General features: G+C 37.0%; 12 protein-coding genes, 1 long non-coding RNA gene and 1 other non-coding gene across 24 annotated transcripts; 8 read left to right on the top strand and 6 right to left on the bottom strand.

The window, feature by feature from the left end:
- Positions 1–4932: 4932 nt before the first annotated feature.
- Positions 4933–8391, top strand: sox7 (SRY-box transcription factor 7). Its single transcript, XM_059513022.1, has 2 exons — positions 4933–5387; positions 6549–8391. Exons 1-2 carry the CDS (start codon positions 5156–5158, stop codon positions 7508–7510), a joined length of 1194 nt encoding a protein of 397 aa, XP_059369005.1. The 5' UTR covers positions 4933–5155; the 3' UTR covers positions 7511–8391.
- An 18484-nt stretch (positions 8392–26875) lies between these two features.
- On the top strand, positions 26876–45954 carry rp1l1b (rp1 like 1b). Its single transcript, XM_059513633.1, has 3 exons — positions 26876–27380; positions 34176–34353; positions 34457–45954. The coding sequence occupies exons 1-3, from the start codon at positions 26955–26957 to the stop codon at positions 45301–45303; spliced, it is 11451 nt and encodes a 3816-aa protein (XP_059369616.1). The 5' UTR covers positions 26876–26954; the 3' UTR covers positions 45304–45954.
- Positions 45955–55281: 9327 nt separating this feature from the next.
- LOC132106924 (tyrosine-protein kinase Blk-like) lies at positions 55282–65559 on the top strand. 2 transcript variants are annotated; one of them, XR_009424209.1, is made up of 14 exons: positions 55282–55399; positions 55476–55563; positions 55785–55821; positions 56038–56131; positions 56514–56612; positions 56853–56956; positions 59374–59523; positions 59930–60082; positions 61381–61560; positions 61659–61735; positions 62368–62518; positions 62994–63125; positions 63227–63672; positions 65151–65559. XR_009424209.1 is itself a non-coding variant. In XM_059513021.1 (13 exons), exons 2-13 carry the CDS (start codon positions 55477–55479, stop codon positions 63427–63429), a joined length of 1467 nt encoding a protein of 488 aa, XP_059369004.1. In that variant the 5' UTR covers positions 55282–55399; position 55476; the 3' UTR covers positions 63430–63762. The 2 variants fall into 2 exon arrangements, 1 of the variants encoding a protein (XP_059369004.1); XM_059513021.1 differs by lacking the exon at positions 65151–65559 and having other exon boundaries at positions 63227–63762.
- Positions 65560–74263: 8704 nt separating this feature from the next.
- On the top strand, positions 74264–103665 carry fndc4a (fibronectin type III domain containing 4a). 2 transcript variants are annotated; one of them, XM_059513541.1, is made up of 6 exons: positions 74264–74769; positions 85663–85778; positions 89611–89815; positions 93704–93793; positions 97509–97642; positions 102926–103665. In XM_059513541.1, the coding sequence occupies exons 1-6, from the start codon at positions 74694–74696 to the stop codon at positions 102965–102967; spliced, it is 663 nt and encodes a 220-aa protein (XP_059369524.1). In that variant the 5' UTR covers positions 74264–74693; the 3' UTR covers positions 102968–103665. The 2 variants fall into 2 exon arrangements, with proteins under 2 accessions (XP_059369524.1, XP_059369525.1); XM_059513542.1 differs by lacking the exon at positions 102926–103665 and adding an exon at positions 97719–98095.
- A 2439-nt stretch (positions 103666–106104) lies between these two features.
- si:dkey-71h2.2 (low density lipoprotein receptor adapter protein 1-B) lies at positions 106105–139109 on the bottom strand. Of its 3 annotated transcripts, none has more exons than XM_059513019.1 (10): positions 138795–139109; positions 119739–119881; positions 118437–118549; positions 111323–111437; positions 110914–110986; positions 110750–110830; positions 110541–110659; positions 109182–109216; positions 107073–107101; positions 106105–106339 (listed from the first exon to the last, which is right to left on the bottom strand). In XM_059513019.1, the coding sequence occupies exons 1-10, from the start codon at positions 138877–138879 to the stop codon at positions 106293–106295; spliced, it is 840 nt and encodes a 279-aa protein (XP_059369002.1). In that variant the 5' UTR covers positions 138880–139109; the 3' UTR covers positions 106105–106292. The 3 variants fall into 3 exon arrangements, with proteins under 3 accessions (XP_059369002.1, XP_059369003.1, XP_059369001.1); XM_059513020.1 differs by having other exon boundaries at positions 107064–107101; positions 138795–139108; XM_059513018.1 differs by lacking the exon at positions 107073–107101.
- A 1555-nt stretch (positions 139110–140664) lies between these two features.
- si:ch211-278j3.3 (E3 ubiquitin-protein ligase RNF19B) lies at positions 140665–155868 on the bottom strand. Of its 5 annotated transcripts, none has more exons than XM_059513016.1 (10): positions 155541–155868; positions 152093–152485; positions 150580–151040; positions 148202–148404; positions 147970–148117; positions 145967–146129; positions 145344–145458; positions 143724–143855; positions 142783–143047; positions 140665–141995 (listed from the first exon to the last, which is right to left on the bottom strand). In XM_059513016.1, the coding sequence occupies exons 2-10, from the start codon at positions 152249–152251 to the stop codon at positions 141800–141802; spliced, it is 1842 nt and encodes a 613-aa protein (XP_059368999.1). In that variant the 5' UTR covers positions 152252–152485; positions 155541–155868; the 3' UTR covers positions 140665–141799. The 5 variants fall into 5 exon arrangements, with proteins under 5 accessions (XP_059368999.1, XP_059369000.1, XP_059368995.1 ...); XM_059513017.1 differs by having other exon boundaries at positions 140665–141998; positions 142783–143026; positions 155541–155857; XM_059513012.1 differs by having other exon boundaries at positions 140665–141998; positions 155541–155855.
- A 455-nt stretch (positions 155869–156323) lies between these two features.
- Positions 156324–162664, top strand: znf513a (zinc finger protein 513a). Of its 2 annotated transcripts, XM_059513008.1 has the most exons (5): positions 156324–156532; positions 156829–156947; positions 158629–158763; positions 159835–160530; positions 160785–162664. In XM_059513008.1, the coding sequence occupies exons 2-5, from the start codon at positions 156908–156910 to the stop codon at positions 161567–161569; spliced, it is 1656 nt and encodes a 551-aa protein (XP_059368991.1). In that variant the 5' UTR covers positions 156324–156532; positions 156829–156907; the 3' UTR covers positions 161570–162664. The 2 variants fall into 2 exon arrangements, with proteins under 2 accessions (XP_059368991.1, XP_059368992.1); XM_059513009.1 differs by lacking the exons at positions 156324–156532; positions 156829–156947; positions 158629–158763 and adding an exon at positions 159196–159601.
- A 2270-nt stretch (positions 162665–164934) lies between these two features.
- snx17 (sorting nexin 17) lies at positions 164935–191383 on the bottom strand. 2 transcript variants are annotated; one of them, XM_059513010.1, is made up of 15 exons: positions 190692–191383; positions 187070–187144; positions 184787–184904; positions 183186–183250; positions 181567–181677; positions 180549–180639; positions 177382–177469; positions 173664–173733; positions 169126–169218; positions 168743–168946; positions 167281–167409; positions 166929–167006; positions 165631–165708; positions 165492–165533; positions 164935–165152 (listed from the first exon to the last, which is right to left on the bottom strand). In XM_059513010.1, exons 1-15 carry the CDS (start codon positions 190749–190751, stop codon positions 165033–165035), a joined length of 1422 nt encoding a protein of 473 aa, XP_059368993.1. In that variant the 5' UTR covers positions 190752–191383; the 3' UTR covers positions 164935–165032. The 2 variants fall into 2 exon arrangements, with proteins under 2 accessions (XP_059368993.1, XP_059368994.1); XM_059513011.1 differs by having other exon boundaries at positions 165631–165705.
- Positions 191384–192622: 1239 nt separating this feature from the next.
- On the top strand, positions 192623–194260 carry atraid (all-trans retinoic acid-induced differentiation factor). Its single transcript, XM_059513631.1, is given in 7 exon segments — positions 192623–192726; positions 192874–193028; positions 193116–193157; positions 193563–193622; positions 193624–193679; positions 193763–193863; positions 193946–194260. Coding segments are annotated over 6 exon segments (483 nt in total). The 5' UTR covers positions 192623–192726; positions 192874–192909; the 3' UTR covers positions 194051–194260.
- A 9-nt stretch (positions 194261–194269) lies between these two features.
- LOC132106919 (uncharacterized) lies at positions 194270–194882 on the top strand. Its single transcript, XR_009424208.1, has 2 exons — positions 194270–194562; positions 194597–194882. It is a non-coding gene; the product is annotated as an uncharacterized LOC132106919 (long non-coding RNA).
- Positions 194883–194893: 11 nt separating this feature from the next.
- Positions 194894–204294, bottom strand: eif2b4 (eukaryotic translation initiation factor 2B, subunit 4 delta). The gene is made up of 13 exons (XM_059513007.1): positions 204179–204294; positions 203648–203685; positions 203164–203335; positions 202670–202861; positions 199399–199481; positions 198762–198853; positions 197888–198002; positions 197721–197797; positions 197513–197615; positions 197311–197438; positions 197055–197232; positions 195749–195929; positions 194894–195663 (listed from the first exon to the last, which is right to left on the bottom strand). The coding sequence occupies exons 1-13, from the start codon at positions 204225–204227 to the stop codon at positions 195464–195466; spliced, it is 1608 nt and encodes a 535-aa protein (XP_059368990.1). The 5' UTR covers positions 204228–204294; the 3' UTR covers positions 194894–195463.
- Positions 204295–206860: 2566 nt separating this feature from the next.
- trnal-cag (transfer RNA leucine (anticodon CAG)) lies at positions 206861–206943 on the bottom strand. The gene has a single exon. It is a non-coding gene; the product is annotated as a tRNA-Leu (tRNA).
- Positions 206944–220827: 13884 nt separating this feature from the next.
- nme6 (NME/NM23 nucleoside diphosphate kinase 6) lies at positions 220828–227648 on the top strand. Its single transcript, XM_059513005.1, has 5 exons — positions 220828–221253; positions 223059–223158; positions 223597–223636; positions 226030–226190; positions 227439–227648. The coding sequence occupies exons 1-5, from the start codon at positions 221176–221178 to the stop codon at positions 227585–227587; spliced, it is 528 nt and encodes a 175-aa protein (XP_059368988.1). The 5' UTR covers positions 220828–221175; the 3' UTR covers positions 227588–227648.
- Positions 227649–229322: 1674 nt separating this feature from the next.
- baalcb (BAALC binder of MAP3K1 and KLF4 b) lies at positions 229323–232512 on the bottom strand. Its single transcript, XM_059513540.1, has 4 exons — positions 232426–232512; positions 231407–231818; positions 230384–230574; positions 229323–229754 (listed from the first exon to the last, which is right to left on the bottom strand). Exons 2-4 carry the CDS (start codon positions 231588–231590, stop codon positions 229581–229583), a joined length of 549 nt encoding a protein of 182 aa, XP_059369523.1. The 5' UTR covers positions 231591–231818; positions 232426–232512; the 3' UTR covers positions 229323–229580.
- Positions 232513–271001: the final 38489 nt, after the last annotated feature.

The following is a 271001-nucleotide window of genomic DNA, read 5'->3' as shown; positions in this document are numbered from 1 at the left end:
ATATTTGTTTAGAACAGTTTTGGACTGTTTTTACTTAATTTGTACATATTTTTTCCTCCCGATTCAGACGAGACTACTACTGGATAAGTTAATATAATAGACAGGGGATTATGTATTTTGGGCAGAAATAATGGTTTGAAGTTAAAACATCTTGATGGATTGTTTACAAGCACAAAGCTTTTCACTTCACAAAATAGTAATTTATGTGCTGTGGAATATCTTGATGTTTTTACCAGCTGTCTGGACTCTCATTCTGATGGCACCCATTCACTGCAGATGATCCACTGGTGAGCAAGTGATGCAATACTACATTTCTCCAAATCTATTCTGAAGAAGAAACAACTTATCTACAGCAACTAGCAGGTTTCTCTTTTTGCGTTAACTTTTTTTCATACAGTATGACATTGATTATTAAACTGTGCCCACATGCACTTTTTCAAACCCCTATGAAAGGATGGGAAATTACTAATAATATCCAAAACAAAGGTCTGAGTTCATTATTTTGCCACATCCGTGTAAAACTTTTCCAGTCATGGTCATGTGCATAATTCAAGTGTACTGTTTAAAATAGCATAACCCTTTTATTGTGTCTGGCGGTATTGCAAAATCTGTGACAGTCACATCAGGCTCCATTACACTAAAAAGTCATTTTTCAAAAACGTAACTTATGCAATGTTGACAAACTAGCTCTATGAATATTGCTTGTACAAATTGTGTAAAGGTGTCTGTCCGTTCACTCATATTGTTCCCTTTAGAATATACACAGAATGATGACTGAAGAGTGACTTAAGTGATTAAATGGTCATTTGCAGTCCAGTTCACAATCAGTTTACAGAATAAAAAACTACTTTGTGTTTAATATTTCAGTCTTGATTCGCGTCTGCCGTTTGGCCAGATTTAGTCTTCTCAGAAATAGTCAGCCAGCCCAACATGTCAGCCGTGTTTACTGTCAGTATTTATTCAAATAGACGGTTTTTGGACATGGATCTTGGGACTTATATTTAATCTCACCTATTATGCACGTATCCTTAATGATGACGCTAAACAAATACATTTTGCTTTTTTTTTAAGCGCGTGATTAATAGCAGGCTACACCGCTCGGCGTGACCCTGCTTTTCTTTGTCACACTGCTGTGTACAGCTTTGAGCTCTTTTCATAATGATAATGTCAACCATTGGGTCGAGCTTAGCCAATGTATGTTAAGTACATATGACTGAAGTCTTGAGCTGGTGCAGAGTAACTGGCAGCAAATACGATGCTTTTGTTTAAAATCCTAATGACCTTGTCACACGGTAAATATTGATCCTCTTGAACTCAGCAATACCAAAGGATGTCCTGTTTTGCTAGATTAATGATAATCAAATCCAGTGGAACTGACGTTTTCGTGCACTTTGTTCAACTTTGTCGTGACTCGTGAGTTTATTAAGGAGACAATACGGCATTTTGAGAGGATAGAAACCCCAAAAAGATCGTCTTGTTTGGAGTCTGAGTGGGTGTATGGAGCAAAAAGAGGGAAAAGGAAACGGACAGCTTATGTTACTCAGAACAATAATTGTAGAATCTGCCACACAGCAACGGCTTAATTTGTTTATGTGTCATGACTGCCGCTATAAATGGCCTCTGAGGTAAATCTGAAAGCGTCGTCGAACCCGTTTGTGATGATGAAAAAATGAAGCTACATCCCACCTATTCCCAAGGTCCATGTCCAGAATCCCTTTTGAGGTGCTTGTCAAAAGGGGAAGGATGAGAAGATGGAGATTGTTTCAATCGTTTCTTAGAGAAGAAAAAAATAGAGGGCAGATTATTTCGTCAAAGTCTTAAAAAGGGGGAGTGTGGGAAGATGTGAGATGTGTCACATTTTGCTTAGGTTGTCTTCTATGGATGGAGGAATGAGATTTCAAATATATTAAAATAGCCTATATTAAAACAAAGTGGTCCAGTGACACAACTTGCCCCACATAATAGGAACGGTCAGAAACACCCCTGATATTTCACACCTGACGATTTATGAATTTATCTAGCATTAATAATATTATTATTAACTAATTAACTCGTGTAGGAGTTTTGTATGAATTAAGAGTGTTTTCCAATGTATCTTGTATTTTAGATGGGACAAACAAGTTCTGGAAACACTGAATGTGAAAAAGAAACACTCCAACTCCAAATCTCATAACATACAGCTCAGTTATTTTCAAATGTGTTCTGCATTTCTGTTATGATATGTGTGATCCTGTCCATTATTTACAGATAATATTGTATTTGATTTAAATTTAAATGTAACAGCCTTAGGTTAAGAAAATTTCAGTTAATTGAAGTTACCATAACTGATAGCAGAAAATGTCAAAATGCATTTACATTTCAAATAATGTCTACAAAAATGTATGTATATATATATATATATATATATATACATATATTACTTTATAAATTTATCAGGAACTGACTGACCTACCCTGAAGTATCTGACACACTTTTACCCCATGACTACTATTTTAAGAGAATGCTTCTTTAATAATTCATTGCTAAAAAGTAATAATTAATGGTCTATGAACATAATTAAAAAAGAAGGATACTTAAAATTCAGCTTTGTCATCACAGGAATACATTTAAATTTAAAACATATTCAAATAGAAAACAGTTATTTAAAATTGTAATAATATATCACAATATTACTCTTTCAAAAACGTAAAAAAATAAATACATATATATTTACACACGTTTGCTTTGATATAAAATAAACTATTTATGACAACCAGGCAGGTGTGCATCATGGGCCCTTTATAAATGTTTGATCATGTGACAAAAATAAACCATTTCCCCTTATAGCTAAAACTTCTTATAGCTAGGTTTGCTTCAACACAGATAAACTCAACACAACGCAGCAGGTATGTCTGCAATTCAGGACAATTTCCAAAACAGGAAATCATGCCTCAAAATGCAGAACCAGAAAGATGTTTATCTAGTGAACTGCACAAATGAGTAAACACAGTTTACACGTCCAGTTTGTCACACCCAAACTTGCTCAGGTAGGATGAGGAGAGCAGGAAGTGTCATTTTCTATCGTAATGTTTTTGCAATCTGGGGCATCAAGCTCCTCTTCCTGTTCAGTGAATGAACCCCTCATTTTAATGGTTTTCGTCCTCTGCTCGTTCACTGCACTGGAACCAACCATTCCTTTGAACTGTTTCAATCTTACAGGAAGAAAATTAAAGGTCAGTCATAAAATGATACTTTTTGTTTTAAACACCAGTTTCTCGGCTCAGATTCTCTTGAGTAGATCATTGGTTTATTCTGAACTCTTCCGCTCTTTGCCGCAGCTTTCATAAACCACTGATACAGCTGTCAACAGGAACTCCATCATCTGATCATGGCAATAGGAGTTACATACAGCAGCCCTCATGTCAGTGTGAAGCAGCTTAAGAAGGGAGGGTCTGAACTGTCTGACATGTGAATCATTGTGCAGAATGACCGGTTTTGATGAGTAAGTTATGTAGAACCTGTATGGGGAAAGTTCTGTGCCATGTCTGATAGAAGTTAAATAAGAGTTTCCTCAAGCGAAAATGAATAATGAGAATGTAAAATGCGTCATGAATTCTGCTGAAACTTGGACGCATACTGGCGGCCCAATCAAAACGGGTTTAAATATCTAAATATATCATTCTATTTAAAGCAACGTTTCAACATCTTTGCTATTTTTAAAATGTTATGCACAACCGATTACAGAAAGAATCTTAATTGCTTTTCCAGTAGCAAAGTGGAAACTGGTGTTGGTTGCCGTGATTTTCATTATTTTAAGAGTACTAGTGGAACAAAAGCTTTAATTTGCTCTAGTTGTGTCAAGTGCTCAGGTAAAAATCATTCTTGACAGAATGTCTTGTTTGTTTGTTTTTTAACATGACTAAATTTGTTGCACATCTTTGCCAACCAACCCCAACATTAATTTATTGTTAATTATTCTAATTTTATATTCATATGCCAACTAACCCCACTCACACTCTTTCCATGCCTGGCATCATCATTCATTACAGGCTTCCAAATTTTAAACCAAAATTCATAAATGGATAATCCCGGTCCTGGCTTCTGATTGCTATTTTTTGATGCATTGTGTGCCTATAATAACACCCTTTAACCAATGACACACAATGTAACATCTTGTGAATTAGTGGTTAAATAACTTTTTTTTTCTTATATTTTTAATAGCTTCCTTTATTTTCATGACAACATCGGCTGAAGGGATTCGTTTTCATTTTGACATTCAAAAATTGAGAAGTGACCTCCTAATGAAAGGTTTTAATTATTTAATGATAATATCATTGTGGATCAAGACAACAAACAATCAGATGTCACAGAATGCACTTGACATAAGTTACTAATAGTATTTTTTTTTCCTCTTAAGTTGGATACAACTGAAGAACCTTTTCTCATTCTCTAGTTCTTTAGAAAACCTACATGTAGATGTACTAATGGTGAAGAATACAGAAACTAACACTCTGATCTTATAATCTTGTAATGTGACCTTTTTCAATTTCCAGAGAATCCTATAACCAACTCAAGAACTAAACTTGAGGCGCTGAAAAGAACAGTTGAAGAACCTGTAGCTATTAATTTCTATTTCCAACCAAACTCTTGTGAAATGTATAAACTTTGTTTTTCATGTTTCAACTTCTAATAAATATTTCCTTCCATTAATTGTTTATTGAATAATTGTCATAGGGAATTTCGTCTACTAGGTTGACAGAAAACAGTCAACCATATCCATGTCATGAAAACGAACCCAACAAGCAGCTAATGACGTGATTTAGTAGTAAAGCTGTTGAATTATTTTTGTCACCTCTGTTTTTTCTGTCGTTGGTCTCAGGTTGCAGTCAAGGAGGAGCTGAGATCCTCCCGTGGGCCTGTGCTGGAAGCTGCTCCTCTCATATAAAGCGTTTCCCAATGCCGGAGGAAACAGTGAATCACAGCTTCAGAGGGAGTCGAGCACCATCCACTCATCTCTCTCACAGTGCTCTTCAGCCACCAGCTGCTCAGTCAAAGTCATCTCTGATTGCGCTTTTACTTTGCTTTAAATTCAAAAACAAAAGAGAAACTCTTGGGCACATTGGCGCTCGGGCAACAAAGTTTGAGAAGAAGGGAAGCCGAAGTTTAGAGAGCGCACATGGCTGCTCTGATAAGCGCGTATTCGTCCTGGCCGGAGAGCTTTGAGTGCTCTGCGGGAAATGCGGACGTACCTGACGGTCACATCTCCCACAGAGCTCCCGCGGACAAGGTGTCGGAGCCGCGCATCAGGAGACCCATGAACGCCTTTATGGTGTGGGCCAAAGATGAGCGCAAGAGACTCGCAGTGCAGAACCCCGATCTCCACAACGCGGAGCTGAGCAAGATGCTGGGTGAGACATTCTCAGCAGGCTACTATTTGTGTAATAATCATTATTATTAACGGCTCATATTTATTATTACTATTATTAAAGTAGGAGATTGTTATTAATCTAATTGGCAAGTTTTGTGCGACTTTTGTCAGACAGTTGTTTTGTTTTATGCATTGAATACAGAAAGTGGCATGTTTAATCCCTTCTAAACTGACTGTAGACACAAATTAAAATAATAGTTGTTTTGTTTTAAACTTGAGAAGCGTAAAGACCACAGAACGTGTTCGAGACGAATCTGAACTGAAAATAAACTAAAACAAAACTGAAATAAATCTGAGTCAGTGAGACGAGACATATTTTTAAAATATATTAATTTGAATTTAGATCAAAAGCGCACATTTATAATTCCACACGTGTGGGAGACTATAAAAATAAATACTAGAAAGAATTAAGTAAACTTTGAGTTTTTATCGGAAATAACTGAAAGAAAGGTGCAACTTCATGGGATAATTTATTAATTGGAAGTTCTAAAATAATAATTTGTATGTGTGTATAATTTTTTATCAGTTTTATTTACTGCTATACATTATTTTAGTTGTGAAAATTGCAGGCCTGTTTTAACAGTAATTGGCATTCATAGGAAATTATGTTTTTTTTCTCTCTGCTGTTCTATTTTTTTACATTCTTTCAAGTTGTTTTAAAAGCTTAAAAATACAAACTCAGTATAATTACTGCCATTATAATAATTCAAACATCATAAAATGTGTGCCAAATTACAAATAATGTCCCTTTAAAAAGCTTTTAAAACTATCTTCAAAAAGACATATTTTTATAACTCCCATTATAAACAAATTGTACTAGTTGTTGATTATTAATCTGTATATATATATATATATATATATATATATATATATATATATATATATATATATATATATATATATATATATATATATATATAAAATGCTTATGCAGACATTATTTAATCTAGCTTCATTTGCCGCACAACAGAGAAGCTGATAAACTAACTGTTTGTAAACTAATAAACTATTTAATTATTTTGTGTTGGTGCTAATATGATTGAAAAGGGAACAGTTACTAACTGGACAATCTTTTAAAACTCCAAATGGATCTTTAAAAATAAAGTATTAAGTCCCATGTTCCTGTTTTTCTCTCCAATAGGAAAGTCATGGAAAGCTTTAACTCCGCCGCAGAAGAGACCTTACGTGGAGGAAGCGGAGCGGCTGAGGGTGCAGCACATGCAGGACCACCCCAATTATAAATACCGTCCTCGTAGGAAGAAGCAGTTGAAGCGCATCTGTAAACGTGTGGACCCCGGCTTCCTCCTGACCACCCTCGGCCCCGACCAAAACTCCCTCCCGGATCCCCGAGGCTGCTGTCACCCCCTCAATAAAGACGACGAGAGCGGTGTGAGTGGCAGTGGTGGCTTCGGTTCTCCCAGCGCAGCTCTACCTGGCGTAAGGGTCTTCAGGGATCCCGCCAGTTCCAACAGCAGCTTCGATACGTACCCATACGGCTTGCCCACGCCACCTGAGATGTCACCTCTGGACGCCATGGATCACGAACACCAGACCTACTACTCGTCCTCCAGCTCAGTCTCCACCAGCTCCTGCTCATCCTCCACCTCTTGCCCAGACGACAGGCATCCCACCCCAGTGCACATGAGCAGTCCACCCCACTACCACCCCGATTACTCCCAGCAGGTATCTTTGCACTGTGGCAGCTCACATTTGGGCCACATCCCGATGTCCCATCACGGAACTGGGGCGACCCTTATCACACCTCCTCCGTTGTCCTATTACAGCCCTTCATTGCCGCAGGTTCAGATCCATCATGGGCACCAGGGGCACCTGGGCCAGCTTTCGCCCCCTCCAGAACAGGGGCACCTGGAGGGTCTGGACCAGCTGAGCCAGGCTGAATTGCTGGGGGAGGTAGACCGAGATGAGTTCGACCAGTACCTAAATTCCACTAGTTATCATCCCGAACAGGGCGGCATGACAGTCACGGGACACATACAGGTAACGCCGGCTTCCGTTTGCTCCAGCAGCGCTACGGAAACCAGTCTCATCTCTGTATTGGCCGATGCCACGGCAGCCTATTACAACAACTACAGCATTTCATAAACACCAAAACAGAGACAGTTGACACAGACAGAGACTGTGGGCTCGTCAAGGGTCAGCAATGTGACTGGCAGGTGAAAGGAAGGCCATGGAGGGAGCGGAAAAGAGAAGCTACAGGAAGTCAAAGGACACCTCAGGGATGCACAGATAAAAAAAAAACTGAAGTTCATTCCCATCTTTGTTTCCAAAAGAAGAACGGAAGTAAAAGACAAAAATGGACAAACATAGAAAATGCGGTCATATCTTGCCACAAAAGCATGTACATATGCTATAAAGCTTATTTATATATCAAATTGCTTTGCATTAAAGCTTATTGTATTGCTTTTTTCAGTCCAGATATATTCATTTGATTTTTTTTTCAGACCTCAATTGTTTTACCTCAAGAATTATTTAAGTGAGGTTGGTCTCTTCCTTTATAGGACATAATTTTGAAGGAAAGTCTGCCCTTTCTTTTCCCTTTACATTCATTTCAGAAATGTATATGTATGCTCAGTTAAAATAATAATAATAATGAATTATATTGTATGCCAGTTAATACGTTTTCCATATTAATTTAATTCAAATACAATTTTGAGTTTATAAATTTAGTATTCTCATTTTTATATATCAACGCAGATGTCAAGCGGAAGAACGTAGCTCAGTAATGATGTTTGTTGAACACCGTTCAGATTGGCCGATTTCAGTGATTTCATAAGATTTCATAAGATTTCATGATAAATTGCATTGTTTATCCCCATATAAGTACAGCACGGTGATTCTGTCTGTAGGTCTTTTTCTGAAAAACAATGTTGCAGATGCTGTTCATTTTGTGATATATTAAAAGTGAATGTTCTGAGGTCCCATCTGATTTAGACGCCGCTAAATAAAAACACAAAATAAATACAGCTGAAAAGACTCTTGATTTTGTAATGACTGAAAGATTTTTTTGCTCACTGTTAGTAGTGGTAATAGTACATATAAACTGCTTTATTGGAAGTAATGGGTTTATTTTCAGTTTCATTATTATTATTTAGCTCTTTTCTAAGTCTAATTTTTATTATTCATAAAAAGATTTCTTTATGGAAGAAAATTATTTTTTTGCTCTTTTTTATAATTTATAATTTTTTATCATGAATGAGCATATAAACAATAAATGTTCATATTTTTCAGAGTAATTTTTTTAGAAATATTTACAACTAAATATTTCTTTATTTTTTCCAATATTTGTGGAGGCTTATTCCACACTTCAAGAAGCTAACCTCTACATTTTTTGTTGTTGTGCGTGGCGGGCCGTCGTCATAACCATAGCCCTGGAAACTGGCAGTATCCACCCTGTGTTCCCAGTTTGCTATCAGCAACACCCATTATGCACTCAGTTTCACTCCTCCGCGGATCAGAGGATTAGTGTAAAACAGGCTCTGCTGTTTTTCTCCCCGCCTCCATCTCCACAGGCCTTTTGTTTCCCCTCGTCTTATTCTGGGTTTGTGTCTTAAGCAGAGCGCTGGAACTCCCCTCCTACCCTACCTTCGCCCCCCTCTGCTGCCTGTGCTATCTTGCTGATGCAGACTTTCATAATCTCTGTGAAATAAATAAATACACCTCGTCCCGTCAACTGTTTTACACGTTCATCGTTTTTTATTTTTCTCCCTCTGTTTCTCTCTCCCTCTCTTTTCAAATTCCTCCTCTTTTTTGATAAAAGGAATCTGAAGTGGGGGAAAGAGGGAGGCGGTGGCGGGCGTTTGACAAATCCTGGAGTCTGGCTTGGTCTTCCTGCGTTTTTTGGGAACGGTTGAGTCGTGTTTCTTGTAAAGAGGATGTGGCGGAGAAGCAGTGTTTCCTGCCTGATAAGAGTAAAGCCTCTCTCCGTCAGGATGTTTGGGCCCCGGCCGGTCCCCGCATTATAAGAGCTCATGGCGAGGGAAAGGGAACCTGCTGTTCATTTTAGCAGGGAGGAAACATGGCTCTCATTGATTAATATCTCACACCGTGGTTTTTTTAGGGCTTCGATTTGACCCTCCTCTGGTTTGGCCACACACCGGGCTCAGCACAGATTTTCTTAATCGGTCTCTGTCACTGGCTCCAAAGACAAGTGCTAGTAGCTTGTGGTTATGATGTGAGTTGAGGCGTCGTATTCGTTTTTAAGAAACGTTTCAGTCAAGGTACATTTATCATCTGACTACAATTTCTTTCCACAAGTGAGGTTGTTATTAACAGCCTGTGAGTGAATGCTCAAGGTTTGGGAGAGAGGGGGTGATTGGGGCCACCAGCCCCAGGCCGAGGCTTGAATGGTGGCTTATGACCCAGCCACCTTTAGGTTCAGAGTAAGTGGGCCCAATACAATCTATTCCACTGGCCTTGGGGAAGGGCATTGTGTCATGTTAAAACACAAAACTCAACATCAGTATGTTTACATAAATTTTAAAATTTTGATTTCAGTCAGACTTAAACAATACATTTATTTGGCATTGTCTACAATTAGCCTTGTTGTGTGCTTGCTCTAAGAGGTGGTGTTAAATGTGTATTTTAATCATCAATCAAATATTCAGTTACACATTGTATGTATAGCCTACTTAATGGAAACAGACTAAAATACATATTTATAAAAAAATTTGGCTTTATTAGTAATTATATTACAAAATATTAAGTAATATATATCCCATTTGGTCACAGTATCAATCTTGAACAGGCAAATGCAAGAAAAAAAACATTATTTACATAAAAGAGTGCATAATAATACGGGGACATGAAATGGAGAATCATTTTTTAATCTGTTCATCATAATTCGCCCAAAAAGTAGCCTAGACTCGACTTTTCACCACTACAGAGAGAGAACCGTTTAGAGTGAATCGATTCACTAGAATGAATCGGACTTTCCAATGAAACGATTCATTGGAATTCCAAACGAGAGAAAGGACCGTTTAATCACCATCCTGTCAGGTAAACATCCTTACTGGATGGACAATATTTCACAATATTATACATTGTTTTAATCATATTTCACTAGGCACATTAACCTAATTAAAAATAAGACGCAGAATTTAAATGAGTGTGTTTGAAAACAGCGATGTAACGTTAGTAACGTTACTATCAGCTAACTTACTCGTTGGATAAAGTAGCTTGATCATTACTGGATATATTTCACAATATTATCAGGTATTTTAATTATATTTCACTGGACACATTAACCTCATTAAATTAAGACATAAAAAGAGACTTTAGATGAAGGTCGGTTATATGGGTGTGCTTATTCTGTTTATTAACAGTTTTGTAGCGGTTATGTAAATTGTTCTTTACTGGGCATATTTCAAAATATTATCCAGTATTTAAATTATATTTCACTTGATACATTAACTTAATTAAACATAATATATAAGTTTATACTGTGACCTAGTGTGTTCACCAAGATTTTCACAAACATCGAGGCCCATTGTAGTCATTGTGGAGACTGCTGACTTTCAGGAAATCAGGGCAAACAATCAACTCATCTGCCACAGTCTTTTCCTTTGTGAAACTTGAATAAGTCTCAATGCAACATACTAAGAATACACTGCACTCAGTGTCACCCACAGAATGGCCTCTTTTTCCCATGTTCCTTAAATAGGCCAGAGTGTTGGCTAGCTCAGTACAGTGCCTGAGAATTACATTAATGTGCAGAATGTTATGCAAATTGTTATTTGTAAAATGAGGTCATGCATGCATTCTTGATTCAATAAAAAATATGCAAACTTAACTATATTAATAACTTATGTCATATTTGTGGTAGGCTATACACTGTTTATTAAACTGTTCTTTTCACAATTTCTTACAGCATTAACACTTCAAATTCATGTTTGAATATGCATCTGTCTCACGACAACCCTTTAAGACATTTATGCTTTAAAGGTATATAATTTAAGTGAACAGATTTCCCCTTTTTAATGGGCTCTTCTTGTTTTTTTCTCTCTGATTGCTCCCGGGATCAGCTCCATTCTCAGGTCAGCTCTGTGGAATGTGGATGCCAGGTAGTCTCAACTGTTTCCTGTTTCCCCAGCAGTGACGTCACATCACCGGGCAAATATGCAAGAGATTATTCCAGCACGCGCCATCTTCCTCACAGCGGGTAATCTGATGGTGTGACACTGCGTGTGTACGACCTTGCTGAGCACATCTGGGTAATGTATTAAGTGTCCTAAGGGAGAGGAGGTCATGCATATTGACGCCCCTGTCTGAGACATACTGGCTCGAGCTCTGATTATAAGCCCGACTGGGTGTGGAAAAAGCCACCTGATAACGTCAGCCCACATGCTAAAATCAGTAAGACAGCACATACTTTACACTGTAAAATTGCAAGGCTTTTCAATATTAAACAATAAAATACTTTGATTTTTAATTTGTAAATTAATGCATGCAGATGCAAAGTCATTAAGACAAAAATAAATTACACATTGCATTATTCAAGTCAACATTATGGTTATTTGTATTTTCTTTGGCTGAGAATGTAAAAAAAAAAAATGCAACTGCATAATTTATTTATGCCAGCATAGTATTCATACAGTTACAGTTATGACTGTAATGCAGACAGATAATTATTGAGAATCTAGCACATGCTGCTATTACCAGAGTTATTTCCTGCTACTGTTCACTGTGAAGTCACACTGTACAGTCACACTAAGTTGTGTTAAATTAAATATATCTAAATTATATAAATAACAATTATTTATGAAAAAATAAAAAGTTTTTACATTAAAATAATAATCCCTGGAAGCCTGCCTTAAAGGAAAAAAGAAAAAAAAGTAAATCTGAGAAAAGTTTTTAAATAAGAGTATATCTTACAACTGTAAGATATAGTTGCAATTATGAGATTTCAAGTGTGAGATAGAAAGTTAATTACAAGAAATCAATTGATATTTTAAAACATGAAATCACAATACTGAGATCTGAAATTGAAATTTGAAAATGAAATTGCAACTCCGAGATATAAAATTAAAATGATCACAACTATTGCATTCACATCATGAAATATTAAAGTCACAATTATGAGAAATAAATGCAAATTTATACAAATGGGATATAAATTCACATGTATGTACTGTATAAGAAATAAAGTTTCAAATGTGAGATATAGTCACAATTGTGAAATTTTAAGTCAGTTACGAGAATAAAATTCACATTTTGAAATATTATGTCACAGTTATGAGATTCAAATTCACCTTGTGAAATATTATATCACAGTCATGAGAAATAAACTCACATTGTAAAATATTAGGTCACAGTCCTGAGAAATAAAGTTGCAATCATGAATTACAGTTCCGATTATAAAATATGAAGTTAAAATTGTGAGATATAAAGACACAATTATGAAGTATTTAGTCACAGTTATGAGAAGTGAAATTGTAATTAGATACTGTTGCAATTGTGAGATATTAAAAGTTGCAATAACTAAATAACATAATGACAATAACCTTTGCAGAAACAGGCAACAATAACCTAACTAATTTAAATTAACATATATATGATGTCCCATACAAGTCAGCTTTAAAGTTCAAGGGGGAACAATGACAGTGACCTTGTTAATTTAGAGAATTGATGTCTCATATTAGTCTATCTAATCACTATGGTATGTCACAGCTTCATGGCCATAAAGGAGTCTGTGTCTGTCAATATGGTCACTGCACATACCAGCATGTGGATGGAGAAGAATAATAACCTGCTTACTATTTATATTTGGCATCTATTACTGGTGGCTGGAGATTATAGGTCTAGCTGTTCTCCTGCATTCCTGCTCATTGTGGTAGAACAACAGACTCGGCAAGCAGATGTGGTGCAGGCGTAGTGCAAGGCCACCTAAAGAATGGACCAGACCCGGCCCAGGGCCCTGTGCCATGTGGTGGAGCCAGCACATGGGTACAGATGGGAACCCCTGGAAAACTTGAGGGATGCTGCAAGCAGCCAACGGCCACCCACCTGTACCTGCATGTGAATACGCCAGCCGTGTTGAGTCCAGCACCTGTTTACTGCAGATACTGAAAGGTGCCATTAACTGAGAAAATGAGGCTGGAATTCCACTGCCAACCATGGGAGAAGGAATACAGCTTCCTCACTTTCCTTCGCAGAGGTAAACGATTCCAATATCAACATTTTACGCCTTGTCTCCTCCCGCTCAGCATCATCAGGATACTTTCACCATGCATACTAATTCTGTAATGTAAAATATAATGTTTTAAATGCGTAAAAACAGCTTAAAAAAGTCATGAAACTGAAAAATGTAGGTAATATATATAGGTATTTTTTATGTTTTTGATGGAAACCCCCTATGCTAATAAAGCCTATATTAATCAAAATACAGTAAAAGCAGTCATATTGTTAAATATTATTACAATTTAAAATAACTGTTTCTATTTTAATACAGTGTTGTCAGCATCATTACTCCAGTCAATGAACATGTGTCACATGATCCTTCAGAAATTCTTATAATATGCTGATTTGCTGAAAGAAATGTTACTTATTATTATAAATGTTGAAAACGGCTCTGATGCTTAATATGACATTGTTGTTTTCTCCAGGATTTTCTAATGAATAGAAAGTAAACAAAAAAGCATGTATTTGAAATAGAAGTTTTGTTACATTCTAAATGTTTTTACTGTTAACTTTTGATAAATTTAATGTATCCTTGCTGATTATTTTACTGACCCCAAAACAAATACCCTTGTAACTCTGAACCTTAAAGGATAATTTCACAACAAAGGATATCCTGTAAAGACATCAGGGTGTGACGTGTAATGTACGAGTCGAAAACGCTAGGCACGTTAACTTTCACTGAAGCTGGCGAACGATCTCAGCTTCAGCGCGGAAAGTGAGGAACTAACTGATCTCTGCTTCATTACAGTTTGCACATATTTTTTTTGTCGCGAACGTTGATCTGCCTTCAAAACACCCGCTAAAAGAGTCACGCGATAACGCGCGTCATCACTACAACACATCCTTTAGGGCTTTTGTTCAAACAGAGCTCGTTCTGGGACTGAACTCGGCAATGTTACTAGGTCCCCGACCCGGGATCAATCCCTGGATGTGTTTGCTTTCACACAGAAGGCGACCCAGAAATGTTCCAGCAAATTTTCCGGGTCCAACGTGCAGTGTGAAAGGGGCTTATGTGAAACCACACATCTGATTGAATTTACCGCTGATTAGATAACCGTCTTTACTGATGAGGTGCGCATTAATCATCGGCCGATATATATCGTGCACCCCTAAAGATGTTCATTTCTTTCTGTAATAACAAAAACTCCATAATCGCACAAAATAAAACCAAAACATAAAAAACATAAAAAAACGGTTTTGGGCAGCCGGCAGGAGTCCCCCCTTCCCTGCTTAATTTGTAAATTAAGAGAGCCTTCCCTCCCCGAACGGCTCTCAAGGACGGCAGCCGCCCCTCCACATCGCAGGCGGCCGGCAGCGAGCTCGCCCGTCCCCGGCAACTCACTCCAGCCCACCGCCTCGAGCGTCCATGGCGGCACCCTCCTCGCCTGCTCGATGGCACCGCAGATTCACCACAGCGGCGAGGGATCTTCAGCAGCGCCTCCCTCCTTCTCCCGGGTTTCGGCACCACTGTAATAACAAAAACTCCATAATCATCGGGAAGAAGGAGGCGGGAACCAGCGGACAATCAAAATGAAACTTTAATAATTCAAAATAAACACAAAACAGCACATCAGCCCCTCACGGACGACTGATGCGCACAAAATAAAACCAAAACATAAAATAAAGCCCAGGCCTTGTCCCCTCTCGTCCTTCACTGTCATCGCTCCAGTTTTATATCCTTCCATCTCCTACGTGGGACTCGAGACCGGTGGTGGGTCGCAGGTGTAGCTCATCTCCAATCACTCCACCGGCCTCACTCCTCGTTCCCACGTCCCTCGGCCCCACCCCACTCGTCACACTTTCTTTCTTCAGTCACAAAGAAATTAAGGTTTTAGAGGAAAACATTCCAGGTTTTTTTTTCTCCATGTAGTGGACGATGGCCAACAGGTTGATGGTAAAAATTGCAGTTTCAATGCAGCTTCAAAGGGCTCTAGCCAAGAATAAGGGTCTTATCTTATCGTGGATGACATGGGGGTGAGTAAATTCTAAGGAAATTTGTATTCTGGAAGTGATCTAATCCTTTAACATTTGAAGCGCTTTTCCACAGCTTTTTTAATTTAACTAAAAAGTCAAGGCACAGGTTTGTCAGTGCATTTTCAACACATAAAGCATTCTGACAAAACACAGAGCTATAAGAATAGTTTCAGCAATTTATGGGACATCTGTGTCAGGTTCTTTCTTACTTCTGACCCACAACTCCCATACAGAGCTGACTTGTATTGTAGGTGTAATCAGTGTCCCGGAGTCAGACTCACTGAATCCTTTGCTGATACAGATCTTCATACTCTGGACATCCTACCAGGGTCAGTCTGAGTAGGTTGCAAACTCTACAGGCTTGTTTTTGTAAAGCACAGGAGCTCCCAGGAGTGTCATAACTCTTAACCCCAATGTGGAGGAGGATGTTCCTATTGTGCTTCCTAATTGCAATGTGGATCTTTCATTTAGTCTGTGTAAAAAGGCACGTAATTTCCTGTCCTGCTGCTGGAAAGAGTTTTTGGTGACAGCCCGATACTCAGGAATTTTTTGTTCCAGTAATCTATGACCTATATGAACTGCGAAAACACATTAAGCCAATGATTTAATCATCTTATGAATCATAAAATGCAAAAGAGGACTACTTTTAGAGATGCTAGACAATCAAGGTTCTCTGAGAATTAAAATTTGACAGCTCAAGAACCATTTTTTTGTTCAGGAGTTTTTATGCTTGTGCCCCATCATAGGCCCCAAAGACCACTAACATCTTGTTTGAAGTCACTAACTAATGTTTACTCAACTAATTTCCTGAAACCACAGTAATGATTACGATGAGAGAAGTTTTTATCTGTTTCATTCTGTTATGTCTGGGGTGGACTTTATACCTGCTTTGTAGACAAATCACGAGTAAGAAAGCAGAAGTGATCGACGTCATTATTCAAGCATTTTGCCTGTGAAAACAACAAAAGCTCATATCACCTCTGAACTCATGCTCTCCACCAGAGTTACAACTGCAATACCAAAAATCATTGCGTTTATCCTCAAATATGTTATTCTGACAAAAGAGAATTTCCGATGCCTTGATCCCAGGTGTTTACAATGTGACAGCAGGGGGAGGATCAGTAGCGGCTGACCTTGGCCACTGCACAAAGTAATATCATTTCCCCCCATGTGCGCAAACATTTTAGAGCAATGTTGTTTATGGGTTTGCAAAGCATCTTTTCCTGGTGGATAGTCAGATCTGTTTCCTTAAGACTTCACTTCAAATGAAAATCATGGAAATGAGTCATAGTGCCAGTGATAGTTTGCCATAACACATATTGACAGGTGCATAACAGGATGTACACTATAGTGTTCATGGATCATCATACAGTAGCCTGTAAGCAAGGGCGATATTGAGGTATATAGGTATCACAATTAAACCTTGAGCAATATTTTAAGGTTAATTTTATTTAATTAATATAATATTGCTCATTGTTAGCTGATAGTTGCCAGAAACAAATGAGTATATCGACTTTAAATATAAAAAATGTGTTAAGATATTTTTTTATTTAATCCAAAAGCTTTCTGACCCTGCATAGACAGCAGCACAACTGAAAAGTTCAAGGCCCAGAAAGTTAGTAAGGACATTGTTAAAACAGTCCATGGGACATCAGTGGTTCAACCATAATTTTATGAAGCTATGAGAATACTTTTTGTGTGCAAAGAAAACAAAAATATAAACTTCAACAATCAACAATTTATTTTCTTCCATGTCAGTCTTAGACACATTCGCAAGAGTATAACAATGCATGCATGGTGCTGCTGACGTTGTGCGCAAAGAAAACAAAAATAACAACTTTAAAATTTCTTCTCATCTGTGTCTGACTTCAACGCTTATTCACAATTGAACCAAGACTTGTGCATGTGCCTTCCTCTGCTTGTAAACAAGGCGCAGCCGCAGCGCATCCAGGTTCTACAACAGCAGCACCACATGCATGCATCGTGATACTGTCATGAACGTGTTGAAGACTGACATGGAAGACAATAAATTGTTGAAAAAAGTTTCTGCTTTGCACACAAATAGTATTCTTGTAGCTTCATAAGATTAAGGTTGAACCACTGATGTCACATGGACTATTTTTCAATGTCCTTACTACCTTTCTGGGCTTTGAATGTGTCAGTTGCGTTGCTAACTATGGAGGGTCAGAAAGTTCTCAGATTTCATAAAAAATATCTTGTTTCAAAGATGAACAAAGGTCTTTTAGGTTTGGAATAATTTGAGGGTTATTAAAGACTGCGTTTTCATTTTGGATGAACTATCCATTTAATGTACATTAAGAAATGATTTCAATTTGAACAAATTTTACCTTGCCAATATTGCAGATCTGACTGGTTTTTCAGAGCCTTTGATTTTGCGACCAATATGTAAGTACGCTACTGCATGTTTATTGCAATAAAGTTGTGACGAGTGGGGCGGGGCCGAGGGATGTGGGAACACGAGCGAGGCCGGTGGAGTGATTGGGAAATCAGCGACACCTGCGACCCACCACCGGTCTCGAGTCCCACAGAGGAGATGGAAGGATATAAAACAGGAGCGATGACAGTGAAGGACGAGAGAGGACCAGGTCTGGGCTTTATTTTATGTTTTGCTTTTTATTTGTGCGCATCAGTCGTCCGTGAGGGGCTGATGCGCTGTTTTGGGTTTATTTTGAATTATTAAAGTTTCATTTGATTGTCCGCCGGTTCCCGCCTCCTTCTTCCCGATGATTATGGAGTTTTTAATTATTACAGTGGTACCGAAACCCGGGAGAAGGAGGGAGGCGCTGCTGAAGATCCCTCGCCGCTGTGGTGAATCTGCGGTGCCATCGAGCTGGCGAGGAGGTGTGCCGCCATGGACGCTCGAGGCGGTGGGCTGGAGTGAGTTGCCGGGGACGGGCGACCTCACTACCGGCCGCCCGCGATCTGGAGGGGCGGCTGCCGTCTGTGAGGGAGCGGAGGAGTCGGCGCCGTTCGCCAGGGGGCCGGAGCCTGCTGCCATCCGCCGGAATGGGGAGGAGCAGGGAACGGGGGACTCCTGCCGGCTGCCCAAAACCGGAGGAGCCGTCGCCGTCCACCGGGCGGCGGAGGAGTGTCGTGCCGTCCGCCGAGGGCTGTCCAGTGCCACCGCCAGGCACCGCGGAGAAGATCACCCAGCTGGTGGAGGGCCGAGCAGCAGTGCGTCTGGGAACCGGAATTATTATTTTTTTTCCTCTCTCCCCTCTCTTGTCTCTGTCGCTCCTCCTTCCATCTCCTTTTCTCTCGCCTCGTCTGTCCTACCCCCAGGTTCCCGCAGGTCCCCGTGAGCGGTCCTCCCCGGAGGGAAGGGGGGGAGGAGTAGAGCGCAGTCTCGAGGGTACCCCCCGGCCTGCGAGGGGCAATGGGGGTATGTGACGAGTGGGGCGGGGCCGAGGGACGTGGGAACACGAGCGGGGCCGGTGGAGTGATTGGGAAATCAGCGACACCTGCGACCCACCACCGGTCTCGAGTCCCACGGAGGAGATGGAAGGATATAAAACAGGAGCGACGACAGTGCGCATCAGTCGTCCGTGAGGGGCTGATGCGCTGTTTTGGGTTTATTTTGAATTATTAAAGTTTCATTTGATTGTCCGCCGGTTCCCGCCTCCTTCTTCCCGATGATTATGGAGTTTTTAATTATTACAGTGGTACCGAAACCCGGGAGAAGGACGGAGGCGCTGCTGAAGATCCCTCGCCGCTGTGGTGAATCCGCGGTGCCATCGAGCTGGCGAGGAGGTGTGCCGCCATGGACGCTCGAGGCGGTGGGCTGGAGTGAGTTGCCGGGGACGGGCGACCTCACTACCGGCCGCCCGCGATCTGGAGGGGCGGCTGCCGTCTGTGAGGGAGCGGAGGAGTCGGTGCCGTTCGCCAGGGGGCCGGAGCCTGCTGCCATCCGCCAGAATGGGGAGGAGCAGGGAACGGGGGACTCCTGCCGGCTGCCCAAAACCGGAGGAGCCGTCGCCGTCCACCGGGCGGCAGAGGAGTGTCGTGCCGTCCGCCGAGGGCTGTCCAGTGCCACCGCCAGGCACCGCGGAGAAGATCACCCAGCTGGTGGAGGGCCGAGCAGCAGTGCGTCTGGAAACCGGAATTATTATTTTTTTTCCTCTCTCCCCTATCTCGTCTTTGTCGCTCCTCCTTCCATCTCCTTTTCTCTCGCCTCGTCTGTCCTACCCCCAGGTTCCCGCAGGTCCCCCCCGGAGGGAGGGGGGGGGGGGGGGAGTAGAGCGCAGTCTCGAGGGTACCCCCCGGCCTGCGAGGGGCAATGGGGGTATGTGACGAGTGGGGCGGGGCCGAGGGATGTGGGAACACGAGCGAGGCCGGTGGAGTGATTGGGAAATCAGCGACACCTGCGACCCACCACCGGTCTCGAGTCCCATGGAGGAGATGGAAGGATATAAAACAGGAGCGACGACAGTGAAGGACGAGAGAGGACCAGGCCTGGGCTTTATTTTATGTTTTGCTTTTTATTTGTGCGCATCAGTCGTCCGTGAGGGGCTGATGCGCTGTTTTGCGTTTATTTTGAATTATTAAAGTTTCATTTGATTGTCCGCCGGTTCCCGCCTCCTTCTTCCCGATGATTATGGAGTTTTTAATTATTACAAAAGTATTTTAAAATAAATAGATGTACTTGAATTTTATTCTAAATGACAAACGTGAAGAGCATAGTTCTGGTGAACTGAGTCTGTATGAATGCCACGAGATAAATTGCGGTCAGAATTGCAAATTTGAGAGCGAAAAAAAAGCTGGAATTGTGAGAAAAAGTCTAAAAAAAACAACTGCAAAGCGTTCACTATGAATTTTGACCAAGAAAAGTCATAATTGCGATATGTATACTCGGATTCAGAGAAAAAAAATGAGGATTATAAGATGTAAACTCAGAATGTCAAAAAAAAAGGCAATTCTGAAGAATTCTGAATTTATACTGTATCTCATGATTCTGACTTTTTCTCAGAGTTTTTCAGAATTGTGAGATGCGTTTCTTTTTGCTTTTTTCCTGTAAGATTTTTTTTTTTAAATAATTTTTGATGATTTTTGATGCTGTCAAATCTCAAATGAAGTAGTTACTGTACAACATTAACTGGCAGGTGCTAACTATAGTCTGTGCTAACCAGTAAAAATTTGACCCCTTGTTGGTGTAAAGGAGCCCAAAGAGTCATGTGGCATATTATGTGCTGGGAAAGATGCTCTTAAGCAGGTAGGTGTGAATGCAACCTTGCATATATGTCAGAATTAATTCAGCTGCTTATTATGCAAGAGAGGTTGATTATGGAAAAATAGTGAAATTAGCATTTGATAAAGTGTCTCATGTTCACACAGCCCTTATTTATGATGCTCACATTCCTCTTTTCCATACACCTAATTTTTTTCTCTCATTTTCTCTCTCGTTTTCTTGTATAAACAAGCCTAAAGTAAAACCCCATCTATTATTGCATCAGATCTTTTCTTCCATATAGTGATGTACTTTCGAGTGTAATGGATTGTTGAAGAAGGCAGGGACCTGGTTCTGTGCATTGGTTGTTGATTGGATTTGAGATGTTGGCTTGCAGCATGGTTTAAGTGGATTAAATGATTGGAGAAGCTGTGCATACATCACCAGAGAGAAGTCTGTCGTTTCATCGGAAAATCTAGTTAATGACGTTTTGTTTAAAAATTATGAGGTCAAAAACAACAACAAAAAAGAAACGAAACATATACATGAATTGTTCAAACAAGATCAATAACATGCATTTAAAAACAGATTCTTTTTCACTTCATGTCAACTATAATGGCGTTTTCTGTATAGGCCAAAAAGGTTATTTTGCTTAAAAATGAAAATTCTCTTTGCTTACTTTCATGTCTGTATGTTTCTGTAAGTTTCTTTCATCTTTGCTGCTGAACAAAACAGAACATTTTGAAGCCTGTGCTGGATGGATGCTCCTTGCCTTGAAATATCAATGAAGGTACTAGAGATTCAAAAATATGCAAAAATAAGTAAAGCATAATAAACATAGTCTGACTTGTATGCTCTACATTTTCTGAAGCCATATGATAACCTGTGTTTGCTTCAAGAGTTTTATTTTGTCTTTCAAGAACAACGTTTAACTTGATGTTGTATAGATGTATCCTTAAAGACTAAATAGTCAAACATAGCTACAGCTTGTATCAAAGCAGGTTCTGCAGTAATTAGGTCTGACATGCAGGAAGCAGCAGCTAAGCCGAGATGTCAGAGCTCACGTGTGGCCCAGAAAAACGAGTACTAATAAGAGTAATGATCATTTATTATAACCTCTAGGTTCAGTTACGGCATCCTACCTTTATATATACATGCTCAGAAGATCGTCTTTTTATCAACCTTTATATTTTGTAGAAAAAACAATGATTTATCTTAGTTTCCATCTTTTATGTCCAGAAAACATGGATACCGTAGCATGTCTGTTATGTTCTCTTGGAAATCTTTTTGCATTCTGGTTCCACATCTTTAGGGAGGTTCTTTAACTCAGGAAAGACCCAGAGGGAGGAGGCCGGGGTGTGAACTCTTTAGGGGTCTTACGGCACATGACTCAGGAGAAAAACAATCTTATGTCCCCACTCACCCATCCGCTCAGCCAAGCCTCTTATGACACACAGACAGATGGCAAGAGTTCACCCTTAGTGCATTCGTAGAAAGACGCTCTCTCAGATGAATAAGCATCTCTACCCTTGCAATTTCCAGAAATTAAGTTGTAACTGGGGTTGGGATATCTTTACAAGCTGCAGTTTCTGATAAGAATGACATTAGCAGGTGACTAGCCTTGAGTAGTTGGCTTTTTGTTTGTGGCCATTATTCAGCAACAAGCTGTTTCCTACCGCTGATTCCCAGAAGTCTTAACAGCCGGTGTTCAGGATATATGTCAATATACAAGCAAACATTAAAGTATTTTTACTCTAAGAAAAAAGTCGAGTCACAAAATTTCTAAAAATTGACTTGATTGAGCAATCAAAAGAGCAGATTTGTGCTCTTCGCATGCCAGTGGGCTTGACTCTGCACTGTGCAAAAGACTTGTGATTTTATGTATTAAATACTTGGCTTTATGTAGATGATCAATTGAATTTGTCATTGCTGGCAGAGCCTTGATGAAAATAATGCTGGTTCACATCAGAACCGTGGCCTTAGGGCAGCAATGTGATATGCATTGTTCTAATTACTGCTGAATAAGAGCCATTAATCCATTTCCATCTGGGCCACCCATCAAGTTAACTGGATCATCCCAGATACCCTCATGAGCTCTGTTCTAAGCGATAAGGAATAGATGTCTGACTGACAGAGACAGAAATTTTGGTTTTAGTAACTAAAATAATTAATTTTCACTCCATCTATGGTACTGTAGCTAGCTAGCTTATTATCAGTACTAGTAGCAAGCCTCTACACTACCATTCAAAAGTCTGGGGTAACTAAGATATTTTTGTTTTTAAAAGAAGTTATTAGTTTTATTAAGCAATGATGCTTTAAATTGGTGAAAGTGACAGTAAAGACATTTATAATGTTACAAAAATATCTATTTCAGATAAATACTGTTCTTTTGAACTTTCTATTCATCAAAGAAGCCTATTAAGAACTTAAAACTATTAAGCAGCACAACTTTTCAACAATGATAAAAAATAAATGTTTCTCAAACATCAAATCAGCATATTAGAATGACTTCTGAAGGATCAAGTGACACTGAAAACTGGAGCAATGATGCTGAAAATTCAGCTTTGCCATCAAAAATACATTACATTTTAAAATATATTGAATTAGAAAAAGAAAACCAGTTATTTTAAATTGTAATAGTATTGTATTTCAAAATATTAATATTTTAACTATTTTTGATCAAATAAAATATATAATTTGTGTACATTACAATATAATGATGCTTATTAAGTACAATCACTTGTAGCATTAAAAGCTGAAAGGGTTTTTATTTGTCTACTAAATTATCAGCTTATATTGGTTAGAATTTTGATATATATGTTTGATTAAAAATCAAATACATTAACTACGTTGTGTCTTCTGAACAGTTTGATTAGGTAAGACTCCAGCATTCAGCTGAATGTTTATCCATGACATGCTGAGGCTGCTTAAGCTTTATTTATTTGTCCTATGGATCCTGCAAAAATGGAACCATATGCCATCAACTATCAGTGTCCTCAAGGGTCTTTCACTGAAAATGTGCGAAGTCTGCTCTTTTATGCAATGGCCAAGTTCTAGTCATGTGTCCAAAGCCTCAGCAGATTCTGATGCAGTCTCAGAGTGATTAAGAAGGCTTTATGTTCTATCCTTAGCTTCCCGAGGACCGATTAGCAGGTAGGCCCCCAGTGGGACAAGTGCTTTTCAGCTGGCAGTTCATAGCAGCTTCTGCTCCTTCTCAACTCTCATTGTGTGGAAACTCTGAAGATGCTTTTCTGAGCTTTTGGTTTTCTCAACATTGAGATCATGGTGAGTATTTTGCAGTCCTTTGTAAAGGACAGTTTAGGTTTACATTGGACAATGTCCTGGTGCTTTTAGATTTAGACCTTGGCCCTCATTGGTTTAGAATATTTCTGTGGTAAAAGTAACAATTCTCTCCAGTTTTTGTGCTTCAGCTGATGTTTTTGATGGTCTAGGTATTAAGTAGATCTAAATTATGTGATTACAAAGATATCAACACAGGTGCATGCAATAATACTAGAGTATAATGAGAAACATCATTGCAGATATCTGTGATGCATTTAATGTATTGTGCCAGTCAGAGTTCAAAAATTCTGCCTGCATTTACAAAGTTCTGTGGATATTCATGATGTTTAAAACGTCCTTAGCTTAGGTTTGTTTAACATCTTTTTCATATGCTGTTTTGAGCTCTGTATCACAAGAATTTACTTGTTTTGGGTAACATAATTGATATCATATGATTTATATTATTTGTTTACATTCTGTTTTCTTCAAATGTTCTCATCAAAAGCCGATACTGGAACAGGCCTCTGGGTAATTTATTAGAACATCTTTTTTTTCCAGAAAAAAAGGATGCAAAATGCCAGATTCAGCTTTCCTAATTCCACATTTTGTAATCAGAATTACGTCAGTGATACTTCAAATGAATTCTTTGCTATCCTGCAATTATGACATTATGATCATAGAGCATTTTGTTCACTGTCTAATTTTTGCACATATGTACTTTTTCCCATTGTGTCCTAGTTTCTGATAACCTATATTGATTCAACTACCCTTGAATGTTGATTTTCTTGTATATATATTTGAATATTTGTATATTTATCTGAATTATGCCCACCGAGACTGCATTTATTCTAATTCCCAAATATAATTTATCCCTATGATGGCAAAGCTGAATTTTCATCTTTCATTATTCCAGTTTTCAGTGTCACACGATCTTTCATGATTCTAAAATATTGATTTTTTTTTTCAGTTTGTTTAAAAAAATGTATATTTGGATCAGAATATAAGAATATCAGAATATATATGAATGGTTTTGTGTTAGATTTCACTGATTTAGAGTTCTACCCTTTCTTTGAACAAATCAAGTCTTTCTGTTTCTGACTTTCATAACTTTGCTTTCTTAAATCACATGACTTGGTAATATTTAATTTTCACATTTGTACTTGAATCAAAAATAGCAATAGGCTTCCACTGCAGCTTCATCCTGTCACATGTTGCTTCCACTTTCTCCCTGCACTTGTAGATAAGCTCTTTAGTCTAATTTAGGCGAAGTCTGCTCTTTTTATCCCTGCTTAGTCTCTGATATCTGTCCATCATTCCTGTGTCTTGAACTCAGTAATGCTCCCTCAGCTGTAGCGTGTGCCAGGCACAAATGTGCTGTCATGATGTGCCAGTGGGATTCCCGCAGATGTACCTGTTGAAGGTCACATGTTAAATCTGGATTTTTTTAAAGCTTTGTTTTGACATCAACGCTGCAGATACTTTAAGTTTTAATAGTTGCAAAATGGGAATGAAGCACTTTGACTCTGTGCCCATTTCAGTTCTAAAGGTGCTGTGTCTTATGTAAAGAAGCTTGATTGTGCATGGAAGTGATTGAGAAAAGACTTTAATGAGATTCTGGTAGGAAAAGTGGGCTCAGGTACAAATTTAAAAATAAAGTATCAATTAGTAATCCAAAAACTCTTCTTTTCATGACAGTGCAAATGTTCCAATATTGTGTTTGGATCACTTAGCAGAGAATTTTAAAACCTGTTAAGAACAGGATGGAGTTAAAAGCATTCAGTCTTTTTTAAGTTTGTGAGTTTATCCTCTTGTTTAAGCTTAATAGTTTATGCCCAAGTTTATCAGGATTGTCTTTACACAAGAAATATTCTCTTAAAAGAGGTAAAAATGACTTCTTATGATCAACGCTCTTGTGTTTGTTTCTTATGAGAAAGTATGCAACATGCACAGTTTGCAAGTGTGCATAAAATCTCGGCATAAAATGTGGTCCACGTCTCAGATTTGTAGTAAAAATATTGGAATTTAGCAATTTTCTAAAGCATTTTTATTTATGTAAATATTTTTCTTTTCTATGTTGTTTTAGATACTTTTATTCTTAAAACGAGTAATAAAGCTGAATGAAATCAACATAAATTCCAGAATTTCTTAATTATTTACTTTAAAGACATAAGCACTAGCACTTGTGTTAAAATCATGTTATCCAAAGAGCACCAGTGGAAGTGAGAACATCTGAAATATGAATAGTTATTAATCAAATCACCTAGAAATAGTGCAGAATCTAAAATTTCTTATTCAGTTTAGATCCTAGCATTTTTGTATACTTTTACTTTATTCTTGAATCTGAAAAACTGTTTTGGTTTCAGGTTTTAATTATATTTTAAATTCCAGATACAGCCCACATTCTTACATAGTTCATACTTGCACATTTGTTTCATAGGCCAAACCATTTCAGTTGCATTTCTATCCAATTTGTATCATTGTTCTAATGTTCACTGGGCTTGACAACCTAATGGGCTTGACAGTGAATTACTTAATGCACTGTTAGTGATATTAACGTGGGCATATTTTTTATGCTTTTGTCTTTTACAGAATGGAAGGAGAGGATGAATGATTGTGATCTGCTAGGCCAGAGAGTATAGCCCTGCTATGTTCTCATGTGGTCCCTTTATCATCTGATTAAACCTATAGTCAACTGACATCTACCACAGGCCACTGGATGAAATTAAAATGGCCTCTCACAAGCAAAGCTTTCAATGCTTTGACACCGTCACAGACGACCCATCTCTCAAGCCCCCTTTCCCCCATGGACACTGCTCCTCAGCGTCCTTCAGAGGCTCATCCGGTTCGACTAAACTGGAGCCGCTGGAGGCTCATGGATGCTATCTCTGTGCTGATCACCAGCAGGCCAAGATGATGGCCTCAGAGGCCACAGGAGCTTACTCGAACCCATGGTATCATTTCCAGACACATCCACACTCTCAGCAGTATACAGTCAAGAGGCCCACTCAACTTGAGGAAGCTCCTGGGCACGTTGAAGATCACCACCATCACCATCCTCACAGACACTCCAGGAAAATTGTGCTTGTGAAAAACAGTGACCCCTCAGTCCGGAGGAGCATCGTGCTGCGCCGCAGGAGCCTGCGCAGTCTGGCACTCTTCATGGACGAGGTCTCTGAACTCATGCAGTGTCTCATCAGGAAGCTCTACACACTGGAAGGCCACAAGGTGAGTCTCTTCTTAAAATATACTCTAATGTCCAAATGTTTCGGCTCTGTAAGAAATTATTACAAAATTAACTCTATTATTCAGCAAGAGTTCGTTAAATTGAGCAAAAGAGTCAGTAAAGATATTTATAGTGTTACAAAAGATTTATGTTCACGAAAAAATCCTGAATATATATATATATATATATATATATATATATAAAGCAGTTCAGCTATTTATTGTTTGACAATAATGTTTCTTGAGCAGCATTAGCATATTAGATAGAAATATCATGAAACACTGAAGACTGGAGTAATGATGTTGAAAATACAGCTTTGCCATCAAAGCAATACATTTCATTTAAAATATATTAAAATATACAACTTTTAATCTTATATTTCACTGTGTTGTTGTTGTTGTTGTTGTTGTTGTGTGTGTGTGTGTGTGTTTAATTGTTATTTTATTAATGTTTAAGTTCACAGTTACTATAGAGGAAATTAAATATTTGCTTCTGCAGAAATTTACTCAGCTTCAGAATTTATGAATGGAATCCATTTCATTTCTGTCTGAAGTTGAATTGTACACAAGTACAGTACAGATTGCTGAATCACAGGAAGTGAAATTTTACTGAATTAATCATGTAATGTGGGGTGGAGGTGGGGATATAATCACCATATCAACGTTTTTATTGCTACTACTATAGATCCAGTAAACAATTTGCACATACTGTACCTTTAAACTTCAAGACTTTGATTTGATTTTTATCTCGATTCAAATTTATGTTATTGTCAATTTAGTTCTAAGTGACGCACAACCCTAGAAATCACGGTCTAGCTCTGATCAGTTCAGTGGTGTTGCACGTTCTGCAGATCATTTGATCATCATGCAAGACGTTTGATTTGAACAAGGGTTGCACACTAAAATAAAATTAATAATACAACAAGACTGACACATGTACTCTTAAGAGAGGATCTACTAAGTTGTATCTTTAGTTTGTATCTCAGACAGAACACAAACTTAAGAAAAGTCAGAACTTAAGAAAAATAAAAGAAAGAAAGGCCATGAAGCCCCTGTCCACACTAAATATTGTCAGTCAGTCTTTAGGTTTGCTTATTTGTGTCTATCTGGTTGGGTCTAAACATTAAGACAGTGTTATAAAATGTAGCTATTTACATGTATATTAACTGACCCAAATTATGTAAGAACGCTGTTGTGCAGGAGCAGCAAATGTTTTAAGGACACAGAGGCCTCTAGTGGCTGAAACCGGAGGCTCTGATACAAATAATCAACAGGCTTTGGAGAAGTTAGGCTAGCAAATCTGTTGATCCTTCACAGCTCTCTCTTTAGTTAAAAACACGTTTACAGGAAGCTAGGTATTTGTTAGTGACTCCACGTCTGACAGCTGGAAAGTCCCAAAGCTGTGGAACCACTAAACTTGAACTCTTTAATTAGATTTTTGTACATTAGTTATTTCAGTCAAGCAAACAAAGTGACGGTCGCCACAAATTGAGTTGTTTGATTTATGAAGCACTCATAATGCTGAGAACAAGATTAGTTGAGCAGATCAGTCAGCGTAAAGTTCATTTTAGTTACTATCACTCCCACTAGCGCTTAAGGGCAAATGCCACAGACCACGGAAGAGGAAAAAATAAAGAATTACAGTCTGCAGGTGGTTTGGGTAGATAAGCAATGGACAGAGTGGCTCGGGCAGTGTAAGAAATAGCCCCTCTGGGACAGAGCTATGGCAGCCCTGATAAAAGGTGAGAGGCTAGGAGTTTATACATCCCCAAGGGGCAACCAGAGGCTGTTCCACAAAATCAAGACACGTCTCGAAGTGTTTGCACGCAATGGGCACGGTCCAGTGTGCTACGGGGCTAATGGTGGCATCACACTGTACGCAGAGAAAGTGCTAGCTGTCCCTTTAAAAGGGGAACACTTCTTGGCTTGGAGTCCACAGAATGTCTGGAGTCAATCCAGGCATTTCCTGTCCATCAGAGCTGGACTCACTAGTCATTGCTGACTCTGGTCAGCGGTGTTGGTCCTCTGTGGGTCTAGAGCAGGCACATCCTATTAGCACTGCCACAGGCCTGTACTTCCCATAGAAAACATGCTGTAAAGTTGCACACACCCCTCCACAGGGGCCTGACTGAAACATGGATAACATTATGAATGGCAAAGAGACAATGCCAGAAATCGACCAGCACTAATGTTAAGGTTTATTTGTCAATGGCTGAAAGTTGTACATGTAAGAGAACAAGAACAAAATCCTGCGTGACCCTCGTGTGTCTTAGAAGATATAAAGTTTTGTGATTCGGTTGCTGGGAAAGACAGATTTGAGTACTGTTAGTTTTCAGGGCTCTAGACTGTATATAAAATGGTCACAAAAAGTTTAAAAAGTTTAATATAAATTTGATTTAAAACATAGTCTCTAGTAATGACAGTTTGGAAAAAGCAATTGTGAAGCAATTCTTTTTAATGTGTCAGTCAAAATAAATGAATTAACAAATCACAAAACGGTGACTGATTTCCCACTTAATACTAAGTCATTTGGAAATTATGTTCCATTATTAATGAACCGACAACCATTACTTGTTGTAAAGAATTTTTTTTTTTTTAAATAGCATTCTGAAAAATTTTTTTTCGTAAAAAATAGTATTTGTCATTGATTAGCATAGTGAGGTCCAATGATGGATTGACGATATACTAAAACCATATAAACAAAATACACACACACACACACACACACACATACACTTAAATATATTATATTTAAAATAAATATCTTAATATATATTTAGATAGGCAGTAATATTCTTACAAAAAAGAGTGACATTTATTTATGCCACAAATACAGTACAAATCTAAACAACCATCTTAGTCAAGTGATAAACACATGTTAATTCTGTGTACAAGCTGTTTGTAACATTATTTTTTACAACTAAGTTCCTTATTTAGTTTTATACTATTTTGTGTGTGTACCATTTAAGATTTCATGCCTTTGACCATAGCATTCTCATCTTTGATACACTCTTTTTAAATATCTTTGAATAAATGTTTCTTGCTGTTCTTGTTAGATATGATCAGGATATTCCTTTACTGATATTGTTGCACAGCAGTGATGCACCAGCATCCAGAGAATAACTATTAATCTTGCTCAAATCAGAGCTATTTTGAACCAGCAGAAGCAGGTCAATGCCATGAAAACATACAGTTTGAGATACTCGCATCCTCTACAGTTCCAGTTAATTATCTTCAATCAAACCCACTGCAAACCTGAAAAGTTTTGAAAATATAAAACTGCAGAGCATGCAGATTTAACATAAGGTTAGTACTGTGTTAAAGAGTGCTATGTCATGTTGATATGTGTTTTGAACTCCCTATATATACAGTATATTATGCTTTCATGAGTTTGGAACCTGATTCTGCATTAGATGTTGTTTGATTACTACAACCTGAATTCCGGAAAAGTTGGGATGTTTTTTAAATTTTAATAAAATGAAAACTTCAAATCACATGAGCCAATATTTTATTCACAATAGAACATAGATAACGTAGCAAATGTTTAAACTGAGAAATTTAACACTTTTATCCACTTAATTAGCTCATTTAAAATTTAATGCCTGCTACAGGTCTCAAAAAAGTTGGCACGGGGGCAACAAATGGCTAAAAAAGCAAGCAGTTTTGAAAAGATTCAGCTGGGAGAACATCTAGTGATTAATTAAGTTAATTGATATCAGGTCTGTAACATGATTAGCTATAAAAGCTTTGTCTTAGAGAAGCAGAGTCTCTCAGAAGTAAAGATGGGCAGAGGCTCTCCAATCTGTGAAAGACTGCGTAAAAAAATTGTGGAAAACTTTAAAAACAATGTTCCTCAACGTCAAATTGCAAAGGCTTTGCAAATCTCATCATCTACAGTGCATAACATCATCAAAAGATTCAGAGAAACTGGAGAAATCTCTGTGCGTAAGGGACAAGGCCGGAGACCTTTATTGGATGCCCGTGGTCTTCGGGCTCTCAGACGACACTGCATCACTCATCGGCATGATTGTGTCAATGACATTACTAAATGGGCCCAGGAATACTTTCAGAAACCACTGTCGGTAAAAACAATCCGCCGTGCCATCAGCAGATGCCAACTAAAGCTCTATCATGCAAAAAGGAAGCCATATGTGAACATGGTCCAGAAGCGCCGTCGTGTCCTGTGGGCCAAGGCTCATTTAAAATGGACTATTTCAAAGTGGAATAGTGTTTTATGGTCAGACGAGTCCAAATTTGACATTCTTGTTGGAAATCACGGACGCCGTGTCCCCCGGGCTAAAGAGGAGGGAGACCTTCCAGCATGTTATCAGCGTTCAGTTCAAAAGTCAGCATCTCTGATGGTATGGGGGTGCATAAGTGCATACGGTATGGGCAGCTTGCATGTTTTGGAAGGCTCTGTGAATGCTGAAAGGTATATAAAGGTTTTAGAGCAACATATGCTTCCCTCCAAACAACGTCTATTTCAGGGAAGGCCTTGTTTATTTCAGCAGGACAATGCAAAACCACATACTGCAGCTATAACAACAGCATGGCTTCGTCGTAGAAGAGTCCGGGTGCTAACCTGGCCTGCCTGCAGTCCAGATCTTTCACCTATAGAGAACATTTGGCGCATCATTAAACGAAAAATACATCAAAGATGACCACGAACTCTTCAGCAGCTGGAAATCTATTTAAGGCAAGAATGGGACCAAATTCCAACAGCAAAACTCCAGCAACTCATAGCCTCAATGCCCAGACGTCTTCAAACTGTTTTGAAAAGAAAAGGAGATGCTACACCATGGTAAACATGCCCCGTCCCAACTATTTTGAGACCTGTAGCAGAAATCAAAATTGAAATGAGCTCATTTTGTGCATAAAATTGTAAACTTTCTCAGTTTAAACATTTGCTATGTTATCTATGTTCTATTGTGAATAAAATATTGGCTCATGTGATTTGAAAGTCTTTTAGTTTTCATTTTATTAAAATTTAAAAAACGTCCCAACTTTTCCGGAATTCGGGTTGTACAATTAAAAATGTTTTTTGGACACTACTCATGTTTCTTAGCTTTTTTCTTTCCCAAAAAGCCTTAAAGAAGACAGTTATTTCTTCATTAACCTTGTGAAAACTGCATTTGAAATGCATTGATTTCATACTAAGTATACTCAGTGTTGGGGGTAATGCATTACAAGTAACGCGAGTTACGTAATCAGATTACTTTTTTTCAAGTAACTAGTAAAGTAACGCATTACTTTTTAATTTACAAGAAAATATCTGAGTTACTTTTTCAAAAAAGTAACGCCAGTTACTTTGTATTCCCATTTTTTGACTGACAAGCCTCCTGTTCCCATATTGGGAGAAATCGGAAGTATTGAGGCGTTGTGTGCGCTGTGTGAACATGTTACTGTAGTTCTAGACTAAATGTGAATGTGCATTAATTCATCCCACTCACAAAAAAACAAAAAACAAAACAGATTTAGTATTCATCAAAATTAATCAAAACAGTGAAATGCAAACTCAGAATATGACGCAAACCTGCAATAACTAAATATATTAAATAACACAAATGTATCTATTCCCATTTTATTAACAGTGTCTTTGCTGCTGACCTTTAATGATCCAGTTCAACCATACTAATAATTAAAAAATGACTTTAGATAAACTAACAATTGTGCTTCATTGTTTTTTTTTTTTATTGCTGAAGAGTGTTGAACCTTCTTCTCCTGTGTTCTACTGTAGAGACGTGAATTTACTTTTCCTTCAGCCTGAGGTTTATTCATTACACTTTTTGGTGTGAAAGGGCTTTTACATTTGCTATAAATAGAACTTCTTATATTAAAAACAATCAAGCCCTGCTCATATTTAAAAAGTAACATGAAAGTAACGCAAAAGTAATGTAACACATTACTTTCCATAAAAAGTAACTAAGTAACGTATTTAGTTACTTTTTTAGGGAGTAACGCAATATTGTAAGGCATTACTTTTAAAAGTAACTTTCCCCAACACTTAGTATACTACAATACATTCAAATATTTATTTACTTCAAATGCCCTGCAATTGTACATTTAGTATACTAAACTATTAAAGTCTGCTTTAAATGTGCGTAAGTAGTCCAACTAAAGTATGCTGTATCTAATTAAGCTAAACTGGAACTACTGCAAGTATACTTAATGTACACTTTAAATATCTTGTATATAAAGATCAAGATCAATGTTAATCAAAAATCATACAGTCCTCATCAACAGTGACATTAATACACATTTTAGGCTTAACATGGCTAGTGTATTTGTGCACAAGAAGTACTCCAAATTATTGTTATATCAGTATATAAACCGATATTATAATAATTTTATATCAGTAAGTCCTGAGAGGTATGTCAGTAAACATGTTAAATAGATTTGAACTATGTGTATTTTAAATATATTACTACTTTTTTAGCACAAGAACTTATCTCTGATGAACTCTGATACTATTTGATTTGCTAGTTGATGTTGATTTATAAAGAAATATAGATATAGTCACAGTTTTTTAATTAGGGACAAAAGCTTTTTGATTGACCTGTGACCTATTTGTTTGTACATTCTTGTTTATGCTGACCCATGGGTACTGACACATGTACCTAAAACAGCCTGCATAATGGATCACACACATTTTCAGATCACTGTTTTCATGATTAAAAATTAGTGTGGGAAACACCAGATGGCTTGACTTCCCATGGCCATTAAACTTTAATTGGTATGGCTTTAATCCATTATAGCACATTTCCTCATCAGAACTTGGCAGTTGTAATAATCCCTGCTGATTTAATTTCAGCCAGATATTGCTGATCTTAATCAATTCGATTCTGTCATATTGTAATCAACCAGCAGCACAGTCTATGTAAAGTAGCAAATAATTTGCATGTTTTTCAGATTGACAGTGTGCAAAGTCTGCTGCATTGCCCGAGCATTTTAGTTTGTGTGGGACGTGAGCCTTTCCACCCACTCCTGTTGAACAACTTTAGGAAGAACTCTTACGACAAACTTCCAAGGCTGAACACAAAGCAACGCTCTAGTGTCTGCAGTGATGAAAAGGGGACCAGGAAAAATGGTAGGTCACACTGCAAAAAAGTACTTACTTTACAGTAAAAAATTAACTAAAAATCCTCAAAACAACATAAATTAGATTGATTTGTTTACTTTCTTACTTCTAGTCAACTTTGGACTTGAAACTAAGAGAAGCGTCATCCATCCAAGGTGTGATTCAAGCAACAGATCAGCAAGACTATCCATCTCTTCTGAAAAGTTGTTTCCCAATGGACTTAACTCTTTACCACCAGGGCACAGAGGTGCTTGTCCTCATCCATGTGAAAATACGATGGATGATGACATTGAAAAGCGAGTTCTGGTCAACAAAGACGGAAGCCTGTCAATGGAGATGAAAGTGCGCTTTCGACTATTACACAACGAGACATTGCACTGGTCCACGGAAGTGAAGAAGGCAAAGAGCACTTTTAATGAATCCCATATTGTACATGATGATGCTCGTTCCCTCTCGCATGGCAGTGCTGAGAGCTGCTCAGAAGCCGATTCTTGTGCTGCTGGCGAAGCAGATGAGGCATACAGCACCAAACGTTACCAGAGACACTTTGAGGAGCCACATTGCCAGCACTGCTGTGCTCACTGTCAGGGATATGATATCTGGAAGAATCCTGTACCTCCTGATCAAGGATCAGTAAGACGCATCAGATCTTCAAGCTCAAGTGCGTCCTCGCGGAGAATAGTATGCAAAATGGCATCTACTGACAGCATACGCACAATGTCCAGTGAGGAGTACACAGAGCATGTAGTGGAAAAGGCAACTTGCATTCAACGGACCTTTGGGCAGCAGGGTGACTCCACAGTTGAACAATGTACCATCAACCATTGCCACAGTCGAAGTGAAGTACGCTCAATGTCCCCTAAAACAAAGAGCACAAGTGTTGTAGAAGACAAGCCTGAGAATACTCATGTATCTGAAAATGATGAGAACAGACCTGATGTCATATCTTCTAACCTCCCTAAAGATCAATTAAGTGTTCAGATTACTCAGCCAGTTGAGGAAGAGGAGAGGCCTGTATCTGTTGTGAGTTCTTCTTCTCAAATTTTAGCATCACTGAAGGAGGATCAAGATGATGAAGATGTTGACCTTCCTCTGAACACCTCGGGAACATCTCATGGCCAACAGGAAGACGAGGAGAGCAAAGATGCAGAACCAAACCCATGTTCTACTACATTCTGTAAATCTCCTGCATCTCCGTCACATTTGTCACCAAGACCACCAAGCAAAGCTTCATCTTTAGGACAGTCTAAAAGATCCAGAAAGTTGGTCAGTCCAGAAGTAGAGGATGAAGAGGGCAGGTCTGAAGCATCAGCGGCACACAAAGCATCATCCAGACTCAAAAATTTGGTCACGAAGGACTTAGAATCTCCAGGGGATTCTGAATCAACTGATCAACTAGAAGACATTCAACACAGAACTGATGTGCAAGATGAACAAAAAGACGAAAGGGCACTAAGTGCGCTGTCAGCCAAATCAAAAACTTCTGTGAAGTCACTGTCTGAGTTTTCAGCCTCTTGTGAGAATGAAAATGATGCTGAGTTTATTGGAGCAAACAGTGAAATAACAGAGGAGCGATGCTCGAGTGCTATCTCCATAAAATCCAATATCTCTGGAAAATCGAATAAAACAAATGTTTCAGAGGTACTTGAAAAGGATGGAAGAGCACCCAGTACCATGTCAGTAAAATCTCAGAAATCCGACAAATCAAGAATAACCGACATCTCAGACAGTGGGTCTGAGGAACAAATCTTTGAAGTAAGAACATCAAGTGCAATGTCTGTTAAATCAAATATATCCATAAGGTCAAAAGTATCAGATGTTGGCTTTGTTGAGGCGCTACAAGAAAATGTTGAGGAGAGGGCTGTAAGCGCTGTGTCATCTAAATCTAATATTTCTGATACATCTAGTCAGAAGCAAAAAGCTTCAAATATTAAATCTGGAACATCAAACAAGTCTGGAATCAAAGTGGTGACAAATGATGATCAAACAGTGGAGAGGGCTCCCAGCTCCATTTCGGTAAAATCAAATATTTCTGCAAGATCTAAAATGTCAATTGAGCTGAGCGAACTTGAAGATGAAGACAGATCCCCCAGAAGCATTTCTGTTCAATCAAATGTCTCGCATAAATCAAAGTCTGACATGTCAGAAGCAGCATCTTTCCAAGGAGATGAATCTTTAAATTCAGTGACATTAAACACACCTGAAGCTGAAGCAGCTCTTCAAACAGAGCTACCAGGGGAGAGATCGCCAAGCTCTGTGTCTTCAAAATCAAATATCTCTACAAGATCCAGAGCATCCAAAAATGTTGAGGTAGACCAAGACAAAGCACAGGAAAAAGATGATGTTCAGGAAAGAGCATCAAGTGCTATTTCTGTAAAGTCTACTATATCTGCAAGATCAAGGAAATCTGAAACAACACCAAAATCAGGAGAAGAAATGAAGGAACAAGCTCCTAGTGTTATGTCAGTCAAATCAAATGCTTCCTTAAAATCACATAAGTCTAAGATGGAGGAGGAGGAAATAGAAAACAGGGCCTCCAGTGCTTTGTCTGTTAATTCTGAAGTGTCCACATTGTCAAAAAAATCTAATCAGTCCGATGTAGAGCAAATGGAGAAAAGACCATCAAGTGCAATATCAGCTAAATCAAATATTTCTGTAAGATCTAAAGGGTCCAAAATGTCAGAGGTTGCAGGAGATGATGCTCGATTATCTGCAGCAGCATTACATATCTCTGAAACATCAAATGAATGCAGCACAGCACCTGAAGAAACCTGCATAGGCACAGAGAAGTCACCAGACAAAGAGAAAAGAGCACCAAGTGCATTGTCAACAAAATCCAAGAAATCCAAAATATCTGATATGGCTGATGATATTGTAGCTAGAGATAGAGATGATTTGAGATCTGCAAGTGCAATGTCCTCTAAATCAAATGTATCTGTGAAATCAGCGGTCTCAGAATTGGTCACAGAAGAGCCTTTAGAAGCACGGGACCAAACAGAAGAATGGGCTCAGAGTGCATTGTCAGCACAATCCAGTCGGTCAGGAGTGACTGTAAGTGAGGGAGTTGATGTTGCAGAGGAACGGCCACTAAGTGCCATGTCATCTAAATCCAATGCTTCTGAAAGATCAAAAAAATCCAATAATTTAAAAGTGCTAACTGCTTTGCCTCAAACAGCAGAACACCAAACAGAGGAACGAGCTCAGAGTGCATTGTCAGCTAGATCAAGTGTTTCAGCAATATCCAATAAGTCCACAATTTTAGATGTTTTAACTGATGAGATTGTTGATGTGAAAGACCAAGAAGAGAGAGCTTCAAGTGCTTTGTCTGCAAAATCCAGCATTTCTGCAAAGTCAAAGAAGTCAAATGCTTCTGCAACAGACTTCAAAGATGATGAGAAAGAAAAAGGAGACAGAGTACCAAGTGCTATGTCAGCAAGATCTGACATTTCTACCAAAACTAGTATCTCTGCAAAATCCAAAGCATCAAATGTTTCAGAAATACCACCAGAAAAGCCTGATGATGAAGAAAGTGAAGTAAAAGCACCAAGCATTACTAAATCCAGTATTTCAGTAAGATCCAATAATTCAAAGCATGCAGAAATGGGTGCTGAAGAAGAGGTTCTGAACATAGAGAGACCTCCAAGTGCAATTTCAGTAATATCTGATGTCACACATGATCTAAATGAAATTACAAATGACGGTGAAATCCAAGAAAGGGCTCCCAGTGCTGCATCTACAAAATCACGTTCCTCTATAAGATCCAGAACATCAAATGTTTCTGGAATAATCATATATGAGCCAGATAAAGAAAAGGTAGAGAGGGCACCAAGTTCTAGGTCATTGAAATCTGATGCCTCTGGAAGATCTGATCCAAATTACTCTGTCAATAAAGAAAAGGAAGCAAGAACAGAAAGCGCTTTGTCCTCAATTTCTGTAAGATCAAAGAAGTCAGAAGATTCTGAAATAATTAGCAGTGTAGAGCATAGAGCATCAAGTACATCATCAGTTACATCTGCAAGATCTGCAAGATCTAAAAGGTCAAATATTTCAGAATTAGCTCCTAAAGAAATTGGAAACACAGATACTGGAGATGTCCGAACATCAAGTGCAATGTCTGCAAAATCTTGTGCATCTGAGAAATCAAAATGTTCAGAAAGAACAACTGAGGAGGATGAAGCAGCAAGTAAAATGGTAGACAGAACAACCAGCTCTTTGTCTGTGAAGTCAAATCCATCCATAACATCTGATGCCACTGTTAAATCAAGTGCTGTGCCTACTAAATCAAATGCTTCTGCAAAATCCCTCCTCTCAGAAGCTGAAGAGCCTGACAGAAGATCAACAAGCGTGGCCTCTAATGCATCTGCACAAACTAAAATGTCTAAAGCAGGTGTGAACACAAAGGCAAGCCATTCACCAAGCAAATTATCAGTTAAATCAAATGTATCTACTAGGTCCAAGAAGTCTAAAGTTTCTGAGGGTGAGGACCATACACACACAAACACTGAAGATACAGAATTAAACAGAGATGAGAGTCTGTTGTCTGATCACTCAAAAGTATCTCAAACAGAGAACTCAAATGAATGTATTTGTGGTGCAATAAACAAACCATCAAGTCCAGTGGCATCTTCTGAAAAAAACTTCGTCCATGAAGAGATACCGACAAGTCCTCTGTCTAAAAAGTCAGCCAAGTCCGAAGTCAGTTCAGTTGGTTCTGCCTATGAAAGAGTTTTTACACCAACAAGCACCTCAGTTTCTATTGGGATTGTTGAAGATCATGAGGCTGATGATGTTGAGGAAATAGATGGAGGTGTTGTTTCAATTAACTCTGCTTCTTCAATTACTGAAATATGTGGTAAATCTGACCAGTGTTTATCAGAATCTCCAGTAGAAATCACAAATGAAGCAACACTGACACCAGAGGAAAGACCTAAAAGTTCGGCATCAGCCAAGTCAAATGTATCAGGTAAATCGAAGTCCAAAAGCTCTCACTGTGGCTCTACATGTCCTACAGATACAATTCAGGACAGAGATGATGTAGCAAGTAATAAATCCTCCAAAATAAAATATGTAATGACTTTATCTGTAAGCCAACCATCAGCCAACAGTTCAATGTGGCAGAGCTCTCAAACCCAGGGTATTCGTCCATCTAGCAAAACTTCCAATGTGTCTGTACACACTGAAATCACGGGTCAAGAGAAAGCTGAAAGTCCAGATGTTACCCATAAATCTCAAAGTGTCTGTTCAAAATGCAGTTCTACACAAAAGATAGGAACAGTTTCACATGCTTCAAGTGCCTCAGCAATCACAGAGTCTCAGAAATCCAAAACTAAAGAAAGAAATCCTGCAGAAATTACTGACAGACCAAAGAGTAATAAATCCAGTTCATCTTCTCGTTTGAAAGTAAAGGGTCAAAAGAATGATGCTGAAGCTACAGTTGTTAATGAAAAAAGCAATAAATTAAAAACCAAGTCAACACAGAAAATTGAGGACAATGCACTCAAGTGTCATTCAGCGACTTCTGTTGCCTCAGGAAACCAGCTAAGTCCCAACCCACCAAAGTCTCCTAAAAAATCCAAAAAACCTGTTATTCTACTTGGCAGCTCTAATGATAGCATGTTATCGCAGACCGTTCCTGCTCCAAAACCAAATGAAGAATATATTGACAATTTGAATGCAGCAGCAGAAAAACCTCAGTCTTGTAGATCAGATACAAATGTCAGTGAAATTAAAAGTGAAAAAAGTAGCAAATGTAGAAAAAGAATTGGAAGTGGCTCTTCTTGCCACAAGATGGATGGTGATATATCTGAGCTGAGTCCTTCTTCCTTGCCAAATGCTTCTCCAACTGAGGTGGTGAATGAATGGCTGAAGAAAATCCCATTAGACACCACCTTGTGTGATTTGGGCGATGAATTCCATGACAATTATGATTCGATAGAGCCACTTTGCACATTGCATGTACCATCAGGAGATGATAATGAGCATGGAAGTTTGCAGCCAAGTGATGTTACCAAGATTGAAACACAAAATGAAATGGAAGATGCTCAGGTGGTGAATACAGAAGGGGCTACTGACAAAAAATCTCCTGAATTGTCTGAGGATGATCACTCTCAGAGAAGGGATGAACCAAAGATGTTTGATTCTTCCGTTCTAGTGATGAAAGTCTTGTTGAGCCCCAAACTCGACCGATGCAATAGCCTACCAGAGGTATCTTCTGTATATGGACGTAAGCTCAGTGCATCAGCGCAAGGTCTTCTGGATTGTTTGGCAAATCTTCAGTTGTTAGACTTTGGTCCTAGTGCTGAAGACGGTAAAAAGGATAAATGCCAGGAGCTCATGAGCATGCTCAAATCTCTTTGGCTTTGTGATCCAAAAGACAGTGAGAAGACATCTGGGGAAAGAAAAAAGTGTCTGGATGAGGAATTCAAAGCCAGGTCATCCTCAGGGGTAGATGTTAACAGTGGCTCAACAGGTTCAGGGAAAAGTAGTGTCAATGATGGCACCCAAGCACAAATCAACACAGAATGTGAAGTCCTGGAAACCCTGACAAAGGAACAGGAAGTTGATGAAACAGTAGAAGGGGAAGCTTCAGAAACGCCAGGATCAAAACATGATTCAGCCACTCCAGATATAGCAAATCAAGCTCAGTTAACCCCAGAGACAAAGGACACAGATGAAGGAAAGCTAAAAGATGATGTCCCAAGCTCTGAAGAGACAATCAGGAGTAATGATAGTCCAAGGGAACTCATTGAAACACCTCTTTCCTCAAACAAGAGTTCTGGGAATAATCCCCAAAAAGAGGAAACTGAATCAGACCATCAAGAGGACACAAGTTCAGGCACTGCTCCAAAACAACAAAGAGGTCAGCTATCAAAAAGGCTTTCTCAAGATCCAGATCCTATATGGGTTCTGAATTTATTGAACAAATTAGAAAAGCAATTTATGACACATTATGTTAACGCAATGGCTGAGTTCAAAGTCCGTTGGAATCTGGATGACAACGAGCAACTTGATGTCATGATATGCGAATTGCAAGATGAAGTCCGCAGACGGATACAATCGAGTATAGACAGGGAGCTGAGGAAAATCCAAGGCAGAGCTGGAAGACCAAGACCACCAAAAGACACAATGTCACGTGAATCTACCATTCAAACAGAGCAAAGGCGAAGACGTCTGAAAGTGATGCGTGACCAATCAATTGATCCTCAACCTGCTATAAGTGACGATGATTATACAATGACAGGGACCGATTTCAGCGATCAGCGTAGTGATGATGAATATTGTCCTTGTGACACATGCTTGAAAAAGAAAATGGCATCCAAGCATGTGTTACCTGTGGAAATGCTTAATTCTGCCCCTATGATGATCGACTTTGATTTAAGGAGAATTCTTCAGATGAAGAAATCGGCCCCAAACAATGAAAAGATTGAGGAGACTGCCAATGAACAAGCAAGTGAGATGGAAGGAGAAAATGCAGGGCTTGAGGCTGTCAAAGAGGAGGATGAGAAAGATGGGGCAGATAAAGAAATTCTTGCTTCCAGTGCTCAAGAAATTGAAGATGAAAAACAAGAATGTGAGGAGGATGAAGAAGAAGATACAGCCAGACATTTAAAGAAAGATGTGGATGAATTTGCAGAGATGTCTGTTAACACAATGACTCCGCAACAAGATGAAGAGCAAGAAGAGCCTGAGACTGATTCTGGTTTAATGACTGTCAAAGAAAGTACAAGCAGTTTTAAGATTAATGAATTAGATGAACTTGTGGCAAATTATGACATTGGTGAATCTGATGATATAATGCAAACTGAAGCAGCAAAGGAGGAAGCATCTGAAGAACACACTGAGGAAGAATCAGAAGAGCAGGACAAGACAGCCAATGACGAAACTGCTGAAGATGGGAAAAACCTAGGAACAGAATCTGTTGAAGAGGGTGAGACCACTGCTGAAGCAGTAGCTGCTGGAGAGAATGAAATACCTGGTTGTGACACTGCAGAAGAAGGTGATACAGCTGAGGGTCAGACAGCAGATGGACAAATGGCTGAATATAAAACTTCAAGAAATGGTGAGGCAGCAGAAGATGAAACTGCAGAAGATGGACAAACTGCAGAAGCAGAAAGCACGGCAGAAAATGGACAAACTTCTGAAGATGTAACTGGAGAAGAATGTGAGACTGTTAATGATGACAATGCAAAAGAACATGAGATTGCTGAAAATGAAGTTCTAGAAGATGGACGATCTCCCGAATATGAAACTGGAGAAAAAGGTGAGTCCATTAAAGACGAGATTGGAGAAGGACATGAAACAGCTGAAAGTGAAACTGCAGAAGATGGGCAAGCTGCTGAAGATGAAACTGGAGAAGAAGGTGAGACCGTTATTGAAGACACTGCAGAAGTGGAGGAGACAGCTCAAAGTGAAACTGCAGAAGAGGGACAAACTGCTGAAGATGAAACTGGAGAAGAATGTGAGACCGTTAATGAAGACACTGCAGAAGAGCATGAGACAGCTGAAAGTGAAACTGCAGAAGATAGACAAACTGCTGGAGATGAAACTGGAGAAGAATCTGAGACAGTTAATGATGACACTGCAGAAGTGGAGGAGAGAGCTCAAAGTGAAACTTCAGAAGAGGGACAAACTGCTGAAGATGAAACTGGAGAAGAAGGTGAGACCATTAATGATGACAATGTGGAAGTGGAGGAGACAGCTCAAAGTGAAACTTCAGAAGATGGACAAACTGCTGCAGATGAAACTGGAGAAGAAGGTGAGACAGTTAATGAAGAAACTGCAAAAGAGCATGAGACAGCTGAAAGTGAAACTCCAGAAGATGTACAAATAGCTGGAGATGAAACTGGAGAAGAAGGTGAGACCGTTAATGAAGAAACTGCAGAAGAGCATGAGACAGCTGAAAGTGAAACTGCAGAAGATGGACAAACTGCTGGAGATGAAACTGGAGAAGAAGGTGAGACAGTTGATGAAGAAACTGCAGAAGAGCATGAGATAGCTGAAAGTGAAAATGCAGAAGATGGACAAACTGCTGGAGATGAAACTGGAGAAGAAAGTGAGACCGTTAATGAAGAAACTGCAGAAGAGCATGAGACAGCTGAAAGTGAAACTGCAGAAGATGGACAAACTACTGGAGATGAAACTGGAGAAGAAGGTGAGACCATTAATGATGACACTGCAGGAGTGCATGAAAGAGTTGAAAATGAAACTGTAGAAGAATGCCAAACTGAAGATGAAACTGGAGAAGAAGTTGAGACAATAAGCAACAACACTACAGAAGAGCACGAGACAGCTGAAAATGGAGAAACTGATGAAGATAAAACTGCAGAAGAATGTGAGACGACTGAAGATAAAACTTTAGAAGATGGACAAACTGCTGGAACAGAAACTGTTGGAGAGGATGAAATAACTGAAGGTGAAACTGCAGGGGAGGCTGAGGCATCAGCTAAAAATGCAACTATAGAAGGAGAAACTGAGAGCAGTATAGGTGATTATGAAATTGCAGAAAATAGTGATACAGCTGATAACAACACTGTAGAAGAGCATGAGATGGCAGAGAATAAATCTGTAGAAGACGGGCAAGCTGACACTGCAAGAGAGAGTGATTCAGGGGAGGAGGATGCCACAAAAGAGAGTGAAACAGCTGCGGATGAAATGGCAGAAAATGGCCAAACTGCTGAAGCAAGAGAGGATGAGACAGATGATGATGAACCAGCAGAAGATGAGCAGAATGCTAAAGAGAGTGAGACAGTTGAAGATAAAAGAAAATCAGAGAGAGATACTGCAGTGGGGACATCGGTTGAAGAAAGAGGAACTGATGAAGATGAAGACAACACAGATGATGCAGGAACTGCAGGAGGTATGACAGCTGAGGAAAATGAGACATCTGAAGTAGAAACAACAAATGAGAAGACCACTGAAGCTGAAATTGAGATGTCTGAAAAGGAAGCTACTGTTGAAGATAGCAACACGGCTGAAGACAAGAATGCTGTGGTAGAGTTGGCAGAGCAAACTCCTGATCATGAGACGACTGGAGAAGAGACGGACAAGGGTCAGTCAAACGATGAGGAAGACATAGAAACTGTCAGTTGTGAGGCATCAGAGGATAATGTTCTTTCTAACATTGAGGACACTGAGATTCATGTCTTGACTAACCTCGAGGGAATTGAAGATGAAACACCTCTTAAGAACAATGGTGACATTGTTCTAGATAGTGTTGACGATAAAGGTGAAGAAAGTGGAAAAGAAGATAATAATGTGGAGGTAATGGCAAGCAAATCTTGTTATGTGGGCAACACTAGTGAATCAGCTGAAGCTGGTGATGAAGCTGAGGATGACACAGAGCCAGATGAAGGGGAGTATAATAGAAACACTCTACCTTTACAGCCTCTGTTACAGCCAAAACCAAAAGATGACAAACCAAATGGGGCAGCTTCATTTAATATTTTGGTAGCGCACAATTCAGAGTTTGAAGATGGTGCCGATGCTGATGTAGAAGACTCAGAAACAGAAGAACACAACCAAGTCAGAGATTGGAGTTCTGAGTCAGAGACCAAGCCACAGAGGAAAACTGCACATAAAACCTTCAAGATGCTCATTCACTCTCTGAATTTCCTCAAACTCTCAGCAGCTGGACTACCAAAGAGCAAGGAAGAGTATAATGAACATGAGGTTGAAGATGAAGAGACCCCAGAGGACGGCAGTGATGATGCAGAAGACAGATCCTGTGTGGAGAAAGAAGAGGTGGAAGAGAATGGAAAGGAGAAAGGCAAACTCTCAGATATTACAGAGGACACAGCAGAAGGTGATGATGACCAGACAAATGAGACTAGTGATGATTCAGAGGACCGTGAATGGGAATCGTCCGGAAATTCCTTGCAAAAGCAGATAACAAAGTCATCCCTGGAATCTCAGCCAGGTTCCTTTGAGGAAGTTCAGGAGGAACAGGCTAAAAAGGTTTAAATCATCTGAAAGCCAACTGGTAGAATCCTACTTCAGCATAAAAGAAAAGAACAAAAGATGCTTTTTAGCTTGTAAAAATGTTTCCAGAGGGGTTATTTCTCTAGTATCCTTAGACCTTATAATTATTATAAGTTTTTAATAGCCCTTTTAATTCTTTATTTTATTTACCAAAGAGTAACATATAATGCACTTTACTTATTATTCACTTATGATTCCATTATATATGCAGATTATATATGCAAAAGCACAGCATTACTGCTCAGGTACTGTAAAAAGGGAACTGCTGAAACTTGAACAGCACATAAAGCTCTTCTGACTTGATGGAAGGAAAACTGTTTAGAATTTTAGTATATTTATGTCAGAACAACATATTTAATTGCAGTTATTTATATAATTCACTCAGTTGTAAGCCTTAGCCATTGGATGGACTGTTGACACTGGTTAATTATGTATTACTGAATCATACTGTATATGTGTGTACTGCTATACAAATGTTCCACAGTGTAAATGAAAAATCACACATCATAGTGACATGTAATGGAAATCACGGGGCATAAACTGTGGTTATGAGAATGAATGTATAAGAATCTAATTTACTTGTAGGTTGCTTGTGGGAAAGCATACCTTTAAAAACGTTTTTTTTCATCCCTGCTAAAACATAAGATATGTCCATTCCATCTGACTTAGTCAGAATATGTACACTAATGCTTACTTTTAAAGTAAATGCATGGAATGCAGATGTATATGATTGATATCACCAGAAATCACCAATATACAGCATATTGTGTATTATAAGGATTGAGGTGCACATATTAAGCCATGCCTTAGATGTTTTGCCACATGAAGGACTGTACATCTAATGGACTGTATTGTCTATGTTTTGTTCACACAAAACTCTAATGTGAAGTGATGCAGATTATACAAATGTGGTTCCTTCATTGCAGTTTCTTTTCTGCTGGTCAAGCGCTTAATGGTTAACTTAAATACAATATATTCCTTGTTACTTGAATGTACTTATTTCCTGCCTGAAATAAATACTGTATATTCAAGGTTAAAAGGTTTATTTATTGTTAGTTGCCAAGCGAAAAGGTTGAGTTCTAAAAAAAGAAAATGTTCCAGTTTTAAAAGAAGGCCCAAATCTCTAGGATGTACTGTACATGTCTACATATAGAATCCTTCCAGAGGGATGTTGCATAATTGAATTATGGGGTCATTGTTATTTAAGTTTGTCATTAGCAAGCATTAGCACTATAATAATGACTCCCTGTAGATACTTTTGGCCTGAGCTGATGGTGAAATAGATTTTCATTACTCTCTTGATGGTACTCTAATCTCTCTATAACTATTTTCAATTGTCTTCCAGTGAAATGCATATTCTATGACGGACACCTGCCACTCAATTACTCTTCATTAAATCAACTGTCTTCTTCCATAACAAAAACCCTGTTGCTTTGGTAATGGTGCCTTTCAGAAGTTTTCAATAACAGGGAAATTATTTCAAAGGACCTGACTTTGTCCCTGAACCTTCAATAGATCATACTATGACATTCATGACACAATAAAAAATACCCCCTGAAAATATTGAAGGTAAAAAAAATCAGCAAACTATTAATAACCTGACCCACCTCATCCATCAACCACCTAGTTAAGAGTCAATTCCCAGCCAGTGAGACATCTGAAACAACCTGCATTTTGTTTTTGCTCTCCGACTTTGCTGTTTTTAACAGGCCGGCTGGTTTGCTGAACAGGGGCAGAGCCCTAGGATCCCACGACAATTCCAATTACTCAAGTTAACACCACCCAAAATGACATCACCTGTCCAATCCATTAGTCTAATATGGATATTTGTAGACTAACTTGTGTGTATATTCAGGGACTTTTAATTACTCTCTTTCTGACAGGTAAGTGTGTGGCTGGTTATTTGAAACTGTCCTAAGAGACTTCATTCCCTGCCTTTGCTTGCTGGAGTCATAGGTATATACAGCCCCATTGAACAAGTCTGATGGATGGTCCTCTCTTGTTGAGTTTCCATCCTCTGCTTCCGGAGGGAACGTGACATAAATAATTGGTGTCACTCCCATCGACCGAGTGCCACACTCGAAGGCGGGGCTGAAGCCACTGACAAAACACAGCTTTCTAATCTCACAAGTTCACAACATATCGTGGAGTGCCTTCCATCTCTTTACAGACAGAGAGAGAGAGATGATGAGACCATTTGCATTTAAGCATCATTTGAAACAGGAAGGAAGAACATAAATAATTGCCAGTATACAGACAATACAGAAGTTAGGTTATTGCTTTAACTTTTAACTTTATTTGTAAAAGTACTTAAAGATTTGATAGCTTTATACTCATATGTTGCAACATAAATTGCTTAAGTGCTTTAAGTCTTATAAGAGTCAAGAATAAACAGAATTTTGTATTTATTTATTTATTTTTTCCATAAAGGGTGCAATAACTGTCTTGTATGGAAGCCTGTTTCTACCATGGAATAATAATAATAATAAAAACTGTAACAAGTCCAAGTTTAGGTTTCAGAATTATGACTTTTTCCTCACAATTGCGACTTCACATGTTACAATTCTGACTTTTTCCCCATCATAATTCTGAGTATTATATAGTTCTTGGTATATCTCACAGTTCTTGGTTTATATCTCACAATTCTGCCTTTTTTTCTATAAGAACTGCAAGAAATAAAAAAGCAAAGAAATTGCAATTACATTTATTTTATTTTTATTTATTTTATTTTAGAAACATGCTTCCATAGTCCTAATATCATAATGACGAATAAAAAGGGCTATAAGATGTTGTTTCCTAATTAAACTAATGTACTTATAATATTCTAAAAAGTTTTGTCTGCCAAATCATGTAGAGCAACCAACATGCTGGAGGAAAAACATTAAACAGGAAATGATATCATAAAACTCTCACGATGACCATATTTGAAGGTCAATAATACTCTAGAAATATTGGATAATTTGATCTTTGACAAGATAGGTAAAGGTTGTAAATTCATGGTGTAATTGAAATATATATATATATATATATATATATATATATATATATATATATATATATATATATATATATATATATATATTTTTTTTTTTTTTTTTTTTTTTTTTTTTTACTTTTATTGAAAATGGAAAACATTTTTCAAGACCATATGAAACCAACACATAGAAGCACATTTGTGAACTAAATACTATTTGATCTTACACTTCAATCATAGTTTTAAATACATAGTAGTTTTGCCTATATGTGAAGAATATGATAACTATTAAATGCATCATAATCAAAGTGAAGAAAGTGATTACAAATGAAGAACATGGAGTTACTTTGAGATTATGAATCCTAATTTATTAAGATTCAGAACACATTCAGCCACCCATTGCCTGTGACAGATCAGATCATTAAACACTTTTTGGCTATTGCTGGCATTAAGAGGCTTTGGGGCTTGAACTTGAGCTGATGTCCATGGCTGCCCAAACATGGCTGTAAATGTGGATAAATAAGACTTGCTGGAGGAAGCACCTGCTCCCTGACAGAGTTATTTCCACCCTCAACGCTGGGATATACAGACATCTATTCCGGAGGATAATGCTAGGGGTTTTTCCCTGTTTTTCCCTGTTTACCTCTGAGTGTTATGCCTGCAGCCAGCTGCAAAGACCCGCTTAGAGCGACTCCACACTCTCAGGCTTCCAGATGTTCCAAGAAAAACAAGTGTGCCAGCCTGTCGGTCAGGAGAAGAGTCATTTTAAGCGGTGTGCCAGGACTTCCTGCCTCACACACTACACAGGTGGATGACAGAGCACACTTGTCCTTTTCAGTATTTTACTGAATTCCAAGCATGCAGAGCATTCAAACTGATTATTCACAAGAAATAAAATCAAAATCAGTTTATGTTATTACAGAGATTTTAAATGTATATATAATTTAGAATGTATATATATATATATATATATATATATATAACATTTTAGATGATTTATTGTATACACACACACACACACACACACACACACACACACACACACACACATATATATATATATATATATATATATATATATATATATATACATGCATACACGCAAATGCACAATATGCTGTCAATATTTTCCTTCAAAAAAAGGGACTACTGTGTTTTTTCTGAACACTGAACTTCACAGGACAAAATACAGTGATAAATAAAATCAATAATAATCAAAAAAGCAAGTGACTCACCATAGAAAATCATAAAATAAAGCATAATATAATAATTTTAAAAGCATACATATTGTCTAATGCAAAACAAACATAAATATAAATATATTTATATTATTATTATAATAGGAAACACTAATAATATGTGAAGTATCTTTCCCGTTAATTGCAGGTATATCAGCAGTAATTCTTGGGAACACAAACAGGACACAAGTAGCATGAGAATAAGCCAATCATTGATCATTGTATCAATCCTGGCATGTCTTTTTACTGTAGGATATGGCTCCAGTGCCAAGGACATGTCTTTTCAGACCACCAACTCCTGACAAAAACTGATTCCACAGAGGAAGTACCATGTATAAAGCAGTCCTGGAAGCCAGGGCTAAACAACAGGCCCTTGAGAGCATTGTTTCGTTTTACTGCTATTGTAGCCGATGTGTCCATGGTCTCATTTAATAAAGGACGAATAAATGAGTGAGTCCCTGTCCGGCTTGATGTGTGAGAGGGGCAGAGGAGTTTTCCCACACGGTGAGAGGAAGAGAGAAAATGTTCTCACAGCAGGCTGCTTTCCCCCTTCCACTGAGGAAGCACCCTACAAGGCTGTGAATAGGGGCTCTCTCTCTCTCTTTTGTCCTCAGGTGCTGCTTGATTGGCACAGTTAGGACTGGGTGCACGCAAACAGTATGAGAGAGCAGACTCTCGTCTACTATAGGCCTGCAGAACCTGTTGTTCAATGCACAAGAGTTCACAGTCTAGATGCACAGTTACTAGCCATTTTGACTTGGCTATGTACTGTGGAAAAAAATTGTGTTTCACAGCAATGTCATAGAAGAACAATTTTGGCTCCCCAAATAATTTTTCAGTGAAAAGTTCTTAAAAGAAGTGTGGTTTTCTTAGAGCAATGAATATTCAAATAATTTGAAGTCTCTAGAACCTTCATTTTTAAGAGCATAAGTTTATTTTTGAAAGTCAAAGTCTTGCAGTTTTTAAATATATATATTTATTTTAGAGCTGTCAAAATGATTCCTCGCGATTAATTGCATCCAAAATAAAGGTCTGTGTTTACATAATATATGTGTGTGTGTGCTGTGTATACTTATATGTGTATGTAAATACACACTGTATACTCAATTTGGATAAAAGCATCTGCAAAAATTAATAAATGTAAAAGCTAATTTATTTAGACAAAATGCCTATTAAGCTTAAAAAAAAAATTTACCCAGAAAAATATCAATGCATTGATTTTGCCAACAAATTTTGTAATTGAAAAAAATTATGTAATTCTATTTAAAATATATTCATTATTATTATTATTAAAATAAAATATAGTCATTTTGTATAAAAGTATTGCCAATCATATAGTTGGCTATTGTCAGATTGTATGTCAGTGTGTTTTATTTTAATTTAGTTTACTTAAATCACTTTTATAAACAATAAATAACCCTAAGAAATATTCAGCAGAGTGTAAGTATGACAGCTGGTCCCTGTTTGGCATATACGGTATACTGTATGTTCACACACACCAAACACAATAAGACGGCGGAGGAGGAATTTTGCAGGGTTAGCACATTGTCATGAATATGGGCAGGGCACGGAGGTTCTCTCGAGCCACAATCTCTCTCTCTGCTCCTTGGTTTCCACTGTTATTCAGGTTATACTGCTGGACAGGATGCAGCGTCTGGGGACCTGGGTTGTGGGGACGCAGTATCCGCAATTTCTGGGAAAACCAGAGTGGGAGAAAGATGAATGTGTTACCAGGACACCCTCAACAAACTCCCATCACACACCTGCACTGCATGTCAGAGGGGCCACATCACATACACAGGTGGTCCACAAAAAGCTGGCCTGACGGTGACGCTGATACTCTCCATTTATGTGCAATCAAAAAGTGATTCAGAAAGGAAAACAGGAACTGACAGGAAACAACTTTGAAGTGATTTAAAGTGAATGGTCCTTCATTGATATAATTGTTTATGTAGTTCTCGTATTAATATGATAAATGTCTTCCTGATTATACAGTATGGGAAAAACAGCATTTACTTAGGATAAAATGGTTAATCAACAATCTATTGTTTGATGTTTATAGTTTGTTTCCTTTGTTTCTCAGAATTCTTCAAATGATCAAGTGGAATGATGTCATCTTCAGTCTCATATAGGCATTGTCATATATTACAAAAATCAGTTTTCTAGTAGAATCATAATTAAGATGATAGCATATGTAAAGTCAGATAAAAAAAAAAGATCTTAGATGGAATAACATTTTTCATTATGAAAATGAAACAGAAAACAATGAATGTTAAACCATAAACTTTCTGCTTAATAATAATAATAATAAAAATAAATAAATGTAGCACGTAGATATTCGAGCAGATAATATTTATAACATGGTGCTTGTATTCAGCTACCATGAATAGATGAAAATAATAAAAAAAGAAAAATATATATAAAACAAATTGCCAAATTAAAATTAGAATAATTAAAACATATCTTTACTGACTCAGGTCTCTGGGAACACTCATTTTCCAGCGTAAAATCGGTTACAATATGCTTGTCATTAAATTGCTTCAATAATAGGCTTTGCTGCTCTCTAGTGGACGTTCAGAAATCGGCACAATTTTGCACGCGTCAGTAAACAAGTCCATGTTTCCGCTTTTCAGTAGAGGTGCAATGTGACAGAGTGAGCTGCTGAAGGACAGTAAAAAATGCTCTTACACTGCAGAAGCAACCATGAAATTTATTTAACCTACAGAAAAATGACTTGTTGTAGAAAATATATACTGTATGTAATAGGCCTACTCAATATAACATATTTTAAAGTTTAAATATATGCTATATTTAAACCGACTTGGCCACTTTATAAACGGGCTTGGCTCTGGAAGTAGTTTCCATTCACCAAACTAAAATCCTCGAGTTCTAAACCAGTTCTCGGAACGTGAGGCGGAGCAGTTTTAAGGGGGCGCTGGAAACACGTTACTTCTCAAATCACGCTTGTTTTCACACATACAAATCTATCGCGGTGACTGACTGTAAACAAACACCCTCGATTTGAATGCGCGCAATTAAATCTTGTCTGTTGTTTTTTTTTCTTCGCGCAAATCAGTGGTCTACTTTATTTTTCATTTCATAATTTTATTGTAGTTTGACGACTTCAAGGAAATCAATAAGAATTTTTCTAATGGCCGTGGTTCATGTTTATAACCGTGCCAACATTTTTCACTGGCCCAGTATTACATTTTTATTTATTTATATATTTAATTATTATTTAAAGTAGCAATAAGACATGTATATTGAACAGCTAATGTAATTTTATTATATTTTATATTAATGTACTTTTTTCAGCCAGATTATGGGAACTTTTTTTTATACTTTTTTTATACAAAATATGATTTCTTAATGAAAGCCTTGCTATTTTATTTTATATTTTATATTTAAATAGTCTATACAGTCATAGTAGATGAGGAGAAAACACAACATGACATTTCTATTCTACAAAATATATAAAGTATTTTATTACATTTAAGAATTTTTACTGTGTTACAGATCTCAGTGGGAAGATTGTATTGCTGAAGCAAAAGAGCTGAGCTACTTTAGACTGTTCAAGATGTCTCACTTCAAGGTCAGTATCATGGTTCGTACTGCTTCGTTATTATTTGTCTTTTTTTTTTTTACACACATCATTTACATTCATACAGTTAACTACTAATTTCCATCATGACATTTGCTGTACACTGCAAAAGTTAGTAAGTTGTTCCAAAAGTAGGCATCTTAATTATGCCGCCTCCTAAATATACTGTAAATCATGAATCATTTAAGTTAATTTGGTATTTGCTATTAAGAGAAGGAACATACTCATTGTAGAAAAAAATTGATTGGACAAAAATCTGTGTAGAACAGAAAGATTAAGAATCTGCTAAATGTGGATTATGTTAACATTCAGGAGAACATGACAGTATGAGACCATAACGTAAGGATAATTTTTATTGAAATTGAGATTTCTACATCATCTGAAATTTGAATAAATAGGCTTTCCATAATTTATAGTTTGTTAGGATAGGACACTATTTGGCCGAGATACAATTAGAAAATCTGGAATCTGGGGGAGCATATTTTTTTTTTTTTTAGAAAATTGCCTTTAAAGTTGCCCAAATTAAGTTGTTAGTAAAGTTTTGATATATTTACTGTAGGACATTTACAAAATATCTTCATTGAACATGATTTTTTGGCATAAAAATAAAACTTTTGACACATACAATGTATTGTTGGCTATTTCTACAAATATACCAGTGCTACTTATGACTGGTTTTGTGGTCCAGGGTCAAATATAGATGTGTTAAAATCTAAACTGTTATTGTCAGTGTAACTGGATCTTCAAGGTGTAACAGGACTTTGACTACAAACACACTAATGGTCTGTAGTATAACACTTTCAATCTGAACTTTACAGCTGCAGAGTAAATGAACATGCAAAAGGTAGAGATCAGCTTAACTGAAGTTTAACGGAAGAAAACCACAGTGCCTATAAAGGGAAACATGTCTATTTGGGCTAGTCAACAACATCCTGTGACAAAGTTGCTGCTGTGAGCTAAATCATATGTAGCTTTTAAGTACTTCACTCTTCTCATATTCTCATTCAACATGGGATGTTTTGGAGAATTTTGTTCTATGTATATTTCTTTGAGAGATGCCCGTAAAACAGCACAACTTCCCAAATTCATTGAAACGATTTTAAAAGAAGGTTTTGTTTCTTGAAGCACATGTAAATATCATTACTTCAGTGTTTCCAAGAAATTACCAGGCTTCCTTGTTGACGGACAGCATAGAGTAAAAATAAACAAGCTGTCAAACCATTACTAAGAATGAGGATGTTAAAAAATGAAGCTGTCTACAGTTTCAATGTCTGACATCACATGCTCATCAAATGCGTGCTTTACTTAAGACATTTGCACAGTTTTTGAATTAAGCACTGACAGAGGAAAGAGGGAGGGGTATGCTAAATAAACATCTCTATTTATCTCTTTCAACTAATGCAGTCTCTCAGGGCACACCAGGCCTCACATGCAGATTGAGTGTGTGCTTGCAGTAGATGGGCTGCCTGTATATCTTCATTTATATATATATATATATATATGTATATATATGTATATATGGGTGTGTGTAAGAGAAAAAATACTCTCGTGATTTAGTTCAGAAATTAAGAACCTGAATTTTGATTATTAAATATATTTAAGCATGCTGAGGACACACAAAATGTAAGTACATATTTATTTGACTTTAAACTGATATTTTGGATGTACTGTAGTAGACATTCCTGTGATATATAATGGTAACATTTTGTAGTTTTTCTTACTTCATCGGTAGCATTTTTTAAAACTTTAAAAATATTTTCATATTTTGACTTTCAAGTAGTAGTCTGCATTTAATGAGATTTGTGATTATGCTTATATTGAGTCTGAATGGAAACTGTTATTTAAACTTCACTTTAGCTGTAAATGTGTTATACGTTTCTTTTGTTTAGTTCAATAAAAAACACCTAAAAATCCCATTTTTTGTCTTTTGCACTAGTTAATATTTCCATCCAATGGAATCTGTTTTCATAAGGGAAAGCACTTTTTAATAAATATTTTAATATTTGTGTTTTATTTTTGTTTGTGTGATAAGATTGCGTTTGTCAGTGATTGTCTAACTATACTAATCGAATCATACTGATTAAGTTTTTAAAGTGTAAACCAAACTGTGTTAAAATCATGATCATGTTTGGCTCATGTGGGTGAGCTTAAAAATGTTTTTATTCAGCACCCAAATTGATGCCTTTCTGGACCTTTCTGGGTTTCTTCTGGACTATTACTGAACTCCGAGCAGAGAACTGGGGAGACTGACAGCCGTGAATATAGGTGTGATTACAAGGAAGTAATAGAATTGATTTGATAACACATAAGTAAATGAACACTGATTAAATGTTTTTTTTAGGATGGGTTGTGCTTGTAGTGACCAGAAACATCGCAAAGACTCTAAAGGGCATGAACATAATAATTCATCAAACTCTAACCACTTTCATGTAAGTATTGCTGATTATAGTGTTTTAATGACCAGCTGAATTCTACTGAGAAAATGTATTTTTTTTCTTTTACTGAGCTTCAAAGTGACAAACAAGACTATTTCCAGTTTATTTTTTAAATATTACCACACTTTATATTACTGCAAATGTATACATTTCTATTACATGTTAGTTTTTTAGAAATCATTAATGAATATGATAATGAAATCTTTTATTTACAGTTGTCAAGAGATCACAGGAAGCAGAGCAACAGTCTAGGTAATACGTTTTTACATTCGGGAAAGCGTTTTTCTTTCAAAAACCATTTTGAATACATTATATTAATAATGTTGCTGGGTGCAGATCTTGTGTTCTTATTAAAAATTTTAAAATAAAAGGCCAGAAACTGTCATGGCATGTTATTGTTCACACGTAATGCACCAGAAGGCAATGGTAATCCAATATTTGAATTGCATATTTTAACTTTCTTTTCAGATGAAGATATTGTCATTGCTCAATATGACTTCCAGCCTGCTAGTGATAATGATCTACAGTTCAAAAAAGGAGACAGACTCAAGATTATTAAAGAGTGAGTAAAAAATACCGCTACTTTTTTGGTAGTACAAGTATAAAATTAAAATACAGCAAAGACTTCCAGCAATTTATATTAAGAGAGGATCTCCACTTGTAAATGTTTACAATTAATCAAAATTGGTAAGAACTTTGTTAACTTAATAAAGTGTGAATAACACAGTAGGCATAGTTTTGGGCTAATAAACTTCTAGTTAAGATATCAACCCATTTTACCTTTTTGCTTATGTTATTCCAGGTGAATAATTTTTATATTGTGTACTGTTTAAATTTGCTACATGCAAAAGTCAACTAAAATAACCACACACAAATAACACATAAAAAATAAGATTAAAGAGCCAAATGATAACAGCGACTAACTTGTCTCACGTTTTTCTCAGGACTGGTGAATGGTGGTTGGCGAAGTCCTTGGTCACTGGTTATGAGGGATATATTCCGTCTACATATGTGGCAAGAGCACACACGATGGAGGTGGAGAGGTACAGTAATAACAAATATTACCAGTATATGGATATGTTTCAGCAGTAGCGCATGGGCAAGAGTGTGGTTCGTTGTTTTGAATATTAGCACTGCTGTATTTCAGCCGATGGCACTGAATTAATGTCATGCTTAATAACATCAATACTCTTGCAGTGTCACTCGGACCTAACTGATTTATAATTTGTAAACTTAATCTTTGTAAAAGAAAGATATTATAAAGGCTCTGTTTTCTGTTCCAGATGGTTTTTCAAGGACATGAGTCGGAGAGACACAGAACGTTTTCTGCTGGCACCAGGAAACAAACCTGGAGCATTTCTTGTGAGAGAAAGTGAAACAACCAAAGGTCAGATGCCAGTAAAATTAATTCCCTTTGTTTTCATGTGATCATTGAATGGCTGCTCAAGTAGTACACGTCTTGAGGCCCAAAAGCACAAAAGTGCACAACATTTCAAAGAGTTCCATTGCTACAGTAATAATAATAATAAACTTTATTTTATATAGCGCCTTTAAAAGTAGCATCTCAAAGCACTTTACATAAAAAATATGAAATTAAAAGATACACATAACAGTGCAGGCAGTAAAAAACTAAGCAAACAATAAAATAAAACTAACTTTTCAGCCACAGAGAAAGTCAACTTGGGACGTAATTTGGCAATGTTTCTAAGATGAAAAAATGATGCTTTGACTGTGTTACCAATATGATGGTCAAATGTTAAATTGGTGTCAAATATCACCCCCAGATTTTTTAGTGTAGTTTGGAATTGTAAAGCAGAGCCATCCACACTTAAGGTCATGGACTCTTAACTTTACGCAACTGATGAGGTGAACCAATAAGCATCACTTGAAAAATTTTTAATCTCAGTAAAATATTGCGAAAGAAGAGACATCAGGTTTTGAATGCACATAGATCTTGGTGTCATCGGCATAAAAGTAATAAGTTAATAAGTTAATAAGACCAAGTGTTCTTAAAAGTTGGCCAAATGGAAAAATGTAAATACTAAAAAGTAAAGGGCCCAAAACTGATCCCTGGGGAACACCAGAGTACACCACACCAACCTCAGACTTGCAATCACCCATCACAACAAACTGCTTGCGATCAGAGAGGGAGGACTTAAACCACTTTAATGCAGAATCAGAAACTCCAAAGATAGTCTCTAAACGGGTGATTAAAATGGAGTGATCTATAGTGTCAAAAGCGGCACTAAGATTAAGAAGAATCAGTATAGATAGACGGCCACAATCAGAAGCCATTAACAAGTCATTAGTGACCTTAACTAATGCTGTTTCAGTGCTGTGGAGTTTACGGATTACAGACTGATGTGGCTCAAAAAGGTCATTAGAGGAAAGATGATAAAGCAATTGAGAAGCCACTGTTTGTTCTAAAATTTTAGCAAGGAATGGAAGATTATGGGATGAAAATTATTCAGATGATCAAATTCCATGTTGTTCGTTTTTTTTGTACAGGGGTGACTGCAGGAAGTTTAAGTGCTGCTGGCACAACATCGGTGCACAGAGAGTTATTAATAATTCTCAAAACAACAGCAGAGAGAGAATAAAAACATGATTTAAACAGACAAGATGGTATCAGATGAGGCTTTCAGTTTTTAAACCATATTACATAGAGATTGGGAGTCATGAATGGCAAAGTTAGAGAGAGAGATACCAGAAAATGCAGAAATATTTAAGGAGGAAGCAGCAGAAGTATGAGTGGTAACAACGTGGTTACGTATATTATCAATTTTGGTGCTAAAAAACTCCAAAAACATATTACAAAGGTGAGTTGAACCAGAAACATTAGAGAGGCTGTGATTTTTAAGCAGCTTGTACTGTGTATCACTACATTATCCAGCCACAGCAAGAATTATAACATTAGTTCAGTTTCTATCATAAAGAGAAGGAAATACTAAAGAAATGACTTAAAGTAGTCAGTTTGATACACCATCACAATATTTTCAGTTCTTCTGATCTTTTTTTTATTTTTTATCTCAGACCAGCCAAACTAAATTAACATTTAAGGGAGCACTGGGTTCACAGCCTCAAAACTTTGTTACTTTTATTTGATTTTGATCAAAAAAAGTTTCCAGAATCTCATCTGCAGCTCTTTTTCAAGTTCACATCCCGCAGAGAGCCCGAAAGAGCAAATAAATGTCAACCTATGCACTGAGATCTGTGCTTTGATTTGAGTGGAGATATTAATAGCCTTTTTATTTTATTTATCTACTTGCAGAGCTATGGAAAATGCAGAAACTAGACTTCACTGGAAAATTTTCAGTAACTGAGGTTACTGAGTGTATAATTTGACCAAATGCATGGCCTTAGATATATGTTCTGGAAAATAAGACAAAACAGTTTGTGTTTATAATGCAGTGTTAAATCACTAAATACATAAAAAATATCTGTTTACTGTGTAGCAAATTACTTAAGGTTCTATAAGCAATGTCAGCCATTTCTTTAAAGACAAGCAAACCTGATGTGAAAAATCCTGAACATACAAAATGATTCAGAGATTCTAAGAGCTGTCTTAAAGGTATTGAATGCTTCCCTGATTACGTTTATCTTTTTACAGAGTCTAGGCCGACAACTATTGGTTCTCATATTGTTAGGCCACATATTTCTGTGATACCTGTCAGATGACATTTAATGTGCGCTATTTCAAAAACCTTTACAGAACTGGGCTGGCTGTGATTCTGTTCTTCATAAAAATGAGAAGAGCCTACTGATCAGCCATGTTACTGAACAGCTGTTTGTGATCCTCTGCAGGTGCTTTCTCTCTGTCTATAAGAGACTCTACCCCAGAGCATGGTGATGTAGTCAAGCATTATAAGATCCGAGGCCTTGATAACGGTGGTTTCTACATCTCTCCCTCCACAACCTTTTCTTCTCTTCAGGAACTAGTAAAATATTACTCCAGTAAGTAGTGAGAGCGAAGACTGTGGCTGTATCTAGGACCTTTTCTGTTTCTTCCACTGTATACTTTCTGTGGTCGTAGCTGTGAGAACATGACAAACAGTTGCTTTAACCACCAGATAAATAGGTCAGCTTTAGTCTCAGTTCGTACTCCACATTCTCGCCCCATTTTGGTTTGTTGTGTCTTTTTATAGAACTGTTTACAAGTAGCAAAAACCTTTTTCTACGTTTTGGTTTGGGCACATCTCGTGTTTTTCTCCAGACAGAATCAAAACCAGTAAACATTGTTTCAGTTCAGACAGATTGGTAGATGCTAGTCTTGTTTAATTAGAAATTGTTCCTACATTTGTGAAATAATCACCACTCAACCTTCTTGCTGTTTTCTCAAACTCTTTTATTGCACATAAAGGGACAGCAGATGGTTTATGCCAGAAGCTAGGAAGTCCGTGTAAAACTGCTTCCCCTCAGAGACCCTGGGCTCAAGATGAGTGGGAGATTCCCAGAGAGACTCTGAAAATGGTGAAAAAACTGGGTGCCGGTCAGTTTGGAGAAGTGTGGATGGGTAAGAAACAGAAGAATGTTCAGTTGTGCAATGTTGCCTTTGTAACAAATCTTTATTCTTCCTTTTCTGCCTCAATGGTTGGTTGACACATATTTTTGCTCTGGACAATTTGAGTTAAGTTTATTAGAGAGTATTCTTAATTTTGTGTAGTATGTAGTCAGATTCATTATCTTGATTTAAACGCTACAAAACCTACAGTAGGAGTCAATTTTATAAACACTAATTAAAATGGAAGATATTCATTTTTGAGGGGAATACTATAGTAATACTATAAAACGTAATTTATTTTCATTGTAACAGTGTTGCCTTGATGTAACATGCATAAAATGATTTTACAAAATGTAATTAAAACATTTTAATCAGAGGCTAAATTCAATCAGAGATTTAATTAATATAAAAATGAGGTAATGACCAATTCTTACTATTAATTAGTTGCTGTTTATTAGTACTTATAAAGCACATATTCTGCATGACCATATTCTACGTCCTTAATACTGCCCAACTTAACAACTACCTTACTAACTATAAATAAACAGCAAATTAGGAGTTTATTGAGGCAAAAGTCATAGTTAATTGTTTGGTAATTGCGAGAATTGGACCTTAAAATAAAGTGTGACCGAAAGTCAATATGTCTTTGTATTCATCTCACTTCAGAATACACTTCTTTTATACTGGCCCTGAAGTTGTTTGTTCAAGGGTGTGTCAGTGTTTTGTGTGGTTTTGTGTGGTATTGTCACATTTTAGCCACATGAATGATAATTTAACTGAAAGTCAAAGAGGTTTTTACTTTGGCCACCAGGGTCAATATTAATCGGAAGCTGCAAAAACCTCTGATCCATATTCCCCACTATACAGTATGCGCTCTTGCAGATCTTAACAACTTGTTCTTTTAAAATTCTTTTAACATACATATACATTTACTTGAGAAGCAGAATGGCATAATATTTGTTTTAATATTATTAGCTGTTGTTGTTTTTATACAGTATTATAGTTTTATTTTTATACATTAGATTTTTTTTCAATGATTTTATTTGTTTTATGTAACTAGGTATATGCTTGAAGCAAGAACAGACAGTAAATATATCCTGTTTAAAAGAAGAAAAAAAATAGACAAAAGAGCTTATTAAAACTTGATTTTTACAGCATACCTGATCATAAATAACTGATTCTAGGCCCTTTTTTAACAATCTAACTAAAATTATAAAGGCTAAAATTATATGTGTCCTAAAAATGTTATTCATTGAGCTGCCAAAAGTTTATTTGATGAAACTGCATGTGCTTGTGGCTCTTGTTTGTAGGGTACTACAAAAACTCCCAGAAAGTTGCCATCAAGACTTTAAAGGAAGGCACCATGGAGCCAGAGGCATTCCTTCAGGAGGCTAATCTGATGAAGAAGCTCCAGCACGAGAGACTGGTCAAACTGCATGCTGTAGTCACCAAAGAACCCATATATATTGTCACAGAATACATGGCTAATGGTTGGTATTACCAGAACCTTATTAGAGTCCTAAACCATTTGTTATTCAAATTATGACATAACTGTCCAAACTTTACAATTGTTCTTTTCCTATTCAAGGAAGCTTGTTAGACTTTCTGAAGACGGAAGATGGCCACAAATTAAAACTTCCCAAGCTGATTGATATGACTGCTCAAGTAAGAATAATTAAATTTGCCATGATTTCACTTGATTGTCTTAGTAAAAATTAATTATTTCTCTGGCGCTGCAGATTTGAATCTTTATGGAACGTGATACATTTAAATGCACTGCATGGAAACCTGCACATTAATTAGTTAATTCATGCACCCCCTGTACATCATTTTCAACTTCTGTAACTATTTTTAGAATTGTTATGCACCAGATACTGTCAGGGATATGTAGAGGAAATGGTCCTTGTTCTTGTAAGCACATGGCCTGAACATTTTTAGATCTGAACTCTTCTAGAAACACCACCACAAATTTAGATTAATATCTTCCGGCAGGATATTACGTACTTTTTTCCATCGACCTGAAGCCCCTAACAAGCCCCAGACTGTGTTCTTGCTCTCTGTGAAACTTCCTGTTAGAGCCCACTATGTTGCTGCTAACTTACGTTTCTGCCCTGTTCTTGCCATCAAACAATATCCTTTGATGCTGAATATTTTTTGGAGCGATTTTAAATAATGTCACTGATAAACAAAATTTTAGTATAAGTATTTTTTTTGAGAAACTGCATTTTTAAAATTACCAAGTATTCCACATATTGCCTATCTTATTACATTCAGTTTAATTTCTCTCTGTGTAACAGATTGCAGAGGGAATGGCTTTCATCGAAAGGAAAAATTACATTCACAGAGACCTGCGTGCCGCTAATATTCTAGTCTCTGAGACCCTGCACTGTAAAATAGCAGACTTTGGCCTTGCCAGGATCATAGAATCTGAATACACTGCACAAGAAGGTGAGTACATTAGTTTATTCCCACAGTGCAGTATTTTTCCCACTGCCAAAGATTCATTGGCACCAGTCAATGCTGACATTTGATTTCTAATGTGATGATCTGACATATTTGACCTTTAAGGTTGGGTATGAGCTACTGATATTGAACAGCTTCTTTCCATGGTGAAATTTCCGTGTTGTCTGTTTTTACTACATAAAGGCAGATTATTCATTACTTTAGGCTTTATTTATAGTATTTTTTTCATTACTTTAGGCTTTATTTATAGTATTTTTTTCATTACTTTAGGCTTTATTTATAGTATTTTTTTCATTACTTTAGGCTTTATTTATAGTATATTTTTCATTACTTTAGGCTTTATTTATAGTATTTCTGGATCATTAATAAATTTTTGCAAAATACAAATTTTCCATGCTTGCACATCGCTTTTACAAAAACCCCATTTATCGCCTTTTATCACATCTTTTTTACGAAACAGGTGCAAAGTTCCCTATTAAATGGACGGCCCCTGAGGCCATCAACTTTGGTACTTTCACCATCAAGTCAGACGTGTGGTCCTTTGGAGTTCTTTTGACAGAGATTGTCACGTACGGCAGAGTGCCATATCCAGGTAATGGGCTTTTCTCTCTTGGGTTTAGTTTTTCATTCAGAACAGTGTAGGATAGATGGGTAGATCTTTAACAAACCTGGCTGGGCTTTATTCAATTTCAGGCATGACGAATCCAGAGGTGATCCGTAACCTTGACAGGGACTACAGGATGCCGTGTCCAGATGGATGTCCAGAGGAGCTTTATGACATCATGCTGAAGTGCTGGAGGGATAGGCCAGAGGACAGGCCCACCTTTGACCACCTACAGGACGTACTCAATGACTTTTTCATTGCTACAGAGGGCCAGTACGAGATGCAACCATGACCTCAATGCAGCACCAATAGATGAACTGAAAAGGGGATGCACAAAAACATATGGAATGATAGGATGGACTAAACTCCGGATCAAAGTATGGATTATGGGGAATATACTAAAGGAACAATAATGAATCCCTGTATATCAGTAAATAATTTTTTACATTTACTGTATGCCAGTTTTGTCAAGATTTTTTTCTTAGATTTGTTTTATCTTGTGGGCTTCTTAGGGTATTTCATAATTTTTTTAAAGGTGAGTGTGCACTTTTTTCGATAAGTTACTTTCTTATATCACCGCTGTAAGTATGCAGACAACTGTAAATATGACGTTTGTTTGATTCCCCTGAAAGACTGTGGCTCTGTTTGTTTGAGCATTTGACCAGCCCAGCCTAACCAATGGTACGAGATTGGGGCGGAGCTATCATTTTATCCAACCAATTGGAAGACTGGGGGAGTGTTTTACCAGTCATTATTTATGCAGTTAAATTTGATTATTTTATTCACAGAAATTAAACACATTAACTCTCTGATAAAGCTTTTGGAAAATTCAGAAGTATGACACATTGGTTTTTAACAGTGAGTAAACAAGATCCTCTTATATCTCAGTCGGAAATTTCAGTAAAACCATGCACTGATATTAAACATTATTTCTGCACATTACCTATGAATCATTTGAACTCTGAAATGATTTAAATGTGTTTTAAATGAGCTGACTACATGATCAGTGAAGTTTCATGCAGGAAACCATAAAATGATCAGTCATTACTGGACTTAGCACTTACAGGGCTTCCTCCTGAGATAACAGACTGTGAATGTTCTGTTCACCACGAATAGATTAAAGAGTTAGATAACACAGTCAAGGAATTTGTGATTGTTCACTACTATTTAAAAGTTTGCTTTTTGCCAAGGCTGCATTTACTTGATCAAATATGCAGTAAAAACAGTACTATCGGGAAGCAGTATTACAATTCCAAATAACAATTTCAACATATTTTAAAATGTAATTTATTCAGATTATATAGTTTATATACAAAAACATGCAGAACAAAAGGATGGACAAATATTCCCATTGCCCAAAATCATGAATGATGAAACATGAATCAAGTTTTTCTGCTAATGTTTTGAGAACATCACTAAAGACCAGATAATTCTGAAAAAACATTCTGTTAATGTAACATTTGTTCAGAACTTTGAGAACACTGCCAAAGTTCTGAGAACATTTCCTCTTTTTTCACAGTCACACGATCCTTCGGAAACCAGTGGCATTTCTTATTATTAAAACTTTTGTGGAAAACATGATATATACATTTTTTTCAGATGAAATAGATGATGAATAGAAAGTTCACAAGAACAGCATTTATTTTATTTATTAATAAATATTTATTAGTTTTAAGTAAAATTTATTTACTGTCACTTTTGATTAATTTAATGCATCCTTGCTGAATTAAAAGTATGATCAGTATGACCAATGTACAATGTGTTAACCGTTAAGGGAAAAAAAAAGTAATTTCATTTTTGCACGCCTTTTAAAATGTTTGCTTAATAGAAGGTGTAATTTTAAGAGAATTTAAAAAGCACCCTCTTAATTTAAAATGCTTTGAGGCACGTCTCTCCAATTTCTCAGTGTAAAGCTCTGGTTCTGGTGACTCGGATGTTTATGAGTAATGCCCAGCATTTATACTGCTTCACTCCCTGCCTTAAACGCACCCCTGGGGCTTTATATGTTTGTAGATAACTAAGAACGCAACCAACACCCAAGAGCTGCTCCTGTGGTTTCCTGCCTGCCTGTATGCAACTGAAACAGGAAGCAGTGAGTCAGCATTCCTATCAAGATAAGCACTCTATGGCTCGGAATTCCAAACATGCTGCTGAAGGTTTTCTCAGCATTCATAGAAAATCAAAGGTTTCCATTTAAGCAAAATATTTCTGGGAAGTGCATGCTGAAACCAAGTTTTGATTCATCAGTGCTCTCAAGCTGTGTTAATGATACAGGAGGTACTTATGCAAGCTTATTTGATATCTGTTCATATAGTAAGGAATGTTCATTTGATGGAATGATGATATTTAACAGAAGTTGATGAATTAACTTGCTTATCACTGACATTAGTGGCTTTGTTGACTGTGGCAGTGGAAATGAATCATTACCGAGAGTGCGTTTTACTGTCATACTCCTTAATCAGGTCATTATCTAGCTTTTCACTACTATATTAGACGAATGCATCATTAGATTTGAGAAACGGATATGGCTGTGTTTTTTTGGTAAGACAAATAGGAGGATTTAGACTCGTAGTCAGCAAGCTCTCTAAACTGTGTGATTTATGTACAGAAGACCAATTATTCTAATGCATCATCACAAATTGCTTATCTGCAAAAACTTCAGCCCATTATAAAGATTACAGAAGAAGGTTTTCGCTGAAAAAATGTGCAGTTTAAACATCAAGGTTGGCCATGTTCCATCAGGGTGCAAATTCTCTTTATGGATCCATTTACTCAACATCATCTCTTGGCAGAAGAAAACAGCCTGATATTGGATAATTAAGCCCCCGCAAATGTGCATGTAAGGCCAAAGATTTGCTTTTTTAAATTCCAAAACTGTAAAATCCACTTGATCAGTGTCATCAGCAATTTTTAACACTTTAAGCAAAGAGTTACAAATTATTACATTTGCAACACAGCTTTGGAATGTGCTGGACCATTCACCCATACTGTTTTGATAATGTAGTAAGATAATAATTTAAAATAAATAAATAAATAAACAGGAACATTCAAAACAAGCTTTGACAACTTTTAGAAATAGGTCTTTGAGACTGACATCCTTAAGTACTGTGCTGATTTTAGTGGTCATTGTTTAAAAATTTTGGTTAGATTTTGAGTGTTTTTAAAGTTTGAATTAGAAAAGATATCATAACCAGCTCAGTCAGAAAAGGCTGAACCTTTTAATGGCTAAAGCTTGGAGTGATGTATTCTGTTTGTGCACATTCATTTCCTCTTTCTGTCTCTCTCAGTCATTTCCACCAGAGGGTAGTCCAGCACAGGAGTGATTTTGTGTTGCTTTTAGCATTGAACAGCTGTAGAACTGCCAGATCACGTTTATTTTGACATCATAAATTATATCCCTGGTCAAACACTGCACTTTTCTTCAGAATCATCTGCCAGACAGTGAGCCTTAATACCTTTTAATTAGATGCTGAACCCCACACTGTCTGAAGTTAATCATGGCAAAACTAACTAGCCAACTTTTCAATATGTCCTTTTACTCAGACATCATCAATCTATATCAATATCTATATAACAATATATATTAATATTCTGATGATGTCCCCCCATTATGCGTTCTTAAAGAAATGTCACTCTCAATTTAATGTCAAATATTAAATTGAGAGTGACATTCAAACTGAGAGTGACATAAATGTCAATATAACATCAGGATTTAATCCCAATTAAGTTAAAGGGATAAATGTGAATTCTGTCTTCACTTATTCACCCCCACGTCGTTCCAAATCTGTATGATATTCTTTCTTCTGTAGAATAATGATTTCAGACAAAGGCGCTGCTTTTAATTATGAATCGCAACTGATGCTTCAAGCTTCAAAAAGGAATCAAAACCACAATAAAAAATCTTCTGAAGCCATACGATAGTTTTGTGTGAGGAACATAGCATTAATTAAAATAACTAATAAAATAAATTATTTTTGTGTGAACTGTTACTCGCTGACAGTCTTCACGACTGGATCACTGAGTTGAACTTGAGGAGTCAGTCTGATTCGTGCACCAATCATTCAGAATGGTTTTGTGAAGTATATCAACTGATTCATTGAAAAGAAGAGTTGTTACTTATGAACGTGGCAGGTTCGGCCATCAAGATTTCAACGTTTGTTTATCACAGAAGAAGTATTTTAGAAGACTTTTCCTATCATTGACCAATTTTATGGCAATTTTATAGAGCTTTTGCCTTTTGAAGTTTCATTGTCCCAGTTGTTGTTATCTGCATTAAAAAAAAAAAAAATTATAAAGTGAACTCTATAGAGTGTGAATAAACCAGTTTTTATATTTACAACCCTTACGAAAATGAACCATGGTTTTATAGTAAAGGTTTAGTAACCATTTGTTTAACCACAGTTTTACTACAAATATCATGGTTAGTGTAGCCAAACTGAGTTAATTTGTGGTTACTACAGTATATAGTAGCCATGTTTTTTTGGTTGGTAAAACCATGGCTAATTTTTGTAAGGGAATTCCTTTACTATCTTTGTATCATATGTGTGCAGCTCAAGGCTGGTGGTCTGTCTGTAAACTTGAGTCAACATTTTTCTCCACAATCATTTGCCTTTTCTGATAAAGATCACTTCAGGGCCTCTGACCTCCCTGCAGTCATTCTGTCTTTCAAATGGAAATACTCTTGTGTCATGTCTCTATACAACATTGTCTAAATTACTAAATTGCAGTTGAGTCAAAACCATTGAGAACAAAACAAAGAATCTGACTGACATGTTTCACAATCAAATGGGCACTGTAGCAGACAGAGTCACAGCTATTTTTATGTCATACCAAGGGAGAAAATGCACTTGTTAAACTAATTGCTGTTATTGTTTTCACATAACAAAAGGGTCTCTGTCAGATGCATTCATTGTGATTTCTGTCCTTGGGTTGACTTTGCTGTGCTTCGTTTCATTTACTCACCCCAGATGGAAGACCAATATTTTCTATACTATACCATCAGTGGAAAGAGAGCGATATGACTACAAAACAGTAAGGTAATAAAGAGGGGGGATAGTTTGAAACCCGACTAAACTGACTGAGACCTTGCTTTGTTTAATGACTAGTGCCTTACAAAAGGACATATTTTAATAGTAGTTAGTTTTTACCTGTACTAGACAGATACAAGTTGATAAAAAACTTTGACAAAGCCTTGTCTGATAGTTTCAAATATACTATACCATACCAGCTTTATTTGTTAAGCACTTTGCAACAACCAAAGTTGACCAAACTGCTGTACAGAAAAAACAAACAATTAATGACCACACAATAAAAGCATTCAAAGTAACAAATTAAATCAAGTAAATAAAATCGAGGTATGGCGGGGCAAGACTATTTAGGGATTTAAAAGCAAATAACAGGATTTTAAAATGGATCCTAAATTGAAAAGGCAGCCAGTGTAATGAAAGTGGTGCCTCCAAAAACCATCACTTCTGTTTTTTTATCATTAAAATGTAAAAAGTTCAGAGCCATCCAGGCCTTTATGTTGTCGAGACAATCGAGTAGTTGTCCAACAGAGTTATCATTTTTCTTTTTAAGAGGTACATAAATCTGACTGTCATCTGCATAACAGTGGAATGAAATGCCTTACTTTCTAAGAATGGAACCAAATGGAAGCAAATACAGAGAGAAAAGTAGAGGGCAGAGGACTGAGCCCTGTGGGACACCACACAAAAGAGGAGCAGAGGAGGATACAGAGTCACCTAAGCTAACACAAAAAGTTCGATCTAAAAGCACAAGGATAACACAGTCACCAGAGTCAGCAGCTAAAACGATATCATTAAAAACTCTTAAAAGAGCAGTTTCAGGGCTGTGCAAGGTTTTAAAGCCTGACTGGAAAACCTATAGTATATTATGTTCGTCCAAAAAGGCCAATAATTGACTGTACACAATCTTCTCCAGGATTTTGTAAATGGCAATTTGGAAATAGGCCTGAAATTAGCAAGAACTGATGGATCTAGAGCAGGTTTTTTAATCAGAGGTTGAACTACTGCATGTTTTAAAATTTCAGGGACCACACCCGAGGTCAGACTACTATTTATAACTGCAACAACAGATGGTCCTACAGTGGGGAAAACCTCCTTAAATAGTCGAGGGGGGACAGCATCATTTGCAGAACCCAAGGGCTTCAAATGACCAACAACCTCCTCTAAAGAGGAAAAAGTCACCGGCTCAAAATGATCAAAGACAGCCGAGCAGGGGACAGAGATTGAAGGGTCTGAAGGTGAAGGTACAATTTGAGACTTAATAGATGTGACCTTATCAATAAAAAAGCAAAGGAAGTTTTCACACATAGCAGGGGATGCCTCCATACAAGCATTCTGCGGGGCATTTAAAAGTGAGTCAATGGTGTTAAACAAAACACCAGGCTTGTGACAATTTGCCAGAATAATATCTGAGAAATGTTTTCTTTTAGCATCTTTCACAGTTTCCTGGTAATGACGCCAGCAATCCCTTAACATTTGAAGAGACACATGCAGTTTGTCCCTCTTCCACTTGCACTCAGCTCTACGGCACTCACGCAGCATGAGTCATGTCACTTAGCCAGGGCTCAGATAGTTTTAGGCTGCCTGGATTTTAATGGAGCCACAGTGTCTAAAACAGTATGCCAGGTGGAGTGAAACCATGAGCAAAGCTCATCTGTGTGCAATACAGACTCAGGAGTGATGGAGTTCTGACTGAAAGCAACAGAGAAATGAACAGCAGTGGAAGAGTTAATCATGCGACAGCGTCGTGCAGCAGCGCTGTATGACAGGCAAGAGCAGTCTCAAATAATACAGGCATATGGTCAGAAAACAATGCGTCAAAAATCTCTAGATTAAGAACAGGCAAACCATATGTTAAAACATGATCAAGTGTGTGTCCATGTTCTTGGGTGGGTCCAGACACAGATTGCACAAGATTAAAAGAATCACAGAGGTTTAAAAAACTTTTAAAAGCTTAAAGTTTGAAGGTTTTACTCAGAGAAATTTGGAAAAGTCAGACATATAAAAACTCAGATTATATTAGACTATACAGACTTCATCATAATGATAAAAATCCACAAAAATCATTTGATAAAAAAATCAAATGAAATGCAAAGCTGGTTGCTAGGAGTTGCAGGCATTTTCCTGGGTTTTTGTTAGTATATTTTAACATGTGGGTGGTGTGTTTAAAACATGGTTGGCATGTTAACAACATACTTGCAATTTACTAAAACATGTTTTAACATAATTCTAGCATGTTTTAACAAGTTGTTAGCTGTTGAGCACTTTGCTACCGCTTGCTGTTTCTCACTTCCAAGAACGCAAAGAATGGATTTGCATTCTCGTGGATTTTGGTCTCACAAACCATAATATATTTACGAGCATGCAGCGGGAACCTCTTAAGTGAGAATGCCAAGTTTGAAGTATACAGCCTTCTGTATGTCATCTGCCCACAGTGTCTTCTGGGATTTCTGATGGTTCAATCCTCTCAAGTCTGCATTTGATGCATCCTCGATATCAAGAACACATCTAGGTACTTGAGTAGTGGATTTGAACTTGATGACGTAGGCCTAGTACACAAGATTGAATGCATATTGAGAAATGACCCCAGTAGTTTAACACATTTTTATGTTAGCATGTTCCTAGCATATTGGGGATGGGGAGAATGGGGGGAAAGCCTATCAGAACAATGAGTAGAACTGAAACATATTTAGTTGCAGCTCAATGAAAAATCTGTTTCATTCAGAAATATGTTAGAACAGAAGTAATGTAAGATGGGTTTAATAATAGTTTTTTATGTTGACTTTAAAACATTAAATATGTAGACATGCATGGCGCAGGTTCAAATCTGGCCTGCAGTTTATCTCACCCCCCCTCTCATTTTTCTCTGTAGTTTATCATCAAAAAATTGCTAAAATGTTATATAAAAGTTTCAGATTTGTAATTAATTTCAATTAAAATGAGTGACTTTTAAATATACAGAGAAACAACACAGGTCTCTGGAGTGTAAACTATTGCTCAGTCCAGTGGATGTGGATAATTAATATCAATCTATAGGAGAAGGATCCTTGGCATAAATATTAATGTTTCTGTGACCTAGAATACTGTCCTTTCTGATGATGAAATTGACCATGGTCTCCCTCTCACAGAAACAATTAGAAGGCTCTAGAGAGCCTGTTCCAGCAAAAATCAATAGCTGTACGTGCTTATTCTTTTTTTTTTTATAAACAAATAGATAAGACTGTTGTGAAGCTTTTCTTTCATGGTGGGAATTTATTTCCTCAGTTATTTAATTCACTATACCATTGATTTTGAAACTATTTAATTTTGACTGAAACCAGTTGGAAATAACATTTCTACAGCTATTATTTGAATGCACAGATATAAATGTTTAGCTCTATTCAGACTGTAATGAACTTTAAATTGCTAGTATAATTTATTATAAAGAAGGCAGTCACTGCCTTTGTTATACCCTAAAAGATGAATTATTTGTTGTATTGCAGAACAGAATCTTGCCACTTCTTTTGTTCCACAAATCACTTATGGTTTCTGAATAAAACAAAAACTACACAATAGCCACTGTCCTGCTCTTATTATTTGGTCTCATCATTGTAACATGATATGGTCCTTATTCATATCTTAATTTGTTTAAGTTACTGTATATGCAATTTGGAAAGAGAAGGCTTGTAAGTTTGTCTTGGAGGAATATATCCATGACCAAGCCAACATTTTAGGCAGGTCTATTTCAAATGCATAATTCTCTGCATTTATTAATGACTTTATTTCTTAATGTAATGTCAGAGGAAATGTGCTGTTTCAAGTTTTAATGTATTCATAATTGAGAAAATCTGAAAAAAAGAAAAGAAAACGTACCTCAACTATTACCTAACACTTACCTCAATCATCTAGGTCATTTTATACACTTTTATTGTACATGTAAAGCATATTTCTAAAAGCCTGAATTTCACCTGAATGTTGGGGCAAAAGAGTCATATACAGTTTTTAATGTATACTAACCTTAATGTATACTAACTGTATTACTAACCCATGCCCTGATTGCAGCCTTTTCTACTCCTAAGGTGTCCAAAGGACAATAAAGAACTTCATTCCATTTAAGGACCTGACTTTAAAAAATGCAGTCTGACTTTAAAAATGCAGCATTTTAACATTCTAAAATATACTCTGAAAGCAATATAATCTCAAAGCAGTCTTGCAAAATAAGCTTTAAGACATAATGTGTGGGTGTGCTTTAAAATCCTAGCACTATATCCAGTTGCAACTGTAGCCTACTGAATAGCGCCACCTTGTGATCAAATTGCAAAGCAATAATTAGTGTAAATTTGAAAAGCATGTTTTGTGCTTAAAAGCATTTGCCAAATATGTCCACCAAGCACCCCCTCCCCCCTTTTTTAATAATACCCGACATCTGAAGATTAGCTAGAATTTATGTGAAGATGGTAAAAAACTGGGACAGAGTTTTAATGAGACTATCACAATAATATATTTGGCGGATAATGATGAATATTGCATTAACAAAATACACTAAGTTTCTACCATTGTGTACTACAGGCAGTCACCTGAACTAGAGGTAAAACATCTTTGGGCCTACCTTGAATTGTTGGCATAATGTACATGACTTGAGCAGAGGCTGAGGAAAATAGTAGATTATGTCACATGATTGAGTTATGCCTCAGCATTAATGGAAAACGTGTTTGGAGTGATAGTTCTATCTGTTGCCAGGAGGCAATTTATCTCTTGATAAAGGAGAGGCAAAGATGAGCAATGAGGAATTATCTCTCAAAGGCCCATAACAAAATATAATACTTGTTGAAATTAATTATTATTATTATTATAATTTAATTAAAGAAGATAACAAATAGCTGACGCACAACACCTTGCTATGATTTACAGACACTATTCTTTACAATTTTGAACTAACAACTTTTCAAGGAAATATTTGGTCATGCAGTATGTTTAGTGATTGAAAAAATAATAATAATATAATAAATAAATATATTAAATAAATATAAATAATAATAAAATAAATAATAATAAATAACTCAAAGTTTTACAGAAAAAATGCCACAGTGGGCTTTAGTTGTTAACACTACACTATAGATTGGTGCCTATTCAGTACATCACAGAAAACTCCAGATGATTTTTTCAGCCAGTTTTATGATTCTACAATATTCCTTCACATCACTGAAAACTTAAGGAGTTAACATACCTGAAAAATGTATATTTAGAAGCTGATGTGCTGCACTGACCTTTAAAGCCTTTGCCAGTAAGTGAGAAGGATGATAATCATTGCAGAGCAACCCTGTGACACTCTCTAAAGTTTAATTATGTCAGAAGGTTGCTGTGATTAAAAAAACATAGTTTCAGCCTTCAAACTTATTGCAAAGACTTTTGTGAAGGCCAAAGCACTGGAATCCTCTAAATTTGCAATATGCAGGTGGTCAGTGAAATGTAGGCCTACAGTAAGATATGTTCATAAAAATTGGATGTATTAGGACTCTGTTAATAAGAGGAATTTTTCTGCATTGATTTTTCCCAGGTGCTTTACAGTATTTTGAATTGCATTTTAGTGTTAAAAGATAAGTTTGTAAACTTAACAGATAATTAACTTTTTTTCCGTTTTTTCTACGTATACTTTTAAATTAATTATTATTATTTTTTCTTAAAGTTTAATCAGACAAAAAAGTTCCATTATCCATTACTTCTGTGGCGACATATGATGGTGAATTCTGGTGAACAACACAGGACAGTGCTGGAGGAAAAGACCAGTCAGATCTATCCAGAGCCCGAGTATAAATGACATGTGACCGTACCTTTAAAGAGTAGTAGTATTTCTGCACTGTCCGGTATTTAAGAAACATCCTACTCTTCTTGGGAAAGCATTGTTTTCCAAACTGACACCAAAACATGTTTAAAAATAATGATTTTTGGCCGCCTGAAATCACTATCAGTGAGGTAAAATGAAAGAAAATTGGTGTAAATGCTTCGTTTCTGAAGGCTTTTTTATGAATGAGGGGACTCACTGAGTCTTGGTCAATGAGGAATGTAGCAACGCTGAGATCTCCACACTGTCAGGATGCGCGCACATTTATAAATAAACAAATCAGCGGAGTCTCTGGCTCGCGTTCTCTGGAGCTGACCGTGGTGCTGATCGCCGCGCGCTCGCTCGGGATCAACACTGACATGCTCGAGCGTCAGTATCTGAAGACCTCCGACACTGAACTTGATGCTCCCTCACAACCTTCAGTTTCGGAGGAAATCCTAAAATAATCGAGCATGGATCTGTAGTGAGACGGAGGCATTTTGGAAGTCGAAGGAAAGTCAGTATTAAACCTGATGCTGACGTGGACGTTCCGGCACGTGTTTTTATAGGATTTGCGAACATGATGCCCATCGTGAGAATTTTACTGTAGTTTATTTAAGATGTGTGTTATTTGAATGAATTTATATTCAGAATGTTGCTATAAACATCCGTTTAGAAGCGAAAGAAGATAACTACATCTATTTTGGATCCTTGGACATTCGAAGTGGAGATATGGCTCGCGTTCTTGTCCTTGTTAACTCAGTCGGGCTGTTGCTCTTCGGTAGTGAAATGTTTCTGGTGGGAGCAAGTAAGTTTATTTGTCTGATAATCAGTGTTCGGTCTTGTATTTTATGGATGCACGTGAGCTTCTGTAAATGAGATCAACCGAACCTTTGCAGGTTTTGCTTGGAGGTCTTTGGAGGCTCTGTGCTGGGGGTCTTTGTGCGCCTGTCAGCAAAATCATGTCATGCAATAGGTTGCAAAAAATAAAGATTTTTAAATTGTGAACGACAGGTATACTTAAATAACATCCAGTATGTCAATAGTATAGTATAGTATCCAGTATGTCAATAGTAAACCTATCATAAAAATTGCCCTATAATGCTGGTCACATAACAATTAACCACTCAGCAGCAGTTGTTTTCTACAATATATTGCATTGGATAGAAGATTACACAAAGTTCATTGTTTACAACAGAAAATGTAACAGCAAGAAATAACCATTAACATTCATGTATTTTGATAAACACTTTTATCCAAAGCATCTTATGTTGCATTCATGGTATACATTTTAGAAGTTTATGCATTTCCTGCGAATCGAACCCATGAATTTGCTGTTGCTAGCACCATGCTTTACAGTTTGAGTTACAGGAATAATTGCAACTTGTAAAATTCTGGCAATATTTTTACTAAGCAGATTTTTCTTGTGTCCTTCTTGAATATTTTGGGGGGAATTAGTGAATTTTCAAGCATGGCATGAAGGTATGGAAGCATGTCAGGAAAATACATTCCTGTATTGTTCTAATCCTTTCCTTTTTTTCCTGATTGAGTCATCTGGGATTTTGTGGTAGCTTTGATAAGGCAGCAGTTGGCACTTCTGTTCTCACAAGCACAGCGTTTCTGGCTGAAATATGAACACTTTCAGTGCTGAAAGTTGCTTCTCAGAAAGCAAGACATCTCTCCTTTTGGAAAATAGATTACATCTGCAGAGGCAACATTACAGAATAGCCCAATATTAAATCTCGATGGCTGTATATTAAAAGTAATGATTTACTAGTGCATGGAACACTACATAATCTTTACATTCATCTTTTCACAGCCATGCATTAACATAAGTGCAGAGTCAACACAACTATATGCATATGGTAGAAAGCCATGTCCAGTACATGCATGACACAAGAGACACTTTAAACAGAGAGATATGTGAGAAATTATGATCATACAGTTTAAAATCTGTCCTAGTTTATGATCCAGACCAGCTTCTTTGCAGAGATTTAGGACGGGAGAATAATTGAAATTCATCTTGGTTTCTTTTCCTTGTCAACAGACACCTGAAATGAGCTAGTTAGTGTCATGCAGAGCACAGCACTGCTCAAAATACTACAGCAAAATCTCTCTTGATTAAAGGAATAGTTTACAAAACAATCAAAATCTGCTGAAAATGTAGTCATCCTCAAGCCATCCAAGATGTAGATTTAAGTTTCATCATCGGAACAGATTTTGAGAAATTTAGCATTATATAATTTGCTCACCAATGGATCCATTGCAGTGAATGAGAATTCAAGCAGTCCAATAAGACATCACAATAATCCATCATCCACAGTCCATCTTTTATTGTTTTGTGAAGTTAAAAGCCGTGTCTATGTAATATAAAAACCAATCAAGGCCATTTTCTTTAGACGTGGCCTCTGTCTATAATATTACTTCAGTGAAAAATTTGTCTCATCTGAGTCTGGGGAGAAATATGCACAGACCAAGGACAATTTACAAGCAACAACTCGTCTAAACAAATCTGTTAGTGGATTTTATGTGAGAGGACAACAAGGGATGGATGTTATTGTGGATTATGGACTCATATTTTGGCCAGAAAAGACAGTTTAAAGTTAATACATCTTCCATTTCAAAACACTCAGTTTTACACTTTTAAAGATTAGTGAATAATTGATGAACTGGAGTCATGTGGATTACTTGTGGATTATTGTGATGTTTTTATCAGCTGTTTGGACTCTCATTCTGACGGCACCCATTCACTGCACAGGATTCATTGGAGAGCAAGTGATGAAATGCTTAATTTATCCAAATCTGTGCTTATGAAGAAGCAAACTCATCTACATTTCTAAATTTACAGCACATGTTAATTTTGGGCAAACTATTCCTTTAAACCCACATTAGATCAAGACTGAATTTGATGTTGGAAATTTTTTATTCTTTTTATTTTTTTAAATTACACTTTAAGTTTGGGAAGAACTTTATGAAATGGCAACTGTGAGCCATTAGTACCAGACCTGATGCTCTAAAATCATTCTTCCCAGCAGAGTAGAAGCTGTTATTGTTATAATTCTGAAATTAAATGTTCAACAAGCACATATGGTATGGTGTTTATGTGTTCAAATACTTTTGGCCATGCAGTGTATATCCAGAGGATTTGTGCTGAAATTGGTTTCCTGTTAAAAATGGTCAGACTTTCAATACCTCATCTGGCTCATAGTGAGGTGACAAGAGAACTGCATCGCCAGACCAGACCTGGTGGACCGTGGTCACCAATTACATTGACCTTAAACTGACACACCATCCAATTCCACCTCTGGTGGACCTGGGGGGGGGGGGGGGGGGGTGTTCACGGATCACTGCTAGACCCTTCACAAACCAATGAAATGAGCTTACATAGTTAGAAACGTCATTGACAGTGGGAAATGAGGTCGCACTTGTGCAAAGGTGATATGGTGGAGCAGAAATGCATGATTGTGTCATCTCATTAGTATTCTATTTGTCTGTAGAGTAAAAAAAAACCATTTTCATACGTTTGGACAGACACTGAAAATGTCTTTCACAAAGACTTTCAACATTTCCACGCAAAAGAAGGATTCAGTCTCCACATGTTCAGTTTATTTTTTGTGTGTGACTCTCCTATTATGTGTCTTTGAAAAGCGCTTTGCCTTGAAATATAAGGACCTATAAAATGTAATTATATAGAAACATAAAGTGTAGGAGACTAGTTTAAGATCTAATAGAAAACAAAATAATACTCTACAAGGGCAAAAATTAATTACAAATAATGCACTGTCAGAAAAAAAAAAAAAAGTGAAAAGTGGGGACATCGCATAGGCATAATGGTTTTTATACTGTACAAACTGTATATTCTATCGCCCTTCACCAACCCTACACCTAAACCTAACCCTCACAGGAAACTTTGTGCATTTTTAGTTTCTCAAAAAAACTCATTCTGTATGATTTATAAGCGTTTTGAAAAATGGGGACATGGGTTATGTCCTCATAAGTCACCCTCTCCTTGTAATACCTGTGTCATACCCATGTCATTATACAGAGTAATGTCCTGATTTGTCACACACACACACACACACACACACACACACACACACACACACACACACACACACACACACACACACACACACACACACACACACAGACACACTTTACTCTTACTCTTGCTTGAATAGTATCCTATTTTTGATTCCTCCATCTTGTAACCCTTTGACTGTTCAAGAGCAGTGTGGGGAATTCTTCTTGTGGATCATAGTTGAGATTGCTTGTTGAAGGTCTCTTTGAAGGAGATTTTGGGCTGTTCTCAGATCATGAGGAACAGTTGAAGTTCTATGTGCCTGGTTCCTGTGAATTACTCTGACAGAGTGTCTGTGTGTCTCATGTGCCCTCTTGCTTTTTAACTGTATGCTCAGTGTTTTACCCAGGGTGACTTGCGCTCCTCTTTCTGTTATGTAACAGATTTGAGTGCATCTGAGCTTGAGTGGTTGAGACATGACTGAAATAACCATAGACTTATTTTATATCTTATTTTATATAAAATGTATACTTGCTTTTTGTGGGTTTAAGTTTTATTAGAGCTTTAAGCATCACTTCTTGTCAGATGCTAATGGAATTAAGCAAAGCTTGCATCAGTATATTCATCTACATTTGCAGTGCACAGTTGTGAGATACTCCAACTTCTGATGTGATGTAGTTTAGTCACTATATCTAAGGATATATATAATGGATTGATAGTTTCCATACTGTCCTATTTTTGATGTAATCCATAAATGGTTCACTGAAAATTTTAGATTTTATTGTTATTTTCTCGCCTTTACATCTTTCCCTTCCTTTTTTATTCTTTGAATGCACAAAATGAGTATTTTGAGAACTTCTGTTTTCTTTACAACAAAAGTGGAAGATGATTTATGTAAGATTTAAAATATAGAATATATCATATATCATTTAAAATTATGTATGTTCTATATGCAGTTTAGCAGTATAAATCAACATATGTAGAAAACAAAACCTTAGAGATGTACAGCATAATGCATTGGAAAATGCATTGGGGTTGGTGAACTGTGTCTTTTTTATTTTTAATGTATATTTTCATTCATTCAGACAGTAAGATAATGCAATGTAAATGCTGACAGTACCACCATACTGTAACTCACGTCTTCCTTAATCTAAACAATTATTTTCCACGTCACCAAAGAGCTTATGCCTGGCCATGTTTTACAATTTATTTGAGGCTACCTTCAGACACGTGTAACCTCTATTACTTCAAGGACAATGAGGTCTCGCTGGGAAAGAGTGAGGGAAATGTCATGGCTAAAATGACAAAAACCTGATTAATTGTTTCATAAGAACCATCTATTCCTGGTAAGTGGAGAACGTTCATTATATTGTTTAGTTAATAAATTGAAACAAAAATTGTCAATTCATTATGTACAGTATCATTAGTTCTTTCTGGACATTGGTATCACTGGGATGATGTGTTTTGACTTTGGAACACTTTGTTCAGCGTACAAATATTTTCTGTGACAAATTGTCAGTTGTTATGATGAGACATAATTTAATAGACTCTGAATTGATCAGGATTGATCAGACTCTGAATCTTGATCAGGGCCGTGCAGAGACCTTTGGAGGGGCAGGTGCTCAAAGTATAAAAGGGGCACATGGAACAAGGCTTTATATGGCACTGTTCAAAATATCAGTACAGCAATATATTGTGATGCATTCCTTGCTGATCCGCGTATCGATATGGATGATTATGTATTGATGCGGCAGCAAATGCTCTGATGCAGTTTTGAAAAAGAAAAAATAGAAAAGACAATTTTAAGTTTAAAAGTTAAACAAATATTTTCTTTCCACCTAATAATAGCTCTGGGATCAGAAACTGAAATGTCTTAAGTTGTCCCAACCTGATGGCTTTTTCTTCTCTGTTTCTACAGAATAATTAAGAACAGCTGTTATAGTAAAAACTATAGAAAACGCTTGTGCCTCTACATTTTCCTCTTTCTCACCAGCCTCTTTCTCCTGGCTTGCTGTTCCCTGCTCCCTTTCTGTCACTTGTGCCTCTACATTTCCCTCTTTTTCTTCCTCTGTCTCCATCTTCTCATCTGGGGCCAGTTTCACAAAGGAGGTTAAGTGAAAACTCTGAGTATGTTTACACTGAAATGAGGGAAACTCTAGGTTTTCTGTTTCAGAATGGGAGGTTTGTTAAACCTGAGAAAGCAGGGTAAGTCAAGCCCGTTTCTGAAAGAGAGGTAACTTACACTCAGAGTCAGTTACCATGGTAACTTACACTATGAACCTAACCTGGTTGGGAGCAGGTTTTCTTCGATAAACCCAGAGTTTATTTCGGTCTCCTCCCCCTTTTTAAACACTTCATTAATGCACGCTGGAAAAATGCTCTTCTTACTAAGTGTTTTTTTTTCTTCTTTTTTGCCCAAGTACAAATAAAAAAAAGAATTATAAAATAAAGATTGATTTTCTATATAAGAAAATTATATAAGAAATTTTGTCTTGTTTCCTAGGGGGCGGGAATCTAAATTAAGTGCATTTTACTTAAGCAAAATTGTATGGCAATGTGGTAATAAAAATAATCTTAATGCAAATGGTAAACCTTATTCTGAGTGACTATTACTAAGTGCAAATCTACTGTAGCTCCGCCCTCCATCGACACATAAGGTTAAATATGACATGTGAACAGGCACGTGCAGGGGGGGGGGGGTGGTTGGGTGCTTGAGCACCTGCCCCTTGGTGCCAAAAGTGCCCTTTTGTCAAAGCAAATTTTCCTCAAATTTTTTGTAATAACATGCCCTTTTGTGAATGCCTGCCCATGCCCAATCTAAATATTAGTAAAATTTATTAATAATAATTTAGCCGTAAATAAAATGACCCACATGATGACCTTTCACCTGACGACGACGACCTCCTCCGAGTGGGACGATTCCTCTCAAGCTGCATGCGCATTTTTTAATTGCTAGAGGATATTAACACCATCTGGTAAGTGGTGTTTCATTCTCAGCGAAGTGATTTTGATGTTTATTTACTTATTATTATTTTACAAGAACGATGTTATGTGAGAACATGCAGATATGTTGTTTATATTGCTGTGTGTAGCCTGTAGTGTAGAAGTAACGTTAGTGTGCTGTTTGAGGGAGAAAGGTTTCACAGGCATCGAGGGGTATGGTCTTTTTATGTTATTTGACTAAACTAGTATTATATTACAGTATTTATTTATTTTTTAAAACATAGAGGGCCTTAAAAATAATTATCACAACACTGGTAAGGTTTATTCAGATTTTCTCATTCTCTGAATTATCATTACAAAAATAAAAACAATTAAGAAATGAATTAAAATATAATTATATTTAAATGTGAAAATGTGACACAAATATATATATATATATATATATATATATATATATATATATATATATATATATATATATATATATTAGTGACAGTCTTTATATTAATAGAAACAGCAACAACAAAAAAATCACTCACTGCTGATATAGTTCAATATGAAATGCTGTTTTACATTTGATTACTTTATTCAATTGGTGTTATTCAATGTTTAAGTTTCTTTTCAAGTTTGTAGGTGTCAAGGTACAGAAACTGAATAATTAAATGTAAAATAGCACTGGATAGTCTTCAATGTAAAAATGCAATACAATCAAACCTACATTTATTCAGACACCTTCAACATTTCTCACATTATTACAGTTTATTTGCTATCGCTTGTAAAATGTTAAACTCTGTCAGAACAAATTTGTGTCACAGAATAATTTTTGGTTTGACTGTGCATTAATTCTTGTTAAAACTACAAAGTAATTCAGTTAAGAGCACTGAGTGATTTTCTTTCATTTTCTTGCATTAACATTACAGCAGCTATAGCTAAATTAGGCACGGCCAATTTAAGAGACGATGAATGCATCCACATCCCATTTTTTTCCTCAACTGTTTACTTTCACTTAAGAAATAACTTTTTTCGAGCATACTTTAGGGTATTTTGACATATTTTGTGTATTTGTCGGCACAAGAGCAAAAAGAAGCAGATTCGGTGTTCAAGTGTTTTGAGACACCTTTCTCGGCGTGAGCCCTGAACAACAGAACACCGCGGTGCTGAATTGGGCTCTTTTACATCTTTTTGTTTATTCAAACTGCGATTTGTTTTTGTTCGTTCAAGTGCAGGAGGGACTTCGAGGAGAACTTCGCAGAAGAGAGCTCAGTTCAGTGTCGCTGTCCATGATACACGGCTCTCTCTCTGCGTGCGCACCGTGTTAGCACGTCACGTTTGATGTGGTAATTTCACAGTGGGTTTAAAGACTCGTTCTCGCTCCCTACAGATTCGGCTAGGTATACATCCGCTCTAAAATATCAAGGTGAAAGTCATCATAGCTTGCTTAGTATAGACCCAGCTCTCAACCCAACTTTAAGAATAGATTAACGGCGATATTTTTTTTATCGCTCGACAAGAGTCTCACGTTAACGCAGCACATTAATGCTGATAACGGCCCACCACTAATATATATATTAATTTTGACAACTTATTGCAATTCATTACAACAACAAATATGAATGAGTACAGAGTCATTCAAAAAAATAATTCAAAAGCAGTTATTTATTCAGGAAATGTTTTCAAAAAGTCGTGGAACCATTTACTCAACAGATTTGTTCAACAAAGCTGATTCATTCAGGAATGAAACACTGCTGATTTTAGGTTTGTTTGCAACTATTTTCATTTGTGAAGCTGAAGCAGACTGGCATAATTATATTATACAAAATATATAGTTAATTCTCACAATTGTGCTGATTTATCTTGTGCTTACAGCCCAAAGTATACTTCCCTAGTCTTTGACCATTTGCACATGTGTTGTAGAAATACTTATGTAACATATAACGACCAGTGTAGATACAAAGCTCATAATAATCACAGAATTACACAAAAACAACAATGTAGTTGCAAATCTGGGAACTCATTAAAATGGAAGGTTTGATGCATGTGACCCCATAGACGCTTTGATGTCACAGTCAGCCTTCACAGAGGTGGCCTTCCCTTTCCTCAAAATGATTACCGTTGGTGCAGAGCTGGAGTCAGACCTCTCTCCATCCAATTTACACAGCCATTCCTGAGGGCAAGGAAGACCAGCATAATCAGCCGTGACCCCTATAGTGTATCACAATTGCATAGAGATGACTTACTAGTGCCATACTGCCATACTAGTGTCCTCCTACGGCGTCAACACAGGGCATTGATTATCAGTCTGATGCTGCGTATGATTCTTCATAGTTGTGATGCATTATGGGTTTTGTTGCTGATGATTAGCATTGGAGAATAGCAGACAAATGACAAATGCAGATCCAAGCTCCTCTGCTTGACTTACTGAGTGCTGAAGAACAATTTCTTTAAGTGGATATCTACCTATACCTATGGATACCTACCTATATCTATCTATTTAATTATCTACTAGGTAGTGCTTGTCATGTTGTAAGTGATATGTTGATATGTTGTAAGTAAAATTTGAATTAATTAATTAATTTTTTATTTATTTATTTATTTTAGTTGAGATTTACATCAAAATATAATGACGATCCACAGCAATAGAGCACAGAGCACTAAAACCCGAATACCTCCATAACTGGCACAGATTTACATAATTTATTATAATATAATTTACAGGCAGTTACATACATATTCCAATGTTTTATTATGTAATACTTATGTCACACCTAAAATAATGAGGAACTTTATAGTAATGTTAATATTAATCATAGCCATTCTCTGAACTCATAACTCATAGCATAATGAACTGCATGGCTCTGCTGTATGCTTTTCCTAGTGAAAACAATTGGATATCTTAGATCAACTAATATTCAATTAGTTATAATTGAAACTAACATTTTACAAAATCCATAACTTACCTTAACTTAATTTTCAAAAACATATTCGCTCTAAAAACACGACACTATATTAAATTTAAAAACTGTACTTACGTACTTTTAAAGTAGCCTACTAATACTGTATGAACCTTTAAGGAGCTAATATGTATAAGGAGCTAATATGTAAATAAGGTATGGACATGTACATTTTAGCTTTTGTATCTCAGGATACCTCACTGACAGATTTTTTCTTTGAGTGCAATATTATATATATATATATATATAGAGAGAGAGAGAGAGAGAGAGAGAGAGAGAGAGAAAGAGAGAGAGAGAGAGAGAGAGAGATAAAGCACCATTCTGGCATATTTTTTTAAGTAAATAGATTTTAATAATACATTTATTATTTATCTGAAGAAAGTAATGTCTGAATTTTTTTTACTCTACTGGGGGGTGGAGGGGGGGGTATTTTCAGGCATTATTTGGTTAAGTTCCTGTTAATGTTGTGGGGCTGTGGTAAAGATGCATCATACAGATCTGGAACAGAATTAATTGTGCAACAAGCCATAACTTGTTTCAAAACAGCCGTTATGTAACATAGCTAAGAGTCTGTATTTGTCATTGTTGATGTTATTCCATGGGTTCGTGTACAGGAACAAAAAAACACCCCTTCCCCTTTTTGCAATCGCCCACACAAACACATAAAGTCCATTAGAGCACTGCTCAGAGGAGATGCTAGAAAATGCTCTCACAGTTCAGTCTAGTTCATTGCCTTTCTATTTTCTCCAGATCGACAGAGGCATGTTTTGGAGCATTGAATCTGCCACTGTTCTCATCTGCTTTTTTGTGAGACTAATTACCTTGTCTATTTTGTCCTAAATCATGATTGAGCACCCAACAACTGAGCTAAATAATAATAAAAAAAATAATAATAAATGATCCACATAAAAGTCTCATATAGGACACAGTGTGCCGAATTCAGTCAATTTCAGAAAGCAGTTTCAATAAAATATAGTCATGAGCAAATCACTTCTGCTTTACAGTATATCTTTATATCAGTTTCTTTTTTTTGTGAAACATACCTGATTTTTTGATTAAATCCTTGGTGATTTCTCCCACTGTCAGTTTGATTTCAGTTCAGTCACCTCTGAATGCCGACTCTTTTAATCACAAAAGAAGGGGTGAACTGGTGATATAGCAAACAGCATAATGGACCCAAACAACTTTCAAGATACTAATTTAAACATGTTGCCCAGAGGGGATGTACTAGCATTAAGGAAAAAGAAATGTAGCTTTGCATAAAACATCTCTGGGTGTTGTAGTGAGCTTGCTTTTAGAGAGAGCTGTAGCCCCTCAGAGAGCTAGCCGGTGGGAAGAGATCAAGCCACAGAGTAAATGTTTTACATCCCAAATCTGATTGGTCAGATTGAAAAGCTTTCTTGGCAAGTGACTCGGACAGTCTTTAAAGACAGTCGGACAGCAAATGAAAACAGAGCACAGCAACATATTTCAAACATGTGGATTATTGTTGTGTTTTCATGATAATAACTTGTCCATGATAACATTGTTGTTCGACAGTAAGTTATTACTTTAGTAGTCTTTTTGAAGCATTGGCTGCACTAGTTTCTGCACTAAAAATAGAGTAGATATATAATAATAAATTAGTTCAGTTATGGCAGCAAATTATTTCTGTCTCTATTTCCCTATAATTAATAACATAGAATAAGTGGGCCTGACAATGGCAATGAAGCCTGACAAGTTATGAATTATGTATAAATTAGGGTTCAAAGATTTTAAGTTAATAGTATTAATTTTGTATTTCCAGACCGTCCACCTGCTCCAGTTAATGTGTCAGTCATGCACCTGAGAGCTGATTCAGCAACGGTGTCCTGGGAGGTGCCTGAGGGTGACATCATCATCGGCTTTTCCATCTCCCAACAGGTAAATCATTTCAAAATTTTACACAAAATAGAAACTGTCAACACAACAAGTAAGAGACATTTACACACAGTTTTGTATTTATTTATTTATTTATTTTTTATTATAGCAAAGCCATTTTGGTCTGACCTTAGCTCTCATATATTTGGTTTGGCCAATTTTACAAACTTTGTTAGCCTGAAATACTTTTATATTTAAAAATCTTTACAAGACAGAATATCCAGTTATAGTATTTTCAGGGTCTGAAATATTTTGTAGTGCTCTTCTAAAAAAAAAGAAAGGAAATAACTGTAATTATTTTTCTTTTTCTTTTACTATGTCATAAAATGTTTACAAAGTTAAAACAATAACCTGTCTTTTTAAAAATGTAAATGCTATGTGAATGTTTTTCTAAACCAAATCATACCAGATTTTAGAGTGGCTGGATCACTGTAGTGACCAATCAGAAGCCAGGACCAGAAATGTTCTAAACCTTAATAAACATTTTCCTTAAACTTTCATACATCCATTCCTTTATACTTGGCTATACCTTTTATTTAAAAAATTGTGTGCGCAATAAATGTGAATTTGGTCATTTAGATTTGATTTCTGTCACATCCATACTGTAAAAGATTACTGAAATTCAGAAGCTATTTATTATCTAAGTGACTGACACATTCAAGCAATTACAAATATACAGGTCCTTCTCAAAAAATAGCATATTGTGATAAAGTTCATTATTTTCCATAATGTAATGATAAAAATTAAACTTTCATATATTTTAGATTAATTGCACACCAACTGAAATATTTCAGGTCTTTTATTGTTTTAATACTGATGATTTTGGCATACAGCTCATGAAAATCCAAAATTCCTATCTCAAAAAATTAGCATATCATGAAAAGGTCCTCTAAACGAGCTATTAACCTAATCATCTGAATCAACTAATTAACTCTAAACACCTGCAAAAGATTCCTGAGGCTTTTAAAAACTCCCAGCCTGGTTCATTACTCAAAACCGCAATCATGGGTAAGACTGCTGACCAGAAGGCCATCATTGACACCCTCAAGCAAGAGGGTAAGACACAGAAAGAAATTTCTGAACGAACAGGCTGTTCCCAGAGTGCTGTATCAAGGCACCTCAGTGGGAAGTCTGTGGGAAGGAAAAAGTGTGGCAAAAAACGCTGTACAACGAGAAGAGGTGACCGGACCCTGAGGAAGATTGTGGAGAAGGACCGATTCCAGACCTTGGGGGACCTGCGGAAGCAGTGGACTGAGTCTGGAGTAGAAACATCCAGAGCCACCGTGCACAGGCGTGTGCAGGAAATGGGCTACAGGTCCCGCATTCCCCAGGTCAAGCCACTTTTCAACCAGAAACAGCGGCAGAAGCGCCTGACCTGGTAAACAGAGAAGCAGCACTGGACTTTTGGACAAATTTTGCATGTCATTCGGAAATCAAGGTGCCAGAGTCTGGAGGAAGACTGGGGAGAAGGAAATGCCAAAATACCTGAAGTCCAGTGTCAAGTACCCACAGTCAGTGATGGTCTAAGGTGCCATGTCAGCTGCTGGTGTTGGTCCACTGTGTTTTATCAAGGGCAGGGTCAATGCAGCTAGCTATCAGGAGATTTTGGAGCACTTCATGCTTCCATCTGCTGAAAAGCTTTATGGAGATGAAGATTTCATTTTTCAGCACGACCTGGCACCTGCTCACAGTGCTAAAACCACTGGTAAATGGTTTACTGACCATGGTATTACTGTGCTCAATTGGCCTGCCAACTCTCCTGACCTGAACCCAATAGAGAATCTGTGGGATATTGTGAAGAGAAAGTTGAGAGACGCAAGACCCAACACTCTGGATGAGCTTAAGGCCGCTATCGAAGCATCCTGGGCCTCCATAACACCTCAGCAGTGCCACAGGCTGATTGCCTCCATGCCACGCCGCATTGAAGCAGTCATTTCTGCAAAAGGATTCCCGACCAAGTATTGAGTGCATAACTGAACATAATTATTTGAAGGTTGACTTTTTTTGTATTAAAAACACTTTTCTTTTATTGGTCGGATGAAATATGCTAATTTTTGAGACAGGCATTTTGGGTTTTCATGAGCTGTATGCCAAAATCATCAGTATTAAAACAATAAAAGGCCTGAAACATTTCAGTTGGTGTGCAATGAATCTAAAATATATGAAAGTTTAATTTTCATCATTACATTATGGAAAATAATGAACTTTATCACAATATGCTAATTTTTTGAGAAGGACCTGTATCTGTCAATCATGTTATGCAATGTCTGTAATGGCTGTGCAGGCGACGCTCACAGATTAATGCATTATTTATTTAGCCAAGGACTTCTTTCAGACTCCCCCACACCTAGAGGCTTCTTCAGAGCCAAGGGCAGAGGAAAGTGCTTTGGATCTATTTGCAGACTTTAAAGACCAACCAAAGCAGAGCTAAATGCAACATTAAGTTAGAAGGCAGAATTATAGCTGAAATGAAAGGGCTTCAAGAAGATCCTTTAGCACCCTAACGTGTGACTTATACTCATAAGTTGACCTCATTGAAAGCACTAACTGTTACTGTACATCTGACCTCTAGACAGCATGAGCCATTTGAAATGTCAGCAAGTACCAGCCTAAAACTTCAGGTGATGTTTCATAGTTTGTAAAATCAACAGGAATCTTGAAAGTTTTTTTTAGTTTGGAAGAACATGTACAGTATATATATATATATATGTGTGTGTGTGTGTGTGTGTGTGTGTGTGTGTGTGTGTGTGTGTGTGCGTGTAGTTTACACTTGGAATGAACTATGGCTAAAAAAACTCCCCAGGATCAATGTGAGCCCATCACAACCCACAGTATAAAGTTCCGCAATATAAATGCACTCTTAAATACTTGTTTCAGGTATTTCAATCAGACTTATTGCCACAGGTGAATAACATTTACAAGCATTTGTGGAAAAAAATTAAAAAACGAATTGGGTGGTGTACAGTAAATCACAGCACTACTGAACTCTGGAGCAGTGGAAACCTGTTGTGGAGCAATGACTTACACTTCTCTGCTTTCAAAGTCTGGGTTTGGCAGGTTCCAGGAGAACATTACCTGTTTGACTGCACTGTGCCAATTGTAAAGTTTGATGGAGGAGGGATAATGGCATGGGTGGTCCAGAAGACAATGGTTGGATGAGTTTATTGTGTAAGAACTTGATTGGCCCACACAGAGCCCTGACATCAACACCATCAAACACCTTGTGGATGAACTGTAATAGAGATAGAGGCCTTTTTGTCCAGCATCAGTGCCTGTCCTCACAACTGCTCTACTGTATGTATGAATGTATGAATTTGGAGAAACTCTCCAAAGTCTTGTGGACATTCTTTCTAAAAGAGTGGAAGCTATAGTTGCGAGTTAACTCTACATTAATGTTTATGATAGGGCTGCGCAATTATGACAAGAATCATGATTGTCGATTATTCCCATGAAATTTAAATTGCGATTACAATGATCACAATTTACATTGAATGATGTTTTAAACGGCTTTATACCAATGTTTGAAGTACATATGTGCCATATTTTTATATGAAAATAAAAAAGCTGAAAAAACATTTATTGCTTTTCTATAGCATTAAGCCTCAAATGCCAACTACATTATACATTGGTTTAATTTCTTCGGTAACATTTAGGTATAGAAACCAATTGTCACTATTAACTAGTTGCTTATTAGCATGCCTTTTATTAACATATTGGCTCTACTATTAACTATTAATAAGGAGAATAGGTTATTGGTCACAAATAATAGGTCATTGTACTATAAAAGCATCCTATATAGTTCTGTTCTATACCAATGGTGGTTTAACTCTTTCAGAGAATGGACGGCAAAATGCAGAGGTTTATCAGGGAGGTGAACACCACCAGCAGATCCTGTGTGCTATGGGACCTGGAGGAGGAGACAGATTATATTATCCAAGTGCAGTCCATCGGCCTTTACGGAGAGAGCCAGGCCAGTAAACGCATCCACTTCAGAACCCTGAAGAAAACAGACCGCTTCCCCTCAAACAGTTCAAATCAAGGTAACAGCCAAGTCCTACTCTTATACATCAATATCATTCTTCCCACTTTTGATGCAGTCCATCATAGCTTGACATTTTGTGTGTTAAAAATGTGAAATGTAAAAACAGTGCACTGACTGTTTACATTCTCAGTGGATTCCACCATTGTGCTCAACAGTTCCTTTTCCTAAAACCCAATTAATTATTGATGAACACTTCACGCATGGATGCAGGTAGACCTTGTTAATGCCTCTCATTTTCAGCTCCAATTTCTAATCAGCTCCCTGCCTCTCAGGGGAATATGCTGTATTGCGCTGTGCGGCACAAGCGGGTGGTCCCTAATAGCAGACCAATTGAGTGGATTATTAACAGCGATTTCAATGTTGTGTTGATACGAGATGTTTTTGAGAGATTTTCTCTTCTGCATGAAATCTAGCACAGCACTGAAAACCAGATAAATCAAGTCGCTTTTAATAATGAAAGTAGCTGTTTTTGCCAGCCATGTTGAAAACAACTAAACATCCAATCTTATGCACACCGACAAAGATGGAGCGCTTGAAATTAATCATCGGAGCATTCAAGGATGCACGTAATTCAGAAACACGCTCAATATGTCATTAATGCTCCCCTGCCTTGAACTGAAATAACATATTCAACACATTAGGAATGTATCATCAAATTTGATTTGAAGACATCACGTTTGACTCTTGCTAATACAGGAAGTGTAATTAAGGAAGTTATTTTGTAGAGCTTCAGTTAAAATAAACTACATCTAGAATCATTCCTAAAGCTCCTTTTTGATTGAATAGGTGAAAAAATTCTTCCATGTAGGTTCTATTATAGAAGTGTGAATTTAGCTTCATCTTGGCTTTCAGCTGTGTGTAAGGCCACAGTCTAAATTCATCCAAGTGAAGAGAAAAGGCCTGTCATTAGGAAAGAAGAAGCTTGGGCAGAACTTACTGTACACACACAATGAGGCATAAAAAGTATACTCTCAACTCATTCTAAGCTCCTTTTTAAAAAGAAGAGGTTTTACTCTCCACCGCTAATAGATTTCTTATCTTTTTACTTTTATAGTGGCTAAAATTCAAGGACTTTTAAAATATCTCTCATTCTCTTTTTTTTCGGTCCTTGGTCATTATAGCGTGTTTTTTGTTTTGTTTTGTTTTTTGAATGAAATGAATTGTTACCATCCATGCTTGTTAATTGAGCTCAACATCTTCTACATAAATAAATACATTCATTTTCTGACAGAAACATCAACAGTTTCTCAAAAATAAAGGTTAACGTTTCTCCCAGTGAAAGAATTTAACAGTGCATCATTCAGATTCTAGACATTTTCATGATTGTGCCGCAGTGATTTACCGCATGTTCAGAGGATTTCCAATTAGTGTAGTCTCTCTCAATGCATCAGGGCATCTTTCTCTGTTTTTATAATAATGTGTCTTATCATAATGCAAAAACAGTTCAATTCCAGTCCTTCCTCCTCTATCCTGCGGTGCATAGATTTGAAATTAGAAGCAATAGAATTAGCAGGGAGTATTTGCCATCTGCTTACAAACAGGAAACACGATCCAATGCAGAGTTTTGTTTTTCAACTCTCAAAGTCAACTTGTCATAATCACCCAAGGAATCTGATCAGTATCCAAACAAATCCAAAAAGGAAAGAAGCCGTCTTCATAAAAATAATAGAGAGAGATAGGTAAAGTGTGCCAAGTCATTGAGTAATGTGTCTTGTTTTATGACTCTAGACAGTTTCACTTGCATCTCAGAGGTATTTTTGGCCAGTGCTTCTCATGTGCTGTCAGACTGAGCAGAAGATGATTCCCATTGGACTCAATTACTGTGATACTTCAAAGAACTGCGTCTGTAGAAGCTGAGTCAATATCAAAGACCAGACCCTGCAGGTCTAACAAACAAACCTGTGCATCCTGATGAGGAAAGCCCTGTCACATTTATGACTAGAAAGACAATAAACAACTTGCAGTAAAGCACAATGCTGTCTCTGTGACGATCCATACAGATCCGCTTTGCCCGCACTTAAAAGGATAGTTCACCCAAAAATGTAAATTCTGTCATCATCTTTGCGAAAGAAGATGCTTTAAAAAAAACGTCTCTGTACATTTTGTTCAGTGGAAGTCAGTGGAGTCCAAAATATTGTCTTTTTTAGGAGTGTAGGTTTGGAATCAGTAAATGATGGCCAAATTCATGCAGCTGCAGTGATTATCTTCGTCCTCTTCATGAGAATGTCACAGTACATGTGCAACAGTGTCTTTGAACTTATTTCAGGCTTGTGGAACTAATTTGCAGATGTCTTGCTTTGGATCCTTACACCAAAGAAGACACGAAAAAGCATTATGTTGTGCTCTTTTTTTAAAGGGCTCTAAAGATCTTCCCTGTTGGGCTTTTGGAACGTAACCAGTTAAATAAACAGCACTGTGTCCCACATGAGGCTCTTATCTCTGTTGAGAGATGTGGCAAGGTTGAACCTGCTTGTAGAGAACAGGCAGCATTCATTTTACACACATGAGTGAAAAACCTCCACACTTATCGTTATAAATATTCATGGGGCTGATGAGAGGAACGTTTCGCCTGTCTTTTATCCTGAATGTTTAGCAGCAGAGAATGTGAACAGGAGTGAGGGTTCATTTCAATACTATGAGACAGCTATTGGAAATCACGACAATGCATGTGATATCCAGTAATTGGCTGGGTGCAATACGCACCCCACCCCAAACCCTTTTCAATTTATGACAGCAGGTGTCTCAGTGGCAGCACTGCTTTTATCCAGAAAGGAACAGCAATTGGGAAGAGTGGTGCTCTGGACCAACTCCACACAGGTTAAAAGATATGAGGAGGAGGAAATGGGCCTGAATTCAATCCCTTTAACACTGGATTAATAATGAAGACAGATGGCTCGGTGGATCAGGCAGTGGTTGGATGGTGGTAGTGATTGGGAAGTAAAATTAATCACATAAGCAGCTGGCAGCATTCTGCATACTTTTTTCTCTCTTAATTTTTACACTATGTAACTTTTGGCCCTCTAGTTGCTAAAGCATAAACATAGCATTGTTTGGTCATTACACGAGTTAAGTTTCGGCTTTGTTGTTCTGTTCAGATGAATCAAATGGCTTGTATCTTTATGGATATGATGTAAAAATGCACAGACAACTGATGGATGGATGAAATATCCAGTGAAATCTATCCCGAAGTATAAATAGTTATTAAAGGCTTACCATAGTAATTAAAGGTAAAGCAATAACACAGTTTGGAAGATGCATTTATAATGTAATCGCTCAATATTTACATTTATTTAATTGCCAAAAAAAGAAGTTAGTGTAGCTTTAAAAAGGTTGTACTTACTTTAAAAAAATGACATGTTTAAAGGTATCTAATTTAATCATAGTATTTGAATGTTTAAAAACGGTCCAAAATGTATGTCCCTGAAAAAATGTGTTTATGAACATAAAATGTTTATTTTCTTTGTTGAAATGTTAATGAGTCTGGATTATGACACACACACACACACAAACACACACACACACACACACACACACACACATAAAATACTTTAATTCTGCAAGAATGTATTAAATTGATCAAAAGTAACAGCAAAGACATTTATTGTGTTCTGAAAGATTTCTATTTCAAAAAAATGCTGTTCTTTTAAGTCAATGCCTTCTATTAGTTAAAGTATCCTCAAACAAAAAAAGTTCCACAAAATACTCCAAACTTTTGAACAGTAGTGCATAGAAAATATATCGTCACAATTTCTGATTCATGACCGCAAGAATGAAAATTTTGCTCTTTTAATTTCAGAGTTGGCTCGGTGATGACTGTATCAGATACAAATGACCGTTCAGGTCTAAGTACAATCAATCATAGATGACCCTCTGTCTCCTCTAACAGATGACCCGACTGTCCAAGGACTGGATAAAGCTCGACACCTGCAGACAGGAGAGATGATCATCATTGTGGTGGTGCTTCTTATGTGGGCAGGTGAGACACTGATGTCAGCTCGAAGGAAATGTGTCGACTCTATTAATAACATCCAAGTCCTGGAATTCTGTTTTGAGTGTTTATGCGTACTGAGAATAACATTACCTCATGAATTATTAACCTCAGAGAGAGATGAAAGCAAATGAGTTTGAGAAAGAGAGAGCGGATTATAATTGGTCTTGGATCTGCTAATGGTTATTAATTTTTCACCTGAAGAATTTCAGCATCACTTCAGTTAAGTGGTGCTTAAAATTCCACTATACATGCCAGCTCTAAAAACCTTGAAAAACCATAATATGCATTAAACTGATAAAATATTAAATGTATTTGCTGAATATTGAGAAGGGCATGGGAAAGAGAAGCACTTCTCTGCTTACGTAAGGCACTGAGCCAGTCTGCCTCACTGTCACAAAATAATTCATGCGCTCAATTGCAACTGCCACTCCAGCAAACAAGGAATGTCTTCACACCGCTGCACTTTGACTACTTAAAGGAATTCTGTCTGCCCCTCTCAATCCAGAGGATGCTGAACGTGTCCAACATAAAAAGCAGGAGCAGCCCCACTCCCTGATTTAAAAGTGATGCCATCACCCAACATTTACACACAGAAATGCTAAAAATGATTTAATAGAACCAGTATAAATATCATATCAAGTAGGGTGTAACGGTACACACAAAAAAATGATACATTAGCATTTTACCGAACAAATACAGCGTTGGTCTAACCACTACATGAGTATAACTTAATTGGAAATGTATTGTTACTTTTAATAAGAGACAAAATCTAATCTTTCAGATAATGTCCATTTGTTTCTTTGATGTGACGTGACAGATCGCTGGATAGGTGCCTCAGTTCAAATGGCAGTGCAGAGCACGAGTAAGCGTGATCATCCCTTCCTCTTTATTTCTAATTTTAACATGAAATAAACATGAATGAACATCTCACCCCTCATGTAATCGCTCGATCAGTGTTTCGACTGTGAAAAAGACGTCAATAAAACAGCTTGTAAACAAAATTTCATAGCATTTCATATTATCTCAAGCATGTCATCAGTGTCTACAGCTCATTAGTTTGCAAGAGAAATGAAGTGCAGAGAAGAGCATTTTGCGAAATATTAGACTATATACACTTCATTATATTTTACTTTACCTGTAGGTGATGTCTTAATTATCTAATGTACTATATGTTTAAATAAATCTGTGATGAGAGCCACTTTTCAAAATGTAAAAATTAGAAATGTATTTAAAATTTCCACTATGTGAAATTTACGTTTGCAAACAGTTTTTTTTTGAGTGTTGATTATCATATTTAAAAATAAGTAGTAATTTAATTTAAGTTTGGTCTCTGTTGTTATTTGTAACATTATAGTAATGTAAAGGGCTCCCTATAGTTTAAAGCATAAGCTGAGGTAATTTTAATCTCTAAGAAAATTGTAATTACAGTTGAATTTATGTTTAGCAATTTGTTCATTAAACCTCCGTTTAAGAAAAAGGAGAAAAAAAAATATTTTATGTCTATGTCCTGTTGTACCGAAACCACACCAAACTGGACTGTCTTTGTTGTGTTTTCTCTCCCCATGTGCTCAATGACCCAGTTTCTCCCTGTCTAATTAGTCACTCTGGTGTCCTGTATACATGTCCACATGTATATATTTATATTCATATAATTAATACATAAACATACATGCATGTACTGTATGTGTATTTATATATACATAATAAATATACACAGCTCACACACATACAGCGGGTAAAATAAGTATTGAACACATCACTATTTTTCTCAGTAAATATATTTCTAAAGGTGCTGTTGACATGAAATTTTCACCAGCTGTCGGTAGCAACCCAAGTAATCCATACATATGAAGAAAACAAAATAAATAAGTTCATAAATTAAGTTCTGTGTAATAAAGTAGAATGAAACGGAAAAAGTATTGAACATACATACTGATATGTATTTAATACTTCTTACAAAAGCCTCTGTTGTTAATGACAGCTTCAAGACGCCTCCTGTATGGAGAATCTAGCTGCATGCATTGCTCAGGTGTGATTTTTGCCCATTCTTCCACACAAACGGTCTTCAAATCTTGAAGGTTCTGTGGGCCTCTTCTATGAACTCTAATCTTTAGTTCTTTCAATAGATTTTCTATTGGATTCAATTCAAGTCAGGTGATTGGCTGGGCTGTTCTAAAAGCTTTATTTTCTTTTTCTGAAACCAATTGAGAGTTTCCTTGGCTCTGTGTTTCTGATCATTGTCTCGCTGGAATTTCCACCCTTGTTTCATCTTCATCATCCTGGTAGATGGCAATAAATCTTTAACAAGAATGTCTCTGTACATTTATCCTTCAATTATATGAATTTTGCCGGTGCCACACCATGATGTTTTTGGGGTGATGTGCAGTGCCATTTGGCCTCCAGACATAGTGTGTATTTTGGCATCCAAAGAGTAAAATTTTTGCCTCATCTGATAATACTATATTCTCCCAGAGTTTCACAGGCTTGTCTAAATGTTGTGCAGCAAACTTTAAACGAGCTTCAACATGCTTTTTCTTCAGCAATGGGTCCTGCGTGGTTAGAGTGTATACAGGCCACAGCGGTTGAGTGCATTACTTATTGTTTTCTTTTAAACAATTGTACATGCTCATTCCAGATCTTTCTGAAGATCTCCACAAGTGATCCTTGGCTCTTAGATAACTCTTGATAATTGTTTGACTACTCTGTCAGAAATCCTGCGAGGAGCACCTAGTCATGGCCGGTTTATGGTGAAATTGTTCTTTTCACTTCTGGATTATGGCACCAACAGTGCTCACTGAAACATTCAGGAGTATAGAAATCCTTCTGTAACCAATCCCATCAGTTTAGCAACAATAAGGTTGTGAAGATTTTGAGAAAGTTTTTTGCTTTTATCAATCATGAAATGTTTCTTGTGTGGCACATTTGGTCATGAGACACCTTTTTATAGGCCATCAGTTTGGAATTAAACCAGCTAATATTAATTTCCACTGACAAGGGCCAGAATAGCTTTCTAATTACTGCACCTCCCTTTCTGGGTCATTCTACTTTATTACACAGAACTTAAGTTTGGATCTTATTTGTTTTGTTTTCTTTATATGTATGGATTACTTGAGTTGTTACCGACATCTGGTGAAAATTTTATGTCAACAGCACCTTTAGAAATATATTTACTGAGACAAATTATGTGTTCAATACTTATTTTATGTAAATAAAATTTTTAATTTTGGATGTGATTAATCGTGATTAAATGTTTGACAGCATTATAATCATTCTTATATGCTGATTTGTTGCTCAAGAAACATTTCTTATTATTATCAATAGTTAGTTTTGTAATATTATTGTGGAAACCATAACAATTTTAAATTCAGGATTCTTTGATGAATAGAAAGGTTAAAAGAACAGCATTTATTTGAAATAGACTTTTTGTAACTCTTAGTTTTTTTCCACTGGAGATGATATTAGAATAATTAAAGTAATTGTATGTTTTCATAATCAAGCTATCCAATCTCAAAAGGTTAAGGAAAAGGTTAATGGAATTAATGATTAATTAATCATTTTTCATTAATAGCTTTAAGAAAATGGGGCGATATACAATTCATTTTATTCAGTCATTGTCTTAGGGTTGGACCTATCAGTCTATCTCTCCAGTGCTTTGTAGTTAAAACGACTCCATGTCTCCATGTGTTCTCTGTTTCTGCAGCTGTAATTGCCTTGTTTTGCCGGCAGTATGACATAATAAAGGACAACGATTCCAGCAACAGCAAAGAGAAGGTAAAACCATCCTCAGAGAGAAGCACACCAGAGCATCAGAGCGGAGGTCTGCTACGAAGCAAGGTGGGACATCTGTGAACCTTTTTCTCAACATCCGTCTCAACATTTTACTCTAAACCTTTACTACTTACTTTTTCAGTGGAGCACAAATGAAGAAGATTAGCAGAATCCCTTCAAATAATCTCTTTCTCTGCAATGAAACTGAATGGAGACCAAAGGCTGTCAAGCTCCAAAAAGGACTAAAAACTCTCATAAAAGCATCAAGTAGTCCATGAAGTTTTTTGAAGCAATGTGATAATTTTGTGAGGACTGTATGTAAAGTCTTTATTCAATAAAAATCTTGCTTTATCTGTACCTTGGTCACCATTCACTTGCATTGTGTGGAAAAAAAGTAGCTTTTGTTCCAAAGAAAAAAAAATGTCTTAGAAATGTTTTTCAAAGACATGGGATGAATAAATTACATTTTTGAATCAACTATTTAAAGTCTTATATTTGAACAACATCTTAGTGCGTTAAGATTTTTCTTCATTGTGGAAGAAAGCACCTTTAGAAAAATGCAGTATTAGATATAAATGAATAAGCTGTAACAGATTTTAACTAACTTTCAACTAAAATCTGTCACCACATCTGATCAGTTTTCTGATATTGCAGTGCAAAACAGATATGTATTTATTCTCTTTGACCCAAAGTTCCCCCTAAATCTCAGATTGAGTTGAAATTGAGAAATCTATTTCCCTGTAAATTCAGACACGATACTTTCCATTAGCTCTTAATGAAAAGCGTAGCGTAAGCATTTAGAGCTAAGAGGACAGGGAAAAACAACCCAATCACTTTTAATACCTGAAAAAAGACTAAGAAAGGAGAAAAGCATTTAGATTGCTATCCATCTCACTTTTCACAAAGACTGTCTGCCCAGGAACTGCCAACTGATAAAACCTCTGACTGATGATGACTGACTGAACCTTTTATTATTTTTTATTAAAAAAGACTGTGATTTAATACAAACTACACAACAGGTAAAATATTATTTATTTTGCTGTAGTGCTGGAAATTCAGAAGCGCGATGCGATGCAGGACAAACTGATACAGGAAACCTAATTTGGTACTTCTGCAGTTTACATACCAATTTGCAGAATATATACACATTTTTTTCTCTGACAGATTACACTTACATTTATTTTGTAATCAAATTCTGTTACATGTAACTAGTTACTCCTCAAAACTGAAAATCAGTAAACATTTATGTGAAACAGCTTTTTCAGGACAGTAGTTGATAAAAAATAACATGCAATTTTAATTATATAAATTAAATTAAATAATGATAAATTATATTTATTATTTTATATTATATTATTTTATAAAAATAATTTATAAAAAAGAAAAAAGAAAAAAAAAATGAAAAAAATGAACATCTAGCATATTCTGCAAGGGGTATGTAAATTTATGAATAACTGTAAATTATTACAATAATCATTTTAAAAAGTCCAGATTATGAAGCGCTACATGAATACATTTGCATGCAAACCAATTGTGGGATGTTAAAAATAATTTTAGAATCAGGCTTTTCAGCATAATAAGTTCCCTTTCAGTCAGTCATGTTCGACGTTACGAATGGGATCTCGCCCGAGAGCCCAATCACCTTCAAGTGGTACAAAACGAGCCAATGGTACACAAAGTACCTTGGTCTGCGGGATTTGCATCGCGAGCTCCGCCCTGCAGAGCGGGTATATAAGGAGCAACGCGAGCAACTCGCATTCAAGCTTTCGCTTCGGAGCACATCGTGTGCTGCTTTCACCGGAGTGCTACAAGCAAGAGCTGGTGTTGGTGTGACGGCGAGATTCAGCGGTTCGTCTGGGTTTCCTGCGACAGCTCCCGCGTTCCCCTAAGTGCTTCAACACCTCTGAAAGAGCAAATTTCTTTCACAAAAGAGATACGGGCCGATTTGCGTCTTTTTAAAGATGTCATTTCGCCCGTGTGTTTCTGGGTGCGGTCGATACATCGCTCCTCGTGATGACCACGATCGCTGTGTCACGTGTCTGGGCTTCCAGCACGCTGAGACTGCGTTCGTGGATGGCTCATGTTCTCATTGCGGGGACATGACCATCTCGGCGTTAAGATCGAGACTCAATTACCTTAAAAGGTATAGAGTCCCCTCTGCCATACCCCGTTCTAGCTCTTCTTCTTGTAAGAGGGCTACTTCGGCTGGTTGCCAGGGTGATCTGAAGGTTACTGTGTGAGCTTCCCCGAATAGCGAACCTCCTCCGGCCACAACCCCCTCACATACGCCGCAGCCTGTCGAGTTTCCGGATGAGTTTGCTGGACCCTCTCAGGCTCCTGACATCTCATTCGGGGCTCGCGAAAAGTACCGTATGTCGATCGCCGCGTCACAAGGCGGGCTTGAGTCCTCGGGAGATGAGGATTCGGCTGCGTTGCACTCCTCGGGAGTGCCAGCGTTGTCCGAGTCCGATCCCGAGCTGACGGGCAGCGGAGAGCATCGGGCTTGAGTGGAATCCTCCGCCCTGTCCCGAGCGCTCGAGGCTGGATGATTGGTTCCTGGGGGCTGCATATGCGGATCGCCAGCACCACCCTCTGGTACCTGTCTTCCCGGAAGTGCACCAGGAAGTAACCAGTTCATGGAAGGCACCTTTAACTGCCCGAAACCGTTCTGGTACTTCCTCCGCCTTCACTGCCCTCGATGGCGGGGCGGCCAAGGGGTATGCTGGGATTCCCCCAGGTGGAGCATTCTATTGTGATGCAACTGTGTCCACAGAGCACCTCCGCTTGGCGTGGCGGTCCCAAGCTGCCCTCCAAGGCCTGTAAGTTCTCATCCACGCTTGTGGCCAAGGCTTACAGAGGCCAAGCTGCTCCGGCAGCTGCACGAGGGCAGTGCTGACCCAGGGGTTTTGCAAGAGGCGCGCACTGTTACCGAACTCGCTCTCCAGGCGACGAAGGTCACTGCGTGCTCCTTGGGTCAGGTGATGTCCACTTTGGTGGTCCAGGAGCGGCACCTATGGCTGAACCTGGCAGACATGAGGGAGTCTGATCGGGCTCAGCTCCTCAACTCCCCAGTCTCCCAGGATGGCCTCTTCTGCGACACGGTAGAGAGCTTTGCCCAGCAGTTCTCTGCTGCCCAGAAGCAGTCTGAGGTCATCAGACACATCCTGCCCCAGCGGCCCACTGCTGCCTCCACCCCACACTGCCGGCGCAGCTGCCTCAGCCTGCTCGTTGCCAAGGGCGCCCCCCTGCGGCCTCCTCCACTCCCACTCGGCCACAGCAGCAGCCTTCACCCCGGCCGCAGCCACAGCAGCAGCCTTCACCCCGGTCGCAGAAGGGCGACGCAACCCGTCTCTGCCCCTAAGCCTGCCAAACGCCAGGCCAAGCGGCGTTCCTGAGATGGGCGACCCGGAGTTGGAGACGTCAGCTCGTCAGGAGATGGTAGCAGGACCCGGGGGAGAATCCTTTGTTTTCGTTTTATTTTTGTTCCGCCACTGGCCCTGCGGCCCGAAAAAGCTTCACCTTCTCATGCCCTTTTTGCTATTTGGAGTCAGACGAGTGCCCGCACTCCGCCCCCCACTAAGGGACGCTATGCCTCCCATGCCGGGGCTGACTGCTCCACTCCGCCCCCCACTAAGGGACGCTATGCCTCCCATGCCGGGGCTGACTGCTCCACCACGCTGCCCCACCGTGGGTACGCCTGTAGTCCCCTTGACCCCGCTGGTTCGGTTTCTGGGAGCCTGGCTAGAGCTCCCCAGGCCTTCCCGCTGGCTCATCCGGACACTCAGGCTCGTCTACGTGATTCAGTTCGCCCGGCGTCCCCCCAGGTTTCGGGGTGTCCATGCAACGATGGTGGGCAAAGATGACCCTGTCATGCGCGCGGAGGTCGCGACCCTGCTGGCAAAGGGCGCGATAGAGCCGGTCCCTCCAGCCGACATGAAGTCTTCATAGTCTTCCTTACTTCATAGTACCCAAGAAGACAGGTGGGTTACGGCCAATCCTGAACTTGCGTGCCTTGAACCGAGCTCTGCACAGACTCCCGTTCAAGATGCTAACGCCCAAGCGCATTTTCGAATGCATTCGTCCGATGGAATGTCCAACACTTGCGTACATGCCCTTTGGTCAGCCCTGTGTGGGACTAGGTGCCTCCATGTGTTGTGATTCCCCTTTCTGGGCAATCCCAAGTGTGTATGTCCACAGTAAGTCTCTCCGCAGCATGTGTCTTTCCGTTGGCAAGCCCCTTGCCAGCTCTGTCGTTGAAACTTCCACCCTGCGGGCTGGGTACCTCAGAGTTCTTATGTATCACCACCTTGGTGGATACCTGCCTTCTGTAAGTCCTCCCAGAGGCAGGCAGCCTGCTAGCATACGTCCAGCTGGAATATGCTACCCAGTGGATTCTGTGTAAGTTATGGGCCCTCACTCGTGCTGGCCTCATGACAGGGTGCTATCACTCACACGGGTCGCTGGAAGACAGCCATGTGGCGTTTTGTAAGGGACCCCATTCATAAAGTCGAAAGTGACCGACTGAAAAGGAACATCTTTGTTACGTATGTAACCCTCATTCCCTGAAGGAGGGAACGGAGATGTTACGTCCCCTTGCCACATTGCTGTGCCGCTGAATGGCCGGGTCACTGGCTCGGCTCCTCAGCGAAGACTTGAATGCGAGTTGATCCTTATAGCTCGCGATGCAAATCCCGCAGACCAAGGTACTTTGTGTACCATTGGCTCGTTTTGTACCACGCAAAGGTGATTGGGCTCTCGGGCGAGATCCCATTCGTAACGTCTCCGTTCCCTCCTTCAGGGAACGAGGGTTACATACGTAACCAAGACGTTCTGTGGATCAAACACTAGAGCTACCGACCTACTTCTAAAATAAACCATCTCAGGAAAACCACCATGTGCCTTTGGTCCTTCCCATTTTCCTGTAGCTCTTCACTTGCCACTTTCTCTGTGAAGGAAATTCAGAGCAATAAAACAAGGACAGATGCTTCACATTTCACCCGTTCCACTATGTGCCACCATTAGTCCTTATAACACAGCAAAAAAAAAAAAAACTGGCCTTTTAGATGCATGATAAAATCAATATCGGACTCTTTGATGATGTCATCTCCCGCACCAAGACCCTAATGGCCTCAATTTTAACATACTGCACTGCTATACAGAGCAAAAAATTATGTGCATTCGTCTCCATGCATATTACTTCTTAGTGCTCAAAGCCATATATACAATAATCTCAAGCTGCAAATACATCCCATCGTGTCCCAGAGTGCTACACAAACGACTGCAGGCGCTGATGAAACAGGCCACTCGGAGGAGAATTACTCTTCTGTTTTTTTGTCCTGTCTGTTGCAGTTCCACCAGTCTGTGCCATCGATCAACATCATCGAGGTGTGATGGGAGCATCGTAGACGTCAGTCATGCCCTCCGTGGCAGTATCAGGATGACAGTATGTCAACCCTTTCATCACCCGACGGTCAAAAATACATCAACTACACCGCTGTATCAGCCCACCCATATACACATATTAAAGCCATCTACTGGAAGTGTAAATGACGTACATTGCGCGTATGACTGGATGTCTATATTTTATGATGGATGGAGAATTCCCAAACCCCTTACTGCAATATATCAGACTAAATCTGGGATTTTTTCTCGTGTATAGAAAAGGAAGGAAGTTGTATTTTTTGTAATGGTACTGAAGTATGACAGGGTTTCTATTATTTATTAGCTTGTGTTTTGATTGTGCATGCAGCTCTTGTGGTCTGATAGGATGTGTACCGAAGCAGGTCTTTAGATTAAAGGTATAATTCACCCCAAAATTTATCTGAGGCCTTTAGAAATGTAGAAGAGTTTGTTTCTCCATCAAAAAAGATTTAGAGAAATTTTAAATTGCACCACTTGCTCACCAATTGATCCTATGCAGTGAATGGGTGCCGTCAGAATTAGAGTTCAAACAGCTGATTAAAACATCACATGTGGATTATTGTGATGTTTTTATCAGCTGTTTCGACACTCATTGTGACAGCACCCATTTACTGCAGAGGATCCATTGATATTTCAAATTTTAAAAACTAAATTTCTCTAAATCTGTTCCGATGGATGGTATTGGCTTGTGTACATTTTCAGCAAATTGTAATTTTCCAGGGTGAATTATTTCTTTAAATTTGTGCTCTTATTTTCATAAGTCTGCTTATTAGAGAGAACAGATTTATGCCAAATCCCTCTGCTTACAAATAGCTTCACCTCTTCACCTTCTTTAACAGTTTTTATGTATCCTAAATATGGCTAGTAATATTTATTTGCTTATTTACCCAGTTTTGTTTCACTGTTTTGTTTGTTATAATCTTAAAACCCTCAAACCTGAATAATGTACCTAAAAGGCTAATCTCACTCAGGAATATCCTGACTGAATCTGAATTGTTGTTTTAAGAATATAAAAAGACCATAAACCTAATGATGAAAAGTGCATGCATATTTTGCATTTATGCTCTCAGTTCATGGCTCTTCTTTTAAATGAGTTCTATTTCTCCTTATCAGTTTTAATAAAGATAATGAATGACTTGATGTAAGTTTTTTTTTCTTGCCTCCATATTGGCATTATAGCATATTTGGTATATGAGAGCTTATAAAAACCCAAAGCTAATGTTTTTTTTTTTTTTTCAAAACAGACGTGCTAATGAAGTGAGAAGTAATTTATTGGTGCATTCAACCACCAAAGTACATTAAGATATAGAAATATATTAATAGCACAATTTTTTCATTAACTGCTAAAATCACAAGATATGAGACATATTTGTGTTTTTGAACAAATATTTTATTATACGGTATTATATATCAACCAATGTGTATGTATATATGCAAATGACCTCTTCAGATCATTATGATGATGGTTTAAATAATATAGATTAGTATGTTTACAAAGCCAAACACAGATTGCATAGATTTTTATAAAGCACCAAATTTAACTATAAAAAAAACAAAAACAAAATAAAACACATTATAAAATCACGTACAATCTTATATACAGATTGAACAATATTTAAGAAATCATTTCAGATATGATGACATAATAAAAATGTTTTTACTACAGCTGTTACAAATGTTAAAGACACTGAAAGTGTCCCAAATCCTTCCACAGAAAACAGTGATTATTATTATTTAAAAAAAAAATTAGGACAAACATTTTTTAATTAACCCACTGACAGATTCAATATGATACATCAAAATAATCAGAACACCACTAACTGAACTAAGACCTTTAGCTACAGCAGACACTGCTATTACAGTATATATTCTATTAAATTAAAACTTATTCCACTTCCAGCAGAAAAGAAAATGGTTAAAAAATGCTGATCTGTAATACTGAGTAGAAATACTGCAAATTCAAAAATGTACAAAAGAGCAACAAGCTGACAGAGCCACTGAGGCTCAAAGACTGAGCTTTTAATTATTTCAGAGAATGATGAAGGGATTTCTGAGCGTGTATTTTAATATAAGGTAAAAAGGGCAGGATGGCAGTAACGCTAGCTGCTAGAGACTGATTGGGACTCATGGGAAAATGATTAGTTTTCATTTCTGAGAGGCAAAGTGTAATATTCTTTAGTTCTTATAAAGCCAAGAAATGGCAGAACCTACAGAAAAACGTAAGCTATAAATTGTTGTGCCTTCTCTATTCAACAGCTGTTCGGCAGAATATGGTTTATTTTTTATCAAATCATTAATGATTTTGACATCATTTAAAGAAAAGGAAAAAATAAAAAAAAATCCATGTCCGTAAATGTATGAAGTTGCATATATTTAATAAATAATTAACTTCAATTACGTTTCACTGATGACAATAATAATAAATAAATAAAAACATTTGTGGCTGGAAGCCAGTGTGAAAGCATTTTACACAAGGCTGTTTTGGATCCTAAAGAAGAAAGAAATTCAGAAGTGTTTTGAGGCCTTTGTAAAATATGATCACAGAAAAGAGTTTCTGTAATGATTGCTTAAGCAAACGTCACCCTGACCCACAATATGTATCTGAAATTGAATTACAGTGCTTCAGAATGTCAGTCCTGAACAATTCTACATCCCTATATTTGCAAACGTTCACTACAACTCCCTAACACATGCGGCTCTAGTACTGTACCTCCTCTGATGTTTAATCACAGCCGTCTGAGAGCTTTGCAGTGGATTGATCAGCTGACTTGAAGAAGGCTGGGCTGAAGGATGGACAACTGTTTTCTTTGTGGAATGTACATTTGGTCTTCCTTTCAAGTACATGTTTGCAGTTATTGTATATTTAAATAATATAACCCAAGTATCTAAATATAGCACCGATGTGTTGAAAAGATTGACACTTTTTACATGGTATATGTAGCAAATCTACTTACACAAACGCTTGAATACAATATAGCAAGATTCAGTATCACACATGTTGAATTGTCAAGTACTTACCCTGAACTTACAGTATTATAATGTAAGTACATTGGCATTCAAGAGTTCTATAGTTGAATCATGCACGTCTATGCTGCTGTTTTGTGGAATTGTTGCCGTTTTAAGTGGCAGTTGTGTGAATGAGTCCATCACTGAGGCATACGTTGCGTGTTGTGTGCAGTGCTGGGGTGTGCTGTGTGTTCAGGACACTTTCTGATGAGAGGCTGGTGAGAGTGATGTGTGTGTGTTCAGGCTGAATCCTCACTGTTGAAGGACAGGAGATCTTCTTCCACTGGACTCACAGCTGCATCCTCAGACACGGTTCTGCAGCGGGATGTTGCCAGTCTGATGGAGAGAGAAAGAGTAATCCTTTTCTAACTCTTAAAACTTTTGTGGATTAAATTAGGTTTTACAAATACATTTACACAGAAAGATGCAAAAGGTGCACATGCAAAAAAAAAAAAAAGAAAAGAAATCAGGGTACTGATTTCAGTCACTGAAAACCTGGACATTTTATGGAATTTTTTAATTTAGTTTTTCAGACTTGGAAAAATTATTTTATTATAATGTATTTGTATTTCTTTATTTATTTGAGTATATATACACTTTTGCATGCATAGTTCTAAAGAATTTATCAGCTACATTCCCGTTCAAAAGTTTGGGGTCAGTAAGAAATTTTTTTTTGTCTGTTTTTGAAAAAAGTTTCTTAGTGAGGCTTCATTCATTTAATGAAAAATACAGTAAAACAGTAATACTGTAAAAAAAAAAAAAAAAAAAATGCATTTTCAGATTTCTTTGATGAATGAAAAGTTGAAAAGAATAGCATTTATTTAAAATAGAAATCTTTTGCAACATTATAAAACTTACTTTTGATCAATTTAAAAAAATAAAAAATCTACTGACCCCAAACTTTTAAACAGTACTCTAGATATATCGGACATGCAGTAATTTGTGAAGCACATTAATCTTGTCAGACAGCGGCCATGAAGGAAACTACTGTAAGTGTGAAGCTTGTCTGAAGTGTAACTGATAACTGAGGCTCATCATTAAGTGGTACGGATTCTCTCACCTCACTTACCTGCGTCCATCTCCTCCACCTCCATATTGCTGCGTGAGAGGGCAGGTGAGAGAGAGCATGACACATGCTCACAGTAAGCTATGGTTAAACCATCACATCCTTCCCAGCATCCCACTGTTCAAACTATAGCAGCCTTACTCAGCAAGTGAAGATCTAGATCTATTATTATGGTTTTTATTGTGTTTTTTTCTTCATGCTCAGTGAACGGAAAGAGCTGACTATTTGGATTCGCCTCATCTGATTCAGTTGGAGAATGCTGGTCCTTTGGTCCATTACATTACTTATAATAATGGATTCCATTGGCAGGAGGACAGTGCTGTTTCTGACCTGCTGTATGAAAGTAATGAAGTCACAGTAATGCATTGGCATCACAACCAGTCACGACTTTATTGCAGCAGAGAATGTGGTAAGCAATAAAAGAATGACTTGTATCAAGTTAAAATACATTGAATAGAAATTTAAACATTAATTTAAATTTAAACATTAATTTAATTTTTTTTTTAAATTGTATATTAATTGAATATGATTATAATTTTTATTAATAATTCCAATTTATTAAATGTTTATTTATTTATTATAAAAACATTAATTATTAATATAATACCAATTTATTATATTTTAATTATAAAATTCAACCAATGTCAGAAAAGATTCCACTTTTACATTAATAATTCTTATCAATTCAACATTAATTATAAAAAATATATAAATTATTAAAAAAATATAAATGTATTATTATATCATAAATGTAAATTTAATCCAATTACTGAACAAGTTATATTTTTATATTATAATTAATATTTATATTATATCTTACAATTAATTAAAATATTAATATGTTATTATTATGTATTATAAAAATGCAATAAACTATGATGATTACTAAAATATTAACATTTTAAATATGAATTATTAACAAAATATGAATTTGTTATTTTTTAACTATTAATCCAATTACAGAGCAAATTTAGAGTCATAATTGTATTTAATAAAAAATATACATTATAAAAAATAATCATTATTAATAAAATATTAGTTAATATATTTAAATTATACAATTCTAATGACAGAACAGATTATAATTTCAGATTAATAATTACAAATTCATTAGAAATTCTCCATGCCCATTCATCTGAACCAGAGCCGCTGCGGTTAATGTGTCTCAGCGCTCCTACTGTGTGTCGAATCTCGATCCATCTCCACTTTAAGAGACATAATGTCACACCTGAGGGTGTGAACATACTAGCTGATTATATGAGCAGGCAAATATTTTGCAAACAGTTCCACATCAGCCTACAGATGGCCTCAAAACTAACACACACACATGGATAATATGCTAGAAAAACCCACATTCTGATTTCTTGGTGTCTTTTAAGGAAGCAAATCAGCCCTTTTGCCTCTTGCTAATAAACAAAGAATTTTAGTTCATCTCGGGGGAAATCACCTCTTTTTAAATGCTGTATTTTGACATTTGCTGAGCCACATTGCAGATTAAACAATCTTAGAACAAGCATAAGAGAATCCATTCAAATGTTTGGGGTCAGTAAGATTAAAAAAATAAATACAAATTAATAATTTTATCCAGCAAAGACTTTAAATTGATCAGAAGTGACAGTAAATACATTTAGAATGTTAAAATAAGATTTTATTTCAAATAAATACAATTACTATAACAGCAAATCAGCACATTAGAAAGATTTCTGAATGATAATGCTACACTGAACACTGAAGAAATGATGCAGGAATAAATTACATTTTAAAATCTATTAAAACAGAAAACAGTCATTTTAACTTGTAATAATATTTCACAATTACTGTTTCTATTTTTACTGTATTTCTGATCAAATAAATGCAGCCTTGGTAAGAATAAGAGGCATCTTTAAAAAAAAAATTTCATAAAGACTCCAAACTTTTGAATGGTAGTGTGTATATATATATATATATTTTTTTTTTTTTTTTTTGTGGTTTTTTTTTTTTTTTTTGCCTAGAACAGTAATATCTTTTCTTTTTTGTACATGTATGTGAGTGTATTTGAAAGCATCCTGTAGGATCAATCCCTGATTACTGAGACAGGTTCATATGTGTGAGCAGAAGGGAACACAAACTTACCTTAAAAACGCATCATCGAGGCCATCTTCCGCATCCTGAAAATGAAAGAACACAGAAAACCATCACAGATCACATCTATATCATACACACAGATTCAAAGAGTATCTGTCAGCATGCTGTAAAACCTTCATCTGCAGTATCTCTGTGACGGTCATGACACCAGCAGACTGAAGGCCCTAATTGGGTTTCAGAACCTGCCTGAACAGTGAATGGAATTCAATCACAGCTAAAAAGTAATTAACAAAGGCACAGTTGAGCACAGTGTGCAGACAGAGAGCTCAACAGATCAAACTTTCATAAAACAGTTCTTGGCGACTAAACCGGAAAGGGCAGCTCTCCATCTAGTGGTCATGTTTTTAATCAATAATATTGTATTTAAGCAGAGAATGCCACTTGGTGGTGACTATGCGCTATAGCAAAAGGACTGACAAAATAATGGCACTTAGCCAATGGCAATTGAGTAATTACTGCCTTGGCATGCGCTTTGGTTTCAAAACAACTGACCTTCATTTTGGAGCTGATACTCTGCACAATAGTGGCACTCTTTCAGCAAATTAATGAGGATTCATATGATCAGGCAGGCCAAAAGATGAACTAGTGCCATTCAGGTTACCAGAAAGACTGCCTTGCATTTCAGCCATATTATATATCACATAATACAGAAATAAACTCTGAAAAATGAAGGGATATTTATGTGTAAAATTAATTGTGCTCTAAATTGAGTTCAGTAAGATTTTTTTTAAATTGTATTCACATTCACACATTAAATTGATATAGAAAAAAAAGACATTTACAATGTTACAATATATTTATATTTTCAAATATATTGCTTTTGAACCTATCGTAATTATTTCTGAAGAGATAATGTGACACTGAAAACTAGTAATGGCTGCTAAAAGTTCTGCTTTACCATCACAGGAATACGTCACATTTTAAAACACATTAAAACAGAAAACGTTTATTTTAAAATTGTAATAATATTTGACAGGGTTATTATCTTAATATATTGTTGACCAAAAATAAAAGAATCCAGTCACACTTTATTTTAATGCCCAATTTCTCATTAACAAACCACTAACTATGGCTTTTGCCTCAATAAACTTCTAATTTGCTGCTTATTAATAGTTAGTAATGTAGATATTAAGTTTAGGTGTTTAGAATTAGGGATGTAAAATATGGTAAGGCAGAGTATGTGTTTATAAGCACTAAAAAACATGTGTTTATATATGTTATATAATATATGTTAATATTAATAAGCAACTAGGTAATAGTGAAAATTGGTCCCCTTACTAAAAATCCTTCCAACCCCAAACTTCTGAATAGCAGTGTGTGACAAACGTATATAAAGGATGATCATACCCAGGAGTCGTGTTTGATTGGTCGTTTCCTCGCTTTGCTGCGTGGAGATGGTGAAAGGAAGGAAGGGAAGAAGGGCTTCCTAAGTCTGTGCTCCATCAGAGCTCGAGTCTTCTCCTCCTCTGACACAAGTAAAGAAAAGTATTCCCATGAATTTAACAAAATAAAGACAGACATCCAGCAAAATATTGTGTTCAAACCAATAAATGTACCTGAAACACTGTTTGCTTCAGATTCAGGCTGAGATTCAGGGTCTGAACAGGTGTAGCATGTGCGGGTTTTCTTACTTTTGTCTGAAAATGAAGACATAGGAATATAGGCCTATCTTTTGTTACTTGGTACATTTTTATATGGACAAAGGGCAAAAAAAACTCACCTTTCTGTGCAATCTCCCACAGATCCAGAGCTACTTTGAAAGCTTGTGCTACTGTCAGAGTCACAGCCTGAGCCTGTGGAGAACACGTGATCACAGAATCAAAGAAGAACCCTGGGTGAGATATTTGGAGAATCATTCTCTTGTCCACTAGATGGCGTTAGATACCAACTATAGATACAGGTCAAGAGAAGAGACTGGAGCTTTCACAAAAACAAATGTAATACAAAAACTGTAGCGACAAAATAGCTTATCATTAAGCAGGTCACAAAAACGGTGGCGAAGGATTACAAAACTATCAAAATGGGAAACATTTCTTTAAAAAAAAAGTGTAGATCGATAGTTAGGAATTTTACATTGAGCCATGTGTAACATCCAAACATTTCCACAATGTGCATCTGAAGACACTTACTATTTTCTTTTTTTGGCACAGGAAGGCATGGCACTCCAGAGTTTCGTTGAACTGGCTTTGGGAGACATAGGCAAAGACCTTATCCTGAGTTTTGTCTGTTGTGCAGTAAGATATTCTGCAGAGGCAAGAAATACAAGTTTTTCACTGTTTTCATCAAACAACATTTCTGGGAATGTATAATGTACTGACAGGGTCTTGGTTATGACTGAACATTTATCTTTCAATAATATCAATGAATGTGTGAAAATCACCAGCATTATGTTCAGAGAAACTGCAAACTAAACAAGCTGCCTGCAAAAACCCTCTAATAATACATCAAGTCTTTTGTATCTTTCAGGTACTGCATCCAGCCATTTAATAGGTCCTATAAGATCTGTGGACCAAACCAAGACGAACCCAGACAAAAACAGATCTGTACTTTTAAAAAGTAAAATCTCTCAGAATTATGTTGGTAAAATCTGTGGGTGAACTATAATAAGACCTATTTCTGCACCAAGAAGTTCTGTCAACATTGTTCCAATCTTGTATTATTATCTTTGTCTGCTGTGGAACACAAAATAATATATTCTGAAGAATGTTTACACTTCTCTCTCCCATTCAGTGACAGTTTCCTCTAGCTTAAACAGTAGAGTATGAGGCTTACAACACCAAGAAATGCATAAAAAAAAAACCTTGCCATTAAATGCAATGCAAGTTGCTTTTTATTAAAGTAAATGGGGACTGGGGATTCCTAGAAGCCATTTGTTTAAGAACATACTTAAATTTAATGTTATTCTTTCAATACAATTGAAAATTTAGCTAGACAGTCATGGTCACCATGTTCAATAACAGAGGAAAATTACAGTGAGTAAATCAGGACAAAATTTTAATTTTGGGTTCATATTTTTTTCCCACTAAACTGTCATAGTATCCTGTCAATCTATAATATAATAATAATATAATATCAGACACACTTATAATTCAAATAAAATATGAACCATCAGAAATGTAATAGAAAGTGGATTTTGAATGCCATTTTAGGAAAAGGATAGAAATTTAGAGCACCGACCCAAAAGGGCCTGTGTGAAATAATGAGATACATTAGGCAAAGATTGGGGGAAGACAGAGCTCTGATCTCACTTCATCTACAATTGTTAGTGCAAGGCTTCTGATGCACGACCTAAATAGAAATGCCCAAGACTCTCTATTCCCTTTCTCCCTCCCCTTTCAGTCTCTGAACATGGGGGTGTGGTGAATTATCATTTATTCCAGTCGGTGGTGCATTGCACACTTTCATTATTGAAGAGTGAGAAGCTGAGAGGGAAGGAAAGTGTAAATCGCCTGAATGTAGCTTTTTTGTAGCTCAATTGAAACAAAATGAAAGATGTTGGATGTTTTATCCTAAACAAGCTCAGATATACTGACAAGAACTTTTAAATCTTTGCTTTTACGGAAATCAAATAAAGTAGGAAGTTCTGAAAGTAACTCCATGGAATTCCATTAAATGTAATGCATTACTAAGCGCTAATTTACATTTTATATATTAATATTCCAGTCCTTGAATTTGATTGGCTGCATGGCATTATAAGCGTGCTGACTTATGTATAGTCCAACAAAACAGTTTGCATCACTCCACTTGAATGTGTTTCTGAATTCTACCGGTGGAAATGTTTTATTAACTCTTTTTGCAGGTTACATTGGTTACATTTACTAACAAAACAAGTGACTATGTTTATGATTGAGTCATTGAATCATTCACACAACCAATTTGTTAAAAATCACCAAATTATTCAGGATTAAAATGCCACCACTACGTGTTGCTCGTGTAAGTTAGAGTTGCAACAATTTTCATTGCAGTAAAATAACTAACAATACCGTGTTTAAAATGTAAGATATTTATTCTTTGAACTAGTTTTCAGACATTTGCTTCATACGGTATATGAATGACGAAACATAAAGTGGATCATTTAAAAACAAAGAAACTGAATCCAAGCAAAGTGAAATGCCGAGACACAGTAAAGTATCAATGCACATCAAAAGAATTGAATGAGGCCTGCTTTTGGAGATTAGGCAAGGAGGCGACACACGCTTGTTCAATTTTAACAAATGTAATGTAAAACATGTCTCAGGTCACATACAATATACAGAGAGAAAAACTGGAGTCTTTTACGTAAGTAACAAGGTTAACAAACATGACCTAGTGGCTCTGACTGTAAGGGCTTACAGATTTTCCAAATGCTAAACTAAAAAATGCAAAGTAACTATTACTATATACATATGTATATTTGTTTAATTTTATATATATATATAAAATTATTATTTTATACTGTATGTATTCATTTATTTAAAAATAAAGTTTAATTTAATATTATATTTCTATACATTAAATAATAAATTAAATTAAATATAAAATGTATGAAAACAGTCTGTCAATACAGGGAAGAAAAAAAAAAGCCCTTGCTTATTTTAGATTTGGCAGTGTTTGCATTGGCAGGGTCACATCTCCCTCAGCGATGCCCCACTGGCTCCCCTCTCTCGACGAACACATAACAGTGGAATATAACATTCCCAGAATGGAAAAAAAGCCAAAGTGGGGGTTTAATCTTTTCATGAACCCCCATTCAGTTAATGCGGGACCATAGTGAATCTCATTACACAAATCACTGTGCAAGATTTGCGGCTTAGGAAAATGATGTCTTGCACACAAATCTAGATGTTTTCTTTTCAAGATAAGCTGGCAGTAGTGAAACTGATGTGTGTATTTGGATTAAAAAGCCACATAAAAATCCTAAATTGCAGTGAGCATTGACAGAACTGAAACACAAGCAGCAAAAAAGATCCAGAATGCCCTTCAAACCTTTACAACTTCTGCTGTAATAAAGCTGGCATCTCCTACTGAGCCTAGACAAACAACATCATCTCATATTTTCAAACTAAAAATAGAACGGCTGTTGGTTTTTTTCTTTTTTTTTTCTTCATTATTTGTATATGAGGCTGTGGAGAGGGGGATGGGAGTCAAAGGAGTGAATAAAGATGAGGAAAAGTATTCATATCATTAGCACTAATGTGTTTCCTTCTTTTCAACCCCCCAACACTTCATTCAGAATGCTCTCGTTTTCCTTGCAGTCAGTGAAAAGGCACAAAATACCCATGATTCTGTTCTTCACCCTCCAAATGGCTGTCCAAAACCCCCTCGGGGTCAGGGTTGAAATTGCATTTATTATAGCATTCTGACTGAACTCTGATTTCATGGTCCCCTGGTACTTGTGTTTATTCTCCAGCCTCCTTTGAAAGTCAAACTGAGGCTGTATGATCAAAGTCTTCACTGATTACATTCTGCCATATAAGACGCTTCGCTCCAGGGTGTTTTCTTTTATCCTGAGGTGTGCTTTACCTGAATCAGGCCAAAAACAAGCAGAAGCTCAGTGCTGTGGAAGGTAGTTTGTTCTGCTACGTGAGCTCTCAGCATTTATCTGTCTCACACAGGAATCCATATGTCATCACACTAAAACTGCCAGAACCCCACAGAGCATCTCTGAAGGGTGCAGGCAAGACGGTCCCAAGGATGGAGGAGTTCCAGGTGCAAGGACGGAGTGTTTTGTTGCAGACCTGATGCTCTTCTGGCATACATTACAAAATCATGAAAGAAAAAATGAATTGGCATATTTGTCTTTATTACCACTGAAAAATATTGAAATAATAATTGTAACGCATTAAAAAGTTCATAATCATCGGGAAGGAGGCGGGAACCGGCGGACAAAATGACAGCTTTAATAATAAAATAAACACAAAACAGACAAACAAAAACCAAACACAAATAAAACCCAGGCCTGGTCCTCTCTCATCCTTCACTGTCGTCGTTCCTGTTTTATATCCTTCCATCTCCTCCGTGGGACTCGAGACCGGTGGGTCGAGCAGGTGTCGCTCATTTCCAATCACTCCACCGGCCTCGCTCCGTTCCCACGGCTCTCGGCCCCGCCCCACTCGTCACAATAATAAATAAAAAAATCCATTAAACAAACTAATCTATATTAATACTAAGAGAATATACAGTATCTTAGAAGAAATATTTCTCACTCATTTGGATTTGGATTTACACACACACACACACACACACACACACACACACACATATATATATATATATATATATAAATATATATATATATATATATATATACACACACACACACACACACACACACACACACACACACGCACACACACACATATATATATATAAATAAGAATAATTACAATTCTAAAAATTATAAATATATTAAATCTAACTATTTTATTTATTCTTATCTAATTAAATCGAACTATTTAAAATATTTAAATAATTCAATTTGACTAGAAAACAATAACGTAAAAGAGGCAGGGAGGGTATGTGTGGTGTGTTATTTAAAGAAAATGAGAACAAAATAAAGGACAAACAGAGGAAATAATGAGAGAGTAGGAAGGATGTGGAATGGGTGATTCCCGTGACTGTGTCTCTGCTGTAGCTGATAAGGGGGATCTCTCTCATGCCCACTGAATAATACACCTCCCTCCAACAGACGGGTATAATACAAGCAAAATTCATGAATATGATATAAGCCAGGGATAGGCAACTCCGGTCCTGGAGGGCCACTATCCTGCAGAGTTTAGCTTCAGCCCAACTCACCTGCCTGTATCTATCTAGTAATCCTGAAAACACTGATTGCCTTGTTCAGGTGTGTTTAATTAGGGTTGGAGCTAAACTCTGCAGGACAGTGGCCCTCCAGGACCGAAGTTGCCTATCCCTGATATAAGCACAACATCTCTTGCATCAACATTTGTTTGACATATTCAAACGTTACTGATTCACTGGTTAATGATCTCGCTGCTGACTTCATGTTCTACGGACCTTGACTGACTAAAAATCTTTAAATAATTGATTTGGAGAGAATGAAGAAGGGAGGCTTATCCATATAATTGAATTAATGGCTTTTTAAAATTCTGAGAATATATAAAACAAAAATAACAGTTTTATCAGGTTCTTCGTGTGGTTTAAATTACCTGGGTAATTTAAAATATTATTTGACCAAAATATGATTTCATATGTCATCAATAAAATCTAAAACAAAAGATAATAATATTTATATAATACTTTGTACAATGTACACAGGTTTTACAATTATACAATAAATCATTTTTAAAAGTTAGATCAGGTTGAAGTTTGGAGTCAGCAATTGATTTTTTTTACAGAAATTTATACTTTTATTTATAAAGGATGCAATAAATGTATCAAAAGAGACAGTTTAACACTATTAAAATTAATTCAAATAAATGCTGTTTGTTTCTATTCTAACTTTCTGTTAATCAAAAGTCACCATTTCAACCAGGCGCAGAGCTGAATCAGAAACAAAAAGTAAAATAAAATACTACTTTGTATAGTTAATCATGGATACTACTTTATGTGGTGTATTTTATCTATAGCATCTAGTAACATCAGAGGACTCAATGCTGCGTTTCCCGAAACCTTCTTATTTAGGCTACACTTTTTTTTTTTTACTGAAATACTGGAAAGTATTTACAAGAACAATATTTCATCGCAGCATCACCACAGCAAACAAAAAATGGGAACGAGAAGAAAGCACGTAAAAAAATGGGTATTGTGGCAGCAATGATATAATTTTAAATTGTGTAGGCTAGGCTATTATAGTTTGGATTACTTTTCATAATATCCCACGTGTCCTAATACATGCAATTTCAACTATTTCTGAAGTGATTATTTTATAGAACACCGCTTTCTCACATAACGCAGTGAAGCAGCCCGTGCATGAGAGAATAATTCTCGAGCCATCGATATCAACAGACTCAGCACCGTATTGTTCGGGGGAACACGCCTAGAAATGGTATACCTTTTTAGTTAAGTTATACCTTAAGAGTCTTCGTAAAAAAGGATGTTTTTATAAACTTGTTATTGTTTCTTATTCAAAAGTGATGTACGGGCGTGCACATATGCGATAAGATACAGTGTAACATAAGAACGACGTAGCGTTAAGAAGGTTTCGGGAAACCCAGCCCTGCTGGATTCGGGACAACTGCTTTGATTTCCGAACACCCAAAGATTCAGGCCCACCTCGACTTAATCCCAGCCCACCCATCTGTCATATTCTGCATCCACCACTGGTTTCAACACTAATAATAAAAGAAATGTTTCTTGTGCAAATCAGCATGTTAAAGAGGTCATCGGACACCGATTTTCCAAAAGTTGTTATGATTCTTTAGTGTCTTAATGAAAAGTCTGTAACATAGTCTGGTTAAAATTTCTTAATGGTAATTTAAAACTACACTGTTTTTATCCTGTCAAAAATAGCTCTGTTCATAGCTAGCTGTTTCCTTGCATGCTGCCTTAAATGCAAATGAGCTCTTCTGACCCCGCCCCTCTCTTCCAAGCCTCTCACTGAGAGACGGTAAACTTTAGCCGCATTCATCATAAAACTCGCTAGCACATCATTAGGAAAGGCGATTTGAAAAAACCTTACTCTCACTTCTTCCGGAGATGAAGCTGGATCATGAATGATTCACACGAAAATAGACGCATTTAGGAAACTTATGCTGCGTCCCAATTTGCATACTATCCGTCCTAAATAGTATTCAAAATTAGAATTTGTATGTCCAAAATCATAGTATTTTGAAATGAGTATGCCAGAGATTCCCAGAAACTATATGACGTCACACAGACAGGCATCTGAGAATGGCTTGATATGAGAAAGGAGAAATTATTTAATGAGATAAAAAAATAATAATAATACTGGGTGGATTGTTATCATTATAGGGTGGTTGTGTACACACACTGCCAAAACACATTTCAGCTAAAAAAACATCTTGTAAAAGTGCATGTCGCCCTTTAAAAATGATATCTGAAAGATCACGTGACACTGAAGACATTTTAAAATATAATAAAACAAAAAAACTAATACTTTAAATTGTAATAAAATTTCACAATACTATGATTTGTACTGTATTTTAATTGAATAAATCGAAAAAGATTTTGTTTGAAAAAGAAGAAGAAGCAATTTCTTAAGAGGTCTCTCCATTAGCACCACACTGTGATTTTAAAATTATGATACAAAAAAGCATTTGTGTTTTCGGTGTGGTTTATTACCTGTAAATGGAAACATCCTCGATGAGGTCATTGGTCTCAGTGTCTGAGATGATGATTCCTTTGGGGGAGACAGTGAGGGTCACTTTCCGAAACTTCTTTGCACTGGCCCGAGCCTGCATGTGGATGACAAGCAAAAACAATTTGTATGAATTCTGAACAAATATCTTTGTCACTGTCAGCTTTAAAATGTCACTCATAACTCACTGACCATAAAAGATAACCTCTTAATATCAGCAAAATCTGTGTGGGCTATTAACTCCAAATCCACAGGTACAAGAGATGAATGAAAAGAGATGATGCTTCATATATAAAATTCATCTTTATGCCTTGTTACTATGATCCTGGCCTGTGAACACTGGTACAGCAATGCAGTGTATTGGCAGGAAGAAAAGAGGCCAACATGGATGAGAATGAGGGGAAATTATGGTTGAAACACAGAAGAGGAGAGTAAGGGGATTCGTCAAGTGCAAAGGAAATCAGGCAAAGCATATCTGGAGTGTCTTTCTCTATTCCCAGGAGACAGTAAACACTGATTTAAAACACAATGAAACTCGTCTCAGTGATTCACAGACTGACAGTTGGGAGAGAAAGTTGCCACGTTCTGATTCGATTGTGCAGCTACAGAAAGCAGAACTGTTTTTCAGAGATCTGAGAAAAAAGGAATTATGTTGTTTAATTAAGCCTGTAGAGCCTGAAATATAAAAGATATATATATATATATATATTAATTGAAATGGAACAGTTTATTAAAACTTTGGACAAAATATAATAATAATAATAATAATAATAATAAATCTAAAATCAAATTTAAAAAAGAAAAATGCATAGAGTATGTGTTTTTTGTTGAGTTATACTGATACAACAATTTCTGGTTTATATACATACACACACACACATATATAAATCAAATGTGCTCACACCTGAAAAGGAAAAAATAAAAAATAAAATAAAAAGTAAATATTAAGGAGTAATTCAGATTCTGTTGCCTTTGGTTTCTGTTTTTTTGTTAATCAATTTGATACTAATAAGAACCATCAACGGACAAAGTTATTTTCTTGACCTCCAGTATAATAAGAAAATCAAAATAAGGGGTCAAATATTTTATTTTGTATTTTTATTTAATAAAATATAATATTATATTAATAATATAATTATTAAGCGAGAACATAATTTTATACAACTATAAATTGTCAAAGACACAAAATGATGCAAGTAAGATTTTGTGCCAACTTGGATCATGATCTTTCCTTACTATTCTCAATTTCTCAAGTCCTTTGACCCATTTTTACTGTGATGACTGACCGTGGCTACAATCCTCCTGATAGCAGCCGCTGCCATGTCTTCTCCTTTAGGCTGGCCAACCAGAGTCATGCCCAGATACTTCACGTTGAACACCATCCCTTCCAAGAGTGTCTCCTTGGTGTCCGTCCAGTTCTCTGGAAGCTCTAAAACACAAAATAAACATTTTCATCATTTGTTTAAAAGAATATTTCATCAAAATTTTAAAACCCTATTATTATTTACTCACCTTCATGCTGTTTAAAACCTGAATTACTATACACATATAACGAGACACCCTTACTCTCTGACTGACTCTCTGTCTATAATATTCTCTAAAGCACATTATTTTGTGTTCCACTGAAGAATGAATTTGGTTTACAAACTAAATGTTTAAGGCTTTAAAAATCAAAGGCTCGAAAGAAACTGCTGATCAACTGGAAGCAAACACTCCAGTGTTTCATATTAAAATACTTCCATTCAAAACAGATGACATGGTTTCACACCTTTCCATCAGGAGAAGTAAGGCTCATTCCCATGTAAGGAAAAATTCAAAAACTGTTCCACACAGTGAGCTTTAAATAGCCTTCCGGTCCCATTTGGGTCTAATACAAAGCCCTGTAGGAGTGAAGAGCTGGATCGAAAGATATGCAGAATGAACCTGACGAGACTTCTACTGCCCTGCTAGTGCAATTCTGAGGGAAAAAATCTAGATAAAGCAAGCACTGAAGTGCTGGACCTTAACTCACTGTTGTATCAGTGTGAATTATTGATGGTTATGCTTTCAAAATGACAAAGATCTTTTATTATTATTTTAGATAATACATTTCTTATGGAAGAAAACGCATCACAACTGAAGGAAGAGGGCATTTAAAATAGTGCCTTCTTGATAATTTATATTTTTCCTGACAGGTAAAGCCAAAGTTTGTCTATTTCATACATCAGTAAACTCTTTAAAAACCTCTTATGACCTCCAGTTGTCACGGCTTATGCTGCTGGAAGGAACACGGAGCCGAGGGATAAACGAAACAAGGATTTATTAAATAAAACATAAACAAGGTAAGTCGTAAATAACAGGTGGCAAGAGGCAAGTGGCAAGTAACAGGTGACAAGTTGACATTTAGACGAGTAGACCCGACAAAACAGAACTGAAAGGACAAGGCTTTTATAGAAGGGATAATTGGGGAAACACAGGTGGATGGCATGACTAAATTAACAGGGACATGGAACACATGGGGAAATGACTAGACACACCTGGGAACTAATCAAAACCACACACGGAAGACAGAAACTGGGTCACAGGGGAAAAAAACACACAAAATAAGTCCAGGTGTGTGACAGTACTCCCCCCTCCCGGTAGGTGCGTCCTCGCACCGTAGAAACAACAAAGGGAGGCGAGGGTGGGAACTTGGGAGGAGGTTCCGGTGGAGGACAGCCTCCCAGGAGGGGGCCAGCAGACAGGGACCACAGAGGAAGAAGCCAGGGAGGAGATGACGGAGGGAGGAGCCAGGGAGGAGACAGGAAGGATGTGAAGCAGGAGGTACCCAGCAGGACCCAGGCCACAGCCATAACGGCCCAAGGTGGGGCCGACGGTGGAAGGAGCCATGGAGGAGGAATGGTCACTGACTCCAGGGACTCGACCCACGGCAACGGAGCAAGTGGAGGAGGAGCCCGAGGCGGAGACGGAGAGCCGAAGAGCCAGGGTGACGGGGAGGAGCCGGAGGTCCTAGGCGGAACAGATGGCTCTGGTGACTGATGCGGCGATGTGGATCCGGAAGGCCGCGGTGAGGCCAGAGTGACCGAGGACTGAGGTGTAGCCGAGGGGATGAAGGAGCCTGACGGAGCCGGAGGGACGGAGGGATGAGGCGAAGCCGGAGGAGTGGAGTCCCGAGGCATAGGATGGACGACGCCAGACCAAGGCGGAGCCGGAGGGACGAAGGAGGCAGGCAGAGCCTGCGGACTGCCGGGCCACGGCGGAGAGGAAGGAGCTAGGAGCCATGGTGGAGCCGACGGGTCAACGGGCCGAGGCGGAGTCCAGGCCTCAGAGGCTGGAGGCGGAGGTGAGGGAGACGCCGACCAAGGCGTCGCTGGAGGATGGCGGTCCCGCTGAGCTCGCACCACAATGATGGTAGGCTGAGGGCGAGCAGAGGGGCAGCCAGACGACAGCGGAGGAGGAGGCAGGAGTGGGTGGGAATTTTGGAGGAGCAGGCATTGGAGTAAGCTCTGGGGCTGGAGCCCTTCCTGGGCTTAACGGAGGATCAGGAGCCCGTCCTGGGCTTAACGGAGGATCAGGAGCCCGTCCTCGGCTTAACGGGGGTTCAGGAGCCCGTCCTCGGCTTAACGGGGGTTCAGGAGCCCGTCCTCGGCTTAACGGGGGTTCAGGAGCCCGTCCTGGGCTTAACGGGGGTTCAGGAGCCCGTCCTGGGCTTAACGGGGGATCAGGAGCCCGTCCTGGGCTTAACGGAAGATCAGGAGCCCTTCCTGGGCTTAACGGAAGATCAGGAGCCCTTCCTGGGCTTAACGGAAGATCAGGAGCCCTTCCTGGGCTTAACAGAGGATCAGGAGCCCGTCCTGGGCTTACAGGAGGATCAGGAGCCCGTCCTGGGCTTAACGGAAGATCAGGAGCCCGTCCTGGGCTTAAAGGAGGATCAGGAGCCCGTCCTGGGCTTAAAGGAGGATCAGGAGCCCGTCCTGGGCTTAACGGGGGAACAGGAGCCCGTCCTGGGCTTAACGGGGAATCAGGAGCCCGTCCTGGGCTTAACAGAGGATCAGGAGCCCGTCCTGGGCTTAACAGAGGAACAGGAGCCCGTCCTGGGCTTAACGGGGGAACAGGAGCCCGTCCTGGGCTTAACGGGGGAACAGGAGCCCGTCCTGGGCTTAACGGGGGAACAGGAGCCCGTCCTGGGCTTAACAGAGGATCAGGAGCCCGTCCTGGGCTTACAGGAGGATCAGGAGCCCGTCCTGGGCTTAACGGGGGAACAGGAGCCCGTCCTGGGCTTAACGGGGGAACAGGAGCCCTTCCTGGGCTTAACGGGGAATCAGGAGCCCTTCCTGGGCTTAACAGAGGATCAGGAGCCCTTCCTGGGCTTAACAGAGGATCAGGAGCCCATCCTGGGCTTAACGGAAGATCAGGAGCCCTTCCTGGGCTTAACGGAAGATCTGGCATAGGTGAATTGGAACCCCCCTCATTTTGACCCATTTGGCGCTCCATATTTTGCTCCCTCGTGGTGGGCAGTGTCGCCGGCTCTCGCACCTGGTCTGACGGGATGCTCTCTGGCTCTCCGTCATCGGTGGGCTCGGGCTTATGCCTCGTACTGTGGGGAGATTGTAGGCTGGGCTCTGGGTCCAGAGTGGACCTGGCGAGATCCTCCATTGGGCCGACCGTGAGAGGGGACCCATTTCTCACCAGATTCCACTCTATAAAGGCGGCGAAATCCTCCCGAGGACCATCTTCGGGCGACAACGCTCTGCACCTGGAGTTCAGGCTGGCGTGATAAAAGGTGCAGAGCGCGTGGTCCGGGTAGCTGGTGGCATTAGCTAGCCAGAGAAACCGTCTGGTATGGTCCTCGAGAGACAGTCCCTCCTGCTCCAGCAGGAGGAGGAGGTATTCGGGGCGATAGAGGGGATCCATGAAACACTACGGAAAGAAAAAAGACTGTGAAAAAAAACGGAAAACAAAACGGAGGGAAAACACGCAGTTTTTAACTTTTTCGGGTCGGGTCTTCTGTCACGGCTTATGCTGCTGGAAGGAACACGGAGCCGAGGGATAAACGAAACAAGGATTTATTAAATAAAACATAAACAAGGTAAGTCGTAAATAACAGGTGGCAAGAGGCAAGTAACAGGTGACAAGTAGACAAGTTGACATTTAGACGAGTAGACCCGACAAAACAGAACTGAAAGGACAAGGCTTTTATAGAAGGGATAATTGGGGAAACACAGGTGGATGGCATGACTAAATTAACAGGGACATGGAACACATGGGGAAATGACTAGACACACCTGGGAACTAATCAAAACCACACACGGAAGACAGAAACTGGGTCACAGGGGAAAAAACACAAAATAAGTCCAGGTGTGTGACACCAGTAGCTGAAAAGAAACAAATGAATATATATATATATATATATATATATATATATATATATATATATATATATATATATATATATATATATATATATTTTACAATAATTATAATATTATAATTATTAATGTATATCCTATTTTTTATATATTGAAAACACTTAAAAAAGGACAACATTAAAAGAACATTGAAAAATCTCCAGTTGCTCAACAGAAAACAAAATAAAACATATATATTTTACAATAATACTACTACTACACTACTACTGCTACTAATAAATTGTATTAAAATTTTGTTATTTTTATACACTACATGTAACAAAACCTTACATATGGCAACATGAACAGAACATTTAAAAACATCCTGCTCAATAGAAAACAAAATATTTTACATGAATAATCATAATAAAAGTTATAATAATAATAAACATTATTACAGTTATTTTATTTTATATACTTAATGTCATATGAAAGGAAAAACATCAGAAAACAAATTCATCATGACAGGTAAGACAAAGTTTTTCTTCTTCAAACATCAATAAACTCTCTTTAAAGTTCTTCTTGTGACCTCCAGTAGTGTAATCAAAAACAAAATAATATATATATATATATATATATATATATATATATATATATATGTATATATATATATATATATATATATATATATATATATATATATATATATATATATATTACATGAATAATAATGTGTAATAACAATAAAATAACAAAGAAAAATTATCAAAACTGCATGCAGAATTCTTCTTGTGACTTCCAATAACTAAAAAAAAATTACTTTGAAGAATATTTTACATTAACAATAATATGTAACAACAACGACAATAATAATAATACTTAATAAAAATTTCAGAAATGCAGGAAGACAACAAATAGTGCCCCTCGATATTCATCACAACAAGTGAGCCAAAGTTCATCTATTTTGAACGTGCACTTATGTGATGTTTTCTACACATACAGAACAGTAATTGATTACTTCTATGTCCCTTTGCCTAAAAGGGCAGCTATGGAGGACAGAACCTCATCTAATCTGACAGTTCTGTGTCCTGCTCTGACAGCTCTGTGTGCAGCCATCTGGCCCTCCCAGCAGCACCAGCTGTTTGAGGACAGGAAGACAATACCACCATCACAGCTTTCTCAACTAACCTGCAGAGACACAAAATCTTTCTCAGCACTCAATAAGCAGGTAAACTAACCCTCAGTGCTCACTCAGCACTGCAGCCATTTCTAAATGACATGTATTAGCCCATTTAGGATGGGCCGTGGGGTATGGAAACATAACAGAAGTAGCCAAAAGGCTCTAAGGGTGGACTTGCTGGCATGTACTGTATAATCTCCTTGAGCTGTTGCAGCACATTTGTCGTGCTAAAATCTTAAACTAGGAACGCTGACACCCACAAAACTTGGGCCACAATAAAGCTGCAGCTAGAACTTGAGGGATGTACCATACGTTCAGCAGGCTGCTATATGAATAATTGATCAGATTCGTGTTGGTGCTCCAGGCCTTCGCTCAGATTAGACTGAAGTAGGACATGTTTATGTTCAGAAAACTTTGCAAAGGTTATGACAATAAAGTAAAACAAATAAAGCAAAAAGGCCATAAGTGCTGGTAGTAATTGGATTTTTACAGGTTTGGCCAACGGCAGGATGATATGTGTTTGTTTGGGGTGAGTGGCATTTTTAACAATATTTGTCATGTCGTCTGGGTTGGTGCATGTGTGTCTGTGTGATAGAGTGAGTGATGTGTGCAATTCTTATACTTTTAAAGGTTTAAATCAAAAGAAATCTACTGAAACATGTTGTTTAGCATATTATTATTTTGTCAGGAGCATTTAAATGGGTTGGGCTGAAATCTGGAATCTCCCAACAAACACAGAACATTCCACTATTGTTGCTGTATGGTACCTTTTGGGGAAAATCTACATGCTGGGCTCCCTAATGGTTATTTTCAGGATTTTATTTTATAACAAATAATCTCAAAATGTTGCAGAGAGGTTTTTGTGTTCTAACCTAATAAAGACATATTTACAACATTCTCTAGCGGTATTAAGTTTTATTTTATAAACGAACATTTTCAATATGTTGAATATGAGTTTTTTATATAGAAAATGAGATTTATATACGCAAGCTCATACTTCGTTAAATAAATATCAAACTGTTTTGCTGAAATACATAGCCTAATACATGGAACATTTTTAACACTTCCATTATAGTAAGGATTGCACTTTGAGTGAAGCGGTCATATAGCATGCTGTATCATGAATAAAACACAGCTGCTGACCAATCACAATCGAGGACTACAACGAACCATTGTGTAAAGGTTATTTTTAGGTTTTATTTTTAGAAACAAAATTCTCACACTTTTGCGGGAAGGTTTGTGTGCTTACATAATAAGAGCGTATGTACACAACATTCTTTAAAGGGGGGCTACAATGGTGTTTTGTGTATTCAGAGTTGTTCACAGTGTAAAGAAATGGATTCTCATGCTAAACATGGCTAAAGTTTAAAAAAATTATTTGGACGAATGACAGAGAATTTTTGTGCTGAAAATCTTACTTCCGGGTTGGTACAGGTTTCGGCTGTTTTTTTTCCGATCGTGAATCTAATGACGTAGACGATGGTGGAACTCCTTATGTTAGCATTTCTCTCAGAAAAGCGCGCCCACGCACACACATTGACCAGAGGAGAGCGAGACCGCGCACATCAACACACTTCATTGGGAAATCGTTGCCAGAGCTTGCATAGGATTTGTTTGAGAATGTCTCCTAATAAGTGTGTTTTTGGTTGTGAGGGAAAGTTTACCGAGTTCAGCTTCCTGAAGAACCCAGCGTTACACGAACAGTGGATGCAGTTTGTTTTTCCAGGGCAGCAACGAAGTGTATCAAGTGCGTTTGTGTGTTTTCATCATTTCAGTGATGGCACGCCTCCAGGAGCTCGGCTTTTTCCCGGAGAGGATCGGAAAGCTGTATTTTTCTTTTATAAATATGATAAAACTAAAGACTTTTGGGATATATGAAGGATGCAGTACTACTCTATAGGTACTCAAGATTAACATGAGATTAGGTGAAACTGTGTATGTTATGTACCTTTTAAGGTCATTTTAGGCTTTTTATTTATTTATTTATTTATTTTTATTAACTTCTCATTGACTTCCATATTATTTTTTTCTATGGTTGATTGGATACCAAAATATCTTTGCTTATGTTCAGCAGAAGAAAGAAACTCAAATTCAGGTTTGGAACAATATGAAGGTGAGTAAATGTTAACAGAATTTTAATTATTTACTTTTTTTGGGTGAACTATCCCCATCCTTCTTTTAACGGTATTTATTTTGTTTTTCTTAAGGACCAAAGAGTGTGTTTTCACCGAGCCAATGGATGCCTTAAACTGTGACAACTTAAGGAGAGCAAGTGAGATAGCCAGTCACAGATATATGAATACTACATAGGCTACATAATGGTCTCATTTACACTCAAAAGTCAAATGAATACTCGAGCGTGCTGAATCCCAGTAAATATAACAACTGCATTTACATGATAAGATGAATAATTAAATCATGAGCTCACACATGGACACACAGGCAGGACAGTTGCCCGTAGCAACGTATAAATCAAATGCCAGATTCCAGGAATGATTCTGCACTAGCGTTTTTATGGATCACGTACATATTGTTGAATATAAAACACCTCAGACTTGAATAGTTCGAGCCATCAAAGAAAAATACACTGTTTTACTTTGTGCTGACAGCAGCTGAATAAAAAGGCCTCTGATCTCTGCTCTGCCATTAAGTATCAAAATAATGAGTGTTGGGAAAAATCTAGGACATTACCTTGACAGAATATAGGACATGATACGGCTGAGAGGGAGGGAAGAGGAGTTTGGGAATAGAACTGATTCCATCAGCCTATACGTGGAATACACACTAAAAACTAAAGCTGCTGCCAAAAACCATTGAAGAAGCTTCATTTTTTGCTGTAAGGTACTTCAGTTGGCTATATGACTGATTACAAATATCTAATGTTTCTTTAATTTATTGGTGGTGTACTCAAAGGTTCTCATCTCATATCAAGCCATAAAACATTGATGATTCTATTTAGAACCTTCCTTTCTAAGAGTGAAGGAGACTGTTCAGTTACGTGTGCATTGCTGAAGAGGAATAAGAGGTAGGTTTCAATATTTAATTTTGTGTTCTCAGATCCGGAGCTGTTTGAGCTGTGGTGATCATGCCGTATATTCATCAAATTTCTCTGCTCAGGACAACCACGCTAGTGTCAGACCAAGCTCCGTTGCCTAGTAACAAAAGTCACTGGGCATAAGACAGTCCTACAATGTGGGTTGTTATTAAACCTCAGTAGTCAGAATAGCACACACTAAACTCTGGGAAAGAATAATAATCATCAAATTATGTATATAACAATGTTAAAATGAATATTACATAATTTCTGAATGATAATACAGCAGATATAGACAATAAATCTAACATCTTTTATTATCGTGCACTCCTGTGACCAGTTTTTACAAGATGATCTAGATGCTATATAATGCTGCAGACATGACAACAATACAAACATGAATTCAGAAAATGTGAAAATAATAAAAACGGAATATAAAAAATATAAAAAACTTGCGCTATAGAAAATAAAACTGTTTGCTTTTCGTGATGCAGAAGTGAATTACAAAAAATATTTATAGCTGAAATAGAGTTAAAAAGTTTCATAAAATCCAGTTTTTCAAATAAAAATTCAGAGCCAGGGTGATTTTTCAATGCAACTGAATCTTATTATTAAAACTAATTATTAAAACTGAAGAATTATGTGAGAATAACCCTCATTCATCTCTGTTCACAGTTTCCTTTCCTCTAAAGTGTTCTCAGTCTCAGGGGCCTGTAGTTACGAGTGTTATCACTCATATTCATGACAGTTCGAATGGAATTAATGAACAGAACGCAAGGTCTGTCTTATAGTATGACTGAAAGAAGAAAGACATCTCCTGCCTCCAGGCGACAAGGGGAATTTTCTTCCAAATCTGGATGAATTAATGACTCTCTGCTCGACTTGCCAACCAATGGGAACTAATACACGGGCTGCCTTATCAATATAGAACATATTTACAATTACATTTTTTACATTTTTGTGATAAAATGGCAGACTTTTTGTTTTTATAATGGTCATTTCATAGCTGTTTTACCTATAAATTATTGATATTATACAAAATCACAGCATGATTGGAAATGACACATAAACATTTTCTTTTTCTAGTTTTCTTTGCACATCTCTAATAATCTGCAAGAATTATAATTTACTGTTACAAAATAAGACAAAATTCTTACAAAATTCTTCCTTCTCAAGTTTTACTAAATATTCAGAACAAAGTGTAAACATTTATCATACAAACATTTTCACCTCAAATCCTCATACATAAAAATGTGGATTATTTGCTTTTTTGATCTCAAAGTAATACAAATGCAATGCAAAATGTTTGTTCACAGAAAATCACAGAAGCTTTGAGTCTTATCAGCAGCACAACAGCGGCTCAGACTTCATGCTCTCAGGTTGTGTTTATACTGAACAGCATGCACATTACCATCTGGTTTTAAGAAAACGTAAACATGTTTTGTATTTTACAAAAGCACGTTCTACTCAATGTATCTGAAGACAGACACACAGCTTTGTTTCTGAAATTATCTGAATGCATGAAATATCTGAGATTTTTATTGCTCACTTTTTTTTGTTCGAAAAAATTTGGAGTATTGGAAAAGCACATAGAGTTAAAACACAGGTCCAAGTTAAAAGAATACATCAATTAAATAAAAGTTTCTAAGGCTCATTCTAAACTCTATGAGATATGGGTGCTTCCTCAGCACTTCTTATGGTTTTGTCCTGAAGTGGGCAACACTATTGGCTGTAGGTCACACATGTGCAAAGGTTATGTTTAAAACCATTCATCAAGGTCTGCTTTTCAGCGGGATGTGTGGCCAAATAAGAGCAGGTAGGCGAAACTTGTCTCTTTTACAAAATATATGAGTTTTTAAGTGGGAGCACATAGTTTCAAGAAAAATGATCCGGGAAATGCATGTAGAAATCCATATATTGACTGAACCATATGAGATGGATAAATCATAAAGGAATAGTTCACTCAAAAAAATATCTGATAATGTATTCACTCTCAGATATGAGTTTGTTTTTTCTAATAATTCAATGGCCCATCATCAATTATTCCTTGCATAATCCACAAGTAATCCACATAAATCCATTCTATCAATTAAAATCAATTAACATCTTTTTACAAGTGAAAAAGTCCAAAACAGATATAAACAAACATGTCTGTGGATTTTGATGTGAAAGGACAACAGGGGTTGGATTTTTCACTAGAGGAAATGTTATTATAGATTTGATTAAAAGTTGAATGATTGTGGATTATTGTGATGTTTTTATCAGCTGTTTGGACTCTCATTCTGACGGCACCCATTCACTGCAGAGGATCCACTGGTGAGCAAGTGATGTAATGCTCAATTTCTCCAAATCTGTTCCTATGAAAAAACAAGCCTGAGGGTGAGTACATTTTCAAAAATGTTCATTTTTGAGTGAAATATTGCTTGAAACATTTTAAATTGATTAATGTGACTAATGGATTAGATAACAGTTTAATCTATTTATCCAGTGAATATTTAGAAACACCTTCACCAGAAATTCGTCCTCTAAGAGCCCAGTAATAGAATAAAACTATATGGGCTTAATACGCTGATGTCTAATTATGAGAAGCAGGCTCCTGTGTATCACAGGGCCTCAGCTGGTGTGTATGTTGTAAGTGGTGTCTCATGGGGGTTGGCACTAATGCAGCTCCACCACGTGCCGCTGATTGGTGGGTTTCAGTTGGTTCTGAGCAGCCATTCTGAACACCTTGCCTGCACTCAGTAATGACAGAGGTTAAAGCTCAAAACACTGAAGACACTGCCAAAGGATAGATGCAGTACAGCAGCAAGCTCAGCATGCTAAAATGAACACTATCCATCATGCTTTCTGATCGACTGAGGAGGTTCAGTCACATCTAAACATTACACTATATTTATGACCTAAATAGTGGATTTCTTGTCAGATTATTGTCAGATTTGGTTTGGATTCTGAGAGACCCTGTGACTACTATAAAGATATGCTTAATATTGAAAGTTGTTTCTTCATGACTTTTTTCATTTTGTGAGAACCGTTACAAGTATCCTCCCAAAGTTACATTATATTTGGGGTCTTAGAGACCACAAATAAAAAACAAGAATAAATGCAAAAATATTATTATGCTTAGATTTTCTAACAGGTGTTACACTACTGAACATTATTTGTTTTCTTTTCTGCTTTTTCATAATTTTTTCTTAATGCTTTATTTTATTTTATTACAGTGTTTTATCATCAACACAAAGAAAACTGCATATATACTGTATGTATATATATATATATATATATATATATATATATATATATATATATATATATATATATATATAGTTTGGTGTTTTTTTTTCCAAAAAAGTTATGCTGCTTAATATTTTATTTGATATTTTTCAGGATTCTTCGGTAAAGGAAAACACAGCATTTATTATTATTACTGTTATTACATTTTTATATCATGGAGTCTCTGAAAAAGGGGAAAAAAAGTCAAAGGAAAGAATAGAATTTACACTAAACCTCATATTTCTGAACTTTCCCTTTAATTAAATTAAAATAAATCAATAAGCCCCATGAAGCCATGGTTTACAGTGAATCTATAACATCTAAGAGGTGTTATAAATAACTATAACAGCTAACCCCCTTAGCTGTTGTAAATTCACTGTAAACCACGGCTTCACTGTCCTTATTGCTTTTATAAAACAGTTATTCCACATACGTAGTAAGGTTTGTTGAAACTCATTGGTTGAGACAGCTCATCAGTCTGATCAGCTCTAGTTTCAGGTGTTCAGTCTGACTGAGCCGAGCCGTTTGAATCCCACTGAGCCCAACAGCACAGATAAAAGACACGAGAGCAAGTGGAACTGAGTGACAGACAGACGAAGAGACACTATCAGTGACAAGGTTCACTGGGGGTAATGCTGGCAGCAGGGAAGGACTAAAATAGAATAAAAGACTGCTTTTTAACAAGGGAATATTTTATAGGAAATCACAGGCACCTAAAATCAACAGAGGAAAAGAGAGCTGTCAGAAGAGTGGGAAGGACAGAAAGAAAACGAGTGTCAAATTTCTCCCTGATGCACGTCCAGGTTGTCAAACAGGAAGCAAGGTTTGGATGTCACGGATCGCTCTGTGGGAGGATGTGACGGCTGATTCTCATGCAGTCAGTGTGTGCATTACTCTTTCTCTGTATGCTGGGAGAACTAAGGGAGAGGTGTACATGCATATTTAATTTAACATACAGTTGGAATGCATATTTCTTGAGAGAAACAGTAATATTTCAATTGCAAAATATAATTTAGGAATAAGAATATAATGTTGTCAACACAATCTATGATTAAGGGAAATATTTTTATAGTAATCTCAATGCTTGTGTATGGCAATGGATCAGTATAATCTAATGCGGGTGTATAATGCTGTTTAGTTTTGGTGAACATGAGGAGAACAAAGAAAATCAATATTTGGGAGGACTTTATCATTGACCGCTCTCTCAGTCTATCAGAGATAAAGCAGGTTCAGTTTAATGAAAAATCCTATGCAACTTCAAAGAATCACTAGAAAGAACTACTTTCAATTGCATATATGAATTTAGATAAAAAATGTGTGTTGTTTAAGGGGAAACCCAGATAATTATATGCAAATGCATTCATTTATTAATTATACACTGTAAAATAAGCTCAACCTACATTACCTCTTTTTTTTTTTTGTTATACCTGAGAATAAAACATGTTCATGTTTCTCACATTACATGCTATTAATTACAATAACATTACATCTAATTGTAAACTGTAACATGAATGCAAAGTTTAATTGCAAAGTATGGCCCTGATTCCTTGTTTGGTTTTTGCAGATTGTGTCTTGAGTGTGGCCACATTGTGCATCTGTTTCTCTCTCCAAAATCCTTTTCTCCTCTTTTATTCATAACCTGCAGGGAACAAACCACAGGGAGTCTCTATGTTCACAGACACTTAGGAAAAATAATGACAAAGAAAAAAGGACTGAGACACAGAGAGGGAGAGAGAGACCTATTCTGAGATCTGAAGGGATTTTGCTCTTATTTGTTAGTGATTTGAGAGATACATAACAAACAAATCAAAAGAAAAGGGGAAAACAGAGAGACTGGTTCATTTGGTTTAAAAAGAAGGCATGGGAAGCTACATTTTCCCTTGCTGACAGATGTGAGAGCTGGCAGTTCAAATTGAATGCATTTATATTTGATCCAGAAAAAAAAAGAAACTGTCAAAATGTAATATTCACTTTAGAACACATCAAAACAGCACAGCTCATATCATTTCAAACTGACATCCAGATATTCACATCCACAGCATTAAGACAATTGTCTGGCTTTGGAAGAGGTTCCAAATATTGAAAATGGGTTTACTTAATCTGAAATTAAAGTTGGTTAACTGGCAATTAGCAATAGTGCACATTAGTGATGGGTACGTGCTTCGCAAAGCTTCATAATATTTTGCATTTCCAAACCATGGCATAAAGTGTGTCCATCAACCTTCCATTGCTTTGTTTTTGCAATAACTATTTGAAAATTAAATGGTTTGGAGATATAGTATAAGCTAAGTGATCAAACCATTAAATAATTGTAACATTTTATTTTTGCATAGTAACGCTACACACAAACATAAAAGAATTAGCGACATACACACCAAACTACACAAAGATGTGAAAAATGTTCATACTCTTGTGTGTCCTTGCAGTGTATTGCAGTGAAGAACAGGAGTCTGTCATATATATGTATATACTGTATGTACAACTGATGAATTTTCCATCTATATATCTATATTGAACATGCAGGCAAGCTTTATTTATAAAGCACTTTGTGCAATAAAGATACAATGTAAACAGAATTGCAAGGAGGTAAAAATAATTCATTTAAAAAAGAAAAAAGAAAGAGTTTTGAATACTAAGTGAACAAATTATGTATAAATGTTTTCACACATGATCGCTGTGTGTAGGTCATCAGTAAATGAGTGTGGCATTAAATGGCAGTTCCCCAAATTAAACAAAAGAGATGTTAGTTTTGAATGATGTGGGCAATGTAGAGAACTGTGTTTAGAGCTTTGCTAAGTTTAAAGCATCTAATGTGATTATAGTTTTGCAGACTTGGTCTAAAGATTAGGTATATGAGTGAATGGTTTCACTAAGTGGGCCTCTCTATCGCAGTTACATGTTCATGTGACGTTACATTAAGCATTGTGGTTAAAACAAGTGATTTTAAGCAGAAACACAGCAGCAAAAGAGAAGTTATTTCACTATATGTGCACGCACTGAAAGACTGTTTCTGAGCACTGTCAGAGAGGCGCGCACGTGAAGACAGTTCTTATAGAGCACAAGAGCATTGTGTGCCTTTTTAACACTTTATAGGCCTTAAACTGTTAAATACACACTTGTATGTGTCAAAATACCCGTCTTTTCAAGTATCCTCATAAACACAGTAATTTAGGACCTAAGTGAAAACAAAAACAGCAACAGAGAGGAAATCTCTAACTGCTCTTGACAAAATTAATAAGAATTCAATAAATTTAGGTTAATATACATTTTTTGTGATACTGACGGTGGTGACAGGAATTATGAAATGTATGTGGTATCAAAAATGTTGATATAATAAAGACCTTATTTAAAGCAAAAATAAATATATTTTGATATATATTCTTATCGTGAAATAAAATTACTCATATTGATATATAAGTTTAGTCATATCACCCATCTTTACATACTGCTAACAGAAAATTCCCTGATTTCTAATTTCTGTGTGCAATGCTACATCAACAACATGAAAAGTATTCGTACATACAGTATTCCCAATGCAAATGCATTCAATAAACTTCTATTTATTTAAATAGATTGCACATGATTAAGTCAGATTTGATTATTTCATTTTAATTAAGTAAATTGAGCAAGCGGCAAATTTATGTTAATTTAAAAAATGCAGTATGAACATCTGTTTGTTTATTCCAGTCCTGATTCACAGGCAAGGTTGATTTTGTCAACTAGGGCATAAGGGCTAATGTCTTTTTTTTTTTTTTTTTTTTTTTACAAAATTCCAACTTTTATTGTTGAACCTGAGTGGCCTGTGCTAAGACACGATTAAAGCCAGACAGGCTGTTGCACACGGCTGTCACAGTGTCTGAGGGTGATCACAATAACAATGTCTGGGAGTCACCGAGGCCAGAAGTAATAAAGGAGTGTGTCCATTTCTCTCTCTCTTTCTCCTTCGTGCCTTCCAGGTCAGAATTGAGTCCTAATTAAGGGAGAGGAAAGATAGTCTCAGTCTTCAGTGCTGGACACACTCTGAAATGAACCCTTTTAAAACCTAATAGGGTCTTTTCACACAGCATTGCACACTCTTGATTTAGAAAAATGGTTGTGTGAGTTTTTCACCCAAGTTGCATGAACGCTGGTGCTTATTGATGACGAAAGACTTCTTTATTACAAGAGCTCCCATCTGAAAACCTCAAGTGCGGTCAGAAAGCACACAAAATAGCCTCTTTATAGCACATGAAACAAAGAATACACAGAGGAAACGACTGTTTATCAGCTAACCTTGAACATAATAGATACTCTTGAACCCCATCTACCTGAAGAAATGAATGAAACATGAACTTGGTGCAGATTCATACTTATTCTAAGCATTTAGCAAAACAAAATCAATATGGGTGAAATATCTAAATAAATGTCAGCTAAAAATGAATATAAAGAATATGCTATATGGCAATAGCTTTTAATTTGCATAATAAATGATTAAACAAGCATAGGCTGAATAATAAAATGTAGGTAATCTTAGCAAAACAGTCAAGACTCCTTCAGTTTCTAGCAAAAGAACCTGACACAAGAAACCATAAATCAAAAATAATGAGAATGGTAGATGATAAAGAATACAAATTCAGCTTTTTCGCAGAAAACCTTCTTAAGATCAGCTCACATGCACACTTCATTCATTGATTCGATGTTGTACAGAATATTTTTCTTCACTATACATATGTGTATATGTACACTACTGTTCAAAAATTGGGCAACAAAATGCATACTTTTATAAATAAAAAATCATTCAAACGTGACAGGAGGGACATGTATATTGTTACAAAAGATTTCTATTTAAATAAATGCTGTTCTTTTGAACTTTCTATTAATCAAGGAATCCAGAAAAAAATTATGAATGTTTCCACAAACACATTAAGTAGCACAACTATTTTAAAATTTGATCAAAATAAGAAATGTTCCATAAGCAGAAAATCAGCATATTAGATTGATTTCTGAAAAATCATGTGACACTGAAGACTGGAGTAATTATGCAGGAAATTCAGCTTTGCAATCACAGGAATGAATTACATTTTAAAATAGAAAAATGTTATTTGTATTTTAACCTTTTTTGAATAAATAAAGTGCATAAGTGACTTTTGAACTGTGGTGTACATGAGCAAATGTATGCATTTGTCCGTCAGTGGGTGTAAGAATGTTCTATCCACGTTGTTCGTGATTGTCAGTCTGCACGGTCACCTTATCCATTTCTTATCATTGAAAATGACACATGGAGACCAGTTCTCTGATGTCAGTGTAACTTCCCTGTCCTTTACACTGCACCTGGTCACAATGTGATCAATTTGCTGACATACTTCCTGTAACTGGTTCATCCAAAGCCAGAATGCTTCACTTAAAGGGATAGTTCATGTTCCTTATGTCTACTTTAGATAAGAAGGGAAGTTACTGCTCAAACCTGTTATTTCCCACCCAGGGGTTATTGCACTGGAAATTGCAAATGCTTGCAGTATAAAACCCAAGAAATGCATCAAACACTTGCAGCAACTAATGTGACCTTTGGAACTGTCAGTGTTATTTTAATGACATAGCGAGAATTGATAGAGACTTCTCCTTGATTTGTGCATGACATTACACACACCAACTATCTGAATAAAAAAAAGACATCTAAAAAAGCCCAAATGTGATATTTTAGCTTGAACTTTCTCTTTTGGCAACATAAAACATGAAATTTCACTTTTAATGAACACCAGTGAAAACTCTGACCTTCATCAAGTCAAATGCACACTTGAGAGACAACACCAGCCTCCAATGAATATTCATCAGACCAGTACAAAAACAGTTCATTATTCACTTGTTTGTATGCTGTACTAGAATCTGCTCCCCTTTGAGTTATAAAATATTTAATTAATCTCACTGTTGTTTTGTATGGACGCACAAAAGTTTAATCTTTTTTTTTAAACGGTGTTTCAAACACATAATAATTGGAAAAATTGGAATTTCTGAATGTGAAATCTATTTGAATATATTTTAAAATGTAATTTATTCCTGGTGGCAAAGCTGAATTTTCAGCAACATTACTCTAGGATTAAGTAATTTCAGAAATCATTCTAATATGCTAATTTGCTGCTCAAGAAACATTATTATCAAAGTTGAAAGAGTTGAGCTATCTATCTATCTATCTATCTATCTATCTATCTATCTATCTATCTATCTATCTTTTTGATCAATTTAGTGTGTCCTTGCCAATTAAAAGCATTAATTTCTTTGTTTTGAATCCCAATGACTTTTATTCATATACAAAAACAGACTTATACATGTGTTCATCTGTTGAAAACAAATGCATACAGCGTGAGTAAATATCAATACAATTTTTACATTTTACTCTTCCTTTAAAAAAGTGACATCTTGAATCATCTTCAAGAAAGTTTCTATATAATATTCATTTTGTGAGAAATTTTGCCAGTAGACCAAAATCCTTTTTTTGGTCATGTTTTCAACAAGTAACCCTTGTGCACTTGATCCTACTCTTTGAAATACAAAGCACTGCTAGAAAGACAGACAGCCATTACAGATCAAATCATGAACATTTAATCTGGGAGCTAAATTCCCAAGACACAACTGTTGATTTGAATAATTAATTATGCTAATTGTCTTGGTTTTTAGTAAATATACATACTCTCAGCAACACAAGACTGGTTTCCTCCAGCTGTATGCCTGGCACACAGTTTAAGTGGAAAAGGGATGTTTTGTCCCCAGAGTGCCTCATGAACTTCACATCTCACACGTCAGAATGACAGTGTGTCGAGCCTCAGGCTCCTGCCTGTCACCGCTGATGTGACACGGGCTGTCTCAGAAAACCACTGCCCTCTTTCCATACAGAGCCCTAAATTCTTCCTCCTGACAGAACAAAAGCTGACAGGACCAGCCAACTGATTCAATTATTACAGCATAAATGGATGAAGTGTGATTTGGAGTCAGTGAAAGTGTGAAAGTTGGAACTGTGATTTTATTTGCACAGCGTGGCCAGCTGTCTCTCCAAGCCTGACCAAGTTTCAACACATTTCATAAAGCCAGTCAACCTTGAACCGTTCAGTGGTAACATCTATGAGATCTAATTGGATTTTCTTACACACACCAGGAAAAAGTGAGAAAAAGATATTTTTACAGTAACCATACCTGTTATCAATATGGGGTCAATATTAGGCAAGGATCCTATATAGCCTAATAGCCTACTTACGCTCCAGGAAATGCCTAATTAGAATTAACTGTAATGAAAAATTCAGATGAATATCTCAAAGAGTGCAGAGACAACTAAAAGCTAACTATATTAACAATAAAGGAAATGTCTATCTATCTATCTATCTATCTATCTATCTATCTATCTATCTATCTATCTATCTATCTATCTATCTATCTATCTATCTATCTATCTATCTATCTATCACTTAACTGGTAAAATAGGTTGTTCATTGCATGAAAAGCAGCACCGATGCAGATGTAGTCAGTAAATGTAAACAGAGAAAAACGAAGGTAGGCTACTCACTTTCATGCTTGGACGTTCCCCATGTGTGTCGCGGAACTCCGGGACTTTTGATTATTGCTCTCCCGGCGGATTTTAACGCATCCATGCTGGAAGGTGTCTGCAGAGCAGGTGCAGAGCTCTTCTTTGGTGCTCACTGTGGGAATGGGGAAAGTAGAGTAGCATGCAGCGAGTAATGGAGCGAGTGGACACGAGCAGGTTGTAGACACCAGCTCACAGTCCTGTATCTGTACAGTAACATTAACCCTTCACTGGCCGACTGACTGACGGAGATCCACGAGCTGCTCCCTTCACACACCACCGCTGACATTTCATGACTGATCAAATGAGAAGAACAATCCTTCGAAACTTGGAGCGAACATATGGTCATTTTGTGACCAACGAAAACAAAGTCTGTAACAATATAATTTAGGCTATATGTTATTATCGGTTTACGCATTATGTAGTTATGTTATCTATTTATTTGGATCAAAAACATATTTGAACTTGTGTCTCACGTGTTGTGTGTCAACCCTGTTACCAGTTTCCTCTTATTAAATTTTCCATAAAACCTAATAAAAAAACACCTCAACATATACAACATCATACTTTTAAGAAAGTAATTGTTTCTCTCATTTTTATTAGGCTACTTTATGTAATGTAGCTACTGGATGATCTGAAATAGTCAACCCTGTTAATGATAACGTGGAGTAAACAACTTTTCACAGCTGAATATATCTAAAGTTGTGCCCCCATGTTGTTATGCATATTGTATAACAACCATCATACTTCCCATTCCCATCCATTCCATAAAAAAAACCTCATAATAACATTATCATAGTTTAAGTACATGAACAATTGCTTTCAAGGAGTAATTGTTTTCTCCTTTCTTATATTTCATGTTTACGTTATAGTTCTGTACATTCAATTACCAATGCTGATCTGTTGTACAATCTTTTTTCTCGTTTTCTCTTATGTTTTGTTAGGTTTGCAAGAAATGGGTGATTTTGAATAGTCAACCCTGTTACTTTGATTTATAACATTTGACTACTGAAAACTGAATATTTGTAAAAAAACAACAAAACAAAAAAACAAAACAAAAACCCTTGTAGTTTCATGACCTTGAGCACTGATATAAAATATACAAAAATTACGAACTGAAAGTGCTGTTATTGAAATATACAAAAATTGATACAACATACTTACAAAAAAGATCAAATGATTGGTGGTGGCATAAGATTAATTATAATATCATATATTTTATAATAATAGTTATTATTATTTGATGCCCATTGCAAATTTTCTGTGAGGGTACAAGGTTGGCCACAATCATTTTTTTATTTTTTACAATCTTGAATTTACAGTGGGTTTACAGCAGCAATATGCCTATTTTATTTATTTTTTTTGACTAGCTTATTTTTTGAATATAAAATAGTTTATATTGAGTATTCAATTAATTAATTAATTATGTTGTAACTGTTCTGAAACTATTTCCAATAGACAATAAAATATTATCATCAACAAATAAAGCATCTTCACATTATGCCCCTAAAACATATTTATGGTCTAGTTTAGTTAGATAACGTATTCTGTTAAAGTTCTGAAAGGTTTCAAAGAACAGCCTTTAAACATAAACATATATTAAAACATATATAACTAAACATATTAAACATATATAACTCTGAACTGCTTGGATTTCTATTGGACTCCAGATTCAGCAGCAACAGAATAATTGAAAAAGTGTGTTTTTAGAGGTGTAGCGCCCTCTGTCTATGTCTTATAGAAATGCTAAAATATAGAGGTTTAAATAGAAACTACATAAAATAACATCCCACTAAAAAATGAAAATGAAAAATATTGAACAAACGAGAATGAAACAAAGCAATTCTCCCAGTCACCGTTCAATACAAATCTTTTTTATTGACACACTGTTCCATTCATTGTTTCCAATCTGCAGTGCAGCTATGAAGGTTCAACTTTGGAAACTCCTGGAGGTCTTTTACACTTTAAACAGGGTTGTCCGCTGCTCATTTTTGAATAGGAAAGAGGGGGAAAGTTTGTATTAGAGGCCTGATCTAGCATTCTGAGTTCCTCCATTGATACTGAATGTCAAAAATACCAGTAGTCTAGACATTATACAACTGTTGGCTCTGGGGTACCAAGACAAGGAATTAATTAGTAAGAAACTGAAACTGTCAGTGTAGAAGTTTGAGATAAGGTGCTCTCTTTAGTTAATGGGCTTGATTCAAAAACAAAAACCTTTACTGCAGAAATAAAAATCTAAAAGTGAACAGAGGGAGAAACAAGATCCTCAGTTTTCTGAGCAACATGATGTTTATGTTCCCTAAAATCATCTGTTTTAACCTAAGATTATCATAATCAGGACATATTAAAAACAGTATGATACAGAAGGCTAATTCTAGACAGATTTTGCTACTCCTTTATGAAAATGTAACAGTTTACAAATTGCATAATCCAAATGAATGGAGGGAAAAGCTCATTACCCAAGTTAGCATTAGCCTGCAGAACAAGACTTACTGCATTTCACCATGTTGCTAGTCACATAATATGTCAAGGTAGCAACTGTGGCAGAATTAACCATGCTATTAATCCGTACTTTAATTATTTTTCCTTTTTTCCCCCTATGGATAAGTCAGGGGATACGAACCATATGGTCATTAGATAAAAGGGTACAGCTAAAAGAAAAGCTAACTGAATAAATTAAACAGACCAGCATCCAAACAGGCACTGTTTCCTATAGAACACAGTATAAAATTGATTAGCACTCCTCAAACTCGTTGACAAACATGCGCTTGGTCATTTGAGTTTAAATGATCGTCTTTAATCCCCTCCGTGGCATTTTGTCAGCAGCCCTGGCCTCTCATCTTCAGCTCTCCCTCTCTTTTTTCTTTCACGCTCTCTGTGTGTTGGTTTCCATGTCGCTGGCTCTCTGTGTTTGCAGGCAGAGGCTGGAAGCACCCAGTGGGAGTGTAGGTGGGCCGTGGAAGCAGTGGTTTGCCAGGATTTGCTCAGACGCTGTCTATCTCAGGAAATGACACGGGGTCGGTGCTCCCTGCCTGGTGAGAGGCACACCGAGGTTCACAGGGCTGGCTGAGCGATTCTGCAGACAGGCTCTTGCTAGACAGAATACTGCTAAGACTCGGCTTCCGGCTGTCCCGTGGCTGGGTCTCGATCTCCACACGGACCTCAATATTAGTCCCTTCCCTGCTGTACACAACAACAACAACAAAACTTTAGGAAAAAAATAATTAGGAAATGATGGTGTGATTTATGCTCATTCTTTAAAACCCTATCTGATCATTTAAAAATTTCACATGCAATAACAGATATTTACGTGATGATGAGCTAAATTAAAAAACATTTTGATATATTTCTGAGGAGATATAAATGCCAGGGCCATATTCATATCATTATGAAATTAGAAATCCTGAATAAAAGAACTAAATATTTGTAAAAAACAAAATCTAAAATATCTTCTTATTATTTCATAGAAAAAACTAAATGTCGTTCAAAAGTTTGGGGTCAGTATTTTTTTTCTTTTTTTTAACTAATGAAAATTTTTATGCATCAAAAGTGACCGTAGGCATTTGTAATATTAGCTACTAAAGATTCATGTTACCTTCTATTCATCAAAGAATCCTGAAAAGTAAATAAAATATAATATGAAGCAGCACAACATCGGAAATAATAAGAAACATTTCTTGAGCATAAAAAATCAGCATATAATGATTTCTGAAGGATCATGTGACACTGAAGACTGGAGTAATGATGCTAAAAATTCAGCTTTGCATCACAGGAATAAATTTACATTTTTAGAATTTATTAGAACATAAACATTTAAATATTGTTTTTACTGTATTTTTATTGAAATACCTGCTGCCTTGGCAAACATAAGATACTTCTCTTACCCCAAACTTTTGAATAGTAGTGTAACTGCTTCAATACTTGAATAATATAAAATAATTTTGAAAAATTCATGAAATTAGCTGACCTCAGAGCGAATGTTTGTGTGCTACTGAAGGCACACTCCTCAGCTACATCCACGTCATCTGACTGAACAACCTGCACTTTGCTATCAACATATCCATCATTTGGAAGTTCAACTGAGCCCTTGGCTCCAGACTGGACCACACTGGTGCTGGGAAGCGGCATCACTTCCTCCACATTCACACTCACTTCCTGTATGCCTCCGTCGGATAGAGATGGGTTGGTCTGACCAGTCCAATGATCACTGACTACATGAGAAAATAGAAGATCTTCAAGAGAAGTTTAAATGTTATCAGATCAGGCCAAACTGTGAGCTTAATATTACAAAACTAATCTTTCTGCACTACAGTTACAATGTAACTGTAATTAACAATACAGTAGGATCGTTTTCTTGCAAACAGTGTCGTGAGTAATGTACAGTATTAAAAAAAATATTTATAATCTAAAGCTACTCTTTTAAACTAGTAAGCTACACATATTACTAACATGTAGCTGACTACAGAGAATCGGTTAAACTACAGCAAAGATACTCTTAAAAGTAGTTAGCTAAACTTAAAAACTCCTAGTAAAGTAGCTAACTACAGTAAATACTTTTAAGGTGGTTAAACTACAGAAAAGATACTCACATTAGATTATAAACAGTTAGCTACACTAAAAGCTAGCAAAAATAACTACCTACAAAGAAGCTGTTCAGTGTGGTTAAACTACAGCAAAGATACTCTTAAAATTAGTTATTACACTAAAAACTCCTAATAAGAAGTAACTAGCTAAATGGCTAGTTAAATACCTTCTGATTTTTACCATCTAACAAAGTGATATTTCTAAAGCAACTGAACTACTGTCAGGCTACTGAAAAAATATATTTACACAATTAGCAGTGGCACAGCATTTAAGTTAACTGTAAATGTATATTTATATAGGCAAATTTGAGGAAGTTGGACTCACAGTTGGCCAGATCTTCCAGCTGTATGTTCCGTACTTCAGGAGGTTCAGTTTGTGGCCTGCACCAGCCATTACGACACAGCGACATGGGCACAACCCCGTAGACGTACGTCAACATAAGAGGCACCCCCACTCCTTCAAGCACAAAAGATTTACTTAGAATTAATTATAAGGTATCAAAAAATTTTCATGATTGTTAATTACAGAACAAAATGTATAAGTATACAAGAATACATAATGAAATACTCAAATCACAGACATATTTAGCTCAAAAGTTAACTTATTTTCAGATGAATTATGTTGAAGAAGGAAAAAGGGCAAGAATGCACATAATAGCAACATAAATACACAGAGGCATAATGCTAGCAGCAAAGACAACGCAAGGACAACGCACAATAAGAGAGACAAAAGGCCATGATCCTCCTGGTTCTGGATAAGAACAGAGTGGCATTGTTGATGGGGACATTGAAGGGGACAAGGCCCCTCTGTGGCTCTCTTGAGGAGAGGTCAGAGCTGCAGAACAGACAGGGCTATTCAGAGGGGAGAATGAGAGGGAACACAGGCTTTGGGTTTGCAAGGAGAGCACAGAGTAGTGAATGTGCTGCGCTCAGGACTTCACGCTATGCCATGGAGATCGCTCTGACATTTTAGTTGCAGCCGGCTGCTGTAATCGCCCCCCACCCCGTTCTAGCTCTCACAGGAATGCCAAAGCAGAAGATAGATGAGTCATCAGAGATGACCGGGGCATTTGCCGTGTGTATGTGCGTGCATGAATGAAACAGCTGCATGGACATAAGTAAGCTTAAATACATGCAAAATGGATGTTAAAGGATTAGTTCATCCCTCACAAAATATTGGTTATTTACCCTCAAGTTATTCTAAAGCCATATGATTTTTTTGCTTTTGTGGAACATAAGAAACCTTTAATAATGGCCCAGTTGCTATTATCCATAAAATTACAATTAATGGAGATTTTTAAGTTTCAAAAACATTTAAGCTGTATAACAGATGCAATATAAAATATAAAATATGAATGAAATATCATAAATGTGGTCTTCCAAAGTCATATGATAGCTTTGTATGATTAATCGACTTAATAATATGTTGCTATTCACCTGAATCATGATAAAAAAGATATGGCTTAAGATATTTGTTCTTAAATTTCCAATGAATAATGTCTCTATTTTAGCCTGTTTCTGTTTCAGATGACCGTTTAGGCTTCACAGAAAAAGGTCGTACAGGTTTGAAATGATTTTTAAGGGTGGTTTTTTTAAGTTCTACCTTTCTTATTAAATGTCTCAACTGAGAGGCAAATTAGATTCATTTGTCTGAACTCATGCCAGAACAATCAATATGCTTATTTCAACTTCTTTACATTTACATAACCCAACAATATAACCACTAAAGTGCTCTTTGACTTCTCAATATCCCTATTCCGCACATTCAGTTATATAAAAACAGACAGACTTTTAGTGACAGTAGTGAATATTGAAACGAAAGCTTTGTGCATTGTGTTAAACATATGCATAGCAGTATGTATAGAAGTAATAAGTACTAACCACAGTGTTTTACATGTTCATCATGTTATATGCAACCAGCAAGGTGGATGGATGATTTTCTTACCCACAGTAATGGCTGCTATGACTGGAGACACAAAAACAGACATCATGACCCCACTGGCCACTGTCAGATAATGTTTACTTCCTGAGATATTGTTTTTCTTACAGCGACCATGAACCTGGCAAGCAAACAGATACAAACTTAAAGTCTGTACAGGCATACAAGCATAAAACGTAAAATTTCAAATGTCTTTTCACTTTTTTTTTTCTCACAAATTTTAAATAATAACGATGTTCATGGATAAATCATTTATAATAAACATTGTGATATTCCACGAAAGAATAAGAATAGTAAATTTTGATATCATGGTGATTTTAAAAAGGTAATATATCTGGTGTTGGTTCTTGGGGTCCTGAAGAGCATAATGACATCCATGAAATAAGAGCAAAGTGAAACTCTCTCTCCCTTTTTTGCAAACATTTTCTATATCACATTTACTGGCTGTTTGAAGGAGACAGGTCTGGTGGATTTACATAAATTTACATATATGCTTTCTGCAGCACCTTTCTTATAATGAGCATAAGGACATGACCTTGTCTTATTATCATCCCAGAGCTATTTAATGGTCACTGGATGCATTTCATCAAAGAGAGGACAAAATAATGCAGCAAACTTTAGGTCTTTACCTTGCGGCCCATATAAATCGGGATGCCCACAATAATGACTGGTATGGCAATGCCTGCTATGAGTGAGATCATCACCGGAGCCCCGAGCAGCATGCCGACCTGCCACAAAACCTTGCGGGTCTGCGACCACGGCTTCTTTCCCCAGAAAGTGCAGCCTGAAGGACTGTGAGGAAGATAAATTAAAGTATTTGATATACGTAAATGTAAATATGTGAGTGTATATATGTAAATGACATGAGGTTAAAAGATAAGACAAGGAATATTAGCCAATAAAAGCCAGACACACACACACTGTATCATTGAATCAAAATTTTATGGTCTCAACCTCGATTAGTCTCATGCACCGCCTGGGTGAATTACAATCCTCTATGGTCAATGTCACTTCCTGTTCTGTTCTGTGTGGTTAAATATTAAAGGCTACTAGCTTAAAGGGATAGCTCACCCAAAATGATAAATCTATTATTGATTACTCACCCTCATGTCATTTCAAACCTGTAAGTCCTTCATTCAACACAAATTAAGATTTTTTTTTTTTAATAAAAGGCAGTAAGGACAAAACTTTGCACACAAAAGCTATTCCACTGATGTCACATACAGTAGACTATTTTAACGATGTCCTCACTATCTTTCTGGGCCTTGAGTGTGGTAGTTACATTGCATAACTTTTACTTTTACTTACTTAATTTTAATTAAAGTAAATACACTTATCTCAATGCTTCAAATGTCGCCTTTTTGTTGGAAAAATGGACTTTAATACATATGTGGTGTCACATGACAAAATTTGACATGTGTTGTGTTGTCTTAAAGGGATAGTTCACCCAAAAATAAAAACCTTTAGTCACCGTCATGTAATTTCAAACTTGTGTGACTTTATTTCTATTGTGAAACATAAAGAATATATTTTCGCATTTTGGCATTTTTGCCTGTATAATGATAGGACAGTTTATATCTGACAGGAAGTGAAGTGGGAGAGAGAGGGGGCAGGATCGGGAAAGGTCCTCGAGCCAGGATTCAAACTCAGGACACCCGTAGCACTATATTTTGAAAACATGAAAATCAAAGGTTTCAAAACAACACTGACTCGCTGAAAAACATAAAAGATAAAAAACTCAGACATGTTTCAAAATATCTTCTTTTGTCTTCCTCAGAAGAAATAAAGGCACACAGGTTTGGATTGACATGAGGGTGAGTAAAGGATGACAGAATTATTTATGTATTCTGTCATTTCATAAAAATATTTCTCCGCCCGCCTGGAGCCTAGCAGAATGAGATGTTCATTAAATTAAGAACCCTGCTTCTGGCAAATTATAAGGGTTGGGTTGCACGGAAAGGGAAATGTGAACAGAGATTTGTACTGATTAATTGATGAAAGTCGGTGCTGGCTAGCATCCAAGAATGGCAAAATCTATCAGAAATCAGCTTTAGTGCATCGATAGCTCAATGAAACGGGTAGCAAAAGTCACTATTTTAAAGATCAGACTTCTGAAAGGGCTCAGCTTCTGCAAGACTTGATTAAGAGTAATCAAGCAAATCTGATCATCCGTAATGTTCATGAAGTCGGCAACACAAGCAACTCGGCACAAACTCAGTATTGTAGGGCCAGAAAAACATATCTGACATTCTTGTGCTGCAGAAATACCTGATTAGCTTGGACTGAATGTGTCCGAGAGTAGCTTAATAACAGATAACAGACTCTGCTGGTGACTGCTGGGGATGAATGTGGGCTAAGTGCTTGCAGACAAATGTCCTATATTTGTCAGTGAAAGCTCTGCACACTGGATAAATTATATAAATCTGCAATTACAGATCATACAATTGTCTACAATAACTTAATCAAATAATAAATGCAAGCAGATTTAAAAGCAATAAGAGTTTCATTTACGCACACCCACAGACCATATTGATGACCAGACCTTAGCCATTAATCAAAGATCTGGCTACGTGCAACTACTCTAACTGTAACTTGATGTCTGAGTGTATTGTGTGTGTGTGTGTGTGTGTACCTGAGGTAGTGCACATCAGTTATCTCCTGCATGCACAGCCAACAGAACTGACAAGCACAGACTGTACAGTTCATTCTGTTGCAGCTGCCATCATTAGTCTTCATGATGTAGGCACCACAACGTGGACAGGGCTTGATCTCCTCTGCATCTGCAAGAATAAAAGCAGGGCAAACATCTTAGCCGGTGGACACCAAACAGATATTAGGTTAGACCCTCAATGTTTGTCCCATACCACCAGGCTCCTCGTTGAAGACGTAGAGCGTGGAAACATCATTGGCTCCTGACGTGTGGCGAGCGCGCTGACGCCTGGCTTGGTCACAAGTCTGATCTGGGTGCCACAGCTGGCGGCAGTGGTAGCAAAACTCGGTTTCACAGCCTTCCCGACCACAGCTCAGCTTAGGGCACTCGGCACAGCCATAAGCTATCACTGCATAGCTAATGAATGATAGAAATAAAACGAGGAGATTATTTAATTAATATTTACATTTATATTTAGATGTGACCCTGGACCAGAAAACGAGTCATAGGTAGCATGGTTAATAATACATTGTATGGGTCGAAATTATCAATTTTTCTTTTATGCCAAAAATCATTAGGATATTAAGTGAAGGATGAAGATATTTCTTAAATATATACATATAAATATACACAGTACACACACACACACACATATATTATGTAAACACAAAGTTTTATTTTGCATGTGATTAATTGTAATTAATCGATTTGACAGCACTAATTAAAAATAATTTACTTCCGGGTTTACCATATTTACCATTAGTTTACCATTATTTATTTGAGAATATAGAACTATACAAAGTACATATAGTCACTATACACAATATACTGTATATAGATTTTTTGTATTGTGACACTACACTCTGTTACACCACATTAATCAATATGTAAAACACATAATATGTATATTGTTATTATTTTGCACCACAGTCACAGTAGTAAAGAGAGGATGCTCTTGGGTACATGTAGAGAGACTGCAGGTGATACCTAATACCATCTTGTTGACAAGAAATGGCAAACAGCCACGGGTTCCCATCACTAACCTGATCTGGTTACCATTAAGAAATATAACACAAGCCTAGAGGACTATATATAATGCACCACAGAGGAGCACGTGCTTCACGCTGCAGTGCGCGTGAGACAATGATTCTAGCAAAAACCAGCTTCACATGGTTTTTAGCGGGTTGACACTAGTTTAGATGGGTGATCTACCTACTGGTTTGACTGGGGATGACCTAGTACACCATTTTTGTCAAGCTGATCAGAGCTGATACACCACCTTGGCTAAACTATGGAGAAACCATAGTCTGAGAAACTACAAGCAACCAGAAAAAGAACATGACCACAACTTTTTTGAGACCCCCCCCCCCCCCCCCCCCAGGAGTTCTCATTCTATTCAAATTAAAACAATTTCTTCTCACTAGTAATTATGTTGAGTATGTCAGCAAAGTAATCTTAACCTACTGTGCCTAGAAAAAAATATACAGTATCGATACCATATGAGTTATTCCTAATCAGGTTTTAATGAACTGTCTGCTCACTTCAAGTTAATATTTAAACTCACAAACAAATCAAATAAAAAATAATGACATTGTTAAATGTAATCTTTGGCAAATCTCAAAATTAATATCCATTTTCAGACCATACCTGAAAATCTTATGATGCTTAAACTCAATTGTAGCATTTAAAACAACTGATACAAAATGTTAGTTTTCAATTATAATATAAAAAAAGATTCAGTTATATTGTAATTATTTTATATGTTGTATTAACAAAATAGTCTAGAATTTTAATATTGGCCATAATGTAAAAATAATTATCTGCCAGTATCGGCCCGGAATATTACTTCTATAATCTAAGAATAAAATTCTAATTTATATTTCAACAATCTGCCATGATAAATTCTTTGCACTTTTTTTGTAACATTTTTAATTAAAATTACAGATTTGTGTTGAAATGCCAGAAATTATTATGAAATTAAGATGTTTTACACAGTAATATAATATGTTGTTATATTTTATAAAATGTAATACAATTGTAATATGTCAAAATATGTAATAAAGTAATATAATATGTTGAGTGAAGTGGTAAATCAAATGGTTTAATAATATTCCTCAATAATGGTACCAATGTGTTGCTTCTGTGCTCTTCTGTAACTGTCTGGTTTGGGTTACACCATATTATTATTATTATTATTAATATTTTTACTCGTTTTTTCTTTAGTCTCACTGATTTAAATGTTCTTTCTGTTATCATGTTATATATGTGACCATGGACCACAAAGGGTAAGGGTCATACATCATCTGAAAGCTGAATAAACATGTTTTCCATTGATGTATGTTTGTAAAGATTTGACAATATTTGGCCAACATACAACTATTTGAAAATCAGGAATCTCAGGGTGCAAAAAAATCTAAATACTGAGAAAATAACCTTTAAAGTTGACAAAATTAAGTCCTTAACATTGCATATTTCTATTCAAAAAATTTAGTTTTTATATATCCATGGTAGGAAATTTACAAAATATCTTCATTGGAACATAGTGGATGTGCTTCATCATTGTGCTGCATTCAGTCATTTTTATGTTCTAACCTGCAATCTGGTGCCGGGCACCAGCGCGTGTCTGGGTCAGCAGCCAGAAAGCGGCGCAGCTGAAACTCTTCGAAGCGCTCTAGCAGTGCACCGTCATCCAGGATGGTACGGACATCGGGCAGAGCCAGAGCTTCAGGGCACTGTGGGCAGGCGATACCCACACGGCTCTCTGAGATCTCGATGCGTAGGTATTGGCGCAAACAGTCGGTGCAAGCACGGTGCTGGCAGGAGGACAAGCGAGGGAAGTGGCCGCGTGGTTGACTCAGGAGGCAGAGCGGGCACTCGACCAGGTGCTCCAGCAGCTGCTCCTGACTGGAGGAGGACAAGGACAGTACACCCATTGAGCCACTGCTCCCACACTCTGCACCTCCCTCGTCATCTCCCACTCCACCTCCTCCCCCTTTCCCAGGATCTCCTCCATCCCTACCGCCCTTTAATCCAACATCACTGTGAGCCTGGTCCTGAGAGGAAAGACAAAATGACTGAGGACAGTAATGAAAGTTAGGACTTTTTCTTAGTCTAATGAAGATAAGCCACACTATATTTTAAACATACAGTCTAGAGCATTCAGAACCTCAGACTGAGCAGAAGGTTCACCTTCCAACAGGACAGTGACCCTAAACATAGAGCAAGAGTGGCTTATAGACAACTCTGTGAACATCCATGAGTGGCCCAGCCACAGCCTGAGCTTGAACCCAATCAAATATATCTGGAAAACCCTGAAAAAACCTGAAAATGTGCGTCTGCCTCCATCCAACCTGACAGAACTTGAGAGGTGAAGAGGTGAGGAGAAGAATGGCAAATAACTGCCAAATGATGATGATCAAATCTGTTCACATCATTCCAAAAAAGATTTGCATGAATGCATTTTGGAAAAAGGCAGTCACTTAACAAAATGTGGAAAAAGTGAAGTGCTCTCTGGATGCACTTTAGGTGTGTTAACATTATTATTAAATAAAAATAAAAATTAAACAATTAAATATAAATAAATGTTTTTACTGTTTTTACCTAAAATGCTGCTACCATATTTTTTTCAGTGTAGCTTGATGAAAATATGAACATCATTGATATAATTCTTCCAGTCATTTTGAACACTTTGGTGCCCCACTGAAAGTGGTCCATATGGAGGCCCAAATGTCCAGTGAAGGTAGATTTATTTTCATTGTATGGAGAAGAGCAGCTTGCACATTTTGATAAGTATTTCCCTTTGGTGTTCCGTGGGGACAAAGCCATACAAGTTTGACAGATGAGGACAGTTTAAAGTGAATGAATATGTGAACTGATTGGACTGACCAAATTTTAGACATGTGAGATTAAACTTTCTTTCTTTCTTTCTTTCTTTCTTTCTCGTTCAACAATCTGAGGGGGCATGACTGACTGAGCGTGATGTTTCTGAAAGTAAGTAAGATGATAAAGTGTCTACCAGGTGAAATGAAGCATTACTCCAAGCTGCTTACAGAATACAGAAATTAAACTGAAATGGGTTACAGAAAAAATGTGGATGTCGTCTTACTTGTTCCACATGCTCATGCTCATTGGGTGTGAGAGTAATGGCCACTTCCTCCTTGTTTAAAGTCCCGGTGGGCTTCTCAATCTTGGGGTCAGATTTGGGCTTTCGGCTGAAGAAGCTGAGAAAACTGAGAGACTGTGACTGCTGCTTGGGTCTCTTCATTGTACAGAGCTGGACAGTCCATCCAAAACAGCATGAGCGGATCAGGCCCCTTTTGTTTGTGTGTCTCTGTTTGTTGCTTATGGTCTGACGCTGAACACTGGCAGAGAGACCATTGTGAGAGAGTACGAAAATTTTCCACAACAGAGTTCCCTGATCAAGGTCATCATTGTTTTCTTCTCACATGAAATGTTTTCTGTTCCTTCGGTTATCCAAAAGCACCACAAATGTTCATCCCTGAAAGGAAAAACATAAACAGATTTATGAGATGTGAAAGTAAGATTGTTGCAGAAAACATCTCTCGGTGCACATCAATTTAAAACTTTGGGGTCAGTAAAAAATTTTAAAATATTTTTGAATGACATTTATTATGCTCCCCAAGGCTGCATTTATTTGATTAAAAAGTAAAAACAGTAATACCGTGTAATATTATTAAAATTGAAAATAACAATTTTCTGTTTTAATATATTTTTAAAAAATGTAATTTATTCCTGTGATTGCAAAGCTTACTTTTCAGCTTTTTGCTGAAAATTATTCACCATTTGACATTTTACAAACTGAACTACATCCTAAATTAAAAACATTTTTATTATAAAATTTTTTATTCAAGTCACTGTATAAATGAACTGAATTCTAATGAATTAATGAACAGATCTGGACAAAAATGAGCATCACATCATTGACCCCGCAAACAATTTATAAAAGAATCAGCCTTATAAACTATTTCCATCTTGTCCCTCACTTCCAAGCCAGGTGTGACTGATTAATAAGCTACAAACAGATGTTTCTAAAGACCTTGATTATTTCCTGGCTTGTATTCCACCCACAGACAAAGACACCTGTGTACTGCATGCTTTGACTGAGAGGGAGTTATTGTGTGCTATGGAGTAATGTAGCTCGTGGAACGGAGAAGTCTAAGCTCTATTTTATCTCAATACATGATAGTGTGAAATTAATCTCACAACTGGACCACACATTATTACACTCATATCAACAGTCAACATGTAATGGAGAAGGAGATGTCAGACAGACGATATATAGTCCAGACTGACTTCTTTTCCCTATGGAAGGATTCAGAGGCTCCAGTGTGGGAGTGGGGGTTTTACTTTGAATTCTTAATGCAACCCTCTTTGAAAAGAAACACTCTTGTGATGAACCAGACGTGAAGATGGACAATGAAGCACCTGGCAGACACCACACCAGCTAACATCATTACAGAGAACATCACGTTCAAGCGTTTCAAAATTGAACAGACAAACTGTATCTAGCTTTAAAATCTGATCTCATTTGACCAGTGCTAGTATTGTTAACTAGCACTAAAACTAAAACTATTAAAAAATGAAAACTGAAAGCTGAAATAATATATAAATATTAGAGGGAAAACTTTCTAAATATTAGAATTACTTAACTGTTAATTACTTAACTTCAACTGGAATAAGAAGGCTAAATAGAATTAATCAAAAACTAATAAAAATGACCAAAGCACAAAACAAAATGACTAACATTTAAACTACTGTAAACTTAAAGTGAAAACAGAATATATACAAATAAAAAAATAAATCAAAATATGATATATAAGAAGTACAATCATACATAAACTATACTAAAATAACACTGCATTTGACAAGTTGTTCAGCTCTTTTGCTGTCTAAGCATACAAACCACTAAATGATTCAAGAATAAAAATAAAAAAAGAAAGCACATAATCATGAGGATCGATCTCGTTCAGGCATTAGAAAGACAGCTTTGACAGCTTTTGATGTCTACCAATAAATCTAAATAACCTGTGAATTAAATTAAACATAAAAAATAAATCATATTTATAATTTATAATAATATAAAAAAAAAAAAAAAAATTAAGATACTTAGTAAAAAGCAGTACTTTAAGCATTATGGTCATTAGAAAAGAAATGGTAATATGAGAAAATCAATGACTTATTCTTCTTGTCGTAATGGGTCTTAATAATAACTACATTTCTTACACCTAACCTTCCTAAAAAATAATGTTGAGAAAAGTCTTTAGAAATACTTAATAAATCCCTGGGCCAAAAAACTCAAGATCCTGTAAAGATCAATATTTTGATCTCAGATAAGCAGCATCAGCCACCTCTGGCAGCATTACGTAATTAAAGTGAGGGTCTGTGTCTTGTCTTAGACTGCCCCATTACTCAACAGAACAGAAACCAATAAAGAGGAGAGACATATAATACCAAGGTCATTAAACACGCTGACAAGCAGGGTTTTAAAATGCACTGGACCCAGCGTTAAGCGTGAAGAAAGGACTATACCGTTATAATGAAGGCTGTGAGAGTACAAAGCTTTATTTTAATGCATTACATGATACATTAAAGCTATTCCAGAATGCATCTGGACATTCTGCTTTAAAACGATGTGTTAGAGCCAGGCAACATGGATAATCTAATTGCATATCATTATTATCTAATATAATACTCACCAGCAGTCTCTTGCATATATGGAAAAGAAATCATTTTATCATGTATATTGCAGTATCCCAGTGGGCCTCAGTGATGAGGCAAAGCTCAAATGTGTTTTATAGCTTATCTGGCCATAGAGCAAAATCCTGTGGCTGAGATCTTTGGATTGGCTTCGGTGTGTTTTCTTTCTCTTCGTTCCCAGGACTATTCCTGGACATGCACTCAACAGTTTTCTTGTTTAACCACACTAAGCAAAGTTGGGCAACAACTTGGCAACCCAAAAATATCAAAGGCCGAATGTAATGCTATTATAGCTTTGTTTACAATTATATCATGCTCTTCTGAAGAGGGAGGGGATCCCTTTAATACCCTGACTGACCAATATAACTCTAATCAGGAAAGCATCGTGGCAATACCGTTTAGGACGCTATATGAGGACACACCTCCACATTTTTGGGCCACGAGCGCATCAGTGATCCGGCATTTACACCAACTGATACTTTAATGATACAGTAGCAACGGACCTTTATTATACATGTAGCTATTTACATACAGAATCACATGCACGTCAGACAACCTCTAGATTATGCTGAAATATGTCTGTTTAGCGCTGCTTTACATTTCATGAACTAAAATTCGTTGACTAAGAACAGAATTTGTAATAATTAATCAGAAGGTCTGACCAGGGTATCACAGCACTGCAGGGAGTGGCAAGGTTATTACGTATTGCCGTTCATCCCTGCCAAATAATATACTTGTATGCTTAAATTCCGCTTATAATAGACAAACGGAGGCAGAGAAAAACATCCTTTACCTAAAAGATAACGCACAATAATTTAATGAAATCGGTCTCTTACCTCCCTGCGCTCTGTGCGTTATCAGCTCAGCACCACAGCTTGGCTCCTCCCACTGAACGGCTGAGGACGCGCAGGCTCTCGTGGCTCCTCCCACTGCTGTAAAACGTCGCCTACTTGGCTATTTGCGTGTCTTTCAGCGTTTTCTGGACTCTGTGGTCCTAGAGATTCGCCGCATGACGTTGGCGAGGAGATCCCCCTGAACCCCGAGGTTCCCTCCTCTGAGTCTGTACACCGGCGGCGCCTGCTGCTTGAGAGCTAGTAATGGCCTGCGGGAGAGAGAGCTGCCTACTGCAGTGATCCCAATCGATGGCATGACGTAGAATCACTTACTCGGAACACATTTAATGCCATTTGGTAATGAAACAGTACCCGTTTATCTGTTCTTGTTTGTACACACACACACACTCACACACACACACACACACACACACACACACACACACACACACACAAATGGCATTAAATGTGTGTGTGTGTGTGTGTGTGTGTGTGTGTGTGTGTATTTACTATAATAATTTTACTATAATAAACTTACTATAATAGTTAATAATAATTAGGACGACGGCTTTGTATAATGGACTGTGGTACAACAGACTTTTGCTACAGCAAGAATAGTATAGAAAGAAAATATTACAATATTGATCGTTGCTGCATAATATAATATAATATAATATAATATAATATAATATAATAGGTAATAATTATTCATATTATTGTGCCCACATTCCATAAAAAGAGAAATGTAAAAATAGAGCGGCTCTACGTCCCCGGAAACGCGTAACTGGGAAAACGGATATACGCAACGTAGCGGAAGAAAATGAATACAATGGCAATTTGGAAACCAATTAAGTTATGAAAAAAGAGCATTAATTGCCTTTCTTTGTGGTGGATGTGTTACGGAATGGCGGACTGAGAGCAGCAGCGCACCGTCAGACGCTGTTTTGCCTCGACGGGAACCGTTAGTTGTTTACCGTGTCAGCCAGAAAGAGCAGGTATATTTATGACATCTGCTGAGCTTGACAGTATAGCTGGAGTAGAGTTTTTAGATGTGTGTGGTAGGCTACATATCGCTGGGCGGAAATAGCCATGCAGTTCAGAGCACACACACGGATTCTGTAGATCTCGAGTTTAAAAACGTTACATCTTTTATTTGCTGTAAATGACGCGAGTCTGATTTATCTTCTATGCCACTGTAAAATCAGCAAGTTAGCTCCTAGATGCGCCGTGTATCTGTTATATGGGTTGTGTTGACGTGCATGTCAGTAACGTGTGTTATGTCAATGCAAAGGATACTTTGGAGAATGAGTTGATTGATTTCGAGGGAATCCAGAGGAGGTTGCAAATAAAAAGGCTACGTTAACTGGAAGATGCCAAGAAGAAAACAACAGAATCCACAACCAGTCAAGTGTAAGCTGCTTTCTCTTCTGATATTATTAGCGAAGTTATTTGAAACGTGTTTCATCCCCCTCATTTGGTTTTGGATGGTTTTTACTAATACAGAGAAAAATCATAGAAACTCGTCGTGCGTTTTTTTTTTGTCATAATATAAACTTGGAGATGTCTGTCTAAAATCTCTGAATGTTAGCTGTCATTAAGCAGACTCTTTTGTTACAGTAATTACAGAGACACCCCGACTAATTGGTTATAGTGTTATAATTAGTTTATAATATCATTATAAATTATCTATTTATCATCTCTCTATGAATAACTTATAATTATAAATAAAAAGTGATAATTTTGTATTGAAAGAAACATAACTGCACTGCCATCTGTTTTGACATTGAATTGTGATTGCAGGTGTCAGTCAAGCTGACTAGATTCTTCTGATGATTATGTGCTGTGTATCCAGTGTCCTTTATTTTAAAATGTAAAATGTGACTAACTAACAAAAGTAGCAGTTGTTTCTGTGTTTGTGTCAGATTATGAAGAAGAGCTGAATTTAGCTATCTATACGGTGTAATTCATTCTAATATTAGTTAATTTTAAGATTTTCAGTCTTAGCTGGTAAATTAATTACGGTAATAATATTTTACTTGCTGCATTGTTTGTTTCTTTGTGTCCTCTTTTTTTATAAAGTTGTGATTATTTTCAGTCTCGTCCAGCAGATGGCAGTACAATTACAGTAAAGCCTGAACCTGTTACTGGTTGATTCTGCATGTTTCTTTAACTTACTTTTCCGTTTTTGTTACATGAAAATCACATTAAAACTGTCTTGGAAATGTTTTTTTACATTGCTTTTGTTTATTTTTACTGTTTCTATTCAGATATTAATATACGTATTGTTTTTTTTACCCTTGTAAATTGTAAAATATGAAAATCCATCATTAAAAAGTTATATAAATAAAACTGGCAGTGTGATGTCATTTCCACTGTGACTAGCCATTTTGCCACTAGTAAAGATGAAAGATAAACTTCTTTCCTGTCAAGCTGTAATTGTCATTATGACAAATATTGTGTGAAAACTGATATAGTTTAAATAATATTTCATTCAGAAAATGTTTCTAAAAAACAATGTATAAATTGTGAATTAGTTGAAATGACATGAAATATCTTTTATCATAATAGTATCATAAGTGTTATTATATTATTATTTTTTTAAAGTGCTTATAATTTAAGAAACACCCAATTCTTATGATGGTTTTGAGAGTTATATTTATTTTAATTAGCGATTAGACCAATTATTTATTATACAAATGAACATAATCCCACAAGATGGTGTGCAGTAAATCATCTTTTTTTGTATAATAAATGTAAGATTCAGCATGACTTTCACGTGCTTGTATGGGCATCATATGGGTTTTGGACATATTTTTACAATCCTTTATTATTATTTTTACTTTTTAAATTTTGACTTGTGTAAAAAAAAAAAAGGAAAAAAGAATGGAAAATCATAGCAAAGACAAATAAAAAATGAAATAAACAATGAAAAATGCACACATACAGACAATAACATCACAACAGACATTATCAGGAGTGATAAGGAGAGAAATATGACACAGAGACTGTGTCTATTTTGGGTCAAGTTGCATGATCTTTCAGTGTTGTTTTTCTATTGCTGCTGTATTTGACCATGACCCTTTGCTTTCAGTGGATTCTGAAGATGGATTAGGCACTGTACGTCCAGCAAGCCTTACCTTTGAGAGTGACTTTCTCCTGGGACAAGAACTCGAGTTTTCAGATCCTGACAATGACAACAAGATCATAGGCCTTGAAAGGTTCTCAGGTGAGTTACATGAGTTTTTAAGCCTCACTTTGGTAGGGAACATTAAAGGGTTCAGACTCTAATTTTTCATTAGAAGTAAAAACAACTGCTACTGCTAAATCTTGAGGATTTTAAACATGCTTTAGTTTGCTTTATTGCTGGAATTTGTTAGGAGACATATGTGCTCAATATGCGACATTAACTGCAAAGACTGACTTGTAATATTAGTGCTATTATGCAAACGTGCTGCATTTTGTCTGTCTGCGAGCCCTGTGATCTTTCATGTACAGATGGAAGAAGTGAGCCTACCGTTCTGGAAGATTTCTCTGGTTTTGGCATTCTGACAGAACATACAATCTTAAAATGGCAAATCAGGAAAAAATACACTGTGCCACCACTATTATATAAGGGTCATCAAATCAAGACAGTTATCACCATCAAGGACACATTATAATAAGGCATTTAGTCATCATCATCATCATCATCATCATCTCCTCTCAGGGTCTTTATCATAGTTGTCATCATCATCACCATCATCATCACCATCATCATCATCATCATCATTATCATCATCATCATCTCCCTCTCATCATCATCATCATCAGCAGGACCATTATAGTCATCATCATTATCATTAGGCTGGGTAATCATCCACCTGGGGTTCCTGAAACGGGCGATATAAAGGCCCGTTCAGACTTCAGACTCACACATTTCTCCAAACTGCATGTGCATGAGGAGTGCAGAAGGAAAGCAACGTTTCATGGAAAGACAGTGAGCAGAAACACTATAGCCTTGTGTTTTGTGGGAGTACCATCTTTTATTTGTTGCATTACTTAAGCTTTGTCCACTGGCTTAGTGGGTAAGTATAAACGCTAAATATTTTTCCTAGAACTTCATCTGTTGATATTTTGTGCAAAATTTGTAATTTTGACAACTGTAGATGCATGTGATCTTGCATAAAAGTTGTACTTTTTTTGTGAGAGCATTTGTCTTTAGTAACTCATGATTGTAAGATACTAGATTTGAGATTGCAGAAAACATATCTATGCAGCTGCAAAATGTAATGCAGTTTCCTGCTGTGGTCCTGTACAGCTGACATCAGTCTGCCTGGCTTCCCCTTGGGAGACGAGGAGAGCTCATCCTTCAGCCGCCTCAGTATGGAGAGTGACGCCGATGACCTGCGTGCGACCGAAAGCGAGCATGAAGAGAGGGTTTCTGAGTCTGCCTTTCCCTCTTACCTCTCTTGCAGGGGCTGTGGGCAGCTCCTGGAAGACCCCCTGGGACCCGGCATGGACTTGGTGGGGCCCTTCTGCATGCGCTGCTGCAAAGGGAATGCGGATGGTGTTGTGGAGAGGAAGCTCTGCTCGGGCTTAGGTTTACAAGCGGAGGCTAGAGGGGGAGGCAATGAGGGCACTGGTGACGAGGATGGTTCCCTAAAGCTCCACTCATGCACGCTCTGTGGTTTCACTTCGCGCTACACTAACCATGTTAAGAGGCACATGAAGACACACAATGGCGAAAAGCCGTATGGGTGTCCGCTGTGCTCCTATGCATCAGCACAACTAGTAAACCTGCAAAGGCACTTGCGCATACACACTGGGGAAAAGCCCTATAAGTGCAACCACTGCACATTTGCATGCAGTTCCTTAGGGAACCTGAAGAGGCATCAGCGTATGCATGCAGTTGTAAGCCCGGGTCAGAGTGCCCTTCAGCCAATAAGCGGCAACGGTTTAAACCACATTACGCCGGGTCAGAGGGAAAAGGAAGTGGCTCCTGCCCCCACCGAAGGTAAGTAAGGTTCTTCTTTACCCACTGGGGCTGATGATACACTGGGCAACTTTGGCCAATATTGCCATCAACGAGCAACCAGGTGAGACACAGGGCCCACGACTGATCCAAATTTTTTACCCATTCTCAGTGGGAAAGTGCCCAAGGAACATTACTCAAAAAAAGTTGGCCAGGAAAGTTGTTTAAAAGTTGCCCCGTGTATCATCAGCCTGAAAAAAACATTGAAAAGAGAGTTTTAATTAAAAATCCTTCAGTTCCAGGTGCTGTGCAATCTGCCCTGCGACCCCACATGGAAAGGGGTGGGAACTACTTGCACGCCATTGATGGCCTCAGGCTTACGCAGCAGTCATCAACAGGGGTTTTGCAGTCTGGACAGACTGCATCTGAACCTGCCTCCTTGCCCCCAAGGTTCTTTCCCTTCACTTGTCGGCTGTGTGGCATGGCCCTGGATGACGAAGACGGATCCTCGGCCCAAATATGCGCAAAGTGCACCCTGGAGATGCTAACTAAGGACACATCCAGATGCCCCGCTGAGCGAGGGGACAAGGTCTACACCTGTGCTGCCTGCCCCTTCCTCACCCACTACCCGAACCACTTGGCCCGCCACATGAAGACCCACAGCGGAGAGAAGCCATACAAGTGCCCACAATGCGACTACGCCTCCGCCCACTTCGACAACCTCAAGCGGCACCATCGAGTACACACAGGCGAGAAACCCTACAAGTGCCACCTGTGTGACTATGCCTGCGGCAACCTGGCTAATCTCAAGAGGCACCAGCGGGTGCATTCGGGTGCTAAACCCTTTCAGTGCGCCATCTGCAACTACAGCTGCAACCAGAGTATGAACCTGAAGCGGCACATGTTGCGGCACACAGGCGAGAAGCCCCATAAGTGCCAAGAGTGTGGCTACACCACTGGCCACTGGGACAATTACAAACGACATCAGAAGAAGCACAGCCTCACTACAGATGGCTGGGCTAAAGTGCAGTTGCCTGGAAATGAGGAAGAGATGGAGGATGAGGACGGTGAAGAGGTGTAGCCTCTTATTGCAAGACAGTTGTCCATATGAGATTTTACTGTTACTGCATAAGCTTTGTTGGTTGCTGTTTTTTTCTTTGTACCCTCATTTATTTTGAAATTCAGTATTTTAGACATTTCTTGGAATCCACAAGCTGCTACATGAAGTCATGCACAAATTAAAAGACAGTTACCTAAATGTCCTAATGCAGGGGTTGTCCAGTCCCGCTCCTGGAGGGCTAGCCTTCTTGCAGACTCTAAAACATAAAACACTAAACACACTTTAAACACACTTCTAAACACACATTTAAACACTAAACGCACCTGAAATGTCTAATCAAGGTCTTTAGGATGACTTGAAAATTCCTGCCAGGTTTGTGGGAGATGATTGGCACCAAACTCTGCTGGAAAGTGGTCCCCCAGGAGCAGGTTTGGACATTCCTGATTAATGCCTTTGAACAAGGCAGTTTGTGTTTCACAAAGAGTGTTCTGAGCCTGATTGTGGTTCATTTATCAGTGCCAAACTCTGCACCACTGCCACAGGAAGTTCTTCTTTAAGCCTGGAGCTACATTGCATGCACTTAAAAATTACCCTGGTTGGCTCTTCTGAGGTTTTATGTGATTGATCATTTATCCATCGAAGATATTCAAAACCCTACTGATGAAAATGTCTTTACAGATGAGCATTATGTTGTGATCTTTGATAATCTTGTTTTTGCTCTCAATAATTCTGAGGGGTTATGTTGCCTTTTATTGTCGTGTTTCTTTTTGACTGTGAAAAATGCCATTTGTCTGAGTTTACTTGAAGCAAAATGGTGCATAGTGGGTATTCGTGTCATGCTGAACATAAGAGCTTTAATTTTTGAATGTGATTTCATTTTTTTTTTATCTCTGAGGAATGTTTGGCAAGTATTTGCCACCCCTTGGGATTGTTAGCTATACTGGAGGAAAACAGTAACCGTAAACCCTAATATGCAGTTAAACCTTCAGGTTGCCAAAAATGACAGATCATTGATGGAATCTTGTATGTGTGTGATGCTTGAGTGTTTTCTTGTTATTATGCAGTGGTTTCATTAATGCCTTAACCTCAAATAAAAGAGTTTGTGTTGAAACTTCATCTGCATTAATTTGCCATCTTTCAGTCACACAACTGCTCAGAAGTAAGTACTAATAGACCAGCAGGGTATGATTAAGCTGTGGAGACAGGCAGTGTGTAATCCTCACACTTCCATAATGAGAGCTGTAATCCTCTGCTGTGAACAGCTCTGGTAAACATGCTAATGAAGACGGCGCCCCGGGCAGCACCGGAGCACTGACAACTCTTGGCAGTGATCTTCATGCTGTTAGCTTGTGAGAATGAGTCTGAGATCGTTTTTCTGAAGCGTTACAGCCTGTTTTAGGGCAAAAGCTTACATTAAAAATAAATTTTTACAATCTGATTACTGAATGATGAAAAATTGTAGGAGGTCAAAAAACTACATTTCCAATGGTTCAACCTTGGACCTTTAGTGTTGTTGTTTTTTACACTAAGCACAGGAGTCATTGTGTCTACAGGCAATCTCATGATAATCACACATGCTGAAATACCCATCATGCTTGTGTTATTAAACCAAGGAACAGAAAACAACACAGAGGAGCACCATTTGGCACCTAAATTTATTAAAACCCAGAAGGCTCTAACTTCCATTCTTGGATTTAAAATGAAGTGAGAATTTGAAAAATAAATCATACTGATTCATGAGCAATGTACAGGGTTTAAGAGTATAGACGGTTACCACTTTCATCCTAGATGATGATGATGATGCTGGTGAACATACTGAACATGGCAATCACAAATTACAATCATCAGCTCAAAAATAATCAGCCATACAGCACACAGACATGAGAACAACCTTCGTATTTAACGCATTCTGCCTATGGGAGGAATCATATTATATTTATCATCTGCTGAAGAATAAGGGAATTTCATTTCATTATGACTATCATTGCAGTCAAAAACCCAGCATAAATTTAAAACCCAGCCATTTCCCAAGCACCATGTGATCACAGTCCTCTGAGATGATTGCCACAATGTATTTAGTAAAATAAAAAAGAAATAAATGTATATGATATACCGCAAAATGCAGACTGGAATGATATTCTTCAAAATGAAATATATAAAGTGTACTAAGACTATCACTGAAATTTAGATGCAACATTTGTAAACACTCTTTTTCAACAATTTTGTAAACACTGATAAATGTTAGTTTCTAATCTTTTTTATTTTTATTTATACACAGCCTGGATTATATTTGATCAAATGATAATACTGATATTAGTAAATATTCAGAATATATATATATATTTTTAAATTGCATGTACATTAATAAAAGTGACATTACCATGATTTTTTGTGCAAAATGCTTTAGTGAACTATAATTTTGGCATTTATGAGAAACCTTTGTAATATCGGTTCAAGAAAAAAAAAAAAAAAAAAAAAAAAAGACCTACAAATCTCTTGCGAATGTTCCAGAATGTTTCCCCACAGTTTTACGATCTCAATAAATACCCAAGCCATCTATCTTACTTAATACCGTGCAAAAAAAGACTAGTGCAAGTGGGCCAGCCGAACACACCAAAACAAAGCGAGATTCAGGACACAGCTGAGGCCAGATTGAGAGAAGCTTTTTAGCCAACTTGTGTCCGGTGCTACATTTAATGTTAAATTTGAGAAGTTAAACTGTAAGGCGTCTGGATCAGCATAAGGCAGAGAGAAAGCAGGCCACAATAAAGATCTTGTATTTTCATCCATGCAATGAATATGCAGTAGGTGTCAGGTCGAGTTTACCTCTCCTGAAAAAAAAAAAAGGAAGCTGCAGAGATCTACCACGCCATGGGTAATATTGCCGCTACCACTCAATAGTTTGAGCAACATTGGCACACTGAATGATATGAAGCACATCTCTATTAAATAATATGCTCAACTGATTTTAAAAGGAACATATCAACACAGTTTGCTGGTATGGATCTTCCTCTAGTAGGCCACTACTGTCATAAGCAGTCGAGAAAATGAGACAACAGGTGTCTGCCAGATGATGATATAAGAGGAAAAGCACAGTTTTGTGTCTCTAGTAAAAAAGTATGATTCAATAAAGCCTGTCTTCAGAAGAAAATTTCATCACAGCCTCTCTTTGAATGTAGCAACTTGCCCTGAGGTGCCTATGTAACCCTTTCTCAATTTAACCGTTGACGTTCTCTAATTGTGTCTCAAATCTGAAATCATCCAATTTTTGTTACTTTAATTGAGTGAGCACTGAATCTGAGGCCTCTCATGAAAGTAAAGCCATTTTTGAGACCCTTGATATAATTATATATATATTTATAATATATATAATTATATATATTTTTTTCAAAAATGCATTACAAAACAGCAGAACTGGGCATTTATTAAACTACACTTGTCGCAGAGAAACGGCTAAATGAATCTGTCTTTGAGGATGACTCCATCACAGGTCATCGTCCCCTATTCCTTCAAAGGAGTAGTTTCCATGGAAATCATTGCTGCTGATGTCACTGGCTGAGTTGGAAGAACTTAGTCCTCTCAGGGAGACAGAAGACAGCTTGGTCTGTGGAAATAAAAATGAATAACAATAATAATAGAGAGAACATTAGAAAAATATCTAAACTAAAACGACAATTTTTTACTTTTGCTAACTGAAATAAAATATAAATATTAATTAGATATTTATATTAGACAAATTGTGCTTTGGATGTAAAATAAGTTTAAACTGAAATACTAAAATTACTAAAACTGGAATAAAGCTAAACTTAACTATAGATAAACACTGAAAACGTGAAAAACTTAATTTGAAATAAATACTATAATGGTATATAAATAATAACAGTATAGAGAAGGTTTTCATTGTAAGTTAATTATAATGAAATGAAAATCATTGACAACTCACAGAGAGTTTGACTACTTGTTCACGGCTGGGATCCGGGGAATCCTGAGAAACAGTCATATGCATATCACAGATCAACAATGGTACATCTACCATATCAAAACTAGAGGTGTTCTGCATTAGCAACAAGCTCGGTGCCCACCAGTAATGGAGGAGACTTCACAGCTTGCTGACTGTCAGAGCGCTGGAACGAGCCGTTCAGTCGCTTCTTCTGCATCTGCTGGAAACACAAATCACACAAACTCAGAGAAAAACACACAAAATACCCTGCAAACAGGCATGAAATACAAATTATACTACATTTATTTTCATAAAACACTTCCCTGAACTTATTGTGAATGGTTCATAGATGCATATTATTAAAGAGAATAATGTTTTGAAGTCTTTCAAAACTTGAAAAAAGTTTTTTTTTTTTTAATGCAAGTTATTGATCTCATTGTGAATAATTCATCCATACATCACAATGTTGCATAGCTCTGTCTTGTGGTGAAGTGACAGATTTTTCTCTGATAACGACGTATACCAGACTTCTCTGTGTAATCTGTTTAACCCCTGCCTCTTTTTTGCAATCAACCACCAGCTTGCATCTTGCAATAGCTCTGCAATGCGTGTCAAGTTGGAAAGTTTACATGCGGTTAGTTTTTAATCGGTGTACTTCAGTTCAAAAAGATAGGGTAGGTCGGAAAACTCCATCTCACTTTTTCCACCAAATTCAAAATCCTCCGACATCGTTGTTTCACCTTTTTTTGTAAAGCGAGTTTGACTTTGCATGTCGCTTTGTAAACACTGGGTCAGTACTTCTGCCTATGTCACATGTGACTTTTTTCAACACAACTATGTATAGCGTGAGGTTGGGCTGGTGCAAGATGAGCATTTGTGGTTAAAGTATATACATTTTTATTGTTTTAAGAAAATGACCGATGGTTTCACTAGATAAAACCCTTATTCCTTGGCTGGGATTGTGTAGAGCTCTTTGAAGCTGCACTGAAAATACAATTTGGACTTTCAACCCGTTGGCCACCATTGATGTCCACTATATAGAGAAAAATCCTGGAATGTTTAATAAAAACCTTAATTTCTTTGCAACTGAAGACAAAAAGACATGAACATCTTGGATGACATGGGGGTGAGTAAACTATCAAGAAATTATTATTCTGGAAGTGAACCGATCTTTCAAGGGAGTATACTTTTTTTAATATATATATATATATACTGTACTTTCAAGTTGACTTTAAGTGAGCTCAGTTTTGCACAGCTAAGTCTCTCCAGCAAACAGATGATTTAACCAACATTTAAGACCAGATTATGCTGAAAGAATTCTTCATCTGGCAAAAACAAATGAAGACTCAAGCTCTTAAATGAATCAAACATAGATGCATCCACCAACTGAAACTCCACAGATATTTGGCAGGTCTTTACAAGACAAACATAGATACTGACCTTTTTAATGCTTCCGCCAGATTTCTTCACCATCAGCTCATCTACCATAGACTGCAGACAGATACTCATCATGATAGCCTGGGGAAAATCAATATAAACTCATAGTCCAGTGATTCTCAAAAAGACAAACATTTATTGGTCACTACTGGATATTTCATTAAGGCTCATTCACTATTTTTACCTTTGCCATCTTCTAAACTCACTTAAATTGAATCTTTAAAAACAACTTTAAAATCTAATAATTCGATAACATTTGAAATCTTCAGCGAATCTCAAAATGAATGCCTAAAATAACTTGTAGCATTTAAAAACAGTACAGAACTTCCATATCATCGATTGATTCTGTGCTGACCTGTGGACTGGTGATGGTGACCCACTGCAGACGGTCTTTGCTCATCAAGTACTCGAAGGCCAGCTCTAGTTTCACGTCACATTTACTGGAACTGCTTGGGTTTGCGGTACCGTTCGCCACAGGCACCTGCTGTAGAATCAGTCCGGGTCATCACAAATACGATCATCATAATCATTGTTATTTGTGTCGAGGCAATTACAGAGGCCATTTCTAAACTCCTCTACATGGCAATTACCTTCAAAGCTCAATTAGTCATCATTAGCTCTTCTCTGTCAACGTCCTCATAATTACATAGCATCATCAGCACAACAACAAAAAAGTGTCTCATTAGAATGGTCTCAGATGACAAAGCAGACAACTTCTTCACACAGACACAGGAAACTCTGTCAGTCCCATTAGAGAGACATTGCTACGCAGTCCCAGCATGCTCAGCGTCAGGCCCTGGTCTCAGAGGACGGCTGTTCTGAGCTCATTAGTAACACAACTCTGCTATTCTAGAGCAAAGACTAAGCCAAGACCACTGCAGAGTGAAGCAAAAACAACTTCCAATATGCACTGAAGTGCTTGTATTGGACCAAATTTGAAAATATTCCAAGCATTTTCAAATTCTCAGTAGATGTTGTTTAGGTATTGCTACAATGTGGCACGTTTGTTAATTAACCTACTAATATCAATAGATAGATGGATGAGTGTCTTGTAGCTGATAGTTATAATCAAGCAAGCAGACAAACAACAGTCTCGTTTCCTTGCTGAAAGTGGCTTTTTTGGTCATCCCCATTTAAACTTCCTGTTTTCCAAAATAGACCAACCAGACATGCCTGAAGAGACAGTCATAGAAGGAATTTGGAGAAAAGAGTTGTCTGGAGACGCAAAAGGAAGTTTTACTAAATCCTTACCTTAAATAGTAGTACATATTATTTTATTTATTTATTTTCAAAAAGATAAGACTTTATTATACGGATCATTATCATATCTTATTTTTAGCATTGTATTTTTCATTTATTTAGATGAAATAGAATTTCAGTTTTTGCTGACTGTTTAAGTTAAGCAACTGTGTCTAAAATACAAGTGGTGTGGTTCTTTCTTTAAAAATTTGACCTCATTTGATTTAACTATTCACATACTTCAGGAATGAACTCAGGAACTGCTGAACGACAAGCTTTTGTGGCCAATGTGACTATTTTTAGTATGATTTTGCTAAATGCAAGGTTGCATTTACCATTGTTCAGCAAATTAAGTAGGCTAATTTAAATAGGAATCCGTTTAATCAGGAGTTTTGCATCGAGCAAAAAAGTTCCCCATGCAGATTTTGCCCACGTTGGTCAAAAATAATTGCGACATTGACCAACATATGCGGTCTGCTTGCTTCGTACATCAAAAATGTACCTTTTAGAATGCAAAATTGCAATTATGTCTGCCTTATTGTAAAATTCGATTTATTTATCTTTTAAGTCAAACTTACAGATGAGGTGACCCGCCAGCATCTCATGCGCGTGACTTTGAAGCTGCCCTCTTTCATCTGATCACTGGGCAATTTGACGTGAAAGTTGAGTTCGTTGTTGCCGGCCCCAACTATAACATGACAGCCCTTCTCAGGAAAATCTGTGATGCAGGGATCAAACTTGATGTAGCCATAGTACTTCAGAGTCTGAGCCAATCTGATGAACTGTGGGACAAAATATAGTTATACGCAGATGATTATCTAACAGACACAAATTATTGTAGGCTTCAACATAATACATTCACTTCTGAGAATGGACTTCAGCTTTTATAGAAGTAGTGAATTTCTTCACTACTTCTACACTAGGGAGATCAAATAACGTGTGTGGCCGAGCTCAGCCGTACCTCCTTTTTTGAGCCTTTCTCCTGCAGGGATTTCAGCTGTCTGTGCTGCTCTTTGTTCACAATCATCCAGCCCCGCTCTATGTCAGACACCGTCTGAGTGGAAGAAAGAGGAAAAAAGAAGTTTCTCTCACTCTGAAGTTGACTGAATAAATTGTTTTTAAGGGAAGATTTGTGCAGTTCTTCCAGCTCAATATGTAGTCAGGGTTAATTTTCTTATGTCTATTTTTTATTTCTTTTCATTGTTAGTTTTCAATTCTACTTTTAGTTTAATATATATATATATATATATATATATATATATATATATATATATATATATATATATATATATTCTAATTAAAACAGTAAGATTTATAATATATAGGGATGTAACGATTCACTCAACTCACGATTCACAATTTTTATTTTACGATTCAATTTTCTGAGGCACAAACAGAATGGTCTGACTAGTTTTGTCAAACTATACTACATAAAACATCTCTGAATGAAACGTCAGATGAGCTGAATAAGACGCAATTTTACTCTCTATCAGCAGGTGGCGCTTATGAACAGCAATGATACAGTGTTTTCTGGGTTATTGCTGTAAACAAAGCAGATCTGCTTATGAACACTAATTTAATATGCTTTTTTCAGAGGCAAGATGAAAAGAAAATACCACGTAAACTTTTCTAAAATTTCACCTCAGAGATACATATAAGTATCTCAATATAAGTTAGTATGTTTTGTTGTTAGTTTAAGTATTTGCTATTGACTGTTCAAATGCCGAGTTTTGTGCTTCCAGTGTGTGTGTCTGTGTGTGTGTAACTGTCTTTACATTTATTTTGAAAGATGAAGCTCGCAATTATGGAAAGCGGCGTTATGTTTTCGACGAGTGCTTGCGGTGTTCTGCCAATCACAATGCACTGGGTCAGTTGGCCAATCAGAGCAGACTGTGCTTGTCAGAAGGAGGGACTTTGTAGAAGACTACGCGTTTGAGAGAGGCGGGGCACAATAATGTACAGTATTTGAAAAATAAAGTGTTTTTTGAACATTGAAGCATTTCAACATATTCTGTTACTCCTAATACACAAAATAATGGTCTTTAAAAAAGCATCATATGACCCCTTTAAATGGTGTTATTTATTTATTGTTTATTTGCGTTGTTAAAGGGACTGTTCAGCCAAAAAAATTTGGGTGTTCTAGCCCTTTAATAAAAATTTTACATTTAGTTTTTAAAGACAAAACTAAGAGAAATATAAATAAGCCAATCTTGGATGATTTCCACAAAGTTTAAATGACTGTATACATTTTATAATTATACATACAGTGGGTACGGAAAGTGTTCAGACCCCCTTTTTCACTCTGTTATATTGCAGCCATTTGCTAAAATCATTTAAGTTCATTTTTTTCCCTCATTAACATACACGCAGCACCCCATATTGACAGAAAAACACAATTGTTGACATTTTTGCAGAATTATAAAAAAAAAACTGAAATATCACATGGTCCTAAGTGTTCAGACCCTTTGCTGTGACACTCATATTTTTAACTCAGGTTTTTAACTCAGGTGCTGTCCATATCTTCTGATCATCCTTGAGATGGTTCGAATTGGACTTGGACTGATTGGACTTGATTAGGAAAGCCACACACCTGTCTATATAAGACCTCACAGCTCACAGTGCATGTCAGAGCAAATGAGAATGATGAGGTCATGGAACTGTCTGAAGAGCTCAGAGACAGAATTGTGGCAAGGCACAGATCTGGTCAAGGTTACAAAAACATTTCTGCTGCACTTAAGGTTCCTAAGAGCACAGTGGCCTCCATAATCCTTAAATAGAAGACATTTGGGACGACCAGAACCCTTAGTAGAGCTGGCCGTCCGGCCAAACTGAGGTATCGGGGGAGAAGAGCCTTGGTGAGAGAGGTAAAAAATTACCCAAAGATCACTGCGGCTGAGCTCCAGAGATGCAGTCGGGAGATGGGAGAAAGTTGTAGAAAGTCAACCATCACTGCAGCCCTCCACCAGTCGGGGCTTTATGGCAGAGTGGCCCGACGGAAGCCTCTCCTCAGTGCAAGACACATAAAAGCCCCCATGGAGTTTGTTAAAAAACACCTGAAGGACTCTGGTCTGATGAGACCAAGATAGAACTTTTTGGCCTTAATTCTAAGCGGTATGTGTGGAGAAAACCAGGCACTGCTCATCACCTGTCCAATACAGTCCCAACAGTGAAGCATGGTGGTGGCAGCATCATGCTGTGAGGGTGTTTTTCAGCTGCAGGGACAGGACGACTGGTTGCAATCGAGGGAAAAATGAATGCGGCCAAGTACAGGGATACCTGGACGAAAACCTTCTCCAGAGTGCTCAGGACCTCAGACTGGGCCGAAGGTTCACCTTCCAACAAGACAATGACCCTAAGCACACCGCTAAAATAATGGAGTGTTTTCACAACAACTCTGACCTGAAAAGAGAGACCTGAAAATGGCTGTCCACCAACGTTTACCATCCAACCTGACAGAACTGGAGAGGATCTGCACGGAGGAATGGCAGAGGATCCCCAAATCCAGGTGTGAAAAACTTGTTGCATCTCAAAAAGACTCATGGCTGTATTAGATCAAAAGGGTGCTTCTACTAAATACCTAGCAAAGGGTCTGAATACTTAGGACCATGTGATATTTCAGATTTTCTTTTTTAATAAATGTGCAAAAATGTAATTATTATTCTGTGTTTTTCTGTCAAAATGGGGTGCTGTGTGTACATTAATGAAGAAAAAAAATGAACTTAAATGATTTTAGAAAATGGTTGCAATATAACAGCGTGAAATATTTAAAGGCGCAATATGTAATTTTTCTGCTTTAAAAATAGCAGAAATCACTATATCTATGTTATATATATTTTTTAGTTGTGTACTTACATTATCCCGAAAGTTTCCACAAACTTTCAAATCCGGAGAAAATTATAGTTTAATTAGAAGACACGGCACGTTTCTTTATTTCCGTTTTGTCGCCCGTCTATGGCGTCATATAAACTTTGACCCCTCTAGTTTATCTAACTTCCTGCGGAACCCGGCGGAGCCGCCAAATACAAAGGTGAACAGAAGCAAAGACGAGACGAAGAAGAAAAAGTAGTAGCTAGCCTTGATTGAGAATATTATATTTTATATTTATATTGTTTATATTCGTATTTATACCTCAATCAATAACTTAGTTATGGATCATGATTATGCTTTGCCTGCACGTTCTGTGAAGCGCAAACGTACGGGTGAAATAATTGACCTGAGAAGGTTTTGGGACAAGAGAAGAAACGAGACATGGGTAAATATTGGAGTTGCATTTCCAAGATAGAGAGAGCTTCGTGACAAGCTGAAACTACAGAGAGATGCTTGCATTCTAATAAAAAGGTATGCATCCATTCAGCTAACTAACGTTATATCTGTAAAACGCAGACGGACTAGCTCTCATGTAGAGTATAATGTAAATCTACATGTGTTCTATATCTAGCTGGATAAAGTAAAATCTTGTTCGATATCATAGTATAAACGTAATTATAATCATTAACGAAAGCAAAAACCGTGTTTTTTAACATATATTACTACTAGCTAGATGGAATATTGATTTGATAGGGGTCTGATAATTCATATATCTCTCCGTTCGAAAAGACGTGATTGTCAAAATACTAAGGCTGGTGACACACTGGCTGCGTGGCGTCTCTGCTGCGTGCCAGAAGCGCGGCGCGCTGCTGCTGTAGGTGACATAGAGGGAGACCGCCGACAGACCAGGCTCTTGTCTTCATGACAACAATATCTATACTTCATGTTGAACATAAATATAAAGCCTACTGATAAAGGACACCGTCAACAGTATTGACGGCAAAATAGACTATGTTTGACAGGTGCAATATTTACATTTATATCTGAATTTGTCAACCTATAGACTTTCAAACATCAAAATGTCATGATTTAATATGTATTTGTGTACAAAATTACATATAAATATATTTTCCTATTATATTTTGCCTGGAAACACTTCCAACACGCTTGCGTGTCGCGTGAAAAATAGGCGTCGGGTTTATTTCTAGCATGCACGCGTTTGGGCCGCGCGGCTCACACAGGCAGTCTGTAAGCTCTAACCTATTAACATGGGAGCCGAATTAAAAACTGACACGCCACGCAGCTGAGACGCTTGCGACACGCATCCAGTGTGTTGCCAGCCTCAGTTAAAATGAGTGAGGAATGTGGGGAGCGACAGAGCGCGTGTTCCAATGAACAACAACTCCCATGAGCCTACGCTCTTTCCCGACGTCATCAAAGTACGTCTTATGTTATTATTGAGTGACCCCTGGTGGCAAAAAATTCCATACTGTACGTTTAAGGGGGTGTGAATACTTTCCGTACCCACTGTATGTATATGTATGTATATATATATATATATATTATTTTATTTTTTTTGGACAATCAGAACAGGAGACACATTGTTTGCCAGAACAGTTATTCACATTATGCCAACTTTTTGTGTGATGGACCAAACTGAGTATCTTTTAAACTAGGAGACGAACCGGTTACCTGAGCATATAACAAGTTGAGTCCCACACGGTCCTCCATGACATCACTGTCGTACGCTGTGTCCCAGTAGCTAAGAATAGGGCAGGAAACAATAATGATAAGTTATGCAATGAAATACTATAATTTATCTTCCTCCTCTTTGATCACATCTGCTTTCTGATGTATCATCTAAAACAATCAAGCACAAAAGAGAAATCATGTGCACTGCATTTTACTGCGAAATCACATCATTTCTTTACACACGCCTGAGGATCTAACTAGACGGCAGCTTACCAATAGTCTAGAAGAATTGTATTCAAATATTCCATTAAGTTAAACTTAAAGAAAAGAATGGTTATGTACTGTAACGTTGCTTCTGTCTATGTCTACAGAGCAATACTAGCGTATAGGTTACTGAACAAATCCTGCTGCAGTATATGTCTCCATTTGCCTAGAAGCAAATGACAATATGGCTAATGAGCAATCTTCAGCTCAATGGCCATCCTGACCGTCCATGTGTCAAAAACTATTCTCATCATGCCATGGGCAGAACAAGGTCTGTTAAGCAAGTTTTAGCAGAGTTTGTAAGAGCACAATGATGTAATCTTGCATAACAGTGGATATTGTTCACATAGCAGCCAAAACTGGATATCTGTTAAATCTCATTTGAATGTTTTTAGCGGTTGATGCTGGAGCATTTTAAAGATATACATGACAAGCAGTGATTTAAAAAAAATGTTTTTAAAGTCTCTTATTCTCACTAAGGTTCCATTTAATTGATCAAACATACAGTAAAATGGGTAATATTAAGAAAACAACTTGGAAACCAAGATTTATTTTTCAACCTTTTTTCCCCACTGGATTCTTACATTTCATGAATAGAAATTTCAAAACAAAAGCATTTATTTGAAAATAAAAATATTTGGTAACATTATTAATGTCTTCAGTGCCACTTCCGTATGAAAGGCTATTTTCACTACAAAAAAAAAAAAAAGTTATCTGCAATTTTTTCATCTCACAGTTCAGACTGAGAATTGTTAAGATATAAACTCGCAATTGTGACAAACTCAGAATAGGGAGATTAAACGTGCAATTCCGATTAAATTGCAATTTTGATCTTTTTCTCCATCAGAACTGCAAATTTATATCTCACAATTTTGAGAAAATATTCAGAAAAAAGTCAGAATTGCAAGATTTAAACTCACTATTGTAAGAAAAATAATAATAATTGTGAGATAAATACTCGCTATTACCTTTTTTTTTTTTTTGGCAGAAATGGGCTTCCATAATTTTGAATAATTAATTGCATCCTTCCTAATTAAAATTTTTTATTTCTTAATTTCTACAGACAGCAAACTTTGAACAGTAGCTGTGTTTTTCATTTATAATATTCCTGTGCTTTTCTACCCTTTCCTGCCTGTCAGCAGCCAATCAGAGCAGCCAGATCTATATTCCATTCCTGATGTAGTGAACAGGTGGGATCTGGCTGAAGGCTGTCTGTAGTCTCCTGTAAAGTAGGTCAAGAGGCCTGCAGTTCCTCTGTGGGGACTGAAAAGAAGAACGCCAGCATATTGTGCATCCTTTCCAACAGTACAAGGTGAAGAGGTGTGAGATTTAGCTTACCAAGGATGTACAAGTAGTGAAAGTGGAAACATTTTTAGCAAAATAATCTCTGGTAAGCTGTGCTAATATGCTAAAAAAAAATTGTGTTTACATAACACATTCACACCTGCTAATGCACATGGTGAAACACATGCTGTTTCAATGCCCTTGCTGGAGATTTTACATAAATAATCTCCCCTGATTCTCACTAATTATTCCATTGCATAAACCACATACTCCAAAGGGCATTTAATGAATACCGCAGTTAAAACACCAATAAGAACATCAAGATTTATATGCTGTATGCGGATGTGCAGTTTCCAGCTAATAAATAATGAAGTTTGTATTGCTTTAACCACTTCAGAGATTCTGGAAAGCACAGCACTTCAAAGACAGTTTGAGTTTTAAAAGAGACGTCTAAATCCAATTTCAAGTCCAAAAAGTCTATAGTGGAAATATGAAAACTACTGCTGCACAGAACCACATGATCAGACCGCTGTGGTAATGATGTTTATACCCACGTCTAAAACAGGAAGGCAAAAACTGCCTTTCTAGTCATTTAAACACAGTGAAGGTTGAGCCTTGTGGGGCACCTCTTCCTGAAGCAAATATCCATGTGTTGATTAGCCCTTTGAGAGCCGTTTGTTAAAACATCTCACCATTAAAGTTATACTCTGGGAGGCAACTTTAAACTGGAAGTTTGGAAAGTTTAAGCTCTATTAAAGGGATAGTTCTACAAAAGTTAAAATCTTTTATTTAGGGCCTGTTCACTACTAGAAAATTGAAATATAACTGTTTTAGCATATCCTGACAAGGGGTGAGTGATATGACTAAAATCCTATATCATGTAATGAGTAATTTTATTTCACGGTAACGTTATATAGTACAATATAGTTATTATTATTTTTTTTAAATAAGGTCTTTATGATAGCAACACACTTGATACCATAGAAATTTCATAATTCTTGTCACCAGTGTCAATATCACACACATACATATATATATATATATATCATCTTCCGCTTATCCGGGGCTGGATCGCGGGGGCAACAGTCTAAGCAGGGACGCCCAGACTTCCCTCTCCCTAGCCACTTCTTCCAGCTCTTCCGGGGGGACCCCGAGGCGTTCCCAGGCCAGCCGGGAGACATAGTTCCTCCAGCGTGTCCTAGGTCTTCCCCGGGGCCTCCTCCCGGTGAGACGTGCCTGGAACACCTCCCTGGGAAGGCGTCCAGGAGGCATCCGAAATAGATGCCCGAGCCACCTCAGCTGGCTCCTCTCGATGTGGAGGAGCAGCGGCTCTACTCTGAGCTCCTCCCGAGTGACCGAGCTTCTCACCCTATCTCTAAGGGAGCGCCCAGCCACCCGACGGAGAAAGCTCGGCCGCCTGTATCCGGGATCTTGTCCTTTCAGTCATGACCCAAAGCTCATGACCATAGGTGAGAGTAGAAACGTAGATTGACCGGTAAATCGAGAGCTTTGCCTTACAGCTCAGCTCCTTCTTCACCACGACAGACCGGTACAGTGACCTGGCTTCAAGGCTTATAAAAAGGTAAAATTAACTCTGTTCAATACTCCAGTGCTCTACGAGCACCATCTTCACATGCATGCACCTCTCTTATGCTCAAAAACAGTGCACGCATATCAAATTCAGTTCTCTTTCACTGCTGATTGCGTTTCAACAGCTTAAAATCTAGTTTTTAAACCTCAGTGCTTAAAAACACATGCGAATTATACAGCACAGCACAGCAACGTCGTGAAAAATTGAACTGCTATAAAGATGATAGCTGAAAATCTCTAACGGTAGACAAATTTCTACTGATCAATTGTGTCTACCGTATATTGCCCACCTCTTAATCCTGATGTCCTTACCATTGTAGTTGTGGTGTGAAACTAAATATTCTCCAAAATATATGTTATGTTCCAAAGAAAGACATACAGGTTTAAAATGACATGAAGTTGAGTAAATGACAGAATTTTTATTTTGGTTATTGATTTTTGTTATTGATTTAGAAGTATATGAAGTACATTTAACAATTTTTATTAGAACTTCCTCTCTAGGCTACATACATGTAGTCTTATTGTACACTTTGCTGTAGGGCCGAATGCTCAACCATTACTTCCAAAATAAGTTTTGTACCTTTTACGGAGGATGATGCGGTAGTCGGGACTATGCAGGCTGGTGATGGACACGTAGGGCAGCTCAAATTCTTGCAGTTTTCTCACGTCTGAGGCACCGTGGGAGGTCAGAGAGGTTTGGACAAGGGAATGAGAGACCACATGAAATGTATGAGTGCCTTCAGACTCAAGGACATTTGGAGAATAATAACAATGACAACAAACAAAGTGAGATCCATCTGGCTAAAGCCGCAGAGGGCACAATAACATGTTTATCACTTTGTGCAAGAGAGAGAAGGAAGAACAGAGGGAGGGAAGGAGGGAGAGAATAAATGCTGCAGCTGTTAGAAAAGACGTTTTCTCTAGAGTTGGGAAAGAGGGAAGCTAGGGACTGAACTGAATTGAGTTTTTAGAAACATTAAAAACAGGAGTGTGAAAAGAAGAAGAGACAACAGAAAGATCTATAGCATATTGCATGCCATCACAACTTGTCATTCTACTCTTTGGCTTACCCTTTCAGAGCTCTGACATTAGACAGCATGTTAAGACAAGAATGGTATTATGTGACAGGAATGTTTTAATAAATACATATGAACTAAAACATTATCACCACATTTCTAATTGGTTGCAAGGTTGTTGCTTATAGTGTCACTGTAAAGATCTCAAAAGTGGTAGAAGTAAAAAAAAAAAAAAAAAAATATATATATATATATATATTTAATTATATTTTTATTTTCGTTACTTTGTTTTATTATTAAACAGTATTATTGTCAATAATAATCATAGTAATAATGTCATAGTAATAATGATTACAGTGTTTATATTATTATTAATTGTCAATATGGCTATTAAATGACTAAAATATCGAACATAAACATATAAATCGAAATGCAGTGCAATAATTATAATAAAGTACGATTTTTCTGTTTTTAGCACTGACATGTTTTTGGCACACAGTTCTTGATTTTGGCTCCACCGGCACTCAATCGAAAATCAGGTTTTGTTTGCAGGCATTTCTTTTTCCTCCAATGTGCATTTCTGCCAAGATCAGGCAGGATGCCAGATTCATTTTTGTGGAGGATTCTTCTGGGGTCTGTTTTTCAACAAATCTGACAGGACTAAGCCTGTTTCAGGTGAGGATATTGCAACTGAGTGGGAGGCACATAGCATGTCATTCCTCAGGGATGCGTGATGATTCTTTGCTAAAAGTAGTCAAACAAACACAGCTCACATAAAATCAGAGACATGGAAAGTTCCACAAACAAAACGATGACATTACATCCAGACAAGGAGAGCGAGTGCCAGACATCTGCATAAAATCAGTGAAGAGATGTCCTTCAGTCCTTCAGTTTCAAGAACTGGACCAAATCTGTGAAGTCTAAAAAAAAGAAAAAAATTCCTCTTCCAATAACTCTACTGCTCTCCTAGGGATTTATCTTTTGAAAGGTGTTCAATTCCATAACTCACTGACGGCAGAATCGGAAACGAAGAATCAATGACAAGATGACCTATTCTTAAATTAATTTTCCCTTTGCACTAAACTAATGACACATTTTGCAGGAAAAAAACTCTGGAGTGAGGAAATTCATTTATTTTGTCCCTGGGGGGTGTTCATAAAAAATATGCACTCTTGGTCATTCGAAAAGATGCTTAAAGACAAAATTTTATTAAAAATGATCTCGAGCAAACAACTCCTCGCAGTGAGTGTATAATCGGTTTAATTTCAAGTAATATTTCTCTGCACAGGGCATTTCAGGCCATACGCAATCAATCAATACAGTGACAACCAATTTGAATACTCCTGCTGTTGCATTTACTCCTGCCAACAACGTCTCAACAAATATTGTTTATAACAGACTAAGGAGAAAAGCAGATTTATTTCTACTGAACCGTTGTTCCATGTTATTTTTCTATAATGCAGTAGTTTTTTTCTTCTTAGAGGTCATAATGCCTTGTTTTACCACAAAGCTAATATGTTTATAACATATGTTACATGGTTGAAAGGGTGTTGCTATACAGCTATGTTATGTTGTGAGAGGTTTTAGAATGTTGCTATGCAGTTTCTGGGTAGTTTCTTACTGGCCCAAGTCAAAATGGCCAACCCTCCAAAGTAACTGGTCACTTGACATGTCTCAGGTCCCTGTGGGACTTTGTTTTTATCTATGTTATCATTGGCAGGGCAAAATTCTATATATTCTTGGTTAAAATAGGGTTTCCCCAAATGTGGTTTTCCAATAAGTGTCTAGCATTTTACAATATTTGTAAAGAGAGGTATTTTTTTTAAAGATGTCAACTGAACATACTTTGTCACTAACGTAAAATATTACGTTATTATGTAATATTACGTTATTATTATGTTTTAAATAATATACTATGTAAAATAAAATGATTTAGAATTATAAAATATTTACTTTCTTATTGTACAGTACAAGGTTATTACAGTTAAAGTAAAATACCCTAAAAACATTTTAATAAAATAAACTCTATATTAATTCAAATAGCACTGGTACATTACAACTACATTATAACAATACATTATAATAATAAGAGGTAAAAAATAAAACAATTGTATTATTCATAACAATAATAAAATTTGACTGAGTTCTTAAAACACGTGATGTATCAAAATAAAACAAATTGAATGTGAACATCACATTAGAAAACTATGAACATGCATGTAAAAGTAAAAAAAATAACTTTAAATCTCATGGGAAACTTGAAGTAAATATTTAATGTATGAGGGGTTTTGCTGCATAATTTGAGGTTTAATCCATATTTAGAGCTAGAAAAAAAAAACAGGGTTACAGACCAGAAGTTTAATACTTATGGTTTGGGTTTAGTTCAATCCCTAACCCAGTATGAGCAATAATAATAACGGTGTTTGTCTAACATGCATTACAGGTCTACAGCAGAGCTGTGTGTGCCATGCCAACAACAGCTTGACCGAAGTTTCATCTACTTGACCTCAGTTTACTCTTGTGGAGAGTGGGCGGCCATCTCAACAGATCACAGTCACTCTTTTGAGCTGCCAGGTCTGCTTTTATATTCAGTCCAGAGGAAGTATGTTGACTTTTAGATACCATTTACTAACAGCCAAACCACTTTCCAGCTAAAGCCAGCAGGCCACATCTGATGCCAGCACATCTTACGCTTTCTACCAAATGTAAAAATGTCAAATGTTATACTCACAAGTGCAGCCCCCATCCCCCCTCTCCTGAACCAGGAAGAGGCTGAAATATCCCACCAGCTCATCAGGAAGGTCGAGCTTTGAGGCCACAGCCTGATAAAGACATCAAAAATAATTCATCTACACTATTACCCAACAAGAGATGAAAGCAAACCAATTCACAAGATTTGCATATGTATTCATAGGCAAAGAACACAAATCATACATCGTTTCATTCTTTAAAAATAAAACCTTTTCTTTTTGTGCCCACACTTTCAAAAGCGCTTTGGGTGGTTCTCTTTAACAGGAGTGTTTCAGGTCTTAAACATTCCATCCAAGAAGATCCCATGATTGATCAGATTACACTTCACTACATTTATGCCTTTTTTTATGTTTAACACTTGACTTTTTCACTTCCATCAGGTGCTAAAGGGTGCTTTGGGCCATCAGTGTCCTGGAATAGCACAGCCGAAAGCTGTGGGTTCTGCATATGGGTGCAGGGTGCATTTTAATGAGAGCTTGGATCGGCCATCACTCTGTGTGCTGCACGTGGGAAAGCTATGACCCACAAAGAGCTCCTTAAAGCCCTTGAAACCCAGGCTCAAATATGTGTTTGCTGATTGGACAGCAGGGCTGTGTTTCAGTGAAGAAACACATGATCTGCTTTCTTTTTTTTTTTTTTTTACACAGGCGAAGTACAACACATATTGTATGTATTCATTAAATTAAAAAAGGAAGACAGTCTATAATAAATGCGTCAATCATCTAAATAATGATTAATCAAATTAAGCTGTCCTTACAAAGAAAATTGCAATAATAGCTAGAAAGGACTCTAATTTTGGCAAAACATTATTAGTTTTTCTTGTATCATAAGAATATACCTACCTCTGAACAACAAACAAATATAATTTGCAGTGTTAACTGTAAACTATAGACAATACTATTCAAAACTACAAAGGCATAAACCTGTCAATAGTAATAGGCTTGGAGAACATGAAGCAGATGTGTGTTTTGGAAAGCGTTACAAAACAACCTTCTCACCTCCAGAACATCTTCAGTCTGGTCCGATGTGAGGATGTTGACTTTGACCTTCTGGCCATTGGACAGGTAGATTTCTAGCTGCACCTCCTCAGTGGGAATCTGCTGAGTCTCCTGCAGTGCAGACAAACAGTGATGCACTTGAAAAAGGGTTTGGGGAAACACCTTCGAGCTGAACTCTAATTCAACTTCTGATGCTTCCTGTCAGATTCAGCTGATCTCGGGATATTCTGATGTACATGCAGAACATGCAGGATAACATTACAGTAAATCAAACCCTTTCACACACTCCAAGAACACGGAATAGAAAAAAAAAACACACACAGTCAGAGCAGTTTCATTTCCTGTGTATTCCAGCTTTCACGTCAGAGGGTGCTTTCATTTAGAATAAATGTTATGCTTTGAGCTGTGTATATATACTGCAACATAAACCTTCTTAGAGAAGAGAAGTGATTTGGTAATAAGTGTCAAAACACCACATTTCTAACATTTGTAATGAATAAGTAGTGTCACTGTTTTTTCACTGTCATATCTCCTGCATTTCTGCAAATCGTCCCCTTGGAATTATAAGGTTCTATCTGATATTTTGCCAAAATGGAGTTATTCACATTTTTATTCTGTTTTTTTTTAAATGTTGTATACATTATGGGACTTTTTATTTAAAAAAACAATAAGATTCTATCTAAATAGTCGAATGGAACACAAACCCTTTGAAGCTCAATATCTCAAAACTACTCGGAATGCAGATAGAACCTTATAATTCCAAGGGGACGAAATGTATCTTTCCCCCCTCTTCCTGCATGTTTCATCCCCCGCTGAGGCAGAGAGTCTCAGAGCAGCAGCTGATCTTTACAGAGATTGGAAAATGAAAACGCAAGGCCAAGTCTGCAGACTGCTCACTGATGGGCAGCCGGGGGGATGGACGGGATCGGACTACAGAATTGCCAATATCTATGTGGGGTGGGGAATGAAATTCCTGAAGAATGAGTGCAATGTGATTGAGGCAACTAATGTAGTACAGGATGGTAGTGGAATGTAAGGAAGTGAGAGAGGCTCATGGACTGGATCTTCATTCAACACACATCTTAATGAGGAAATGAGAGGAATCAGACCAACCCTTTCTGAAAAGGTTTAACCCTTTTACTGGATGACTAGGATTAGATTCTTTTCCTCCCAAAAATTTGGGAATTTGGGAGTTTAGATTCTTAGAAAAAAAATGGGGAGGTGGAGAAAGGCAGATTCAAATGAATAAGGTTTTATGACAAAACTCTTACTTCTGTTATTGGACACCATAAAGTTGAATACATAACAGAAATTATGCAAATGTTGAATGCTAAATGCAAATAAAGAGGCAGAAATATGGCTAGGACATTTTTGAACATGGAGAGGAAAACCCAATTCAGTTATATATATATATATATTTATTTTTTATCATAGGCTCTGGAAATCTGTAAACTTACAATAAGTGTTCATATGTATGTTTACTATATTCCAAACAGAAGCAATTAATATACAAGATTTGCAGTTATGATAATAAATTAATTATGTAATTAAAATTAATAATTAAACATTTTTACCAAATTAAAAAAAAAAAAAAAAAAAAGAGTATAAAAAAATTCTACCTGTTGAGCTTTTCTCAAAAAGCTGTTGAACATCTCACTGGATCCCAGAATGGGGTCCTGACGCACTGCAGGGAGAAATTAAAAAAAAAGGTATTTTATAAGTATTAAATATTAATTAATGCTAAAGAAAGAAATTATTTTAGTCAGCAAGGATGCATTAATTTGATCAAAAGTGACAATTAAGACATTGTTACGAAAGATTGTTGTTTTTAGAAATTTAAGAAATGTTTTGTGAGCAGCAAATCAGCATATTAGAATGATTTCTGAAGGATCATGTGACACTCAAGACTGTAATGATGCTGAAAATTCAGCTTTAGCCATCACAAAAAATAAATTACATTTATTTTAAACAGTTAAATTTGAATAACATTTCACAATATTACCAGTTGTACTATATGCTCGATAAAACAAAATTAGTACTGATTAGCATAAAAGTCTTGAGAGGTGAGTGAAATTTGCAAGTTCATTGAAACAAACTTCCAAAACATTTGTTTTAACAAACTGAATGCATTAAAGCTACAGGAGAACAAGGCCAATACATGACATCAAAGTATTAGATGTGGTTAGTCTGTGACAGTCCTTTAAAGGTACAAATTTCCTCTGGGAAAGTTTGTAGAATGATTGTTCAGAATGTGTTTGTGTAGGCTATGTTGAGAAAATACTACAACTTTCTTATTCTAGTGTCTCAATTTAACCATAATGTAAACCTCAATGTTTTAAAAATCATTTGTCAAAATCGTGTAAAAGCAAACTAATCTGTTATACAATGCAGCCTTTCTTTAAAAATACCACCATGCCTCCTTGACTAATAATAACCTCAGTTTTACAAAAAAAAAAAAAAAAAAACATGCGTGTTTGTGTCTGTTAATTTTCCATAAGCATGTTTCTCAATGATGTAACTGAGGGGAGCTCCAGCCAAGAGCAGCTCCAGACTGTGAGCAAATAAGCTCAACAAGGCTTAGCTTGTTCGATGGAAAGTGCTAATGCTGGAATGGATTCGAGCAAACAGCTCTTGGTGCTGCCAGCGCCGCTGATTTCCTTTTGTGTGGAGAAAACCTCACTCATAACCTGTTCAACTACATGCATGGCAAAATACTCAGTGGCTCTATTTGTTTTATGTTTTTATCTTTTTACAGCTGCGTCCTCTTCAGGAAGAGCAGAAATTACGTGACCATATGACCCTATATGAAGGCTAATCATTTTTCTTTTTTTTAGGAAGTAGGCTAACAGGATGCATTAAATTGATTAAAAGTGACAGTAAGGAGTTTTACAGTGTTACAAAACGTTTGTATTTCAAAGAAATTTGGTTCTTTTCAATGTTCTCTTCATTAAAGAACCCTTTAAAAAATATATCAAAGTTATGCATTATGGGAATAACTTACATTTTAAAATTGTAATAATATTTCACAGTATTACTAGTTTTTACTGTATTTTTGATCAAATAAATGCAGCCTATGTGAACATAAGGGACTCCTTTCAAAAACATAAAAAAATTACATTTTGAACGGTTGTGTATATCTGTTTTGTGGATTTTGTAATGTTTAGAGTCTAGTTTCAAAACTTTTGCATGAACTCTTCAGATAAAAGATGATGCTTCTCACCGGCTTGCATATATTTCTCTAGCTGTTCTCTCCTCTGATCGACTTCAACCGGTGTGAGGGTGAAGATCTTCTTTGGTGGAAAAGCTGGCACCACATTATTTCCATATTCTTTTTTGATCTGAAAGGACACAAGGAGAGAAGTTCATTTTAAATGGATGAGGTCAAACTCTGAGAGGACAAAATCCACCTGACCACTGCCTGCCCTTGTCCGCTGTGCACTGCTCTGTCGTACACGCTGTCTCTCAGGCTCCAAGCTAATAAATCTGTTTACACTTCACAGCATCTACTCAAATTATGCCTGCTGTTGCTCCATCTGTGTTATTGGGATTTTATTCAACAGCACAGTAAGAAAATTATATGGAAATATATTCAGCAGTGTTGACGACTAAAACTAAAATGACAAAAAATAGTTTTCAATAGTTGAAATGGACCTGAAATAACATAAAATATAAATATTGGGACAAGTAGATTTTTTAAAGGGGCAAGTGAAAGAGAATTTTACTCGCCGAGCCGGACAAGAAAGCTGATTAAAACGTCAATAACAAAAATACCTAGTGAAGCACTGAAACTTGGCCACCAAAACTTTATGCAATAAAATCTGAATCACTCTCACGCACAAAGTGTAAACGGCGACTGATAATGTATTTATGTTGTGTGAGATGAGGCTCACGCAGCCAAAGACTATAGAATACCCAAGACATGTCACTCGTATAATTTTGAATGGGGAAAAATGTAACGCTCAATCGCAGGAATCCCCGCCTTCTGAATGAAAGAGCCAATAGCTAACTGGTAAAGGCTTTGTGTTACTGCAGCTGCCGTTAGAAGCATCCCGGTTGCTATAGAAACAGTCAGCGTTCTTAGACGTCCTCTTAGGACTGCGCATGCGGACTGGCTGATTTAGCCTGAGAAATAAGCTCTTTAAAACGCGATTTGAGCAAAAGTAACAACATTTATTACACAGTTGTTGTCAGATTTCTTTGGTGATTTCAAATATGAAATGTAATCCTAAGCTTAGTAATCAGTTTTCATCCGCTTCATCAGAATCATCTGTTTTGTGGTAATTGTTATTTCGACCTCTTTCCAGTCACAGAGCACTTTATTAATGCTGTTTAAGTGAGAGCATTTATTTTTTGCACAAAAAAAAAAAAAAAAAAAAAAAAGTATAGATTTTATTTTGTACATGTTGTAAATTATAGTTCTTAGAAAGAAAATTGATCTGCAAAAAAACGGTATCGGCAGGTTACACTAACAAAAATAAAAAAACTGGAAATCGGAATCGGCCGAGAAAATTGCAAATGGTGCATCTCTAATATATAAATATTTATAATACTTATATAAATAGAAATTTTATAATTATAATATCATAATATAAATAATAATTACAAGTTTAAATATAAAAGGTTTTTTTATTCATTTTTGTTTTTACAAAAGGATAGTTTATAAAGTTATGGACATTTAAAATCCCATTTTAAGGGTTAACAGCATGCCTCACACCAGGACAGCCTCCACGGATTGCATCATATGACCACGTATGATCTGACTAGGCCTTCAACGCACTGTTACCTAGCAACAGTGGCGGTGAAACAAAACAACATGCTGTTAATGGTGAGATCACTGAAGCTCTCGCTCATTCAAGAGGAAACTTAGAGTCGGTGAAATTGGTAGGTGTTAGAAGGGTAATGGGCAGATGTGTCACTTTCAGTGGGTGACCAGACCACTCAAAATATTTCCCACTATTGTGACTTATTCAGAACTGGTGAATATGATCACAGCTTCATTTTTTATTTTTAGTTTTTGTTTCACAGGTGTACTTTGTGATTATAATCCTGTCCAAATGTGTTTTTCCCTCACAAAACCTGAAGGAAATTAGACATGTTTCTAGTCTTACTGCAGAGAGTGCAGTCACATTTAAAACAGTGCATAATACAACAGATGTTCATATTAACTGTAGTACTCAATTTAGAAAACGATTGATTTAAAATCACAATCTATTTTCAGTATAAGCATGCTGTGTGTGTCTGTGTGTAAGGTCTACTGTAATTTTGATCTAATTATGTTTCAGTTCCTCAGTTTCGGTGAAGCAATGCATTTTCAGAACACATTTCACATCTCAGCATCCACAGCACTAACTGACTATTAAGTGGTTGATTTTATAGCCAGTGATTTGTAACTAATGTTTAAATACAGTTTTGAAATAAACAGCTTTTCGTGCGTCAATCCTTGAAAAATATGGGTTCAATACTAATTTCTGAAATGAAGGTCGTGATGAAAATGTGTGTTCACCTGTTCATGGAGGCCCAGGAGTTGGCTGTAACGTACTCGACAATGCAAGACACCATTTACATGGATATTGTAAGCCTGCAGAAGGAAAAAGTAATACATTATAAAAATAAACTCTGAATAGTTTGGAGTAAAACTTTTTATTGATTTATTTTATTATTAGTCGTTTTTTTTATTGATTCTAAAATATTATATACATTTTTTTTTCAAGATTATTTGATGAAAAGAAAGTTTAAAGGAACAGCAATTATTTGTAATTAACTGATTTTATTAGATTTTTTCAAAATTTAAAGTGACTGTAACATATGATGAGTTTAATGCATCTTTGGTGAATTAAGTATTAATTTCCCCTTTTTCAAAATGAGAATTTTTGAATGGTAGTGTACATACCATTAATAAAATAAACACACAGAATACATTCCTAAATAATTTGAAAGGTCAGTTAATAACCAGACACTGAAATAAAATAGAAATAAAACCATGTGCATTATTAAAAAAGAAAGAAAGAAAGAAATATAAATCAAGAAAATATATTTTTTTTTTCAACACAAAAATCTATTTATTACATGGGAACAAGCTAATGATTTTAAAATGAAACATTTTTGACACTAAAATCAAACACTGTGTCAATTGTGTCTTCTTATTATTTTAGCCATACCACCCGCCCCAAAAAAACGCCCAGACATTTCTGAAGTGGTTACCCCTTACTGAGCCTGGAAACCAAGGCCATTCAGTTCATGGTTTTCTTTTTCTCCCCTAGAAGCTTTCCAGCTGTTTCAGATATTGCATCCATGCCAACAAAATACAACCAGGAAGGCACAATAATCATATTTCGATATGCATGGATTCTTGCCACCATTTATTGTCAAAGAAAAGTAAGCTCACTGTTTTGGTGTTGAGGATATCAGTAACACACCAGCATCTCACTGAGGAACACAGTGGAATACTGGACTTTTACTTAAATTACAGAAAACCAGCAGAAATCAAAATGTGTCTAGGGGACTTTGATTTCAGAATGGAGAAACCAAATATAAAGGGTGCTGTTTCAGAAACACATGAAAAACATTTCTTAAGGCATTCTTGTGGATTGTGTGGCGTTTAAAATCTGCAATCAAATCGAATTCACATAAAATACTGAGCAGTCCTGAACCAAAAATGTTTTTCTTTGTTTGACTTTGTTTTAAGAGGTTGTTGTGTAAATGTTCTCCATCTTACTGTTGATATTATAAGAATGGATTCATCAGACCTCACAGAATTCACGTCCATTCAATGCTATTAAAAAGACTTCAGCAAATATGTACAGTGACCCAATTATTGTCAGCACAGCATGCAACCACCGCAACACTGCGAATACATGAGTCATCAAAGATATCAAAGCTAGAACAAGTCTACTGACAGAGGTAGGATGAAACTGCCATGCCTTTACTTGTCCAGAAATATTTAAAAAAGGAAGAATGAGTATGCAAGTCTTCAGGAAATGCAATACTTTTTTGCCCTTGTCTTTGAACAGGAAGTCTGCCATTTAAATCGCATCCCACTCATTGTTGTGGCTCTTTGGCAAAGTATGCATATTTGGTGACATGAACAGTTCTATAGAATATATGCAACTCTGTGTTGAATATAGTGCAAGACAAATTTAGAATAAGACGAATATAGAGTAAAACAACATTGTGCTTTACATGACTGCAGAAAACCACTGCAGAGTGGAACAAAGCGCTCGATCTCAGGTTTTTAAAAGGTTATGTTTTTAAATGTCTCTTCTGCTAACAAAGGCGACATTTATTTAATTAAACAATAATTTTTTTTAAATAATATAACTTAAAATAACAGTTTTCTATTTGAATATATTGTCAAATGTAATTTATTTCTGCGATGAAAAGCTGAATTCTTAGCATCATTACTGAGAATTCACCTTCGCATCACAAAATTACATCTTCAAATATATTCACACAGAAAACTGTTATTTTAAATAATATTTCTGTATTTTTTATCAAGTAAATACATTGCTGAACAGAAGAGACATTCAAAAGCAACTAAAAATTCTTCCCAATCTTGACTAGTAAACGGGTGAACCTGTTTATGCAAAATCTGTTTAAATTACGCGAAACAATAAATATCTTATCATGAAGAAAAATGAAACAAAAAATTACAAGCAGTAAAAAGTCAGTGTGATTCATAGATCTGACAAATTCATATCTTTGTGGCTTTTAAAGACTTATCTATTGAGAACATCACTGACAATCTGTGATTGAGACGTTCTCTCTGAATCACAGTCACAGATGGACACAGACAATGTTTGCAGTCAGTCTGTTAGGAATGATTCACAGTATCTTCAGGTATGTGCATTCAAACCTGTGCGGCTCTCCTGAAGGTGTTTTAAGAGGGCTGAGAGAGCATCCATGTGCACAGTGGAGCTCATAAATAATCTCAGCCCTTATTCAAATCATTTGGTGGCTAAGGAGAGTCAACACCACAGGCTGCACATCTGCACTACATCTGCAGACACCTACAAGAAAAGATTCAGGCAAAATATGCTTTGTATTTAATCCACAGTTCACTGCAATACAGATGGAACCTCAGGAGCCAAACTGAAGCTGCCTGTTATTGATACACTCTACTCGCGGTTTCATAGACAAATGAAGTGTCATGTCTTGATAGTGAGCCAGCTTTGTTTCCAGTTAGGCTGGATAACTGTTATGCTGAAAGAAATGGCAATGTTGCACTGCATATGGCTGCGGGAGAGATGCCAGAAGAACTGAGGCAATGTGAATCCAATACACACAACAAAGCTTCCTGATGATCTGATTCCACCTTCAGTCTTTGTTGTTGCATTTTAATAAGCTGTAACGGTAAAGTTCATTAAGCTGTAAAGGGATGCATATAAATCTCGCAATTTTAAGACTGAAATTAAATCAAATAAATAGACTGAAATGTTAGGTTGAAATTAAAATGATTTGAATGAATTATGTACACAGGCTATTGTTTAGGAAACATTAGCCATACTCTTACAATAGACGTATGAGCATTCATATCTATTTCATACTCATATTTAGCAGTTGGGTTTTAGTATTTTGAATCCATTCACTATTCATTCAACTTTGATTACTGAATCGTTATTGTGTTTGAGGATTGTGTTGAGGGCAATGAGTGAATCGTTAAACCACTCACTCAACCAATTTGTTTATATAAAAAACAGAGTATTTCAAGATTAAAACGGGTCTTGTCATCCTTCAATAAAAACTGCATTTCTACAAATTTAGTAAGAGATTCCAGAAATAGTATTTTTAAGTATTTTACCCTCGAAAGGAAACACAGTAGATCTATCATTTACCTCCATTTTGTCAACTGTGGAGGATTTTAAAAGACCGTATTCTAAAGAAATAATAAATGAAAAAATAATTTAAATATATTAATAATTCTTCGGCATCTTTCTCCTCTTGTGAACGAGACTGACTCGTATGATGAACGGACATGTTCCCTCAGATTCCGTCACTCAGCGAAAGATTCATTCACTGCAAAGATTCGTTCACAACAGCGATTCAGAGCACCACTGTTCTACAGGCAGCGTCTCCAAATGATAAAGCTAGACGCAACGCTTATTTGACCTCCACCACACTTAACTTACCACATAAGTCGAGCCATGTTCATCAGAGCGAACCTCCGTCTCGGGGATGGAGAAATGCATTTTCTGCTGTAAGATCACAAGTCTTTGACCGAGGTGAAAATGCTGTTAAAGGCGAGAGTGTTCACGGAAAGCCCTTCGGTGCTGGTCTGCTGTCATGCACAGACCAAACTGAATGACTCGCTCTGATTCCCTGTGTAGTCCTGTCCAGTCCAGTCCAGAGCTGAATTACGCCAGGAAAGTTCTTTTCTTGCGACGTGGATTATTTTAAAAACTTTCCTAATGTTCAGGGCTGAACTTTTCCAATAAACATCTAAGCAGCAGCCATGTTGCGACTGGAGGTAATTCCACGCTCATTGTCGGCAATTTGTCGCTAAATCTGTCCTCTCGCTTCCTCGCGCGCTGTAAAACAATGTGGGAGTCGAGTCTGCAAAACACACAAGTGTCGTCGAAAGGCCCACGATCCAATTAACTTTCAGATTACTCCACGTAAAGGTTCTCAGCGGTTGTCTAAAGCCCCCGTTTGTACATACAGACGAGTATGGAGAGGAAACAAATGAAGAAACCGTTTGTCGCAGCATGCATTTCGAGATACCGATATTGTGCTCCAACCTGTTAAGAAGAACACACATCAGTCTGCATTGTAGCGAAACCTTCCAGCACGATAGAGCAAGCCTCTCTGTAATGTATTCAATATGTATCTGCGCTCTCCCGAAGCATTGCAAGTTGCAACAGTCTGGATCAAACCATTCCTCCAGAGCGGGGGGGAGGTATTGCGTAAAAAATGTTCATTCGAGATCCTTTGGCATGAACGATTCGCAAGCGTAGTTTGTAGTAAACAATCTCTCCATTACGACATAACTTATTTTTATGTAAGTGTTTAAAATGAAGATTAAGATTTAAATGGGGTCAAAAATGGCTGTGTGATACAAGCAAAGCGGTTAAGCTGCGTCAAAGAGTATTTAAATATGAGCTAAATCGTTTTCTCAAAACAGTAGGTTAAACCATCTTTGTGATTTGAGGTATTTACGTCCCATGTCTTTTTTTCTCTCAGAAAAATGAAAGGAGGTGCTTAACTTTTAGTAATTTAGCAAAAATTTACATAAGGAGGTCAAACTAATAATAATAATAATAACAAAAGTCTATTAATTTGTTGATGCCCTGTTATGTCTAATACGTTGCAACTTAAAAGCAATAGACATTACACAAAAATGTATATACAAAAGTTATCAAATGTAGTAATTAAAAAGCATAAAAATGGGCAATGGGGTTGCCTAAATTAACTCATTAGGGCACCATAATGTTTTGTTGTTATTATAGTTATGGATAAACTTAAAAGGCTAATATCTGAAAGATATTTATTTATTTATTACAGTAACTTTGGTAAAAGCTGAATGGTTTATCTTGAAATGCACTCAAAACTAATTTGTCTAAAATTGGCACATTGAATGAGATTATTATTATTATTAATTTAATTTAAATATTTAATTTAATTTAGTTTTTTACTTTATATATTTATTTTATTTTTGAGTGTCATTTCTGAACTAGGGTAATTCAAAATCCACATTTAAGGGGACATATATAAATATTTTATTGCCAAACTACTTGTTGTATTGCGAGGTTCATTTTATGTTTGATTAATTATTTAATTTTTTATATGTTTATTAAACATTACGTAAATTATTAAAACAACAGGGGATGTGTGCTTATAATGTAAAAAATAAAAAAAAAATAAAAGTCATCCGTATTCGTGGAATGTGCCTTACTTTACATTTCCAGACTGAATATAAATGGCGACAATGATCTATCAGTTCAATAACTCGAATTGTGTGAAAGCAATCTGTGTTTCATCTCCATCGAAATTTCACAGTGAGAAATGCTAAATATTTAAACCTCCTTGATGTCACGTGGGGTCTCGGCGCTTGAACGTCACATGATCATCGAGTCACATGACTTTGTTTTGGCGAAAATGACAGCTAGCGTTACATCATCTACTATATATTTATGTACTGTTTTTATTGTTTTATTCAATGTATATGTTGACAGCCGATGAGACGATTCGCTGAATGACTGTAATTAAATAATACTTACATGCTACAGTAGTTATTATAAGTTACATTGTTGCCATTTCTCATCACTGTCGTCAAGTTAAACATTGAATGTTGTTTTATAATGTTTTTTAAAGCTTGCATTTCACCTTTGTTTTCATTAGTTGTGTCAAATGTGTAAAGGGACTGTACGACAAGACAGTCCTGTCTGGGATTTCTGCCTAACAAAAGGCCATATTAAGGGACGCTGCTGTTTTAGAAATAATACCAGCAATGAAGACACCATTATAGGGTAGGAAAACTTTCTAGTATTCCAAAGATTTTTTAATTATGACATTTATTTTCTATGTAAAAATCTAACTGTACTGTACTTTTTTAGGTTGGACTTGGCAAACTGCTCTATTAGTCATGTAGAGCACCTGTATAATTAATCCACAGCATTTATAATGTAAGTACCAGCTCTGGAGATCAGGGGGTCCATGAAAAAGTTTAGAGAAAAACAGTGTAATAGATGTATAGAATCAAAATGAATTAAATAATTTAAAATAAATAAAAAGTATAAATACTTACAATAATAGAATAATAAATAATAAACTGAACATGTATGTGCACAGTGGAAATAATGTAATACTGTAACTATAATAAAAACAAATTTATTTTCAAATTATATTTTATGCATATTTATGTTTTATTTTACTGTATAAATTTGGTATTGTGATGATGATGTCCATCCATGGGTCCATGGCATTTAAAAGATCTAAAAGACTAAAAACAGCTGATTTAAACTTAGAAACACATTAAGTTAACTTGACAAATCTTTACTTAGTTTACTATCCTCAAAACTGGAGTGTCCCGGAGGCAATTCATCATGGGAGAAGGTTGTAAAACAATGCCAAAATCTGCGAAGGACAGATAAATATTTGCAATCAGACTGCACAGATGTGTAAGTAATTAATAAAACCAAAATCTCAGTCTTCAAAATGAATGTATTTCAATACATTTCTTGATTATGGTTTGTCTTTTCAGCCTGGGATTGCCCTGAAAACTCATTCTGCAGCCCATTTGGACCAGGGTTCTTTGAGTGTAACTGTCTGCATAATTTCCATGGATACAAGTGCATGAGACAGGTGAGACCTCCGTCAATTCATCCCTAACAGGTTGGCCATTACTCCTTTATCGCACATGTTCATTATTCTTTAACAATTGCAGGGCAAGTTTCCTATAGTTAAGGTACTTGGGATGCTAACCGGATCTACAGTTGTGGTTTCATCTTTACTCTGGTTCACACAAAGACGAAAGGTCAAGAACACTTGAGTTTTAAAGAAAACTGACACTTGGACTGACAGTGGAGCCACAAAATGCATCAAGCTTACTGAAAATGGTGCAGGAGACACCAAAGAGTGTCATACACTGGACAGTGTGACCCATCTGCAGAACATTTGAGTTTCTTGTTTTTATGCTTGCCAAAAGCAGGGTTTTTTTTTTTTATTAACTTTCCTTTCCTTTAATCCTCAAAGTCCTTAAACATTTCATGAATACCGTTACATTTTCACAGCCTTGACGAGGCTGGTCTGTAAAGGGAAAACTGACCGTAGACTGACCTCGCTGATTGTGTTTGGAGGGCAGCCACATTTCTGACTGATGTTTAGACACTAAACATGTCAAAGTGAAGCACTGATCTAAGAATGATTATTAAGGATAAATATTTTGTGTTGCTTTAAGATAAATAATTATCTTAATTTTTAAAGATGTTTACTTAAGTGTTTACTTAAAAAGTAGTGTTTTGACTTAGAAAAAGATTTAATTTTACAGATGGGGAAATGGATGTTGTAGGACTGTTGTTATTTGTGAAAAATGGAGATTGTTACTGCCACATCCTGCTGTTTACAGATGTCACATGTAATATCCTAACTGATGATCCTTCAACCTCTTTAACTATGCTTTTCTCTTTTTGGCAGCATAAGAGTGTAAAAGGGAATCGGTTCCATCTTGAGATATATAGACGGACACACTATTAGTAGAACACTGACATACGTAAATGACATTGTTCGGGTTTTTGTCAATAATGTAGTATGGTTATAGGGAATTCAGTATGTACCTTAACAGCCTGGTACCTGAAATAAAGATGTCACAATATCACAAAGAATCAGCCAACAGTAGTTTTTTGGTTTGTTTTATCTAAACCATGTTTTCTTCAGTAGCATTTCCAAGGTTTACAATACAATACAAATTTATTATAAGATAATACAAACAAAACCTCTTATGCAACACGTTGTTTTTCCATGATCTTACACACATTTGCATCATGTTCCTTTTTTCCCTTTTTCACATCTATGAAAGGACTTTGGCAACAGAAACTATCCAAAAAAGGATGATAGATGTTTCTTATGTTTATGTCTATGCACTGACCACCAAGATACAGCACACAGGCTTTACATACACAAGAACAAAGCTATCTGACATTCTTGATCTTGTGAACAACAATTCTAAGTACTAATTTGAGAATTTTCCAAAGAAAATCTAATTTGGGGACTTTTTTAGAAACTGGAATTGGACCAGTTATACAATTTGAAATTAAATGGATCCCACTATTGAGGACATAAATGGTGGCTTAATCTGAAAAGCTTGTTCCATGTCATAGTAAGTTTATTGGGTGCCAGAAGACCCGTGTGCACAGGTTCTCATGTGCAGATGCTAGAGGGAAGCAGAACCGTGTTCGTCTGCTCTTCACTGATCTACGTTCTTGACTCGCAGTACCACAGGCACAGAGGTGCAGGGGATCATGCCCAAGTCAGTGATCACAAGGTCCACAAAGTCTGGTGGCGTCACGTCATACACCAGGTTCAGAAGCCCCAGTGATTTAATAGTCTGCCAGTTCTCTAGGTGGGACTTTCCATTTCTGGTCACAATCAGGTCATCTGGGTCATCTGTATACAATAAAAAAATATTTGTGTGTGTATTTGTGAATACCTATGCGTGATACTTAGAAATTAAGCCAGACATCACAGTTACCTAATTCGTTGGATACAAAAGAGTCAGTCTGCACTCTTTCACAGAACTTGTAGGTCTCGCAGCAGACCAGCACTGGTACATTGTAGGCTTTTGCTACCAGGGCAATTTGGGAAGTTCCCACACGTGACATCACATATCCATTAGCAAGGAGTGCATGGGCACCAAGAAATACCTTGGATACCTGGAAATAAGAGTGCAGAGTCCAGGTTCTGATTCAGCATTCAGATCATGTTTTTAATGGCAAAATAAAGGCCAGTTAACTTTAGTGCAATCACAGTCAAATGGTTTTTTTTTTTTGCTGGAAGGAAATTAATACTTTTATTCAGCATTGATGCATTATATTGATCAAATGTGACAGTAAAGACATTTATCAGATTTCTGTTTTAAAAATACTGTTCTTTTGAACTATTCTGAAACACAAAAATGAAGGATCATGTGACACTGAAAATTGGGAGTAATGACTTCTCAAATTTCAGCTTTGCCATCATAGGAATAAATTATATTTTGAACTTTTGGAAAAATAATTTGGAAATAGAAAACAGACATTTTAAACTTTTGAATATTACTTCACATTATTGCCGTTTTACTCAATACGAGGCTTTTAAAAAAATATATAACAAAAAAATCTTAGTGACCACAACCTTTTGAACACAAACAATCTAAACATACAGAACCTTGCAGTGCCATATAATCATTTGAAATAACACTGTAATTGTTATCTAAGAATGTCCGTAATGTATACTTGTATAAAGTGCACATGCTGTTCTAAACTCTTACCTCCTGGTTTCACAGACAAGGCTTAAGCGTAGACCCGGACTAAAATACATGTCTGGGCTGTTTTAACTAAAAGAAACTTGCACTGACATATCTTAAAATATATCAGTGCCATTGTTTTGTCTCAAGATGCACACCAGTAATGTTATTTTCTAAAGCACGTCTATAAAATATACTTAAATTTCCTAATTGAAATATGGCCCAATCCTGACTTAACCTAAGCCTCGTCTGTGAAACCAGGCCTTGGTGTTCTTAAAAGAAAGTGGTTAAATTTGGTCGAGACTGATCAAACCAAGCAGTTATCTTTGTTCTATTAGCATTATTTCAGTTGCTACTGTGTATTGTTAAGAACAAAAGTCCCAAACCATAATTAAGCTGTATTTTTGAGCTACTGCTAATGTCACACACATAATCAATCCTTTGAAGGTGCATGCACTTTGAAAAAATAAAAATAAATAATAATAGCTTTTCATCGCAATGAGCTAAAAATAAAAAGTGCTTGCAAAAAGCTTTAACTGAAAGAATGACTCACTTCAGGCAGAATGTAGGACAAGGCAGATATGAGCACGTAAGTACATCGGATGCCTTTCTTCACCAGACGCCTCAGCGCCTCTCTGCCCTCCAGCCTGGGCCGACTGTCCACAACTACGACTCTGAACTTCCTCTGCTTTTCAAAAGCTTTGCACAGAATGTGGTTGACAAGTGAAGAGCTGGAAAAAGATAAGAAAGGCACTTCTGAATAAATCCAAACTATTACAGAATTACATCAATTAACTGAAAAATCTTACCAGCCATAAACGAGAATGACATCTCCATTACTTATCTTCTCAATAGCATACTTAGAAATGGCTTCGGAGGCCAAAATGATCTTCTCATTTATGTAACTATCAATACATGCCTGCAGTTTCCCTTTGGCCTGTTGAGAAAACATTGCTTTTAGAAATTCACAGGAATAGTAGTCTCTAAACTAATGACTCTAAATATTTTGACCTCTTCTTCTTTGCATTGACTTGGTATATTTGAGACTTCCTTCTTGATGTATTTGATGGCATTGCCCATGCTGGCCGAAAGGGGTCGACACTGGCTGAGAAAACTGCAGGCGTAATGAGAATTTGCAGAGTTTGTTAACCAGCTGTTTCCATGTAAGATCTACATCTGAGCTCATGCTATATCAATTATCACAAGGAAGAAGGTGAACCTGATATAAGGCGACAGCTTGTTCACAAGGTCTCTTGACAACTCCTCATTTGGAGGTGTGCTATAGTCTTGAATAACCTATAAAAAAAATTATTGAAATACTATTTATATTGAAATACTATAAATTAAGAACTGTTGAGCTATTTTATAGGTTTAATTATGTGGTACCTGTTTGAAGGCATGTAGTAGGGCCACAGATCGAGCATTGGATCCTGCTATAATGCCCAGAGAGTACTGCAGGCCCAACCGAACAATGGATGGGTGAATAACTGTGGCAGGGATGCTACAAAATAAACCATAAAAATAATAAGTCAACCAACTGAGTCAACTAGGTTATTTAAGCTTAACTACTAATATGCTTCTCCCGAAAAATAAACACACTTAACTGTAAAAATGTGTATTTATTTTTTCCATTGAGGTCTAATTATATTAGTAAAGTTTCATGATCATTTATCTGAGACCTAGAATTACATGGCCTAAAATTTGAATATCTTAAATTCAATCATTTTAAAAATAAAAGGCTTTTTGCTCCCAAGGAGGAAGTTTGAGTTCTTTAAGTTACAGTATGTTTCAAGTTACACGACTGTTCAAAAGTGTGGGGACTGTAAGATTGTTTTCAAGAAACTGATGCATTAAAGTGATCAAGTCACTTTTATATTACTAAAAAAATTTGCTATTTCAAATAAATGCAATTCTTAAAATGTTCTCTTCATCAAAGAATCTTGAACTTTTTTTTCAGTAAAAATCAGCACAACGGTTTTCAATATAGATGATGATAATAAGAAGTGTTTGTTCACTAAATCAGCATATCATAATGATTTATGAAGGATTATGTGACTCTGAAGACTGTGGAGATGTGATCAGCTTTGATATCACAGGAATTACATTTTAAAATATATTCAAAAGCAGTTATTTTATGTTCAAATAAATGCAGCCCGGATGGGCATAAGAGACATTTAAAAAAATCTTAACAGATTTCCACTTATATAACCCCGTCAAGACTAAATTATGACTAATGTAGAAGAAACATTGTTTACTATACCTGATTTGCAGGGTGGGAGGGTTTTTCCGGCTGTATTGGTGTAGATGTGAGAACAGGCTGACCTTGTATCCATAATCTGACCTCAAAGGAACCTAAGACAGCAGAAAGAACAACAACACTGGATGTGAGTATTTTGTTTGCTCAAGGTCAAACGCTCTGGAGGTCACATCCTCCCTCCTCAGGTCAAGAGCTGAGGCTGCAACAGAACACTGAGCATGAAGACATACATGACACAAATGTGCACAAATGAATTAGGGCTCCACAGGAGACTTAGAAAGCTACACCTAATAACATTAAAAAAAAAGTTCACCCACATAGGACAACTAGCTCATCACATGAACACAATGTAATGATAATAATCACAGTGAAATCACCTCCAGCAGACAACTTTCACCAAGAATAAAAACACATTACACAGAAAGAATTCAACAATACACTGCACACAAAAGTGTGGAGCCAGACCTCGACTCCAGTTTTATTTAAACCGCATCCCTGCCCTGACTTCTGTAAGACATGGGAAGGACCTAGGTTAAAAAACACTGCAAAATGGATCTCAGAAAACACCTGGATGAATCCATCGTCTGTCAGTCGGCAATAATCAGACAACAGGCAAACCATGACTGTGGATTTGTCTCACCTGCTGCCTCTCAAGCTTTTTGGCCAACTTCTTCAGTGCAGCAGGGTCGTCCACTTGTACGTGCTCTGGTAACCTTTTCACTACTAACAGACAAAAAAGAGAAAGGAAATGAAAATAAGACTGGGTAATTTTGCTTATCCAATTCATAAAAAATCTGTTAATATGTGTGTTGGCAAATATGTGTGTGTATTTAAAAAAATAAATAAATAAATGTATTTTTAAATATATATACACACACATTTGTTTTTAATGTGACACTGGAGTAATGGCTGCTGAAAATTCAACTTTGATACCACAGCAATAAACATTTTAATATATATTTGAAGAGAAAACTGTTTTTAGTTTACAATAATATTCTACAATATTAATATTAACTCTTTTTCAAATCAATCAAAAGGGTGATCATTTAAGAAACTTCTTTCAAAAACATTTAATCGTATCGATCCCAAACTTCAGAATGGCTGTGTACTTTAAAATATTTTTTCTAGGGATGCAACGAAATGAATATTAACAAAATGAAACACTAAATACTTTATTGTTTTGTATGTTTTTTCCCCATGTATTTTGCAATTTTTTTCACCATTGCATAAATTAAATAGCCAAAATGTGCTTTTTATTGTTTTGTCTTGCTTTTCACAAAACAAAAGACAAAAAAGATCAATTACATCAATTTAACTTAAAATTAACAAGTTAGTAAAGTAATATTTTTGAGACCCCCTTCTCGAATTAGGCATGTATTTTTACCAGGGGCGTAGGAGCGATTTTGAACCTGGGGGGACAGTAAATGCCAGGGGGTTTCGGAGGAAATTCCCCGGATTTCTATGTATAATGTTATATATATATATATATGTAGTAGAGTATATGAAGTGACAGACTGGGTAGATTATAAAAACAGAGAGAAGCAATGTAATATAACTACAACCAAATGACTACATACTATGAACTGTATAAAAACATACTTTATTTAATAAAGAACAAATAAATGAAACCACCATTTAGAAGATGATCGGGCTGAGACAGAGCCTTGTGATAAAGAGGTTGAGGAAGAGCCTGGCAATAGAGAGCCAGGTGATGGAGAGGCTGAGGCAGAATTCACATTAGCTAATTACTGTATTTTTCGGACTATAAATCGCACCTAAGTATAAGTCGCATCAGTCCAAAAATATGTCATGACGAGGAAAAAAACATATATAAGTCGCACTGGACTCTAATGCCGCGTTTCCACCGAAATTACCCGGAACATTTGTACCAGGAACATTTTTCCCCCCAGACCTGTTGCTTTCTGCGTTTCCACTGCGGTGTAAAGTACCGGGAAGATTAGGCAAATAGACTGGTGACGTAGAAAGTATGCTGATTTTGGATGTGCACCCTCGGTAGTTCAAGCTTTGTGCATTCGTCTCGGGAGTGTGATGTCTGTGAAGACGCAAATCCGGTAAATCTGCAAACAGCAGCGTACTTGATAACTTGATCACTGATCAGTATTTATTTCAGCATTTTTACTTCCACGTTTTACTTTCCTACTATGTTACGGTTGGTTACATTTACATACAAGAAATAAACACCGGCTGCCGAAGCATACATAAAATAAACCGTTTTAGGTGCATTAGCGCCACCTTTTGGACTGGAGTGTTACTCTCCTTATAAACAAATGACGCCATCAAAACCTTACGGCGAAATGACAATATCCACCACACACTCGTTTATAAGGTGGCCTCCTGTATCTTTGCTAGTCGATTTTTATTTCATCCAGTGACATGATGGGTTTTTAACTTCCTTCAGGAGATTTTGGGTAACTGCACAACTGACAGACTTTGAGCACACCGCCAACGGTGCGTGTGTGTGTGTGTGTAACCATAGCGACAAAACGACCAACTTTCGGAACCTGCACTTAAGCCTATAATTTCGTTTTTAAAAATTTAATTATGCATTTAAAAGTTGCAGAATGGATTAATTTGGAGACTCTGAAATCGGCAGAGATAGGCAGGCAATGCAAAACAAAATCTGATATTTTGAAATGTGAGGGGGACGTGTCTAAGCTTGTAGTAATCAACACGGAGTATTCGAAGCTTCAGAGGAAGGGACTGAACATATTCTTCTCTCTAATAAAGGCAGGAATCTCTGTGTGTCTTTCATTCAGTTTGCATTTATATTATGTCAAGATTAGAACTGTTCATCCAATCGACTTCACGCATGGCGGGGGTGTGTTGCTGCGGACCCAAGGGAGTGCAGTGTGGCATTTTGGTGCAATATGGACACACAACACATTCCGAATTAATCAACTTTTAATAAACTACAGAACAACGCCTCACACGGGCACGGCTTATATGCTCCAAGAATGGACACTGCACTAGTGATACAAAACACACAGGTTTGTTAAGAGCAATACATTTAATATGGACAAATTTTTAGCCTGGGCTACTGTACGTTTTTTTATGACTGCTTTATTTGCAAGTATGTAGCACATTTTTATCATGTGTAAAATTACTGCTTAACATGGCGGATAAAAGCAGCTTGTTTTTTTTACACCAACAATATACTATAGGCGTACTAAAAGAACTCGGGATTTTTCAAACATGATGTGCTGTTGTGGTAGGACAGTTTCAAATCGCATATCTGGCACACTGCCTTTGTCTTGTCCTCACTCAATCTCCCAATCTGCTCCCACACCGCTGAGGTCTTGGCATTTTTGTCTTCTCTTCCAGATGAACTGAATTATGACATTCATTCATGGGCGATTCATATTCAAGCATGAATGAGAACAGTCAAAAAAAAAAAAAAAAAACCCAACCCACCAAACAAATATTAGAATAATCAGATATTCTGGTGCAGCCCTATAGAATATATTATAGATCTCAATTTGAACACTATTGGCCAGTTTCACAATTATCTTGCTCCAGCGCAAACCGTCTTTTGGTGTTAAAGTAGCACGGTCAAGTTTTATTAAAGAAGCGCAGTGAAAAATTTGCACTGAAAAGGCACCGACAGTTATTTTTGCACCTGGCCTTATTTAATATGCTTTTGTAGAAGTTTCCCTTTCAGACAATACATTTATGAGAGGAGAGTATTCAAATGAATCACACTACGAGATTTACTAACATTTGAGCTCATCAATGCATGCCTATTTTTTATTATATATATTTGAAATGGGGGAAAAATTTAAATGGATGCAAAATGATAAATAAAAATACTGGAATGGTTGATTATATTTTGGCCACTGTGTATATGCCCAAACTTTCCACCCTGGAATAACCGTTTAGATGCAGTGAATTACCTGGCTGAAGCTCATTAGGGGTAGCTTTAGGCTTGCTGGAGGCAGATTGCTGCCCCCCTTCTTTCTTGCCCTGTTTTGATCCTCGTTCTGAGTCTTGCCGTGCCCGACGCTCTGCTCGCAGTTCTGCTTTGCTCTTGGCAGGCTTCTCTGCAGCCGCAGCAGATTCTGATGGATTTACAGGTGCAGGAGCCCCTAATGAGATAAAAAGGGCAAACAATTAAAAAGCCCTAAAAAAAAAAAAACAGACATTAGCCTTTGGGTTGTGTTTACACTTGGCAGGTTTGATTAGATTTAAATGAACTCTGCTCTGTTAGTGTCTTTTATTTCACATTTCATTAAGCACTTTGTAAGCAGTCAGCTGTAAAAATACAACCATATGTACACATGTCCAATACACGCATTTAGCCCAGCAAACAGGAAAATTATTAGATGCAGATTATTAGATTAAATGCAGACAAATGATTTTGAAACAGCAGCAAAGCAGGCTGAAGTACCTTTATGTGCTGGGCTCTGTGTGGCAGGTTTCGACTGAGCTGGTACTGATGCTTTCTCTTTCTCCTTTTCCTTCTCTGGAGGACCCTTGTCATCTTTTTTATTCTTTTTATGCTGCTTCTTCTCTTTCCTAAGACGCTGCTTTTCTTCTTTGGTCAATTCCTTACCTTCATTCTATAGATAAAAAAGGGGCATTACAGTTTGCATGATTTTAAATAGTCCAGTGTCACAGTAAATAAACAGACTGCCACTTTAAACCTATCCTGCATTTTGGGCAACTAGACCTTCCATGTCTGCTGAGAATGTGGCTGTGATGCCCAAAATGCTGTCCAGGGAAGCAGCTCTCTAGGTTTTGAGACACAGCCATTGTGTTTGTGATACTTTTACAAATAACAATCAAAAAACACATTTTGTAAATTGAAGTAGGATTAATTAAACGCTAACTATTGTGAAATTATATCAACATAAAATAAAGACTTGACCTACCTTTGCCAGTCCAATTTCTTGCAACTTTACATCTTCATCTGTGACACAGGTAAGCATATATTTAAAACGCACCCAAAGTTAAAACTACTCTTTATTAACACTAATGACAGAAGATACTAATTTACTGAATAGTCACAATAAGTTTGAAAATATAATGTCTATGATGACATAAATCCTCTGGACACTGACTTTGCAGTGTTATTTCATCATGTTGCCTCAGTCGATCTTTACCAAACTAAAAAACACAGCAGAGATTCAGTTCGTCTCGCAAACACATCAAGTTACATATGCAAACAACAATGAACATCGCAACCGTGTCTATGTAAGTTAGTTTGATTACAATACGTTCCAAATGACAAAAGCAGCATGATGTAATTTCCACTATGCATATGTCAAGTCAGATGTGCCATGGCAGAGTGAAGATCAGCGGCAACACGAGCTCTCCGTTATCGACTATAAACGACTGCTTGCTTACGTGTTTATTTCGGTAACAGCACACGTTAAAAAAAAGTTTCAGTCTGTATATTTTACCTTTAGCATGTTTGACACCGTCAAACTGTCTCCCGTCCGAGGCCGCCATGTTTCATTTCTTCGTGACTCCGCGCTAGTTAACTGATGTGAAAAGCAGTCGGGATGAATTACGCCGCCATCTAGCGATTAAAAGGAGTAAACTGACTTTTCTTAAAAAATTTTTTTTTACGTTATATCATTCATGAACTAGTATGCATGCATAACAGTAAAATAACGCGCACAGTACTTGTTAACATAGTTTTTGATGGAAGTTTAGCATGTCACACCGTACCAAAACGTTCCATCGGTCACCTCTTTTATGAAATAGACGTAAAACAGTCGCTTTCAACAACACGTTCCCTTCGTGTTGAAGAAGAATGAAAAACAGAAGATAAAATAACGAAAAGGTTGTTTTCAGAAGTGGGATTCGAACCCACGCCTCCAGAGGAGACTGCGACCTGAGCGCAAGGATAATCCGACAATATTTCAGAAATGTTGAGCAATGTCGAACTGCGCAGCCAATCGCATCGAAGCGCTATGACATTTGGACCAATCGCGTCAAAGCGCCTTAACATTTCCAGCCAATCAAAAAGCGCAATTCATAACATTCTCTTGACATTCGTGACATTAGACCAATCAGAGAACAGGGGGATGTCGACGGCACGTTTCCGCGTATCACCGCCAGGTGGAGGGGTCAGCTCTTCTAGTCAGGTGTCAATCAAGTTGCCGAACCGTGCCGATATTATTCGAATTATGAAAGAATGACCTAATCCTCAGGGGGCGTGTCAGAGGTAAAAAAGGTTAATTACTGAAGTTCGTAACCTATGACCAGGGCCATTGTCGCGTAGTTCGACATAAAAAGTGGTACGAGATTTATCAAAGGGTGAGTGTTTATTACCTTTGCATGATATAAAAAAACACCTAAGTGTTTGTTGACTTGCATAATCGAACATTATTAGTATCTTTGTTTAATGTATTTGCATAACACATCAGGCTTCAGTACAAACATTTACCTGGTCCCATTCATTTGAACGATGTAATGTGATGGTTGTGTTATGTTATGGCTTACAACAGTGTAAACCAGAGTGTTTCATAATTGTTTATAGACATTTATGTAATGTTGCAGGTATTTTGAGAAATGTTCCTCTCTTGTATCTTTCTCCTCTAAACAGAGATATCAGTTGTAACATGATATATAAGATAAACGTGACTTGTGTCCTAGAAATTAGTCAATGAATGAATAAATATATGAATTTAATTAAGTATGTTATGCTCTCTTAAGGGACTCACTTTGTATTGTGCATTATATTTGTTATAATGCTTACAGATAGAGAAACTTCCGATGCTGTCTTGTGGCCAAACAACCTTGCTTGGAGGTGTGCTGAAATGCATCTGTGGTTTTCAAACTCCAAAGATAACATTAATGTGGCAAGTATTTTTTATTAGTATTATTAGTATATTTACTGAAAAGGTTTCTTTCTGAATTGTTATGTATTTAAGGTGGTTTTGTTTTTGTCTTAAGCAGCCCACTGCCTCTACTGGACCAGCACAAAGGGTGGTGGAAGAACCTCATGCTGCTGAAACAGCAAAAAAGGCCATGGAGCAGAGTCAGCCTGACCCCCAGCCTTATCCCCTGCCCCTGCCCCTGCCCCTGCCCCTGCCCCGGCCCTAGCCTACTGCACCTGTGGAAGCAAGAGTTGCAACAGAATTTTCAATGGTAAGGATTAAATTTTTTAATAATACCACTTAAGTATGAGTTCAATTAAAATTCAAGGAAGTTCAGAATGTAAGAAGAAGAAAAAAGAAAAAAGAAAAAGCAAGAATGCTATGAGATGCTGGCTGAGACCTACTAATTGTCACCCCTCTTGTACAGTGGGGGCACCTGTTGTCTGCTGATTGGTCGGTTTGAATATCTCAGATTTGGTTTAAGTCACATGGTCAAATGGAAGAATGGATAAATGTAGAATCTAACCTGTCTGCTTTCTCTCTTTCATTTCTGGGCTTTGCTCTTGGATTGTCCTCTTCCTCTCTAACTGAGCTCTGCCTGGGTTAAAGGTCATTGAGCTAGATTCTTCTTCAATACAAAATTGTCTCTGGTGTAGCAAGTGCGTTTGTGTGTTCTGGTGATTTGAGTGATGAATGTTTTATAAACAAGGCCCAAGTTTACGCTGGATTTGCACATCGTTTGCTATTAAAACATGGAGCCATCCCTGTGATAAAAGACCCCATTCATGTAAGTACAATTGAATCAGATTTCTGTATTTTGTTGGAAATCAGCACATAAGTGAATATGTTAATGGAAACAACACGAAACATCAGTATTATAGCTCCGCTCACGGCACGCGTCCCGGAGCTCGGCTTTTTCCAGAAAGATTCGGAAAGCTGTATTTTTATTTTACAAATAGGATAAAACTAAAGACTTTTTGGATATATGAAGGATGCAGTACTACTCTATAGGTACTTAAGATTAACATGAGATTAGTTGAGACTGTGTATGTTATGTACCCTTTAATTTTTTTACGTTATATCATTCATGAACATTATGCATGCATAACAGTAAATTAACGAGCACAGTATTTGTTAAACGGTCCATCGGTCACCTCTTTTATGAAATAAACGTAAAACAGTCGCTTTCAACAACAAGAAGTTCCCTTCGTGTTGAAGAAGAATGAAAAACAGACGATAAAAATACGAAAAGGTTATTGTCAGAAGTGGGATTCGAACCCACGCCTCCAGAGGAGACTGCGACCTGAACGCAGCGCCTTAGACCGCTCGGCCATCCTGACGTATTTAACCTAGTTACGTCATCACGTTAAATAAAAATAATAGAGTTTAAAAAATAAATTAGTAGAGTTTTATACGCTAAAATATTGTTGTTTGTGACTTACGATTAAATTATACACTTAAGGATGTTTTATTCAATTAGTTATTAAATTAATTATTGCGAAATATGTTTGCTAGGTTATCTGTTACCGTACGTTTTCACTTCTGCACATTTTACGTTAACAGTTAACGTTAACGTTACCTGTTGATACTGTCAATCTGTTTCCCATCCGAGTTCGTTATATTTCATTTCCTAGCAACTTTTCGCTGGTAAACCGAGTCTGAATAGGAGTCGGAAGCGACTATGCTCGGTTGTGTCACCTTATCACGCAAACAGTTGCCTTTCACGCTAACCAGAGAGTGACGCATTTAGTTCTAATTGAAGACGATACATCTCTGTTTCGTAGCACTCCAGAGCCCTCTGCTGGTCAAAGATATGTCAATATAACTAAACAAAATTACGTGTGACACAAAATTTATCACAAAATAAATATGTTTACTAAACAAATATCATTGTTATGACTTAATACATTTATTAATATATATTTCACTTAAATGCGGCCAGCATTTCTGGGCTGAGGACAGAAACGGTGCTGGGAGGAGATGGGTGGTCGTAACATTTGGCCGGGTATGTGGGGTGTCCTGATGAGGGGTGAGTTGGTGAGGCCCGGTGGTTTTTGGGAGGGACTTGATCACTCTGAAAATTTCCTACTTTGAAATTAACATGTAAATAAAAATACATGATTAACCAACTCTATCAGGGGAAAACTGTCTCAGGTTACGTATGTAACCACAGTTCCCTGAGTAGGGAATGAGACACTGCGTCCTCTAGGGGTTGCTTTGGGGAACACCTCGTCGTGACCCGTGTCTGAAGCATACATTGAAAAAACACCAACTTGTTGGCCGGAGACAGCCTCTGACATCACTACCGGCGTGACTATAAATAAGCACCGGGAGAGCACATCATTATCTTCTTCGTCTGTAGCTTGCGTCCGAAGCATGGCAGGAAGCTAGAGGACGCAGTGTCTCGTTCCCTACTCAGGGAACTATGGTTACATACGTAACCTGAGACAGTTCCCTTTCGAGGGAACTTCGAACTGCGTCCTCTAGGGGTCGCTTTGGGGAACAGTATACCCACGCCGCCATGCTGAGGGGAGTGCAGGGCTGACTCATGGCGAGCACTAAGTACCAACTCTACCATTTCCATGGGAGTTGTCCCTGGGATGTTTAGTCGGCTGTCTGTGACAGTACCCCTTACGGCCAAAAGGCCTAAGCTACATACCCAACTTAATTGTTAGGGCCTCGGCCCAGGGTAGAGCTTAAGGGTTGGAATCAGGAAAGATTACTTTAAAGGGATACGGCTAAGAACCTAGCATTTCTACCAAGTCTTGCCTGTCACACAGGGGTTACCGCTAGCTTACGCATAAGCTTGCTGAAAGAGCTGTCTCGACAGTTCTCTAGTAGAAACGCCCTGTTTAGATAGGTATCCGAGGATAGGTGGAGTGGCGCCCAAGATGAACTGGGCTTTTACCAACTCAAGAAAGGGCACGAAGCAACCACATGAAGCCCTCACCATATAGGATTTTAGAAAGAACGCCGAATACTAGTGTGCGAACTTACCACAGTGTGGATTTCAGAAAGTGTGCAAAGACTTCACGTGCACACTTACCATATCATGGATTTTCAAATACTGTTCTAAGGAGGGGATCTCGTGGCACTCTGATAGAACAGCTCATTGATGGAATGTTGCATCTCAAAACATTATGATTGAGAGTCATCAACTCGATCTATGGAAACAATACTGGAGCGCTCTGGGGAAAAAACAGAGAACTCAGTCTCATATGAGAGGAGAACTCTGAGCTCAGAGTAGCGCGCTCATAGGCGACCCTTTTTTGGAAAAAGGGGAGCGCTGCTAAATTATCACGAGAATCACCCAAATAGCCCCTCATGTTGAGGGAAGCGATGCTTGAGGTGTATAAACAAATACACACTGGCTGAATGGAGCCCAAGGAACCAAGGTCTAATCATCTCAAGAAAGGGAACGAAGCGGAGCGCGTAACCCTTATCGTACAGGATTTCAGAAAGTATGCAGAGTTTTGCATGCAAACTTAGCACTTGTGGATTTTTAGAAAGTGCGCAAAGTGTTCACGTGCACACTGACCACCATGTGGTTTCGAGAAAGTACACAAAGCTTAGCGTGTGTACTTCAAGGTTCCTAAGCATCGCAGAGGCGCTGAATCTCACGGGAGAGGCAAGCTCAATTTTACAAACCTCAGGCGAGGGGAGCATCACCTGAGGCAGCATATACAAGAAGACTTCTGTAACTGCCACCTCCACTTCCCGCTAGATGCGACAGCACCCCTAAGCGGCCAGGAGACCCCTCGCGGTGACCTGGCCGGACATCCATGAAATTCCCTGCAGTGCTGTGCCAGGCCTGATGATCAAGTAGGTTCCCTCAGAAACCTGTGATCTCAGCCGCCTACTACCGGAACATGAAGCCGGATGGCTGGTGCTGGCGAGTGTTTAGTAAACACTGTAACTGAGCACTGCAAAGGAAACTCACAGTAGACACGTAACCACCAGCAATTTAATAAACATAAGTATATACAGAGAGGGTTACATTTACTCAACCACCCTCCTATGTGGAGCCCCGCTCAAGGGGCGCCTCCTTTTAGTCTGGACCATCAGTCAGGGGGTTGCTATGAACATAGAACCATAAAAACTTTATAGGTCCTGCATAGGAGACTGTTATTTGAGAGGTTTCCACCTAACCTCGATCAGGTGGAGAGCTGGTGGTTACAGGGGAATTAGGAAGGGGAGGATAAAAGCAGAAGTTAACCCTCTGAAGTTGATTAATGCATATACGCGTTATGAGGCTATTTTCTCCTGATAACCTCTTAGACTCCAGAGGGTTACAAATCCCCAAAGGGAATGAGTAGATACCTCGGTATCACTCCGATTCGGATGGGAGCACTGCCTTGTCTAGATCACACCCCTTGGGTTCTGCTTACCTCCTCGTGACCCACGATTCCTCTAACCGCTGCCCGCAGGTGGGGGAAGAGCGCGAGTTGCGACACTAGCCTTCTGTGCCCATCTTTGATCCTCAGATCGAGACGGGCCAGGACCCCTATGTTGTTCGGGCTCAGACCTGGACATTCATGGAACGAAGGATCTGAAAGCAGCAGAGCGCGCCTTCGTCTCCTTGAACTTCTCAAATCGCCGTCTCAACGGAAATACCGAAAAGTTCAGAAGGCGTAACCTGAGCATCGAGAAGAAAGCCTTTTCTTTCCTCCCGATGTCTGCCAGGTTCATCCACAGATGTCTCTCCGCTGCCAGCATGGCCGCCATAGTCCTGCCCATGGCGGAGGCAGCCTGCTTGGTAGCACAGAGAGAGATCCGTGGTGAGGCGCAGCTCAGCTACCTGATCAGAAAAAGGCCCCTGCCTCTATCCAGGTCTCTTAGCAGATCAGTCTGATATGCTTGTGTGACGAGTGGGGCGGGGCCGAGGGACGTGGGAGCGAGGCCGGTGGAGTGATTGGAGATGAGCTACACCTGTTTGACCCGCCGGTCTCGAGGCCCACGGAGGAGATGGAAGGATATAAAACTGGAGCGACGACAGTGAAGGACGAGAGAGGACCAGGCCTGGGCGTTATTTTAGGTTTTGGTTTTATTTTGTGCGCATCGTCGTCCGTGAGGGGCTGGTGCGCTGTTTTGTGTTTATTTTGTTATTAAAGCTTCATTTTGATTGTCCGCCAGTTCCCGCCTTCTTCTTCCGGATGAATATGAAGGTTTTTATCATTACAGTGGTGCCGAAGCCCGGGAGAAGGAGGGACGCGCTTCTGAAGATCCCTCGCCGCTGTGGTGAATCCGCGGTGCCATCGAGCAGGCGAGGAGGTGTGCCGCCATGGACGCTCGAGGCGGTGGGCTGGAGTGAGTTGCCGGGGATGGGCGAGCTCGCTGCCGGCCGCCACGATATGGAGGGGCGGCTGCTGTCCGTGAGGGAGCGGAGGAGTCGGCGCCGTTCGACAGGTGGCCGGGGCCTGCTGCCATCCGCCGGAACGGGCAGGAGCAGGGAACGGGGGACTCCTGCCGGCTGCCCAAAACCGGAGGAGTGTCGTGCCGTCCGCCAAGGGCCGTCCAGTGCCACCGCCAGGCACCGCGGAGGAGATCACCCAGCTGGTGGAGGGCCGAGCAGCAGTGATTGGAGATGAGCTACACCTGTTCGACCCGCCGGTCTCGAGGCCCACGGAGGAGATGGAAGGATATAAAACTGGAGTGACGACAGTGAAGGACGAGAGAGGACCAGTCCTGGGCGTTATTTTAGGTTTTGGTTTTATTTTGTGCGCATCAGTCGTCCGTGAGGGGCTGGTGCGCTGTTTTGTGTTTATTTTGTTATTAAAGCTTCATTTTGATTGTCCGCCGGTTCCCGGCCTCCTTCTTCCAGATGAATATGAAGGTTTTTATCATTACAGCTTGAAACACCAGCATTGTGTGTAATAAAGCCACAGCCTGACCTGCTACTGCGTATGCCTTGCCATTTAAGCGAGATGATTTTCTGAAGGGGCTTAGATGGCAAGGAGGGAGATTAAGAGAGGATGTTTCCCCTGCAGAAAGAAAAAATTTCCACAGATAAAAATTATTTATAAATTATATATATATAATTATATATATTATAAAATTTTTAGCTCTTTCAACAGGGGGCATTCCCTCATAGCCGCTTTCGCACATCACTTCGATGTTGGCAGATTACTTTCATGCCGAAACCGATGGATGCGAGAAGAAAACGGCATCTTTCATTTCTTTTTAATCTCTGTATTGAGATCATGCAGAAATGAACGGCTCACTTGAGCTGGAGGGCTATGGTCAAAAGGTAATTTTCGATCAATAACCTCCAACAGCTCTACATACGCAGGGCAGGAGAATTGAGAAGGCTCAGCCTCAGCTTCTTCACCATCCTCAAATATCTCCTGCTTTTCCTGGGTAAAAACCCAGCAGAGCACTAACCTCAGTATCGGAAAGTGTTAAAGATATAACATCCTCCTCCCGAGGCTCTCTCTCTCGTCCGCCGCCCCTTTTTTTTTTTATGAGCGCGAAAGGGAAAGTCCCTCTTTAAACCATTCAGACAGATCCACCTGTATTCTCACGAGCTCATTCTCTTCCATGCCTCAGCGCGGACAAGTCCTGAAACGCGGGAAGCAGATGGCTGCCTTTTTTCCCCTTTTCTTTCAGAAAAGAGACGAACGAGAGCGGAGCTTTTTCCATTGAAAAAACGCTCACAATGCACGCAGATTGCCTCCTCAAAGACATCGAGTGCGTGCTCTTCACCCAAACAAATGACGCAAAGATCGCGTGTGTCATCGGGTGTCAAATAACGCCGACACGGATGCACACATCGTCTAAACACTTGCTAGTTGTCGCCATGATAAACAGAGAAAGATCTCCCTTAACGTTTCTTTCAGATGCATGCTTCAAACAAAACAGTCAGTGAAGATAAAGAAAGTGATGACGTGCTCTCCCGGTGCTTATTTATAGTCACGCCGGTAGTGACGTCAGAGGCTGTCGCCGGCCAACAAGTTGGTGTTTTTTCAATGTATGCTTCAGACACGGGTCACAACAAGGTGTTCCCCCAAAGCGACCCCTAAAGGACGCAGTTCGAAGTTCCCTCGAAAGGGAACTTTAGGTAGGAAGATCACAGCAGATTACATCATCCAGCCCCAACCAAAAACAGATAGGCTACGTTCACACTGCAGGCTGAAACGACCCAATTCAGCATGATTTGCATATTTGACCTGTTTTTTTGTCTCCACAAGGTCAAAATATATTGGTATTACTGTTCTTGTAGGGACATTTGGTCCCCATAACGTACCAGGAATATCAGGACCACTCACACACACACATTCCCAGCTGTGAAACACCATGATACAAAGTACAGTTCATAAGGCCCCTAAACTCAGATATTAAATCATCTGCTAACATGAAAATGTCTCATATACTTAGCCACTTAATGTAAGGCTTTAAAAGCAAATCTTAGAAAGCAATGTTTGTTAATTACACTGGGACATGGTACATAATGTACATGTACAGACAGACTTTTTCAGTGCATTCATATTTGGTTTATTTCATGAGTATAATTCTTGAGTGCTATAAGGCTTGCTGTTAATGGAGAACTTGAACCCAAAACTGAACTCAAACACATCTTATAAATACAGTACAAATAAAAACTTTTTTTCTTTAACAGTCAGTGAAGGCACTTAATCTTTAAAAACCATTTATAGTTCACTGAATGGGTTCTAACTAAATTCAACATTTTATGTACACTTTTTACTATTTTTTATTTTAAAATTTGTTTAACAATAAAGTGCAAATTATTTAATAATTTATAAAATAGAATTAAATAGACTGTGTGTGTGGTCTTTTATTTGATTAATTTTACATGATCTGCACAGTTACAGTTTTATAAAAAATATACTTTCAATGCAATTCAAAAAGTGTACAATCAATACAATTAAGCACACATCTTTTTCACAAGTGCAATGAAAGACAAGTTTAGGGACTGAATGATTATTGTAGAAAGAATAATTAATTTCTATTATTGTTAGAAAGGAGAAAATGAACACAACATCGAAAAAAGAAATAGTTTATTGAATTTTATGAGAAATAAAAATCATAATTTAGGGTTAGTACATTTTAAATTCCAAAGAAGCAGACTACTGAATGACTCTCTTGTAATGTCTGCTCTATGTTGGCTGTATTCACGACGCAGTAGCTGGTTGAAGGGGACCAAACCTCACAGAAACACCTGACTTGGTTCCATTTGACCAGCCACAGCAAGGCGTGCTGCTTCAGACAGAGAGAACGGCAGACTAACGGAGCTTATGTTCAGCAATGTTCATATGTTCAGCAAATCATTCTTGCTGCTTGCCTGTTGAGAAGACAAAGGAAAAATTCAATAATAATTTAAAAAATAAAATAAAATCAACTTGGCAGCCCCATTTACTATCTGTTTCTTCAGTAAAATTTCAATTGTATTTCCTGTGCAGTTCATTGGATGAGCATTACCACATAAGTTTAGCATTATCAATTACTGCCTTTTTGTTTAATGTGCTGATAGTCAGGAAAAGAGCATTTTAGTGACTTCTTTAATGAAACCCATAAAGTTCGTGGCTCTCAGAAGGATTAGTGAAGTGACAGACAGCTGTACTCTGTCAGTCTGCCCTGGATCTTCAGTAGCTATGGGTCAGCGAGAGATGATCGGGGTGTGGAGGCCACAAACGTGTGCTTATGACCGGCCAGCCGACTAAAACAACAGCTTTAGCACCCGATCTAGAATTATTCATGTAGCTCAAATGATTTTTGTCATCTTAGAATTCAAAATGGCACAAATTTATGACACTTTCGTTTAGTTTAGGTTTCATGAATCATTTTATGTCTATATATAATGATTTATTTATTTGCATGCACGGGTCCTGTGGTGATGAATTCCCCCTGAAACCACACACTTCCTTACATTCCATAACTTTAATATTCATATGGGCATATAAGGAAGCATGTCATCACAAGGGGCAAATCTGAGTTCCCTCACAGAACAGACAAAGTTGCCAGGAAAAATGCATAGAGAAGAGATACATTTTTTAAACAATATATTTATTTTATTTTTATGCTTTCTAACTATAAGTTATAGAAAAAGTCAAAACAAAATGCTGGATAACTCCAAAGTGAATCCAGAAATATCATCCAGAAAGATAAAAAAATGCAGTATTTACCACAACAAACATTTATTATTCACTCTATACAATGACAGAGTAATTTTACAGCTCAAGTGTGAAGAAAAAATCAGTTTACCTGTATGTAGTTATCTTTTCCTTTTGCATTGACAAGTGTCCATAGACAAGGAACATGGAGGGTAGCCAGCCAAGCAGGAGAGGACGAGCACATCTAGCACTCGAACATCTTCTCACATTTAAATAGACCTGAATGTTTCACATTCTGCCACATGGAAACCTTAAAATCCACAAACTGCCCCCTTTATACTCCTGGATACAGGACTGATATACAGTAGATCAAAGACAAGCTATGACACCTCGGGTGAAAACCCAGTAACACGCTCATACCTCCATTTCCTTTAACAGCACCATTTCCAGTGGCAGAGGTGTAAAATCTTCCATTTGCTGTCTCGTAAAACAGAGATATCACCAAGCATCTCGGTCCGAATCAAAATGGAGCTATATACAATACATATAGTGCCATTATACATATATAAGAATTGAAAAAAATTCAAAGACATTTTGACATCCCAGATATGAAATGGGCTGCTCCCGTTTAATCTGAAATAATTTGAAGACATTTCATCTCAACTTCCTTGCCAATTAAAGAATGAGAAAAGACTTTAAAATAGTCTCAGATGTTGTAATTAGTAAAATGTAAAGTCTACTCCAGTTCAGAGAAGAAGAAAAAAAACACTGCCTAAAGCCAACTCAATCTAGCAACAAATGAAAACCCTCCCCACACCTTTCTGTTCCCATCTTTCCTCTTCTGCTGAGTGCTACAGTGTGTCGTCCTCTTTGCTTGACTGGTGGATTCTGTCCAGACATGGCCACACGCTCCCGGCCTTTTCAAGCGTTCAGCCTGCCTTATACTCCCTCCTCTGCCCCGTGGTCCTCCACCTGTTGGTGTCCTTTAGAAGCCACGGCCTCTCCTCTGCCTGCTGTCCAACCCAATCAGGGCCGTGACAGGGGAGAGCGAGCCTGTGAAATCACACCTCTCAGCTGTTCACACTCGCCTCCAGACACCCTACACCCACTGCTCCCCTTTTACACCGAATTTCAATGGCTCCTTTAGGGAGAAAGAAGAGAAACCAGGAAACAACTGCGGGCGAGTGACTTCTGTACAGTGGTGGGTTAGTAGTCACAGCTGAAACAAGCTAGTGTTACTACTGTCTGGGATTTGATAAGCTACTGGTTTTAGGCTCAAGGCTGGAAAGATTTGGGATCAAGATGCTTCACATTACTTTGATAAATGGCGAACATTGCAAGCACATTTATTTATTTGTTTGTTTTTTTTGTTGTATTTTTCATAACAGTGTGGTCTAACTAAAAAGGAATATATGGTTTTCTAAATAATATATATAAATAATAATAATATATATATATATATATGTGTGTGTGTGTGTGTGTGTATAAAACTGAATAATATATAGCCTTTACCTTGGAGCCTAGAAGCCTAAGACACCTACTAAAAATGCTTATAATTTGAATTAATAATAAATAATTTGAATAATTTGTAATATTTGTATTTATTTAATTTTTTAACAACAATTGGAAAAGATACTCTGAAAACATGAATTACATGCATGAATTCATGTGTTTGTGGTCATCATGTTACATAGCAAGATATATATATATATATATATATATATATATATATATATATATATATATACACACACATCATAAAATGATTAATGATGAAATTGATTTACTGATTTAGATGATAACGTATTAAATGATGAAATAAATGTAATAACATTTTATTTAAATAAATTATTAAATACATGCAATAAATTATACATTATTAATTACATTATATATTATTATGAATAAGAATTAGGAATAAAATTAATTTTGATCAAAAATACTACAAAAACAGTAATAATTTTGAAACATCATTACCATTTAAAATAACTGTTTTCTATTTAAATATGTTTTCAAAATTAATTTATTCCTGTGATGGCAAATATCATATGACTCTTCAGAAATCATTGTTATATGCTGATTTGCTGCTCAATAAACAATTCTTATTATTGTCAATGTTGAAAACATTCAACATTGAACATAATACACACACATAAACATAAAGGAAATTTTTTGTAATATATTTAATATATAATTTTCAATTATATATATAAACTAACTACAAATTCAGTTTTACAACAGTTGTCACAGACATGAAAATGCATGGTCCGGTTTTGCACCATGCTTGATGACCACATGATTTCAAGACTTGAGCCACCCACAGAATGAACCCGACCTAGTTCTGTGGAGGAAATGGGAGAGGTCTGGGTACATTTTCCCCTGCAACAAGCATGCCAGTACCCCTGAAGTCAGCACCTGTGTTCTAAAAGAAGCCCAGGCAACAGGAGACCCAGGGCCAGAGATGAGGCTTACTCTGAAACCCAACACTCCGCACCCTTTTAACAGCATTAAACTACCACAAATAGCCAGCAGCATTGCTTTTCTCAGGAATAGTACCATGCATGCTCAACAATTACTGTTTCCTGTGGCTGCAAATGACAGTAACAAATTAGACATTTGGATCTACATCATCACAGAGGACTACAACATATGCCATCAGTAATAATCACAGGTCATTATACACCTGTCAGTGAAGATATTTTTTGCTTCTAAAGCTAACAATATGCCCCTTAATTTCCCCATAATCCTAAATTGTAAACTGTTTAAATGAACATCGGGTTAAAAACAGAATCCATTGAAGAATATTAAAATATAAATATGAAAACCTGCCATGATCAGTTGTTATTTTCAGTAGCTAATCCCATGAAAGCTATGAAACAATTGTAAGGGTGTGACTTTAATGCACTACGGAAACAATAGCGAGCAAGTGTTCACTGGGTCAATGGCAAAATAGAGAACGAGAGAGAGAGAGAGAGAGAGAGAGAGAGAAAGAGAATGCTCAGTGTTTGAAGAGAACGTAAGCTCCAAATCTGACCGCTCTGTTTATTTTTAACACTGGCAGTCAAATTGGGCCCCACGGTGCTAATAACTTTGTTCCTCTCTGTCACTAGCATTTGGCCAGCAGCATCCCAGTTTATTCTAAGAGGCCATATAGCTCTCTCTTTTTCCGGAGGCTGGCATATAGTTTTTCAGGCAGTGAAATTCAAACAGCTGATTCCCAGGACACAGATGCACAGCACAGGACTTTGCCAGCTATAATCTTTTTTACATTTCTACTTCATAACACAGAAACAATGATATTTTGTTGTGTTGAATGGAGCTTGGTAATGATTCAACCAGATTCTTAGGGCTATAGATAGTCCCAATTCATATTAGGTGTTTTTTTTTTTTTTTGCACTTAACTAATTGTTACAATACTGTTTTTTATGCTGCATTGCAAAACACTTTTGCTGTTATTGAGGTGGGATAAGCTTATGAACAGGACTGGTAGAAAAAAAGTTAACAGTGTAATTATATGCAGATTATTTTCAGATATTTTTATTTTTTTTTATATGTCAAAACATATATGTACAGAAGAAATGCAATGTATATTAATAATCTTAATTATTAATCTAAATCTAAAAAAATAGTAATAAAAGACACTTAATATGCAAACAGAAGCATGGTGCTAAAAGCTGAAGTCAATGTTCAAACAATAAAGCTATAAACATTGGTTTAATTCCCAGGGAAATCAACGACTGATAAAAAAAAAAAATGTAATACCTTAAATACATTGTAGGTTGCTTTGGATAAAAACATCTGCCAAATGAATAAATGTAATGTGGGTCCTTGGGTTCTGTTTTCCAGATTGTTATAACTCATAAATGACTTGGTTTCTTGAAACACTGGAATATTATCTGTTTAATCTAGTAAATTAATGGTTTAGATGAATGTCAAATATGATTTAAGAGACACAGGGACATTTTAGACCAACTGGGAAAATATAAATGCAGTTTCATTCAAAGGAAGATGATGAAATTTGTATACTTATGAAGATCCAAAAATGAAAATTCTATTACCATTTTCTCACACTCACATTGCCCCAATGTGCATGAATTTCTTTCTTCTGTCAAACATAAAAGAAGACATTATGAAAATATCTCTCTCTATATATATATATATATCTAAATATATTAAAAGTCACTGGGGTCACAATGACTTTCAGTGTATGGACAAAACACTTCAAATATTCAACAAAATTATCTTCACCGAATGTCTTGTAATGAAGAAGAAATTAATTCATACATTTTTGGAATGGGTAAATGCTGACGGAAATGCAGTTTTATGAATGCATGTGTGTGTGTGTACTGGTATTCACTATGTTATGGGAACAAATGTCCCCACGTGGATAGTAATTGCCAGAAAATGTTGACCTTGTGGGAACATTGTTAGGTCCCCATGAGGAAACAAGCTTAAAATCATATAGAATTAAGTGTTTTGAAAATTTTAAGTTCAGAATGTTTCCTATGAGGGGTAGGTTTAGGGTACGGGGATAGAAAATATAGTTTGCACAGTATAAAAACCATTACAAGTGTGTGTGTGTGTTTGCATGTGTATGATAGACATGTGATTTCTTGTGTAATGTGAAAGTCATCAACACACATTTAAAAGTAGATCTGGTTAAGGCACTATAATTCTTCAACTTTAAAAGTGTAGTCCTTCCTTAGGTATGACAGTTGCTACCGCTGAGGTTGACACAGCTGTCTGTGAGAGTCTGGTGGTGCGCTGTGAAGGATGGGAATAGAAAAGGTCAAAGGACACAGTAGATGTCAAAACAGGTGCTAGCAACTGAGAGGTAAACAGCTTATTCCCTGCCCTCAAAATGATACTCAAAATGACTCTTTAAATAAAGATCAATCATTTTGTATGATATGTTTCTAGTGGTAAGTCATTATCACATTTGATGTGAGAAGCATTTCTGTGATTTGCTGTGAATTATAAAATCTGACTAGATGTTAAACACTTTCCCATGTATTTTTTTCGGTCACAAGTAGTCTACAGTTTTAGTAAATGAAGGCTAGATATTATTAAACAGTAGACCAAATGGTCATATAGCAGGAAATGCACCTCTGACCCCATCCTGTCTCTACTGAAAAGACCCACATGAAACAGATTGGGTGTCAAAAAGAGATATGTGTTAGTTAAACTGGTGTCAGCAATCTCACTGAAAAGTGGGGGATTCAGGGTAAAGTTGAGGTAACTAGGTCAAAACTCACACAATCACAGCGACAGACAAATGAACAAAGGATTACAGGTGTGTGAAAATCATTGATTCTACATTCAAGACAATTCACTGCAGCCTGAAACTGAGACATGCAGCAATAAAAAGTAATACACTATGATTGTGGTATCACATCAGTGTTAAGAAAATAAATCACAATAAGTTATCAAATGGTCTGCATCGTCATTATTCTGGGTTTCAGGGGTGTCTGAAGCAACCTGATGTCTGATCCTTCACATGCACATAAAGACAAACTTACAAAAGTTAACATGAATTTATATAGTATAGAAATATAATTGTTAATATTTGTATTGAGTATCACTGACTTAAAAACATTCTTTAAATATATGAACAATCTGTCAACCTATCAACCTTACAAGGCTGCTGTTTTACTGTTCTTATTGTCATGTGACTTTTCCAAAAATGTGATGTCAGTGCAGGTCGAAAGTCATAGGTCACATCTGTTTCTGTCAGCTTAATGTAAAAGAAACCTCATCAAATGTCTTTGCTATTCTTAAAGTTCATTCTTATTACCTTAGGCAAGTTGTCACATTGGGCAATATCTCTAATTTTAAATTATTTTTTCCATTGTATTGCAAGGAAATTGGTTGCTTTATACATTATATATTTTAACAGACATAATAGCCAATATTTTGTATTACTAAAACAAGAAAAGTGCATTTGACCCCTCTATTAAAATGTGTTTAAACAAACATAATTACCATTTTTTTATTCAAGGTTCAGTTTGTGTTGTTAAAAACGTTAGTTATTTATCAGCTATTGTGTTGGCTTTTTGTAGAGTTACTGACAACAAATCAGCTGAACATCAGCCAAGGTTGGTTAAAATAGTAAGATTTTGATGAGACTTGCACGATCTGTAACTTCCTATTGTTTACTTCCGGACAAGATGGCGGCGCCCTGGTAACCGACAGCACGGAGCACGCTAAGTTTAGAAATTAAGCTATATTCTTCATGAGAAATCAATTTGAAACCAATTTAAACACCAGCTGAACTATCTAAAGTTCTTTTCGGTCGATTGCCTACACTGTATTGATTTATTTATCTCGTTGCTCTGCGCATTGATGATCTTAACTGCAGCTGTGACATGTAAACGAGCATTCATGTGTGTTTAGGTCCGCTGGTTAACGTTTAAATTCTGATCAGATTGAACCGGAGCCAAATCAAGGGGAAATATAAGACCGTTAATTCTTGTATTAGCGTCAAAAGGCGGCAGCCTAGCAGACATGCGGTGTGTGAAGGCACTGCAGCTCACCCTTGCGGTCGTCAAACCAGATGCTGTGGCCCATCCGCTCATTCTGGAGGTGAGATCACACTGGCCTGCCTATGGCTATAAATAAATAAAGACAAATTCGACGCAGTTCGTGGTGTCTACATTACATACATCACGTGGATACACTATTTTTGAGTCCCCCCTGACATTAGCAAATTAAATTCAGTAGTGGGGCAATGACTTGTTAAAATGGCTATATCTTTGTAACTATGAGATTTTGATAAAGCCAATGTGTGTTTTCTCCGAGAGCTGATTTATTTCTGCTATTTTGTAGTAGTTGTATTAGTTTATGCATGGAATGCAGATTCTTAAAGGGGTAGATGAAAATTAAAATGATGTTATTATTTAATTAAAGCTAGTTTAAAACCTTTATGACTTTATTTCCATCTGTGAAATACATACGGTAATAAGATATTTGGGAGAATGTTCCAGTTTTGCCAACCATTGTTTGTCATCATAAGGACAAAAAAAAAAAGAGACATTGCTTATCATATATTATTTTATGTTCTATGTTAGAATTCAGGTTAAGACATGAGGGTGAGTAAAGAATGACACAATTTTGATTTAAATTAATAATTATTGAAAGAATTAAATAATTATTAAATTGAAATATTAAAAGAAGTATTCTTGACGGACGCATGACAGACGATGAGGATATTGAAAGACAACGGCGTATGATGTATATGCAGGCGAATATATTTTTACGTAGGTTTAGTTTCTGTTCAGAAGAAGAGGTCAAGGTGTCACTTTTTAAAGCAAATTGTACAACACTTTATACTGCTCATCTGTGGTTCAACTATAGTACATCTAGTTTACAGAAGCTGCAGGTAGCTTATAATGATGCAATGAGAATTTTACTAAAGAGACCTAGATGGCATAGTGCAAGTGAAATGTTTGTGAGTACTAGAGTACTCACTTTTAAAGCACTGTTACAAGATCTTATGTATAGATTTATCTGCCAGCTAAATAATAAAAAAAATGAGATTATTGTGGGTCTATCAAATATAAGGGTTAGTACTACATGGTATCAGTCAAAGCTGTGGAGACATTGGTATTGTTGCATTTTGAAACTTTTTATTGTGTGTGGTAGATGCTGTGGGTTGTATATGTTGTCGTATTGTCTTGTTGTTGTTTTTTTTTTAAATTAGAACCTTGAGTCTGTAATAAAATATTGATTATTCATATAAATCAACAAGTTTCAGGGGGTACTTCCAGTAAAGGTTTTTAGGTAAAAGAATTTTGGCTGACAAAAAGGTTCTGGCTTACTCCATATAGTTACTTACCTGGCTATAAAAAGACCTATCCTCCTGAGCAATATTCACTGGAGTTACAAGTGTGACAACTAGCCCCGTCTCCTCTATACCCATCCTGGTTACCCTTTTAACGAAGAAAGATGTCTTGTAACTCAAAATATGTGGAGGCTTAAAACGATATAATTTGTCTTTATTATCAAAACGAGCCAGCGTCTTGCCTGATTTAATTTCCGCTGTCTGTCACTTTAAAGAGATAAAGGTGCCTTTAATTAGCAACAATTTCCTCATGCAACGTGGTTTGAAAACTGAAGCCATTTTAAATGTAATGTTTGTGTTTTCATTAGAGTGAGATGTACTTTCATCGCTGTACTTTCATCAAGGTCTGTAACCTTGTTCTTTCTGGAGATTATAACTCTTTGTCGTCTTGTTGCTGAGGACAAACATGAAATGAAAAGACCTACATCAAAACTGCAAGAGGCTTCCATTAGTATAGCAACACATTTTTACTGACAATAAGTTTCGGTTTTGAGAGATGCAGATGGGCATAGAAAACATTTGGATATAATATTTATTTTCATTTCAGGCTCTTCATCAGAAGATTCTTGAAAACTTCATTATAGTCAGGAAGAAGGATCTGATGTGGAGAACAGAAGAGTCAGAAAGGTTTTATGCTGAACATGCAGGTAGAAAAGAATCTTTCTTCCTATAATATCCTCTGCATGAATGAAAGGGGTCTGTGTTTGTAACAGATTGAATGGTTAAGTACATGTGTGGGTGGGTGTCAGTGTGATGCATGATTTTAAACAGGGTGAGTCATAGTAAAGGCTTCACACAACCTGGAGTTATAATGTTGACACAGCATGTGGAGAGAGAACATGTTACTCACTCTCAGCTTCTCATATCCTGCATCCAAAGAAAAGCAGCTGCCTCGCATTCATATGTCTGTATTATATATGCAAAAGCCTTTCCAGACCATATTAACAGATTGCAACAAAAATCTGCTGCATAAAACACATCACCCTCGTTGGCTTATTTCCAATTGATCAAAAGTTAAATCAAAGATAAAAGATGTGCAACGGTTTATTTTTGGTTATCTTCCCTGACTGTTTTTATTTTTACAGGACATTTTTTTTATCAAAGACTGGTTGAATTCATGTCAAGGTAAATGTTTATTGTAATTTCCCCACAAATCAAAAAGTGTTTATATATATATATATATATATATATATATATATATATATATATATATATATATATATATATATATGTGTGTGTGTAAAAATTTCATATGATGGCTCTGTGAAGGAGACAGTATCAGGTTTATATGCACATGTATATTTTTGTATACAGAATTGTGGTCATACATTTGTATGTATGAATTAAATAATTTGTAGCTGTAAGCTATTGATCTGTCTAGCTATCTATTGACTATATATGTATGTGAGGTTGTGTGTATGTGTATTTTGTTTCATTTTAATTTTAGTAAGATTTAGTCATTTGTATAATGTTTATTGTTTTTTTTTTAATGTCAGTATAGTTTATAAATTAACAAGATTCCTCCCTTCTATGTAAAGCGCATTGAGTGTCCAATAACAGAAAAGAGCTATATAAATGTAAGGAATTATACATTTTATCAGATTTATTTTTCATTGATTTACATCAAATTTAATTTAAAATGAGAAATTATATAATATTAGTGCTGTCAAACGATCAATCGCGATTAATAGCATTCAAAACAAGTTTTTGTTTACATAATATATTTATGTGTTCTGTGTTTATTTTATTATGTATATATAATTACACATTTGGAAAATATTTACATGTATATACATTTATATATTATTATATTTTATACTATATATAAATATATTTAATATATAAACAACATATTTTTCTTATATACACTGTATTTATACAAAATAAATATACACTGTTTACAGTGTCCACAGCATAAATGGCTGCCCACTGCTCCTGGTGTGTGTTCACAGTGTGTGTGTGTGTGTGTGTGTGTGTGTGTTCACTGCTCTGTGTGTGTGTGCTTCGGATGGCTTAAATGCAGAGCACTAATTCTGAGTATGGGTCACCATACTTGGCTGAATGTCACGTCACTTTCACTTTCACATTCATATATAATGTAAACAAAAACTTTTATTTTTGATGCGATTAATCATTTGACGGCACTTATATATATATATATATATATATATATATATATATAATATATGTATATGTGTGTATATATATATGTGTGTGTGTGTATATATATATATATATATATATTTATATATATATATATATATATACATACATTTATTTTAGTTAATGCCTATTTCAGGTATAAAATGTTTTTATGCTTTTAGGTTTATGTTCTATAATAACCATTCTACTACAACAGTCTTGCATGATTTGCTTGTTTCAGATCTTCAGTTGTTTTTGGGTCACAGTTTTATTTCTATTCAATCCCATTTCATCTGTTCAGTTGCACGTGGCTTCAGATGTTGAGAATTCATTATGTGTGTACATCATTAACATTTCAGCTATTTCATGGTAACGTTCCTGGTAAAACCTGTTCATGGTACCAGGAGGAACAACTGCTGTAAAAATTCTTGAAACTGAAGTCAAAGGTTAACCATGTAACCCCTTGTAGCTTCACAAGTCTTGACAACAGCTTTTCCTCAAATTACCCTCTGAGCTGATTATCCTACAGGTACACAGACACTTTTCATCAAAGGCAGTTAAATCACTGCATTCAGAAAGAATGGATGCATTTTATTTAGCTTTTTATTCTACTTATTAATATTAATATACTCTAGCATTCAAAACTTTAGGGTCAGTAAGATTCAGATTTGCTCATGTGACACTGAAGAGTAATGGGCTGCTGAAAATTCAGCTTTACCACCGCAGAAATAAACTACATTTAAAAATTATGAAAAAAGAAATACAATATTACTGTTTTTTTATTTATTTATTTTTTGTTCATTAAATACAGCCTTGGTGAGCTAGACTTCTTTTAAAAACATAAAATGTTACTGACCCAAAACTTTTAAGTGGTAGTGTATTTTAAATTAATGTAAAACTACAGATGCTGTACCACTGCACTTCCTCTCGAAAGGAATAATTAATGCAGATATATGATCTCTCATCTGTGGAGAGGGACATCAATGCTGGTTGTTAATGTAGCGGTTGATCCAGTTTAGACAGTGAGGCGCATGTTACCATGGCACCCTGTCCTCAGAACATGTCTTTGTGTGTGAAAGATAAAACATTAGCGCAGCGCTCAAACTGACCCATGTCTTTTATTCTATGTCAGAGTCATTTAAAAATAAGCAGCTGATTATTCCTAAGCTTTTAGTTCCATTTGTGTTCCAGCAGAGCCTCTAAGGCAGTATTGCACATCTTTTGTGACTGTAGGCTTGTTTGTACAATTAACATCATGAACGAAAAAAAAAATCCTATTTTGCTTTTAGATTCAATTTTATTTATCTATCTAAGCGAACATGAGGTTGTCACAGCTCTCTGTGTAATCCTGCTGTTTACTTATATTCCCACAACAGTGGCCCAATGAGAGCGTACATCCTTGCCAAGGAAGATGCTATCTCTCACTGGAGGGGGATGATGGGTCCAACAAAAGTGTTTAGAGCTCGCTTCACTTCACCACACACCCTGCGCGGCCAATATGGGCTGACTGACACCAGAAACACTACTCATGGTTCAGGTGGAGAAACACTTTTCAAAACTGAACTGTTAAAGAAAAAGTTCACTCTAAAATTAAAATTTGCTAAAACTGTACTCATCCTCAGGCCATCCAATATGTAGATCATTTTTTGTCTTCATCACAACTGATTTGGAGAAATTGAGCATTAGTTCACTTGCTCACCAATGGATCATCTGCAGTGAATGGGTGCCGTCAGAATTAGAGTACAAACAGCTGATAAAAACATCACAATAATCCACAATTACTATTATTATTTTTTTTAAACAAATCCATCATTAAGGTGTTTTAACTTTAAACTCTTGCTTCAGGACAAAATGCAAGTTATCTAGCCAAAATAACGCTTTGTCCAGTACAGAAGCAACAGTTTAAAGTTCAAAACATCTTAATGATAGATTTGTTTCTTACAAACATGCAGCTTTTCACCTCTTGAGATGTTAATTTATGTACTTGTGTTGATTACTTCTGGATTACTGTGATGATTTTATCAGCTGTTTGGACTCTCATTCTGACGGCACTCATTCACTGCAGGGGATCCACTAATGAGCAATTGATGTAATGCTACGTTTCTCCAAATCTGTTCTGATGTAGAAACTCATCATATATAAACTCAGAAACTCATCATATATATCGTATTTTCCAGACTATAAGTCGCACCTCTTTTCATAGTTTGGCTGGTCCTGCGACTTATAGTCAGGTGCAACTTATTTATCAAAATTAATTTGACATGAACCAAGAGAAATGAACCAAGAGAAAACATTATCATCTACAGCCACAAGAGGGCGCTCTATGCTGCTCATTGCTCCTGTAACTTAATGTGTTATGTTAACATGCCGGGCACCTGTTCAGGCTGTTGTTCTGTGTACTATTGTGTAATATCAGCTGAATAACTTGCCTTTTCAGATTACCAATATCTATTTTTGTTCTTGGATTTTGATAAATAAATTAAGTTAATATTTCAGTTAACGTTTTCAGTTGTTTTCATTTAATGTTTTCAGGGGTAGACTACAGGAGCACTGAACAGCATAGAGCGCCCTCTCGCGGCTGTAGACGGTAATGTTTTCTCTCGGTTCTTGGTTCTAAATAAATGCGACTTATAGTCCAGTGCGACTTATATATGTTTTTATATCATCATGACATATCTTTGGACTGATGCGACTTATACTTAGGTGTGACTTATAGTCCAAAAAATACGGTATATAGATTCTTCAAATCTAAATTTTCAGCATTTTCTTATTTTCTTTCTTTCAGATTCAACTGAATCTGCCAAGAGAGAGATTTTATTTTTCTTTCCAGAGTTCAATGCAGAAGAGTGGATGTTGAGGGAAGAGGAATGTTTTAGATTGGGACTTGCTGAATATAATGAGAAGAAACAAATTCATACTCTCCAGGACGCATGATGCTCACTGGTCTGATGGTACTTTTACAGTGCTAAAGTAAATAAATCTGACTTTCACCAGATGCTCCAGCATTTGATTTTTCTCTGCATTGCCATGTTACTCCTTTGTGACCACAAAGTATCTCTACCACAGCTCTGCCAACATAATTATATTCATTTGTGTGTATTTTATTTGTATGTATAAATAAATATCTGCACTAGATTTGTAGTAGAGGTCAATAAATGTTTACATCAAAAGTACAGTTCTTGTTATGATGTAGTATACTGGAATGCAAAGGGGTAACAAATGGATTTAAAATATATTTGGAGGGTTTTGAAACAGCATTCCATAACATTTATGAAAATTTGTACATTTTGTAATGACTGTTCAATGTCCATTTGACATTTCAAGATTACTTTAAACAGTTTGAGAAACAAAATTCATTTAAACATTTACTTTCAACCATGTTATTCTCTAGATTAGCTCAAAATTTTTCACTAAGGTTCAATTAATTAACATTAGTCATTTCATTAGGTATCAGAAACTAACAATGAACAATACATTTTTAAGTGAATATCAATTTATTGTTATTCATTGTTACTTCAGTTTGTTTTAATGCATTACTCAAGCATTACTTAAAATATTTAGGCCTATACAGTATATTCAAGATTTTTTTAATATAATTGTATATATATATATAATTCTGTATATATATAATTTTATAATTACATATAAAATTTTCCTCTATTTGGTTAAGACAATTGTATTATTAATAAACCTAATATGATGCATATCTGTCAGTCATACATAAATGAAACAGGAATGATATTTATCTAATATTATGTAAAATAATCATTAAACCAAATATGTTTTAAATGTGCAATAACTAGGTTTATAAATTAATCATCACTCAATTAAGTTATTAATAACATACAGTTCAACTAATCGAATCTTGCTTGTTCCACAACTAGCCATATTTAAACCATGTTCATACTTTTAAACTGATTATATTTGTTTTCAAAATCAACCTATTTAATGCCGATTTAAAGAATTTGAAAATATGACTTAAAATAAAATAGATTCAAATTCTAATAAACTATGCAGAGTACGTACACCTGATGTTATTTACAAATTAATAATAAAGTAAAAAAAAACACATATTAGTAGAAATTAACATTGACCTATATTAATAATACTGTAAATGTATTGTTCATTGTTACTTCATAATACCTAACAAATTAATGTTCACATACAGAACCTTATTGTAAAATGTTAATTCAGAGAGTGAAGCAAGAGAAAGATTAGGATACAGTAATAGTTATGTGCTTCCAATAGATATTTAATAACTCAACAATAAACATAATCTTCCAGTGTGTAAAGCAGTGATTTACTGGAATAACAAAACAGTGCTGCTTCATATATTCTTGCACTACCTTTCGCAGTAGTGCTAGCTTGCTACAGAAACTGTAATTAGGTTTTTTTATCCCAAAAAGCTGAAGGCAACAATACTGTGATAGTAAGGGCCCTGATTTTCAGATCCAAGATCAAAATTAAAGCAGTACATCGACTTCAAGCTTCCTTTTTTTTCTGGGACAAACATTGTTGTTGGTATGTTTTTAAACTATTTAAGTATAATTTTTACACTTTTCACAAAATCATTGATTGCCCTTCCTGATCGATCCTGTGCTTTCAGTGTATGTACAGTAGATGCTTTTACGATTAAGATTCTTAAGATTCTTAAGATTAAGGTTAAGATTCTTTTCGTTGGCATCAGAAAAAAACAATACATTTTGACAAAGACATTACAGAGAAAAGATGTACATAAAAATACATATTAAATCAGTCAAGTGTAACTGAATAATGAATATAACATTTAAGTGACCCTTGAAACCTGTTAATCGCAGCACTGATGAACGTCTTCATTTAGTTCATCCCTGCTTCTTACTTCTTTGGTCCATGACAAGGCTTTCCAGAAATCCAGGATACAGTCTTCATGAGGTCTTGGGTGAACACCTCATTGAGGCATTGAGTCAACTGCTGTGTCCATCAAACCATCCACTGGTTTCATGACCTCATAGGTGGTTTGGGAAGTTTCCTTGATCTTCCCGCTCTTGTCCACCTGCCGGATGCTTTGAGTCACAGTGATGGTCACTTGCTTGGTGGACATCCGGCTGTCCTGCCATTTGGTCTAATGAAGATAACAATGAAAGATTTTAAGACATGATTGTTGGCAAATGTTCGCAACATTATATTACAGTTTACAGTATCGATTAATACGATTTCTGGAAATCTATCACATTTCATAGATGGATAAACAAAAGGTTAATAAATAGTGGATGCGTTTGAGGATTATTATTATTAACAAAAACTAAAACCATAGAAAAACACTTTTGTACAAAAATGTACAATAACTTACATTTCTGGAAAAAAAAGGAGAAAAAAAATTATATTTCAGCTAGTTTTCAAAACAAATGTTTTGTACTAAAATAACAGACTAAAGCTGAAATAATAAACAAAAACAACAATGACAAAAAATATACAATAAAAATAAAGCTGGTTTTCACGTGCAACATCAATATACTTTTATAGTTTAAAAGTGCATAAATGTATTACAGCCCACTGTAGTAAAATGAACAATAATGCTAAATAAAATATTTTGTAAAGTAAGTCAAAAGAAACACATTTCTGGTGAGGTGTAGATGAAGCCATACATAAGACAAAGGTCAGGAACACTGATGTAGTTTACAGTGTCTTGTTCACACATGCTGCCAAATAGAAGCTAGAATAGAAACCATTATATTCAATTAAAATACTTACTATTTCCTCAGTTCGAAGCACGCTTCTCCTTTGCACTGTGGTAGCAGAAGAAGACAGCACTTCCTGTTCTTGAGAAGAAAGGATTGCAGGGGTACTGCCAGGTTTCATGTCATTCAGACCCACCTCAGACATGGCAGGACACACTTTCAGATACGCCTGAGCTGGAGAAGGCAGACCATCATCAAACAGATCTGTGGCCAGAAAAAAAAAAAAAGAAAGTTATTCATTCTCTTTTAAAAAAATCTCTGCATCGGTGACAATATCAGAAACATTTCAGGGATGAGTGTATGTACAGAATACATTTAAATGAATAATTAAATTCATATCTATCTATCTATCTATCTATCTATCTATCTATCAGTAGACAGTATTTCTTTAATTATTATATTATGCTGTATGTGAACTTAAATACATTAAAAAAATTATATATTAAATAATAAAAATGTACATACATTAATATATGTATGATTCATAAATTATAAACTATTAGTCAAAAGTTTTAAAAGATGTCTCATGCTCACCAAGTCCAATTTGTTCCAAAATTACAAAAAACTACAAAAAATTTAATAAAAACCTAATACTGTGAAAAACAACCCTATATTTACTATTGCATACTATATTTATATATTTATATACTATATTTGCTAATACAATAATATATTTTAAAATGTAACCCACATATTTTAAAACATTTACCCACTATAGCTGCCCTAAGTGTCACAATTTCTGCCCAGAAGTGGTAAGCAGTGCTTATTGTGTTCATCCTCGCTCATACTGTTGTACTGGAGTACTAAAGGGATGTAACCATCACCATGGCAACAAGAGGCCTACTTGAATGAATTGCTCACCAACAGCAGACTCGCAACACTTTCCCTGACCTTCTGGGAAGGAAATGTCATTTGAAGTTTGTCAGGTTAAATCAGTGAACTGATATGTTCAGCTAATTAAATATGAAAACATTCAATTCAAAAGCTTTGACAAATTCAAATAAAGCCTTAAAATATGATTTCAATCCATTCTCACCGAGGTTGGCAGTCTTCTCTGATGGGAAGCCCACCTCTGAAGAGTTTTCCGAGTGGATGCTCTGGATGGAGGACAGGGGTATGTCTGTGTCCGTGCTGGTCAGCCAGGTGGACTCTGTCTCTTTGGTCCAGCTTTCCATATATCTGGGCTCCAACACATCTGTCCTGGAGCCTCCACAGCCCATGATGTCAAAAACAAATCCACACCTACACAGCCTTGGATTCTAGGTCCATTACAACACCTCCCGAAGAGCAAATGAAATGTAGATGCTTGTCATATGGTGTTCACTGAGTGATGTCATTTATTATTTATGTTTTGTCATTTAGTGTGAACAACCCATATCAGCGTCATTTTGATGTAAAACTCTTCCACTGGTGAGGTGTCGGTCGAACAGAAAGATCTGGGACTGATTCTGTGGAAGAGAAATAACAGTCAGCCTATAATGCAAGACTTGAGTGTGATTTAACATAATAATTTGACGTTAAAGTATTGGAAGGAATTAAGACTTAACATTTGATTAATGTAGGCTAAGTGTAAGCTCTTAAAATTACGCATTACACGTCATAACACAACCTTAATATGTGATATCATAATGACAAATAAGATGGATTGCCCCGTTTCCAATTTCTCTTGAGTAGGCTAGTGCAGTACTCGTATATATGTAAACAAAGACGAGTTTGACATCTCCTGTGGTCCAAATAATAAAGAAACCCTGAATTATCATTGCAATAGATTTCTAATTTAAATCCAGCGATGTGCATTTAATTATTTTTCTTGTCATGCAATCATTAAGCGATTGCTAAATTATTTTAAGAGCGCATCGTTGTGTCGTATTTAGTCTACTGTAGTGTCGCGTCACGCTGCTCTAATGCTACACATACATACAGAATATAACAATGTGTAGAAACGTAGCCTACATTACGTTAGTATGCAGTATGCAAAAAACGTATTGAGCCTATGAAATGTGCTGGGTGCCTTGCTTGTGGTCTTTCGCGCGAACGAAGATTGTTTTACATTACCTTAAGTCGACAGAGGAATCAGTGTCAGAACGGGTTTCTTCGGTATACGTTCACCGTATTTTGTACTCTTTTCAAAACATAATTTACGTCGCTCTACCGCGACGAAAAAAATCATACACTGAGTGATGACACTCCCCCATCTCTCCCTCTCTCTCCCTCTCTCCCCTCTCTCTCTCTAGATGTGAATGATGCTGACATACCCATCTCTTGTCTCGATTACGAGGTATTTATATAGTTCAAAATGAATGAATGCATTTAAAAATCCCCTCCTGTTAAAGTGCAGTTCATGTGTTACAGCACTGTGATATTCATGTCTCCCTTCAGACTGTTGTTCAGTTGTGTTTGCTTACTAAACACAAAGTAATAGAGCTGTTCAGTCTGCAGTTCTATAATAAAGAACAAATTGCATGTTGTTGAGCCATGCGTTTCCTCGTGAAATTAGAAGGGTTTTGTAAACATCTGTTTGCTATTTACTGTACAGCAAGGTCCATTCCATGAGAACTGATGACATTTCAATGAAATAGCAAAGAATCAGCATTTGATTCCATTTCTGAAAGATATGCATTTTAAATAATGGCAACTGCCCTCTTAATGTGATTCAGATGAACAACTGCATGACTGTAATGTGCAACAGTGGAGGTTTTAGTTGTTCATAACAATCTACATCATTGCATCATGTAAAGATTAGTTCACACTACTAATGCATGCCCAATCTCTATTGCTTTCACCTATTTAAATAATGTGATATGATGATACCAACCACAAAAATATAAACATTTTTGTCCATTAAATAATTTATATATTTAATAATAAATATTAACTAATAATGATAGGAATAAGTAATCTAGGTTATTAGGTTGATTTCTTAAAAAGGGACCGTAAAAAAAAAAAAAAAAAAAAATAAAATATATATATATATATATATATATATATATATATATATATTGTTTGTGTATCTACTCTTATCTATTTATATGCTCATGGTTGTTTTTCCTCCAGTAGTCAAAGAGGAAGTTATGGAAGCTCGTTATCTGCAAGGTAATAAAAATGTTTTTAAAATTGTGTTATTTCATCACGTTTTGGTCTTTTATCACAATTATGAGTTTACATTTCACAATTCTTCCCCCCTTTCCTCTTTTCTTCTTTCTGGTAATTCCAATTTTACATCTTGCAAGTTTTGTGAGTTTTCTGAATTCTAGGTATACATAAGGACAACCAGTACAAACAATATTATACTATCTATCTCTATTTCTTTGTCGAAGCACACCATCCACAGCCTCATCACTTCAATCAGATATGTCTCTTTACCCCAATCCCAATAGCAGTTGTTACAGAATTTATATGTGTGATTCAGATAATTACTGTATGTTTGTTTGTTCCAAACCTGTTCTCCATACACAAGCCCTAATGCTTGAAACTGCCATCATTTTCTATATTTGTCTGTGTTAATGAAACCAGAGCTGCTAATGAAAAGAGACACGATTTCAGAAGATGTAAGTGTTTACAACTGTGTATGTGTGAATGCACTAGTGTACATAAAAACAGTTCATAAAAATGTAGACTGCATATCCCATTTATGGACCCTGATGTGCTTTCAAAATGATTGTGTAAAGCAGAAAACTAAAGGAGAAAAGTTTGCTGCGGCGTTATAGTCATCAAACGTCTGTCTGACATTATGATACATGCATATCTCAGCTCGTTTATGAGAATGTTCCTCAGTGCGGGAGGAAACAAATTACTGAATGTGCTTGAACACTGAACTAGACATCATAACTGTGAATATTATAGGCCAATAGGAAAATGTGGTAAACCTTTTATTAATCACTGTAACTCGCAACACTCAAAAAGATGTCATAAAATGCTGATGGGAAGCAATTTAATTGGGTTTTAAAATCACCACACAGCCAGTAAAACACTAAGTGAGCACATCAGTTAAACGTAGTGTGGTGATACTTGGATTTTATTATTATTTTGCCAGATGGGGGCAGTGCAGGCACTGTTTTGAGAAAATCAGCATGTTGTATATATTATTCACATGGGTTTGTATTTTTTTATATATTTTTAAAATGTGTTTTGTTTCTATGATCGTAAAGCTTAATTTTCATCACATTTTCTGCCCTCTAGTCTTCAGTGTCACATGATCCTTCTGAAATCATTCTAATATGCTGATTTGCTGCTTGATTATAATTTTTTTTTTTTACTATTGTCAGATTTTAAATCTTTTTATTAATATATATATATATATATATATATATATATATATATATATATATATATATATATTTATTTCAGGATTCTTTGATGAATAGAAAGATAAAAAATGTTACAAATCTTCTGTAACATCATAAATGTCTTTAATGACACTTTACTGCTGTGTCTTTGCTAAATAAAACTTTTTTTGATTGATTGTTTGATTGCTCCAGGCCTTTTAACCTTTAGTTTATATAACAGCCATGGATATTGGATATACATGGATATACATGATTTACTACTTGCTAGTTGCTGTTGGTATTGGGGGAGAGACATTGTCAATCTAGAAAGCATTTGACTGGACAAAAATCTGTGTAGTTCAGGATTTTAATTACGTTATATCTGTCAAAGTTTAGAAGTACTCTAGGATGTGAGCTCAAAGCAATATACTCTAGGACTACAAGCCACAAAACTCTCATTTTGGTGTGATTGTTGTCTTAAAAAGTATAAAAACATTATTCAACCTCATATCTGCTACCCACAGACATCCTCTATTATATTTTATTTCTGTCTTGTTTTATGCTTGTTGTTATCCCTCCAAATATAGCCTCTTCTTTTCAATGCACATTCATTGTGCTCAGTGCAGCGGTGCAGTTGACTTTGAAATGAATAAAAGGAAACTTTTAGCTAAATGAAAGCGAAAACCATGCCAATTGCATTTTGAAACTCTCTCCCTCTCTCTCTCTCTCTCTCTCTCTCTCTCTCTCTCTCTCTCTCTCTCTCTCTCTCTCTCTCTCTCTTTCTTTCATCTGGCCAGAACTGTTACTTTTCTCACAATCATAGTTCCTCACTTTATATGCAGTGAGAGTATAGTTGCCCACACTGGATTTTGATTTGTCAAGGTGACAGGATCCTGTTTTCTGTGTCAGCTAAGATTCTCATCAAGACTAGCGTCTCCTGGCAGAATATACTCCACTCTTCTGATCCCACAATTTTTCGCTCAGTCGAGCCAAGTCCAGTCCACATGACGCTGGGAGCTAAACCCACCTCATCCATCACAGCCAGACCTAATGCAGTCGGCACACACATATAGTGTATAGCATATAGTGAGGAGGGTCCAAACTAAAGAATCTCACAGCCCCAAAACAGGATGAGGTCTGAACAATTTTTAGGGATGTATGATATATCACTACCAGTTGGCAGATACTGAATTGTCTTTTTACTCATCTTTTTACATTTCGATTACTGTCACCGCTCACTTAAAGGAGCTGTTTACCCATAAATGGAAATTTACAAAAAATGCACTCAACCTCAGGCTATCCAAGATGCATGAAGATGCATTTGTTTCTTCATCGGAACAGATTTGGATTTGAATTTATCATTATATCACTTGCTCACCAACGGATCTTCTGGAGTGAATGGGTGCCGTCAGAATGAGAGTCCAAACAGCTGATAAAAACATCACAATAATCCACAAGTAGTACACACAATTCCAGTCCATCAATCAACAGCTTGTGAAGTGTAAAGCTGAAGGTAAAAAAAAAAGATCCATCATCAAGGCGTTCCCTCCTGAGTCAGATGGGAGGACTTTTTAACTGGAAAAAAAATGATATTATACGGACTCATAATTTAGCAACAGTTTGAAGTTAAAATGCCTTAATCATGGATTTGTGTCTTACAAACACACATCTTGTGGATTATCAGTTCCAAAGAGACTTTTTACATTTTCAGCAAATCTTCATTTTTGGGAGAACTTGCAAGGCATCTTTTAAAATGACTAATAACTTATTTTAGTTTTTAGTGTTTTCATTTCTTTAGGCAAAATAGCATAGTTGTTTTAAACGGTTATCACTAATCACTAATTATTGGCTTATCAATACTGAAATTTTAGGATCAATGCCTCCCTAGAATTATTACTTACAATTGACAACAAAATGCAGACACTTGCCAATTGATTATGAAAACAAATAACCGAATACAAATGATTTACAAATGAATAGCTGTGCATTGTACCTTTCAGCACATGTAAATCAGCAGTGCTTGGAAGCATCAGTCTGCTGTGGTTATATTCCAGTCAGAACAGTCTTTAACTGGGGAAGAAGAATCAATGGAATTCATTAAACCTTGATGGCCGCTTGTTGATGGACCTTTCGTCTGTTTCCTTTTACTACAGTAAATGAAATGTGGACAGCTTATTTAAAAATGCTGACCCCTGCGCTGACTAAGGAATTGAGCAGAATAAAAGGACTTGGCATAAACAGTAATGTTTACGGTAACTTAAGGAGCTCAAGCATATTAGCATAATAAGAGCTTACATGTTGACAGATGGAAGAAGCCTGTGGATGTCAACTAGCCAGCTGGCCCTCTCTGATATATTTGGGAATTTATTTATTTATTTATTTTTTTCGATAGGCATAACATTTTTTGGCTTTTGCATTCACTGCTTTGTGCCGCTTCATTTTCCAACAGACAACAGACAGCGAATGTTTCAGGAATGTTCCAGACTGAGGCAAAATAGCTTTTTAGGCAATGATGAAAAAAAAAAGTCTGCATCAATTTAGCTCCATTTGAGTATTTTTCAGAAAACAAAACTTTTAATAACCAAAAGGCAGACAAAGCTTTTCATTACACAGACATTTAGAGAGATACACAGCAGTTTACTGAATAAATGTGCTGCAGATTTGGAGTTGGTTTTTGGCATGACAATATTGGTTTGGCTCTCTTTGTGCTTTAGCGACAGTTTCCACTACAAGAAGCACATAATGCTCAAGCAGCTTCACTCTTAAAAGAGTCTGCAATAGCATGTTATGTCCTATCAGGAGTGGTTCAGTTATGATTAAAAAACAAAGTACTATTTTTTCTATCAGTCTTTCATTAAGCCTTTCATTAAGACTAAATGAAATGCTTCAGAATAATATAAAGCGATGTTGTGAGTGTGCTTTAGTGTTGACAAGAACTTTATTTTCCTCTTTTCTGAAAGAAAATAAATCATATATATATATATATATATATATATATATCTCATGGGCGGATCTACAGGGGGGAAAGGGGGGGCAGGTGCCCCCCCACTCTAGAGCCTTGCCCCCCCAGCTGCCCCCCTAACTTTAATGATCCAAAAACTGTACTTACAAAAACAACCCACCACTATGTCCAATACATTTACCAAAAGTGAACAAATTAATTTTTAATTTTAAATGTATTATTCGCCCTCCCCCCTGCCCCTCAAATACTTAGTTACGTCCCTGATTCAAACGTGCAGAGCGGCGTTCGCTCAGTCTGGCTCATACACACAGCGAGTCTGCTTCGGTGCGGTGGCCCTGCAACCAGAGACTGAGCTGCCCCGGACAGATCCTCTGAAGGTGAAGTGAGTTTTCCCAGGTGTAGTTTAAACACACGTTTAACTTAAAGTTACATTTGTAATGAATGTATTGTATGCTAAAGCCGATTCAGCATCAGCAAAAACAGCGAGTCTATTACGTTAGCGGTCAAATCATTCCCTCGTGATTTGTAAGAGCACTCTTCTCTTTGATTAGCCTGATTTTGATTTTAGTAAAGACAAGAACAGCTTAATAAAAAATATAAAATATTGAGGGGCAGCGCTAGGGCTGGGCTAATGGGGCTTAAGCCCCGAAAGTTTTTAGTAAAGCCCCGAATATTTTGTTAACTTGTCTTTCTCACAGAGCAAAACAATTCATCAGAAAAACAAATGTGAATAAGATTACAGCGGCCGCGATTAACTAATCATGAACAGTGCATATTACATTTTTATTTATATTTTCCCTTTGCATTAAAGGTACTTTTGACGTGCTTTTGCAATGTTGAGCATTGTAGCCAATCACAGACATGTCTGTTGATCACATCGGCCAATCAGAGGCGTTTAAATGAGTCGCTGTGCTGAAGATGTGTTTTGCGCGAGCTCACCGAGTTCACGTTCGCAAACCTGTCATTATTATTGGCAATAAACTTAAGATGCAGATAAGAGATTCACTTGATATTATTATTGATGCTGCTCTGATGCACTACATTACGCAACGCTCTGTTTGTTGTTAGGAAGACTAAAAGTTCAGCAGTCTAGCTCATCAATGTCAAAATTATTAAATAAGTTAACAAATGCCTGGTAAAATGTAAGTAGATAATTTAATATTTGACTGTTTTACAATAGAAAAGTTCAACTTTTTTTATTTATTTATTAAATTTTGCCTTTTTGATTTGAAAATATGCTATAATTTCCTTGATTCATTTATGTAAATTAAAAAAAATATTACTTGCAAATAGTTACAATTATTTCACTAATACAACAAGCCTTTCTTTTTCTTTACTCTCTTAAATCGCTTTAATAATTAATTAATTACTTTAAATAAAAATACCCAATTTTAGTTTGGGCTGTTACGTTACAACACACAATACAGTGCCAGTTAGGAGATCTATCATTTGATTAGCTAAGCCTAAGCAGTCCTATTAAATCCAATTCCTCTCAGATATCACAGCAATGAAACCAGGTTACAACTGGGGAAATAACAAATACAATAGAATTAAGTAGTCTAAACATAACTGGTGTGTGTGTGTTGTGAATTAAAAAACGTTGTAGTGTGTAAGGGATTAAACAATAACTACTGTAGTTTAAAAGTGTTTTTGTGTGTTTTTTTTTAAAGCAATTCATATATAGGGATTCCATGTACCCCTGCCACCCTGCCAAGACCTCTTGCCACCCCTTTGCCCCCCCATGCAAAATTTTCTAGATCCGCCACTGATATATATACAGTACAGACCAAAAGTTTGGACACACCTTCTCATTCAAAGAGTTTTCTTTATTTTCATGACTATGAAAATTGTAGAGTCACACTGAAGGCATCAAGGGCTATTTGACCAAGAAGGAGAGTGATGGAGTGCTGCGCCAGATGACCTGGCCTCCACAGTCACCGGACCTGAACCCAATCGAGATGGTTTAGGGGTGAGCTGGACCGCAGACAGAAGGCAAAAGGGCCAACAAGTGCTAAGCATCTCTCGGGAAACTCCTTCAAGACTGAAATGGCCTGGTCTGTACTGTATACACACACACACACACACACACACACACACACACACACATATATATATATATATATATATATATATATATATATATATATATATATATATATATATATATTTTTTTATATATATATGAAATCTGTATGCTTTGCTAAGATATACAGTATGTTAGAGTGATATGAAAAAAAAATTCTTTCATTTCATATTACGGCTGTTGATTGTTGTGAAAATGAAGTGTGCTTGATTTTATTGAGAATTTTAGATTAGATTAGATTAAACTTTATTGTCATTATGTAGAGTACAAGTACAGAGCTAATGAAATGCAGTTGGCATTTGAACAGAAGTGCAAGAGTATGGTGTTTTATATACATATAAGTGCAGAGTAAGTGAAGCTATGATTTACAGAATGTACAGTGGAGTTGCTATATACAGTATTAAGCAGAAAATGTACAGAATATAAATAGGAATGCAACATAGGATTATATATACATTATGAACAGCAGAAACGTAAGACAGTGGTTATAAATACAGTTGGTTGAGTGTACTATAGTATTGTTAAACAATGTATTCTATGCAAAATATCAGTAGTGCAATTAATTATACTTGTACTCTAAATTTCAAAAGTATATTTTTTAAAAGCTGTACTTGCAGATCATATGACATTAATGAATAAAAGGCCACTTAAATGTACTTAAAGGGTTAGTTCACCCAGATAGCAAAATTATGTAATTAATAACTTACCCTCATGTTGTTCCAAACCCGTAAGACCTCGGTTTATCTTCGGAACACAGTTTAAGATATTTTAGATTTAGTCCGAGAGCTCTTAGTCCCTCCATTGAAACTGTGTGAACGTTATACTGTCCATGTCCAGAAAGGTAAGAAAAACATCATCAAAGTAGTCCATGTGACATCAGAGGGTCAGTTAGAATTTTTTGAAGCATCGAAAATACATTTTGGTCCAAAAATAACAAACATTACGACTGTATTCAGCAATGTCTTCTCTTCTGTGTCTGTTGTGTGAGAGAGTTCAAAACAAAGCAGTCTGGATATCCGGTTCGCGAACGAATCATTCAGTTCATCAAACCGGTTTATTGAATCGAACTGTCCGAAAGAACTACTGGTGATCCGAAAACCATTGCAACCGGTTCTTGACTCGTGAACGAGTCAGTCTATTGTTCGTTATCTGGCTCGGCTCGGTGTTCATCTTCAGTTCTCTCATCACAGCAGTTCAGTCAGTGTAACGTTACTGTTTGAGTAAATGAATTACTCCAGGATATTGGTTTGTTTGAACTCAGAGGGAGTGTCAGCCACATTAAACAAGTTAACAGCTTAAGTCATTTGTGGATTAATGCGAACCTTTTAAAATGATTCAGTTCGATTTGGTGAACTGAATGATTAGTTCGCGAACCGGATATCCAGACTGTTTTGTTTTGAACGCTCTCACACAACAGACACGGAAGAGAAGACAATGCTGAATAAAGTCGTGGTTTTTGCTATTTTTGGACCAAATTGTATTTTCGATGCTTCAAAAAATTCTAACTGACCCTCTGATGTCACATGGACTACTTTGATGATGTTTTTCTTACCTTTCTGGACATGGACAGTATACCGTACAAACAGCTTCAATGGAGGGACTGAGAGCTCTCGGACTAAATCTAAAATATCTTAAACTGTGTTCCAAAGATAAACGGAGGTCTCACGGGTTTGAAACGACATGAGGGTGAGTTATTAATTACATAATTTTGCTATCTGGGTGAACTAACCCTTTAAAGAGAGTACTATAACTATATCATGTTTTAATAATCTTTTTTCATGCTTTAAAGAAATGCACTTGTTTTAATGTGTTGACTAAAATACCAAAGCACATTTAAAGTATTATATATAATTTAACAGTAGTTTTTTTTTAATACTGCATATAAAGTAAATATATTTAAGTTGTAACTTCATCATTACAAATATGTAATTACAAACATTTTCAAATACATGGCAAGTGTCAATAGAAATGTATTTGGGTGTATCATGGTTGACAATACATTTGGCAGTATACTTTAACCATATTTCAAACACAGTAGAAGTAATCATGCTGAACTGCACTTTTTTTTCATATGGTGAGAATTATGGAATATTAGTAAAAATAAAAGCCCAACATAGTCATAGTATGTTTTGGTCCTACTTTGTTTAATATAGGTAAAGTGTATGACAGTATACTGGCAGATGTGACCTGGAATCAGCAGTTACAAATGTGTTTAAATGAAAACATGATAAGATGAGTAAGATGTCTCCTTTGCATGATAAAGTAACCTAAAATAAATGACAGGATAAGAGACTTTATACAGCATCAAGTCAATCTTTCTAAAGCGTGTCAGCTGCACTGAGTGTATTGCATTACATGTGTTGAATGATTAGTGTGTATGAATTTAAAAGAGTAAAATGCAGGTCTAAAAGCAGCCTGCTGCAGGGCATTCACATCATGCTAGATAAATGGAGAAGAAAAGCAGTTTAACACATCTGAGTCTTTAATGGACAGCACAGCATCCTGACTGACAACCCATTCATTATTTTCTTTAGTCTATTTCAAAAATATTCTGCATTTTTTTCCCCTCAGTGTTCAAATCACTTGTACTGACATGGGTTATAACATCAATTCTCATTGGTTCTTGCATGTCACATGACGCAATGTCCTGACATAAGCACCAGTGATGTTTAGTTACTTTATTGATTATATTACTTTTAAGTCATTTTTGTAACTTACAACTTTTGGACAACTTTGACTTCTCAGACAATTGACTTTTTCGAATTAGCTATCCCTTTAAATTCACACTCTTCAAATGACAAGGGTTGAAATTAAGTATTTGCAATAAATGCGCAGGTATTGTTTGTTTCACTGAGCTCTTCAGGTGTTTTGCCAATATGGTGACTATGTTCTGTGGCTATTTTGCTGATAAATGCTTGACAAAACTAGAACCGACAGGCCAGCTGGCGACAGCGGCACTCTTGTTAGCTGACCTCCTCTTCCACAACAGCTTCAGCACAAGCTTATTTTCGTCTTGCTTTGGCTGCAAACCTTAGAAAACGGTAAGTCATTGTATTTGCATACATGGCTGACTTTTAGCATAAAAGAAAGACTGTGAATAGGAGCAGATAGTGATAGAGCAAGTAATTGAGAAGGAAAGAAGGGAGAGAGCGCAATGATCCTGTAAAGAAGGGTATGTCTGTTCTTGATGAGTTGGCCATGGATGACGGATGAATGACCCTTGCTAAACTTGATATGCAGAGTCATCAGTGAGATCTGACAGACAGAGATGATTAATGCACGTGAGGACAGTGGTGGAACTCCTCTTCTATTTGCCCTTTATCATCTCGGCCTGAAAGTTTAGTATATTTTAGTAGAAGTCAGAGCTGATTTATGTGACTGGAAAAGTTGGAACCTGCAGTTCTCTGCTCCTATAGATATGGGAGAATGAAATCTATAGCCTAAATTGGTGACAGAATTGCCTAAACAATCTCCTAAAACACACTTCCCATGCTCACACTAGCTCAGTTCAATTATCTACTAATACTGTCCAACAATTAATAATTTATTATAGAGGAAATGTCATTTTGTATTTTTTTTCTGAAAGTAATTAAAATATTCCATCTAAAACCCCATCTAAATACAAACATATTAAAATACATGGCAAGTGTCCATAGAAATGACAGTGTATTTTAGTGTATCATAAATGGTTGGCAGTACATTTGGCAGTATACTTTAACCATATTTCAAACACAATAGAAGTAATGAAAACTATTTAATTAAAATATTCACTGTAGAGTTTCATTTCTGCATAGCATACTGAGATGGATGGTGCAAATTACAATGAATGAATGAATTAATGATATTGTCTCCTTAGAAAGAACACTAACTTTATTAGGTTCAGATATTGTTTGATGTGGCAGAAATGAAGCCACAAGTACAGAACAGTTTTTGATAAATCAAAATCATGTTTATTGAACTCTAATAATATTTTTATGATTTAGCATAGTTTATGATTGAAAGTCTGAGAGTCTGGGCCATAGGTAAAATAATCAAAGTTAATACCCGAGACACAAAAATGCCAAAAGGTGTAGAAACACCCACATCTTTTTAACCTACACAAGTGAACAGACTAGGAGACAAATAAAACAGGAAGCAAACACATTTCTGGACAAGAAAACAAACTGGCAGTGCTTTGCTGTTGCATGTATGACTGCACTTTCTCAAAAGTACATTACACTTTCGTGACACTTCAGGGTCTCAAGCCCACATGCAGAATATAAATGCAGACATAGGTGCTGAATAACAGCACTTTGTTAAACGTTTATTTATTTTTGAAAAACGTTTATTTGTGTCTCATTGCTAGTTTACCACATGACTCATTTGAATTTGAAAAGGATTCTAGTCATACAATATTACTACACATAGCAGGACACCACAAAAATCAATACAATACAATATATCAGGTTTCTTTATCACTTTGCCTTTGTCTGTTTTCAGGAAAACTGAGGGTGTACTTATGTCAGTAGCTCAGAGTTTGTCAGCACTGCACTTACTCCAACATCCTGCATAAAGAACTGAATGTGCGAGAGCTCACAAACCATAAACAAGGTTGATTTCCAGGAAACGGCAGTCTCATAGCATCAGCTAATGAGAACGAGGTATAAAACAGAGAGCAGCAGTCCATTTCTATTGCCTAAGGTAGACAGCCTGCAGTGCAGTGCTGCCATATAATACACAGCCTGTGAGTAACCCAGTGAGCTGTTGATGATTGGACGCCCTCCATTTCAGATGCGTCACTGCCATGGTAAAGCATTATTTAAAACAATGAATTTTTTAGTGGGTTCTTACAACATTAAAAGGTGAAATGTATTGTTACCTTTTATATTCACTCTTGGTGCATTATAAGCCAGGACAAAATAAAAAGTTTTTTTTTTATTTTTTTTACATTTCTTATTCTTTGTTTACCCACTACTTGAGTTAGAATTATTATTGGTTAATAATATTTGGTCCTTATTTGGTTCAGCTGACATTGTGCATGTCTTTGCAAAGAACTTCCAGAAATGGTATTTAATATGTTTTCCCACACTGTAACATAGCTGAAGCTTTGCAGGTCTTGTGGGAATTCCTGCTTCTTGAGGAGATTTGTTGAGACTTAAAAACTGCAGGTTTGGACAAGATGTTTTCCGATTCTCGGGGGGGAAATAAACTGCAGGAAGCAGGAACATTTGGGATTGGGATTAGGGAGATTTCATGTCAAAAGGTGTCAGATCTGATTAGAGTTAACTGAGAGAAAATGACAGAGAGGATAATTTGTGTAGGACACATTCTTAAAGCAAGAAAAAATAATTTTATTTCACTTTATTATGTCCAGATGGAAAAGTTGTTTTAGAAAGTTATGTTGTAAAGATAAAGAGTGTTTATTTAGTGCACATTTTTCTGCATAATTGTAAAGCTGTTTACCAACTAAATGCCAAAATTTAGTTTAAAACATTAACAAAAAAACTAAAGAGAGCGAGAGAGAGCGAGCGAGAGAGAGAGAGAGAGAGAGAGAGACTATAGGCAGTAGAAAGAGACTAAAAATCTGTTTCCTAGGACAACAGGCACTATTGGGCATTCTACATATTTGATCTCTTTAAATTAGCACCAAACAGAATTGTATCAAATGAAGTTACCGCTTTTTCAAATTTATGCCACTTGGTGGCAATAGTAACACAGACAGTAGACAGCAAGCAAACCACATTTAACCTATCAATTTAATAAGCTGCTGATCATATTGCATACGAATACATTTAGTATTAATATACCGTCATGCAATTTCATTGTTTTCACAAGTAGGCAACAAAACTACATAAAATGTATCTTCTTGCTTCAGTGATATGCAATTTAAAGGGTCGTGCTGTCCAGATCAGGTAATTATTTTGTGGGTCGGTGACTGAACTTCAGTCTACATCTCACTATATACAATGCAAGATTTTTATCTGATCTGAACCACAAAAACCCTATGCATATCAATGAAGAAAGAATATATATTTTACATAGTTTTGTTGCCTACTTGTGAAAACAATGAAATTGCATGACGGTTCAATTCTCACCATTAACAATCCATAAACTTTTGCCTCAATATATGCTACTTCTTAATATCTGCTTATTAACAGTTGTTAAATTTAGTTGTTGGGTTGTAATAAACAGCCAATATGTTAATAATAGGCATGCTAATAAGCAACTATAGTGAGAACTGGTCCTTATCAGTGTTGGGGAAAGTTACTTTTTAAAAGTAATGCATTACAATATCGTTACTCCCTAAAAAAGTAACTAATTACAATTAGTTACTTTTTATGGAAAGTAATGCGTTACTTTTGCCTTACTTTTACAAGCTGGGCAGGGTGTAATGAATTAAACCTTCCTTTTCATCCGGAAGAAGGAGGTGGGAACCGGCGGACAATCCAATAACATTTTAATAAAACAAAATAAACACAAAACAGCGCACCAGCCCCTCACGGACGACTGGTGCGCACAAATAAAAACCAAAACACAACTAAATGCCCAGGCCTGGTCCTCTCTCGTCCTTCACTGTCGTCGCTCCAGTTTTATATCCTTCCATCTCCTACGTGGGACTCGAGACCGGCAGTGGGTCGCCCCAATGATTTCCCAATCATTGCCGGCCTCACTCCTTGTTCCCACGTCCCTCGGCCCCGCCCCACTCGCCACACAGGGCTTACTTGTTTGTTTTCTATATTAACGTAAAATCCCTTTCACACCAAAAGCTAAATGAATAAGTCTCAGGCTGAAGAGAACGTAAATTCACATCTGTACAATAGAACACAAAAGAAGAAAGTTCAACACACTTCAGAAATAAAAAACCAAGCACAAATGTTTATCTAAAGTAGTTTTTGCTTATTGGTATGGTTGAATTGGATCATTGAAGGTCAGCAGCAAAGACATTGGTTAACAAAATGGAATTAAATTAATCTAATTAATAAATGCATGTTCACATTTATTCTAGAACTACAGTGACATCTTATGCCCGATTTCTCTCAACATAGGGACAGAAGAGCTGTCAATCAATAAATGGGAAAAAAGTAAATGGCGTTACTTATTTGAAAAAGTAACTCAGATATTTTCTTGTAAATTAAAAAGTAATGCGTTACTTTACTAGTTCCTTGAAAAGAGTAATCTTATTACATAACCCGCGTTACTTGTAATGTGTTACCCCCAACACTGGTCCCTAAACTAAAGTGTTACCCATTTTTTCATATAAAATGTATTACATAAAATGAGGAAAAATATTCCACATTATCAAAAAAAAAAAAAAAAAAAAAAGGTCATAGATTTTCATAAATTTAATCAACCTCAGATTTACAATCACAAGTAAGCCTAGTTTAATACACCATTAATAAGAATCTGACTTGACATTTCTCACCCACTCACTCTCATTAGCATAAAAATGTGTCATTATTTGCTGGAAATATCAAACAATCTCCTCTAATACAACTAATGGGATGAATGTGGCTTATTTATTAAGCTCAGCATGGCACAGTGTTTCATCTGGAGTTGTTTGGAAGGCATCCAGTTATGGTGTGCTGCTTATATAAACACCAACCACAAGTAATTAAGGTTCAACAAAGATGTAATATTAATGTCATGGATATTATGCAGTCATGGCTTAAGAAACCATCCTGCAGGACTGTGGCCTTGATTACAGCAAGACCATCTGTACAAATGACCTTCATTTATGCAAGGTAGAGTGAAAGAGCATCTCTGCACACTTATAGGCCCACTGTGATTAAAGTAATCAGTTTTCTAAATGTTAGTTATATAAAAACAAAAGTGAAAAAGGGCTCCCATTACCGTCCAATATTGTATGCTGAAGAATTTAAGAGTGTTCTTGAGAACGGATTTGTCTTTCTTTTCACTGCTCCTTTGAAAATAATGTAGAACAGTCCCCTAATGATTGCTGGTATTAAAATTTGTTTAAGGGACAGAGAAAAAGAGAGGCATGAAAGGAGGAATGCAAATAAAGTAATACATAAGGCTATGGGCGTATGACAACTAGTATAACGTGTGTCATATTTAAATCCAGTTTCAAGCACCGACAGTAAATATGCACATATGTAGGCTATTTACACTTTGAATATATATAGCATATTTGCAAAAGTGATTACTGTGACTGAAATGTGATTTTCAGGGGACAAGCTCATGCAAAACAAATTAATACTTTGCAAACGCTTGCAGCAAATGTACTGTGGCAACTAAATGGAGGAAAGGAAACATAAATCTAATTTGTCATCTAAATGGGCTGAATATTTAGATTCAGACAGTAAATAGAGATGGTATGTGGCACAAAAGTAAAACACAAAAAGTACTCTTATTTTGAATGAAAAGAAATAATAAGCACAAGAGTTTAAGATGATAATAAAAATCTGTTGTCACTCGAAACCTATTGGCTGTAGAGAATGGATTGGTCTATAAAATGACAGGGTCTAAAGCCCAGTTAGGTGAAAGTGTTAAGAAATTCAGAAAACCTTGAAAGCCAAGACTCAAAAACAAAAAGACAGGTGCACCTCTGGCTCATCTGGTGGACCAATCTTTAAAAGACAATCAGTCTTCTGAACTCCAGTTGACCATCTACAGCAGACTACATGAAAGACAGAGCCGCTCTGGCACAGGACTGCCCTGAGGCAATGCAAACCCACCTTCATCCTCTCAACAAAACAGACTGTGTGTTAGCAGAGACTTCACTGTATGTCACCATTTAGTTGTTTTATCCAATTTGTATTACACAAAAAGACTATTTTAACAGAATATTTAAGGTGAGATCTAACAATAGAAAAAAAATAAATAAATAAATAAAAATACACTATTTCTAGTCTTCTGTAACCTTGCAATAGCTTTGTATAAGTAACAGACATGAAAATCAGGCACACAGACTTCGCCTGTGCTCTTTTCATTTTAAATTGGAGGCCACCACTGTATTTTAATCATGATCCACTCAAAGATGCTGCATACGTGTTATTTAGATTGTAATTAGATTTAGAAATTTGAATCAAAAACATAATGGTCTGACCTTAGCTTTGTGAAATTTTACTACATAAAACATCTGAACATAACAAAAACAGCAGACGGGCTGAATGAGAACGCAAATTCACTCTCTGACTTAATATGTCCCTGTATTTGTAATTTGTATGAGAATGAATAACGTGTCTTTTAGTGCCTCTGTTGTTCATTTCAAGCAAATTGTGTGCAGCCTAGTTTTTGGAGTTTTGCGAAATGTAGGCCGATACATGTTTTCCAATAAGTTCAGCTCATTTAGTCCCAAGGACTATAAAAGAGAAACTGGAGCATCAATGTACATGAATAAATGTGTCTGTGGCAATTGTTCAGACTGATTTGTGTGTTTCTAAAAGCAAATTCGAAAAAATGAACATTATTTACCATCTGTAGACTCTAAATAAAGTGCTAGATGTAGTGCTACCACTGAACTCAATACTCTTATTCTGCTTCCGTGAGTGAAATGTAAGTGGGTCAAAAATAAATCATCCAGGGCTATAGTTTTAGAAAGTTATCCAGCTACAATAGAGCCATAATGTATTAAACAATAGTGTGGTTTTTTATTATTTATAATTGCTAAATGTGTTTGCTATGTGTGTAACCAATAGTTTGTGTGCAAGCTTTTCACTTTGTGTGTGTCTTTCTGTTTGAGGTAAAGTATTAATTAAATGAACAAGTTCATTATGAGCTTTCATTTGGAACTCTATTATATAAAAGGGCAAGTTTTAATTCCTTAGATAATTAAGTTGAAATCCTTAACTACACAAAGCAGCTCATTATCACTATAACACATTTTAAATTTCAGTTATATAAAAAAAAGAAATGGCTGACCACTAATGCTAATGAAATGCTAATTAGCATATTTTCACTCCTGAAGATGAAAATGCTGAGCTGTTATGTAGAAGCTACACCCCACACTTCAATATTTGACCCCTAACTGTTTGGGGTCAGTTTGTTTTCTGAAAGAAACTAATAGCCTACTTTTATTCAGCGCAGATTAATACAATTTATAAAAAATGGCAGTAAGTCATTTGTGTTTATATGAATATTTCAATTAAAAATAAATGCTGTTTTATGAACTTCGTAATTATCAGAGAATCCTGAAAAAGTCACTCTTTTTACAAAGCAGCTCAACTTTTAAATATCGGTAATAACAAGACACGTTTCTTGAGCACCAAATCAGCATATTAAAATTATTTCTGAAGGATCATGTAACATTTAAATATATTAAAACAAAAGAGAGTTATTAAAAATTGTAACAATATTATGAGGAAAGCATTGTTTAAATACAGTGGTCTTGATAGTAAAGACTGAAGACAAATAACACAAGACTGGACCTCCGAAACGCATCTTGGGGCTTTAAACTGATAAATCTTGCTGGTCACAGCATCACACAACCTTTTTCAGTTGATTCACATTGCACTTAGTGTTTATAGTCCAGTGAGGAAATCCGTCCAAACCACTATCGGTTATCAGACAGTGGAATGCTTCCATCTTAATGGCTTTAGATTAATGGCGCTCAGTGGACAGGGAGCTGCACTTTCAGATCTAGCGCCTAAACAGCAGTGATCCAGAGTGAACATAAATCATGTAACACTGTAAGACTGACAACAAAGTAAGCATACTTCCATTTCTAAACAAAAATGGTGTGGAAACGACTGCGCCATCCACTGTTCTGGGGTTCACAATTTCAGACCATTCCTTTGATTGCTTTGGCAAAAAAACACTCTAGATGAAAAATCTTTTTTTTTATGCATCTTATACAGAGTGGCCTTTTGAGTACTTGCAAAGATAATAACTGTGTATGAAACGAGTCTGTGTTATTGCTGATACACTTGCCCGATATTAGTAGTCTCGTCACAGTTTGCTCTCCTGCAAAAGACATTAACATTTGAGCAGTCTCTCTTAGATTCTTGCTTGAAATTAATTTTGAAGTTATAAATTATGCCCCAAGTTAATTGAATGAGCATTTCAGACACAGTAATAGCAAACGCTTGCAATCTACATATTCCAAGTGACAAAAAAGGCTGTTATAAATTTACAGTTTGTGCTGTAACTAGCTGTTTCATCTCGCTCTCTAAATAATTTGTCTGTCCATATTGCATTTTATCTTACTATAACATTCATAAACTTTCATAATTCAAAAATATTAAAATGAAATCATTTTGAAATTTCAAACTTACAAATGTATCTAAAACGTAGCAGATTTGTTACTAACTGCACTGACCAGTATGTGGCTAAAATAATGGATTCATTGATAATGAGCCTCTGGAAACAATAATATAATAAAAACACAGCCGTGCGTCATGGGTCTGCTTGATGCTGGTCCTGATGTTGAAGTAAGGGTTATCAAATCAAAGCTCACTAAGCCTCAGCGAGAGTAATTATAGCTCAGAATGAGGTACACTGCTGCAATGAGTCATGCTGAGAAGTCTAGTATACCCTAAATCAAGACTTAATTTGTTTATATACAAAAATCATTATGGCACTAGTCAGAAATGATCTAATAGGATGGTCATTAACTGAAGGGCTCAGGTCTCCTGAGTCAACATTCAGTTTCAATGGTTTGAGCTTAATAAAATTTACTGTGAAGTGAAACAGTTCACGCACAGATGGTTGTAAAATGGCTGCAATGATATCCAGGGATGTAAAGGTATAAATAAAAATGCAAAAGGCAACCAGGTCACAGGGCCTTTCACCTTGGGCTTTTCTCATTTTAAACCCCAAGCAAAGGTCATAAAATAGAGCATTATAAAAAGAATGGTTAACGCTGCTTTTAAACCTGGGTCATCATGCCAAACATGTGGAACTGGTATCTTACAGAAAGCTGTTTAACAACAGGCAAATCATTAACAGCGTGTTTGCTTTCCTCATTAAATATTCCTGGCCTTAAAACACAGTCTGGTAAAAAGAGGAAGAATCAGAACGGTGACAGCATGATCAAAAATTAAGTGCATTATCCAGTTGTAGCAAATCAAAATAGCATTTCATATACATATATGTTTAAGGTCATTTATAAGTCTTTGAAATATGGCATATGTGAAATATAAGTATGTACTGACAAGTTTTTATGGTAAACTAAAATTACTTTAATGAAACATTCAATGCCATTTCTACTGAGACTTATAAGGCCTGTATTAAAATGAAATTAAAGGTCCCGTTCTTCGTGATCCCATGTTTTAAACTTTAGTTAGTGTGTAATGTTGTTGTTAGAGTATAATATCTGTAAAATTCTAAACCTCAAAGTTCAATGCCAAGCGAGATATTTTATTTAACAGAATTCGCCTACAAAAAAACGACCCGTTTGAACTACATCCCTCTAGTTCCTGCAGTAATGACATCACTAAAACAGTTTTTTGACTAACCTCCACCCACATGAATTCACAAAAAGGGGGCGTGGTCTTGTTGAGTAGAGGAAGAGCTGCGTTTGTGTTTGTTGCCATGTCGTCGAAACGCTGTTATTTTCACCTCCAAACATCTTTGTTTGGCCTTCCCAGGGACGCTGTACTTGGAAATTAATGGTTACAATTTATGTTTAACTTTATGTTTAATTTCCCGAAAATTATAATCCACATGTAAAACTATGTGCAGCACATTTTGCCGAGGACAGCTTTCTCAATCTCAATCAGTTTAATGCCGGATTCGCACAAAGATTATTCTTGAAAGATGAAGCAGTTCCCTCTTTGTCTGGAGAAGGCGTTGTTTATGGACCACAACCGGTAAGTGTATTTTATTATTTAAGTTGGTGCGTTTAACAGTTTCTGTAACTTATTACAGAAAGGGCAACGCTGTTTAGCTTTGTAAACTAGATGTTTGGGCTGTGTAAAAAATCAAATGGGATTTTCATGCGCATCTCGTCAGTAAAAACGCTCCTGTGATTATAAGAACATCTCCAGCACATGCTCCTGCCAACTTGCTCCTCAAAACTAGTCCAATTGCGTTTCCAGGAGGGCCGCGTGCGCTCAGCTGCTGTCGAATCACAACACAGGAACCGCTGGCACAATCAGAACTTGTTACGTATTTCCAGGCGGGAAGGAAGTCGACCGGAAGTTGAAGTCGGCTTATTTATATTATATTATTGAAGTCCATTATTTATTTCTAAAGATACACGACAATGTATAAAGGGCTCCATTACCTTCTATGTTACATTATGGCCCCATAGAAACCGTTTTTGTAAAAATAGGCTAACGATTGCGTCATAACCACTCGACTCTCTGTCGCACAGTAGAGAAATTACCGTACAGACAGGAGGAGAAGCTCGCAGGCAATCGGGGAGAAGTCAAGAGAGAAGCCCATAGAAACAAGCCCTGGCATTACATTTTAAAATACTATATAAAATAATTAATCAGAATACTTACTCCTGCTCACTCACGCCAAAGAACTCACCGCTCAAGCTCGCCGTTTCTGCAAGATTAATGATGGCAGTTTGCACGCACAGCTACTATAAGATTTACATCTGTCAGACAGGTTGCTGACGTCATCAAGCTTAGTTTGAGTCTGCGCGTCAGAAACGGAAGTGCTAAAAATCGCTAAAAATGGGCTTCACTTGTCTCAATTGAGTTCCAATGGGGTCACTGTGTCCATTTCTTTTACTGTCTATGCGTATTTCTGAGGGACTTTATAGAACAAGGAAGACATCAGCCCATTTTTATGACAGTGAAAACAGCGTTATACAGATAGGTGAATTGTGTGAAAAATACTGTTTTTTTACACGCGAAACATGAACACATGTTATATTGCACACTGTAAACACATTCAAAGCTTCAAAAAAGCATGAAAAACGGGACCTTTAAAATCTGTATTTACAACATAACAAGCAGTTATTTAAAACATAGACTGCATGTCCATAACAAGGTGTATTTGTCCAATCAATGTTATTGACCTCATAAATATAAAAATAAGAATGTTAATCCAGAGTTTACTAATGTAAATAGTGAAATCTTTTTAATGACTTCAAGTAATGTAAATCAGTAAAACCTTAAAGATGGGAAGTACACTATAATTCACAAAATACTGTGTATCATGAGTGAATTAAAGCAGGACTAGTTTATTATAACTCCGCTGCCCCATGAAACAAAGGCTTTTCCCAAAACCATTAATCACCTTACAGTTAGCTCATTTTCTGCTTCTCCAGAAAGTCAGTGTGAAGCCCAGGCATCCACAAGAAAAAGCTTACCGTCTTAAATTAGATGCTTTTAACTTCAAGACAATCAATTACTTTTTGCTGGACCCACACCTATGCAATTAATTAATAACTATAGCACAGTAAACAAAGTAACAGAGACCCAATTAATGTCTGCAAAAAATACAACCCAAAATATTGAGCTTTTAGGCCCTATGGCTATAATTCTGCATACAGCTGACTCTTATAAATCCCTGATATGCATGAGAAATCTGGAGAGATGTGTGACCTCTGCAGCAACTTGCAGGCTGCTCATTGATGGTGGCTGTGGATCGCTGTGCTGTGGCGTGGGAGTATAATTCATCCTAACATATACTTTCAGAGGTTAATCAGGTTGAGTTAGACCATGTCTGATAAATGATGCAACACTCTACCTATTTTAACAGTACTGGGGATCAATGCAATCGATGGCGAGAGTAATTTGGGAGGATAGTTTGGATGGGCGCCTTTGAGCATGTCCCCTGTGATAGCATCCATTGAACCACTATTCAGGAGGAAAACCAAATAAGTCACATTGAGCTGTGTGACATGCAGGGACACGCCAGTGATTTAAACATCTAATGGATTTCTAATCCAAACCAGAAAAATTAACAATTAATCAAAGCTATGTATTTCTATGTAACAGAGAAAAGAGATGAATGAACTGGGTCGAAATGTCAATCATGCTTTAAGATGATTTTATTACGATCATTAAGGTGTATTAGTTGCATAAGTATGGACGCCTGTTTCCACCACTGAAAAAAAAAAGAAAGGTAATTACGAATTTTATCTCACAATTCAGACTTTTTTTAAACTTTGCAAGTTTATATTAAGCAATTCTGGCTTCTCAGAATTGTCTGAAATAAACTTGCAATTGTGAGATATAAACTCATGATTCTGAGGGGAAAAATGTCAGAATTGCTCTTAGTTTATATCTTGCAATTTTGACTTTATAAGTCATAATTGTAAATATATATCACAATTCTTCAAAAAAGTCAGAATTGTGAGGTTATATCTTGCAAATATGCCTTTAAAACTCACAAGTGCAAGTTTATATCACAATTCTTAGAAAAAAGTAAAGATTGCGAGGTTACATCACATAATTCTGAGAAAAAGTCAGAATTGTGATTTTTTTTTGTGACTTAAAAACGCATAGCATTTTATGTCTGTTTGTCATTTTCTCATGTGTTCTCAGTAACCACGCTGCATAGATGAACTCAGTATGAATACATTTTGTGTGGTCTTCTGGGGAAAAACTGAGTGAAAGAGACAAATGAAACAACCAAAGGCATTATATAAACAAGACAATTAAAAAAGGCATAATATTGCATGGCTAGACTGTCTAATAAACAGTTTAAAATGAGCATACAAACAGCCCAAAGCGAGGTTAGTCCTTCCATGTCCTTCCTCTCCTCTCCCTCCAGACAGCTGCGATAGGCTCAGAGATTGGCAACAGCTGGTGAATAGGGCCATGACCACCTTCATCACGGAAACAGCCATGCATAACCCTGATCCAGAATCTGGCTGGGAGCCTGACAAAGTCATGCCATACAGATCTGTCTGATTCTATAGACATTTATTTATACACTGACAACACTGGGCTGCTGAGGTGACTGGGATTGGGACTGAAACTATAAAAATTGTAGCATTGCTCTCTATGGTACTCCATCCTTCCATTAATTTTCCAAACTATACTGTCATATGTAGGTATTCTGGAGCCTCTGCCACCATCTCAGAAAGAATCCTAAATTCAAAACCCTTCTTTATTTCTAGGTTAAGTTAGGATTTGTAACCAATATGTTCAATGCAGTGCAAAATAGTTAAAATGCTCTTTTCCATCAATTCATCATCAGTCACTGAATTACAGCTGCTATGATCAATAAAAAAAAGAAGTACACAAATTTTGTTTACCACCTGTTTTCCATAAGCAGTCATAGCACAACAAATTGTGAGTGCTGAGTTTTATGAACAGAGCATAATCTATAAGTAAAACTACAGTAATTTAAATAGACAAGAAATGTGTTTGGGCTAAAAGAAAAAAACAGACTCTAGCAGGACAGCCAGTGCCTGATTAAACTGGATTACAGCCGGTTAGTGAAAAAGATCAATGTGGAAGTGCTGTGTGCAAAAGTATGGTAATTGAGTAAGACCAAAGCTTCAAAAGTGACACAACTTAGTCTATTCACCCCTGAGACTTGTAAATACGGAGACTGAAAGCATGTAAAGAGATAGCAGAGCAAAGCCCTATTCAAAAGAGTATAAGCGATGTATGTGAATTACTGAAAGCCCATTCCATGAATAAAAAACATCTGTTTTGTAAATAACATAAATGAAAACATTCAAATTTGTATCATGGTTTGAACAGACAAAGATGAGGGAAAGGGTTTCTGTGAGTAAACACCTACATTAGGACCTACTTCTCAAACGAAAGCATTTTATTGTTTTTTCAATACAGAATCCAATGTGTATGAACAATACTATGAAAGTCATTTAGGGATATTCTAATTTAATGACAGATTTATAAGAGATGCTTATAGTCATAAAGGGACAACAATATATCCAGCTTGCTTTCTGTTTAAGTTGATCTTTTACTTGAAGAAAAGTAAGAAATGGTATCACTTCTATTCTGTGTTTAGTTGTTTATAGTGACATAATCCCAATTTAGAAGAGACCCCCAATTCAAAGCTGGTGCAGCTAAATGCTTCGATATCAGAGAGTCTGACCCTCAAAAAAGGGTTAAAACCAGTCGAAATAACAGCTAATTCCTCAATGTCCACAGCAGACTATTTTAAAGTTAATCCAAACTCCTCAGATTCCACTAGTGCTCTTGATGAAAAGCTGGTGGACCATTATTCCAAACTTTATCTGCTGGGCACGAGCTGTTTCAGATTCTGCCCTTGAGATATATGGGAAGTGTGACAGGACCAGATTCCAAACACTGAGCCTCAGAAATGTGTACTGTGCCAGTAATAGGATTCCAGGCTTATTCAGACAACAATAATGGAAAAACTGTGGCCTCAAAATGCATGCAAAATTTTCAAAATGCATGAATAACAATATAATTTTTTTTTAAATGCATGCATAACAATATAAAGAAATGTTTATTTCATCATCTACTTGAGGAAATAATGGAAGCTGTGTGAAAATGTATCTCACCCATGGCTAAGTTTCATATTCACCTTTAAGTATTTTATGCATGGACACATTTAAATAGATTTCATCCTTCATCCATCCATATCCACTTCACGGTGGATGCTAAACATTTTGCTAAATTGAATTTACAGTGCATATCAATTTATGTGCAGTTTCTTCCACAGTCATCTGGGGAAAACTGTAAATTTATGAGGACGGGATTGACAGTCTTTAATTTGCTAGCAGTGGCTTCCCCTGACCTTTGACAAATCGACCACATTAATTCACATGGACAGGATATTTTGAGTTGAGATGAGATATCTGAATCAACATGACCAGTCGCATCAAATAATATCCTTATTTTTCCCAATGAAGATGGTTTTTAAATTTTTGTATTAAACCTGTATTTTGCTTTGATTTCTTTTATAATGTTTTTATTATTATTATTATTATTATTTATTTATTTTTTTTATTAGAGGGGAAACAGGCTTCCATAATTGAGTACATGCGACGAACAACCGTATAAGTCCAAAAAAACAAAAATTGAGATAACCATGTGACTTCAATGTATGTGTGCCACTTTGTATACAGAATCACTTTGGGGGCTGTTCGCGCGACCAAAACTCTGAATTTAAAATTTTAAAATAGTCTCACGCGGAAAAACCGTTTATGTCCACTAACGAAAAATGGAGACGCCGGTTGCTTTCATGTCCGCTGCGGACATTAATAGACGAAACGTCGGTAAAAAAAAAAAGGAGAGCGAACATGAATGAATGGAAGGACAGAGCAAGGAAGTCTTTGAGGGATGCTGGGAAACCATATGTGAACCGGAGAGGAGAGCAAAAACGAGGAAAATGTCCAGCAAAAGAGGTGAGTGAAAAACCGTATACAAAGTATCTACATAAAGTTAGCGGTTACAGTCAGAGGATCGTGTAGGCTACTGGGCGTCGTCTACTACAGTTCATTCATATAGCTCACTCTGTTTAAAGGCTCAAGTCATGAATGGGTCGATATGAAAGCTGAGAAAATTAGGATTCAGGGGACGTTTTAAACATGTCTCTAAGTTACTCCTTATAACCACGGAGAAATGAATCGAAACGCTTTAGGTGCAGCCCAGCTGCGTCTAATGTTAGGCTTGAATGTTTTTTTTTTTTTTTTTTTTTTACCATTCATTGATTGTGTTATAAGGACTGCTGGCAGAATTTTATATACATAAACAAAAATATGTAAATTCATCACCAATCTTTAAGATGTTTAGAATAGAATTTGATTGCTTTATGTCTTCACTGAAATTGGTAAAAAAAAAAAAAAAAGAAAGTCATTGACGTGTTTAAAATATTTTGATATAATTTTTGGATCCCTGTTACCATTGAATGCAACACTTTGTTTTTGTAATATTGTATGCTATGCTATGTTTGTTACTTGTTATTTAATAAATAATAAAAATAAAAAAGGTAATAAAAAAAATGCATTGATTGTGTAAGCTGTTATATATTCTAGCTAGTAACCTTAATAGCTGCTAATAGCTCTAGTGTTTTATAGCTCAAAAAAACAAAAAAAACGCTAATGTGACTTTGTATCTGTTAAGGGAAAGGCGTGCAAGGAGACATGTCCCAGGCAGTGTTCAAGCCTAACAGACCAAAGAAAACTCCAGCTCTTCACAGAGTTTTATGCTGTCTCTTATGAGAGGCAGCAGGCTATCATTCTCTCTGGTTTAGAGCAGGTATGCTAACTTAAGCAATTCATGACCATATCATGTCAACAGTATGCAATGCATTACAATGTAGGCCCATGAAATAACCAGTGAATTGAATACTACTGTATGCCTTTAATTCACTAAGACTGCATATGTGCCTGATCACTGATCATCCCAATATGTCTTTTTACTTCTAGCACAAGGTGAGTCGCAGACGACCACGTGGGCCCGACACTGAGAATACAAAGAGGAAGTACACCTTCAAGTACCATGTGCAACAAGGAGGCCAAAGACTTGCTGTTTGTAAGCTCACATTTATGTCAGTCTTTCAACTGACCAACAGTCGCCTACAGGCAAGTTTTATACAGCCTAGCTTTTTCCATTTGTTAACTTTTTATTACATGCATGATTTTAATTAGATACATTGTCCATAACATATTTATTTAAAGTTACTTATCTTTGAAAAGGTTATTCAAGAAAAGTTAGGCAGTCAGTCTGAGGGAACAGAGCAGGTAGTCAGGTCTCCATTAGAGGACTTCAGAGGAAAACATAAGAACAGGTAAAAAAAAAAATCTTGAAGGACCTCATGCTCTCGTCCTGTTAGTTTTTAAAGCTGCACCAATGTCAGCATCAGTTGCCCTACAACATTGCCTGATCTAATGGTGCACTGGACGCTGGCATTATAGGGCGTCGGGTGCCTTGCCACCCTATAACGCCAGCATGCACAAACTGTAATGGTTAGGATTCAGCTCACTGTTGTTGCCCAGTCAGGAAACATATTCTTGCACTTTGAGATCGATATCAGAGGTAAAGTGCTATGCAAATGTAATGTATGATCCCAGGATTTCGAGATCGGCCAAAATGTCCGGGATTCGCTTTTGCGTTCTACAGTTGCCATTCACTGTGTTTACTGTGGCGAGCAGGACGAGACTGAGGGCCGCGGGAGAATGGCGCGAGGCCGGTGGCGTGATTACTGGTGAGCAACACCTGTGAGACGCACCGGTCTCGTGTCTCTCACGGAGGAGCGGGAATTTTCTTAGCAATGCTAAAACGCACACATCAATCAATCACATGTTTAGTGTTCATGTAAACATTACATTTAGATTCACCAATCAGAATGAATTCAGTTAGATTGAAACAAAAGGTGTGCATGTAAACAATGACAATTTTTGCATCATCTGAGGTTTTTTCCAGACAAAAAATACATAAATCTCTCATCTCAGGGGGATATGAGGGAGGAAAGCATGGTAATTCGAAAATACTACTGGTTTTCTACTAATACAAAGCTAAATGCTAAATCCTGAAGTATCCCTTTAATGATTGTTTGTGAAAAACAAAATCCTATAGTTTAGAGAAAAGTTTACAATTATATTAAATTTTATTGTCACAGAAACAATGCAATTGTGCAAAACAGACCAGTTTATTATATTTCCCTTGTTCATGAGTTGTGTTGTTTATTTTTTAGGCCTCATAGCATTCATCCTGCAGTGAGAGAGGGGATAAGAGAGCACATCCTGTGCTTCCCACGCCAACTGAACCACTACTCACGGATGAAGGGAGATGTGGAGAGGGAGTACCTGAGCCCTGATTTAAACCTGCTCCGCATGTTCCGCCTATACAAGGAAAACAATCCAGCATCCACTGCAAAGTTCTGGCTCTATAGGGACATCTTCAAGCAGCAAAACCTCAGTTTTGGGCAGAAAAGAAGTGATATTTGTGCAAAATGTGACGCCCTGTTCTCAAAATTAGTAGCTGCTACAACAGATGGAGAAAGGTTGAAGATCGCAGCCGAGAGTGAGCTTCACCACCGGAAAGCCGAAAAAGCGTACACCCAGTTGCAGGCTGACACAGAGTTGGCCAAAACCAATGATGACTGCCATGTCATTTGCATTGACATGCAGGGGGTAGTGTTCACGCCAAACCTGACACACTCCAACGTGTACTATCAACGGCAGCTGGCCAACTACAACCTCTGTATCCAGGAGATGGGCATTGACAAACCTCCTACAATGTGCCTCTGGCATGAGGGCATCGCTCCCAGAGGTTCCATCGAGGTGGCAAGCTGTCTTTTGAAGTGGGCAGAAACATCTTTCGCTCCCCTAGTCCAGGCAAAGGAACGGAAGCTCATCATCTATAGTGACCCTTTGAGTGGCGCCGATACAGGATGGCTGCCTCCGTGACGTGCTCTGCAGTTGTTTTTGTGTTTTTGTTAGTTTGTCCTGTCTTTAGTTATATTCCTGCAATCAGTTTCACCAGGGACGAATTGCTGGATATTCGGCTACACACATCTCCCGATATTTCACCGGTTTTCGACTATTCTGATGTTTTGCTAGACATTCTTGTCGGCGGAGCGGCTGCGCTGATCACACGCTTCAAGAGGACGCGCAGGCGGGGAAAGCGAGCGGGAGCGCTCGTGAGACTCAGAAAACGCGGATTTCGAACGCCGTTGCCTAGCATCCATCTCGCAAATCTCCGCTCTCTTCCCAACAAAACGGACGAACTGCTTCTGCTCTCTCGGACAAATAAAGATTTCTCTCACTCTGCTGCTCTGTGTTTCACGGAAACTTGGCTGAATGACACCATACCGGACAGCGCGCTCCATCTGCCGGACTTTCAGCTGTTTAGAGCGGATCGTGACGCAGAATCAACGGGAAAATCGCGCGGCGGCGGGACATGCTTTTACATCAATGAACGGTGGTGTACAGATGTAACTGTGTTAAAGAAGACGTGCTGCTCAAATCTCGAAACGCTCTTCATTAACTGCAAGCCGTTCTATTCGCCGCGGGAGTTTCACTCGCTCATTCTGGTGAGTGTTTACATCCCTCCTCAAGCGCACGTGAGCTCAGCTTTACAGGAACTCGCTGAGCACATCACAGAGATAGAACAACAACACCCAGACTCTGTTTTAATCATTCTTGGGGACTTTAATAAAGCCAATCTCTCCCGTGAACTGCCAAAATACAGACAGCATGTTACATGTCCCACCAGAGACAGTAATATATTGGATCACTGTTACACCACAATAAAGGATGCATATCACTCTGTTCCACGAGCAGCTTTGGGACGTTCTGATCACCTTCTGGTTCATCTTATACCGACCTACAGACAGAAACTAAAATCAGCTAAACCTGTATTAAGGACTGTAAAAAGATGGACTAATGAAGCAGAGCAGGATTTACAATCTTGTTTTGACCTCACTGACTGGAGTGTTTTTGAAGCTGCTGCCACCGATCTGGACGAACTCACAGAGACCGTAACATCATATATCAGTTTCTGTGAGGATATGTGTATTTCTACCAAGACTCAACTAAATTACAACAATGACAAACCGTGGTTCACTGCAAAACTCAGACAGCTCCGTCAGGCCAAAGAAGATGCTTACAGGAAGGGGGACAATGTCTTGTATAAACAGGCTAAATACACACTGGAAAAGGAGATCAGAGTGGCAAAGAGGAATTATTCTGAAAAAATAAGGACTCAGTTCACCTCGAACGACTCAGCATCAGTGTGGAAAAGTCTAAAGAAGATCACCAATTACAAGACACCACCCCCCAGCACTGTGGAGAATCAACGACTGGCAGACGATCTGAACGAGTTTTACTGCAGGTTTGAAAGAACACCCATCACCTGCCCTGAACACCTCTCCACACAACCATTCACACCAATAACAACTCCTGCAACCAACCCTGAATGCCTCTCCAAACAACCGTTCACACCATTAACAGCTCCTGCAACCCATCCTGAACACCTCTCCAATCAAGCACTCTCACCATTCACACCTCCTGCATCCCCCCTCTCCCCCACACCTGCAATACAGATCAGCGAGGATGCGGTGCGCCAGGTCTTCCGGAAGCAGAAAAGGAAAAAAGCACCAGGCCCAGATTGTGTTACACCAGCCTGTCTGAAATCCTGTGCTGACCAGCTGGCCCCCATCTTCACAAAGATCTTCAACAGATCGCTGGAGCTGTGCGAAGTCCCTTCATGCTTCAAACGCTCCACCATCATCCCCATCCCCAAGAAACCCAAAATTACAGGACTAAAATGACTACAGGCCTGTGGCTCTAACGTCTGTAGTCATGAAGTCATTTGAAAAACTGGTGCTGGCTCACCTGAAGGACATCACTGGACCCTTGCTGGATCCTCTTCAGTTTGCCTACAGAGCAAACAGGTCTGTGGACGATGCAGTAAACATTGGACTGCATTATGTTCTGCAACACCTAGACAGACCGGGGACCTATGTGAGGATCCTGTTTGTGGACTTCAGCTCGGCTTTTAATACGATCATGCCAAACCTCCTCATGCCCAAACTAACTCAGCTCTCCGTGCCCACCTCCGTCTGTCAGTGGATCAACAGCTTCCTGACAGACAGGCAGCAGCTAGTGAGGCTGGGAAAATACACATCCAGCACCCGTACAATCAGCACCGGAGCTCCCCAGGGCTGTGTTCTCTCCCCACTGCTCTTCTCCCTGTACACTAATGACTGCACATCTAAGGACCCCTCTGTCAAGCTCCTGAAGTTTGCAGATGACACCACACTAATCGGCCTCATTCAGGACGGTGACGAGTCTGCTTACAGACAGGAGGTTAAAGAGCTGGCTGTCTGGTGCACTCTCAACAACCTGGAGCTTAACACGCTCAAAACAGTGGAGATGACTGTGGACTTCAGGAGAAACCCCCCTGCACTCCCCCCACTCACCATCATGAACAGCACTGTGACTGCAGTGGAGTCATTCAGGTTCCTGGGCACCACTATCTCTCAGGACCTGAAGTGGGACATTCACATTGACTCCATTGTGAAAAAGGCCCAGCAGAGGTTGTACTTCCTTCGCCAGCTGAGGAAGTTTAACCTGCGACAGGATCTGCTGAAACAGTTCTACTCCACCATCATCGAATCCATCCTCTGCACTTCAGTAACTGTCTGGTTCAGCTCAGCTTCTAAATCTGACCTCAGAAGACTACAGAGGGTAGTCCGGACTGCTGAGCGAATCATCGGTTCAACTCTCCCATCTATTCAAGAACTGTACTTATCCAGAGTGAGCAAAAGGGCTGTTAAAATCACTCTGGACTCCTCACATCCAGCACACTCCCTCTTTGAACTGTTGCCATCTGGTCGACGCTACAGAGCACTGAGCACCAGAACGACCAGACACAGGAACAGTTTCTTCCCTCAGGCAATCCATCTTATGAACAGCTGATACACACTGAACACACTGAAAACACTACACTTTATATTTATATACACATACACTTAATTTATCTAACACACATACTTAGTATACACTTACATTTTGCACATAATATACATGTACATACATAACTGCATTTTTGTAATATACCTGCCTACAATTGTAAATTTGTATATTGTCATTCCTTATCTACTTATTTGTATTTTTTGTATTTTTATATTCTTTTATTATGTGTTTTATGTTCTGTCGCTGTCATTCTGTTGTACTGCGGAGCTTCTGTCACGAAAACAAATTCCTCGTATGTGTAAACATACCTGGCAATAAAAGCTCATTCTGATTCTGATTCTGATTCTGACCGATGCTGTGGGCAGAACAACAACTGGCGAGTCCTAAACCTCATGGCCCTACTCGTATCTAGAGGGTACTTCAGTCAGATAGAGCAGAAGTTCATGGTGTCTGGTCACTCCTTCCTTCCCTGTGACCGTTCATTTGCCACGCTGGACAAGAGGCGTAAGGTGTCCACACTCCACACCCCCAGCGATGTCGCCGAGATGATCCGTGGAGCCAGGCAGCTGCATCCATTTAAAGTAATTGAGATGAAATGTGCGGACTTCAGGCAGCTCCCTGATGCAACATTAAAGCATCCACCTGGCTTCCTAATCACATCCATGATGTGGTTGAAAGTGACAGGTAAAAAACTAAAGAACTAAAGAACTAGACTAAAACTAAACTGGTTTTCTGAGATTAACAGTGTTGGGGATATGTGCGTGAAGGAAGAATCTTTATTGAATTTCTTGTTGAATCATGATTTCAGCTACTGATCCATGGTGTGTCCACACAAAAGGGAGCCACAGCCTCTACGAGGGATGGAAGCATTGGCTGATCACCAAACAGAGGAAGAATCAACCACCTCCAGCTCCCTTGTTTTCCACCACGTATGCTCGTGCTTACGAGGACCCTCTGCCCATCAAGAAGGAGAAGCACCGTGACCTTATGAAAATGCTAGCCTACATGCCAGCGGAGGCCCAAGCATTTTATGGGACACTAGAATGTGAAGAGTAGCCTGGTATGTGTAGGTCATGTGCAGGGAAAGGTGGGATATATTGTGTATATTGTGTGAAATGAATCATAAAAGTAGCTGTAGCTTATCTTGTATGCTTTATCTTATGTTGTATAATAGTAATATATAGGTATTTATTTTATTTTATTTAGAACCAAAAAAAGGAAGACATATATGGTAAACTAGCATATGGAACCAGCATGGAATGAAGATGATGTATGTCTGTATTGTAAATATGTATTGTTTACCGTTATTACTGTTTATTGTTTGTATGTATTGTTTATTGTAAGTATGTACGGTTTGTTTGTACTGACGTTTATTTTCTGTACTATAAGTAGGCCTATGTATTGTTCATTGTTCGTACCGTATTGTCCGCGTTTTTGTTCTGTGATTTACGTTGGCAAAAAATAAAAGAAATTGAAAGAAATAAATGCTTAATATTTTCTTTAAGGTTCTGTTACTGTATTAAAACTAAGATAAAAGAATTAAATCTCCAGTGGTTTAAATTGATATGATTAATTGGACTTATACTGTTATTCCACATTAACTGGACATATACTGTTCTTCCACATTCCAGAAATGTAAATTACTCTAACTTTTTATTTTTAAGATTGATACTAAAAAATCCTATCTCATTAGAATTGGGAAGCTTTTGTTGTCTATCTTCAATTAAAAAAAAAAAAGTAATATAATATTCAGAGTCCAAATTAAAAAAAAATGTATTATTCAAAAATTAAAAATATGGACTTATATGGTTCTTCGTCTGAAGCCCTCAATTGTCATCAGGTAATTCCAACCGATGCTCTAGCTGAATGCCCAAGAAAATATGTGGCAACATTTATGCAAAACATTGCGGAAATCATGTTGATCCATGCATATTTTGCTAAACTTTTAAAGTGACATGTCAGTAAGTGTTAACAAAAGTAAACATGAGATAAAAATGAATTTGCTGGAACAACTATGCCACTTTAGCTTCCTTGTACAAGTCTTTGAGCTCTTTTATGGAGGTGTTTATTATGGTGTTTATTGAAGCCTGTTTCAGCTTGGAAACCAACTAAGGTAAATGTTTTCAGTCATAAAAGTACAGCTATCTAAATGTAGAAATAATGAAATCTACTCACCAGACTCACAATTCATACATCACAATGGAAACAAGCTGCAACACAACGGAGGCAAGCCACAAAATAAATAAATTAGCCCAACACAACAGAAATCAGCACAACACAATAGAAACAAGTCACAACACAAAGAAATTAGCACAACACAACAAAATGAGTCCTATGTGTTGTGTTGTGGTGACCTCGTTGTGTTGTGTACTACTGGGCCACCTTAACATACATAAATGTGTGTGTGTGTGTGTGTGTGTGTGTGTGTGTATGTGTTAATTAAGGTGTGTTGTTGCAGTAATAGGGAATAGGTAATAGAAAATCATATGGCCTCCTAGCACTGAATGCACAAATAATGAACCTTTTATATTTAATAACCAAAGCTAAATTGTTCATTCCATGCAGTGGCTGTGTTCCTGCTAAACTAATGTCTGGATGGGAGCTTCTTGTCATGTATTTGTATGATATATGTGTATATGTGTGAATGCAGACATACTGTATCAGCTCTATTCAGGCCCTCTTTAACAATAGATAAATGAGTTGCAAACTTGCCTGTGCTGTACTGTGTTCATTTTTCTTCTTTTGACAATTTTTTTTGCCTTGCCTGGCATAATAAATTGCTCAAGCAGGTGTGTGTCTAATGAAGTGTAGGATAGGCCTCATAGACTACAGTATGTACTGAAGAGTATCGTTCCAGCTCTGATACAAAGACTGCACTTTCACATTGGACTCAGTGGAGAACCTTGTTAATGTGCACTTACAAAGGGCATGTCCCCACTATTCACAGCGTTTTATTTAATTCATCCTCCAGCACTCAAAATGAACCTTGACCATTATTCTCTAGGAGCCTTTTGAAAGACTTCAGCCATGGACAAGTGTGCTCTACTGAAATAAAAATGACAGTCACGGAAGGGTCGAAGGAGATAGTGGATAAAACAAATTTAGGGACTTTTAGGCATTAAAAAAATAATCACTTGAGCGAGTCTAACAGTCCAGAGTACAGGTTATATGCCATTAAAGGAATGAAAACTGTTCTATCAGTGAATTGTAAGAAATGTGAGTCATTCTAAACATGCCAAATCAGAATCCATGTGTTTATTTGATGCCATCCATTACATGCCATAGTAAGAAATGTTGCTAAGAGTTTGGCAGGTAAACTGCTGTCATTATGTACATAAGCCGAGGATAAATTTGCCTGCTAGCTAAAAGCCATGCATACATAATTATTGTAATTGCTAATATATATGTGCCAGAAAATGACTTTCTGGGAATTTACTTTCAAAATGTAGCTTGCCAAGCTAAAATCTACTCAGAATTAAAAGTAGGTGACAACAGATTAAACTGATCTCAGCACTTAAACTAAAACTATAACATATATATTAAATTAATTTATATAAATCTAAACAACATTTGCTTGTAACTAAATATTTTGCTGTAAAAATGTCTAAAATGATGTGCATGGACTTCTATGCAAGGAAGCATATGATTCATTTACATAAACCCTTCAAACTAACCAATTCACTAGAATGAATCAGACTTTCTACATATGAAAGTTTATCAGTCTATCATTCATGCTATTTGTTGGGGAAAAATAGCTTGTTATTTTGTATCTCTGGAAGTTAGGAAAATAGTAAACTAAATTTTGATGTTGTAAGTTGTATTATGTTGAACATTTGTTAATGAGAAATTTGTGGGCGCATTCATGTTTTTAGATTTGTTGAGTAGAAAAGTTAGAGATTTTTTTTTTTTTTAAGAAAAGATTAGACCCTTGGGCTAAAACTTATTGTTCAGTAATTCCATGAGATAGATGTACATTTCAGACATATTTTTCCACTATCCATGAAAACCTACAGGCTAAATCCAAACTGGGACAAACTGGGGCAAAGGGGAGCATCTTCCACTATCTTACTTCACATCTCAAAATGTGTTTTTCGATAGCACCAGTGAACAAAATTGTCCCGATTTAGGCCCATGAGGCCCCAAAATGACCAGCATGGACACAGAATTGTCGCCCAAATGTCAGATTTACAAGCCCTCCATCATGACAGCTCCTGCCAGCTCATTTAGCTGGACCAGGCCAAGACCTGTGAGTTGCCACAGCAATAATTCATGGGTAATTAAACAGTCCCACCAAAGCCCCTCACAGCCCATTACTCACGTAGCTGTTGAGAGTGCGGGGTCCGCAGCACACTGACCCAGCCACTGGCAGCAGGGACGGCAATGGGCCACCGTGTGTCATGTCAGTCTCCTCTGTGTAAATCCACTAGTTAGACACAACCATTGACTTCCTGTCAGCCAAAACAAATTTGCGAACACCTCCTCTCCTCTGAACATCGATCCAGCGTTGGCCTAGCACTTTCAGTCCTGCAGAGTTGTTAAGATTTAAAATAATTCAGTGTTAAAGAATTAGTTACAAAGAAATTCAATAAATCCATGAACAAGAAGTTAGGCATTTAAAAGAAACTGGCAATGCATTTATTTATTTATATATTTTTTGTCAAATATTAAGGCTATATTTAAGATTTATAATTAGATTTTATTATTGTTCATGTATTTTTTTATGGAGATAAATTAATATTTAGCTTTAATTTGTTACTTAGACTTTTACAATACATTTATCGTGTTTTGCAAACGTTTTGAAGTTTGAACCTACATGGAAGTGAGCAACAAGCAAATTTTTTAACATGTGTCCTTTTGAGTTTTACAGAAGAAAATCAGTTATACAGCTTTGGAGTATCATGAGGGTGAGGGAATGACGACAATTTACCTCATTCATTTAGGATTATGTTACAATGATTCAGTAATGACACATTTGAAACATCAAATAGCAGAGTTCTTGCTAGATTAATTGCTAGGTGTAGGATATAATAATATCGAATGCATTATAAATCAAAAGGGATTATTCCTAAAACCAAAACTAAATGCAGAATGATGTCATGAAGTATATGCTTAATATGAAATGGTAGATGTTCTTGTTTTGAAATGTAATAACCAAATGTGTTCTATAAAATAAAAACCCCAATGGTGCAGCTATTTAAGGGTAATATGCTGTGAATCCTTTCCTTTGTGGTAAAGTCAAAGCAATGTCTTCAGTCATGCAAACTCTCAGTGTTTTGAGTCTTTAATAAAAAGTTTGAATCGTATGCAAAGTTATAGACAGAACAAAGAAACAGAACGGCTGAATGCTGACTACAAATGGATTACAAAGCAAGACAAAATGCCATTCTCTGGACAGATCAATAAGCCCAAACAATCTGGAAACAGTCAGCACCAAAACAGTCAAGGACCCTCCCTGTATTATTAGAGTCACACAGAGAGCCAAAAGACATTCAAGCCAAATAAACAGAGTGTATAATGACCAGTGACTGAAATCGGACTGAATGAAAGCAGTGACTAAGCTTCTTCCATGTAAAACAGCAAACACGCAACTGAACACACAAACAGTTTGCGGTGGTAAAAGCGTATGTTGCTTTCTTAAAAATGATTCTGCTGAATGATCGCACCAGATGGCAATTACCGCCCCATCTCCAGCTCTCTGCTTCTGAGGCAAATGATGCTTGTTAAAGTAGCATCTGGCCCATTACAGTTGTGTACAGACACCAGTCACTGAGAAACCACCATTCAAAACAATACTGCAACAGAATTCATCCAAAGTAATCCAAAAAAAATGGTACCTGGCACAATGATTTGAATTGACTCAGGTCTAATGAAACTAATAAACTTATGAGCCTTGCAAATAACAAATAGCACAATTAAAGATTAGAGTCAAGTCAAATCTTAAATTATTTTTTCATAAAACAAGACGTATTATTGCATTGAAATATTAAATGCAAAATTTTATCAGCCCTGCTAAAATCTAATTTGTTTGCATTCTATTGTATAGTTTCATTGACCACTTTTGTATGGTGCTGTTACATTAGCATTCATTCCATCTTCATGTTTGGCTTCTGCAAATAAGGAGACTTGTAAAAACAGTCACATTGTGATAAAGTTAGAATTGTAAGATATGAAGTAACAGTTATGAAAAATTAAGATGCAAAGTTTTAAGTAATAAATTCATAATTGTGATGTATAAAGTCACAATTATAAGAAATAAAATCAAGATTTATAAAGTAAGAATTATGAGAAACAAAAGGTGTAATTGTGATTATAGAAAGTCATAATTGCAAGAAATAAAATCCCAATAATAATATATAAAGTCACAATTATGAGAAACAAAATTGCAGTTGTGATATATAAAGTCAATTAAAATACAATATTGCCATTGTATAGAGAAAATTATGATTAGAAAAATTGCAATAGTGATATACAGGTCCATCTCAATAAATTAGAATTTTGTACAAAAGATAATTTATTTCAGTAATTCACCTCAAATTGTGAAAATTGTGTATTAAATAAATTCAATGCACACAGACTGAAGTAGTTTGTCTTTGTTTTTTTTAATTGTGATGATTTTGGCTCACATTTAACAAAAACCCAACCCAATCTCAACAAATTAGAAAACTTCATAAGACCAATAAAAAAATAAAATAAAATAAATTACAAAAAAAAAAAGTTTGCTTTAATTACTGCATCAATCCGGCGTGGCATGGAGGTGATCAGTTTGTGGCACTGCTGAAGTGGTATGGAAGCCCAGGTTTCTTTGACAGTGACCTTCAGCTCATCTGCATTTTTTGGTCTCTTGTTTCTCATCTTCCTCTTGACAATTGTCCATAGATTCTCTCTGGGGTTCAGGTCTGGTGAGTTTGCTGGCCGGTCAAGCACACCAACACCATGGTCATTTAACCAACTTTTGGTGCTTTTGGCAGTGTAGTCTGGAAAATGAAATCAGCATCTTCAAAAAGCTGGTCAGCAGAAGGAAGCATGAAGTGCTCCAAAATTTCTTTTTTAAATGGGTGCAGTGACTTTGGTTTTCAAAAAACACAATGGACCAATACCATCAGATTGCAC

Source organism: Carassius carassius, chromosome 27 (genome assembly GCF_963082965.1).
Source record: "Carassius carassius chromosome 27, fCarCar2.1, whole genome shotgun sequence".
In the NCBI taxonomy this organism is placed as follows: Eukaryota; Metazoa; Chordata; class Actinopteri; order Cypriniformes; family Cyprinidae; genus Carassius; species Carassius carassius.
The sequence above is the reverse complement of the archived record's forward strand: the minus strand, read 5'-3'. Positions and strand labels throughout refer to the sequence as shown.

Coding starts and splice junctions, on each gene's coding strand:
- snx17 (XM_059513010.1), bottom strand. CDS start 190,751: ATGCATTTCTCCATCCCCGAGACGGAGGTTCGCTCTGATGAACATGGC. Junction 184,905..187,069: donor TCCTGGGCCTCCATGAACAG/GTGAACACACAT, acceptor GTGTCCTTTCAG/ATCAAAAAAGAATATGGAAA. Junction 167,007..167,280: donor TCACCATCACCAGTCCACAG/GTCAGCACAGAA, acceptor GATTTTCCCCAG/GCTATCATGATGAGTATCTG.
- eif2b4 (XM_059513007.1), bottom strand. CDS start 204,227: ATGGCGGCCTCGGACGGGAGACAGTTTGACGGTGTCAAACATGCTAAA. Junction 197,616..197,720: donor AAGCTGTCGCCTTATATCAG/GTTCACCTTCTT, acceptor TTACGCCTGCAG/TTTTCTCAGCCAGTGTCGAC. Junction 197,439..197,512: donor GTCAATGCAAAGAAGAAGAG/GTCAAAATATTT, acceptor TTTTCTCAACAG/GCCAAAGGGAAACTGCAGGC.
- znf513a (XM_059513008.1), top strand. CDS start 156,908: ATGCCAAGAAGAAAACAACAGAATCCACAACCAGTCAAGT. Junction 156,948..158,628: donor GAATCCACAACCAGTCAAGT/GTAAGCTGCTTT, acceptor CTTTGCTTTCAG/TGGATTCTGAAGATGGATTA. Junction 158,764..159,834: donor AGGCCTTGAAAGGTTCTCAG/GTGAGTTACATG, acceptor GGTCCTGTACAG/CTGACATCAGTCTGCCTGGC.
- nme6 (XM_059513005.1), top strand. CDS start 221,176: ATGCGGTGTGTGAAGGCACTGCAGCTCACCCTTGCGGTCGTCAAACCA. Junction 223,637..226,029: donor CTGGTTGAATTCATGTCAAG/GTAAATGTTTAT, acceptor TTCCCACAACAG/TGGCCCAATGAGAGCGTACA. Junction 226,191..227,438: donor AAACACTACTCATGGTTCAG/GTGGAGAAACAC, acceptor TCTTTCTTTCAG/ATTCAACTGAATCTGCCAAG.
- fndc4a (XM_059513541.1), top strand. CDS start 74,694: ATGGCTCGCGTTCTTGTCCTTGTTAACTCAGTCGGGCTGTTGCTCTTC. Junction 85,779..89,610: donor GCTTTTCCATCTCCCAACAG/GTAAATCATTTC, acceptor TAACTCTTTCAG/AGAATGGACGGCAAAATGCA. Junction 93,794..97,508: donor GGTGCTTCTTATGTGGGCAG/GTGAGACACTGA, acceptor CTGTTTCTGCAG/CTGTAATTGCCTTGTTTTGC.
- LOC132106924 (XM_059513021.1), top strand. CDS start 55,477: ATGGGTTGTGCTTGTAGTGACCAGAAACATCGCAAAGACTCTAAAGGG. Junction 59,524..59,929: donor ACTAGTAAAATATTACTCCA/GTAAGTAGTGAG, acceptor TTGCACATAAAG/GGACAGCAGATGGTTTATGC. Junction 63,126..63,226: donor CGGCAGAGTGCCATATCCAG/GTAATGGGCTTT, acceptor ATTCAATTTCAG/GCATGACGAATCCAGAGGTG.
- rp1l1b (XM_059513633.1), top strand. CDS start 26,955: ATGATGGCCTCAGAGGCCACAGGAGCTTACTCGAACCCATGGTATCAT. Junction 27,381..34,175: donor TCGTTAAATTGAGCAAAAGA/GTCAGTAAAGAT, acceptor CATGTTTTTCAG/ATTGACAGTGTGCAAAGTCT. Junction 34,354..34,456: donor AAAGGGGACCAGGAAAAATG/GTAGGTCACACT, acceptor TCTTACTTCTAG/TCAACTTTGGACTTGAAACT.
- sox7 (XM_059513022.1), top strand. CDS start 5,156: ATGGCTGCTCTGATAAGCGCGTATTCGTCCTGGCCGGAGAGCTTTGAG. Junction 5,388..6,548: donor GGAGCTGAGCAAGATGCTGG/GTGAGACATTCT, acceptor TCTCTCCAATAG/GAAAGTCATGGAAAGCTTTA.
- si:ch211-278j3.3 (XM_059513012.1), bottom strand. CDS start 152,251: ATGAAGAGACCCAAGCAGCAGTCACAGTCTCTCAGTTTTCTCAGCTTC. Junction 148,118..148,201: donor CTTCAACGAGGAGCCTGGTG/GTATGGGACAAA, acceptor TTATTCTTGCAG/ATGCAGAGGAGATCAAGCCC. Junction 141,999..142,782: donor ACACAAACATTCGCTCTGAG/GTCAGCTAATTT, acceptor TGTTGTGTACAG/CAGGGAAGGGACTAATATTG.
- baalcb (XM_059513540.1), bottom strand. CDS start 231,590: ATGGGCTGTGGAGGCTCCAGGACAGATGTGTTGGAGCCCAGATATATG. Junction 230,575..231,406: donor AGAGAAGACTGCCAACCTCG/GTGAGAATGGAT, acceptor TTCTGGCCACAG/ATCTGTTTGATGATGGTCTG. Junction 229,755..230,383: donor TGCTTCGAACTGAGGAAATA/GTAAGTATTTTA, acceptor TATCTTCATTAG/ACCAAATGGCAGGACAGCCG.
- si:dkey-71h2.2 (XM_059513018.1), bottom strand. CDS start 138,879: ATGGATGCGTTAAAATCCGCCGGGAGAGCAATAATCAAAAGTCCCGGA. Junction 118,550..119,738: donor TCAGGAGGATTGTAGCCACG/GTCAGTCATCAC, acceptor ATCCACATGCAG/GCTCGGGCCAGTGCAAAGAA. Junction 110,987..111,322: donor TGTGCCAAAAAAAGAAAATA/GTAAGTGTCTTC, acceptor TGTTCTCCACAG/GCTCAGGCTGTGACTCTGAC.